This window comes from Danio rerio, chromosome 17 (assembly GCF_052040795.2).
Source record: "Danio rerio strain M-AB ecotype USA chromosome 17, GRCz13ab, whole genome shotgun sequence".
Classification (NCBI taxonomy): domain Eukaryota; kingdom Metazoa; phylum Chordata; class Actinopteri; order Cypriniformes; family Danionidae; genus Danio; species Danio rerio.
Window position 1 is genome coordinate 17,285,462 of NC_141037.1, and position 288,358 is coordinate 17,573,819.

At 35.6% G+C, this 288,358-nt stretch overlaps 6 protein-coding genes and 4 long non-coding RNA genes across 31 annotated transcripts in view; 6 read left to right on the top strand and 4 right to left on the bottom strand.

Annotated features, from left to right (window-relative positions):
- Positions 1-5,893: 5,893 nt before the first annotated feature.
- znf395a (zinc finger protein 395a) lies at positions 5,894-23,809 on the top strand. 3 transcript variants are annotated; one of them, XM_087289419.1, is made up of 10 exons: positions 5,894-6,568; positions 10,064-10,298; positions 11,852-12,039; positions 13,115-13,221; positions 15,055-15,248; positions 15,842-15,942; positions 16,029-16,263; positions 18,633-18,731; positions 19,696-19,814; positions 22,469-23,809. In XM_087289419.1, the coding sequence occupies exons 2-10, from the start codon at positions 10,143-10,145 to the stop codon at positions 22,578-22,580; spliced, it is 1,311 nt and encodes a 436-aa protein (XP_087145545.1). In that variant the 5' UTR covers positions 5,894-6,568; positions 10,064-10,142; the 3' UTR covers positions 22,581-23,809. The 3 variants fall into 3 exon arrangements, with proteins under 3 accessions (XP_087145545.1, XP_087145544.1, NP_001073523.2); XM_087289418.1 differs by having other exon boundaries at positions 5,894-6,052; NM_001080054.2 differs by having other exon boundaries at positions 5,900-5,941.
- Positions 23,810-23,895: 86 nt separating this feature from the next.
- pnoca (prepronociceptin a) lies at positions 23,896-49,130 on the bottom strand. Of its 2 annotated transcripts, XR_015513223.1 has the most exons (4): positions 49,037-49,130; positions 31,816-31,968; positions 24,933-26,925; positions 23,896-24,695 (listed from the first exon to the last, which is right to left on the bottom strand). XR_015513223.1 is itself a non-coding variant. In XM_087290251.1 (3 exons), exons 2-3 carry the CDS (start codon positions 31,936-31,938, stop codon positions 26,341-26,343), a joined length of 708 nt encoding a protein of 235 aa, XP_087146377.1. In that variant the 5' UTR covers positions 31,939-31,968; positions 49,037-49,130; the 3' UTR covers positions 23,896-26,340. The 2 variants fall into 2 exon arrangements, 1 of the variants encoding a protein (XP_087146377.1); XM_087290251.1 differs by having other exon boundaries at positions 23,896-26,925.
- On the top strand, positions 25,623-36,840 carry LOC147833045 (uncharacterized). 2 transcript variants are annotated; one of them, XR_015513225.1, is made up of 4 exons: positions 25,623-25,692; positions 25,790-25,903; positions 36,551-36,608; positions 36,682-36,814. It is a non-coding gene; the product is annotated as an uncharacterized LOC147833045 (long non-coding RNA). The 2 variants fall into 2 exon arrangements; XR_015513224.1 differs by lacking the exon at positions 25,790-25,903 and having other exon boundaries at positions 36,682-36,840.
- A 38,618-nt stretch (positions 49,131-87,748) lies between the features above and the next one.
- On the top strand, positions 87,749-91,932 carry LOC137488081 (uncharacterized). Of its 2 annotated transcripts, XR_015513230.1 has the most exons (6): positions 87,749-88,875; positions 89,185-89,235; positions 89,713-89,773; positions 90,068-90,182; positions 90,447-90,558; positions 91,694-91,932. It is a non-coding gene; the product is annotated as an uncharacterized LOC137488081 (long non-coding RNA). The 2 variants fall into 2 exon arrangements; XR_015513229.1 differs by lacking the exons at positions 87,749-88,875; positions 89,185-89,235 and having other exon boundaries at positions 89,632-89,773.
- A 20,581-nt stretch (positions 91,933-112,513) lies between these two features.
- On the top strand, positions 112,514-203,818 carry kif13ba (kinesin family member 13Ba). Of its 9 annotated transcripts, none has more exons than XM_087290298.1 (40): positions 112,514-113,641; positions 123,260-123,344; positions 148,305-148,320; positions 148,447-148,507; positions 149,806-149,898; positions 150,047-150,227; positions 150,320-150,407; positions 153,981-154,115; positions 164,096-164,208; positions 165,700-165,811; positions 167,453-167,665; positions 168,926-169,036; positions 169,168-169,302; positions 169,818-169,948; positions 172,140-172,226; positions 172,323-172,510; positions 174,643-174,901; positions 176,086-176,248; positions 179,048-179,194; positions 179,307-179,456; positions 179,684-179,809; positions 182,192-182,365; positions 182,786-182,943; positions 184,202-184,334; positions 184,817-184,963; positions 185,056-185,085; positions 186,709-186,808; positions 187,461-187,587; positions 188,863-188,918; positions 189,042-189,166; positions 189,262-189,438; positions 190,185-190,277; positions 193,400-193,555; positions 194,110-194,187; positions 194,299-194,352; positions 194,454-194,568; positions 195,522-195,655; positions 197,766-197,831; positions 198,093-198,765; positions 199,888-203,818. In XM_087290298.1, the coding sequence occupies exons 1-40, from the start codon at positions 113,572-113,574 to the stop codon at positions 200,094-200,096; spliced, it is 5,469 nt and encodes a 1,822-aa protein (XP_087146424.1). In that variant the 5' UTR covers positions 112,514-113,571; the 3' UTR covers positions 200,097-203,818. The 9 variants fall into 9 exon arrangements, with proteins under 9 accessions (XP_087146424.1, XP_087146427.1, XP_087146425.1 ...); XM_087290301.1 differs by having other exon boundaries at positions 195,558-195,655; XM_087290299.1 differs by having other exon boundaries at positions 193,403-193,555.
- LOC147833046 (uncharacterized) lies at positions 124,091-127,724 on the top strand. Its single transcript, XR_015513237.1, has 3 exons — positions 124,091-125,971; positions 126,139-127,359; positions 127,424-127,724. It is a non-coding gene; the product is annotated as an uncharacterized LOC147833046 (long non-coding RNA).
- LOC147833047 (uncharacterized) lies at positions 132,600-136,780 on the top strand. Its single transcript, XR_015513238.1, has 2 exons — positions 132,600-133,757; positions 135,428-136,780. It is a non-coding gene; the product is annotated as an uncharacterized LOC147833047 (long non-coding RNA).
- A 13,634-nt stretch (positions 203,819-217,452) lies between the features above and the next one.
- hmbox1a (homeobox containing 1a) overlaps positions 217,453-288,358 on the bottom strand; it is a 664,927-nt gene continuing 594,021 nt past the window's right edge. The window contains exons 1-9 of one of the 7 annotated variants that reach the window (XM_087289424.1): positions 244,673-244,883; positions 231,561-232,094; positions 226,409-226,494; positions 226,006-226,116; positions 223,827-223,983; positions 220,839-220,921; positions 220,636-220,731; positions 220,265-220,380; positions 217,453-218,636 (exon numbers count right to left, since the gene is read on the bottom strand). In XM_087289424.1, the coding sequence (XP_087145550.1) occupies positions 218,526-218,636; positions 220,265-220,380; positions 220,636-220,731; positions 220,839-220,921; positions 223,827-223,983; positions 226,006-226,116; positions 226,409-226,494; positions 231,561-232,093 (1,293 nt within the window). In that variant the 5' untranslated portion in view covers position 232,094; positions 244,673-244,883 and the 3' untranslated portion in view covers positions 217,453-218,525. 7 annotated transcript variants of the gene reach the window in all.
- On the bottom strand, positions 251,667-262,715 carry kcnk13a (potassium channel, subfamily K, member 13a). Of its 2 annotated transcripts, XR_015512712.1 has the most exons (3): positions 262,183-262,715; positions 253,592-258,060; positions 251,667-252,206 (listed from the first exon to the last, which is right to left on the bottom strand). XR_015512712.1 is itself a non-coding variant. In NM_001110117.2 (2 exon segments), coding segments are annotated over 2 exon segments (1,230 nt in total). In that variant the 5' UTR covers positions 262,520-262,713; the 3' UTR covers positions 256,603-257,167.
- tdp1 (tyrosyl-DNA phosphodiesterase 1) overlaps positions 269,153-288,358 on the bottom strand; it is a 73,933-nt gene continuing 54,727 nt past the window's right edge. For both annotated transcript variants that reach the window (XR_015513231.1, XM_087290297.2), the window contains one exon: positions 269,153-269,474. Coding sequence is in view for 1 of the 2 variants with exons in the window: in XM_087290297.2 (XP_087146423.1) it covers positions 269,401-269,474 (74 nt within the window). In the remaining variant the exon portion in view is untranslated. The remainder of the gene's footprint in view (positions 269,475-288,358) is intronic.

Below are 288,358 nucleotides of genomic sequence, written 5' to 3' on the forward strand. Positions count from 1 at the left end.
AAAAAATGTTTTTAAAATCATTAAAAATTTTGTAGAGAAAACGTTTTTATTTTTTTGGCTGTGTGTGTGTGTGTGTGTGTGTGTGTGTGTGTGTGTGTGTGTGTGTGTGTGTGTGTGTGTGTGTGTGTGTGTGTGTGTGTGTGTGTGTGTGTGTGTGTGTGTGTGTGTGTGTGTGCCCACTAGTGGCTAGTTGAAAATAATTTTTGAATTATAGTTCATCGAGAAGCATGAATAACTGTTATATACATATGTTATATACATGCAAACATATGTTTGTATATATAAAAGAAAGCATGTGAATACCCAATGAGAGGAAGATCCCAATGCAGGCTTTTTTTGAGGCTTTCTCACTGACAAGGGCTTTAGTATCGCGCACACAGCTGATGTGATGCACACAACAGTTTATAAAGCTGGCATGCTCCTGTTACTTTGCGTGAAGCAAATGTGTGTGCAAGAGCAACTTGTGTGATCAGTTCTCTTTGAAACAGGCTGGACTCGTGCACTCACAGCTGATTTCAAGAGCTCCAGATTCTTTAAAAAATATCTTTTTTGTAAGGAGCAGCAGTCGCCTCTTTCGCTTTTTACCATTCTTTGAACAGATTATTAACGGGGCAAATACCGGTAAATTTGTTCTGGCAATTTTCCGGAAAGAGAAGTTTAACATTTACCGGAATGCTGCGCTGTGTGAACGCAGAAGAAAGATTGCCGTAAAGAGCGCGTTCACATCTAGAAAATGCTGAAGTGAGACATCTACTCCAGTCATTCAGAACAATCAGATGCATTCCCATCCGCGCTATTTATGAAAATAAAAGCCTTTAAAGATAATTCCAGTCACATTTAGATGCCAGATGTTATGAGATAATGTTTGATAATAGATGATAATGTTTTTAAGTTCCTTCTTGATGCCAACTGTGTAAAAACATTATCGATAAAATGCTTACGATTAAACCGTTGTTTGTTTACCTTCAAGCTCTTTCTTAGTTGCTTGACTCGTGTGCATGTGAAGCAGCTGGTGAGCACCAGCACACTCGCATCAACTATCAACAAATGCCTGACATCTTCTATGTTTACAAATACAAGCGCAGCTGTTTATATGCAATTTCTGGTTAATGATGTCAGAATTTACCGGGATTTTGGAATAGATGTGTGAATGGTCTATTCCAGAAAAATTCTGGAACGTTCTTGCCTGTGTAAACGTTTTTTTTTTTTTTTTTTTAATTTACCAGTAAGGTCGTTCCAGTAACTTTCCAGATATTTACCTGTATCACTGTGTGATTGGGGCTATAGACTTTACTTGGGCGGGCTGCCCAGGTATATTAACAGTCAACAAAGTATATTTAGTATATTTTTTTACTATTATCATCATCCTTTTACTTTTTTTTTGTATCCGCCCAATATAACCCAACAGTTGTGATCGATTAAGTAGTGGACCCGTTTTGTTCTGTGTGCGCGAGACCTGTCAGCGCTCCCACCAACAGTCTCGCGTGCTTTGCAGACCCACAGAGATGCGCCTTTTTGGGACTTTAAAAAAAAAAAAAACATCTGCTCCATGTTTCTAAATCTCCAGGATTCAAGCTTTCGCTTTCTACAGCTCACACGCGTTTTTGCATTACTCTTTTATTAAAGACTTTCCGCTTGCTTCACGGCTGACAAAGCGCATGGCCACAAAAAAAAGTAAATAATAGATTCTTTTATCTAAACGATTCAAAAAAACTTTATACACAGAGAAGACGAAATGACTGGTCTAAACTGGCTGCAAAATATATGGTAATGTTTAATCAACGCATTTACCTTATTTAAATTATCATCAAGTTTTAATCTTGTAATTATGATTTTTTTTTTGAGATAATGTCTGTTTTTATTCTTTTTTCTGACATTTATTTCCCATTTGCTGTATATTTCATTAATTTGATGATGTCAATACAGTTGAAGTCAGAATTATTAGCCCCCCTGAATTATTCGCCCCTCTGTTTATTTTTTTCCCAATTTCTGTTTAACGGAGAAGATTTTTTTTAACACATTTCTAAACATAATAGTTTTAATAACTCATTTCTAATTACTGATTTATTTTATCTCTGCCATCATGACAGTAAATAATATTTTACTAGATATTTTTCAAGACTTCTATACAGCTTAACGTGACATTTAAAGGCTTAACTAGGTTAACTAGGCATGTTAGGGTAATTAGGCAAGTTATTGTATAATGATGGTTTGTTCTGTAGTCTCTCGTAAAAAGATATAGCTTAAAGGGGCTAATAATTTTGATCTTAAAACTTGCTTTTATTCTAGCTGGAAAAAAATAATATCAGACACACTGTGAAAAATTCTTTGCTCTGTTAAACATAATTTAGGAAGTATTTAAAAAAGAAAATAAAAATCAAAGGGGGGCTAATAATTCTGACTTTAACTGTATATCGCAGAATAAAAAAATATCTCAGTGCTAAATTTTTCCAATATCGTGCAGCCCTAATATGTGTGGGTGCGTGTGTATCTATGCATTGTATGTATGTATGTATGTATGTATGTATATATATATATATATATATATATATATATATATATATATATGTGTGTGTGTGTGTGTGTGTGTGTGTGTGTGTGTGTGTGTGTGTGTGTGTGGGTGTGTGTGTATGGGTGTGTATCTATGCATTTGTATGTATGAGTGTGTGTGCACGTCTGTGTGTCTATATATACACACACACACATATATATTTATATATATATATATATATATATATATATATATATATATATATATATATATATATATATATATATATATATATGTGTATGTGTGTATATGTTTTTTGGGCACTCATTTATTTATTGAGACTGTTTTGATTCATATTCAAGTTACTGACCAGTCCTATCAAAGATTAGTTAAAACTCATGAGTAATAAACAAAAAACTTTAATGTCAAGTAGATTTAGCATTATTACAGAAGCTCAACACAAACAGAACGTAATAAGTTATACTTATAACTTGTAAGAAAGTTGATTCCTTTATCTAATAAATTCAGGCGTGTGCATGTATTAGCTGCCTCTTCTTCATTGCAAAAGATCTACATGCATAAACACAAATAACACATTGTAGATTTTTAAATGTACAAAAAATGCTGCATCATACATTCATGAAAAGCTTATCAATACTAGTAACAAGCTCAGGCATCCTTTTGTACTTTCAGTTCTATTCTATTAATAACCTAAAATTTATTTCCTTGACCTATGATCTTTGACCCATTTCTTTAACGCTTTAATACTCACGTTCGACGGTGAGTTAATAAAGAACAAGAGCAACAAAGAAAAACACCATGTCATATTTTAAAAGGCGATCTTCACGTGACGCTCGTTCCCGCGGTGTGTGAATCTCCGCTCGACGTGCAGAATGCTGTTTGGGCACGAGGACGTGCTCTCGCGCACGTACGCGTTTATTGGCCTCGAAAAGAGCACGAGCACAGCGCGTGGATTTCTGCGTCACGGCGGCTGACCAATGGCGTGCAGCAGCGATGCCACAGGACTGGGAAAACTCGAATTATGTAACCCTTTCACACCCTTCACCACTAGGAAACAGCTACTGGAAAAAATGAAAAAGAATAAAGGCGAGCTACTGAACTCAGGATGCATGTCTATTGTGCAATTAAAGACAAACATGGGTAATCGCAAATAAATACATAGAATTAGTAATATTATAAACTCCTTTCATTTAGGGAAGCAAGACCCTAAAAGACCAAGGAGATTTAAAAAATAAATAAAAAAGCTGTTTACTTACACACCTAATCCCATACTAGATGTTGGCTATTTTTTCTCACTACAGCATACGTTTTTTTTATTTTTTTATTTTTTATTTTTAGCTGGAAATGTGATCCTTGTGATTCATATAGTGTTTTCTGCATTTTGAGAGACATAATAAAATGATTACATATGGTAGTTGTCTTCCATTTGGGTCTAATGAAGTGAAAACAAGCCAGAAAAGAAAAAAAGGAACATTATTTTGCACATTAGTCTCTAAATGCACAGATAATTGTATTTTTTGGGGTGAACTACCTTTTAAAACGTAAATGATTTTCCTTTCTTTATGGTCCCAAAGCATATTGTGATTAAATAATTCCAGAAAACATCTGAAAATGTGATCCTTGGTGTTTTATACAGTGTTTTCTGCATTTTGAGAGTAAAAAGAGACATAATAAAATTAATACCTATGGTAGTTGTCATATTAAGGTCTAATAAAACAAAAACTATCAAGAAAAAGCCAGAAAATAAAAAAAGGAATGCTAATTTGCAAATTAATGTATAAATATGCAGCAAGCTGTATTTTTGGGGTGAACTACCTTTTAAAACATAAATGCTTTTCTTTCTGCTTTTTACCAAAGCATATTGTGATTAAGTCATTGCAGAAAAACATCTGAAAATGTAATCCGTGATGATTTCAAAGGTGTTTTCTGCATTTTGAAAGTTAAAAGAGACAATTACAAAATACAATTAATACATATGGCAGTTGTGCTCCATTTAGGTCTAATGAAGTGAAAACAATCCAGAAAAAGCCAGAAAATAAATAAAAAGGAACACTGTTTTGCACATTAATGACTAAATACACAGAAAATTGTATTTTTGGGGTGAACTACCTTCTAAAACATAAATGCTTTTCTTTCTGGTCCCAAAGTATATTGTGCTTGAATAATTGCAGAAAACATCTGAAAATGTGATCCTTGGTGATTTATATAGTGTTTTCTGCATTTTGAGAGTAAAAAGAGACATAATAAAATGTATTTCAATGGTAGTTGTGTTAGATTAAGGTCTAATGAAACAAAAGCAATCAAGGAAAAGCCAGAAAATAAAGAAGGAACATTATTTTGCACATTAATGACTAAATACGCAAAAATTGTATTTTTGTGGGTAAACTACCCCTTTAAATATTAAATGCTTTGCTTTTTATGGTCCCGAATCCTATTGTGATTAAATAAATGCAGAAAACATCTGAAAATAAAGCACAAGTGCTGTGAAATGCTGAACAACACAGGACACATCTGAACTATGCATATTTCATAAAGGTCTATATTCAGATTTATTTATTTATCTTGTATTTTTTTCTAGAACATTATTTAAAGATGACATGAAGACAATAGAAGAGCCAATCCTACAGGGGAAATGCAAATAATCAATAAGCCCAACCACAAGTTACAGGCCACATCATGTACACATTTGCACAAAGGAAAGCCCTGCACTATTTATTGTGCATTTTGCATGAACAATTCGTGTTGTGCATTAACAAAACTATAACTATCCATAAACATGTTGAGTTTCAAATCATTATTTACATTATAATGTATTATTATAAGCATTATAGTGATCAACAATACAGCAAATGCAAATTGTTTCTCTGCATTCCTCCTCCAATGTAATGCAAACACCGCAGAGATTTAATAAAACTGGTGTAGGAGTACATGAAATACAGTGCGCCGTCTGTGTCCATTGTGTTTCTTGACCGTTCCTCAACTTCTGCGTAAACAAGTTGGAATTGTAGGGCGTGTGTCTTGGAAAGCGCCTCTTAGCCAATCAGCGTCGACCTCCCTACCACATGGTCTGGTTGTTTACTACAAGAGCAGAAGCCCGCTAGAAGGCGCCGAGTTGAAAACCTGGCACTGGATTCCTGCATAGCAGCTCATCCTGGTGAAGATTAAACAAATATGAATATTAAAACGACATTAAACCGAAGTTCTGCTTGCTATGTGAACGCTGTGGATTATTATAGACGTATTTAAGTTTAGCGTTATTATTGTCGTTGTGCTTTTTTAAACATTGTTTACACGTTACTGTACAAAATCCAGGCCGGGATTTCGAATAGCTGAACACAAGCCGTTCTGGGCTCTGAAAAAGGGCATTTTCAAGTTACAGCCGGTCAGAGCGAGCCTTGTGGAAAGGGGGTGTGTTGAAAATTGGCAAAGGTACGTGCGCAACGTTCATTGAAAGTTTTTCCTCTGATTTTAAATGCATTTGTGTTTTAACGTGTCGTTGTGTGCTCCTCTAATAAGACTGTGTTGTTTGGTGTCATTAAGGTTAGTGCATTATTACTGTGAATTAACATGAAGGGGCTGTTTGGATGTTTGCGGCTTGTTTGTGTGTGATGCTGTGCTTCGATGTTATGAGAACGGCCGTTTTAGTTGTTCTGCACAGATTCGGTGTTTACACCAGGGTGAACTTTTGTGGTTGGTGTGAAAAAACAGATTCACAACAGAATTTCGAATAAAAAGCGAGCAGGTTAATTAATTCCAATTTATAATCTGCAAAAGAAACGAACTTTTTTAAGTGAGAAGAGATTAGCTGTCCAGCTGCTACAGTGTGGTCATTTTTGCTAGGACAGCATTATTTACGCTTTGAGTGAATAGTGGACGGATAATCTGCTCCTGCCGCGCGTTCTGGTCGCGTCTGCGAGAGCGAGCATGTGCCGAGACGCTCACGCGCTGATATTAAATGCTCCGAATCCAGCGATGTTCATTTCCTGGAGAACGAATCTTTTGAGTTGGATCTCTTCATTGATTTGATTGAGCCGGTTCACAAAACAGATCTGCTAGGTAATGAATCGGTTGTGTTGTACAGGAGTATGTTTAACCTGCAAACAACTGCTGCACATTTACAAATCTTCTCTAAATTATCTAGAGAAATCGTTTTAGTGCAAGCTGTTTTATGATATGGATCAAATCTACATGTGTATGACCTGGGATTCGTTCAAGTGTGCACGTATGCGACCTTATTGATATAAACAGCTCTTTGAGCCTAAATGGCGTCTTTGGAATGTTTTAGAAACATGCAATATGCCACGCCGGTGTGTGAGGGCACATGCGGTGACGTAATTACGTTATGACGTAATAATACCCTAATCGTTGTGGAACCGGTTCCTTTCAAGAAAGCGACCCAAAATAACCGATTAACGACGAATTTCACCTCACTAACACCGAGTCTACCCAACATTGACGAACCAAAAATAAAAAAAAAACATTTATGTAAAAAATGTATGTAACACTGTACTGCAAATTTAGCAGGTTAAAGAAATTGCTTTAAAGTGAAGGATTTACTTCAAATGCTAGAAATTGTTTAATTTAAGATGCAAAAACATCCACATAATTTTAAATAACTTGCATCTGTTGCTTATACTGTTCCGTCTACTACTGTACATTCTTTCTAAACCCTCATATTGTGCAACACTGTCATGAGTTACAGTGCAAACCACAATATAAAGTGATACAGCACTAAAATACTAAACTAAAATAGTAATATAATTTTAACAAGTTGCACAGTATTATCTTCACTATGCTCTTTTATTATTATTATTATTATTATTATTAATATTATTATTTGTTCCTGCAGCTGAATATATTTAAAAATGTTATAATGAAGATCTTTTTAAAATAGCTTAATATGGTATACAACTTTTAGTATCAATTCATGTTCATTTATATAGCGCTTTTCATAATGAAGATTGTGCCAAATTTTAGTAGATTGTATCAGATTTGTATAAAACAAGTATACAGGGGTGTAGCAATCGAGGGGATATGTCTCCATCACTTTAAGAGACAGACTATTTAGAAACAGGTGATTAATATTTTATGAACGTAAACTTTTTTTGATTTCATACAGCTGCCATCCCCGCCCACTCATTTTTAAAATGTCTGCTATGCCCCTGCGAGTACATTTCCTTCAGAGATTACATTTTTTAAATTTGTTGCCCATGAAATTGTGCCTATTTTGTTTGCAACATAACTATATTTATTGTAATTTAGATTTGTTTATGTCATTCTTATGTATACCAAAAAGCTGATTTTCTTTAGTAATGTTTTCCAAAATATTCCATCATTTTACAGCATGTTCAGCATTTATAAATTAGTTTACAATTAATTGAAGTTCAGATGAATCATGTCATCTCATTCACCTCTATTGTTGCATTAAATTGAACTTTTAATTCAAATGAAAGCAATATTATCTTTCCCATGCTGTTGAATGGGTATTATAACAAGGACAATTGTTATAATTGGACAAGGAAAATTTTTCAAGTAAAAAAGTGGCAATTTCTCTGAATCATAACTTACTGGAATGGTGGTAACCTTATACCTGACTGCAGCTAGTAATAATGGTCATCTAGTAATTACCAATTCCTCTGAACCCTTTGGTGAACAGTTTTGAGCTCTACAGAGCCCAGCATGACCAGAAATGTCAATGTCTTGCATCAGTTTAAAGTAGTTCATTCTGTGCTGACAGTGACTCAGTCATTCAGTTACACGTACATTTTTACATTTGCATCATTCGTCCTGTGATTTCTTAATAGTTTGACGTTTGTTTGACAATTGCCAGATGTTTCAAGTAAAGATGGTTGGTGATTCACAATGATTTCACTGATCGGATTCAACAGGTGACCGCAACAGTGAGATCAACCCTTATATTTTGGTCATGGTGTCATCTAAAAGATATTGTTTTTAACAATTGCCTGATATGAAAGGCAACGTGCATGAAGCATCCTTTGCCCTGATGATACTAGATAATAAAATTTAACTAGGCAAGGTTTGGTAAATAGGCATATCATTGTATTACAGTGGTTTGTTCCGTAGACTATCAAAAAATCTACTCAGGGTATCTGCAGGGTCTTAAAATGTTTTAAATCTCAAACGCTAAATTTCATACCCTAAAAGGTCTTAAATCCACTGAAATATTGTGTTGTAGGTCTTAAATCTTTTTTTAACGGGTCTTAATTTCCCTTTCGTTCATATATAGCTACCAAATCTGGCCATTAACACCCATACAGTCACCAACAACCCATTTAAATAAAACTTAACTTTTTATTTAAAAGAGCATTTAATTAATTTCCTTACAGTAAGATGTGCTTAAAAGTTCTTGATTATTTACTGCTGTGGATACTGACCTGACCTATTTATTTTATTATTAAATGATTATTATTGTAGACTGAAGTATTCGACAGCTATGTTTTTGTTCTAATCTTGGTAAGGGTTATAGGTTTATTGTTGTTGTATTATTAAATGTATTCAATAAAAAAATGAATGGGGCTTGTGAAAATCTTTTCTAACTGGATTATTCGAAAGAAAATACTTTAGTATTTAGCTCTTTGTAAGTCTAAAATGTGGTCTTAAATTTAACTTGGTGAAACCTGCAGAAACCATGATTTTGCTTAAGGGGCTAAAAGAATTGACCTTAAAATGTTTGTTTTTTAAATTGCTTTTATTCTAGCCAAAATAAAACAAATAAAACTTTCTTTAGCAGAAAATTTACTATAGTAAATACTAGGCCTGCACAATATATCGTTGAAGCCACATCGCATTATATTTGAGAATTTTTGGCTTTTTTTTTTTTTGTCCAAAAATCTCAATTTCAAACGAAAACAATATTATTTTACTTACCCCATTGGCAGAATATTTTACTTGTTTTAAGTTTATACACTTAATGAACTTAATTTTGACCTATTACATCTAAAAGTAAAAACAAAATATTTTAACTTGATTAAAGAATGTAGTTATTTGGACTAGAAATGAGACAAAAACTTTAAAAGTAAAGTCAAAAAAGTAAGTCAAGGCACTTACAAAATGTGGAAAAAATATTAAAAATGTTTTATTGACACAGCTATTCCTTAAAACTGCGCTATTCCTCAAAGATTACTTAAATGAAACGATTAAAACTATTCTGGTGAAACTGTATTCGTATCGCAATATATATTGCAGGAACATAAAATATTGCAATATTATTTTTTTTTTCATATCCTGCAGCCCCAGAAAACACTGAAAATTTCTCTGCTTGGGTAAACATAATTTTGGAAAAATTTGAAAAAGAAAAAAAAATCACCGGAGGGCTAATTATTATGACTTCAACTGTATGAGCTTATTGAAAAATTTGACCGTGATGATTTTATATCATCGGTGCTTGTTTTTTTCTTTCTTTTTTTATGTTTAAAACTTTTCATTGTATTTCAGTCTGCTGATACCAATATTTAGAGAACAGGCTGTCTAAATGATTATTCTTTTTGTGCACATATATAACTTTATTTTTTGTTTGCATCCTCTCTTTAGCTTCCGGTTTGCTGTTTGAAAAGTGCTGCTGAATCTCCATCTGGAGTTCTTTTAAAGCAGTCCAGAAGAAAGAAGGTACATGGAACAGAAAATGGTACCGAAGACCAGACTTGGGAAGCGGTCACCGCTGGGCACCCTGGTGTGTGGTTCCTCAGCGGAGGGCCTGACAGAAACAGGAGCACATGGATGCCAAGATGGTGGGCTTCACAGAAGCAAACTTTACCCTGGACAGAAGGTTAGCAGTGTTTTTATATTAAAAGCCTCAATCACACCAATAATACCACTGATATTCTTGGTTATGATATTGGCTTCCACACCAGCAGTTGGCAATGTTCTGTTTATTCTTAGTGCGGAAGTATTAGCATCTGCCAATTCAAGTAGGATGGCTTTTGATTGGCTATCAATGTTTTATTTTTTATTTACTTTCTCAAAGGGATTGCATCAGTGTTTCATGTGCTGTTGTAGTTGTAATATGAAGTCATTTATTTACTCGTTTAAAACTTTTATGCATTTTGGACATTCATATTAAGGCACTTTTCCACTGCATGGTATGTTGGGTTTAGGTACAGCCCTCTTTTGTGGGTGTTTCCACTGCTTCCTGTACCTAGTATGGGTGAGGTAGTTTCCAAACAAGCTGTAGCATTACCAAAATGTGATGTATACACACTGACGATCACTGATTGGTCCTAGAGTAAAGTAGATTTACACAACAATGACCTATATGGGCCAATCCATCACTGCCAATGATCTCCATATAAACTTCACACATTTTCTAAAACGTTACTTACAGTCACAGTAAAAACTCAGATTTGCATTTTCACTGACCCAGAAAGAGCAGTTTTCATGCATTATTATGAAGAAGCTTCCGTCTTTACTCTTTTTGTTCTAACAGGGTCGTTATTTCTGTTACAAAAGGGAGTAAATGACGTTTGTATAATTACTTTTAGACATCAGATGAATTGTTTAATCAATCAGTCAGTCATGAAAAGTAACTTTTGATAAACCACAACAAACAACAAATACAGAAATATATTTGTAATCGAATTAGTGGTTCAAGAAATGTGTTTAAAAATACTGATTCATCCAGTCATGTTGTCTGTCCTTCAAACCTATATTTAAAAAATTTACATAGCTAACAGGCTGCATTATGTTGAAAAAAATTGACATTTCGTTTATTGTTTTGCCACAATATATATTGAGATATGGAGAAAATGTCACCTAATGATAGCTCTATTTGGAAAAATGTCGTTATTTTAGATTGACTAGGATGATCTAGTCTTTTTCCATGCATTACATCTGCACAAAAATATTACAAATCACAAGCAAAATAAATAAATGAAAAAACTGTGCTTTATGGTTTTCTGGGGGATCATACAGTGTTCAAGAACAACTATTGACCAAAAGAATGTAAAATAACAGGGTCATCCTTGTATAAATAATTTAAAAATAATATATTCATCTTTTAATCTTTACAAAACAATCTAATAAGTTGATGGTTCATTCCGCTGGGGTCACCCCGGATTAATAATGGACTAAGCCAAAAGGAAAATGAATTAATGAATAAATGATCTAAACCTGCGATTTATATTGTTTAGCCCTAGTAAATAATCGTATTGTACATTTTAGTTTAGTCGATTCACAAAACAATCATGTTTCTCAGTGTCTCTTGCAGCTCTAACAGTTCTAAACCTCGATGTGAACATGCCTATAAGCCAAATATGAATGGTATTCACAGCTAGGTGTGTCTGCTCACCGCCTGCTTCACTTTTTTCTCCTGATATGTTTCAGGTGTATGTGCACTGCGGAGGCCAGGAATGTGGAGGTGTGGTGGAACAGCATAACCACGTGGACAACGAGGTGTCGATCTTCCTTCCCCAGCTCAACCAGCACGTTCACCGCAAGCTGGAAGACGTGTGGACAAGCCCAACGTCCAGTTCTACCTCTTCAGTCTCTTCGTCCATCGACGTGCCAAGAAGGTAATTCTTGTTTTAGATGATGGATGCTGACCAATGCCATGCACTAAATTAGTTCCCACGGGACATGGCATTTCTGGAATATGATAGAATTTAAAAATAAAAAGTCTATTCCAGACATTGAAAATCAAAGAATTTTATGCATTTTATTTCAGTCAAAGTCGTGGAATATCAGGCATTTTTGTTTGTCATTTTAAATTCTACTTCATATTTATGAAAATGTATTTTGTTCTGTGATAATTACGGTGATAATTTATCTTGTTTCTCATGTGTTGACAATTTTAACTACCATTTTATTCCCTTTCCACTTATCGACATACAATCAAATGCAGTCATCAGGCTTTACCTGTTAAAGTACTCTTATATACTTTCTTGCTCAATCAATTCCTCCTGGATTTTTCTATCTATCTATCTATCTATCTATCTATCTATCTATCTATCTATCTATCTATCTATCTATCTATCTATCTATCTATCTATCTATCTATCTATCTATCTATCTATCTATCTATCTATCTATCTATCTATCTATCTATCTATCTATCTATCTATCTATCTATCTATTTATCATCATTTATTTATTTTTGTGGTCTAATGCTGTGCCGTTTCTTAAAATTAGGTCAATATTTGCTCTGTTTTCCTAACGATTGCTTTGGCTGGATTTGCATTGCAATAATCTGTGGAACATGTGTGGCAATTAAAAAGAAAAATTTCAATGTTGAGCTGTGTGCTTGACTTCAGTGTTAAATTAAGCACTCGCACAATGAGATTGCTCAACGCCTGCATTAGTCACCATGAACAGCTGCACGTACAGTCTTCACTGCGGTTTAAAAGCAACTAGTGCAGAATTGCTTATTACATTTTCTTTTATTTAATTTCAGAAGAATTCCTCTAAACGATGCTCTAAATTGCCTGATTTCTGCTTTAAATTCAGCACTCGCAGATTAACAAAATCTTGGAGGGTCTGCTTAACACACAGCTGCCTTTTCTATGCATTATAGGCCATGGAAATTCAGCATTTTATTCAATAAAATTTGACAGTGGTAACCCTGATTCTAACTCTCGTTTAATGTTGCAGGAGTGTGGAGGCAGTGGACATGGATGAGATTATGGCTGCAATGGTGCTCACAAGTCTTTCTTGCAGTCCAGTCGTCCAGCACTCAACCCAGGGCAGCGTAACTCCTGGTAAGCTGAACGGGTTTGGTGTTTGATTTACAGTGTGCAAATCTGGCATAAACCAGATGAGATTGCTCAACGCTTGCATTAGTCACCATGAAGAAAACCCGAACAGCTGCACGTACAGTCTTCACTGCAGTCTAAAAGCAAATAGTACAGAATTGCATATTACCTTTTATTTTTTTAACAATTTCAGAAGAATTGCTGTAAAATGCTCTAAATATCAACTTTTCAAATATATATTCAGTATTTTACTGAATTAAGTAAAATGTTTGAGTGTGTTTGAAAGAAGTGAGTTATAATTATCAAGTCTGCACTGTTAAAATTATAATATTTAATGTTAATAAAGGTCTTCAGTAATATGTAGCAAGTCAAGTTGTTATGAGCAATGTTGAGGTGCTTAAATCACCATATTCATTAAACAGTCCTAAAAAATATTCATCAAAGTACAGTAGAACAGCATTCATTTGAAAAGTAAATGTTTTGGAAAATTACAAATGTCTTTGTCTCTTGAACAATTTATTGCCATTTTAACAGGTGTACGGTGGCTGAGAGAGCTTAACATGCTGCAATTAAAATAATGCATGCAATTACAAAAAAACACACGCAAACTGACAAAAAAATCTTCATTTGTTTGACCCCACACGAGCAACAAATTCTCACAATGCAAACGCGTTTAAAAAATGTGCTGCATTTACTTACAACGCAAACAAATTATGAAAACTCATGCAATTTCTCACAACACTTTCAAACAGCATGGAACACAAAAAAATGTTTTAAAGACACCCTAAAACGCGACAGACCCGGCTATTTAGGGTATGGGTATTCAGGCTAATAAAACACAAAAGACAAGGAATCAGGATGTTAAAATAAACAAACAAAAAAAACTCACGTTTTAAACTCCACCTACAACTTCACGGAGCAAAAGTCACGGCACAGCAGCGTCCATCACGTTTTAGGGACCCTGGACCACAAAACCAGACATATGTTGCACAAGTAGTGGCAATACCCAAAATACATTGTATGGGTAAAAATGATGGGACTTTTTCTTTTATGCAAATTTTTTTTACCATATTAAGTAATCCTATTGTAAATATCACAATTTTTGTTTGGTAATTTGCAATGTGAACCTTTTATTAAAATGTTTAAAGGTAATGAAGGTTGATTTTTATTTATTTATTTATTTTTTATTTTTTTTTTGAACCCTCAGACTGGAGTGTTTTTTTTTTTTTTTTTTTTTTTTTTTTTTTTACATTTGGCCAAATATTGTCCTGCTATATGTTATATTATGTTATGTTGTATTATTCATTCATTCGTTTTCGGCTTAGTCCCTTTATTAATCAGGGGTCGCCACAGCGGAATAAACCACTAACTTATCCAGCATATGTTTTAAGCAGCGGATGCCCTTCCAGCTGCAACCCAACACTGGGAAACACCCATACACTCTTGCATTCACACACATACACAAAATTTAGCTCACCTATAGTGCATGTCTTTGGACTTGTGGGGAAAACCTGAGCACCCGGAGGAAACCCACGCAAACTTGGGGAGAATATGCAAACTCCACACAAAAATGCCAACTCACCCAGCCCTTCTTGCTGTGAGGCGATTGTGCTACCTACTGCGTCACCGTGACGCATATATTATATTATATTATATTATATTATATTATATTATATTATATTATATTTATTAATGCAATTATATAATGTAGTAATTTTTTAAATATAGTATTTAAATTTGTAATTCTTGCATGTTGGAACATGTTAAACATTACTGGACATGTAGTTTTTGATAAAGCGCATCTACTCACTGACCTCTGTTGTTCTCTGTGTGTATTAGCTTTATGTGGGATGGAAAATGGTGGTAGCGAACTGTCTGATGGAGGCTATTGGAGTTGCGACCATGGAAACGGAAGCCCTGCCCCTTCTCCGCCCATTGAGGAGACTGACAAGAGCAACCCTCATGCTGATGAAGGCCTGGACATGGAAATGGACCAAATGTTGTTCAATGAGCCAACACCAAGAAAACGCAAGGTACGCTGGAGGCATATTTATGTATATACACACTTCGATGTTGGCTGTCGATTTGTAAAGGCTATGTAGATTATTTGTTGTTGCAGTTTGGATGCTTTTTCACCAGATTGTAAGATTTAATCACAAAAGTGACAGAAATAGTCGCAAGAAAGTCACAATTCAGAGTTTATATTTATTATTTATAACCTTTTGGACCAAATTAACAGATGAATAATCAGATTTTTGAGACATAAACACAGAATTGCAAGCATGTCAGAATTGCAAGAAAGTCTCTGAGTTGTTAAAGTTTGTTTATATTTTCCAATTTGACTTCCCACCAATTTAAGAGAGAAATTTAAATTTTAAGACATAAGCTTACAACATAAACTCAGTCATGATTGCAAGAAAGCATAGAATAAACAACAAAAAAATCAGTTCAATTCATATTTTGCATCAAAAAAATCAAATTTTCTCAAATCAATGATCAGAATTGTGAACTATAAACTCAGAACTGCAATATAAAGTCAGAAACGCATATATGTATGTACACAATTCATTGTTGGATCATACATTATGCACAATATTTATATTTGGTGTGTTTTTCCACAATCTAGAACTCTGTCAAAGTAGCATATTGGTGTTTATGGCCAAATTGTGGAAAAGTCCTGACCACAGTAGTGGGCATCAAACGTCACATCCGAAATTCTCATCTTGGGTAAGCATCACAAACATGACAATAACCTAACAGCAGTGTCTAACCAACACATTCTGGTAAACATTCACATGGGTTTGTTCTTGCAGACAAAGTGACGAGCACTCCCAAAGGGAAGAAGACTTCTACTACACTGAAGTCTATCAGGATTTCGAGCAGACGGCTCCCCCTGGCGGCCACCGGGCGTCCTGCACTTCTCCATCCCCCATCCCGAGCCAACACACACCCCCTTCTCCCTCCACCCCGGACACACTCCAGCCCAGCCCGCTCAGCCAGTCTGCCCCGGGCAGCTTCTGGCAGGTCCATTCAGAGCACTCTTACCAGGTAAGATCATTTACATTGTGCTGATGTAATTAAAGAGCAGGTTTCCGTCGAAGGCCTTTCACTGCCATCAAAGATCTGATTGGTGTCACATGGCACTGTTTGCATCTTGTCCTAACTTAATTATGAACCCTGACTCTGATAATGCCTTTACAATATTGATGATTATCTTGTAAAAGTTTTTATTATAATAAAATATATTATTAGTAAAAAAATATCTAGTAAAAATTTTATTATGATAAAAAAATTCACACACACACACACACACACACACACACACACACACACATATATATATATATATATATATATATATATATATATATATATATATATATATATATATATATATATATAATTTTTTCCCCAATTTCTGTTTAATGGAGAGAATGTTTTTATTAAACATTTCTAAACATAATTCTAATAACTCATTTTTAATAACTGATTTATTTGATCTTTGCCATGATGACAGTAAATAATATTTGACTGGATATTTTTCAAGACACTTCTATACAGCTTAAAGTGACATTTAAAGGCTTAACTAGGTTAATTATGTTAACTAGGCAGGATAGGGTAATTAGGCAAGTTATTGTATAATGGTTTGTTCTGTAGATTATCGAAATAAAAATAGCTTAAAGGGGCTAATAGTTTTGACCTTAAAATAGTTTTTAAAATATTAAAACTGTTATTATTCTAGCCGAAATAAAACAAATAAGACTTTATCAGAAGGAAAAAAATATTATCAGACATACTGTGAAAATGTCCTTGCTCTGTTAAACATTATTTAGAAAATATTTAAAAATAAAAGAAAATTCAAAGGGGGGCTAATAATTCTGACTTTACCTGTTTACAGTGCTCAGCATAATTGAGTACACCCCATTTTAAAAAATTTATATTTTTATCAATTTCTCAGTGAATATAGGCAATGTATTTTGGTGCATTTAAACACCAATTAAATAATAATTTAATCAAACTGTATATTTTTATTAAAATAATATTTTAGTCATCAAACATATTTAGAAACTGAAAGATAAATTCAAGCAAAATATTGCAAAAAAAATTAAAACCTACAAAATTTCAACAATTTTTTTATTTATTTTTTTTCCCTTCGTTTTTAAATTTGTATTTAATATTTTCCCATTTGGCTGTACTATCTTTTGGACTGTTATTGTAAGTTTTTAAAATTATTTTATTATTATTATTATTTTTTGCTAGATAAGCTCAAGATTTGGCTTCAGTACTGACTAACCTAATGTATAGTATATGCACAAATATAATATTGTATAGCTTCCTATTAAAAATATGAATTTAAAAGCGAGATTTGTGAGGGGTGTACTTGTATAGGCTGAGCATTGTGCATGCATACATGTATACATAGGTGTGGGTATGTGTGTGTGCACATACATGTATCATTTATTATTCTAATAGGGGCAGATTGATCCTAAAGGATCAATATTTTCAATACTGGCAATGTATCAAAAAGATTGACCCTTGCCTATATATGAACAGTTCAGATGCAAAAACCTCTAAATGCCATCAGATTTTTTTTTTAATGAGCAGTTTTATCACCTATGTGTAGATTCAGTAATTTTATGACAAAAAGTAAGTTATTTTCATGCTCTTTAAAGTGAAATAAATCAACATAACCAAAGGATACTGAGGAAAATGTAAATTTTCGACTGAAATTTCTTAATTGGCCGCTCTGGTGTTTTTTTTTTTTTTTTTTTTTTAATCAAATTGGCAGAAAAATATTTTAAATTCGTAAAACATTCTCAAAAAATGGCAAGAAATCAGAAATGTGAAATAGACGCACAATTTCAAAAAAAATTCTGAGTTTTTCAGTGTTTTACAGCAGGTCAGAATTGCAAGAGTGTAATTATTCAAATGCAACAAAAATAACATGCTGAATTCTGAAGTTTTTCATTTGAAAAATTAAGAGAATAAAATCTAAATGGGTGCTCAGCCAAACAAAGTGCAAAATATGAATAAAGGCAGCAACATTAAAGCTCAAAAAATATTAATTCATTAGGTTAAAAAAAGCTTTCACAAAGCATGTGGCCATTCGAGCACGCCAGCTCTTCATCTGACAATATTGATCACTGCATGTTGCTCTTTTATACACCTCTAGAAGGACAAAAAATGCCAAAAAATTTATAAATTCAAAATAAACATGTTCAGTTCTGACTTATTTTTCATATGATTGACTAAGAGAAAAAAATCTGCATTGTAAGAGGCACATTTAGAATTGCATTCCTTTCTTTATATGTATAATGATGGATTTTTTTATATGTAAAATGATGGATTTCCTCTTTTGTTATCGGAGCCAAATGAGAATGTTAAAATAATATTTGCTCTCATCTTGTGTTCTTCAGGCTCCTGCACCCGTTCAGGTGGTGACCCAGTCTAAACCAGTGCCTGTTCCTGTGTCCTGTCACTGGACTCCATCTCTCACTGTCCACCAGAGCAAGCAGGTCAGCTTTTTTTTCCTTTATTAACTGATTCAGTAGCATAGGCACATTCAAGCATAGGCATCTTTTAAATGACTGTGATTTTGATTAAGCAATCAGAACATACAAAGAGACACATGGTCTCAGACATGCTGTGTCTTTGCACTGGAAATGGGAGTGACAAAATGTTGTTTTTGTGTCGTTTGTCCCTCCCACAGATGTTAATGATAATACAGTGCCATCTAGTGGAGTTGAGTACACAGTGTTCTCTTTGTCTGAACACATGCTTGTCACTAGCCTGAAAAATCATGCAGAAACATAAAGACCAGCACATTTTTTTTTATCTTAAGCGATTTTTATTTGATTACCCCTGATTTATGTCTATTGATATTCTGTCAAGATCCATAAAGGGATAGTTCACCCTTAAATTTACTTATCCTCAACTGGCTCCAAACCTTGACGAGTTTAATGTTTTTCAGTGAACACAGAAGAAAATATTTTGAAGAATGTTGGAAACTGGTAGCCATCGACTTCCATAGTATTATAAAAGCCACTAGCCACTGACTGCAGTAGTGTATATACAATGGAATTCAATGGCTACAGGTTTCCAACATTCTTCAAAACAACATCTTTTGTGTTCAATAGAAGCACAATTGGGAGGTGAGTGAACTGTCGCTTCATTAATGCTGCATTGTTTGTACAACAGAGCAGTGTTTTCAGCGGTAATGTAACCTGCAGTGCGTCATTCTGTGACTAATGGTGCTCTCTCTCTCTCTCTCTCTCTCTCTCTCTCTCTCTCTCTCTCTCTCTCTCTCTCTCTCTCTCTCTCTCTCTCTCTCCGTCTCTCTCTCTCTCTCTCTCTCTCTCTCTCCGTCTCTCTCTCTCTCTCTCTCTCTCTCTCTCTCTCTCTCTCTCTCTCTCTCTCTCTCTCTCTCTCTCTCTCTCTCTCTCTCTCTCTCTCTCTCTCTCTCTCTCTGCTGGTCTGCAGGGATCACCGTTCCGCCGTCGGTCAGTCAGTGTTGGTGAACAGTGGCTCCAGAATAACAGCGCCTCCTTCAGGCCGCATCCTGCCAGTGTTTCCCCTCCAAGAAACCATTGCACTTCCAGGTAAGACTTGCTATTTTCCAGTCATTCCGACTCCTATTCATCCATTTAAAGTTCATTTATAACGTTTATTTATTTATAAAAACTGGGTTTATTGTGCTTCCATGACAAGGGAAATTTATTCTGTTTTAGCCATTTTGTTTTACATTAGAATTTACTACATTTCTCCACCTGTAATGACCTTTGTTGATACAACCAAGTGGAAAATAAAAGTATAACCACACAATGGTTTAAATCTATACAGACTCTACATGACTCTCTTCTGAGTATTTAAACAATTCAGTTTGTTTTCAGTTTGATATTTTTTTTTCTCTTTCTCTCTGAGAGAAAGTAGCTTTTGCTCCCTAGTATTTTTAAAAAAATTCTTACTTTGGTCGCTACTCTTTTCAGTTTTCCGCTGCTGATGATTGGAATCATCTGTAGCAATGCTTTTTTCCCCATTATTATACTTTGAAAACTCAATCCAGTTAATAGTACAAGATCACAGTGCTTGTTTTTAGTTTTTATTTTAGATGTTATTTTCTGCATTTCAGCACCTTGTTGCACCATCTGCTTTTTAGGGTGCCTCAAGACCAGAGAACTAGTTCTCAGTTGATTAGCCTAGTTAAATAAAAGTTATAATATTATCTTAGCACATTAAGACTAGGCATGGGCTGGTCTAAGATTCTGTTGGTATGAATATCTTGGATAAAAATATCGCGGATTTACGCCTTCACAGTGTTGTGATTACTGCTCAAACGCAAGTTATTTTAAAATGTCTGGGTGTAAAGCAACAACTTTTTCCCCGTTGAAAACAATGTTTTATTTTAAGAAACATTTAAAATATTTAGGATTTTTAAAATTGTTTAAAACTATTTAAATAAATGACTGTCTTCATTAGTTTCAAAAACACAGATTTCATAACTTGAAAAGGCATCTTTGGATCGCTTTCTTTTCTTTGGATATAAAGTAAAGCCACTGCACTGTTCAGGTCTACAGCATGGTTGTATGTTGGTGTAAGTGACTTGTTTTTCAAACAATTCATGAATCGTGGGCTGACCAGTAGCTTTTCATTTAGAGGGTCCTTTTGATGTAGACAGCAAAAAACCTAATGAAACAGTTGTAAAAAAACACATAAAAAAACAACTCACATATACCATGGGAACAGTATAAAAGAAAATGTTTTCGGTTTCAAAACCTTGACTTTTCCAAACCGCAGTAAACCTTGAAACCGGTTATCGCCCCATGCCTAATCAAGACTGCATTTAATTGATGTTTAAAATTATGCTACATTTTTGATATATGGTCACACAGGTCGTTTTTGCATGTCGTTTTTACAAAATAAATGTAAATTAGTAAGGCCTAGCATTATTTGTATTTTTTTCCTTTTTGTTATTTTATTTTGTTTTACCTTTTGAGACTATATACTTTTATATAACTATTTTATGTTGTTCATATTTTTCATGTACACCACTGGCATTGTTTTATGTAGTTCATGCATTAAAAAAAGTTGAAAACAGGACTTGTTTTAGGATGTATATTTTAAAAAGTTTATTTTTAATTTTTATGATTTGTCAATTTAAAAATCTTCTTCATAATCAAATTGATCACATCCCTATTGAATAATGCCGAGTTCAAACTGCATGATTTTCAAAGTAGTCGTGTCACAGATGTTTTCACACTGCATGACTATCTGGGCTAGCGTTTCGTCGCTGCTTTGTTTACACTGCAAGATGGTTTGGCGACATGGACATTCACATTGCATGACTTTACTATAGGGAGAATCACCGACAACTTCGTCCAAACTACGTCTCACAGCCAAAAACATGTAGTATATCTTTTGTTATTAACTACATAATGAGAAAGAAGCCTTTAATGGGGTAGAACATGTACATATTTGCTCACCTGGGTTTAAAGGGAATTAGCCATTTCTCCTCAACTTAAGTTGATAATAAACTAATTTCTTTCTGTATGAAACGTCAAACAGACACGGCTGCTCCTGAGTCCTGTCAAACCTCCCCTAGTTTTCCTCCATTTCGTGGGTCCAAATAAACCGAAAAAGAGCGCTTTTAACTTCTCCCCCAGCCTCCCGCTGGCCAGCAGCAGGTATACACTTGCACACACAAGTGAAAGCTGCTCTCTCATTGGCTGTAGGCGATTGCTGATGTTATTTTCAGTCAAAACTCAATTCACACGGCACGATTTGAATCGCCGACAGCTCCAGATATCTAGCACGCCAAATTTCTCACAGGCATCGGCGACTCATCGGCGATTCTCTCAGATCGCGTCTTTGATCGTTCATACTGTGTGATTGTCACGAGCAGCGATTTGCCTGTGATTTCAGGCATTTGTCGGCGATTTATCAAAACCTGTAGGCGAGCCAAAATCGGAGCTAAAATCACGCAGTCTGAACTAGGCATAAAAGTAATAATTAAAAAAAGAAAAAACAACAACTTGTTAACCCCAAAACTACCTCAAAGAGAATTGAGTTTGCTCACCCACAGGCCGTCCAAACATGTAGGATGTTTATTCTTCTTCAGTCTTTAATAATTCACAGCAGCTTATTCATTTTTGGCAAATTCTGTGTCCCTTTTAACGTCTTGCAAAAATGCTGATGTTAAAATGTTGTATTTAGATTATATGTCAAATTAAATGCTGCTTTTTTTTCCTGCTAACAGGAGGATTCGAGGTGAGGCCAAGAAATGCAGGAAGGTGTACGGCATTGAGCACCGAGACCAGTGGTGCACCGCCTGCCGCTGGAAAAAGGCCTGTCAGAGATTCCTCGACTAAAGCCTTCAAGAAATACAGACACTATCCTTACAGAAACCCACAGGAGGGGATCTGACCTGGAACTACGGTTGGAACAAACCAAAAGAGCACCTTTGTGACTTAACTTTTTCTACATTTTATCACGATTACCTGTGCTGTGTTTTATGAGACGTACTAAGGAACCATGATGGTGCTGGAAGAGTGATAAAGCAGATCTCGCAGTCTTCCTGCATCTTATATCAAGACCTGATGAAGTTTTATCCATTTTTGTTGTTTTGCAAGCATTAAACAGCCATAATACAACGGCAGATGTCAGATTGTTTTGGGTGTAAATCATCAGACACGGATGGAAAGTTTACTTCTCATTCCAGCTTATAAGAGATTACTGCGGTCCATTGCTTTCAGGGGCAAAATCGGCAGCTTTGGGTTAGTTGTAGATAGACAAGAAAGCAGAATCAGTGTCTCAATAGTATATAAAACACCGTTTATGTTCATGTATACCATGTTTACCTTTTGTTTTTTTCTTCTTCTTTGCTTTCCAGTGCAAAATTTTGTATAGCAAACTCTTGAAAAGGAAGAAAAAAAGGATTTTGTATTACGATTTTAATGTGTCATGTCATCATGGGTGTATTTCTATCACAGGTTATACTTCTGTGGATATGAGATGATTCTTTTTTCTGTCGATATTATGGAAGTATCCGTGTAAACATGCATGAGTTGATAGTTTATTCCTCTACTTAGTTTTACTCACTGGCTGTTCGTCCGTTTGGATTGCAATCTTGCCAAAGAGAATCCATCTCCACAAAATAATGTGAAATTAACCTGCTGACCATTCTTGGGATAAATGTAACCAGCTGTTACGATCGGTTCATGTACTCTGGGTCCAAATATTTTCTTATGTCGTAAAACACTTCTATTCGTCAACGTTTCGTGTGCATCTCCACTGTGTAGTCTCTCACCAAGCTCGATGCTTTGACCTCATGAAACTGAATGTAATTTACCCTGAAGATCTCCATAAGTCGTTGTGCATTTCCAACAGTCGGTGTCATATAGGTGTTTGAGGACGTTGTAGTCTGAGAGATATTCAGTAAACCTCATTAAGAACAATCTTTTTGTACATTTTTGTAAAGTACTTCCAAAGTGTTTCCTTTAATGAACCGTCTGAGATCTGTTCAAGATGAAAGTATAATTTCTTTTCATGAAACTTATGTTGCTTCATGCCTTTTTAAATAAACTTTTGTGCGAACGAGTACAAGTGTTGCTTTTTTAGTACTTCAAATCAACAATGAACAAAATACTTCAGGACACACAATCATTTGCTGCATGACAAGCCACAGAAAATAGTAAACTATTTTATTTGACATAGTTCATTGTTACTATGTACAGTTCATTTAGAGAACATTGTTTTTTTGTATTAATCCTTGGAATAAAGGGAAAAGCATGACTCTGCATCAATACATATTTTCATATGCGCAAATACAAATCAACTTTGTCAGTTCAAATAAAATTATAATTAAAGCTATTAATGTGCCACTCTTAGATGAGGAAGCAAACTCTGTGTGTGTATGTGCATGGCAGAATCTGTTATGTTTGTATAGGCATTTTACAGTGATGAGTCTTTGCTGAAATGGTTTATGACAAATCCGCCTCTGTTTATTTTTGAAGGGACACAGTAAACACTGATATCTTTTCTTAATCTCCTTAAAGGAATAGTTCACCATAGAAATATTGCTTCTATCAGTCATTTATGGTCATCAGTGACCCTGAACCACAAATCAGTCATAAGTTAAAAAGGATATACTTTTACACAATAGGCAAATGTACATTGTATATGCCAACATGATCAATTCTTCTGTTATGCAAAAATCTTTAGTAGCCTATATTAGATAAATAGGCTCTTTGGAGATATTTTGTAAATTTCCTATTATAAATATATCAAAACTACATTTTTGATTAGTCATGTAAAATACTTAGAACTTAATTTGGACAATTTAAAGGTGATTTACTCAGTATTTTGATTTGGTCTCAGATTTCAAATATCCACAGTCATATGTTGGCTGAACATTGGTCTATCCCTGCTTTAAAAAACAGCTTAAACCAGCCTGTTGGTTGGTTGGTTTTAGCTGGTCGACCAGCCTGGTTTTAGAGGGGTTTTTAGGACATTTCCAGTCTGGTCAGCCTGTCAGGCTGGAAAATGACCAGCTAAAACCAGCTTAACCTGCCTGGTTTAGGCAGGATGTAGCTGGTTTGGTTAGGCTGGTAAAGCTGGTTTTAGCTGGTTATCTCCCAGCCTGATCAGCTAAGACCTGCCTGGAATGGACAAAAGCCCATCTAAAACCAGGCTGGTCGACCAGCTAAAACTAGCCAACCAGCCTTTTTTTTTAGTAGACCATTTTTGAGGGACCATTTTTGAACTAAAACAATGGTCCCAACGTATTTCCTGTTTAATTTTTAATTTCTAACTTCAGAGAATTTAAAAAAAGCCATATTAATAAATAATATGATAATATGAAAAAGCAGGAAAGGTTCTAGGACCAATGACATGACCACACTGAAATGGTCTATTAACAAAGTATACCATAATGCAAAGCATATTTATTCATTTTTCAGATAATGCACAAATCCTGATACTTAAGAACAATTTTGTGGTCCAGAGTCAAATAATTTTGACACTTTTAGTACTTTCATTCATTCATTAAACACAATGTCTGGCATTTTTGTTTAACATTTTGGCATTTCATTTATAAAGCTTATATATTTTATAGATTCAAATTGTCTACATTCATACAAAACAGCCATTAGTGAAATAGTGAAAAGTTTTTTTGTAATATTACTGCACATATAAGCTCAAAATGTTTCATAAAGTGGTCCATTTGATGCAAGATTTATCCAGCCATTTTGCGAGGCCTACTGAACTAATTTGTAAATTTTCTCCAACATGCTTCATGCAGTTCACATGAACAGATTGCCAGAAGAGAGTTTGAATGCAAGCGTGAGATATGAAAGCAAAAAAATTAATGGATCAAGTTTTTTCCACATTCGCACATTCGAGCGTCATCCGCCATCTTTAAAGTTTGACTAGATGCGACCTGATGTGGGCTACGTTTTAGAAAAAGAAGATAACTTTTCCCAGGTGAGAATTTCTGGGTTTGTTTTTTTATTGTATTTATTTGGTACTCAACATTCCAGGGTTTTAAAAATGGTAACAATATAAACTAATAACATGTTAGCGACGATGCTGATGAAGGTTGAGTTTCCTCCATACAACAACTTGCTTAATAGCAGCCCATTAACAGACGCTAACGTGGCATCTCTGCGAGGTTTTTTCGCCCAAAACAATACAAGTAAGTCATGACAATTTTTTATATAAGTTTTGGCGAACTATTCCTTTAATCGTCCTATTTTGTGCCTGCCTGGCGCATCCTACCTCAATTTCTAGCAGTTCTTCTTTTGATTTACCAATAGGTGGCAGTATTGTTGAGGAGATGTGTTTAGACTTGTTTTTTTAATTCAATATTATACAACACCAGTCAACTAAAGCAATAAGTGTCTTAGATTAAATCTGAAGAGTTCTTAAAAGCTAATTTCACTTATTGTAAGCTTTGTTTGACAGATTAGATGCTTCAGTAAGTAAATAATCACACATTTAACCTTGTGGCACTATGAGAGAGAGATAGAGAGATAGAGAGAGAGAGAGAGAGAGAGAATGATGCACAATAGTTTTCAAATGAGCATAACAAATGGTTTGCTGGGTAAGTTTATTGGCTTCAAAGGTCAAAGCTTACTCGTTCTGTTGAGTGAGATCAGCAGACATGCTATTGTACTCGCTAGCTCGACTACTCATGCCCAAATACTGCTTGAGGAACTCGCTAAAGCGCTTCTGGTTGTTCCACTTGCGAGCAGATTTGCGGACCCCTATGAAACCTCCATATCTCTTTTGCAAAGACCTGCCAGGATCGATGAACTTCCTGTAGCCGTACTTGTTTTTGAGGAAGCCTCCAAAGCGTTTGATTAGGTGAATAGCAGATTCTTGCTCGTCTCCTTCGATCTCGCTGTCTCCATCACGCTCTTCTTCCGATTCCTGTGCTGATTGTACTTGCAGGAACTTGTATTTTTTGCTGAGCTGCCTGTCTTGGTCATCAGCACCCAAGGCCCGTGTTATGTGGTCAAACCTCTGGAGGGTTTCAGAAAGCTGCTCATCATCCTGATCCACTGGCAGAGAGGTGTCCGGCTCCTCTTCTGCTCTTTTCAAGATGGAGCCTTCGACCGATAACAAGGCTTTTGGTTTCTGCTCCACGATGGTCCTGCGACACATTTCCCAGGTGTCACCTGGGGAAAGTTTACCATGACACTCAACCAGACACACCTGAAGGAAGACACACATTGGCACACTATCAATATCAGTGTTGGGGGAAGTTACCTTTGAAAGTAATGAATTACAGTATTAAGTTACTCCCCAAAAAAGTAACTAGCTGCATAACTTAGTTACTTTTTATGCAAAGTAATGCAAGTAATGCTACTTTTAAGCTACTTTTGAGTTACTTTTTGAGTTACTTTATCATAGACTTGATCTCCTTCAGAACTTGCTGGGTATTTTTCGTTGTCTTTTTTTAATAGAGGAGCTCTGCATTTAACAACACAGCTTTGCAGGTATAACCTACACCTTCATTTACCTTTAAAAAAACCTAAAAATTATGTTACCTTAAGAGAACTTCCTGACGCTATACATGCCGTTTACAGAGTAATGAAAATTGAAAGCAATGTGTTTGCTACTTTTGTATTTAGTTCAGTATAATCACTGTCGATTGCGACCAATCCGCTTTTTTCCATGTGTTCAAAATAATGAGCATACTTCCATACAGAAATGTAAAGCTCTGCCATCTTGGTTTTTGTCTGGTTCCGCAGGGAGCTCATTTTTTTCTTATTGGATTTGATTCAACGTGATTATCCTAATTTTAATTCAGGAAACTATTTTTTAATCTCTAAAAAAGTAACTAAAATATTATTACTTCAATACAATTACTACTTACAAAGTAATTCGTTAATTATTACTTAAAAAGTAATATTATTACGTAACTCGCGTTTCTTGTATTGCATTACCCTAACACTGGTCAATATCATCATGCTTTGAAAAAAAAAAAAAGGTTCTTTATTGAGATTGAGGGTTCCATTTTATGAAAAGTCTTATGGACTTATGGACAAGATCCATGCATTGTAGAAGTGAACTCGGATTTGGTAGGTAAAATCTGGCTTCATATTTAATTTAACTCTTTAGCAGTCATTCTCAAATTTATCGAACAAGCCTTCGTTCCACGAGTGCTGCTTTTTGAAGTGACTCATTCTGTAGGTTGGAAATGATTTATTGAATTGATTCATGGACCCTTTTCACAGGACTGTTATAACTCGTTTAACTTTCATCATAAACTTAAATCCTTAAAATGTTTTTATTATTTAGATTTATTTTAAACGTATGAAAATTTCTATGCATTTATAAACCGTATGTATTATATTATTTTTTGCGTCAAATTACATAAAATGTAATATTTCAGCAAATAGGATTGTATAAACATTATTTGTTGTATACTCTCCCATTCACTGTGCTCTAAGAAACCCGGAAATGCAGAAATACTTGTAATATGTGTTAGAAAGCAATGGGAATTTCATTCTTCCTTCATGATTAACTTTTTTAAATCAAAGTTTACAATGGGGGGTGCACTGAAAAAAAAGATTAATTGGATTTAGTCATTTTTTAAGGCAAACAATATGTTGGGCTGAATTTAAACAATTTAGTAATGTTCAACTTAACTTATTTGATTAAAATCATTCCATATGAATAGTTTGCAACCACTTACATTAAAGTTTAGTAAATCCAATAAATCTTTTTTTTTTTCCAATGTGTAACTCGAAATTCATTCATTCATTTTCTTTCCGGCTTAGTCCCTTTATTATTTAGGGGTCACCACAGCGGAATGAACTGTGAAAACACCTGTAATGTGTGTTTGAAACTGAAGCAATGGGAATTTCATTCTTGCTTCATGAGTAACTTTTAAAAATTGTGGTTGAAAAATAGGCATGGGCTGGTATTAGATTCTGACGGTATGATAACCGTGGATAAAAATATCCCCGTTTACAGTTTCACAATATTGTGATTACTGCTCTAAAAATGTCTGGGTGTAAAAACAACAACCTTTTTCCTTTTTCCCCACATTGAACACAATACATTTTATTTTAGGAAACTTTTAAAATATTTTGGCTTTTTAAATGTTATTTTTATTTAATTAAAAAAATGTTGTATTTTATTTTAAACATCTTAATTAGTTTCAAAAGGACTGAAATTAGTTGGATTGAATTTAAACAATTTAGTAATGTTCAACTTAACTTATTTTAATTAGAAATCATCCCATATAAATATTATGCAACCACTTACCTTAAGAAAGTTTAGTAAATTCAGTGAATCTTTTTTCAGTGTGTAACTGGACATTAATTAATTAATTAATTAATTAATTAATTAATTCATTCATTCATTCATTCATTCATTCATTCATTTATTTTCTTTCCGGCTTGGCTTAGTCCCTTTATTAATCAGGGGTCGCTACTCACCACACCCCTAATAAATAAAGGGACTACAACTTATCAAGCATATGTTTTACGCAGCGGATGCCCTTCCAGCTGCAACCCATCACTGGGAACCACCCATACACTCATTCACACACATACACTACGGACAATTTAGCTCACCCAGTTCACCTAAAGGGCATGTCTTTGAACTGGAAGGAAATTGTAGTACCCGGAGGAAATGAACACGAACACGGGAAAAACATGTAAACTCCTCACAGAAATGCCAGCTGATGCAACCAAGGCTCGAACCAGCGACTTTCTTGCTGTGAGGTGATCATGCTACCGACTGCGCCACCGTGATGCCCTAGTAAATCAAATTAATCTTTTTTTTTTCAGTGTGTAACTGGACATATTGTGTGGAAAATGTTTTTGCAATTAGTCAAAAAGGTTTTTTTTTTTTTCCAATTTATTGCATGGTTGAGCTGAGATCATATGAAACAGGGCTCTTGAATGTGGATATTTCTAGACAGGTTTATCTTAAGAATGCTGGACCAGAGATTAACCCTTTAAAAAAATCTGAAAAGTGTTTTTCATGAGAATTTAAAGTAGCAACAGGGAACTAAAGTCATGACCTTCACACATTAAAATGGAGAGGCCGCAACTTTGGTTTCCTATAATCCGCTACAATCGTTTAACCCATTTGAATTAAAAGTGTGATCTCCAGGGAGTTGGTTAGAGACAAGAATGGGAGATAAAGAGAGGGTCATTCATGCTGAAAAAATGATAAAAACACCTCGGGCAGTTCTGTGGAGGGCTAACTCAGGCCCATCAGTTTCCGTAAGCAGCCTTTGCCAAATGACGTTATTGTGTTTCTACTTAATTATCCAACATCATAACTCAATCACTCCAGCTGTTTTGAGTCAAGGCCCATCTTTAACCAAATTAGCACTTCTGCCCCCTCAAATGCGTCTTATTGACATGAATCAGAGAGTATGTTCTGCTCTGCTCCCAGCTGTAATCACTGCAGTGCACAACCACATTCCACTGTTATGATCGGTATAATCATGTCAACTAATGAGGGGTCTCTGGGAAATTCGATACAGTAGAGAACATAGGTCTTGAACAGTGGAAAAAAAATAAACAAGATGAAGAAAAATGTATGTGTAAAGTAACAGAAAACAATGTACAGTTGAAGTCAGAATTATTAGCCCCCCTTTGATTTTTTTTCTTTAAAAATTATGATTAACAAAATCATCATTTTTGTTAATCATCAAATGATGTTTAACAGAGCAAGGGAATTTTCACAGTATGTCTGATTATATTTTTTCTTTTGGAAAAAGTCTTATTTGTTTTATTTCTACTAGAATAAAATCAGTTTTTATTAAAAAAAAAAAACATTTTAAGTTCAAAATTATTAGCCCCTTTAAGCTATATTTTTTTTCGATAGTCTACTGAACAAACCCTCACTACACAATAACTTGCTTAATTACCCCAACCTGCTTAGTTAACTTAATTAATCTAGTTAAGCCTTTAAATGTCACTTTAAGCTGTATAGAAGTGTCTTGAAAAATATCTAGTCAAATATTATTTACTGTCATGATGGCAAAGATAAAATAAATCAATTATTAGAAATGAGTTATTAAAACTATTATGTTTAGAAATGTGTTGAAAAAAACTGCTCTCCATTAAACAGAGATTAGAGGAAAAAATAAACAGGGTGGCTAATAATTTTAACTTTAACTGTATATGGACTAGGAATGCTCCGATTGATCAGCTGGGGATCGGTATTAGGCATGTGACGATAACCGTTTACAAGGTATACCGTGGTTTGAAGAAGTCAAGGTTTTAAAACCACCAACATTTTCTAATACTGTTCCTAAGGTATGTGTAATTTTTTTTTATTTACATTTACTTTTAATTTTTTAGGAAAACAGTATCACCAGCAGAAAAAAATATCCAAAGATGCCATTTTAAATTGTACAGAAATCTGTGTATTTAAAATAAATGAAGACAGCAGTCTGACATGTTTACTGCTCCAAAATATTTTAAATGTTTCTCAAAATGAAATGTATTGTGTTCAAAGGGGAAAAAAGTTTGAGTTTTTTTTTCAGGGTGTCTGCAGGGTCTTAAAATGTCTTAAATTTCAAAACAAACTTTTTTTTTTAAACAAAATTCACTGAAATATGCTGTTGTGGATCTTAAATACTTTTAAACAGTTTTAAACTTTTCCATAAGTGTCCATGTAAAGATAGCCAATCAGTGCAACCAACAAATCCATCTAAAAAAAATGTAATGAAATTAACATTTATTAACTTTTAAGCAATATGGTTTAATTGTGTTCTTTGCATCCTTACAATAACATTTGTTTAATAGTTCCATGTTTTCATATTTTTATGCAAAATTTAATTGTGCATAAATTTTGTTTAATTTAGCTTTAAAACTTTAAGACATTTTGATTGTCTTTAATATTGTTTATGCTACATTGCATTTGTGAAAAATAATCTGTTTTGTAATCAGCCATTTATTTGAGAAATAATAGAATATAACACTTTAGGATCATATGAGATCTCTGATTACATCTGCTTGTGTCCTTGGTGAGGTACTTTTTCAGATTTAAAATTCTCAAAGTCTTCAACAGCACTCTGTTGTCTAAAAGAGTTCTTGTGAGAGATGTTGTTTGTGAAATGTAGGGAATTACCAGATTGTTGAAGGCATATTCATTAGGCAGTTTCTGGCTGCAGAAGAGGCAATCCTTCTGGCAGTCACACCACGCTGGGTTACAGAGTCCAAGCAACAGTAGCGTCCACAGTGGAGCCTTCATCACGAAGTGTGTTAACAGCTGAAGTACAGTCTGCAGAGAGATGGAGAGCAGAGATGATGGCGTGAGAGAGAGAAAATTGGTTACAGTTCCAGGAAGTAAACCACAACAGAATGTGGATTAGTTCAAGTCAAAAGACTGACTGATTCTGATCAAAAGTGATCAACTGTTTTAGAAATAAGGCTAGATGACATCAAAGTTATATATATATATATATATATATATATATATATATATATATATATATATATATATATATATATATATATATATACGTATATATATATATATATATATATATATATATATATATATATATATATATATATATATATATATATATATATATATATATATATACGTATATATATATATATATATATATATATATATATATATATACATATACGTATATATATATATATATATATATATATATATATATATATATATATATATACGTATATATATATATATATATATATATACGTATATATATATATATATATATATATATATATATATATATATATATATATATATATATATATATATATACGTATATATATATATATATATATACGTATATATATATATATATATATATATATATATATATATATATATATATATATATATATATATATACGTATATATATATATATATATATATATATATATATATATATATATATATATATATATATATACGTATATATATATATATATATATATATATTTTTTTTTTTTTATTTATTCTTTTAAATCAATAAAAAAATAAATAGCCAGAAGCATCCCTTTAGCATGCCAAGACTGCATTTAAGCGTGAAGTCAAACAGTAATATTGTGAAATATTTGAAATTCAATCACACACTGTAAAACCTAACAGTGAAAGTCACTAAATAAAATGAGTTTGTTTAACTTTGAGTTACTTAGTTACTTTGACTTTAAAACTCACTATATTAAGCAGAACTCAAAGCAAATTATTTTTGCTGCTTGTTCAAACTACTAATTTAAAATGAGCTAAATCAACACAATTCTTGAGTTTTTTTGAGACAACCTAATTGTTTAATGTTAAAATCACTTATATTTGTAAAAACAATAACATTAACTTAATTGATTTGTGTTGGGACAACATAAAGGAATTGTGTGGAACCTAGTATTTTTTTTACAGTAAATGGCTGACTGTAAAATACAGGCTGGATGACATAAATATTGCTTATTTATATACATTACTACACTGTAAAACACAAAAGTCAATTTTATCAAATGAAATGAGTGTAGTTAACTTTAAAATTGACTGAAAGTAAAAAAAGTTTTGAACTGTGTTAAAGGTAATGAGTTAATGAAATACCTCATTACTTCACCTTAAATGGAGTAAGTTCACAGTACTCATATAGATTAGTTTTTTTTTTTGCTCAAATGGTTTGTAGCAATCGGTTTGCTCAAACGGTTTAAGTTGCTTTAACTTATTTGGTTGTACAGTACTGCAATTGGTTTGAGTTCTCTTCATTTATTGGGTTTTACTGTGCTCCAATTGCTTCATTTACTCAACAGGATTAAGTTCACAGTACTCATTAGGATTCGTTTTTGAACTTAAATTGTCTGTTGCAATTGGTTTCCTCAAGTAGTTTGAGTTACCTTAACTTTTTGGGTTTTACAGTGTATTTAAAGCTTTAGGGTTGGTATAGTCATTTCCTTTTAATCGATACAAAAATAAATAACCAGAAGCATCACTTTAGCATGCCAAGTCTGCATTTATTTGAGTATACAGTCAAACAGTAATATTATAAAATAATTTAAATACAATCATACACTGTAAAACCTAACAGTGAAAGACACTTAATGAAATGAGTTTGGTTAACACATAATAGTTTGAGTTACTTTGACTGAATGAAAAATTTTTTTTTGCTGCAGATTTTTTTTTTTTTTTTTTTTGGACAACCTAATTGTTAATGTTTAAATCATTTAAATTTGTAAGTTAACTTAATGAACTTGTGTTTTTGAAAAAAACTGAAAAAAAAGGATGTCTGAAAAATTGTTGCAAACAATTTATATGTGCTGAATGTGAACAAACAAATACAATTTAGTAATGTTTCAGCTTAATTTGTTTGTTTAAAATTAAGCCCATTTACATTGTTTACAACCGCTTAACCTAAAAATTAGAAAATCATCTTTGCATCATTTTTTTTCAGTGTAGAAATAGGCTGGATGACATCACTGTGGTTTATTTATATGCATTACTATTTAAAGCTTTATGGTTGGTATAATCATTTCTTTTCAATCCAAAAATAAATAACCAGAAGCATCACTTTAGCATGCCATAACTGTGTTTATTTCAGCATAAAATAACAGTAATATTGTGAAATATTATATCACAAATTGAAATGCAATTATATGTATATATGATTTATAAATATCTGGAAAATATAATATCCTTTATTTCTGGGAAAAGCTGGATTACATTTATTTTCTTCTTGTCTTTAGTATAGCATGATCTTTTATTTCTTGGTAACGCTTTACAATAGGTTGTAGTTAAAATTAGTTAATGCATTTACTAACATGAACAAACTATGAACAATACATTTACTGCAGTATTTGTTCACGTTAGCTAATGATAGTTAATTGAAATGAAGTTGTTGATTGTTAGTTCATGTTAACTCACGGTGCATAACCAAGCATGACTTTAGATGTCAATAATGCATTAGTAAATGTTGATTATTAAATGCTGTACACGTATAATTTATTATTATTCCATGTTAGTAAATACATTAACGAATGAAACCGTATTCTAGATAGTGACCTATTTCTTTTTATTTTCAATGTCGAAAGCAGTTGTGCTCCCTAAATAATTTTTTTGTAAACCGTAATAAATTCTTTTAGGATTCTTAACTTTAGTAAAAAACCCGAAACAAACAGCATTCATTTGAAATGTGTACAAATATTTAGTGCCATTTGATTAATTGAAATAATTCATGCTAAATCAAAGTATACTTTCATTTAAAAACAAACAAACAAACAAACATTTATTTACTGTAACCTTGCAATGCCTTTCACAATGTACTTGCTTTTGATTTTAAAGGTATAAAGAACTTTACTGCTATTACACACTGACTGATTGTTTTTATTTATTTGTTATTATTGTATTGGAGTTGTGTATGCACCCTATACGTACACTTGCTGTACATTTGTGTGACACTTGAGAACTTTGATGTTTGCAGAATGCTAGCTATGTGTCTTTTCTGTTAAAGCTACAAAAGAGAAATTAGTGTTGGGGATGTTTGTATTTTTTGTTTGTTTGTTTTTGTTGACTGCTTGATTTTCTGTTTTGTGCAAATTTATAAAAAAATCCTATAAATAAAGTATATAAAAACATCTGTTTGCTTTAAAAAACAACAATTCAGAACATATAAGAATCCTAAAGACATTTGCAGAGCTTAAAATAAAGACGCCGGAGCTAAATATGTTATCTAGTCCACAGAAAAACAACTTGCTTGTCGATTAAACATCATTTATTAAATAATTAATGATGCTTTATTGTGGCAGTGATGGTTGTTGCTGGGCGTCTTGTTTTCTATGTTGTTTTTCTTGGCGGAAGCTTTAAGCTTATCTAAGATTAATTAATTGAATAAAAGCCATTTCAATATTTAATGTTCAATTATTTGTTTACTTAACAAATGGCTATATGCAATAAGCAGATTAATATGCAGTCAGAAGGTCACTATTGCAAAATAAACCCCTTTAGGGTGAGATTACCTGGCAACACTGCCTGAAAACATGCCTCAGATTATCAAAAATAGATTCAGATGTAAAAGTAAACCACAATGATTTGGTTATCTCAATAGTTTTTACAAATTTAAGTGGGTTGAACGTAAATTAATTAAGTTATCCCCCCCAAAAAACCTTAGGAATAGTGTTGCTCAAATCATTTTGTATGTACTATAGTTTTAAGTCATTTTTTGAGTGTATGATGTTACCTAAAAATGTTTAAAGGTACGTCTTGCTTGGCAGACTTGGCAGTCCTTTATTAGCAAAATTCATCATCTGTAGTAATTGAAGCTCGAATTAGTGCTTGTGGCGTAATGAGAGCAGAATAAAGAAGAAGAGGAGGAGGAGGATTTGAGCCACTGTGATGCACGCTGGTTAAGCAGTCTTAGTCACCATATTAGTCCAAACAATAGAAAGGACTATAAAGCTTCAGCATAAAAAAGGATTGAAGCGCTTTAAGAATAAAACCCTTATTCTGTGGCTTCCTTGTCAAGCAAATAAAGCCCTGATGAGAATGTATGTTTTCAGGCCTGACAGGCTACCCGCAGAACCATCAGTTGTTTAGCTGCTTCTGAAGCAACATCGGGATAAATCAATTTCACCTGCATTACACTTGTACTGAAGGTGTCACCGCGAACAAAAGCAAAGGTGTAAGTCACGGAGAATCGATAGGCACCCCTGGAGTGAGTTTTATTGAATTCAGTCACTGTACGAGCAACGACAGGGAAAAACACATAATTATAAGTGTGTGTGAGTGAATTACGCACAACTTTATGTTGGGGTGAACGAGCTAGATATTGATTTTGCAACCCTTTAGTTAATTTAGTTTCTTTTTTTTTTATTTAAGGGAACTACAAGATGACGCAGCTAAATGGATTCTGGCCAGGGTGCAGCATTTCTTGGAGGTGATTTTTCAAGTGAAGATTGTACAGGTTTTTCCCTTTTCAGCATTTATTCAAGTTTCTCATTTAAATTTAGATGACTAGTACGGGTTTTGCTGTGCACCTGAGGTGAACCAGAAGTTCTTAATCTCGCCGCAGTTTGTACAGACCGATACATACATGTGGGATGCAAGAGCTTGGCAGGCCTTCAAGATTTAATTAACTAACTCAATTATGTAATAAAAAGGACTTAACTAAGATAGACACCGTGATTTAACTCCTGACCTTTGGAATTATCTCATATACTCAAAGGAAAGAACGATCTCTCATTAACTAAGTAGGAGGAAATTGGTGGAGTTTGAGAAACTGTTGGTTTTATTTCATAAGAAGGCTTTTGTTTCCGAACAGTGGCTATGTTTACATGTGCATGAGTAATCAAGTTATTTACGTTAATCTGAATAAGGCAATAATACGATTAAGGTGTTTACATGAGTTGTGTTTTGAATGTTCCTTTCATGATCCCGTTTTACATGTTAACAGCACTTAATTCGATTACAGTTTTTCTTCCACATTCACAAAACAGTTAACAAACAGGCCTAAACAGCGGCACTCATGGTCAAAATGACACAATTTACTTGCAAAACGCACACACCGTGTCAAAACATATAAATATAAAAATAAATAAAAAATCAAATATGCAACAAAAGCTAGTTTTACCTGTAAACAACACAACTTGCAAACAAGTTAATGAGCTCTTTTAATTAATCATTACACAATGGACAACAAAATACAAAATACAGAACTCCGTGTGAATCAGTGCACTATTGCTTGCAATTGTAGCCTATTGGCAATGCCATTTGTTGTCTTTCTATTTGGGCTGTCAAGTTTGCCTTTTTGCAAAGAATTGGATCCAGAATAAGAAATGCTTTGATTAAATGTATATTGAATTCGAACTGTGACTGAAAACGTAAATACTGTAAAAAAAAAAAACAGATAAAAAAGTAATGAAATACTTTAAATATTAGAGAAAACACGTTAACCAATATACAGTCAAACCTATTGGAAGTATAGGACATAGCCACTCTTGACCTCCTCCATCCATGCTGGCACAGGACGACACAAACCTTCCACCGTTTTTAATGTTTGCAGACTGATTGCTAATTGAAGATTTGTGTAAAGGAGTGTCAAACCGGTGTTTCAGTGATTTCATGCTGATCTTGATAGTTTCTAATGGTTAGGAGTAGACGGTTTCTGTTTGGTTATCATAGCTAAAACAATGGAGTTTGGACTGCTTGAATAACATCTGTGTTAACTGTTTTGAAAAATGGTAGGGAAAATGTGTCAACCCAACGAGAAAGGGTTTACACATTTGCAAGACATGTCCTCTGCTCTGCTTGGATAGTGATGATGAAAATAAAGTGGATCCTAGATTCTTTAACCAGGTCAAAGCAAACAAGAAAATGTCATTGTGTTACCAGGCTATCCACATGGCCTCCAGAGTTTCATGTCATTTTGGATGTTTCATTTTTAATTTGTCCACTTTAACTGCAGTTCGGCATTTTCACTTCATCATTCAGGAACATATTATTAATGCCCCTGTGACAAACTGAGGTAACTTATTGGATGCGTGTAAGAAGTATGGTGGGTGAAAGAGTGTTGTTTTAATGGTATTTGATATCCCACAACGAATAGGAGAAGAAATAGCTGCATTTTGCAGTGTGTGTGTGTGTGTGAGTGTGTCTGTGGTCCTTTACTGACTCAGTAGGTGCGGAGAATAGTGTCAAGCAGTTGTGTGTGTATAGACTCTTCTGTAGAAAAACACGGCGAAAAGTCCTACATGATGGTAATAGTTTGATTGCAGTGTTTGCATGTCTGTACTGCACTTCAATGATGTGACTAAAATCGGCATACTCCATAGGTCTACATTCGATTTCTGTTTAGTTCGTTTATGACCTTAATCAGATTAAATTAATTAAAAATCGCTGTTTACATGGTAGACACTTAATCAGAGTATTGTCTTAATCGTATTAAAATTGGATAATTGGCCTCCATGTAATTGTACAAAGGTGTCTTCCTCGCAGTTGCAGTGCATTTAGAGATTATCTGCTGATGCTGATATACAGCATAGGCCTAAATGTACTTGCTAAGAATTAGCAATTGAGTGAATGAATGATTAAAGCATGCAAAATAAAACAAAATAATATTTTTTAAAGGCTTATAATAATACTTTTTTATAAATCAAAACTATATTTTTGGCATTTGAGACGCTGTATTTTACACTGATTTTATATTTTCAGTTTAGAACTTTGAGCCCCAATTTATCCATACCTCTGGCAAATTCTTAAAGTTAAACATTTCTTTTAATTTTGGACCAGAAATTACACAGGCTTCTTCCAAAAGATAACAAGACTATGTACAAGAGGCAGTGTTGTGGGGAAAAATATATTTCTCCGCTTTTATTTACATTTGTGCAAAAACCTTGTTAGAATTTGCCAGGGCTATAAATAATTTTGATTGTTTATACACTCATCGACCACTTTATTAGGTACACCTGTCCAACTGCTTGTTAACGCAAATTTCTAATCAGTCAATCACATGGAAAAAGCTCAATGCATTTAGGCATTTAGACATGGTCAAGACAATCTGCTGCAGTTCAAACCGAGGCTCAGAATGAGAATGAAAGGTGATTTAAGGGACTTTGAACGTGGCATTGTTGTTGGTGCCAGCAGCCAGACGGGCTGGTCTGAGTATTTCAGAAACTGCTGATCTACTGGGAACGGGTTAACGCGCCATGTCATAAAGCGGGATCTGAACCAAGCGTGAAAATGAGTTTACAGTACTCAAATGGCCTCCACAATCACCAGGGGCCTCATGTATCAACGCTGCGTACGCACAAAAACTTTGCGTACGCCAGGTTTCACGCTCAGAATCGCTCACGTTTGGATTTACTAACAATGAACTGAACGTGGAATTGTGCGCAGCTTCACGGCAGCTTTCTGGCTGGCGTACGCACATTTTTTGTGCGTGTCTGTTTTATTTCCATTGGCGACTCCTAGAGGCAGTTGTGTTAAATTCCTCTCTACAAAGTGTCTGAGCCTTGCAATGGCAGCTGTATGAGACAGGTTCATCTAGCAGGTATTTAAGGTTTCCATACCATACAGTTGACCAGCTAAACATTAAAGCACAATTTGCAGCGGTCGCCTGTTTTCCCAATGTAATCTGAGCTATCTACTGCACGCACATTGCTATAAAGACACTATCTGAAGATGAATTTGCATGCGTGAATCGGAAACATTTCCATTCAATAAATGTGCAAATAAAATATGATGCACAAACTTATTGATGATTCCTACTTGTCTTTCCCGTGATAAATAGTGGGCAAAATCTGATATGTAGCGGGGAAAAAAAGAAGAAAGAGTTCATCAGACGCTGGATTCGAGCCGTGTTCATGATCGAATGAGTCAATTCATAATCACATGAGTCTTACAAGGTGCACCACAGAGACTGTTAAGGATATTGCAACCTTTTACAAATATAATCCACTCTATATCTTTTTTTAATGCACTCAGTGCGATGTTCAGACCCAACTGTGTTAACCGCATCAGCTAAACTCTCCCACTCTATTTTTTTCTTTTGTTGTTAATTCCGGAGAACAAACTTGCAAATAACACCGCTTTTCTCCGGTCTACCTCCGAAAGCAGCACCTCCAATTCACATTCTGTTCAAAGTTTCTCTTTTTGCTTGATTTTGCCATTGCTTTTTCGTTGGGTTTTGCCATTAGCATAGTCATTAGCATATTCATACGGGGGAGGAGGCAGGGAGGGGTTTTGTGCTCGTGCATGTTGCGCTCAGTTTCACGTTCATTCAGATGTACAAAAGAATATGCGTGAGATTCGGCATACGCAGTGTTTCATACATCTGAATTTTTTTCTGCGTACGCACATTTACAGCTTTGTGCGTACGCAATGTTTTAGTAAGATTTCCACGCAAGTCTTCGTACATGAGGCCCCTGATCTCAATCCAATAGAGCACCTTTTGGATCTGGTGGAACAGGAGATCCACATCATGGATGTGCAGTCGATTAATCTGCAGCAACTGCGTGATGCTATCATGTCAATATGGAAATGAGGAATATTTCCAATATCTTGTTGAATCTACGCCATGAAGGATTAAGTCAGTTCTGAAGGTAAAAGGGAGTCCAAAGTGGCCGGTGGTGCGTATATATATGTTTCTTGTAAATGCAACCTCTATTTGAAGTTTCATTTTATTCATTTCATTTCTCATTTGAGATTTTATATATATATATATATATATATATATATATATATATATATATATATATATATATATATATATATATATAATCAAACTGCTGCTTTATTTCTCATCTCAAGGAAAAAGGTAACACTGGTTTGTGCGCATCAAGGTTTAGATAGGCACTTTCACACTTGTGAAATGAACTATACCAACAGATCGATTGCATCATACATTATTTTAACTGAACCAAAGTTGGCAAGTCTGAACACACCTAATAAAAGATAATAACTGCACAATAGCAGGCTGCTTTACTGAAGCATTTCAAATGCATCTACAATGCACATACAAATATACAAAATACTAGAGGCTCAGGTGGATTAGAGCAGCATTCTCCACCGAGAAGCTTTAAACGCACATCCTACTATTTAACACATACAATTTACAGTCCTGTTTTCATATTTGAAACCACCCTCCATTATATCAGCTTGTTTTTATCTGACAGACGAAGAGACACAATGAACTGATTTGCTGATGAATACAGTGAAGCACTTCTGTCATCAATCCTCATAAATATCATAATGAGAAATGACAGACATTGTCCAGTAAACAAAGCAAGTGGAGAGAATTCCATGTTCTGCTTGGTTTCCCATCTCCATATAACTCTGTATACTCATACTGTCCATCATTCCAGACGTCCTATCTCCTGAGATTTCCAATATATGCCCAACACATTTGGCTAAAAACACTCAATAGCTCAATTAAACTCCAGAGGTAAATGGGGCTGGTTTTGCACAGCTCATTTCTCAATCAAACGCGTCATAATCAGCGCTAAATACCAGAGGGCTTCTCAGCGGCGGAGACTGGCAGCATCTAATTAGAGCAGAATTTTGCAGATGGAAAGCTTTGAAAAATCGCTGCAAGGGACAAACACATAATCACGATCACATATAGAGTTTACATTATGTATGACACAACACCACCATCATAAACTAAGGGAACTGCAGAACATTATCATCATGTGTTGGCCACAGGGGTGGAGACTTTACTGTATGTGACGCTAGCTCTTACCTGCTTTGAATTAGTGACGTCAATTTCAGTCAAGCATGGTGCGTTAGATCAGTTAAAAAGGAGAGGAAATCAATGCCCATTATTACCAATCCACTATCAACCCTAAGAGGCTTTAGCTTCCAATATCTGATATGTAAAAGTGCCATTGTTATTGGCTGTAAACAGAGAAGTCAATGAAATGAGCAGTAAAGGAAGAACACCCATGAGGGATGTTTTATTGCTTGTGTGTTTTCTCTTGCATAGCTTTGGACGCTTAATGGCGAGGCTCCACTTAAAGGGCCATGAAACCCCCAAGTTTCACGATCAAAACATGACCTCTCTGGACAGAAATTTGAAATATAGAGCAATCGCCAATCATCTTGTTTAATCCCGCCCCTTTCCGCAGAGCTGTACGACAGATTTTCGCAAGCTCAAACTCTAGTGTGACCGCAGCTTTAGTTTGGAAAAAGTCAGAAAAGTGGGCGTGTCCAACTCTGTTTAGGTGGGAGTGTCGGAGGAGGGAAAGCACAAAAATTTGCATAAAAATGGGAGTTTCGATTTGGGCACAAGCTGATTTTCACAGAGGCAAAACAAACACACAGACGCAGGGCAGAAAGACAGTGACTGTGTTTACATGGACATCAGTAATCAAATTATTTGACAAATAATTAACTGGTGGACTTAAACTGCAGTTTGGCTCTTTCATTCAGGAATTTCATTCATGCCCCTTGTGACAAACGAGATATTTGATTCGAGGAATTGCTAGAAGCGTGTATTTTTAATGCAATGTTTAATACCACATGGCGAATGAGAGAGAGAAAAAAAACTCTGCATTTCTCTGTAACTTAGATACACGCGGTAGGTAGCGCCAGAAAGCCGTGTGTGTTATTCTTGTTACAAAATGCGGCGAAAATGCTACACGTCAGTAATAGTTTGATTGCGATGTTTACATGTTTACACTCAGAGAACAGTCTTTCAGTCTATAATATTGTAGTGATATTAACATTTATCTATGTGTCTAAAGAAATCAGAAACCCTCGTTATTAGCGACACTAGTGGTCATTCAGAGAACTGCAGCAACAATTTCAAGGGATTGTTCATTTTAAAAATAAAAATGCTGTCATTATTTACTCATCGTCTTCTTGTTTCAAACCTGTTTGACTTACTTTCGTCTGTTGAAATCAAATTAAGATATTTTGAAGTAATATGGAAACCTCTAACCATTGACTTTCATTAGAAAAACCAAATTCTCTTTGGAAGTCAATGGTTACAGATTCTCAGCTTTCTTTATAATATCATCTTTTGTGTTTAACAGAAGAAAGAAACTCATAAAGGTTTGGAATCGCTTGAGGGTGAGTAAATAGTGAGTACATTTACAGTTTTTGATAAACTATCCTTTTAATATGATTTAATATACTTAATATAATCCCTTTAATATGAGTCAATGGACTTCAATTGTCTAATAAACTCAAGGCCAAGTTATTTGAAGAGATTATTACATTTGAAGTGATTTACTTATGACAAACATCCAGATGATGTTTATGCAGTTAAGAACCGCATTCATTGAATACGTAAATATGAGCTGCTCAAAAACAAAATAACATACTAGGAAAATTTTAGTGGTGTGAAAACACCGTTAAAATGGGATAGATCACTCAAAAATGTAAATTCTGTCATAATTTACTTATCCTTTACTTGTTTTGAACCTGTTTGACTTCTGTTGAAGAGATAAGAAGACATTTTGAATGAAGCTGGAAACCTGTAGCCATTGACTTCCATACTATTAGTTTTTCCTTCTATAGAAGTCAGTATTTCAGGTCTTCAGCTTTCTTTATAATATCTTCTTTTGTGTTCATCAGAAGAAAGAAACTCTCAAAGGTTTGGAACCACTTGAAGGTGAGTAAATAATTTTTTTTTTGATGAACTATACTTTTAATATGACTTAATGGACTTAATATGATTCTAATATACACATGGAAAAAATAAGTTTTAAAAACATTTGCAGTGATTAATTTGTGACAAACATCCAGATGATATTTACACTGTTGAGTATGGCATTGATTGGATATGTATATATGAGCTGCTCTTTTTCCTATAAAGAACAAAATAACACACTATATTTATTAATTTCTCATTGAATATGGGTAATATATTTTGGTGCATTTGAACAAAACAAATTTATTAAACAGATATATTTATTAGGAAAATATATTAGTCACAAAACATCTTTTGAAATGGAAAGATGATACATTTAATTCATGAAAAATATTGCAAAAAAAAAAATTACAAAGTTCAAAATTTCATCAAAATGTTATATGTTTTTTGCTTCTCTTGATTTTTCCTCTTTTTGAAAATGTTGTTTAACATTTTTCCCTAAAATATAAATTTGGCCTACTAATTTTTGAACCATTATTGTAAGCTATTTTGTTAGATTAGCTCCAGATTTGGCTTCAGTGCTGACTAAACTAATGTATATGCACAAATATAATATTGTAAAGCTTTCTATAGGAAATATTAATGATGAGAGATTTATAAGGGTGTGTACTCGTACATGCTGAGCAAAGTATACAATTTAATTTGGATGAAACTAATGACTTAATATAGTGATTTCAGATGTCTGATTTACAGATTTTGGTTATCATGGCCAACCTGAGCAAAGTTTGAGACTTTGTTGAAATTTCTCCCGAATATCTGACTCCACATTGACGGCACACTGTCAGAATGATGGACAGGTGAGATAAAAGGAAATGAGGGGGGAAAGAATAGAGTGTGGCACACTTTGTTCACCTGCATGCCTCAGCAGGGCCGCTGAAGCCCATGAAGGTCAAAGACAAACATTTGTACAGACTCACAAGCAGATAAACGCAAGCACAGATTCAATGCAGCGCTCCCTCGACAACCACAACTCTTTTAACACTATATATTTTAATAAGAAATGATCAATAGCTGAGGTGGATTGATTCACCACACTTTAATGCCGCGGTCAGGGTGAGCTGTGCAGTGATGCTCATGATATTCAGAATTATACAATCAAAAAAAAGATTAAGGTTATTTTCATGCTTGTGATGCAAAAATAATTCTTTGATCTGCATTATTGAATCCTAACTTGAGGATTGAAATCATTCTGTGGTGCAGTCCTTCACACTAACAATTCATTATAGTTCATCAAATATCCATGATGCTTTGAAATATCTGAAAAAGTGAGTAAAAATCAACAGAGACTACTTGGAATGTAATAAAATAATGTAAATTAGGGCCTTAAAAAGTCTTAAAATGTTTTACATTTAAAAAACAAAATTTTAGGCTTTAAAAAGTCTTAATTTCACCTAAATCCATATCGACATCTATCCAATCATCAACAATACATCTCAATAAAACCTTATTTTTTATATTTAAGGTTTTTATTGCAAAGAGATACATTCACAACAGCTGTTACACATTCTTTACAGCAAATTCTCCAAATTAAATTCCCTAATCAGAAAACTAAACAACCCCAAAACAATTACATGATTCCACAATATCAAGCCATTAGAAATAAACTTCACCCTGCATAAGTCTAAAATTTCATTCTTAATGGTCTTAAAAGGGTCTTTAAAAGTCTTAAATTTGACTTGATGAAACCTTTAGAAACCCTGGTAAATATTACATATTATTTTTACTATTATCTTAATCACTTGTTTTTATGAGTATGCAATGCAAAACAAAAATGTAAAGTTATTATTTTATTTATTATTAAATTATTTTATTTATTATTAAATTGTTGTTTTATTTTACTTTTAATGAAGCAGGATTTTATATACAGGTGATTTTTTTTTCTTTTTTAAAATGTTTTCCAAACGATGTTTAACAGAGCAAGGAAATTTTCACAGTAAGTCTGATAATATTTGTTCTTCTGGAGAAAGTCTTATTTGTTTTATTTTGGCTAGAATAAAAGCAGTTTTTGATTTTTTTTTTAAATGTTAAAAGTTATACAATAACTTGCCTAATTACCCTAACTTGCCTAGTTAATCTAAATAACCTAGTTAAGCCTTTAAATGTCACTTAAGCTGTATAAAAGTGTCTTGAAAATTTAGAAATGAGTTATTAAAACTATTCCCTTAAGAAATGTGTTGGAAAAAATCTTCAAATGAGGAGGCTAATAATTCAAAGGATTTAACAATTCTGACTTCAACTGTATATAATATTTAAAAAAACTAAAGCAAAGAAAATAGTTTTTTTTTAAATATAAATAGTTCATTTTACAAATATACAGATAAAACAATTAATTGCAAGTTTTTTAATGTCCCATTTTTAATGTATGCTGGTCTATAATTATAATGTTCTTTATGCAGCAGATATACTGTATGTGCATTTTATATAACGTTTATTAGATTACTTAATCTTTTATTATGAAACCAGATTATCAATTCAATTTGATAAATGTTTCTATTAGCTGTGATTATGCTGTTATTCTTGTGCTCATTTTTTTTGCTTAGATTATTTACAGCACCGCCAGGACAGCTAATCAGGACTCAATTTCACAGTGGTTAAGACTTTGCTGTGAATTGGTTCGGATGAGCCGATACATTCGCCTCAGGGCCTCTTAGGAATAAATCTGACTATTCTTAAATTCTGCCAATACCCATATTAGCACAAATATTTATATTTATATTATCTAACATGTTGATTTATCATAGTTATTTTTAAGAGTAACAAAGTAAATCTGACATACAAAACATACAAGACATACAAAAACAGATCCTAAAATAAAACAGCACTTTGTTTCAAAAGACTTATCGTTGATTTGTAAGTCAGCCAGGTGTTTATTGTATATTAACAATACTATATTTTTTGCATCTGTTTTATTTATAATTATAACCACAGTTGTTACAAGCTCAGTTCCAATTAATCTTTTAGCATCGATACAACAGATATGAGAAGTCACTTTTTGATTATCCAAAGCAGAATTACATCCAGTGCAGTTTTTATAGTCAAATTTAGAATGGCTGTTTTAAAATGATATCAAACAATTATGTCAGTATAAAGCACTAAATGCTGAAGATATTTATATATCCTGGCCACAGAAGACTGCATGGTAATGACCCATGCACGGAGCAGGTGCCCAGTATTTTGTGCACGAAAACTCATCTCCTTTTCAAAAAATATTTCACAATGCAGCCAATATTCTCCTTAGCTGACTGATACACCCACGAGTACAGTAAATTTCTTTCAAACTTAAATATAGTTTATAGTAGTCTGGGTTATCCCCTGTATGGAGATGCATTGATTTCACCACTGTATGCATCAATCGATGACACAATTATGAGAGCAAAGTGAAAAATACAGCCCTGTCACTCACAAAGATAGGATTCAGAGGACAAATAACAGCTGTGAAGCATCATTATACGGTTGGAGTCAGAAGTATTAGCTCCCCTTTGATTTTTTTTTCTTTTTTAAATATTTCCCAAATTATGTTTAACAGAGCAAGGACATTTTTACAGTATGTCTGATAATATTGTTTTGTTTCTTCTGGAGTAAGTCTTAATTGTTTTGTTTCGGCAAGAATAAAAGCAGTTTTTCATTTTTTTACAAAACCATTTTAATGTCAAAATTATTAGCCCCTTTAAGCTAACATTTTTTTCTATAGGCTACAGAACAAACCATCGTTATACAATAACTTGCCTAATTACCCTAACCTGCCTAGTTAACCTAATTAACCTAGTTAAACCTTTAAATGTCATAGAAGTGTATAGAAGTGTCTTGAAAAATATCTAGTCAAATATTATTTGCTGTCATCATAGCAAAGATCAAATAAATCAGTTATTAGAGATGAGTTATTAAAACTATTATGTTTAGAAATGTGTTGAAAAATAATCTCTCCGTTAAATAGAAATTGGGGGGAAAAAATAATAGTGGGGCTAATAATTCAGGAGGTTAATAATTCTATAATCACTAGTTTTCAGCTTAAAATGCAATTTAAAGGCTCAACTAGGTTATTAGGTTAACTAGGCATTATTGGATAATACCGTTTTGTTCCGTAGCCAATTGAAAAAAAAAATCCTTGAGGGGGCTAATAACATCGGCCCTAAAAAATGTTTTTAACAATTAAAAAAGGCTTTTATTCAAACCAAACTAATGGATGTATAATATTTATTTTAGGAATATGATATATTTTTATACAGTTGCAATCATAATTATTAAACCCCTTGAATTACTAGCCCCCCTGTTTACCCCCCCCCCCCCCAGTTTCTGTTTAAGATTTCCTAAACACATTTCTCAACATAATAGTTTTAATAACTCACCTCTAATAACTGATTTATTTTATCTTTGCCATAATGACAGTAAATAATATTTGAGTAGATATTTTTCAAGACACTATACAGCTTAAAGTGACATTTAAAGGCTTAACTAGATTATTGAGGTTAACTAGACAGGTTAGGATGTTAGGCAAACGATGTTTTGTTCTGTAGACTATCGAAATAAAAAGCTTAAAGTGGATAATAATTTTGACCCTTAAAATGGTTTAAAAAAATTTAAAACTTCTTTTATTTTAGCCGAAATAAAGCAAATAAGACTTTCTTCAGAAGAAAGTTTTTTTTCAGACATACTGTGTAAATTTTCTTTCCCTGTTAAACATCATTTGCGAAATATTTAAAAATGAAAAAAAAAATCAAAGGGGGGCTAATAATTCTAGCTTCAACTGTAAGTATAAATATATTATAGGAAAGACTGTTAAAAGAATTCCTTGCTCTATTCAACAGCACTCAACACATTTGAAAAAAAAAATACAAATTTAAGATGAGGGCTACAATTTTTGACTCTATGTTAGGTTTTTTAATAAAACACTAGGAAGCACAAATAAAGTTACTAGGAAGCTTTTAGTGAAAAGTTCTTCAAAGGAACATTCAAAGGAGGATTTTTACAACGAAAAGAGTCCATTGATGTTAAAGATTCCCCATGGAACCATCAATCCCAATAAATAACATTTTATTTTTAAGAGTGCTGAACAAAGCAAATCATTTAGTGTTCGGAAAGACATGAGAGTTAATGAGTGATCACTTTAAATTCAGGGGGGAAATTAAATTTCACACTTTACGCTACAAACAATCAGTAGTTATAATCATGCAATGATATCTAAATAAATTGATCTGAAGAGTTTCTCCTCTTACCTGAGCTGTGTGTGGTTCAGGCACCTGTCCTGAGCAGATCTGCTGAATATAGAGGCGTTTATATTCTCCTTTCGCCAGCTTCTGTTTGTTTCCTAAGAGGATGCTGTTGCTCGGTCGTCTTATAGAGACACACCCCTCCCTGTGGTCCAACCCCTAACCCCCTGTTTTACAAGTGTGTGTGTGAGAGAGATGAGAGAGAAAGAGAGAAAAGACACACAGAGAAGACTCACTTACGTATTGGGACGGGTGGACGTCAAGACTTCTCTTCTACGTCAAAAGATTGCAGAACGAACTGGAAAACTAAAAATAAAGGCATTTTTTTTCCCCCAGAATATTCACACACTCATTGACAGTATGTCCTCTGTCCATTCATCCTCTGTTCGCTGATGAAGTGACGCTACAAGACAGTGCTGGTGCTTTGAGAGCTGTGTGTACAAAGCGTGACCATTAGGATTGCAGTGGATTAAACTTCAGTCTGTGCTGTTTTTCGGTGTCTAGCAAAAAAAGTTCAAATGAATATTGATCATTCATTCATTCATTCATTTTCTATTCAGCTTAGTCCCTTTATTAATCAGGGGTTGCCACAGCAGAATGAACCGCCAACTTATCAAGCATGTTTTAAGTAGAGAATGCCCTTCCAGCTGCAACCCATCACTGGAAATCCCCCAGACACTCACAATTACACACAAGCATATGGACAATTTTGCTTCCCCAGTTCACCTATAGAGCATGTCTTTGGACTGTGGAAGAAACCACAGCACCTGGAGAAAACCCACGCAAATATGGGGAGAACATGACCCAGCCAAGTGACCCAGCTGAGGCTTGAACCAGCCACTTTCTTGTTGTGAGGCGACAGCAGCGCTACCCACTGTACCACGATGTCAGCCGAATATTGATAATGGTCCTAACTGTCCTAATTAACTAATTAAAAATCAAGGCATGATTATATTTTTTACTTTGGTAAAATAAGTGTAATCTAGAGGCCTTTGCCTTTTATATAAGCCACTTCTGATACTAAATGATCAACTAAAAGTCAAGGTATTATTTGTTGTTCCTAAAACTTGGATAGGGGACAAGACTTTTGCCATAGTGTATGATGATAAATATTTGGCATCATATTGAAATCTCTGAGAACAGAGAAACAGTTGGAATATTTAATCAATGCCATGCATGTTCAATAAAAAAGGTCAGGAGAGGGTTTTATTCAATGCCAAAAATATTAGTAATTTATTGTATACAAATTAATAACTTCATTCACAGAATTCTGGTATCCTCAATGCAATGCAAGAGTTCAGGAGGTGCACAACAGTTTTCATTTCCTGACTCCAGCTTTTATATGCAGCTGACTGGTGGAGTTCAGTGGAAATCATCACTTGTCAATCTATCTCCAGTCCCCTGTTGGCCGCATCCATACATACATCCTCTTTACAAATTCTCTGCACAACGTTAAAAGCATGAGACTTCTTAACTACAAATATTCTGTGTTCGTTTTAAATCCATCTCTGCTAACAGGAAATATAGCTGCAGAGCTCAAGTTAATTTTAGACAGTCAGGCCTTTGCATTTCAATCAACTTTGTGTACTTCTGCAAAAAATGCTTCATTAGTATGCAGGGCATATCAAACTCAACAGAAAAAGTTCAGTTAATATATCACCTTTAAGCAATACAAATACAATTGTTTAATGAAAAGAAAAAGAGATAAAAATAATAAAAATATACATTTATTTTTTTTTCCAACAAAACATACGTTTTCTATCATATTTCGGAAATATCAAGGCTATTTCTATTTTTTATTTTTTCACTTTTAGAAGAAATTTTGGTTGGATCTCATGTTTTAGGGACTAAATAAAATAAAAGGCCAACATAATTCATTGACAGAAGTTGAAATAATTTATAATAATCCACAGATATAAAATTAAATCTGATATATTGACATTTTTTCTTTGGTCTAACAAAGGAATATGCAATATTTTTTATTTCAAAATAAGACGAATGACAGCATCCCTAAACAACATCAACAGCATATGACAGCATCCCTAAACAAGTTGAAAAAAAAATCAATCCTTGTTTAAGACATCTCCAATAATGAGTATATGAGTGCCAGCGGTCACACCAGGCAGGTGAGAAATTCACAGCACTCTGAACATGCCCGAGGCTGAGTGTGTGTTTTACACCAAACAGCCTGTAGATAAATGAGCCTGACGGATGGCCAAAGCTTTTTTGCATCGTCTCGCAATGAATGGCAGTTTTAAAATAAAACTATTTCATGGTGATAACACAAAATCCAAACTACAACGTATGGGGACCGGAAAGTGTTGAGATTGCTTTTCGAGCAGTGGGCCGCTCGCGAATTGAAACCCAGTCTTGTCTGGCAAGTCCAAAACAGCCAAATCAGAACAGGCCAGCGTTTCTGTCCACAGGTGAAGGGACCAGAAAATTGGCCCTCCCAGCTGTGGCGTCCACAGCCAGATCTTATAAAGCGAGTTTAAACAGTCGTGTGTTTATCCTTGGGGCGAGTATATAGAGAAGCTCTGATTATGGTGATGGCAAAAACAGCCTCTCGCTGAGATGACCATCTCGTGATGCTAAGAAGGGCTTCTGGCCCAAATGATGTATCATTGTAGCTCTCAGCTGGATGGCATGGAGGAGCAGATCTGATAAGTGTGTTACAGGATGAGTTGTGTTCGCTGATCTGCCTGCTGAGTGTCACCATGCTGAGGAAACGGGGCCAGAGAAGACTCTCATGCTGAGAGAGCAGAAAGCATTGTGAGATATATATATATGTATACCAGGGATCAGCTGTAGAGTGAGTGAATTGTTGCTTTGCATCTGCACTGGTTGCTGATTATTGTGTTATGGTCTCTGGGCATGATGGGGGAAAGATGAAATGTGGAGATTAGAGAAACCCAAGTCTCACGCAATGCAGCGGGAAAACAAACAAAAGCCTTTAAAAGAATCTCCCAGCAGAATATCCATCCTGATTTAAGGGTTTCCTTCACTGATCAGATAACTGCTGTCATCGCTAGGCACCCTTCGCGAATTAATGACTAAACAAGAATGACTTTTCTAGTGGGGGGAAATATACATTTGTACCATTTAAAAAAATAATAGGTTCAGAGAAACATACATAATAAAACCTTAGGTAATAATTAGGCATGGGCCAGTATAAGATTCTGACGATATGATAACATTGGATAAAAAGATCACAGTTTCACAGTATTGTGCTCACTGCTCTAAAATATATTCTTTTTAAATATCTGGCTAAAAAACAACTTTTTTCCCCTTTAAACAGTATATTTTATGTTGAGAAACATTTGTAATATTTTGGTGCAGTAAACATGTCAGGCAAAATTATAAAAAATGAATCATTGACTTCTGCTGACTTCATTAGGCTCCAAAACACAAATTTCTTTACAATTTAAAACGACATCCTTAGATAACTGTTTTGTTATCTTTGTTCTGTCCTAAAAAACAAACAAACCAAAAACAAAAATAAAAAATTCTTACACATACCATAGGTATGGAATAGTAGAACATTTTGGTGGTTTTAAAACCTTGACTTTTTCCAAACTGTGTTAAACCTTGAAAACGGTTATCGTCCCATGACTATTAATAATGGCAATAACTGAACAAAATGTCTAACTGAACACATCAACCCGGGCTCATTGTGGAAACGTAGCCCCACGGACGTTTCTGCGGACCGCGATTTACGTCCCGGGAGGTACGTATTCGAGCGGTTTTTGTTTTCGCGGATCCGCGAGAGGCCGCTGTGCGCGCTTTTCCGCGTCTCGGGCGCCTCCTCGGGAGCGCGCGCCGTTCGCGCCCGCGCCGTTCTCGCGCGAAAAGCCGCCGGATCGGCCGACTCGGCCGCCCTCCTCTTCCTCCTCCTTCTCCTTCCCTAAACCCGAGCGACGGTTCGCAAAAGCCGTCCAGAAAAAAAAAAAGCAAAAGCCCTCGTCTTCGATTTCGACCGCGTTTTCGGATCCCGCCACGTTCTCGCCCTTATTTTTCAGATTCCGTTTTTCGTCTTACCTGATTTCCGGAACCTGCTGTTCCCCGGACTCGATCCCGGTCGTCGTCCACCGCGGCCGGCTCCTCCTCCGGGGCCTCCGCTTCTCCGACGCAACGCTGTGAGCTAAGCGGACAGACTGATTGCATTGGGAAAGCCCTCCACTCGAAGGCGAGCCGTCGGCCGGCGCCACACTGCCCTGCAGCGTTCGCTCGAAAAAACTAAACGCGGCCTTTACATACCTCCGGCCACGTAAATCGCGGTCTCCAGAAACGTCTGCGGGGCTACGTTTCCAGAATGAGCTTGGGTTGGAACACATCCTTCTTAATAATGACTAATGCGTTCACAAACATAAAGCTATGTCACTGAACTTTAATACATGAAGTATTAACATCCTTTACATTGGGCATTTGGCCCTCAACAATAGAATAAAAGAAACAGAATAAATGTTAAAAATGTTTAGCGTTTAGCACCTTTCTTTTCAAACAGTTAAAGAAAAAGGAATCCACTATTTTACTTTTATCTTAATGTGGAGCCATGAGTCACCTGACAGATAAAAGCTGCTGCTCTATCTTGGTTGTTGGGATTGACACTAGAGCTTAGATCGGGCCTTAAAAATTAAACCCGACCCTACCCGAGCCCTTGCACCTTGTGTTCGAGCCCAACCCGCTCCAACATGTTAGCTGTAATTTTGAGCTTAACATGGCAATTTTTAATATGATAGACATTCTCAACTACAGTTCTGAGTTGTTTGAACTACATTTCTCAGTGAGGGCTTGCATCTCTCTCAGGGGTATGCTTGGAGAGGAAACAAAAGAGGACATCGAAGGCTGACTATCATCCTTTCTGCCATAGCAGAAGCCTGCTTCATGTGTCTGTTCATCGTAGAAGATGCCATTTTGTTGTTATTATAAATTAGCAGCGCTTAATGTACTCCAAAAAGTTGACACATACAGTTGAAATCAGAATTATTAAACCCACTTTGAATTTTTTTTTTTTTTTTTATATTTCCCAAATGATGTTTAACAGAGGAAGGACATTTTCACAAAATGTCTGATAATATTTTTTAGCATGCCCGGTGTTATGTGTGCCAGTGGAGAAGACGCTGTCGCAGAAGCTAGATGCACAACAAGACTGCAAATTGTGCAACTTTGTAGACCTACATGTTGCTTACACTGACATTGCTCAAATATTTGTATAATATGTCTAATTATGGCAAAGCTCTCCACCCAGTTAGGCTAATCAATGTTTGATCATGGCCCGGCTCAGCCCAAAAATAGTGGCAGGACATAATGGCTCAACCATTATGCAATTAATGATGACTGAAGGCAAAAGCTGAATCTCAAACATTTTATGAGATTTAGAAATCATAGACTGACAAATATTTTTTGTTCCAAAAAGAGGACATCTCTGGGAGAATGAGGACCTATGGTCATTGTACCGTAATAACAAATTTTAAACTGAGAATTTATCAGAGAATTATCATAGAGTCAAAGCCAATTTACACCATTCTGAAACATTACAGCAATTACGACTTTATGCACAGAACAAATTGAGTAAATTAAAACAGATGGACACAATAGGTAACCATGGTAACAAATGGGCCAGAAATTAAACCTATAGCCTTTAATAGGGCACTGATTGAGCCATTTGTAGTGCTGTCAAAAATCATAGTGGGCATTATTAAGTGCTCATTCATTCCCATAACACACAGCAAAAAAAGTGTAGAACCAATGTAAGCTCAACAGCTAGAGATTACCCATAATGCACTAGTCAGTTGACTGATGTGGGGAATAGGTAACGAGGGTTTGGAGGCCGTTGTGAACACAGTTTAGATAAATTTAAAGCAGAGACAAAGGATGAAAAATAGACTTCTGGCTAATTCTGGTGCATTTGCACCAGATAATTAATAAGAAATGCTTATTAATGTACACTGTCCCTGCCAAATAAACAAATGAAAAAAATAAAATAAAATATAAATAAATAAACATAAATAGATGTGGGAAAAGGGAGAACTAAATCCTGACAGTAATTTGGGTTGTTGTGTTGCAGAATTGATCAAGCTGATATAATTTGATTAATCATTTTAAAAATGTGCTTGATTTAAATATCAGATATAAGTAAAAAAAGAAAAATAACAATAAAATATCCATATTGTATATTCCATATTCAAAAAAGTATGCAATTAAATTAGAGATGTGGGTTTTGTTTCAATGTACCCATTTAAAAGAGTTTAATACACACACTGTAAAAAATGCAGGGTTCCACACAATTAATTCATGTTGTTCCAACACAAATCGATTAGGTTAACTTAACAAATTTAAGTGGATTAAATATAAAACAGTTAAAGGTTCAAGACACCCTAGAGTACCTTTTAAAAAATTTTTTATCAGATTTGTATGTGTTGATAATCAATTAAGACAAAATTCACAAAGAATTCATAAAATTATTCATGAGAGTATGTGCTTTCCGAAGACAAGGAAGCCCTGCAAATCTGTAAGACCCAATGACTGGGTAAGACCGCGTCCGCGGACAGCACAGGTTGTATGTGTTTGTTTCCATGATCCACGGGGTTTGTTGCATGTTTTTCCCTACAATACTGTCAAGGCCGATACAGCAAAGCTGTTGGTTTACAGCAAGCATTTTTGTCAAGAGAGCTGTATGAGAATTAGAGAATAGCAGACTTTGTCATTTATCTGTTGAGTTTGTCACCATTCAGACACATTGCCTACATCAGTGCTGTTGTGTTTGCCTATTTTTAAAATCCTCCAGATTACCGGCAGTTCTAATGGTTGGAATAGATAGGGCAAGAGACCTGCTGCACTGTTATCCACTGTGTCTGCATTCAGACCCGGGGACTGAGGAGGAGTCCTCCTCATTTATAGTGTTCATATAAACATGGTTATCTTTATAATTATAAAACAAATTGTGGTTATGTGTATATGAAATATTGAATAACAAATGTAGCAGGACATTAAATTACTTACTGTTTATTTCTTTGCATTTTAACTTTGTAAAGTATTAAATCGTGGGTCTCCGCACGGTTTGTAGACTTGAACCAAAAAAGGGCAAAAAAAGCAGCAAAACTCATTTTTTGAGTGTGTGGGAAATAAATTTTTTTTTTTTCTCACAATTGCAAGTTTATATCTACACTGCAATAAATGCTGGGTTCCATATTATCAACATGAAGGAATTAAGGTAACCTATTCTAGAAATTTAAGTGGACTGAACATAAAACAATTTAACATAAAACAAAGTGCCTCAATAATTGTGTTGTTTCAGCTCATTGTAATGCGTAGTTTAAACAAGCAGCAAAATATCTTTTTTTCAGTGCAGCTTTAATGCAGTTTTGTTTTGTAGTGGAAAAGAAATGATCAAAATAAAAGAAACAAGTAAATATTGCATTTTCCTGTTATAAAATGAATATTTAGAAATAGTTTGTGTCAAATGGCAATTTGTTAAGTACCAGCACTGGCTCAGATGACCTGTTTTAATATTGCCCTTTTAATTGATTTAAAGCTTGTTGCATTTCATGCTAGATTAATTTTCATTTTAGATTGCAAGATTTAATTAGAATTATTTAACTAAAATTATAATGTGTCGTCTCACAACAACAAGAAAAAAAATGGCTATATCTCGTGTGCTTTCAAAAAAGTAATGTTTCATTCCACAGCTAACAGACTCTGTTGTTACTGTATGCAGTGTGCTTTGTTAGATTTGTCAATTTTGAAATGATATCACAAACTTGTGTCTGAGGACTCAATCAGCCTTTTTTGTTGATTCAATACTGGCAATGTCAAAACCGAGCAATTTCAGAAGCTTTCCCAAAGGTCCTTGTACAGCTGTGTTTGCTTCTTGGCATCATCAGCTTGATTGTCAAGTAAACATTCCCAAGTTGTGTCAACCAAAATCAGAGTCATTGATAAGAAAGCGTCACGAGAATGAATGCAATCAATCACATGCGTAAGAGATCCCCAGATTCATTAGAAACACAAGAGAAACTGAAGATGTATCATATGCAATCAGTTTGATGAATATAGCTGCACTGCTAGAATCCCATGGGATGACGATAACAGATTACTTTATATATTTCTACTGTTGAGAAAAGATAAAGATGCACTATAAACTTCAAAGTAAATAAAGCAAAGTTTTCAACAGAACGAGGGTGCATAGGTGCACAATAAGAAATCTAAATCGGCTACGCACACAATAATGAACGCTATTAGCTAATTAGGTATTTGAAGAACCTGAGTCTATTTCAGCGAGTGGGATTTAAATGACGTAGTTTCTTAATAAATACTCTCCAAACAAAGAACATTAATGTTTACCAGATTTACAAACGCCTTTGCAGTAATTTATTTCTTTTGTTTAGGTGTCCTTTTGTTCATTCATAGAACTAAAAATGACATACTTCAGGAAAAACAGATGCAGATGAATCACTTTCAGCATTAGTCTTCAAAGATTTTGCCACAGAATTTCTCAAATGATCCTTAAGTACTTTAAAAAGATACAATCAACTTTAAATAACCTATAAGATGATGCTTAATTTTTACTTGGATGCAAAGGTTGTATAGTAAATTTTAAGATGCTTTTAGAAATAAGTAAATAGTTATTTCAGACATTTCTTTATCCTGCAACATCTCTTTTTATAATATAAATGTATGTGATTGTTTTTTCTCACATTTAGATAGTTGTTTTCAGATTGTTTGATGTAAAGTGACCAATTACAAACACTCAGATTAGTTCAAGTTCAAGTTGAGATTTATTGATAATGGTGCTACACTGTAAAACCCAAAAAGTTAGGGTCAAACTCAAACCATTTGAGGAAACCGATTGCAACAAACCATTTAAGTTCAAAAACTAATCCAAATGAGTACTGTGAACTTAATCAATTTTTAGTAAATTAAGCAATTTGAGCACAGTAAAACCCAATAAATAAAGAGAACTCAAACCAACTTAGTACTGTAAAACCCAATAAGTTAAGTTAACTCAAACCGTTTAAGGAAACCGATTGCTACAAACCATTTGAGTTAAAAAAACTAATCTGTATGAGTACTGTGAACTTACTACAGTTAAGTTGAAGTAATGAGGTATTTCATTAACTTATTACCTTTAACACAGAGTTCAAAACTCATTTCAAAGAGTAGAATTAACTTTCAATCAATTCTGAGTTTTTTTAAACTCCACTTGGGTTTTACTGTGTGCATAATTAACCATAAATACAGACACTACACTGGACATATGAGCTATTTAAAATAAACAACCTATGCATAACTAACTTATAAGATACTTATCAACACATATAAGACAGGCTATACAAGTCTTTTACATGCAAGACTTTACTTGCAAGAAACATATTAAAGGTTAAACAAAATATTTATTTTAGGTTAAATATCATACAAAAGAGTTATTTAAGGTTGAAGCAAGCAGTGCAGCATAATTGTGGTACATTTATAGTAAACATCGTTATAGTAATATAGAAATTGAGTAGTTTTTCCTCAGGAATTGTACTTTGTAGTTAAAAGATGTGTACATTTTCTTTTAATTGAGTAAATTTTATTTCTGAATTATGACTTTTACTTGCATCAGGTTTATAAATTTTGTCTCTATTTGATTAATCAGTTCCATGATTCCCATCCAATCAAGTCGCACATAGAAAAATTGCATTTGACAGACTGACCTCAAGACCCAGACACTTTAGAAATGCGGCAAACATATACAGTGTGAAAGCAATAAAAGCGTCCAAGAAGATGCAAAATCACTACATGCAACGACCGAGAGATTGTTTACACCAAGGGTGGGAAAACTCGGTCCTAGAGGGTCGGTGTCCTGCACAGTTTAGCTCCAACTCTAATCAAACACTCCTGCTTATAGATTTCTAGTGATCTTGAAGACACTGATTAGCATGTTCAGGTGTGTTTGATTAGAGTTGGAGCTAAACTATGCAGGACACCGGCCCTCCAGGACAGAGTTTGCCCACGCCTGGTTTAGACTGTATGATGAGAATGGTGATACAATATGATGACTGATAACCAAATGGCTTTAAACAGTAACTAAATGCACTACAGAATGTTACGTTTTCAAATACATGCTCAAATTGCATGCTTTTCATCAGTGTGGCGTGAGTTTGGTTTGCGGCACCAACTGCTGGACACTTGTAGATTGTTAGTGAGGGTTCAAAGTGCATAATCTTAGCGGTAACATATTGTCACAGCTAAAGTATTGCTTTACGCCTGCTTTATATCAGCTTATTATAGGTGCATTTATGATTGTAATGTGTTCTCACATTAAATTAGTCTCACCTTGCAAATGTATAGTTCACGAATGGGAATGTCGAATAATTTATCTTACACCCCTTAAAAGAAAATGACACTGATGAAAGTCCCACATGGAAAGAACCTATATAAACATATATGTTTTAATATAGGTTTTGATATAGGATTTTAATATATGTGACATTTAAAAAACAATTTTTTTCAATATTATATGTACATATATGTGTGCATATATACATCCATACAAGTACCTATATAGGTACATATATGCATAAATATATATGTGTGCATATATGCACATATATGTTCACCTATATGTTTACCTATATATTAGTAAAGTTATTAAAATCTATAATTTCTAGACAAAATAAATAAAATATTTTTTTATCTACTTAACAACATTCAAATAGTACAAGAACAAAAATAAGACAAAAAAATTTACAGAATAAAAAGAAAAAACATTTTGTTATACAGTTCCTTCTTTTTTACTACCTTGATACAAGAAGGAATTGACCTTGTTAATATTTCAGGAAAGCATGTAGACATTATAGCTTTCCATCTCCTCTCACTTATTTGCCAAAGTTAAATTCCATAACGTGTCAATTACATGTGATACCAATTTTAAATGTTTGCACATACATACGTTTTTTTTGCATTTTTAGTTAGTTCTTTGTTATTGCCTTAATAATAGAAAATATGAGCTAGACATCATGTATGACAGTTGTCAAAATTAGATATGAGCTGTATAGGAGACATATCTTGTATGTCCATGTAGGGCTTATGTGTGGATTTAAAGGAGCAATACAGGAGACCTAAATCGCTATATGGCCTCAATTTTACCTATATGTGGCATATATACAGATAAATGCAGCATATATATATATATATATATATATATATATATATATATATATATATTATCATACATGTGCATATGTACTGCATATAGGTTACATATGTGTTAATATATACCCTCATATAGGTTTTTTCCATGTGGGTTAAATGTGCAGGACATAAGTTGGAATCATTTTCACACTGTAATACTCCATATTTACTACTCTTAAGTACTTTTTATTTATACTTTGAATATTTTAATAGAACAGATACTTTTACTCTACATTTTACATTTCCTGAGGAAGATTTTTTTTAGTACTTTTGCCACTACTGGCTATTTGTGGAATCAGACAAGTTTGTCTTTGAGTGTCTAGACCAGCTATTTTTAGGTTGTGTGAACGCAATGGAACTATAAGAAAGTTCAGGACAGCTTCAATTTGCCCTTGTCATTTAGCATATCCAAAGTATAACAACGTCATATCAATTTTGATCGCCAAGGGCGAACTGAAAAGAGTAAAATGGTTTTGGAGTGGTTGTCAATCAAGAAGTACAAGCTTCATGTTAAAACTTAATTGAAAAATTCATCTCATGATATTTATGTAGGGTGTCATTGCCAAAGGGCATTTGAAGCATTTCTAAAACGGCAACAAATTAAAGCCATTGTTTAGGTATTCATTTTCACATAGGTCCTTAATAAATAAAAACAGTATCTTTTGCAAAACATACAGCATACAGTAAACAGAACAGGTAAACAGCAATAGAGCAATATTAATGCTGTAAGAATGCAGTGCTTCTTGTTCAGTCTGAGACTCACTTTATATTATATATCTATCAGGCAGTCTATATATATATATATATATATATATATATATATATATATATATATATATATATATATATATATATATATATATATATATATATAGTAACATGTTTATTTAAGGTTATCAAAATGAATGCACAATGTTCTATTACAGACCAAATTAAAGGGAAGTTTTACAAAAATGTGCAATGGGTTATAGAATGTATAGTACAATTCCTTAATAAATAATAAAATAAGTAAATCGATAGAGAGATGTAGGTAAGGAAAAAAGAAGAAGAAAAGTGAAACATCATACCATCTATAAGTATTATTGTTCACTTAATAGTCACAAAGTCTCTAGAAAGGCACATAAAACAAAATATATATATTAGATCACTGATTTTTTAAGAAATCAGATCTTAACTGTGGCGATTTTGTAATGGAGCGATAGTTCACCGAAATGCTTGAGCTGGCTGACTGAAATTAAACGTCTGTACACTCCAAACAATTCTTTTGCTGCATGTTCAAACTACTTATTTAAATTGAGCTAAAACACAATCCTCAGGGTGATTTTTTGGGACAGCTTAATTGTTTTATGTTCAATCCACTTAAATTTGTAAAAACGTAAAAGTTGGGACAACATGATAGAATTGTGTGGAACCCAGCATTTTTTACAACGGTCACCAGGGATCAAGCCTGTGCAGATCACTGGAGAACTACAAATCTGCCACTCAAAGTGGTTTTTTGTAAGGACGAAAACTACTGACCATGAAGGGCTAACAGAACTGGGTTTAAATACATGAAGAAACAGTTAACAAGCTGACGAGGGGGTAAGGAAAATTAATAACCAAGACAATCCATGAATGTGACATGAATAAACCAAACTAAAACAAAAATACAGACACAGTTGTGCATATACCACATTCTTGAGACTTTTTGGGGACAATTGTATTGTTTCACATTTATTCATTTTCTTTTCAGCTTAGTCCCTTTATTCATAAGGGTCGCCACAGTGGAATGAACCACCAACATATCAAGCAATTTAACATTAATAGTCATAAAAATGATGATGATGATGATGATGATGATGATGATGATGACAATAATAATATTAATAATAATATCAGTGGTAAAACTAATGTCGATAATGATGAAACTATAATAATAATAAAATAATAAGAAGAATAATATAGTAATAACACTACAAATAATATAATTTAATAATAATAATAATAATAATAATAATAGCAATAATAATAATAATAACAGTAATAATAATATTAACAATGATAACAATATAATAATAATAACAATATAATAATAATAACACTAATAATAATAATAACAGTAATAATAATAATAATAATAACAATAATATAATAAAAATAATAATAATAATAATAATGTGAAAAATAGGAAGAAAAAAAGAAATACACAGCCAACACACACCGCATCTATCCTATCTTCTATAGCTCAAAGCTGTTTTTCAACATGAGAGTAAGTAGACAGACTGTAACCACAGTCAAACATTAAATGCTCTTTTTCATGGTCATATGATGTTCATGCACATGGGTTTCTGGACACCAAATGAACCGTTGTACGTTTACACAGGGAAGTGAGCATGCTGATGGTTAATGAGCAAGCTTGGCGCTTTAGAAACTGAGCGACAGCAAGAGCTTGAGATCGGGGCAACAGCATGTGCAGTAAAGCCCACTCCAGACGGAAGCCTAACATTGGTTGACTTGCGCTTTGCACTAAACAGGCTGCCACCAGCAGGCATTAGACGGATACTCGCTGTGATTCACCACTGCACACTTCATCTGAATGCATCACCAGATGATTATTTCATCACCGCTCAATAAACAGATGGGGTTACAGTAGATTCGGACTTGACATGGCCTCAGGGGGATTATTGACTAATCAGACTGACTAATAAGTCTCTATAAGAGTTGTTCAAAGACATTTGAAATATGACTTAGCTTTTATAAGATTTAGTTTAAAATGAACTTATAAAATTAAAGTAAGTTTCCTATTCATCGAATCATTCATTATAGTAGTTCATTCAAAAAAGGTGAATCATTTATAAATTAAATACGTGACTCTATGAAGTTGTCTTTATGAATAAATCATTAAATCGGTGAATGCAAAAATTCTTTCAAACATAGACTAAATATGGAACAAGCACTGCAGTGTTGCTCTGAGAATCCTTTGAAACTTACTTTTTAAGGGTATAGCTTTTGTTTTATTTGACTTTTATATGATTTTTAGATCTATTATTATTATTTTATGTGTTTTTAATTATTTTTAATTGTTACTTTTTAGCATTCACTACTGTGTCTTTTACTGCTGCACATTTTATGTCTGTAAAGTGCCTTGAGGTGCTACTTTTAAAGGTGCTATATATAAAAATAAAGTTTATTATTGTTGTTGTTGTTATTGTTATTTATTTATTTATTTGTTATTTATTATTATTATTTATAAGTATTTATAAGTTTTCGCTGACAATCTATAAAAAACCCCAGCCTGATCTCACCAGGAAACGTAACTATTTTCCCAACCATACCCCTGAACTTAACCGTCTAATTATGGGATTAGCGAATCGTACTAAATTGGACAAAAGAGATCGAACAAATTCATATGAATTAGCCACTTAATCAAAAAGTTACGAATTGCCTTGACAAAAACACAACAAAGTAAAATACCACCACCACTACTACCACAGCCACTACCATTACTACCACTACCACTACTACCACCCCTACCACCACCACCACCACCATCACCACCACTACTACCACCACCACCACCACTACTACCACCACCACCACTACCATCAATTCCCCTTCCACTAATGCTACTACTACTACTAATAATAATAATAATAGAAAAAAATACTGTATTCATTTAGCAGGCACTAGCGTTCAAAGTGACTTACAAATGAGGATGACAGAAGCACTTCAAGGTACCAGAGCAGCATCTAGGTGCCATGACAAGTCTAAGGTATTCAGCATTTTTTCTGTTTTTTTTCCACCCCAACATAATAAACTAAACTAAATTGGCCATAGTGTGTGTTTGTGTGTGTGTGGGAATGCAAGAGTGTATGGATGTTTCTCAGTACTAGGTTGCAGCAGGAAGGGTATTTGCTGAATAAAACATATGTTGGAATAGTTGGCGGTTCATTCCGCTGTGGCAACATCTGATAAATAAGGGTCTAAACTGAAGGAAAATAATAAATGAATGTAGTGTTATCAAAGTAAATGTTCATGAAATTATCTTAAAGTTCATTTAATTAATAAAATGACTTCTCAGTTGCCGACAGATGGAGGGCCGCCATACTCAATGCAAACAAAATCCCTGTGAAAATGATTCATTTTCCAACAAAACCATGCATTTATTGAGTCAGACGGCATCTCTGCCAGATGATTTTGACTCTGTCTGTATGATTTTCATGGTACTGCTGGTATAGGAGACAATCCAGATGTTGTCAGACATTTGAGGAAAACTCCATGTTTTTTTTTTTTTTTTAATTGGAAGAATATGTACAATTACAGAATGTTTGCAAATATATAAAAAAGATCCTCCACATTTTACTTATGCAAAAAAATAAAAAAAAATAAAAAAAGATTTAAAAGAGATTAAAACAAAAAATTTCCTCCTATAATTATTAGGTACAAGTGATTATATTACAACTACATGTCCGCATGTGTATATATACACACACATACACATATATACACACACACATACACACGTAAATAAAAATTTTCCCCTTGGTCTACTAACACAATTTACAGAGTCTAAATATGAATATGTAAACCATTATCTGAATTGACAGAGGAAAAAACTTATCATTACTGAAGGAAAAAACGAACAAAATATATACGCACTCAAACAAAATAGATCACAATATGCAAACGAAAATAATACCCTATAATATCCACCCCCCCCCCCCACCCCCCCCCCCACCCCCCCCCCCCCCCCCCACCCCCCCCGTCAGTTTCCGTCTGTAGTGCACACCCTTAAGAAAGATTACTGAAAATGGGAGCTGCCATATGATTTAACAATATCCCCATCAAACAACTGTTCCCTTTCTCCCTTCCAAGTACCTTATGAAAGGTTGAAAACTCCATGTTTGATTAGACCATGTCTTCGGCTGGAAGAAACCCCCCTTCTTCCACCTTCCAGAATGGGAGGGATGGTGGCCCAGTGGCTAGCACTGTTGCCTCACAGCAAGAATACCAATAGTGCCTGGTCTTCACTGTGACATTGGGTATTTCTGTGCGAAGTTTGCATGTTCTTCCCATATCTGCTGGGTTTCCCCCGGGTTCCCCGGTTACCTACCATCGTCCAAATATGCTCTATATTATAGACAAAATAAGCCTTAATCTTTTGTCTAATGTCTTGCTCTAAGGAAGTTTATCTTAGCCTTAGCTAGTTTTGATATCGACTTGAGCTCAATCTTCCCTCGCCCTGAAGAAGGGAGGGAGCCCTGGGCCTGAGAATCCCTTAAGTATAAATATGTATAAATCATGAGCTAAGTAAGAATTCTTGAAGTGTTTAATAGACATACAAATGACATCTTGGCTAAAACAAGGCTAAACTTGGGCTGTCAGTGAAAATCTAATAGACAACGAAGAATGGCCCAAAACTAGACTAGTCGTCAAATAGACAAATTAAACAGGCTTTATATGTGTAGTCATTCATTTCTGTTTACTTGATGACTAGTCTAGTTTGGGTCTATTCTTAGAAATCTATTAGATTTTCACTGACAGCCCAAATTTGGCTTTTTTTGCTAAGGCGACTATGTTTAAAGGTCTATTAGACATCTATTAGATATCTTAAATGCTCGCTGGGTCCTCACTCTGGCTCCAGATCTTCATACTTCTTTCCTGTCTTATTTTCATGTTTGCATTAATTTATGATGGATGTTTTTGATAAAAATGATCTCCCAGGTATGATTTGGATTTATAGTATTCTCTGCACATTTGATTTCTGCTCCACAGTAGCAAACAAGTGACTTTGGGTTCTCGTAATATTTTGTTTTGTAGAATATGTGCAGTGTAGAATATACAGTGCAGTAAAAACACAGATTATGCAAGCAGTATATAAACTTCTAAACACTGTAGAATGGCGCAAGTTAATGCATTCGTTTGACGGTCAAGCCATGAAAAATCCCTTTCATTATTTCAGTCATTTCAGCCTCTAATTAAATGCAATTAGGAGTTGCAGCTCATTTATGATTTACCCTGAGGAGGAATGACAGAGAGACTTTTTCTGAAGGCGCAACCCTTTGCTGGCTCCAAGCTATTTCTTAAGAAAACAGCAATGAATAAGCCTCTCTTTTTTTCAGTTTAGTGCACACACTAAAACATATCAACACACATATCATCATTGCTTTAAATTTGCATTTAATAATGTTTTGACTTTGCTCATTTACTGTCATAATTACAGCATCACAGAGCTTGGCAATTATCTTTTTTATGTGTGCATCCCCCATTATCTGTTGTGAAAGGATGTGAAAACACTGGGGTTTGGAACATTGCAGAGATAAGTAGCTTATCTCTCTTTCTGCAGGTGTTTTGAGAATGCGATTCAATCAGCGAATTTCTGAAGGAATTCATTGACTCTTGAACTCCTTGTAGATCCTGCATGCTGGTGGAAAAAAAAGGCATTTCGTCTGTTTTGGATTCACTAATATGCTGTTGCCAATGGTCACTTCAACAAGATTAACAATTTGACAATGTAACTCTTCTGAGAGAACTAAAGGTAACATTTTAAAATTATGGTCCATTAGTTAATGCCTTTACTAACATGAACAAACAATTAGTAATAGATTAAATACATCTTTGTTAACGTTATTTAAGTTAAATAACATTAGTTCATTTTAGTTTTTATATTAACTCACAGTGTAGACTAATCAAGCATGAATTTGGATTTTTATAATGAATTAGTTTACGTTGAACTTATAAATAAACGCTTTACAAGATTATATACCCTTACTTAAATGTTAGTAAAACCATTACCCAACATTAACTAATGGATCATTATTCCAAAGTGTTACTGAAGTAACTCAAGTTATGCTTTGATAAGATTAGCTAAAATAAGTTAGGTGTTTTATACACTGAATTATACACTGAATTATACTCTGAATTATACTCTGAGTCTGATTTATGATTTTTATCGGATGGACCTTATAACACTGCAGGTTGAATTCAGTGAGGGTAGTTATTATCTGGCAAACCAAAACATTTAGCATTTTAATCAAATTTATGTAAAATTCCTTAACCCTTGGCGATCCAGTGAAACATATTTATAATGGCCCGTTTCCACTGAGTGGTACGTTACGGTTTGGTTTGGTACTCATTTATGGCCGTTTCCACTGTCAAAAGGCGTACCGAACCGAACCGTACCACTTTTTCGGCACCCTTTCGAAAGGGTCCCAAACACGGGAAAGGGTACCAAAACGCAGAGCTAGACGAGCAGCTGAATGCTATTGGTTTACAGAGATACGTCATTTGCTAAAGCAACAAGCCAGAATGAAAACAAAATACCCGCCATGTTTGAAATACACAGCGAGAGATTACAGCGAAATTATATATACATACAATAACGAGCCATGGTCGATCCGGGCTCAAACAAACCTTGTTGTCGTGTTGATGAACAGCCACAAAGCCATGGGGTAGAGCAGAATCTACCTTGTGCCTCGTAGTTTTTTTCGAGCCAGTCTGATTAGTTCGAGCCCCGGCTGGGTCAGTTGGCATTTCTGTGTGAAGTTTGCCTGTTTTCCCTGTGTTCACGTGGGTTTCCTCCGTGTCCTCCGGTTTTCCCCACAAGTCCAAAGACATGTGGTGTAGGTGAAGTGGGTAGGCTAAAAATTGTCCGTATTGTATGTATGTGTGTGAATTAGTGTTTATGGGTGTTTCCTATTGATGGGTTGTGGCTGGAAAATGTTGACCCACCCCGATCGGCAATGTATAATTCACACCCTGGTAATAGGTTAAAGTTATGTTACAGTTACATTGTTTTGTTGCTTGAAAAACCTTTTTTTTTGTCAATTTATTTCCCTTCCTACCTCGAAATATCACAAATACTTTTGATATTATACTAGATGTTGTACAGGTGACTTTATTTATATATTTAAAGCAGGATTCTTTAAAGCATGAAATGGATTTATGCCATTTTCCTCCTGTCCCTGCCTATGGCATGTCAAAATGTTTTCTAGCAACTTCAGAGTGATTAATCGCATGGCTTTTTTCAGCTCACTTGATTGGCTTGAAAAAGGTCATCAGTTAAAAAAAGCACATATGAAAATAAATAGTGGAAAAGTACAGAAGAGGAGAGAGCAATCCTGGTTCCTTGTTGTTTGTATTTTTTTAGCTCTAATAATCTGGAAAATTGCACAATTAACATTAAATGATTGCAGGGTTTGTTACTTTTTGAGGTCCCCCAACACATTTCCGTTGTGGTCTGTGCTATTTGCAGCACGTTTCTGTATTTGCACGTGTTGAGGAATTGCGTGCATGTGTGTTGTCAAATTGATGATTGTGTTTTCTCATTTTGCTTGTGTTTTTCTCTTTGTATGCTTTGTCTTTACTTGTTTGAGCTCTCTCAGCCACCATTGAAAGGTGGTCAACTGAGACCCATTACCATTACATGATATAAACATGCTTTTACATGCAAGTCTTATTACCATGTGTGTTCAGATTTCACAGAGACTCTTCCCTCTTATTTTGTCACACTCTGCATCACATGAACTAACCCATGTTTTGTGGCTGATGATCATGATAGCAATGAAAGAAAAGGAGGTGGATGAAAACTAACATTTCAGGTGTAATCAATGTGTTTGGTACAAATACCTTGTTTTGGTGTGCTTTCCTAAAAAACATCCCATAACAGTCACATTTAGTCAGTTGTCTGTTTGAACGCACTTCATCACATGGGCATTTACCAACCCAGGTTCATTTTAATAGCGTACCGCTATATACATTTCTGGAGGGTGCCAAGGAGGTACGTTGTTTAGCAGTTTTTGTTTTCGCGAGGCCACTGTGTACACATTTTGAGATCTCAAATTTGCTTCGCGAGTGCAATTCTTACCTGTAGTTCTTGTGTAGGTCCACCAGAGGCCGCTGTTGACTTACTGACTCACCGATCGACTGACCCACCCCGTTCCCTAAACCCAACCAATAGTGTTTTAAAAGCGCCGATTGACCAGCGCCAACCCACTTCCCAAAATCCAACCGACAGTTTTAAAAAGCAGTCCAGAAAAAGAAAAGCCCTCGCCTGATTTTCACCACGTTTTCAGATTTTGTCACATTTTTGGCTTCTGTTTTTGTCTTGCCTGCTTTCTGGAACCGTTCTTTGATGGACTCAAATCCCGTTGTAGTGATCAACTCCTCTCTGCATCCCAAGTCAAAAGATGTTATACCATGTAGTTTTCATTTTAAAGACAAAACGCAGCCATACATACTTCTGGCTACATAATTTGTGATCTCCAGGTAAACGCAAACAGGAACCGTGTCATACCACACACGTAGCATATCTTTTAAAGACGAACTGGAGCCATAGGTACTTCTGGCTACATAATTTGTGATCTTCCAGTAAATGCAAAAAGAACGGCGTTATACCGCCCTGTAGTGTTCGTTTTAAAGAGGAAATGCAGCTATACGTACTTCTGACTACATGATTCACGTTATCCAGGTAAGCACAAAAAGGAACGGCATCATTGCGCCCTGTAGCTTTTGTATTAAATACGAAATGCAGCCATAGGTTCTTCTGGATACATAATTCGCGATCTCCAGAATTGTATATGGGGTACGTTTTCAGAATGAGCCTATGTTGGCAGTTACACTATAAAAGCAATCTGATCCAATAGATTGAATTTAGTCGGACAATCTGAAAATATTTATGTGTTTCTAGTGTCGAAAATTGATCTTAATATCTGGTTTAAACTGACATACATTTAAACCCTAATCCTTGAAGAACAATTGAGCAGGATATAGATACATAGTTCTGTATTATAAATTGTTATCATTATAAGTAGAGAAGGAACAACATCAGCACTATTTTGAGCCTCAGAGATTTACCAAGCAATGTATAATATGAAAATCCAAGAAGACTTAATTTATTTTAACCATGAAAGGCCAGGATGTGTGTGTGTGTGTGTGTGTGTATGTTTTTTTATTTTTTATTTAGATTTTTTTATGCTGGTAAGCCAACTGTGAAATTTTCCCTGTACATTCTTGATAAGTCCACTTTAAGACGCCTGTCTTTCTCATTTAAGGTGATACAAGGAAATCCTCCACGTTGGATAGGAGGTTCTTAACCGTTATCCGCCCGGAAAGCCGAGAGCAATTTGGGTGTAATTTCTAAAACGGCAATCTCTGTAAGTGCAACGGAGCGAGGAATTATGGAAGCTTGGCTCGTAGACATTAAAAACGATGAAATAATTAACTGCTCAGAGCCGACTCTTCAACAAAAAGGACAAATGAACATTAGAATCCTCAAATGGGACAATAACAACGATAAGAATGTTTGTAATTGCATTTAGCGAACTTTCGAAACGAGTTGCGTCATTCTCACCACGTCATTATTAAAGAAAGCCAGTACGTCCAGTGAGTCTTCCTGTGAAACTGAAGCTAAACAGGAAGTGTTATACCTCGGATTGAACCCAACAGAGCAGTTTGAAAAAGTAGCTGAAAAAGTACATTGATGCCACATCTGGCGGGGGGCGGTGACTCTTGAGGTGTTCAGAAGGAAGAGGCAGTGTTTCATTTTCAGTTAGACTGCGCTGGAAAGAAAAGGGCAACCCTCTCAGAAGAAACTACTGATGCCATTCATTTAAGAGCTGCTGGAGTGTGTCATCTCATTCCAATAAAAAGCCCAAAGGTTACCGTCCCAGCCCCCTCCCGTCTCTCTAACACACACTCCCCATCTATTTTTTTCCCCTTCCTTTTCACAACCACCCTCTGTCCATTAAGTTAATGGATCCATCGTGATGTAGCGCACATTTCCAGTTCTCCAGTGTTGACAGATATTCTAGGTGACGATGGGAAGTGTTTGACTGTGCATCTAAAGTGTACAATTCAATACTTTCGCACTCGCAGACCCCTTTCAGTGCTCCACTTCTCCTAAAGTAAAGTTCTTAACACGATAAGCCAGTAAAGAATAATGGAGGAAATCTCAGCGGGCTCAGATGGGGGGGATTCCCTCCTTAAAGAGGGTGAAAAAAGCCTTGACTTCTTAATCAATGCGTTCCGCGCCGATACAGAATCTTAAAAGGAAAAGCCTTTCAGGATGGTGTCATAATTAGTTTTTTTATGCGCGTGTAAAATTTTGAGTTTCCCTGCTGACAACACTGGAGCATCAGAGGCGGAAGAAATCAGTAGTTCATGTGGGAATAAATTCAGATGAGAGGAAAGCTCCATTAGACTCGGGCATAATTGATAATTACCCTGTGTATGCGCAAGTACATCTCGCAGGCCAGCGCGGCTATAATTTATCTGCCGTCCCATAATGCCTCCCAGAGGTACAATCCCAGGCAAGTTTTTGAAGCAATAAAAGCGTGATTTCAAAGATATGATCAAACTAAAATGAATCATGTTTACTTTCTTAACCTAGAATGCATTAAGGGTGCAAATTGACCTGATATGGTGCATTTATTAAGACAGGGCAGGGCATATTAAAAAATAAAGAGTTTATTTAAGAGGTTTAAAAATGCTGAAGAGCATTTCATTTCTATAACTCAACCAGTGAAAATTGAACTCCATATTTGACAGCATATGACAATGAAGTCTGTGTGAAATTCTGTGAAATATTACAGATTGTTTAGTAGTCTGAACCAACTATGCCATCTGAAAATTTCTTCTAAAATTACAACCCCAAATCAGAAAAAGTTGACACAATATGGAAAACTAAATTTGGATTTTTAAATTTACTTTGACTTGTATTTCATTGGAGACAATACAACTAACATTATGTAATGTGTTCCTCATGATTCTTTTTATTTTTTTCAGATTACACTTGTATTCTAATTTTGGTTCTTGGTTTAGGGACTGAAGACACAGAGTGATAAAGTGTTTCAGGTGTAATTTTGTCCCAATCTTCCTGCAAATAAGCCTTAAAGTGGGCAACAGGGTCTTTGTTGTCGCACTTTGCTCTTTAAAATATGCCACCCAATCTCTATTCGAGACAAGTTGGGACTGCAAGCAGGCCAGTCAAGTACCTCGTCTTGCTCCGTAGACAGGACTTTACAATGTGTGCAAAATGTAGTTTTGCAGTGTCTTGTTGAAATATGCATAGTCATCCCTGAAAAAGAATGCAGTCTACTGTGCTCCAAAAACTCTATATACTTTTCAGCATTAATGGATCCATCACAGAAGTGCAAGTTACCTTTGTCAAGGGTGCTGACACAACTCCATACCATGACAGACCCTGACTTTTGGACTTGTTGCTGGTAACAGTCTAAATGATTATTTTGTTCTTTGGTCTGGAGCACACAGCATCCATTTCCCCCCCAAAAATACCTGTAATACTGATTCAACTGACCACAGTATGTTTCCATTGTGTTATGGTCCATCCCAGACATCTCCTAGCCCAGAAAAGTTGACAGCTTCCTTTTGGTACAGTGCAGTTTTAATTGGCATTTGAGGATGTAACTAAGTATTGTAGTACTTGTAAAAGGTTTGCCAAAGTAGTCCTGAGCCCATCTGGTAATATTGCGTATAGATGAATGACGATTCTTGATGCAGTGCTGCCTGAGGTATCGGAGATCATGGTTGTTCAGCTTTGTCCTTTATGCACTGACATTTCTCGAGATTCCTTGAATCTTTTAATTTTGTTATTCTTTGTTGAAGATGAAATATCCAAATGTATTCCTATCTTTCTTTGAGGAACATTCTTTTCAAACATTTATTTTTCATGTGTAATTTTCTCACGTATTTGTTGGCAAATTGGTGATCCTCGGTCCATCATTGCTCCTAAAGGACTAGACCAGGGGTGCTCAATCCTGTTCCTGGAGATCTACCTTCCTGCAGATTTCAGTTGCTACCCATATCAAACACACCTGCCTGTAATTATCAAGTGGTGTTCATGTCCTCATTAATGATGAAATCTGCAGGAGGGTAGATCTCCAGGAACAGGATTGAGCACCCCTGGACTAGACGTTACCTGGATGCCGTTTTTGTACCAAATCGTAATTAAAATCACCTGTTGACATCACCTGTTTCAAATCACATCATTTAACCACTTTACCTGATTACTAGTCCTAAATTGCATCTGTTTAAACTTTTTATGGAATGTGTTGCAGGTCTGAAAGGATGTATATTAACAAATGAAATGAAGTTGACCAGATAAAACATTAAATATTTTGTGTTCATGTTGTGTGCAATGAAATACAACACATTACCCCATAATAACAATGTGAAACAATGAGATGTTTCAGCAGCTTAATTGGAGTTCACCTGTGGTAAATTCAGTTGATTGGACATGATTTGAAAAGGCATACACCTGTCTATATAAGGTCCCAGGGTTGACAGTGCATGTCAAAGTAGAAACCAAGCATGAAGACAAAGAAATTGCCTGTAGACCTTTGAGACAGGATTGTCTCAAGGCACAAGGCTGGGGAAGGTTACAGAAAAATTTCTGCTGCTCTGAAAGTTCCAATGAGCAGAGTGGCCTCCCTCGTCCATAAGTGGAAGATATTTGGAACCACCAGGACTCTTCCTAGAGCTGCCCGGCCATCTAAGCTAAGTGATTGGGGGAGAAGGGCCTTAGTCAGGGAAGTGATCAATAACCTGATGGTCACTCTATCTGAGCTCCAGCGTTCTTCTGTGGAGAGAGAAGAAGCTTACAGAAGGACAACCATCTGTGCAGCAATCCACCAATCAGGCCTGTATGGTAGAGTGGCCAAACGGAAGCCACTCCCCGCCTGAAATTTGCCAAAAGACATCTGAAGGACTAAGAAACAAAATTCTCTGGTTTTATGAGTCTAAAATTGAACTCTTTGGAGTGAATGCCAGGCGTTATGTTTGGAGAAAACCAGGCACTGCTCATTATCAGGTTAATACCATCCCTACAGTGAAGCATGGTGGTGGCAGCATCATGCTGTGGGGATGTTTTTCAGCAGCAGGAACTGGAAGACTAGTCAGGATAGAGGGAAAGATGAATGCAGCAATGTACAGAGACATCCTGATTGAAATCCTTCTTCAGAGTGTTCTTGACCTCAGACTGCAGGACAATGACCCAAAGCTCACCGCCAAAATGTCAATGGAATGGCTTCACAACAACTCCAGCCAGAGCTCAGACCTAAATCCAATTGAACATCTCTGGAGAGATCTGAAAATGGCTGAGCACCGTCGCTTCCCATCCAACCTGATAGAGCTTGAGAGGTACTGCAAAGAGGAATGGGCAAAAATTCCCAAAGACAGGTGTGCCAAGCTTGTGGCATCATATTCAAAAATACTTGAGGCTGTAATTGCTGCCAAAGGTGCATCAACAAAGTATAGAGCAAAGGCTGTGAATACTTATGCACATGTGATTTTTCAGGTTTTTTATTTTTAATAAATTTGCAACAATTTCAAAAAATCTTTTTCCACATTGTGATAATGGGGTATTGTGTGTAGAATTCTGAGGAAATAAATGAATTTATTCTATTTTGGAATAAGGCTGTGACATAAAAAATGTGGTAAAAGTGAAGCGCTATGAGTACTTTCCGGATGCACTGTATACATCTGTAACATGGGACTATTATGGTCTTTTTGAGTTCCAAAAAGAAAGAATGCATATGGATTAGAACCAAACTATCCCTTTAAGACATTCCATTTTAAAATTACAACACCAATGGCTTGGGAATTTTACTAGGAGTAGCCTATGTGACCCTGAGAGATGGATATGAACACACATTGATCCTTCATCACCATTATCTCCTCAATGAGTGCTGCTGACGTATTGATTTTAATTACGATTTGGTACAAAAACGGCATCCAGGTAACGTCTAGTCCAGGGGTGCTCAATCCTGTTCCTGGAGATCTACCTTCCTGCAGATTTCAGTTGCTACCCATATCAAACACACCTGCCTGTAATTATCAAGTGGTGTTCATGTCCTCATTAATGATGAAATCTGCAGGAGGGTAGATCTCCAGGAACAGGATTGAGCACCCCTGGACTAGACGTTACCTGGATGCCGTTTTTGTACCAAATCGTAATTAAAATCACCTGTTGACATCACCTGTTTCAAATCACATCATTTAACCACTTTACCTGATTACTAGTCCTAAATTGCATCTGTTTAAACTTTTTATGGAATGTGTTGCAGGTCTGAAAGGATGTATATTAACAAATGAAATGAAGTTGACCAGATAAAACATTAAATATTTTGTGTTCATGTTGTGTGCAATGAAATACAACACATTACCCCATAATAACAATGTGAAACAATGAGATGTTTCAGCAGCTTAATTGGAGTTCACCTGTGGTAAATTCAGTTGATTGGACATGATTTGAAAAGGCATACACCTGTCTATATAAGGTCCCAGGGTTGACAGTGCATGTCAAAGTAGAAACCAAGCATGAAGACAAAGAAATTGCCTGTAGACCTTTGAGACAGGATTGTCTCAAGGCACAAGGCTGGGGAAGGTTACAGAAAAATTTCTGCTGCTCTGAAAGTTCCAATGAGCAGAGTGGCCTCCCTCGTCCATAAGTGGAAGATATTTGGAACCACCAGGACTCTTCCTAGAGCTGCCCGGCCATCTAAGCTAAGTGATTGGGGGAGAAGGGCCTTAGTCAGGGAAGTGATCAATAACCTGATGGTCACTCTATCTGAGCTCCAGCGTTCTTCTGTGGAGAGAGAAGAAGCTTACAGAAGGACAACCATCTGTGCAGCAATCCACCAATCAGGCCTGTATGGTAGAGTGGCCAAACGGAAGCCACTCCCCGCCTGAAATTTGCCAAAAGACATCTGAAGGACTAAGAAACAAAATTCTCTGGTTTGATGAGTCTAAAATTGAACTCTTTGGAGTGAATGCCAGGCGTTATGTTTGGAGAAAACCAGGCACTGCTCATTATCAGGTTAATACCATCCCTACAGTGAAGCATGGTGGTGGCAGCATCATGCTGTGGGGATGTTTTTCAGCAGCAGGAACTGGAAGACTAGTCAGGATAGAGGGAAAGATGAATGCAGCAATGTACAGAGACATCCTGATTGAAATCCTTCTTCAGAGTGTTCTTGACCTCAGACTGCAGGACAATGACCCAAAGCTCACCGCCAAAATGTCAATGGAATGGCTTCACAACAACTCCAGCCAGAGCTCAGACCTAAATCCAATTGAACATCTCTGGAGAGATCTGAAAATGGCTGAGCACCGTCGCTTCCCATCCAACCTGATAGAGCTTGAGAGGTACTGCAAAGAGGAATGGGCAAAAATTCCCAAAGACAGGTGTGCCAAGCTTGTGGCATCATATTCAAAAATACTTGAGGCTGTAATTGCTGCCAAAGGTGCATCAACAAAGTATAGAGCAAAGGCTGTGAATACTTATGCACATGTGATTTTTCAGGTTTTTTATTTTTAATAAATTTGCAACAATTTCAAAAAATCTTTTTCCACATTGTGATAATGGGGTATTGTGTGTAGAATTCTGAGGAAATAAATGAATTTATTCTATTTTGGAATAAGGCTGTGACATAAAAAATGTGGTAAAAGTGAAGCGCTATGAGTACTTTCCGGATGCACTGTATACATCTGTAACATGGGACTATTATGGTCTTTTTGAGTTCCAAAAAGAAAGAATGCATATGGATTAGAACCAAACTATCCCTTTAAGACATTCCATTTTAAAATTACAACACCAATGGCTTGGGAATTTTACTAGGAGTAGCCTATGTGACCCTGAGAGATGGATATGAACACACATTGATCCTTCATCACCATTATCTCCTCAATGAGTGCTGCTGACGTATTGATTTTAATTACGATTTGGTACAAAAACGGCATCCAGGTAACGTCTAGTCCAGGGGTGCTCAATCCTGTTCCTGGAGATCTACCTTCCTGCAGATTTCAGTTGCTACCCATATCAAACACACCTGCCTGTAATTATCAAGTGGTGTTCATGTCCTCATTAATGATGAAATCTGCAGGAGGGTAGATCTCCAGGAACAGGATTGAGCACCCCTGGACTAGACGTTACCTGGATGCCGTTTTTGTACCAAATCGTAATTAAAATCACCTGTTGACATCACCTGTTTCAAATCACATCATTTAACCACTTTACCTGATTACTAGTCCTAAATTGCATCTGTTTAAACTTTTTATGGAATGTGTTGCAGGTCTGAAAGGATGTATATTAACAAATGAAATGAAGTTGACCAGATAAAACATTAAATATTTTGTGTTCATGTTGTGTGCAATGAAATACAACACATTACCCCATAATAACAATGTGAAACAATGAGATGTTTCAGCAGCTTAATTGGAGTTCACCTGTGGTAAATTCAGTTGATTGGACATGATTTGAAAAGGCATACACCTGTCTATATAAGGTCCCAGGGTTGACAGTGCATGTCAAAGTAGAAACCAAGCATGAAGACAAAGAAATTGCCTGTAGACCTTTGAGACAGGATTGTCTCAAGGCACAAGGCTGGGGAAGGTTACAGAAAAATTTCTGCTGCTCTGAAAGTTCCAATGAGCAGAGTGGCCTCCCTCGTCCATAAGTGGAAGATATTTGGAACCACCAGGACTCTTCCTAGAGCTGCCCGGCCATCTAAGCTAAGTGATTGGGGGAGAAGGGCCTTAGTCAGGGAAGTGATCAATAACCTGATGGTCACTCTATCTGAGCTCCAGCGTTCTTCTGTGGAGAGAGAAGAAGCTTACAGAAGGACAACCATCTGTGCAGCAATCCACCAATCAGGCCTGTATGGTAGAGTGGCCAAACGGAAGCCACTCCCCGCCTGAAATTTGCCAAAAGACATCTGAAGGACTAAGAAACAAAATTCTCTGGTTTGATGAGTCTAAAATTGAACTCTTTGGAGTGAATGCCAGGCGTTATGTTTGGAGAAAACCAGGCACTGCTCATTATCAGGTTAATACCATCCCTACAGTGAAGCATGGTGGTGGCAGCATCATGCTGTGGGGATGTTTTTCAGCAGCAGGAACTGGAAGACTAGTCAGGATAGAGGGAAAGATGAATGCAGCAATGTACAGAGACATCCTGATTGAAATCCTTCTTCAGAGTGTTCTTGACCTCAGACTGCAGGACAATGACCCAAAGCTCACCGCCAAAATGTCAATGGAATGGCTTCACAACAACTCCAGCCAGAGCTCAGACCTAAATCCAATTGAACATCTCTGGAGAGATCTGAAAATGGCTGAGCACCGTCGCTTCCCATCCAACCTGATAGAGCTTGAGAGGTACTGCAAAGAGGAATGGGCAAAAATTCCCAAAGACAGGTGTGCCAAGCTTGTGGCATCATATTCAAAAATACTTGAGGCTGTAATTGCTGCCAAAGGTGCATCAACAAAGTATAGAGCAAAGGCTGTGAATACTTATGCACATGTGATTTTTCAGGTTTTTTATTTTTAATAAATTTGCAACAATTTCAAAAAATCTTTTTCCACATTGTGATAATGGGGTATTGTGTGTAGAATTCTGAGGAAATAAATGAATTTATTCTATTTTGGAATAAGGCTGTGACATAAAAAATGTGGTAAAAGTGAAGCGCTATGAGTACTTTCCGGATGCACTGTATACATCTGTAACATGGGACTATTATGGTCTTTTTGAGTTCCAAAAAGAAAGAATGCATATGGATTAGAACCAAACTATCCCTTTAAGACATTCCATTTTAAAATTACAACACCAATGGCTTGGGAATTTTACTAGGAGTAGCCTATGTGACCCTGAGAGATGGATATGAACACACATTGATCCTTCATCACCATTATCTCCTCAATGAGTGCTGCTGACGTATTGAATAGATATTGAAAACCATCATGGTTTTATTGCAAATCATATTTCAGGTAACTAATCGTTTATGGCTTTTATGCGCAAGAGCTGTACGTCATATTGTTTGCGACGTGTGGTGCCGCAAAAGCAGTAATGGAAGCATAATTGGCTATTGAAAACAAAGAAATTATGAGGCTGGAAATGAAGCACTGTATGTGTCCTGCCTATAAACAGCTCAGGGAAGAAATGGCCTTCAGATATAAGAAATGTGAATTTACAGGCTTGGCGGGGATATTCACATTGCATCATCGATCAGAGAAGTCTATAGTATCGGTATTGTGATGAATTTGAACTAAAAGCTTTGTTTTAACTTGTTCCCCTTGACTGAATCCTGCATTTGAGATGTGACATGGGTCTTTTTCTCGCTGAGGCAATCATCAGCTCGATGAACCGAACGGACGCACCAGTTCTCCATCCGTCCTGGCCCGGAGACACGGACGTCTCCCGCTCTGTGGACGCGTGTCCTGACCGCTCTGACGTGTTGATAGGCTTTCTAAAGATAGAAAGCCCCCCCATGATAAATACCCCCAGTAGCCGACAGACCCGAAAGCATTTTCTGCATTTTACTGTTCAACTGCTGCACTGCAGTGGCTACAAGACAAAAGGCTATGAGGTGAATAAGTTCAAAGAGGAAATAAGCTCTCAGCGATGCGTGAGAGAGAGAGAGAGAGCCAATGGGTTTAAGATAATCAGATGAAGCTGAAATCCACATCAATTGCTGCAAGAAAACAGCTGCTTGACTAAGAGAGCAGTGATAATGACTGTGGATTAAAGAAGTCCTGTTTTTACACATTTAAAGGTTCAATTTGTATGATTCTATAAATTAAAATATACATTTTTTGCTGTATTTTGCTGACTAATACACTTATATTATCGCACATTTTTCAAAGAGTTTTCAAATATAGAATTTTAACTTGTGATGCAGTTTGTGTCCTGTATGGTCCTGAGTCACCATGCTAATAGTCTCAGTCATGGTGGTTCTAGTTAAAATAGCACCTCCCCATTCCCCAAGAAATAAAGTCACTATATGGTTGACTTTTATATATATTTTAAAAATTCAAATATATAATTTAAATATATACATTTAAAATAATTATTATAAATACATTTAAATATATTTATTTGTTTTTAATAAATATAAATTATTATTATTATTATTATTATACAATTATTATTCTAAATAAATAACAGAAATCAATCCTAAATGGAACTGAAAAAAATGTAAAGACACAACTGGAGTAATATTCTAAGACTTTTGCATGAATTATGACAGTTCTATAGAATACAAAAAAAATTATCTGTTGTCTTAGACCCGACTTGTGGCTGAGAATTAATGTTATGAAGTCTTCGTTACCTCCCTGACTGATTATTCTTCCTTTCTGCTTCATAGCCATGCTTGATCAAATAAATCAACATCATATGATTTAAACTTTAGTTCTTTAGTTCTTTAGTGTTTTTTCTATTTGCATGTCATAGCATATTGGTGTGCCTGTACAGTAAACAACCTGGATCAGGAGTAGCATGTGTGAGGTGTGCGGGAATGGCTTTCAGCGCACATGCTTCACTTTGTTTTCACTACCATTGTTTCGGTTGCACCGTTGTACATAAAGAATAACAAACTTGCGCATGTAAAAGGCGCCAAATGTGAATAGCCCCTAACATCTTTATTTTGGGATGACCACTCTAAAATAATACACTTGCATAAAGTAAATCTTATGTCAAAGCTTTTATTGGGGCACTTTTTTTTTCCCCAGCAAGATGCCGCCCTGGGCAATTACCCATAATGCCCATGCCTAAATCCGCCACTGGTCTCAGACGTCATGTCACACCACCCATGGACCTTTGGCTAAACGGCTGATGCATATGGCACACTTTTATAAAAACACTTTTGCAGATCCTATCATCTGATTGAACGTGGTTTGAACAACCCAGGTTTATTCTGAAAACGTATCTCTATATACATTTCTGGAGACAGTCAAATATGTCCCAGGAGCTAATTTTATTTAATTATTTATTTTTTGCATTTTTTGTTGTCGCAAATCCACCAGAGGCCGCTATGTATGCTTTTTGAGATCTCAAATTTCTCTCGCGAGTGCTATTTACACCTGCTGTTCTCTCGTAAATCCACCAGAGGCCGATGTCGACTGACTGATTGACTGATTGATTGACTGACTGACCGATTGACTGACTCACCTCCCTCTATCCCTAAACCCAACCTATAATATTTTAAAAAGCACAGCTTGACCTGCCCACCCACTTCCATAAACCCAACTCACAAACTTAAGAAGCAATTTTAAAAAAAGCAAAGCCTCCTGATTTATTACTATGTTTTACCACATTCTTACCCTGTTATTTACTTATTTATTTTTTGGCTTCTGTTTTTTTTCTTACCTGCTTTCTGGAACTGTTCTTCACCATAATCAAACCCTGTTGTCGTTGTCATCTCCTCTCTGCGTCACCAGTCTACCGACCTACATGGTGAGCTAACTGGACAAACTGGTAACAGCGGGAAAAAAAAAAAACTACAATATTTGATAAATGATGCAAATGAAATTTTTTGATTTCACGGTGACTGGGAAGCAAAAACTATGTTTACATTCGTTTCAGCTGATTTTAACCAGTGGATCAGCCATGCATTACTGTTTCTGTTGACTATCGTCTGTGCTAAGAAGTCCTCAGAGAAACTGGAGAAAAAAATGTAATTAGACTATTGAGAAAAAAATTCATGTGAGTGTCTGACCTGTGATCCGAGAGGCAGTCTATTAACTGGTTTACTAAACACAGTAATGATGGACAGCCGGCGAGGGTCAGGGTGCTGCATCCACATTCACAGAGGCCAAGATGAGAAAGCAGAGTAAAAAAACTAACACGCTTATCAGTATAAAAACAAGTAAAGAGTGTGGTTAATGCATTTTATAGCTTTTTTTCATAATTGGATTTGCAAATGTTAAGCAAAACTGTTGGGCAGGGCAAGGGGTAAAGTAGTGTGTGGCTTTTTAACAATTTAACAATGACTATTTCTATTAAATATTGATTACACAAGATTGTGTAAAAAGCAATTATAAAAGAAGTTTTGGTAACTTTAGGTCACAATTCACAGTATTAACAAGCCATTAACTAGCACTACTAACTTAATAAACTACTAATTTGCTGTTTGTGATTAGTTAGTAAGGTAAAAGTTGGGTTTAGGTTTTGGGTAGAATTAGGGATGCAGAAAAAGATCATACTTTGAGTTAATATATTTATAATAGGCAGGTAATAAGCCAGTAGATAATACAGTAGCATGAATTGTGGCCTTAACTAAGTATCCTCTGATTGAAAGCAAATGTAAAGACATAGAGGGGCAAAAGGCCTCCTGGTGGACCTTAATGATAAGTGGGAAAATTTGGGATTTTGTTATAAATTGAGATTGATACATTATCTGAAAGCTGAATCAATAATCTTTCAATTGATGTATGCTTTGGATGCAACTATGTGGATGTTGATGCAGTATTGGAAATCTGGTTGAGGTTACAAAAAAAAATCTAAATAATGAGAAAACCATCTTTAAAGCTGTTAAATTCAAGTTGTCACACTGTAAAAAATAATTGCGCCAGTTAGCCAATTTATCACAACTTAATATTTGACTTAAGTTAAAGTATTTGGATTGAATGTGTTGACAACTTGCATATTAAAGTTTTACTTGGCTGAACATATTAAGCTTTTTTTTGTAAAAGTCAGCTAAACTCATACACACTCACCGGCCACTTTTATTAGGTAAACCTGTTCAACTGCTCGTTGACGCAAATTTCTATTCAGCCAATCACATGGCAGCAACTCAATGCATTTAGGCATGTAGACATGAGCAATTTTCTGGAAAGGTGTGTATGTGTGAACAGGCTCTTTTTGAAAATACCGGTAAATTCATTCTGCCTATTTTCCGGATAGAGAAGTTGTAACATTACCGGTAATTTGCCGAAATGCCGCGCTGTGTGAACACGAAAGGAAGTTTGCGGGAAAGAGCGCGTGCACGTCTAGAACATGCTGACGTGAGACGTCTGCTATAGTCCATCAGAACAGACAGACGCAATCACGTCTGCGCGGTTTATGAGAATAAAAGCCTTTGAATATTTTTCCAGACACATTTAGCTGCTAGAAATTAGTCAGATAACGTTTATGTGTTCATCTTAATGCCAACCGTGTAATTAATTATCGATAAGATGCTTATGATAAGCCGATGTTTATCTTTAAGCTTTGCGTGTGCCCATGAAACAGCCCATGAGCGCCAGCACACACATATCATGTACATCTCAACATGCGAAAGTGTTTCTCTATAAGTTTTCATCGAAGTTGTTCACAATACTAATCCATCCACAGAGTTTGTGATGTAGTCAAATGTTTACAAATACAAGCGCAGCCGTTTAGAGTCATTTCTGGCTAATGATGTCAGAATTTACCGGTATTACTAATAAAAAAATTTGTTTCGATATATTTACATGAGGAAATGTTCAAAATATCCGCACGAAACATGATCTTCACTTAATATTCGAATAGTTTTTAGCATAAAAGAAAATTAATATTGTTTGTATTTTTGCCAAATATAAGCAACATAGATCCATTCTGAAAACATAGCCCTATATACGTTTCTGGAGTGGACGAATTATGTAGCCAGAGTTCAATATGTATGGCTGCATTTCGTCTTTAATATGAACGCTACGAGGCAGTATTATGCCGTTCATTTTCTGGCTTACCAGCTGACCGCTTACCTCCATATGGACAGCTTTTCCTCTGTTACCAGTTTGTCCGGTAGCTCGACACGCACGTCGGCGGACTTGCCAAACAGAAGGGAGATGACCGCGACAACAGGGTTCGAGTCTAAGCTGGTAAAACAATAGCTAAAAAATCTAATAAACAAGTAAATAACACGGTGAGAATGTGGTAAAATCATGAAACATGATAAAAACCAGGCTGGCGTAAGGGCTTTTTCTGCATTGCTTTTGAAAACACTGCTGTTGGGTTCAGGAAAAAGAGGTGGTCGGGTCAACCAGTTCTTTTTAAAACACTATTAGTTGGGTTTAGGTACGGAGGAGGGTGGCGGGAATCGATTGGTTTATCAGTTGGTCAGCTAGTCAGTTGGTCAGCTAGTCAGTCGACAGCGGCCTCTGGTGGATTTACACAAGAACAGCAGGTGCGAATGGCATTCAAGAAATTTGAGATCTGGAAAAGTGTACATAGCGGCCTCTGGTGGATTTGCAAAAACAAAAACTGCAAAAAAAAAAAAAACGTACCTCTACTGGGATTTTGCTCTATTCAGAAATGTATATAGCAGTATGTAATCAGAATAAGCCTGGGTTGAATGTAAGGTTTTAGGCGGCTCACTGGTTAGAACTGTCACCTCACAGCAAGACGATCGCTGGTTTGAGTACCGGCTGGGCCAGTTGTCATTTCTGTGTGCATTTCCTCCAGGTGCTCTGGTTTCCCTCACAGTACAAAGACATGAGGTATGGGTGAATTTGTTAAACAAAATTGGCCATAGTGTATGAGTGTGTGTGAATGGGTGTATGGGTGTTTCTTGGTGCTGCGTTGAAGCCTTGAAGGGTATCCGCTGCATAAAGCTTATGCTGGAATAGTTGCCGGTACATTCCGCTGTGGTGAAATATAAAGTTTTGCAGTCCATGGTTAAAATAAAGCAATTAATAGATATAGTATAAAATATATATATTTGATATATTTTTAAAATATCTGTAAGCATACCTCTTTTATGTTTTCTAATTTCAAGGGAAGACCTCATTAATCAGTGTTGCAGTTCATAAAGTGCAAATTTTAATTGCAATTTAGACTTATGCATTTGATCAGACTTTTCAAAGCCATCAAGCTACTTTCCTTCAAAGCCTCAGGTATAGGCTTTGTTATTTTTTGTAATTGTTGTAAATGAAGAGTAATATATTTACCTGTTTGTTAACTGTGGTGACTTCACAGGACTCGTAAAAGCAAGGATGTGTCTATGTGTGCTGGAGCAGACTGTCATTGAGGTGCTGGGGAGACACATGGGAGCTAATTGGGGTCAAAAACATTTCTGCTGGCGACACAGATGGCAGCCGTCTGGGGCCTGCGAGACTCAAACATCATAGCGGTTGTGGCCTTGAATTATACTTCTCTAAAAGGATTCTGCCTCAAGGACTAGCAAATTGTAGCATTTTGCAATTGTTTATCATAATGTCTGGTTGAATGTTATCTTTTATATATTCAGCTGAAGTCAGAATTATAAGCCCTCCTGAATTATTGGACCCCTTGTATATTTTTTAAGCTTCTGTTTAACAGAGGGTTTTTTAAAACACATTTCCATATATAATAGTTTTAATAGCTTATTTCTAATAACTGATTTATTTTATCTTTGCCATGATGACAGTAAATAATATTTTAGTTTTCAAGATACTAGTATTCAGCTTAAAGTGAAATTAAAAGCTTAACTACTGTAGGTTAATTAGGTTTACTAGGCACGTTAGTGTAATTAGGCAAATCATTATATACCAATGGTTTGTTCTGTGGACAGTTGAAAAATATATAGCTTAAGGAGGCTAACAATTTTGACATATAACTTCTTTTTTTTTTAAATAGAAAATTGCTTTTTTTTCTAGCCGAAATAAAACAAATAAGACTTTCTCCGGAAGAAAAAAATATTATCAGACATACTGTGAAAATTTCCATGCCCTGTTAAACATTATTTGGAAAATTCTTGAAAAAGAAAAAAAAAACTCATGGGAGAGCTATTCATTTTGACTTTAACTGTATATATATTAAAAAATATATTTAAATAATTTAAAGTAAACTTATATAGTTTGAGTATTTTTGCATTAAAATTTTAAAAAATATCAACTGCCTGGGTCCACCTGGGTGTCATTCTGAAAGCATACCTTTATATTTATTTCTGGAGAGTGCCAAATACCTCCCAGGAGCTACGTTCATTGCAGTTTTTTTATGTTCGCTTTTTCAATCTCAAATTTCTCTCGCGAGTGTCATTCGCGCCTGCTGTTCTTATGTAAATCTATTTTTAAAAGCACCGATTGACCCGCCCACCCCCTTTCCTAAACCCCGTCCAATAGTATTTTCAAAAGTATAGATTGACCCACCCACCCCCTTCCCTAAACCCAACCAATAGTGTTTTCAAAAGTATAGATTGTCCCACCCACCGCCTTCCCTGAACCCAACCCACAGTTTTAAAAAGCAATCCAGAAAAAGAAAATCCCTCGCCTAATTTTTACAACGTTTTCAGATTTTACCACATTTTCACTCTGCTATTTACTTGTATATTTAATTTTTCTTTATCGCACTCGAATCCCATCATCGTGGTTAACTCCTCTCTGTGACAAGCTAACTGGACAAACTTGTAACAGCGGGAAAGCCATCCATGTGGAGGTAAGAAGTCAGCTGGTAAGTGCGAAAAAGGAACAACCTCATACCGCCCCATATTGTTTGTTTTAAAGACGAAATACAGCCATTCGTACTTCTGGCTACATAATTCGCAATCTCCAGAAATGCATACAGGGCTACGTTTTTAGAATGAGCCTATGTTGAAAAATATTACTATAATTTTGATTATTATTATCTACCCATTTAGACTATCTACCCATTTATCAACCTTACTCTCACGCAAACTTTCTTGAATTATGTATATTTCACTATTTAGCATGTTTTTCCTTGTGGTGACAAGATTTCGCTTTGCAAGTGAATTCAAGTTTAAATATACTTCTGGGGACATTAGGTTTTCACCATGTAAGGAACTTGTGTTCGATTTAATTAAGTTCAGGGGACACTTTTGTCCTTGAAATATACCTAATTAAACACATAGGTGCACATCTCTCTTTCAAAAAAAGGTTTCTTAGAGCCTTACCAATAACGTGACGTTTAAAGCTATGCTTGAGTGTTTTTTTTATATAATGTGACCTTCAGATGTGCATATATTGTAATCTCAAAATAGATTTGTGACTTTTACAGGTGGTCTCTGTGTGAGGTCATGTGCTTATAGACGTCACCGAACAGATCACAGTGTTTCTCTCATGCTGCGCTGCTCTTACTGTGCACTCCGACTAAGCATATTGCAACCAGAGATTCATGCATTTCAATAAAATAGATTACTGGTAGGGAAAAAAAGCTTAAAAGCTCCATGCTGTTGAAACAGAATATTCACGACTGTCCTAAACTACACTGTACAGAAGTTTAAAAACCATTTTAGGGTCAAAATTGTTAGCGCTTTAAGCTATATATTTTTTTCATTGTCTTCAGAATAAACCATTGTTATACAATAACTTGCCTAATTACTCTTACCTGCCTAGTTAGCCTAATTAACCTAGTTAAGCCTTTAAATGTCACTTTAAGCTGTACAGAAGTGTCTTGAAAAACATCTACTCAAATATTACTTACTATCATCATGGCAAAGATAAAATGAATCAGTTATTAGAAATGAGTAAGTAAAACTACACTGTAAACGATTTCTGTTGTTTTCACGGTATTATACTGCATTTCTCAACAGTTGTTTACTGTATAAGCTGTGCACAGTGTGTTACTGTATATATTGCTGTTTTCACAGCATGATAATGTATTCTCAACATTTCCATACTGTGAACATGATTAACAGTATGCTACTGCAGATTTTACAATGAATTTGGGGAAAAAATCAGTTACTGTGCATCTAAATACAGTACTGCAAATGGCCATGAAAAACTCTACATACACTTTATATTATTATTATTATGTTTATTTTATTTTTTGACAAAGTATTTTGTGAAGAAAAAAAATTAACCAGTTTCTTCAGACTGTTCAGTGCATAAAACTGTCCCCTGGTTTTCCATTTTTGGGTGTACTGCACCTTAATTTTATAAGGTTAACATGAAAATATTAAATCATTTTTAATCAACATAACTTTGTGCTTAACCAAAACGTAAACTGGAACAAAAGTAATTGATTCATGAAACCAAAGTCAGCTTAAATGTCAGAATGACCAGCCTGCTTTAGACGGATTCATGAGGATTGGGCACCCGTCACCATGGAGGTCACATCTCCGCATTTTCAAAACAATATTTTAAAATACGCACCATCTCTATAAATAAACCACAGACTTGAGTTTAAAACAACTACATTCCCGCATGAAAAACGGTTAAAACTAAATTTCATAACACATTCATTATAGAGCCATCTAAGACCGGGGCAAGTCTCACATGTCTAGCCGATTATAACCTCGTTTCGCCGGATACATTAGTGATGATGGACACCCTGGAGGTCAGAATCTCCGCTATCGGCAAAGCACGCTAAAAATTTACACATGATATCTATAAATAAACCACAGATTTGAGTTTGTAAGAACTACATTCTCGCATGAAACACTGTTAAAATTTCATTTCGTGACATATTAAACGCAATATTTATAATATTAGCTGGGCTTTCTCATCCGCCATTACCATTTGCTTGTTGATGTGAAATTAATTCTGGGAGAAAAAAAATATTAATTCTCAAAACACTTCAAACGAACTTTATTCTTATTGTCAAGGTCAAATATATGTAATAATTTCGCTGGTAAAGTGAATAAAAAACAATGTTACTATATTGTAATCAATATCACGTTTGCACTGGTTCGGTTCAGCACTCGAGCGACTCTGAATCGTATTGAACCGTTTGCTCGGGAATTATTTGATCACACGTGTTCACGAGCACATTCAGCAATATGCATTTAGTGTATAATTAATTAGTGTATAAATGCGTGTGGCCAAGCAGTATAACGAAATAGTAATGAATCATATATAAAAAGGAATCGGTTTTAGGCGGATTCAAATCTTTACTGTTCACTAAGGAGCCGATTCATAGAACCGAACGGACACGACTCGACCTGCAGGCAACGGCTCTCCTAATTTGAAATTCACCTGTCGTCTTTCATCCAGCGAATTCAACCTCGGTAAGTGTTTTAAAGTCAAATTCTGTCCGTTGAAGGATTGTTTTGTATATATTTCTGTGTATTGAGTGTGTAATTTAAAAGAATTAACCAAGTGACATTAGTTGTAACGTTAGGTTCTTATGTTATGTCACGCTGTCCGTTAACAAATGGTATTTTAAACAAGAAATAACAGACGCCAGGCGGTCATTGTAGTGGTATTAGATACAGTGAGTTTATCTTGAGTGAGTTTTTGACCATACGCTAAGTTACCTGAAAAAAAAAACATAACTTTAACTTATTGTAACTGCATTAATGAATTCTCTATTTCAGCACAACACTGAGATGAAGGCGAAGTCACCATGAAAATTTAAACGTTTAAAGGTAAGCTCTGGTCTTCACATAGTCATTATGACTAAGCTATCATTATGGTAAAATTTTTCAACTGTAAGTTACGTTAGTTATTTAAACTAAACTCATAATGAAATGAGTCTTAACTGTTTTATTAAATGGAGCTGAAAATTAAATGCAGTTGAATTATTTTAAGCTAAAGTTAATATTAACAAAATACATATTAATTGTCTGTTTCTCAATAATGTTAATGAGCTTGATGTATAGTGTGTCATTAATTGTACGTTTAATTTTTGGTGTTCAGGTGTACCTGAGGTGAGTGTACGTTCTGAGTACACAGATATAAGCCAAAGTCATTATCACTATATATCACTATATTTGTTGGGGTCAGGGAATGATTTGTGTACAAATGTATTTTAACCCCATACAGATTGGTATGGTTGTACCATAGATTTAGATTAATTAATGTTAAGTCTTATTTTACTCTTATTATATTTATCTGTTTTTCAGCTACAGTAATTGATGTTGGAAAAACTGATGCTACCAATCACTCCTCACTTGATTATTCAAGGTAATGTTGATGTCTTCCTCATTTTTATTAGATTTTTAAATGTCAAGTTGATATTTTATGTTATTTTATGCTATTCATTTTTGTCTTAACATGGATTGCAAGTTGAATCGCAATATCAATAGTTACTGGTTACTAACATTCTTAAAAATATCTGCTTTAGTGTTCAACAGAAATTCAAACTAGTTTATAACACGTGGAGTAAATAGTGGCAAAATAGTAAACTATTCCTTTAAATATTTGATTCTGAGACTTTTATTTATATGTGTCTTGTCTTTTGTCATATTGTCCTTCTAGCCCAGATTGTGATGGACCTGGAATGCGACACCAGTTACTCTTAAGACAAGAACCGAATAAAGCACAGATGTGGAGGGATTTGCAGCCAAACTAACTGGAGGGAAGGAACCTTTAGGTAAAAACACCTGCTTTATTTGGATCAGAAGTATTTTATTTGACATAGAGATTTATTGTTTTAATTCTAATTTAAAGCAAACAAGGTTGAGCACCCCTGGAATAAAAGCTCAAAAATGCTGTTTCCGTGATAAGGTTAAATGTAGTTTAGAAATAGATTCATTAGGATCAATGCTTAAAGTAAACATTTTCTTCTCTCTGTAGACCAAACATGTTTACTATCCCTCACATTTTAATAAATTGTTTCTGTTTTTGTTTCTTACAGTGTGGGTGAACATACTACCTGGATGTCCAACAAAGGCTGCACAAGAGCTCATTTGATAGCACATATTCTGTCCTGTCTACATCTCTGATGACCTGGAAGTGCTTCGACATCAGTGAGTAATACATCTTTATTTTATCATGCATACAGGATTTCTGTAAGCCTATTTTTAATGTTAGTTTGTAATCAGCAGTGACTGTTTTAAAAAAATAAGTATTTAAATTATTCTAAACGTTTTACTGATACTGTGCACAGTAACGTTATGATGATTTAGTTTGAGGAAATGTCACTGGAGAGGTGTTCGTATAAAAAATAAATAAATAAATAAATAAATTGTATGAAATGACTCGATAAAATGTTTATTTGTCTCGCTGACATGCCATCGCTGCTGCATATTGAAATACAGTAATATGAACTGACAGCAGATTATTACCACAAACATTTCATGAAGTAGGATAGACTGCTCTTTAGTTCTCTACTCAACTTTAACACATTTCCTCATGTCGCTGAGCCTCTCTGCAGATTTTGCCAAAAATGAATGCTTAGTGATTACTTTGTTTTATGCAAACCATATATCAGTAACTTATCATTAGCATTATTTTTTTAAAAAATGACCCACAGCTTTCATGTTCTCTAAAGCAATCTTGTCTGTAAGTTAGAAGTGGATTTATACGTGTTAAAAGCCTAAAAGTATTTAATTAACATTAGTCATGTTAAATTAGATTATTTTATTTATTTAATTTTAAATATGTTAAATATGTAGCCTTTTAAAGTCAGAATGAACTGTGTTCACCCCTCTTAAATCCGTGGAAGCACTAGTAGTGTGATCATGGAATCAGATATTCGAGCTATACAGAGTCGGACATTAAGTTAAGATGAGACTTTATTTTTTACACACCTGACTAGCGATCTTCAAGAACAATGCCCGCTGATCTTTTCCCCATTACCGTTAGTGTAATTGTGAATTGACAACAAACTGTATTTCACCAACAAAAACAATTAAAAAACTGTTTTATATAACTGATATATATATATATATATATATATATATATATATATATATATATATATATATATATATATATATTTATATATATATATATATATATATATATATATATATATATATATATATATATATATATTTTTTTTTAAACAGCAGTGCAGTGTTTCGTTTCTGAATGAATTAAATGGTTTGAGGGATGATTAGTTTTTACTTCAGTGATTGATTTTGCCTGTCATTTTTGCAGGATCATCATCATGTTGCTGCCCTTTTTCACTGTCCCTTTCCACATCATTTGGCCTTCATCATTTCCTGTCTTGTAGCAGTATTCTCACCTTTTTTAAAATTGTAATAATTTTTGATGCATTAATTGTTGACTGGTTTTAATGATCAATTGTTTATTAGTGTTCTGTTGCTCTGTTATATTGAATTATTGCTACTGTTTTAGCATGGTTTACACAATAAACCTTTATTGTGAAGTTAAAAGTTTCAGTTTCTTTATTTTTCTTGTACGCCTTGAACAGTTAAAATAACACTTGTGCAATTTTTGAACATTTTTACCCATTATAAAGTAGCACTATTAAATAAAATAAAATAACATTTAATAACTGTAAAATACTATACAGTAATAATGAAAGTAACATTAAAATACCGTAGTTCTTCATGGTAAAAATGTACAATAAAATACTGTTTTCAGTTTTGCAGTATGTGCACCACTACTGTAATTAGTGTTACAGTAAAAATCAACAACAGCAAAATGATGTATTACATTTTACAGTAAATGTAATACTAATGTAATTAGTATTACAGTAATGTTACTGTTTTATGAAATACAGCAGCTACTGGATAATTGTTGCCAGTAACTTACTGTTAATTTAACAAGAAATCGTTTACAGTGTAGTATGTTTAGAAATGTGTTGAAAAAATCTTCTCTCCGTTAAATAGACATTGGGGAAAAAATAAACAAAGGGGCTACTAATTTAGGGGGCTAATAATTCTGACTTCAACTGTATATATAAACACATACTTTCGCACACATGCATGTTTTGCTTGCTTGTTACTTTTATATTATAGTAGTGGATTTGCAATATAAGAACACAGGACATTTCAGATGATAAAAAAAACCCTGTAACTTACATTACGAGAAAAGACGGTATAATATTTATATGGGAAAACCTCCTGATATAGATCTTTGGACATAGTTTTATTGAATAACTTTGTGTGTATTTCATTATTTTGCCATTACCATGGCTCTCGGTTTGGCCAGCAGGAGCCAGAAGACGCAGACAGATCCAGAGGCCTGTGTGTGTCTCTGTGACGCACATGACCAAAGTCAAATCAATGAGACGAGGTTGAATCAATGAGATGTCAATGGCATCTTATCATTGCCTGTTGCAGCTTGACGACCGTCTCACAGCTACGGGTAGAGGACGTTCTGGAGGTCTGGCTTTTTTCTGTCACTCATTACTCTCTGAATATTTGAATATGTTGAGGAACAAAACAAATCCAAGCCAAAGTGAAGACTGTCTGGTGTTGCTTTCCGACTAAAGGGAAAATGGAATTGGCTTTTAAGGAATAGATCACCCAAAGATGACAATTTGCTGTTAATTTACTCACCCACAAGCCATCCAAGATGTAGGTGTTTATTAAGTAAAATGGTCCCACTTTATATTAAGTGTCCTTAACTACTATGTACTTGCATCAAAAATAAATACATCGTACTTACTGTGTTCATAATGTATTTGAGAACACTTGTGGTGCTTGTGAGTTGGGATAGGGGTTGGTTTATGGACAGGTTTGGTGGTATGGGTAGGTTTAAGGGTGTGTTGAGGTGTAAGGTACGGTCAACAGTGTATTTACAAATGTAGTTACAGAAGTTAATTACAGATGTAATTACATACAGATATTTAATCAAGCATAAGTACACAGTAAATACATGTATTTACACAATTAATACATTGTAACTAATTATTAATTTCTTAAATAATATGTAAATTCTTTTTAAGTACATATTAGTTAAGGACACTTTATATAAAGTGGGACCAGTAAAATAATACTTGGTGTTCTTGGTGATAAATGTCCTGGGAGCACTATACAAATGTGGTGGCACTATTGACGCATTTTCAAGGTCCATGTGTGATAACGAGTGTATATATCTATGGTACATTAAATGCAAATTAGGTGTGTTTGCATCAAGTTTTTAGAGCACTGATTGTAGTATTAGTAACCTAGCAACCAACAGTTAACAAGGCATGTGGGTAAAATATTCACTAAGTCAGGCTTTAAATGCAGTTCAATATCCAATTAGTGGCATTTTTACTCGCAAATCTAAAACCACCTCAAGGGAACATAAAAACATTTTTCAAAACAACTTTTATGTGCTGTTCGGGAAGTTTTTTTATCCACTCTTGAGGTGATTTTAAGTCTTAATTTGTCAAAAGCTTTCTTTGTGTTTCAGTGAATGGAATGCATTTTGGTGACAAACCTTATTTTGAGACATATTTTGGGAAAATGCTTTGAAATTAAAAATGGTCAAAAATTCAACAATACACTCTGCATTTGCATCTGCTCACTCTCCATTGAGAAAGAGACCTTTGCGCACCTTGATATGTTTGAGTAAAATAAAAAATAAACAGCTCAGCTCTCAGAACATAGTAAACATAGTAAGTGTATTTATGCTCTCACACAATTATTTGTTGTTTTACTCCATAGAACTCCATATAAAAGTCAGAAAAGAAATAAAGGGTTAATGCTGCCAACTGATGATCAACAGTAAAAATGAAAAGTATTACCTCTTCCCAACAGCCAATCACCAACAGCCAAGAATGTATAATTATTTGGTGTCATGGCTTTGTGGATGGAAGTCAGTTTGGCAAAAACAGCCACGAACATAACAAACTGGTGGTCAATTTGAACAGTACACAAGAGTTAATGGGTTTTTCTAGAAACTTGTTTCTCATGCAATACTTTTAAAATGTGCACTAATGTTGGCGCAATAGCCTAGTGGTTAGCGTGCTGACATATGGTGCAGTAGCACTGCAGGGCGTCGCAAGTTCAAATCCCGGATCAAGGACATTTCCCGTCTCTATCCCCCTCTCTCTCTTCGACTTCGCTTCCTGTCTAAAATACATTGCTATCCACTTAATAAAGGCCAAAAATAAATAAATAAAATATATATTTTTTTACATTTGTAAATAAATTGTGCATTAACACAGGTTGATGGAAACCTATTATTGAGATTTTATGAAGTGAACTAATCTGTCTGTAAAAGAACATTATTTTTAAAGGTATTACCTTTAAATCCACATGCTTAAGATGTTGACTTCCATTATACATGAACCATCAAGGACCACACTTTCAGCTAAAAATTAATGAAAGTAAAATTAATAAAAAAACATCAGCTACCTCCTCAATGGTTTGATGGTGAGTAAATGAACGGCACATTTTGATTTTTGGGTGAAACTATTCCTCGTGTCCAACTATCATTCACTTGCCTCTCACACACTTTGGCTTCCTCTTTGCTACAAGTGAGATTGATGGGGTGTGCAAACTGGCAAACACTTAATGGGATTTCTTTATCACTGCAGTGATTCACAAGAAAGGCAGTTTAAGGTTTGAACTGGGCTGATGGAGAGAGCTGGCCTTTTGCTTCACGCACCTGGTCAAGGGGAGATACTCCTGATAAACCGTTAAAGGAAAGCTGCTGCATTGGCTTTCTTCCATGTCCAAGAGGAAAGTGAATTTTCAGAGCTGCTCTCAGTTGGCCTGTGATTGTTAAGAGGGTTGATACTACATCTGCCTTCGGGTCATTATACAGAAACAGTGCTATTAGGGCTCTTTTTGTGTCCTTATGATCATTACTTAAGTAAGAGGTCAGTGAAGCTAAAACAGATTTAGAAATGTGTTTAGTTTACAATAATTATTGTTTCAAAGCAGCTTTACAAAAGGTGGACATCAAATTAAAGTTACAATCAAATATAAGATATTATAAACGGTTAACCTGCAATTTTATAGCATATAGGTTATATCTGTGTACAATTAATGAAGCGTAGTTGTGTATTAAATGTTTTTGTTGTCCTTGAAGACCTCGATGGTTTACATCATGTCTTGATTTCTTCATATGTGTTGTCATTGAACTTTGTACAGTATAGTATATCAAGTCAAGGTGTAGTGGAAAAATAATTAATATTGTGTATGACTCCCTTGAGCTTAAAGAACTGCATCCATACATCTCTGCAATGGCTCACATAACTTATTAATCAAGTTATCTGGAATGGCAAAGAAAGCGTTCTTGCAAGACTCTTGAGTTCATCAAAATTCTTTAGATTCATCTTTAACGCCTCCACTTTCATCTTACTCCAGACATGCTCAATAATGTTCATGTCTGGTCACTGGGCTGGCCAGTCCAGGAGGACCTTGACCATATTTGCTTTTCTGAAACTTTAATGTAGAGGCTGAAGTATGAAATGTCTTGATACCTCAGGCTGTTGATGTTGCCATCCACTCTGCAGATCTCTTGCATGCCCCATACGGAATATACCCCAAATCATGATTTTTCCTTCACCAAACTTGACTGATTTTTGTGAGAATCTTTGGTCCATGCAGGTTCCAATAGATGTTCTGCAGTATTTGTGATGATTGGGATGCAGTTCAACAGATGATTCATGAGGAAAGAATCTACCTTCTACCTTTTATTTGTTGCTCTTACAAGTGGGAATGATGACAAGACTTTTTGTCAGGAAGTGTAATGGTTATCGCCTTCCAAATATAAAGAGTTGTTGTTTCCCTAAATTGTCATATTGGTGCAACCATAGTTACGTGCAATTTTTTTGTAGTTCAATATAATTTGCTCTCAGTTTCTGAGTGAAAATAGTGCCTTAAGAGTTTAAAGAGTTTCAATATTGCATAAGTGCATGGTGTCTTTATTAAAAAACCTATTAAATATGATCTTTTGTTTTGGCACTGGGATGACAAAACCTGTTGTTGACTCCTATATCCTAAATATCAAAGCACAATATACCCTTTCCATCACCTCATGCGATATTGCCCAAATAAGAAACGGACCCAGAGGGCTACTGACTGATTTTAGTAGAGCTTACATCATGCACAATCTAATTTGAGTCATTTTGTGCATGGTAAAGACCCAGATGAGGTTATTTGTCATAGGCAATGAGCCCTCCCCATAAACACACTCAATTCATTTGACTTGACAGAGTCCTGCATAATGCGAAATATTCTGCCACAGGACTCATTACAAAGGGCCATAAAAACAGGGCAATACACCTGCACCACTGAGAGCTCCGTATGTACAGCATCTCTAGAATTTCACTAATAGCAGGCGCTTTTTCTAATGCATCACAAGCAAACCTCAGATTTTAATTGCTGTTCAATAATGGAGTACTGATTGATGGTGTGATCAGCACTTTCAAGTAAAATTATGTAAAGTATTGTGATTAGCTTTGCTTCCATCCAACTATTTTTATGCATATTTTGGAATATCACATAAAATGCTTAATGGTAGCACTAAGATAAACTTTATATACGATAAAAAATGTGCATAAATTAAGATGGAAATGCATTTACCGAATAAATTCCAGCATGTCCATCAAAAAGTCATGTGATAGCAAAAATAGGCACAATGGGACAATATTAATGGACAAAACAGTGTACCAACCAATCTGAAATGTTGTTTTGTTTATTCTAAATTGGCACAGACTGGAAACACAAGTGTGTACGACAAGTTTTGTAAATCGCTGTTTTGGATGTCACTGCATTCCAAATTTCAAGCTTGGTGCACTTTGACTAGCAAAATCACATCACGTGATTGGATGAGACCATTCATTCATTCATTCATTCATTCATTCATTCATTTTCCTTCGGCTTAGTCTCTTTATTCACCAGGGGTTGCCATAGCAGAAAAAAACACCAACTTATCCAGCAAATGTTTTACAGTGGATGCCCTTCCAGCTGCAACCCAGTACTGGGAAACATCCATACACACTCATTCACACTCAAACACTACGGCCAATTTAGTTTATTCAATTTAAAGACTTGAACCAGTGACATTCTTGCTTTGAGGCAACAATGTTAAAACTGGGCCACCGTGCCACCCTATAAAGAAAAAGGGAGGAGTAGGGGTGGAAGGGGGGATTCTTCAAGATGAAGATAACTGAGGTAAGAAACTCTGGTTATTTATAGTGATTTTGAAATCTAAGCCATGGTCAATCATAAGCACGTGATCTTCTCGAAATTTGTTTATAAATAAACTTCACCTCGAGTTCAGTCATACAAAAATGTAAGATTTTTAAAGGAGGCATGGCACCAAACCCTGCCCCTTAACCTCCGCTAAACTGTCACTTCTTACAAAATTAGCCACTAAATACAAAAGGGTATTAATTGCAGTGAGATAACGTTTAATTGTTTATTTTGTTTTTTCCCACCCCTTAAAATTAGAAGGGTGGGAAAATTAGATTAGATTCAACTTTATTGTCATTACACATGTACAAGTAAAGGGCAACAAAATGCAGTTTAGGTCTAGTTTAGGTGCAATAGCAGCAAGTGCAGGATACAGGTATAAGTTATAAAGTGCAGTTATAGAAAAACTATAGTGATATATACAGATGGATGTACTATGAACATTATATCCAGGTTATAATAGCTGTGAACAGAGATTTACAATAAATGGTCAGGAAGTGATGATAAAAATTTATGGAAATGGTGCATTTTTTTCTAATTGTTTATGCAATATTAGTTTTGTTAATAAATCTAGTGTGCATCTTTAGATGGAATCAGCTATTGTCAATCAAACTAATGTTGAACCCTTTTTCTCATCAGTCCAACTTTTTTGGCATCAATTCAACAAGCTGCTGGAAACATTCCTTCAAGATTTTTATCTATATAGACCAGAATATGAGCTCACTGTGCTCATCCAGGGTTGAAGGTGGTCAGCAAAAATACACAGGTTGGCTGTGATGTTGATATGATTCTCAGTTGGTAGTGAGGAGACCAAAGAAGAGAATATATAAAGAAAATATCTCTTACACCACTAGCATTAGCACTAGCATAGTTGATAGAAGGCAGGACAGGTCAATGCTTTCTCGCTGTTTACACCAAATTACGACCCACTATTCAAATGTCACAGCAGAAATGGAGACTCATCAGACCAGGCAACACTTTTTCAATCTTCTATTGTCCAAGTTATTTGAGTTACTGCTGTCTCTCCATCAGGTTGAACCAGTCTGGTCGTTCTCCTCTGACCTCTGGCATCAACAAGGCATTTCCCTCCCAATTAAACATCACTCACTGGATGCTTTGTCTTTTTCAGACTATTCCCTGTAACTCTAGATATGCTTGTGCTTTAAAAGTAGATTTCTGATCAGCCCTTCTGGACTAGATGTAAAAAAAATCCTCTCAGGCATATTTTGAGTGAGAATCTTTGAATGACATATTAAAAGACTATTTTTAAGAATCACAGTGCAGCCCCAACATATTAATGAATGTTATTCATTCATTCATTGTCTTTTTGGCTTAGTCCCTTTATTAATCAGGGGTCGCCACAGAGGAATGAACTGCCAACTTATCCAGCATATGTTTTACACAGCGGATGCCCTTCCAGCTGCAACGCATCACTGGGAAATACGCTCTCATTCACACACATTCACTATGCCAATTGAGCTTACCCAATTCACCTATAGCGCATGTCTTTGGACTCCACACAGAAATACAGACTGACCCAGCTCAAACCAGTGACCTTCTTGCTGTGAGGCAACATCGCTACCCACTGCGCCGCCCAAATGAATGTTATTTGTAATACAATTTAAAATCTTTATAGCTTGCCACTATCCTATAAACCATGATGCTTTGTCCAGTTGTGAGCCAGAAGTTTTAATGATATAAATACAGCATTAGATAAAAAAAGACTATTCAAAGTCAGTGATAAAACCATATCGTAGACAGCCTTTAATACATTTTAGGATTGTTTTTTTACATTAATAAATATATTTTATTAATAATTGTCATTTTATTCTTACAAATATTATGAGAAACATTAAAAAAGACATGCAATTAACATGCCTTCAGTACATATAAAAACACATCTACATTTAATTTACCAATCACCGAAATGGGCCACACCTATTGTGCCCATTGTTTGTATATTAATCTATAAAGGATGCACAGCATAACTGAGTTCACCCTCTTTGAAAATTTTTATTTTTAATAAATTTCTCAAGGAATGTAAAATAGGAAAATGGATATTTTGGTGCATTTAAACAAAACATGTTTGTTAAGTGGCCATATTCATTAAAATAGAGTTTTAAATTTTAACATTTGGTCACCTAAAATATAAATAGAATATGGACTAAAAAAGAAAGAAAGAAAATAGAATAGAATAAAAAGATAATACATTTAAATTCAAATGTGGTGTTGCAAAAAAATACAAACTACAAAATTTCTACTAAAATTTGATATTTTGTATGGTTCTCGAACTTTCTCCTCTTTATTAACATTTATTTAATATTTAATATTTTATATTCATAAATTTTTGCACTTTGGTCTAAAGTTATTTTGTTAGATTAGTTCAAGTTTTGGCTTTGGTAATGACTTATCTAATTTATATACCCAAATATCGTATAGCATCCTAGAAAGTAGAAAGTATTAATTAAAAAGAGAGATCTGTGAGAGGTGGATGGCACGGTGGTGCAGTGGGTAGCTCTGTCGCCTTACAGCAAGAAGGCTGCTGTTTGAGTCTCGGCTAGTTCAGTTGGCATTTCTGAATGGAGTTTGCATTTTCTTCCCGTGTATGTGTGGGTTTCCTCCGTGTGCGCCAGTTTCCCCCACAGTCCAAAGAAATGCGCTAGGTGAATTGATCTAGCTTAATTGTCCTTAGTGTATGAGTGAATGAGAATGTATGGGTGTTTCCCAGTGATGGGTTGCAGCTGGAAGGGCATCCGCTGCATAAAACATATGCTGGATAAGTTGGCAGTTCATTCTGCTGTGGCGACCCCTGATTAATAAAGGGACTAAGCTGAAAAGAAAAGGCATCTGTGAGGGGTGTATTACTTTTTTCTGGCACTGTACATATTCAGTGTGTCTCACTTTTCTAACAATGTGCCAATGATGTCTCCTTTGTTTTTAGGTTTAAATATGGCCAGAAAAAGTGAAAAAAAAAATCTTTAGAAAATACAAAGCTGAGAACAGAAAGTGTAGAAACATTGTGCTGAGTGAGAGAAGATAGTTGCTCACCTCCGATTTTCCCAGAAACCCATTTCCCATCTACTAATCCTGCTCCGGCACAGTATGAGTCATCCAACACACACAGCAGCGCAGCTCCGTCTGCATTCTCTGCGGGGCAAGAAGGCCAAGAGACCGCATTCAATTTAGAGTTTTTTTTCTTCAAAAATTGCTGATGTATATTTCACCTTTTTACCTTAGCTTTAGCCTTTTCAGGTTTGTGATTCACACTTCCTGTGATTTCACAGGAAGTTTGTACACTGCATATTTGATGGTGTGAAATTGTGTTAATAGAGCACATCACATGTAAATGCATGATAAGTAATCACAATTTGATTGCATTTGTGTCAGTTAAAGGGCTAGTTCAACCAAAAATGACAGTTCAGTTCCAAACCTGTCTAAAGTTTATGTCTGAAGTAAATATACTAAAGAATGTCGGACCAAAAATAGTCACTGACTTCCATGGTAGTTTTGGTTTCTACTATGGATGTCAACAGAAGATTTTAACCATGCAATGTTCTTCAAAATATCTTGTTTTTCGTTTAACAGAAGAAAGAAACTCATAAAAGTTTGAAACCACTTGAGTGTGAATAAATGATAAAAAAACATCTTCATTTTTGGGTGAACTATGCCTTTTAGAAGCTTGTTTTGAAAGCAAACAGAATAAAATGAAATGTTTTTTTTTTGTTGTTTTTTGTAATTGTACTATTTTCCTAAAATTCTCACCTCTAAACTTTACTTTTCTATGTTTTGAGGTATCTTTGTTTTTGGGGTATCTGCACACAGACTTTTAATTTCAGTTGGCCAGCCCCAGGGCTTCGGGTTAATTGTCATCCCTTACAAAATCTCTGCGTTTAAGCAGAGTTTAAAAACTACAATCTTCACTGCCTGGCTTGAGATACAACATAAGTGAGCATCAGACCAAACAACAAGCGCTGCATTAAATTATATTTTTCCATGCCATGTCTTTAAAATATGGAAATTAATTTTACCCCAGTATTTTTAATGGAATTTCTCCGCTAGTGAAAGCGCCTGCGTTTAAACAGTCTTTTGTCTTATTTTAGGCTTTAACAACCAAATAGATGCTTAAGTTGCATTATATTTTACTTGCATTACAACATCAATGCTGTGAAAGGAACCTCATGAAATTGTCACATAAAGCTTTTTTACACTTAAACTACATCTGCAGTAAATAAGCTAATAGGAGAACATGCAAACTCCACACAGAAATGCCAACTGACCCAGCCGGGGCTAGAACCAGTGACCTTCTTGCTGTGAGGCGATTGTGCTATACTAATGCGCTACCATACTGCCCTAATAGAATTATATTGAAAACAAAATAAAAAGGTTAAACCTTTTATATCTGTTATATATTTTTTTTTCAGAGTGAAGCTCAAACCTTTGTTGTGTACTATAATTCAGTTTAACCTGGTAATGCTTGTATAAAAACCACCATTTGTCTATTGATGTTTGTCTGCGTTAGGTACAGAAATTGAGTTAAAGATAAACACTATTAACTTAAAAGGAAAATGAAAGTCACCAATACCCAATAAGTATTTCTGTTTAAAACATTGATAATAATAAGCCATGTCTCTGAAATACCAAATCATCATGTTAAAATGATTTCTGAAGGATCGCGTGACCCTGGGGACTGGGGTAATGATACTAAAAGCACTACACTGACATTTAAAAAAGTATATTGAACTGGATAAAGGTTATCATAAATTGTATTGTTTCACAATATTACTGTTTTACTGTGTTTCTGATCAAGTAAATGCACCTTTAATAATCATACATTCATTTTTCTTCAGCTTAGTCCCTTATTTATCAGGGGTCGCCACAGTGGAATGAACCGACAACTATTCCAGCATATGTTTTACACAGCGGATGCCCTTTCAGCCGCAACAGTACTGGGAAACACCCAAACACTGTCACAGTTACACCACTTATACATTACAGCCAATTTTGTTTACCCAATTCACCTATAGCCCATGTCTTTGGACTGTGGGGGAAATTGGAGCACATGGAGGAAACCCACACGAGCATGTGAAGAACATGCAAACTCCACATAGAAATACCAACTGGCACAGCAGCGACTCGAACCAGCGACCATCTTACTGTAAGGCAACAGTGCTAACCACAGAGCCACCGTGCCGCCCTAGCCTTAATGTTAAAGCCAGTTTTTCTAAACAATAGTTTTATGTATATTATATCATTGTGGCTTGACAATTATGGCATTGTGAATTGACCTAATTTTGTTTTTTTTCTGTTATCTTGATAAGAAAACACAGAGCAGTACTATATTCAGTTTATGCAGTCAGTTCATGACCTCTTTAGGACAATGTAAAAATATAGCTTGTTCTTGCATATTGCGAGCTGGCTATTCACTCAACATCACTTATCTTGTTTGTTTTTCCACACATTAAATGCTGCCTAGTCACGGTGATGATTTCGATGTCTCGATCCTAAATAAGATAAACCAATAACACAACAAGTGTAAACACCCGCAATGGGAACTTTATGTTGTCTTTTCCTCAACTTAATTCATCTTTATTATGAAGGGCGATAAGGGACAGTATTCCATGTAGGCGAAGGTCTTCTAGATTACTGGCCCCAAGGCGGCTTATCGTAGGGGTTCGTTAAGATGACACGATTAAGATAATTGTTCCGGCAGCTAATCAGACGGAAGCGTGGCAGGCAGAGGGTTCGATTTCAGGGACGACACTTATCTTAACAGAGAGGGTTCAGAGGGGGTAGTTGGCATGGGTAATCAATTAACTGTTCCCGGCCCTTGGAGAAGTGCTGTCTTATGAATGATCCTGTCCACAGCATTACTGAGAGAAGAGCATCTAAATCTAAAGCGGGACGCTTGACATGAAGCGCCACAGATGCTCTCAAATTGCACAATAATTGCTTATCGCACATGAAAATGTGTTCTGTGGTCTGTTGATGAATTTAACACCATCAAATATGCAGCACACAAAATAGCCAAGTATGAATCGCAAACCTGAAAGGGTTAAAGCCGAAGTTTAAAAAAAGTGGAATATCAGCAGGGTTTTATGAGAAACCTAAATTAAATACAATTTAATATTTGGTTATAAGAGTCATATAGCAAATCCCATCACCAAATAAGAGGTTTAAAAACAATTTTCACTTGTTGCATCATTATAAAATATAGGGCTAATACCAATGCCTCTATCTAAAAAACGATAATTATGGGAGTCCATAAAGAACTGATTCTGCATTTCAAAGACATTGAGAAGAGAGGCATTTAAGAATCGAGAGTTGGACATATTAAAAGAAATAATTCATAACTTGACTCTCTTGCTAATAATGATCAGAAATCACTAATAACACAAGCATAACCATGAACAGATTTGGGTGATTTCCTTGAATGAATTGGTTCAAAATAACCATGTCTGCGATTCACTTATATCATTTCTATGGTATGTCATGCTGCAGTATCTAAATTAAAGACCATATTAACGGATGTGATACATTTTCTTCAGGATTCTTTGATAAAAAAAAGTAAAAAAGAACAGCCTTTACATGAAATACAAATGTTTTGCAACATTGCAACACTTTCGCTGTGATTTTTGCTATTTTAAATAAAATAAATAAGAAATACCAGTCAAAGACATTTTGGTAAAACATATACATTCTCTCACCTACAGTAATAAGATAATGAAAATTTTGTTTGTTAAAACGCAAAAACAAAATGGTAACAAACATACTTTTTATCTACTAATAAGACAATAATCTATTTAATGAAGAAAGGTGTTATTTTTCTGACCTACAATAATCTATTTAATCAGACAATATAAGTAAATAATAGAAAATAAAATAAATAATACATAATAAAATGTATAAAACTGAATAAAATAATTTTTTAATTAATTTGTTAAATTAGTTTTTTTTCTCACCTAAACTAATCTATTTAAAATTATTTTAGGTGAGAAATTCTAATTTGTAAAAAATAAAATAATAATAATAATACCAAACCAAAATATTTAAATGATAACAAATAAAGCCTTTTTTTCTCACCTAAACCATTCATTCATTAATTTTCTTTTAGGCTTAGTCGCTTTATTAATCTGGGGTCGTCACAGTGGAATGAACTGCCAACTTATCCAGCATATGTTTTACACAGCAGATGCCCTTCCAGCTGCAACCCATCACTGGGAAACACCCATACACTCTTGCACACATACACTACTGCCAGTTTAGTTTATTCAATTCACCTATACAGTATATGTCTTTGGACTGTAGGAGAAACCGGAGCACCCGGAGGAAACCCACGTGAACACGGGGAGAAACTCCACACTAAAAAAAATGACAACTGTTACACCTGGCTCAGGGATGTAACATAGTAAGGGAGACGACAAGGAGAAGTATAATCAAAAAGAAGATTTATTTAACTCAATTTAAATTATATAATCAAAATATCAGTATCAGTATGTTCAATCAGTGTGAAATGCAAGTGTATGGATGCGGTAAATGTTGTCAGTGATAATATATGGATGCAAAACAAAGCATAATGTCCAAATTGAAGCGCAGCTCAGGCCAACTGCCAAGTAAATGGACAGCGGCCCCGACAAGCTCTCTGCCGGGGTTTAAATAAGGACGCCGACCAGCATCAGGTGCGCTAAAGGCACGCCCCCAATCTAGAAATCAAATCAACACACAAACACAACAATGCAGTCCTAACACAACTGACCCAGCCGGGGCTCAAACCAGCGACCTTCTTGCTGTGAGGTAATTGTGCTACCCACTGCACCACCCGTGACGCCCTCACCTAAACCAATCTATTTAATATCATTTTAGGTGAGAAATTCTTGTGTTACAAAAATAATAATAATACCAGACCAAGATGTTTAAATGACAAGTAACGTTTTTTTCATCACCAGTTCTACGGTATGTAATGTAATGTGTATTTATATAGCACATTCATTGTGTATGGCCATACACCCAAAGCGCTTCACAATCATGAGAGGGGTCTCTCCACACCACCACAAGTGTGCAGCATCCAACTGGATGATGCAACGGCAGCCACAGGACAACGGCGCCAGTGCGCTGACCACACACCAGCTATTGGTGGAGTGAAGAGACAGTGATAGAGCCAATTCGGTGGATGGGGATTATTGGGAGGCCATGAAGGGCCGATTAAGGGACTTTGGCCAGGGCACCAGGGTTACACCTCTGCTCTTTACGACAAGTGCCATGGGAATTTTCATGACCACAGAGAGTCAGGACCTTGGTTTAACGTCTCATCCGAAAGACGCCGCCCACTGACACTATAGTGTCCCCTTCACTTTTACCGGGGCATTAGGACTCACACAGACCACAGGTTACGCGCCCCCTGCTGGCCTAACTAACACCAACCTAGTGTTCACATGTGGTCTCCCATCCAGGTACTGACCAGGCTCAGCCCTGCTTAGCTTCAGTGAGTAACCGGTCTTGGGCTGCAGGGTGACATGGCTGTGGGGTAATAACATATGCTATTGGCAAATATTATTTATTATTTCTTTGACCTTATGATCAGGGGCCTGTTTCAGTAAGGAGGTTCAAACAACTCAGAGTTTAAACTTGAACTCTGAGTTGATTTACCGAGAGATTAAAAACTCAGAGTTTTCGGTTTCAGAATAGCTGATCTGAGTTGGGTCAATCAACTTCGAGTAGACCAACTCAGAGTTAAGCGCGCACACCGTGACTTTAAAAAGGCATTATCAATGGAGCGCAGACATTACGAGTGACTATGGCAATATCTTATAAAAGAGATCACCATTTCTTTCTCCAGCTGAACTTGATGTTCTCATGCAAAGTTATAGCAAATATGAGTGTATATATTTGAAAAGAAGCAACCATCAGTGAAGAAGAGACAGTTAGAGTGGGAAAACAGCTGCTCAAGTTAATGCCTAATTTCACTTTTTAAGTATTTAAATATTTAAGTATAATAAAATAAGTAATGTAATTTGTGACGTTTATATTTTTTTTCTAAACTTTTTTATACATTTATTAGTTTTAAATGATTTAACAGTGCACTTGTGTGTCTGCCTTTTCTATTGATTAAGTGATAGAGGTTAATATATAAATAATTTTTCGAAAGAATAATAATTCCATTAATCTAGTTACAGTGCATGTCGAAGGTGAATTTAATTTAATTATTTATTAAAAAAGGATAAGCCATTCTAGTACAGTTCTTCTGTGTGTGACTAAAATGTAGGCAATATGTTTCCATCCAAATATATTACATAAATGTATGTGCAAAACTGGAATATTGCATAAAAGATGCAAATAAAATTCCATCCAACGAGTCAAAGAGAAAAAAATTGTCACTTCCTGATTAAACTGGCACCAAATATCAACAGTAAAAACAGAATTTACTGTGGTAGAAGAAGCTGCGTCAATTAATTCTTTATTTAGCCTAATTAATGTACTTGCGCCACGATGTCAGAAGACAATGCTGTCAGAAGACAATGAAGCCATGAGACTCGGAGACTCTTGACACGCACCAGACGTTCGGAGGTAATTAATAATATACACTAATACTGAAACAGTTAAGGCATTTTAGAATGACTAAAACAATATTTAAGACGTGTTACAGTGTGCTCAGCCTGCTGGTTTGTTCATTACACACATTTTCATTATCATATGATCATGATCTTTTTTTTAATGTACATACTGTAATTTGTTCAGTAAAAGTGTTTCCATCGTAGTTTATGCGCACATTTTCTATCGAATAAAAGTTTATCCAACTCAGTTATGCGCGTTTTTTATACATATTTTAAAAAGTTATGTGCATTATGACGTTTCTATCAATCGTTTTTATGCACGTATCCAAAATGAGCATTAAAATAGGTGGGTGGAAACGTAAGGCTAAAGCGAGAAATACCGCTTTATCTTTAAAAAGGGGAGGAGACCAACAGAAACTCTGAGTTTAGAGAATAAAACCTGCTTCTGACCAGGTTAGATTCACAGAGTGAGTTACCACAGTAACTGACTCTGAGTTAAAGTTACCTCTCTTTCAGAAACAGGCTTCACTTACCCTGCTTTCTTGAGTTTAACAAACCTGCCATTTTGAAACGGAAAACCCAGAGTTTCTCTCATTTCAGGGTTAAAATACTCTGAGTTTTCAGTTAACCGCCATTCTGAAACAGGCCCCAGGTATTTGTCTAACCACAATAAATAAACAACCCATAGTAATGCAATGAGCTCATTAAAATTACTCTGAGATGGATGTGGTTTGTTGCTCTTCTCTAATAGTGTCTTCAGGTATGAGAGGAGGTAAAAGCGTAACAGTGGGGTGGAGGCTGCCCGTGTGGAGGGATTCAAAGCAGATGCCCTTTCCCCTGGAAGACCCTCCTCCTGCAGCCACACAGATCACAGGAGTCCTCCGTCAGACCCCTCACGCTCTAACATTTACACTAAATTGCCAAGCTTCAAAGTGCACTGTATGTACCCAGACTGAAATGATTAAGTCATAGATCTTGAAAAAAGAAACATGCATAAGGATTCAATTTCACAGTGGAATTTTGCTTACGCTGTGATTAATGCTTTGTTCAGTAAGCTGATCTAAATCTAATTTAGACTTTATTAGAGCCAATGATTGCACAATTGCGGCGGCCCCAAATTAATGACATAATCAGCAAACGTCAAATCCTATTTACATTTCAACCCTAATCACCACAGACGGCTGTTTAAATTGTAGTTTGTTTTCTCCGTATTGTGACTCTGTGTGTTTTTTTTGGAGCAGACGTATTTTCTCTGCGTACAACTTTTTCCTTTTACTGAAAGGACAGTCAAATTAAACTCACAACAGAAGAGGCACTTCTTCATCTGTAATTATTCTACCTATTTTCAACCTTTATGTGCAGGGTGGAGCATGACATTTCAGTTACAGACAACTTACTCATGTAAGTGCAGTGGGTGTGACTGTACGCCAATGGTGACTCAGCTTTAAGTAAACTCAAGTGAGAGACTTGATCAAACTTTTTGGAGACTTTGTTTTTTTACAGTAATGCTAAAGTATGCAAACTATTTTTGTGAGAGCAAAGAATGTAAGTGTAGAACACCTGCCTTAACTGTTATTTTATAATGCTCTGACCTTAAAAGTAAATTCGAGGGGTTTTATTTAGGAATTCGGCATCCTCTAGTGGGATATGTATGTATTACATAACCAATAAATACAGGATCATTCATTCATTTTCTTTTCAGCTTAGTCCCTTTGTTAATCAGGGGCTGTCACAGCGGAATGAACCGCCAACTTATCTAGCATATGTTTTACGCAGCGGATGCCCTTCCAACTGCAACCCATCACTGGGAAACACCCATACACTTTCATTCGCTCACACATACACGACAGACAATTTAGTTTATTTAATTCATGTCCTTGCACTTGGGGAAACCGGAGCACCTGGAGGAAACCCACCTGAACACCGGGAGTACATGCAAACTGGGGCTCGAACCAGGGACCTTCTTGCTGTGAGGTGACAGCGTTAGCCACCGCACCTCCCTAAATACAGGATCATCATCATATAAAGTTCGCACTGTCACCTCACAGCTAGAAGGTAACTGGTTTGAGTCCCGGCTGGGCCAGTAGGCATTTCTCTGTGGAGTTTGCATGTTCTCCCCATCTTCGTGTAGGTTTCTGCTGGGCAGGGCTGGACTGGGGCAAAAAATCAGCCCTGGCATTTTGGGCCAGAGCGGCCCACTAAATTCAATCAAAATGCTATCTATTTATGCATGTCCAATATTTTTATCAACTCATATTCTATAAAACACAAAAGCCATATATATGAAACAAATAAATAAATAAATACAAACTTTAGTCTCAATTTAATTTCTGTATACTGTCCATAAAGATATTTGTTGAGTTCTAAAAAATACACTATTCATTCATTTATTTTTCTTCGCATTAGTCCCTTATTTATCAGTTATTTATCCCTTATTTATCGGTGCTCTTGTTTCCCCCAAAGTCCCAAGACATGCGCTTTAAGTGAATTGGATGAACTAATTTGATTGTAGTGTATATGTGTGCATGTGAGAGTGTATGGGTGTTTCCAGTACTGAGTTGCATCTAGAAGGGCATCCGCTGTGTAAAGTTGGCCGTTCATTCCACTGTGGTGACCTCTGATGAATAAAGGGACAAAGCCGAAGGAAAATTATTGAATGAACATGATGAACATAGTATATGTTCAAATTACAATTACAACACATTCATTCCATAATACACAATGTACATTCATAGGGGTTTTTGCATTAACAAAAAAGCAATTATTTACAATTACATAACAAAGGTACCTTTTTTAAGGTTTGACCTAAATAAAGATGCTAACAAAATGAGATAGGATAGTAAAAAAGTTGAAAAAGAAAGTTGTATAAATATATTTAATAATATTTAAAATTATAGTCCACTTTCATTTTTTGGAAACAACCATAGACTGTAAAAAAAGAAAAGAAAAAGAAAAAAGAAGACAGTCTTTATTTATCTGTAGAAAAGTGAAGCCAAAGGCTGCATCCAAAATCTTACATAAGCAAGCTACATCTGTATAACAGTATGTGACAAAATAACTATATCTAAATTCACAAGATTGTTTCAAAATGGTGACATCACTCGTAGAAGAAGTGCAAAAAGGTGGAGCTCAAGCTTAAGCTCCCCCTCCTTGGAGCTCAGCTCTTCTCAAATGGCTCTGCAGCGAGCACCACTTGAAAAGTCATGCAGGTTGGTCATTTTAACAACATTGTTGTTCATATTTCATTAGCACAACATACAATAATATTGTAAAATCGTGCTTTATGTACATAAGTAATTATGTATTAAGCTACCTTCTAAAGAGAATGGCGGCTGTCATCTTGTAATTGTCATTCGGAGTGCGAGTCTGCGCAGTCTTGATCATCCGCCGCTGTATCAAGTTCCCGCCAAAACAGAACCAATCACAATCACACAATTATGAAGCCGCAGTCAATTATAAAACAACAACAACAAAAAACACTAATAAAAGTACATAAACCATAAGAACACATCGACACGATAAGTGGTAGTCTAACTGATTAACTGGTTTGAAGTGTAATTTGATTATTCAAATTTTGTCTAAAGTTCAATTATTTTACACGGAGAAAAAAAATCACAAAATCTATCTTTTTTTTTTTTGAAGGTGAAAAAATGGCAGCACATTCAAAACTGCATTTAGAAAAAGTGAAGCTGAAGTGGTGAACAAAAAATGCAATTTATTTGACAACGATCTGACTTTTTTTTTACTTTTTACATCCATATGCTTTTTCTTATTTTTCAGAGTATATTTTTGTTTGTTTTCACAAAAATATTTATGTTTGTCACAACAAGATTAGACCCTTATAGGAGGAGAATTTTTAAACTGTTCTACAGCACGCCGCCAGGGGGCGGTCAAAGTTTTCTGTAATATAAGTACATGTATGGAAAGTGTGATTTAATAATCTAGATGCGACCAGCAGATGTCGCACAACATGAACAAATAACGGGTTTATGTTAAAACCCTCTGTATTTAACCTCCTAAAATGAGTGGTATGAAAGAATATTGTACATTTCAAAAGCTAGTTGCAGTGCGTTTACGTGAGGACTGGAATGTGCATCATTGCAAATGATATAAAAAGTCTGTACACCATTAAAATATTAGACTAAAAGAGACAATTCTCCCAAAAATGAAAATTTACACACCCCCAAGTGTTTCCAAAACTTAAAAAAAAAAAAATTCAATAGTTACAGGTTTCCAGCATTTTTCAAAATATCTTCTTTTGTGTTCAACAGCAGAAAGAAACTTATAAATGTTTGAAACATGAGTAAATGATGACAGAATTTTCTTTTTTAGGTGAACTATCACTTTAAATGGGAACTACCAAAATGAATCTGACAGCACCACAACTTCCAAATCATCATCTTTTTTAAAAGAGGGTTGTGGGGCTTTCCCAGGAGATCAGCTGATCACAAATAAATGACATAGTTTCAGTTCTGATATTTGGTACCTCATAAAATCTACATGTATTTAAAAAAATCTATGTACACTTACTATTAATAGAGTTATTACTTTAATAATGTTTATATCAACATTTCTTTCATATTTTTTGAAAACCATGACAGAATTTACTTTTAATAATTAATTCATGAGTACAAGATTTATTTTAAAGAATATTAAAAACTTATTTTCCTGTCGTCCTTGATCTATTGAATGTGTCCTATAACCTTTTTTTTAAAGCTTTTGAATATTTAATGTCTAACAAATGTTTTGAACAATTATAATAATACATTTTTTTGAACAGCAAATCAGTAAAACAGATTTTACTGTAGATTAAAAATATATAATATATTAATAATATAATGAATAATATTACTGTTGTTAATTATTGTATTTGTGATCAAACAAACCCTGAGCAAGCTTTGGACTGATAGTGTATAATAATAATAATAATAATAATAATAATAATAATAATAATAATAATAATAATAATAATAATAATAATAATAATAAATAATAACAACAACTACATAATAATAATAATAATAATAATAATAATAATAATAATAATAATAATAATAATTATTATTATTATTTTTATTATTTATAATAATAATAGTATAAATGTCAATAATAACAACAACAATAATAATAATAATTAACATTAAAAATTATAAAAGAATAACAACAACAATATTATTATTATTATTATTATTATTATTATTATTATTATTATGTTTGTTGTCTGTTAGTCCCTGTTTATTTATTTACTATTCATGTTTTCGGTACTTTTATTTTAGGGACTTTTACTTTGAAAGACCAACTTCCGCTGGGCTACCCAGATCACCGTTAACATCAGCGGCTTCACGCTGCTCAGTCATGAAATAAAGCGGCTGCTTAATACGACCGTAACATCCACGCTGGAGCCCTTAAATCGGTCCGATCTTAATTTTCTTGGATTCGTTGGTTCTCTAAAAGCCTCGTCTCCGTGATGTTGGATGCTAACTCTGAAGATCTGCTGAACTGGATGGCAATGTAGAGCAGCACCATTGTTTTAATCAGCTCGTGAAGTTGGACCCAGCCTGAAAAGCAACCAAAATTCATCAGATACTGTTGGATCTCCTAATATTTCATCAATAATTCGCACGGAATTAACTGCCATTTTTGGATTTATTTTGTGTGTGTGTGTGTGGTTTTCTCCTGTCGTTGACATTTAACGTTAATTCTTTTTTGGTCCTTAACATTACCCGGTTTGTTTGCCATTTTGTTCATGTTAAATTGCTGCATTGACAGATCACTGTGTGACAGCCTAACATTAGTCTAATAGTCATGCGAAAGCCAAATCAGGCCAATGATTTTGCATAAACACTTCACAGATCTTAGATAAAAAACGATTTCCTAATTGTAAATATTATTATTTGTTTGTTTTTTAATGCAAAGCCAGCTCCTTCAAGCGTAATGTGGTAGTTAGACAACCTCAGTCAGCCATGAATTATTTAAGCCCTGCTAACTTATTAGTTACTCGGTTTCCTGCCGGACAAAAGTCTTGACATTTGCAGTTTGACCCAGTGTGAGTGTGTCAGGAATCCAGGAGGGAGTTGGCTGTTCTCTCAACTCTGTTTTTGATCCAACTAAAGCTCCAGCTGTCAAGACATTCCACCAAACTTTTCTTTTAAACATTTTTAAAAAGCGACCATGTCTCTACTGTGCCGTTCAAAACGCAGAAAAACAACCCGGTAAGGACAATGCTGGCCAATTTTGGACACGACACGCTTCAGATATCACGAATTATCCGGGACTCCGGTGACAGACAAATCTAGATGAGTTTGATTTTATGAACTCGAGGCTGTCAGCAAGCATTTTGGTCGTATTATAACACGTCTCCTCGTGGATATATCGATACATTATGGGTGACGCTAATTTGAACGACTCCAACGTCAAGGTGGCGGTTCGGGTTCGGCCCATGAACCGGAGAGGTGAGTCGAGTTTCAGTTCTGTCACTTGATATCTCCTTGCTGTCTAATACGAGTGTGACTCTTTCCTAGACTTTGAGATCGTTCCCTTGATGCCCTAAAGGCTGTCTAGGTTTTGTGAAATTGTGACACATCCTTTAATCTTGTGGTCAGTAAAGGGGTTTGGCAAAGTCCATCTGACCAAAATATGCCAGCTGGATTTTCAGTATGTGTTTGTGTTAGGTCACATGATCTGATTGAGTTCATTTACCACTGTCTGACATCTTTTTCCTGAGTATCTGTCTGGGTTTTTTTCTTCTTGACTGTATGTTTACATACCTATCATCTTTTTTGTTCATCTGTCTGTCTATCCATTCACCCATTTATTCATCCATCCATCCATCCATCCATCCATCTATCTATCTATCTATCCATCTATCCATCTATCACCAATTTATTCATCCATCCATCCATTCGTGTCCATCCATCCATCCATTCGTGTCCATCCTTCCATCCATCCATCCATCCATCCATCCATCCATCCATCCATCCATCCATCCATCCATCCATCCATCTATCTATCTATCTATCTATCTATCACCCATTTATTCATCCATCCATCCATTCGTGTCTATCTATCTATCTATCTATCTATCTATCTATCTATCTATCTATCTATCTATCTATCTATCTATCTATCTATCTATCTATCTATCTATCTACCCATTTATTCATCTATCTATCTATCTATCTATCTATCTATCTATCTATCTATCTATCTATCTATCTATCTATCTATCTATCTATCTATCTATCCACCCCTCCATCCATCCATCCATCCATCCATCCATCCACCCAATTTCTTGCTTATCTGTTTGTCTATCTCTCTTTTTCTTGACCATATCTTTGTATACCTGTCTGTTTCTTGACTGTATCTATCTGTCTTTCTCTTCCTTTGCATGTTCTCTGTGTTTATGAAAAAGATCTTTCTGTCTCTCTCCATCCCTTAGTCATCCCATCCATCTTTCTAGATCACAATAAGTGTCATGCATACTTTTCATTTCCTTTCACTTTTTCTCCTTCTCCAAGATTATTTGCATGATTGCTTGATTGTCTCTTACATGAACGCATGGCATTAAAGCAGGTCTTGCCGTGGGAGAACATGTGTCTTGGTAAATCCACCAGAGCATGAAATATTTGCTACATTGTAGTGATGTGGTCACGTGTCCCACTGGAGCGTAACATTCAGTCACAAGACTCCAGCACGGATTGTGTGCTGACAGCCTGTGTGAGCTTTCCAAGTCACAAATATTATTCTAAACGCTTGCATGTCTCCATTTGTAGTGTTCGGGAAGTTATCGAACAGTTAAAATTGTTTTTCCAAATCTAAAGTTTTTAGCTGTTACTTTTGTCCTGTTTTAGAGAGACTGCAAATGACACTTAACTTTCTGTTTTACTTGCACTCTCTCTCTTTCTCTCATTCGCTCTCTCTCTGTTTTGGACAAAGGCAGGAAGGGAGTTTGAATGGACTATTTGCCAAAGTTGCATAAGCGAGCATGTTCCCATGGCCAAATGAGTTGAGTCCTTATAAGAAAATGTCCATATTCAATCTTCAGATTATGTGAGGATCACTTTGGGTGGATAAAATGGCTAGTTTGAACAAGTTAATGATTTACTGGTGCCCCACGTCAGTTGAGTACACAAACTGCCTGATTGTTTTCTTGCCTGGCAAGAAGAATGCAGTCAAAGTTTCATATAACTAACCGAAACATGCATTGTTTATAATTTTACTTCCAATAACTCACAGAAACAGTTATAGAAATGAGCCTCAGGGCAGCGGTGTGCCAACACAATCTCACGGCAGTTCGTAACTTTTTGATTTAGTGGCTAGTAACTCGTATGAATTCGTACAATCTAATTCGTACAATTTAGTACAATTTGCTCATCCCCCAATGATGGTTGGGTTTAGGTGTGGGGATAGGTGCCACGCCTCCTGTTTCAAATCATACAATTTCGCACGACTGAACTCGTACGAATTCTTACAAATTAGCCACTAAACTGGCAAAACGTAAAATACCTACGTTTTTTCGTAAGATCAGGCTGGGTGTGCTGCCTTTTAATATCTGTAGGTGTCTAGGTGATCAACGGGGTATGTTCACGGCCAATGTTTTAAGGTTCCTTTTTCAGCATCTATGTTGTAATGCAATTAAAATTCAACAGTTAAACAGACTTAAGCATTTATGTAGTTTGTCAGGTGTAAAACGAGATGAAAGCCTGGCTGTGTGATTTGGGGAAAATATCTACTGTAATTGCTCTTTTTTTTTTTTTTTTTTGACCGATATTGTATTTCAATTTGATTTGCAATTTTGATTTTGATGGTAAAGCTTCAGCTCAATAATCTGTATCATAGCTTCTTAATGCTAATTGCAGTGAGTGTTGGTTATAAAAGGAACAGAAAAGATATTAACTTACTACAACATTTATCTGTCTTTAAATGTTCTGAAATTAAATGCTTATTTTTCTCTAGAGCAAACAATAAACCCAAGAAAAATGACCGTACCCTTCTGTAAATAAGTTGAACTCTAATTAGCGAGATGGTGTTGCTTATTACAAACACAAAAAGACAATAATTATAAAATTAGAGAACATTCAGTAAACTAACATGACTAAAACAACTCTGAAACTCTGTTATCACTGGCAATATTTTCAGTTGACTTTTTAGCAAAACACTCCTGTGTATATAGCCACCTGTGGTGCTTTTTTCAGTACTGGTTGTTGTATTTTCTCATGCTGTGGCAACAATTCTTACAAATTACTTGGTTTTATCCGGTGCCTGTGACTTTAAAACCAAAATATTCCCATATTACCGGCATGCAGTTTTTCTTTGAAAGCGGCAAATGCCATCATCCAACTCATTTGTGGTTGGCTCTTTGTTTTTTTGTTTTTTTTGTTGTTGTTTTTTGTCGCAGCTCTGGGCTACTCTAAATTAAATAATACATATTTCATATTACAGCCTCTTGCAGTTTTTAGCTAATCACAACATTTCAAATGGCAATTGCGATTCGATTTCGATTAATCGCACAGCCCTAAAAGACAGTGTAAATGTAAGCACCATCAGTAGCTGAAAATGAAAATACTACAGTAAAATAAATTCCCATATTTTAAAAACTTGGTGTGAAAAAAATGGAATTTACTGCAGTGCTTCTTGTCCAGTTTGAAACCCACTTTATATCGTATATATTAATCAGGCAGTTAAGATCACAGATTTTTAAAGAAATCAAATCTTAAATGTGCCAATTTTGTAATAGTGCGACAGTTCACCCTAAAGCTTGGGCTGGATGATTGAAAATGAAAAGTTTGTGTGCAGAAATACCCCATTGTCACTTGATCTTGGATGATCTATTAGGTTCAGGATTGTGTCAGTCTTTCCAAGCTCATCAATGTTCCTAACATTACACATGCTTTTCTCTCTCACTCGAGTGACATAATGCAGGAAATTCAGATTTTTGGAATAGCTAGTTAGATTGGACCTTGGCCACCAATGCTGAGAGGAAACCAGTTGTTTCCTGCGCTAGCGGGAAGTTGTTGCAGCTAGCGTGGCTTCGGACTGCATCCTTTCCAAGGAATTCTGAGTCAGCTGCAGATGCTTTCTCTCCGCTTCCTTGTTGTTGTCCGCAGAAAAGTTGTGGTGGTTTCAGGCAAGCTTTGGCCTGTTGTTGGGTTGGGAGTGTTAGCAGTAGGCCAAGCCTTTTAGTTTTCATCTGTCGGTGCATCTCAGACTTTCAGCTGACTGAACCACAGAAGTTTATTTGGTATGCATTTATTGGACAGGAAGCTGCTTTGGGGGAATGCTGGTGCAGGTTGTTCTCGCTGTTGCTGCCAGTGCTCCCAGACTGAAATCTGTGCCAATCCCAGGGATTAACTTTAAATGTCCCGTGAAGTGCTTTGAAATATGCTTTTTTTTTTTTTTTTTGAATGTAATGTTTGATATAATTTCAACTAAAAAACAAAGAGAGGGCGCGACAGAGTAGCTCCTCCCCTTTAAAAAAGCTACCAATAGCATTTTGTTTTATCACAGCTCTGTCAATGAGGGATTACGCTCAAGTGCATCAAATGAAAAGCAAATGAGGAGCGTCTTGAAGCAGGCGAGGCATGTCTGATGCTAGAGAGCATTTGATTGGTCAATACTTGATGAGAAACTGAAGTGTGAAGTGACAAAAGTTGATCCATTTAGGCGGAAGAGACAAACTGTAAGCTTTACATGTTTATATCAGTTTGATCTCTTTTGTACCACTCTAGTTTTTATATCCTTGAAGACTAACATACTGATACTAACATCGAAAAAACATTATTTTAATTTCACTGAACCTTTAAAGATGGCCTGGTGGCACATGTCCAGTGTAAGAGAGTTTCATGGAAGTGTCACTTGAACTTGACACTTCTGCATCTTGTGTTCATTCACTATATATCATCTTCATTCACTAAAAATACCCCTGAAGTCATATGCAAAATGACACGTATAAAAAAATAAAATATGGGGATATTGTGAGCAGAGATAGCTTTGACTGCCTACATTTACATGAACATCAGTAATCAGTTTATTTACCTTAATCTAAACAAGATGATTAAGGGTTTTATGAGTTGGTTTTAGAGTGTTCCTTTCATGTGCCTGTATTATATGTTATACCACATTACAATATTTCGTTTTCTGCAATATGAGTTCCAATTAAGGTTGCATGATATTGGAAAAAACTGACATTGTGATATTTAATTTTTCTATGATATATATTGCGATTATTGAGTATAATGTCAAATTAATAGCTTTATTTAGAAAGAAAATGTATACTTTTCGATATATTGGATTGATTTTACAATTCACGGCCAATCACAGTCATTTCTGTTGAGCACGTGAACACAAGCACAACAGTGCTCAACAGCGCTCAAATGTTTGCTGGAAATGAACGCTTTAAACATTTTAGTACCGATTGGTATTGAATTCCAGTATCGTGAAATCCCTACTACAATTATGACTTCAGTCGGATTAAAGTACTCTGTTAATATAGTTGGGTGGGTTAAAAATACACCAAGCTATAACCCAATTATAAGGTTATTATCGCACCTTCCCAACTATGGGTCATTTTAACTCCTACTTTTAATTTTACAATTATGGCTCTATGAATAAATAAATGTCTCCGCTAGGCCCTTAAGACGAGAATGACGGCCGGAAATCTCAAATACGTGTATCATTTAATTCCTCCAAAGAAAAAATAGTAGAGATAAACATGGGAGGTAGAGAAAGCGTTTTATGTATTTAATATAGATCAGCTATGAAGCGCCCACTTATATCATCAATAATCAAGAGTGCTGGTGAAACGGGTATAAAAAACACGACACAGAGAGGTAATTTAATGAAAAATTAACAACAATAATTTTGTATTAGAGCTTAAATAAACTTTATAACGCAAAGAATTACGCACGCCTATTAATACAGCTGTTCTGTGTCAGTTAAATCAGTTGACTGCTGAAATTCAACTGGTTGAGTTAATATATAAATAACTAAATAAAGGTTAAAATAACAACAAAGCACTAAATATGTTTAACTCAACCATTGGGTTAAATAAATAACTTTTTTTTTTGAGTGTAATCAAAAATCTCTGTTTATATGGTAGATTCTTAATCAGAGTATTGTCTTAATCATATTAAAACTAGAGTATTGCTGTCTATGTAAACACACTCTGTGTTGCTATATGCATAGTGTCTAAGATAAAAACAGAACATTTCCATTTTTAGTATATCATTGAATTGTAACAGGCGAGGCAGTGGCGCAGTAGGTAGTGCTTTCGCCTCACAGCAAAAGGGTCGCTGGTTCGAACCTCGGCTCAGTTGGCGTTTCTGTGTGGAGTTTGCATGTTCTCCCTGCCTTCGAGTAGGTTTCCTCCGGGTGCTCCGGTTTCCCCAACTGTCCAAAGACATGCGGTACAGGTGAATTGGGTAGGATAAATTGTCCATAGTGTATGAGTGTTTATGTGAATGTGTGTGTGGATGTTTCCCAGGGATGGGTTGCAGCTGGAAGGGCATCTGCTGCATAAAAACTTGCTGGATAAGTTGGTGGTTCATTCCGCTGTGGCGACCCCGGATTAATAAAGGGACTAAGCCGACAAGAAAATGAATGAATGAATGAATGAATGAATTGTAAGCACACTACTAAACATTGTCTGTATTAATAAATTGCACGATAAATCATTTCAGCATCTATTTTGCAACGTGCAAATCCTCAATAGTCACATCACAGGATGTGCAATGTCGATTTAAGATTATAAATGGGCAGATATTACAGATCAGGACATAGTGGAGCCTTTTCCGATATTAAGCTTTTTCATTTGCATTTGTTTACAAGGTCTAAGACTGTTTGAGCATTTTAAACTATAATTTAAGCGATTTTTAGGTACAATAAATGAAATATTTAAAGCTAAAAGATTGATATTATATAAGTATACAGTGCTGTTTTGCATTTGATTACTACATTTCTGTTCCTGATTATTGTTAAACTCCCCAGAAAACCATAAAGCAATGTTTATTTAGTTTGTTTCTTTACTCTGTTGTATGCTTGCAATGTGTTTATTATATTGTATGCAGATATACTTTCATACAAAATCAAAAGATAATATTTCAATGACATAATTTTTCTGCAATATCATGCAGCCCTAGCCTGTAATACCAAAAAGATTATCAGAAAATAAAACAAATGGTTTTACATCATTATTTATAATAGTTACTTATTATAACTCACTTTTTTTTCTCTGCTCTCATGCGAACATATTAGCCCTCCTTACCTTTGTTTATATATATATATATATATATATATATATATATATATATATATATATGTATATATATAAATAAATAAATAGTTTTTGTTGTGCAGAGAATATAATTTTGTATGTATATGGAGAAGAAAGTGGGTCATTGCTGATGAGGTCATTGCATTACATTGAAGTGAATTATATTTTGGACAAATCCGGATTTTAGAACTTGCTGTTAAAAACATTCATTAATAAGATTCCCATATGGCATCTAGCATGTGTACAGTTATTTGGTTTCACAGATTTTGGTAATATAGTTAACAGTCTGTCAGGGGAGATCAATTTGATTGTCCTAAAATGGCATTTAATATTCTGTCTGAGGACATGTGTTTGTAAAACTTTTTTTTGAGTTCTTTCCATAACTCTGCGACTATAGATGTCAATAAAACTCTTTTGTGTCACAATAGGCTTCTTCCAGTGTCAAATTGCACAAAACGATTACTTTAGCAGGTATAATAACCCAAAATTGCTTAGTGTATTGATTTATTGCAAATAACTGTTTAGAGTAAAAAAATATTTAAACCAAATTAAATTACAAAAGGATTATAAAGAACAATAAGTAACACTTTATAATACAATCCTATTAGTAAGCAATAGGTAATGCAATAAAATCAGCTGTTAAAAAAATTGCCTATAGTTATGTTTTTGTTTTTAAATAAAACATAATTTTATTAGATATTAACTCCATTTAATAAAAAATGTTTAAAACTTTTCATTTTAGTTTGCTATTAGGCATTAGCTAAGAAATTAATCTGACCTAAAATAAATGTTATATTGCTGGGCGATATGGCAAAAAAAATCTCAATATTTTTTTCATATCAGTCGATAACGATAATTATCACGATAAATGTCAAGTCTTTATATCTCAATTTTATAGAATTTTCAGCATGCCAATCCTTTTTTTGCAGTGAATGTGTGATTTTAACAAATTTTGTAAAATGTTTTAGTTTTCTGACAATATAAATTAAAAAATAATAAACAAACAAAAAAAGGAAAAAAAACAATCTTATTTTTTAACTAATTTTTTAATCTAAGTTTTTAACAACCAAAGACATTACCCTACAAGTTATTGTATTATTGTTCAACATCAAAACAAAGTAAAACAGGTTTGCAACAATAAAAGGTGACTTAATGGTGAAGAATTTTCAGATTTGGATGAACTGTTCTTTTAATGGTGAGCATGATGAATCTAGGGTGAAATCCTTTAATATATTTTATTTAGGGATGCTAACAATTACTTGCACTGTAAAAAATAAATCCGTAAAATTTACGGTAAAAAAACGGCAGCTGTGGTTGCCATTACCATTAAAAACACAGTACAAACCGTTAAAGTAATTTCTCATTTTATTAATTTATAGAGATAATATGTCTTTATTTTGAATGACCAACATCTACACATCTTTTGTTACACAGTTAGACACGTTAGCACATCCACATGGAGGTGGTGATGAGGAAGTTCAATAATGAGCCAATGCTCATCACAATCAACTTTTCCCACAAGCAGAAAGGAATATCAGCATATAGTAGGTGCTCCGTGTCATTCACACAGCTACTAAACACCACTATCGTAGCACGCATAAAATTAAAGTAATTAAATAAACATTGTTTGTCTACATTAGATGTAACATAAATCTCTAATGTACATAACTGATTGGGAAACAACTAAAAAGATCCATATTAATGTCAACAAAATGCATAAAAAGTTATGTGCCATGCAGGGAATTCTGGGAAAGTCAATTTACGGTTATTCGCCATATATATTAAGGTAACATACCGTTAACCAGGTTACGGATTTGTACTGTAGCATTTTTACAGTTTTTTACCGTTGAAATCGCAGCCATTTTTTACAGTGTGATGAACTATCGATTGTCAAAAACCCTTTAATCAACAGACCTTATTGATGACTGATTAAGCAAAGGGTAAAATATGCTTTGCGCTGTAAAATGCATCCACGCATTACATAATCAAGTGTGTACAGCTTACCTTAGGAGTCATCCTCTTTACATTGCATATTGCAGGACTCATAAAACCCTGTTATCCGCAGATCTTGGTTATATCTGCAGGTGTTTTAACCAATTTCATCTGACAGACTGGCATTAAGGGGCCCATGCAGATTCTTATTTTAAAAATCGCACTTTTTGTGTTGGATTGCAGAAACCATGTAGCTCCAGACTACTGAAGTTCTGTAACGTTTCTTGCCAACAATGTCTGTGACCTAATTTTTTATTGTTTTTACTCCTCCAAGTGCAACTAACACCGTATGGCTGTAAACTTATACTACGTGTGGCATTCGGAAGTGCAGGCTGCAAAATTCCTCCGCACAGTGCGCAGTGTTACGCATAGTACATAAATATTATCGTACACTTTGCGAACTGTCATTATCGTTTTATCAACAAAATATATATTGTGATAATTATCGTTATCAAATTATCGCCCAGTCCTAATTGGTTACGGTATTTTAAAGAGCACACAATATCAATATAATACATGTTATTTAAAACTGAATCTATAATTGAATGTCAGCATGTGTATACTCAGAATGCTGGTTTGAATACACTCCTCAAGCATCTTGTACTGCTGTGAAATAAACACTTGCTATTGATTTCAGATCCTTGTTTTGTGTGTTTAAAACAACAATATCTTAATAGTGTCACTTTCATCTAACAAGACAAACACATTTACGATTGAGTTTATGCTTAATATGATCTGTTTTTGAAGATTTTAAATTGTTAGTGAACGATTGTCTTCTTAAACAGCCTTAATGTGCTTTTTTTCACAGAAAAGGACCTGAACACAAAATGCGTTGTGGAAATGGAGGGGAATCAAACATTTCTGTACTCAACAAATCTGGGAAAAGATTCCAGGTAAGCTGAATTTGAAAGTCTGACACACAGTCCAAAAGTTTGGGGTCAGTAAGATTTTTCAGTGACGTTTACATTGTTTCCAAAAAATCAATTTCAGATAAATGTTGTTGTTTTGATCTTTCTATTTATCAAGATCCTGAAAAATAGATCATCGTTTCCACAAAGATATTAAGCAGTAATGGCTTTGCTGTTTTTAGCAATGATGATAAATATTTTATGATTATCAAATTATCAGGTTTAAAATTGTAATAAAATGTTCCCATTGCTCAATTTTTGATTTAATAACTGAAGCTTTCCAGAGAAGTTACAAAATCAAATGAGTTTTGTGTAGGCCTGTCACAATAATCAATATATCAATTTGTCGCACAACACATGGACATGACCTTAATCATTTTGGTGATGCAATATATATCGCCCATACTTAGCAACGCTTTAGCTGATTGCACAGCCTCTGTCATCTCATCCAATCTCTATTTAAGGTGTCAGTGTGGTTTAAAAACTATGGTATGTACTATGGCAGTGGTTCTCAAACTGTGGTACGTGTACCACTAGTGTTATGCGGGCTTCCTTTTAGTGGTACACGGAGGAATGAAATATGTCATGTACATGCTACATATAATTCAAAATGTATTAAAAATGATGTATATAATATGCCATATATTATATAGGCTATATTTCTGAATTAATCTGCCAGGTTTTTTAACTGTGCAGAGTTGTAGCTGCTTTACTGGGCCTACTACGCTACTGTATTTCAATACTTCTTATTTTGGTGGTACTTGGAGAAACAATTTTTTTCTAAGGTTGTACCTGATGAAAAAAGTTTGAGAACCACTGTACTATGGAATTATTTACTACAAATTATTATAGTATATTTGGGTGCATAACAACTGAAAATCCATCTGGTCGAGGATGTGGCCTGTTCAGTGTCCTGTGCCTCATGTTTAACAATGTCAATTTAGACTTTTAAACACAGTTACTTTTTTCCTAGTTCTTGGTATACCTTGCACTTCCTGTTGGCATATTTTATTTAATTGTTTAGGATATAAACATTTTCACATTCTGATTCTAATGCCTAATTGTTGAAGTTGCTATAATTATATTAAATATTCTCAAGAATAAAATATTATCTGTTCTTTGTAAGAGGGTTCTTTTGTTATGATGCTATTACATTCATACTTGCATTATATAAGAGGTATCAATTGATTTTAAAAGGACAATAATATAATTTATCACAATAAATTGTACAACAAAAATTTGATATCATGACAGGTCTAATATTGTGTTGATGTGATGAATAGAATTACAAAATAAACTATATATTTTCATACTACCTACTATTTATTAAGGATACAGTACACTTATTTTCTGACTTGGCGAACCAGAAATAATATCTACAGCTGTTCATAACATGTTTTGTTCACTACACTCTAAAAATGACATTTGCTGTTTGTTCAAGCTGTTTATTTAAAATGAACTAAATCAACGCAGCTCTTGAGGGTTTTTTGCGACAACTTAACTTTCTTGTTTAATCCACTTAAATTTGTAAAAACTAAGTAAACGTAATTCCTTTGTGTCATCACAACACAAATCGATTGTGTGGAACCCAGCATGTTTTACAGTGTTATGAATGCATAATTAGAGCCCTACAAATTTGTTTTATTTTTTTTTATAAATAATGGAAAAATAATTTTTGTTTTAAAACTCCGTTTTAATGTTTACATTACATTTTATTAAACAAAATCATGTCTAATTAAACTGAAATAATGAAACTTCATAGAAAAAGTAGCCCTGTTTAGGATCTTTAGGCATTTCTTTTAGATTTTATTATTTTGTTTTTTATTCCATTTTAATTAGGGGTAAATCAAAACCAAGTTAATTGAATTACTTAAAACAACTTAATATACAGTGCTCCGCATAACTGAGTACACCCCATTTTGAAAATGAATATTTTTATCCATTTTCTCAGTGAAGATAGGAAATGTATTTTGATGCATTTAAACAAAACAGATTAAACGGATATATTTATTAAAATAATGTTTTAGTCACCAAACATATTTAGAAATAGAAAGATAATACAATTCAATTCAAGGTAAATATTGCAAAAATAAATTGCAACCTACAAAATTTCAACTAAATAAAAAATAAGCAATTTTGCCTCTCTCGTTTTTCCTCTTTTTTTAAAAAAAATTTGTATTTAATATTTTTCTATACCATATAAATTTTAATCCAATAGTTTTTGGACTGTTATCGTAAGTTATTTTGTAAGATTAGCTCCAGATTTGGCTTCAGGAGTGACTGATGTAAATGTACAAATATAATATGTATAGCTTTCTATTAAAAAAATAATTTGAAAGATATATTTGTGAGTGGTGTACTTATACATGCTTAACTTGTACACGCTGTGTATATATTTTTCCACTAGCCCATATCTAAATTAGATTAAAGTGCGTGGACCTACTTTGTTTTCATTCATTCATTCAAAATGTAAAATATTCAGTTATTTTTCCTGTCAAAAGTAAAATCCAAATTTTAAAATGAGTTCTGCGATTCAATCCATGTTTTCTACAACGTGAAAATCACCGCCTATTATAACATTCTATTCATTATTTGTCATGCTCATATTTACTGTACACCAGGGGTGTCCAAACTCTGTCCTGGAAGGCCGGTGTCCTGCATATTTTAGTTCCCAGCGCAATTAAACAGTCCTGAACCAGCTAATCAAGCTCTTTCTTTCTAGGTATACTAGAAAATTCCAGGCAGGTGTGTTAAAGGAAGTTGGAGCTAAACTGTGCAGGACACCGGCCCTCCAGAACCAAGTTTATACACCCGTGCTGAACACCCACTAGTATATATCTGCAGTACAGTGGTGTTTCATTTAATTCCGTCTTTTGGTTTCTCTTTCTGTTTCAATCTGATGCTGCATATTTGGGCCCCTCCACGAGATATCTGAGAACTGGGTTTTTGGGAATGCTCGGTTTATTCGTAGTATGGGGGCTGAGGGAGATCAGGAATGTGGACGTGCGGTTCTCTTTAACGCAGCCTGCTGTTCGCTCCGTCCTGCCGTGTGTCGGGGCATAACTCTCCTCCGTCTGACTTCCTCTCTTTTTTCTCCCCTCTCCGTCGTCACGGAAACGCAGAAGGAGGGTTAACCCTAGGTCATCCATAGCCGAGGAGCTCTTGTGTCGGCAAAAAGGGGAAAATACAAGCTAGCTTTAGCATCTGTCGGCCATAAACATTTCCTCTGACGTTTATGGCGGGTAAACAAGAGAGTGCAATTATTTTTTTGCCGCAGCTTTTCTCTGGTCGTGGAGTGCAAACAAAGACAGAGGTTGAACAGGTTTTAAACTTGGAAGTGAATGGTCCAGCCGCCTGCTGCCTTCACACAACAGACAGTTTAATTGCAGCGTTGAGTTCATGTGTCGTGCTGCGCTGAATCACCGGCCCCGTTAATGGCCCCTGCGATGCAGATGCCTCAAATGGCAAGGTTCACATGACCAAAATAGCTTTGCTTATGCAGATTATTGCTGGCATTTCATATTAATTATGATCTGCCAGAATTGCTACAACACCAACCAGTCTTTTATGATGGTTACAGATGCTGTGTTTATATGTCAGTTTAGACTCGTCTTTCAGTGCTTTGTGCAATCGTACAGCTCTCAGCATGTCCAATGGCATCAGGCACTCTGGCTGAATGAATCTTAGAAAAGAAAATGGCATTTTAAAGATTTTACATTTGCACGCAGCTACTTGGGATGCTTTGGATGAAGATCCATGTTTGAGATGGAAGCTTGAGGACAATTCAATAGACTTATAACTGTAAATGTCACTTACAGTAATATGGAGAAATATAATACACCGCTTATACGAATTACAAGTTTCTCTGGATATCCAATATATAGCTGTAGTAAAATTTAATTGCTATAAGTAAATATTAGAGTAATTTAGTTGACATGTTTCTAATAAAATAGAAATGTAATTAAATGGACAACACAATACCAATGATAAAACTTCAGAAGCATTACGAAAATAGCATTTGGTGGAATATGTATAGGTATGTGTGTATATACAGTTGAAGTCAGAATTATTAGCCACCCTGAATTATTAGCACCCCTGTTTATTTTTTTTCCCCAATTTCTGTTTAACAGAGAGAAGATTTCCTAAACACATTTCTAAACATAATAGTTTTAATAACTTATCTCTAATAACAGATTTCTTTTATCTTTTCCTTGATGACAGTAAATAATATTTTACTTGATATTTTTCAAGACACTTCAGTACAGCTTAAAGTGACATTTAAAGGCTTAACTAGGTTAATTAGGGTCACTATGCAGGATAGGCTAATTAGGCAAGTTATTGTATAATGATAGGTTGCTTTATAGAAAAAAGAAAAGAAAAAAAATCAAAAGGGGGCTAATAATTCTGACTTCACCTGTATATATAAAGGAAAAGGAATAATGATGCAGTCATGCAAACATTTTGATGGCTAATATGCCGCTGATTTGATGCTTCACAAATGTTGCAGACACCTTTATTACCTTTACAAAATAAATTTGAACAGCCAGATATGCCTCACACCACATCATTAGGAAACTTGAATAGGCCTAGGTTACTATAATAAAGAAAATCTGCTAAATTGCTAGATACTCGACACATGGAAGTGTAAAGCCTGCAGCCCACAACAAAGGTGGAAAGTTATTGCGTATCATTTTTAACATTTACTATGGATGTTATTTAATTTTGCTCGCATGAAGAATTGAATATTATTTAGAAGATGTTTTATAACGCTGCTGCACCGTCAGCCAATCGTTGCGTTGCTGATCATGATTTCGAGGATCGATAGATCTGTCCTTCACAACACATGCAGCAATCTCAAATCGGTTTATTCAGACATTTTAATCTTATTCGCAAACTTTTTCGAAGAACCAAATTAGGCAGAGATTGTTTATCAACATTAAAAGATCAAGCGTCTGCCAAATCATCTTAGATCATTTAAGCTATGTATGAGGAACGGACCCCAGTTGTCATTTTGTGATAAATAAATGAGAACTTATTCTGTAAATATGCTCTCAAATTCTGTAAAAATGCTCTAAATAGATTTTTATTTAAAATATTTCATTTTTATTCAAAATTTAGACGAAACATTGACACTTTAATAGAATAAAACAAATATAAAAAATTTCCTCAAATATGCCTGTTTATTATCAAACATACCATACCAGAGAAACTGAAGTTTTAAGCATTAAGAATTTCCATGACTGAAAAACATTCAGATACATTTTTCATTTATGCACACTAATAATTGCTTGTCACTACCGTCTGTTTTTAAATTATTAGCATATTACTGCATAGCTGTGACCTTTCAGGAAAGGCGTAGGTTAGACATCTATCTCTCTTATCGCAGATTATGTTGTGTTGCTCATTCAAGGAGTTGCCAGCTCATCAAGACTATGACCATCCCACACATGCATTAAAGAGCACCTCAGACGTGGGTGTGTTTCTGGCTTGCAGGAAATCAATGAGACATACAGTACACTAGTCAGAATCGGTTCAGGTGTGTTGAGGGCTCTGCACTGCATTCTCATACTTTTAAAATCACAATTGTCATTAATTTACAAAATCTAAATGCAGTTCCAACAATGGGTGGGATGGTTGTGTGATGCACATGGATAGGCATCAAGATTTTGTATGCTAGACAATGTCGCTATAAGGCTGACAATATATTGTTTGAGCATTGATAATGCAGTGTGTGTATCTGCAGTATAGTGGCAGGATTAGATTTATTAAAGATTAACAGATAAAGATATTATTAAATATTATTTTTGAATCTTTTATATAATGATGACCATGTTATTTTACATTTGAATATGTATTTCTGTAGTTGAATACGGTTAGGCTTCCCAGAAAATCTCAATCCACTGTTTATTTATTTATTGATTTATTTTTGCTTGTAATTTATTATAATTTATGCAAACGCACTGCAAAGAAAAAGGCTTGATCATCCCAGTCGATCTAAATAAATGAAGTCTTTCCAAATATAGCTGTTCAACTCATCTGTTGAAATTATATTCATATATTGCAGCAAAACAAAATATTGCAATGTCAGATTATTCCAATATTGTGAAGCCCTAGTCACTAAACAGAGTATGCCATTATATTTAACAATATTAGGCACAAAACCAATGTTTTTCAGTTAAATATTTAAAAATAATTTAAAAATAATTTTTTTATCTAAAATTATTTTAGGTATATTTATCTTGTTTCAAATAATTGTAGATATTTTTAGTAGCTGTAAAAAAAAAATACTATTATTAATGTCTTAATGATTTTTAATCAGCCATGCTTTGAACTGTCCTTAACATTTAAAAATTCCAGACAGGTTTTTGTGTTAAGGGTTTATTTATTCTTGCTTTTTAATTTGATTTCGGCCCCCTGAAACACCTTAACTATACCCAGCAAAAATAATTTGACAATCAGTAGCATTGACATTATTGTCTAATGAAAATAAGTTTCTGATGATAACCTACATTTAGGTACACAAAGCAAACATTTTTGCCATTTAAAGTGCAAAGAACACAAATAATTCTAAAGCCCAGAAAACCTTCACATTTAGATGTGTAACATTATTCACACAATGCTCAATGTAATGTGCTTATTAACTGATAATAATCAAAGCGTGTGCTATTTATCATCCACAAAAATATCTGGTTCCAATTTATATTAAGTGTCTTTAACTACTATGTATTTGCATCAAAAAATAAATGCAATGTACTTACTTTGTTCATAATGTATTTGAGAACACTTGTGGATTCGATACCAGTCGGTACTGAAATTTTAAAAACATCCATTTCCCACGGACATTTGAGCCTTGTGTAGCGCTTCCTTAAACCGTTTCTGCCAACACTTGTTTCTAAAACTCCGGCAGACCAGGTGTGTGTGTGGGGGGGGGGTGTTCGGGGGTGAAGTGTCTAAATACCTCTATGGATGGGGTTTTGTTCAGCTGCTGTGATTGGATACTAAACCGAAGTTGGCGGCTCGGGGGTAATGCAGATTGTACCAAAAAGCTGAGGGCTTGGGGGCATGGTTAAAAGTACGGGAGTTTTCTGGGAGAAATAACAAAATGGGAGTGAGGCAGGAGATGGGTCTGAAATACGGGAGACTCCTGGGGAAAAGGGTCTTAAACATGTCTAATTTGCCATTTTGTTCACATGCTTAACAGAAATGACTGTGATTGGCTGTGAAGGTCATCGGTTCAGCAAACTCACCACTGTTTACTTTAGTGTAACCACAGATACAGGGGCTGTTTCTCAATATGCGTTCTTCAGCGGTCTTGCGTCCTCGTGTTCTCGTGCAACGTCATCATCAGCTGCCTAAGTTCAGTTCCAATACTCAAGACCGCAAGTACGGAGGACGCGTGAAACTTCCCGGATGTGATCTTGATATCGAGGACGCACTGATGCAGACTTGAGCACCGAACTCTCACTGGAAGTCCCAGAAGTCATTACGACTGAAGGTGGGAAGCGCAGCATTTTATTTAGATTTATTATTAAAGTTCAGAGATATCACTTATTTACCTCAGGAGTTTCCCTAAATGACACCGTGAAAGTAAACATTACCATGGACATCTTAATAAAGAAATAAACACATTAAGGGTGTTTGTTTGCTGAAATTCGTATTAAAATCAGTTTTATTTATATTGTGCAACATATATTTATAATGTTTTATGCAATTTTGAAAAGGGGAAAAACAATAAATCATTGTATGAAGGCTGTAATGTTTAAATAATTTACCATTTAAAACACGTGAAGGTCATGTGACCATCAGGAAGAACGCAGCATCTCAATTCTCAAAGGACGCGTCCTCTGCCCTCGCGGTCTCCTGAGTTCGTTCTTCCGAGGACACCTGGCAAGACCGCTCTCCACAAGAACACAAGTCCGTTCTCTGCGTTCTTGGAATTGAGAAACAGCAAGGGACTCTGGAGCGTTTTAAAGTCACATGGATCAGCTGGTTTGTCTGTAAACTGAAATAGTGATCTGCTGATGATTCGAGGCTAGAACGCTTCAGTCTTGCTGTATGTGGTTACACTCAATAAACAGCGGTGAGTTTAGTGAACCGATGACCTTCACAGCCAATCACAGACATTTCTGTTGAGCATGTGAACACAATGGCAAATCAGCGCTGTTTAAGAATGTGCTTAACATCACTCAAATGCAGGAAATGGATGTTTTTAAAATTTTAGTACTGATTGGTATCGAATTCCAGTATTTTGACAACCCTATATGGTTATGGACAATTGTGGTGGTATGGGTAGGTTTAATGGTGGGTTAAGGTGTAAGGGATGGTCAACAGGGTAATTAAAAATGTATTTACAGATGTAATTACATGCGGGTATTTAATCAAATTTAAGCACGATGTAAAAACATATGTACACAATAAGTACATTGTAACAAATGATTAATTTTGGTGTAAGTACAAATTAGTTAAAGCCACTTAATATAAAATGGGAACAAATATTGCGTTTGATTTATTGGTTTAATTATGTGCAATTTGACATTATCAAGGATGACACTCATTTCGTTAAACCAATAAAATCTAAAGAGTATAAAACATTCAATGAGTAATGAAGCTAATCTGATGCTCCTGTAACTCAAGATATAAAATCAAAAACAAAAAAAAAGACAGGCCTAATAAAATGAAGGTGCCATCACAAAAACACACTCAGCAAAATACTTTTTAATCATCGTAATTTGAAAGATTCCCCAAAATGCTGAAATATATTTGTTTTGTTTGTATTGCGCATCCCTAGTTGGCTTTACATATGAACTATTGCATTTCATTGAATCAATCAGTAGCAATTTTCATCAACTCCCTGATGAGTTTGCTTGCGCACATTGTACTTTTCATTACGCTTTTGTTTTAATTACCAGGACAAAGAGTCACAGCTGAGAAAAATCATCTTTTGTTATGTGGAGAATGTGTCCTATAGTAAGCCCTTTAGCCCTCGGCCTGCTGGAGAGCATTAAGTTCAGCCTCGTCTGTCAGTGCGCATACATTCATTAGGGCCATATCTAGAGGTTCACAAATTAGGTCAAGAGTACAGAATGTCATTTTTTCCAGTCACGGGCTGCGCATTTGCAAAACAACTGAAGCGGATTTACATTTTTTAAATGACTCGACCTCAGACCCCGTGCATGCTCAGGTTGTCTTTCCGACTGGCCCGTTATGTGAATGCCAAGCATGAGGTGTTAGACAGTGTTTGGCACAGCCCTCGGTCTCTGGCATACTCACACTGACAGCTGTCACCGTACTGTACATCACTAACCCATGAGAAAACTGCAGTGGACCAGAATGAGGCTTTCGTTCCTTCCTCCCTCTTATTCTCAGACTTGAGCCTCTTCAAGAATGCAGACAAAGACACGGGGATTTACAGTCCTGGCCTTGAGTCGACACTTTTGCTCAGGAGTGGTCGATGCGCTCTCGACAGACAGATTTAAATGGTCCGATTTAAATGGTAGGAAATGCTTCTCCTGAAGCACTCCGGCCTATTAGGAATATTAGGATAGTCTGATGGAGCAATGAGGGAATCCATTAACTTGCTGGAAATGGAGTCGCAAGCATGTTTCTGGAATGCTTCCTGAGTTTGCATGAAAGCCTGATTGAGATGTGGTCGGAATTAAATGCGTGTTTGATGCTGTTTGGAGACCGTTTGAGGCCAGTGGCTATCTTTTACCTAAAAAAAGGGGGAAAAAAGGCTTATTTCTGAAATATTAAGTCATTTCCGAGTGCAACTATAATAAAGGTCATACAATATTCCCATTCGCACCAACAGACATTATAGGTGTGCACTGCATGTATGTAGTCTGTCTTTAATTGATCAGGCTCTTTTCAAATTCAGTAGATTAAATCTGACAGTCAACATTTCTCAAAAGTCTAACGGTATATGATATCATATATGAATATCATATTTGTTGTTTTAAAGTGGACCTGTTATTAAAAAGTCCCTTTTAAAAGGGGTTTAAACACAGTTGTGTGGCAACAGTATGTGAATACAACAAACTTCTAATGTTAAACATGGATTAGTTTGATTTACTATAGCAACTCTTCAGGGGCGAGGCGGTGGCGCAGTAGGTAGTGCTGTCGCCTCACAGCAAGAAAGTTGCTGGTTCGAGCCTCAGCTGGGTCAGTCGATGTTTCTGTGTGGAGTTTGCATGTTCTCCCTGTGTTCGCATAGTTTTCCTCCGGGTGCTCCGGTCTCCCAGACAGTCCAAAGACCTGTGGTACAGGTGAATTGGGTACAGGGCCGGCGTGTCCATTGAGGCGTCCTAGGCGGCGGCCGAAAAGAGGTCCGCGACACCTCACGTCATTTTTATAACTGGTCACTTTCGTTTTCACATTGGGGTTGAGGGCGACGTGATCGTCTTCTGCCTAGAGCGGCAGTTCAGCTTGCTCCGGCCCTGGTTGGGTCCATTTGAATTGTCCATTGTGTATGGGTGTGAATGATTGTGTACTCCCAGGGATGGGTTGCAGCTGGAAGGGCACTAAGCATCTGGCCCCATTTACACTCGTTTTAGTTTTGCTACTGTTACGCCCTTTGTCCACACTAAGCCGAGTTTTCGAGTGCTGAAACCAGAGCAATTTGAAAACGCTGAAGAGGCCATTTTCATTATAAAACGCTTCTGCTCCGTGTAAGTGTGGATGGGGGGGGGGAACAGAGACATTTTAAAAAACAGAGGTGGGGCTGCTGACATTCGCCTATCTGATTGGGGCTTTTCACTCAATATTAAGTGGCCTACACACAGTTCAGTCTTGCATCCTCTCCTTGTAAGTTCAGACTGTGCAAGTTTGATATGGAAAGCAAACTCCCGAGGACACGTCTGGTAAATCTTCAAAGGGAACAGTGTACTTTATAACCTCATTCACATCACCCGGGCTACATTGTTTTACTATCTTAATAACAAAATAAAAACATGATATAAGGAACTGCCTATTTTCATTTTGATATCAAGTTCACAGACACCAGAAATGTTGATGCGTCATGTAGCTACTTATTTATACGACCGTCATCTTCACTGTATGCATAACAAAACAGAGCCTATGTACATAACATAACAGCCTCCTTTTATTCTTATTAAAAATACAAAACATACCCTCTCTTTTGCTGAATATCAGTTTTAATAATCAATAAAGGTTATTCTAAAAGTATAACGTATAATATATACTATATTCTTATATGTATACTATATTATTATGTATAATAATTTATACTATATACTTTATATTATAATTTATAATATAATATAGGAAAAAAAGGCAAACAATCAGTCAGATGTGCAGTTAAAAATCGTTACCTGAGAACAAGTAGTAGATTCAAAAGACCAAAGTCAGGGAATTTGTTGTTAGAAATAGACAAGATGAATTAAATATCACGTTTATCAACTATAGTGAGATGAGATCCAGCGGTAGATCCTTGATGAACAGCCTGACCTGCGCTGCGCTACGCTGTTTTAATTTGGAATTGCTGATATTCAGTTTCAGTAAAAATGGACTAAAAGCAGAATTTAAAAAACAGGGGTGCAGCCATTCACAAGCCGTTTTCTGACTGGTTTTCTGGATTATTGCGTATTGTTTCCTGATTTATCAAGACCCTCTCATATGACAATTATGCAACAGATAAAAAGCAAGTATAGATAATGGTAAAATATGTACAGTGGGGGAAATAAGTATTTTACACGTCACCATTTTTCTCAGAAAACGTATTTCTAAAGGTGCTGTTGACTTGAAATTTAGATGACTTAAAGGCGACTCTCATATGCAGACTGAAGTCGCATGCATTACTAGGTGGGATTTGTTTGTTTGTTTATTTATTTATTTTCTTACAGACTTTAACAGTGTAAAAATCTTGATGGTTGTGTGGGTTTTGTCTATCCAAACTGATCTTTGTTTTGTATTCTCTATTGGATTGAAGTCAGGAGATTGACAGCTTGATTTTATTTCTCTGAAAGCATTTGAGAGTTACCTTGGCTGTGATTTGGATTATTGTCTTGCTTAAGTGTCCACCCTGGTTTCATCTTCATCATCCTGCTAAGGTAGAGACTCAAGCAGCTAATATTAATTCGCAATGAGGAAGGGCAGAGGGTTGCTGAATAACTACTGAGAGATTTCAGCTGCAGTCTGGGCTTTTTTCTTCACTGCTTTTCTACACCTTTCTTTCCTCATGTGTTCTAAACTTTTTTCTCTGTTAATTCATTTTATTATGCGTAACTTAATTTGTAAACTAAATAATATTGTTTTTTTTTTTTGTATATTTGGATTTCTTTGGTTGTTACCAACATCTGGTGACAAATTCAAGTCAACAGCACCTTTTAGAAATATGTTTTCTGAGAAAAATGGTGACAAGTTGGATATATATTTCCCCCACTGTACATGACCATTTAGCATGAATGGTTACATATCATGAGATTTAGGCTGTATAAAGTGGATGGAGATTGTTTTTCTGAAACGCATTGAAAGCAACAGTCTGTACTGGTAATGCACTAATGTAAACTCAGCCTAAAATCATTCACTGTGTGCTGAACCCAATCTGCACTACACCTTGACTCGTATTCATTTTTATTTTAGATATTTCTAAGATGATAAGTTCATAAGATAGTACAGGCATGTTTCTGGATTGCTTCTTGAGGTTTTTTGCTTCATGAAAGCCTGATTGAATGTTCCAGAATTAAACGAGTGTCTGATTCCGTTTAAAGACAGATTGAGGCCAGCGGATTGTTTGCTTGTCTGCAGACTTGAATCAACCACCACTTCTTAGCCTGTGTATGGAGGGTTTTCCCTTTAGTGGTGTCAGTGTGGTTTTTATTTTCCGCCTGTGGTGCTTTGGTCTCGGTTTGATTCGTGTACTGTTATAGCAGCAGGCCAGAGTGGTGATTTCCTCATTGTTTGCAGTGCCAGTGGAGTGATGCAGAGAATGGGGGAGGGGAGAAGACACTGTTGACACAGTCTTTCATAGCAGCCTCCTTCCCGACAGACACTTCCTTGGAGAATCAAAGTGTGACTATTAAAAGTGGAGCCCGTTTGTGGTGATTTTACTGTGGTAAATGTGTGGCAAAAACAACATCTAAGTTTCGCTTTGTGGTGGTGTTTGCCAAAATCTTGCCATAACATGTTTTTGTAAGAATGGTAAACACTCAGTTATTAATTTTGTCATTTGGCTTGTTGTTTTGTGCAACATGGGTAAAAGATTTAATGGCTAACTGTGGGTAGTGCTTGATAATAATAGACATTTGAAGTACTTCTTGTTTGCTAATTGCTTTATTATAGCTTTTAAACATGACAAGGATATGACTGATTTGATATGTATTAGTAGCAAAAAATCTGAAAAACATGCATTTCAATAAATCAGTTCTTGCACGTCTTTGCCCCACAGTAATGAGTTGCAATTTACAACCATAGTTGTGATTTATTGACTCAAAAAAAGTTCACAGAAGACTGCATGGTATTTTAAAATGCAAATGTTTTAGTAAAACAGAAAAATAAGTGTGTATAAATTAATAAATAAAAACAGGCTTTTTAAAAAAATTTTGTTTTTAAAATCTTGTTTATTTTTAATAAAATATAAACATTTTTTACAGTGTGTTTGGATTTAAGATTTAGTATTTAATTATTTACATTTTATTTAAGATACTGTAGTTATTTTCTTATCTTGACATGACAACTGACAAATCGTACAATGATAACAATGTTTAAGAGCTGTTAAATTAACAGTAGCATAGCGTAGCATACTTTGTGATTATGTTTGATCTTTCTTTGTAGGGTGTAAAACCCTCAACATCAAACCTGTAGCTCTTTTATGAAATAGCAGTAAATCGCATTTTGAAGTCGCAATTTTGATCAGAAAAATTACAATTTTTTTTTTTCTCCAAATCGTGCAGCTCTAATCCACAATGTTAATGTATCTGTTCATTTACAAAACATCAAAACATGACCACAAAAAAATCTGCGCGAAAAAAATTAGAAAACTTGCATTGTGTTTTTCTGTATTGCCGTATAGGACCTTGATCTCTGTTCTGAAAACTTTTAAATGTTAATAGTAATAGTAATAATTTATTAATTAGTAATACTTGTAACATGTAAATTGTAGTATAAAAACTGGGTAATGAGTGGCCAGACAGAATCTGCTGACATTTTTTGCTATTTCTGCAGAGAATTTTGTAAAAAATCTGCGGATTTACGGGAATGATTTTAGCAGTATCATGACTACAAACTTAATATATGAAATGCAAAAAATGTATTCATACTTTTTAGTTTAATGTTTACAATGTAAATCCTATTAGATCCACTTATTTCATAAAGCATGTCTCAAATAATATATCCACTAAAAGACAGAAATTTTACTTTACAAACTATGTTGAGAATAAATCATATTCCATTTTATTATTACTATTATTCATGCGCAGATTAGTTTTGTTTTTTATACCATTGCTTGTATGCAATTTTTGCTTCAAACATTGTTTCTTTTAAATTTAAATGTAGATGTAGTAATATAAATGCTCAGCCAGCCCTAACAGCATGCTTGCTTCCTGGTTTGGGGGAAGGGTCTCGTGAGCTCGAGGCTGTGCTGCAAGCTGCCAAACCATCACTCTCTAAATGAATGTTTTTGTGTGTGTGATTGCTAAATAAAGCGAGAGTTTGTGTCTTTCCCAGTAGCTGAGGACTCTGCTCAGCCAAATGCTGCCTCATACCAGGAAGACTCTGACTCAGTCTGACAAAAACAGTGTCATAAAGCACGTCCAGGATTTCTCGCGTGGCTGTTCGATGACATCATGAGAGAAACGGTGTGATTAACGGCTTTAGTTTGGGTATCTCTCAGCGATTGGTCTCACCTGTCACTGAGGTATTTTTGGGGGGTAATAACAACCACATGCCTTCTCCATGTCCTGTTGGGAAGGAAGGCGGAGAGGCAGTGTATGTGCATTTTTCTTTTGTACAGTTGGCTTAGGGATGATTCCAGTGCAGATGTACAGGACAGCCGTGTTAGGAGTGATGCATAGTGGGTTTAATCGAGCAGTGTTTGGAAACCAGACTGGGAACTTGGAAGCAGCTGCCAGATTTTTGGAGTTGGTCATTGGGTTGTCATGCCCGCCATCATTGAATGCTCAAAAACCCTAATCTATTTTTGCACTGATAAACCAAATTAGTATTTTAAGCTATTTCGTTAATCATTATAGCTATTTAGGTTTTATTTTTTTAGTTTTAAATATTTTAAATTTAAATTAATATATTTTTGCATTTCTTTTTATATTATTATGGATGCCATCATTGAATGTTTAAATAACTTAATTTGTCTTTGCGCTGAAACTAAATTTATATTTTAAATAATTGTGTTTATATTTATTTAGGTTTTATTTTTTAGTTTGTTGTTTCGTTATTTTTATTTTAAATTATTTTTTAAATAATTTATTTATTAAAGGGTGCATTATACAAGTTTGACACTCAGTGGTTGAGCTAGGTATTACACACCTTGTTTAAAACACAGGCAAGCGCAGGTTGCCAGATTGATGACACTAACTGGAGCGAGCCTGGCTATCGCGATAGAAGGTATATTTTCTATTTTAAAAGGAGTTTTTGTTCTAACCAACACCTAAAATTTATATTTTAGAAACGACTATTTCTTGCACTGACAATGCTCACCTCAGGTACACCTGCTTTATTTAGTGTTAAATGCTAATAATCCGAGTTTGAATGCCATTTTACATGACATTTATTGCCATACTACTGAAAGCAGCAGCAGATAGTTTACCTCAGATCTTAAAAATAAAGTAAACCTTTTAAAGTTAACCTTTAGAACTGTGACTCAGTGCAAGTCAACACATATCAGTGATTCAGCATATACATTTAATAATGTTAAAGAGGTTTAATATGTATTAATTAGGTTATAAACCTTATCATTTTGTTGGAGTGCAGTTAGTGTACTATTCTGTGCTTCTGCATGGCTTTATTTAAATTTGTCATTTTTCGTCTGTGCAAACACCCAAATTGTATATCACTGCTAATCTAGTCACATAGCTTGTTGTTAGTACAATAGGTTGCAATGGAACCTGCTCAACTAATGTTTATTTTCGTAATATTTATATTACTTGCTAATTAATAACCTCATATGAAACTCTCAATCTGCATTTCATTTCGGAGTCTGCTATCTGATATCTGACTTCACTTAGCATATTTTTAAAAAATATTCCAATATATTTAGGTATTTTTATGCTTTAGAAGAGTCAAAAACTTACATACAGCACCTTTAATTTGTACATTTCTTTTTTTATTTGTTTTAATATCATAATAAATTATCCTGTATTTATAAACTTTATGTCAAACTGTGTTTGTTTGTTTGTTTGCTTATGTATGCATTTATATACACTGTAAAACCCAACAGTCCACTTTATCAAATGAAATGAGTGTAACTCAAAATTGATTGAAAGTTAATACTCATTTGAAAAGAGTTTTGAACTCAGTGTTGAAGGTAATCAGTTAATTAAACTTCAACTCAAATGAATTAAGTTCACAGCACTCATATAGATTATTTTTTCAACTCAAATGGTTTGTTGCAATCGGTTTCCTCAAACGGTTTGAGTTACCTTTACTTTTTGGGTTTTACAGTGTAGTACTGTATGTATGAATATATTTATATAGTTACGACAAAATTCACTATTATTGTTTTTTATTAAAGTCACATGCATGAAAAAGCTGCCATGTATCCATTTTCAAAAGTCAGCCGTGTAGATTGGTACTTAAACAACTAAATAATAGTGCTATAATGATGATGGATTTGACTATAAACATTACATCACTTGTTTAGTATGATTAATTTCAGCACTTTGTCCATTCCATCAGAGGCTATATGTCATTGTATTTGTCATGCTTGCAAATCAGATATGATAAGATGTGGCAGTAGGTGTAGTTGGTATACACTATGGCAGATAGTACAAGGTCAAAGTCACAAGAGCTGGTAACGACTGTTTGAGAAAGGAGGTGCCATCGGGGGAGTGAGTGTGTAGCACACAACACAGAGAACTCATGCACAATTACACACATACATACCACAAGAGAGCTGGTGGAGGCCTCTTCCTGAGAATTAGTGATCTGTACTTTCTATGACTGAACAAACGCAATGCTTGAAATTTGATTAGTTATACTCTGAAAAACCTGTTAGTCACTTTATGCCCTGCAGAGTTGGATAAAAGAAGAGATCTTGAGAAACTGATATCATGGACTCAGCAGAATTTTCTAAGAAAAGCCTCATTTGTTTTACTAAGTTAAGCGTGTGTGTAGGGCTGGGCGATTAATTGAAAAGTAATTGAAATCAACATTCAGAACCTACAATCAATCGAATTTTACCAGATCAATTTTTACAATTACTTTCCCAACCATTTGTGGAATCATGTGACCCTGCTTTGTCAAAGCTAATTTATACTTATTATATTATGATTTATAGTTATTATATTATTCTAATGATATACTTCTGCCAAGCGCACGCGTACCTGCACACTTCTCAAAAAACTACTTATCATAATGTCACGTAGCACAAGCTTTGTGATTGCTTGGTTTGCTAGCGGTGTTGAGGGTGGGCGGCGTGGAGAGCTGCGTTTAAGGCAATGTGTGTTTTAATTTCAGTTGTTCAGCATTGCTGTTCAATAAATAATCATAGATAGTAGATAGTGTGCGTTAATTTCAATTCTTTTAAAATCAAGTAATCCACTCTTCATTCAAAACTCTCTCACTTGTAATATGGGAGCATATTTACTATACAAAATTTGTCAGTGAACTTTGAGGACAATCTTTCATTAATCGTAATCGAGTTAAAATGTTCAATTAATTGAGATTTTGTTTTTTAAGGCCAAAGCGGCCAGCCGTACGTGTATGTGTTTTGTTAGAACTTTGACTGGGTAATTAAGACCAAAAATAAGACCGGAGTTTGAGAAATTAGAGGTACAGTGAAAACTGGATTGGAAATCTGCATTTTAATGTGATGAACTTAATAAGCTACATTTTAAATCAGTAAGTTATTACTATAATTAATTGGTAAACTTGCATACTATAAACACACAGCCAGATTTTTGTAACTGTGCGTTGATGTATAAGCAGCCGAAACAAGTGCTTTTATTGGATTAGCACTTCTTATATTTTAATACAATATATCACCAAAACTGCAAGCAATAACTTATTTTTATTGATATTTTATTCAGATTATTTTCTGTCTCAGACATTGATCATAATACAGTGTTCAGTAACATACAAAAAGGAAAATATACATATATATATATATATATATATATATATATATATATATATATATATATATATATATATATATATATATATATATAAAACCATATACAAGCAGATGAAATTAAAGAGAATAATTGAATAATTCAGTCAAGCTTGGGATGCTCTAAATAACTGATTAATCCATAACCAAAGGGTGCGTTTTAAACAAAATAATAATATCAGATAATGATTAAAAAATATTATATATATTTTTAAAGTTTGGCTGAATAAGGGGCCAATTACAGCGAACACACTTTTTGCACTGAGAGGAGCATGTTTATAATGGTTTACTAACGGCGGAAAGCAAATTGCGCCGCCCTGCGTGCCGCCCGTTTTCACTTGCGCACTGTGTGCACACAGATGAAAAAAGGAAATTCTAAGCGGAAAAAGCATGTTACGTCAGTCGCATTTTTTCATTCTTCAATCAAATGAAAGCAGAGGCAGGGTTTCCGTTGATTAAATGCATATTTTACGTAGAACGATAGATTTGAGGTAGCCTGCTATTTTTATTTGACAGAAAAAAAAATCATTGGACAAACAGCATTCACTGTTTATTTTTTTAAAAGGATTCAGACAGTGTTTTCATTTTGTAATCTGAACTTTACATTTAAGTTAAAAATATCTATGGCAGGACTATTTATTTTATTCTTTGTATTTAGTTGATTTTTTTTCTATACTGTTGGAAACTTTGCAAATGCTTGAAGATGTGCTGTTGTTAATATGTTCTGTATGCTGTTGTTCACATTTTAAAATAAATCTGTATTTTTAATGCAATATGTATGTGTCAGACACAAAATCGACACGTCAATTATTATTTTTTATTAAATGATCATTTAATATTAATCTGACCAGTTAACTGTTAATGAGCATCCCTAATTTAAGCAATTTGTTCAAAGCAGCTGATTCATTTCGAAACCAAGCGAGAGGTTTCATGTTTGAATCGTTGGATTACTTGATTCATTCAAAAAAACTTCTTTCATTCTGGATCAGAAATTTGCAGTGCTGCTCTGAGAGACACAAAAGTTTAACTTCGTGTTTGTTTGCATTATTTATAATGTAACTGTTTGTAATTGTTGAACTGTTTTCTTAAATTCAAAATTACAATTGTCATTGCTACAATTTCGTTGCTTTTGTGATATTAACAAAAAAAGTTATACACAGAAAATGATGTTTGCTGTTTGTTCAAACCACATATTTAATACAGCTGAAGTTTTTATTTTTATTTTATTATAATGTTTTTGGCCTTTTACACAGAGCTACCAACTACCTATGGCGTTATTTCTATGACAAATGTTGTGAGTGCAGTATTACAAGTCGAGATTGCATTCATGTAATATGAACATGCAAATCTCTTTTGTTCGTGCAAAAAAACTTCTTGCACACCCTCAAACAAAACAAACCAACAAAACAGGTTTTCTTGTGCGCTCTCAAATAAATGCTGCTGAGGTGCAATTTAGACCGTTTATGTAACAAGTCTCTAACATTTGTTAGATTTGCTAGGAATGTTTATGAATTACTCCAATAGATATTCTACATACTAGTACTAAATACTATAAAGTTTTATCACCCAGTCAACGCATTTGGACTGCGTTTTTTTTTTTGTACTGTTTTCGAAAGTGAGTGATATATTCCACAATGTCAGCTCAAACACTTTATAAAAACAATGCCATAATTACTGAAGATGTGGCACACCCCTTGTGAGAACTGAGGGTCTGTCACTCAGAAACATTATTCTTAGTGTTACAGATGCCTCCACAACAGCTCTCTGAATATCTGCCATGTGTGTTTGTTCAGCCCGTTTGCTCGACCTCCTCCAGGAACTCGAGATGAAGCTCAGCCTGACACTTCCTTTAGGCGCCAACGTCTCCCCCAGTTCTCAGCGTGGTGTGATGAGGGGGGGGACGTCATCGTGCAACTTATTATACCACAAGTGTGGCATGGCCTGATTTTAAACGACAAGCTGAGCCCGGGGTCTTGGAACTGAATCTAAGCATATTTTTTTGCCCCAGCTTTCCATCTCTGGCTTGTTTATTTGTACGCATGGCATGGCCGTATACGCTTCAGTGATTTCCATAAGCTCTTGTGGATATGGATTTTTCTAGATTGGGATCATAAAAAGGGTCGCCATTGCTGAAGATGGTCATTAAGGCATGGTTTATGTTTTGCTAAATGTGCAAAGAGCATGAATAAATTGCCAATAATTGCACATCATAAAGGGTATCATTAGTTACGAGATTCATTAAGTCAGCTTGAAATAGATCCAATTTATACTTTAGCTTTTTTTTTGTTCTTATTGGGACTGATTCATCCGTGTTTTCAGTTGCAAAGAAGTTTTCTTTATTTTTAGAATCAATAACATAACTTTCCAGCTGACATCCCAAAGCCCTGTTATTTACAGTATTTAGCCTTTTGTGACATTTAAACGAATAGTGTTTCATTTATGTATTAATTATTATTATTACTATTATTATTATGTGCAATTTTGTTTTAATTGCTTATTCATTAGCATTACTGTGCGTTCACACCGAAGGCAGAGAGTGGTATAAAAAGTTTCCTCTGACGACAATGCTGTTTGCCTTTACTGCTCCACCAGCGAGAGCGTCAAAATTTGCTACATATATCTCGTATTTAAAGGAACCGTTGCAGCATATCGAAAAATCAGTTACATTCCCGCAGTTACATTGTTTACATTGTTTTAGCGTATCAAGTTGTTGCTTGTGATGTGGCTTTGCTTCACTTATCCAATATGTGTCCATATGTCTCACATTTTCTAAAGCAGCAATACTGTTTTTCACGGTCTTACGGTTACCATGAGATTCCTGCTTTTTTAAGGAAAAAAAAACATTAATGCACATCAGTAACTTTTGTTAATGTATGTCCCTGTAAGAAAACATTGTAAATAATTGAAAATCCAGCGACTGCAATAATCAAACCCTTGGGAACAACTGTGGTCTGAACCAAAGTTCACAGGACTGTGCTCTCTTGATTCTTCTCAAGCGGTGGACTACTACATTACATTACTCCGATTGCTTGCTGCCGAACCACATCATATCTCATTACTAGGCCCACATGGAATCTGGGCATGACTTTATTTCACTTATTCTATAGTTCACGTTAAACTTCTTTGGAACATTGTTTTTTATTTATCATCCTTATTTAAATGATTTAAATTAGTCTATAAAATATATATTTCTGTATTTCTCTGATAACGATCATGCTCTTGATCTTATTGTAAAAAAATTTTGTGTTACACTAGGAACTTATTTTTTTTGCACAAATACTAGGGGGTGAAATAGTTCAATAGAATTCTTTTGATCTTTTACTACTAAACCGTACTTGATGTATTATCTTCTTTTATTTTGCTTTTTAAATGGTCTCTGTCTTTTATATATATATATATATATATATATATATATATATATATATATATATATATATATATATATATATATAATTTTTTTTTTTTTTTTATAACCACGTGAAGTGTGTTATATTATTTCCCCCAATTCTGTTCATTGTTTGGTCTGCTTTCTGTGGTTTGGAACAGAGATTTGGATTAGTGTTTTTTTTTTCATTACCCAGAGAACAACACCAGAATTGAATTAATTGGGCTTGGAAAGGCACAGTCCTCTGCGTGTGATCAGGATCCTTCAATTCTCTCTCACAGTCAGTCAATACTGCTTATATAGGTCATTGTGTTCACAGAGTGCTGTTTAAAGCCATTGAGGTGCCCTCTACAGATAACACAGCGTTTAAGTCAGGCCTCCAAATGTGTGTTTACCCTGTAAACGGCAGGGCTTTCTCACCGAGAGACGGCCTGTTTGTGTTCAGGTCCACTGAGCAAAGTACAGCTGATGACATGGATTCACTCAGGATGTGTGATTGTGTGCAGAGCCTGCAGTTCCTAGTTCCCGTTTGAGTGCCTTTATAGTGATGGCATGCTATTTTGGTCAGCCGTGAGTCAGTGGATCCACAGAATTGGAACATTTGTTTTTACGTCCAGGGATAATTAAAGCTCATTCTAGGAAAAAAAAGTGCTGTTTATTATAGAAATAGTTCATCAATAATGAGAATTCTGCTATCATTTACTCACCCTCCTCTTGTTGCAAGCTTATTTGAGTTTCTTTCTTCTTTCTTTCTTGACTACTTGTTCAAGCCCACTGATTTCCATAGCTTTTTACTATTATGAAAGTCATTGAAAACTATCGACATTCTTTTACCGATATTCTCTAAAGGTGCCGTATATTAAAAATCAGGGTATACCAAGGCATAGTAGAATAATAAAAGATCAGTGAATGGAAATGGCAATACTGTGAGCCTCTGTTTCCTCGTTCTCATGTAAATTCCTTAAGTGTAATACCCTGGTGGACAACAGGCCAATCAGAAGACAAAACAAACTGTGACAAGACTCACGGGCCATGCCCTATGCATTTGCATGTATACCAAATTTGGGTGGTTCATTCGGACCTGATGAGCAGCCATGTCATCAAGCACTGAGATCATAAAAAAGCTTTGAGATCAAAAAAATTAATAAGCTTGCCTCATGCTGCACTTGATAAGCAACATTTTCTAGTGATACAACAATGATAATTTTCCTCCCCTAGTTATTTTTAAGTGTACATTTCACTTTCTATGTATGTATGACTTTTATTTTGAAAACGTGAGCACCAATTTTCTTACTGTGCGATACTGGGCAACGACAGCATGAGGCACGTTCAAACTGGCCTCAGGTCGCAAAATGCAAGATTTACAGATTATACATGTATTCATTTCCACTCTGAGAAGGTGGTTTAAGGTATCTTTAGTTACGTCTTTTGTTAATTTTTTGTGTTTATTGTGAAATTTGATGCGTATGTTTCAGCAAACATGTGTAGGCTGCTGAATCATGTCAAATAACTCAACTGTCATCTGTTTATGCAGGCATAATATTAATTCCTAACTGTGTTTTCTTTGACTATAGCTTCAAAATACAAAACTATACCTCTCTACTCTTTTTTTTATTAAGTTTGATTATAATTTAGCCTTCATCCACGACAGATCTGGTTAGCAAAATGGGTTAACATTACTCTGATTGGGTTTATATTTGTCCGTATTCAGCGTACATCATGCTGTGTGTGTGTCTTCTGTAATGCTGGGTTTACACTAGACACGGAAGAAGCATCAAGCGCGAGTAATTTACATATCAAGTCAATGCAAAGATGCGAATAGACATCCTGCGGTGCGATACGTGGGAATGAGGCGGCGCGAATTGCGTGAATGAAGCGGCACGAGTTGAGCGTTTTGCTCAATTGACGCACGTAACTTGTGTTTCGCGCAAATCACTTGAGTTCGAAAATCTGAACTTCTGCAGACATTTGCAATGCCTTAACCAATCAGGAGCTTGCTCTTGTAGGGGAATGATTATAACGTAGCGCCTTTTGTTGGTGTCCCGGGAGAAAATCCCCTTGCCAACACCAAGAGCAGTTCATCAAACTGGGCTCGGCTCAGTAGGAAGCACTGCTGAAAGCTTCCATTATCCAGGTTAAGTTACTGGAGGAGCTCATGAGCTCACAGAGCAGGGTGCACCTCTGAAAGGATCTAGTGCTAGATATTTTCTCAATAAAATCCATGTTAGCCATTTAGCAATGAAGTCACCGGGCAGACAGAAACCCTGCCTATCACACGAAACCGCATCTGTTGTAAAGTGAATTTGATGCACGAATGAAGAGAGTAAACTCAATGTTCACGCATTTATTTATGCATGAATAGCGTCATTTATCCGTGCTTGCTGCATCTGGTGTGAACACAGCTCATTAATATTAACGACATGAGCCATATATGGTCAATCATGGACCTTCTGATTCGACGGGTATTTTATGTAGTAATAAATGATCTTAGAAAACCGTTTCTGGAGATTTTTGGATTTTACTGAAGTTGTAGATATCAGAGAACAATTAAACTTATTAACAAATAAAGTATATGGCACCTTTAAAATGTTCATTTGTCTTCAGCAACTCATACAGGCAGCAATTCAACAGGGAAGTGAATGTGGTGTGAAGGCCAAGTATTTTGACCCATACTCTTTGAGTTTGACCCATCCATAGTGCACATAGTTAATTGTCAGCCAAATTTTATAATCGTGAACTATTAATTGTACTTTAGTTGTATTGTACTTCTGTTTATAGTAATATCAATTTAATGCTATCATTTTATTGTCCCATCGTTTTTTTATTTTACTATTGACATACAAGTGCATTGAACTGTCACTTTTTATACTGTCGTTCTGCAGTTCAATACATAGTACAATGTATGGTACATTTAAACATTGTATTGTGCATGTCTTATTTTTAATCTATTGCATGTTATATTGTTCTGTCTATACTACTGTTAACCTTCTATTACTTTCATTTGGTATACTGTTTTGTCAATTGTTGTACCTTTCATGCTATTCTATGTATATATTAAATTACATAGCAATAGTACTGACATGATATGTTGATAATATGTTTGTTTATTTTTAGTTTTGATATATGTTATGCTTTATCAATGCCACATTGTATGTACTATCTTCTGAAATGCATCCAAAAAAGTTTTTAAACAAGCTCTATTTTCTGTCTTTTTTATTCTATGTGCACTCTCTCTCTCTCTCTGGATCTCATCTTGCAGCAGGGGTCAGCCAAAGGTATGCTTTCTTTTCTTTCTGATATGAACATGCTTGCTTCATAAAAAAAAGAGAGTTTGACATGAATAGGACTAACATAAACACAAAGTAACCTTATTTATCTCACATTCTCTCTCCTTTCTCCAGACCTTCGCCTATGACTACTGTTTTTGGTCGATGGATGAGTCAGAGACAGAGAAGTTTGCAGGTCAGTTTCTGGAAGCGCTACTTTATGCAGCCAGATTGTTTATGTCCTGGTTCAGTACCAAGTATTTCATCTGTATCTTCTTGTTTTGATTTGTTAGTTCATTCCCTGGTGCTGGTGGTGCTAGTAAAGATAAGGTTATGTTTACACATCAAGTTTGCCTGTACTGTGTGTCACCTTAAGGTTGACGGTAAAATTAGAGTCAAAGTCATAGTGCTCGTTCTGCAGGACGAATTTAATTTAAATTAATTTTTAGACAAATAATGCAATTTTTTTAGGGACATTATTTTCACGAAAAAAAAATCTTTCAAGTTTCAGTAGTGCATTCATAGATTTTATTTTTGAGGATTTTTTTTCCTTTTTGAAAAAGAGTTTTCATTGGTCAGGATAACTAGGATAAAGGATTTTAAATAGCAAGTAAAGGCACATCAGGGAAATTTGTGTTTATAAGTGGTCTATGTATAGGAAATAATTGTAGAAAAATAAAATGTTTTTTATATTATTGAAGAAGTGTGTAACACCTTAAAATAATGGTGCTTAAGTTGATGTTAAAAGTATTTACTAACATAAACAAATCATTAGCTGTACGTTGATCATGGTTTTTGTTTAACTTTGTTACGTTAGATAATATTGTTTATGTTGTATAAGGTTAGTTCGTGTTAACTCACTGCGCATTAACTAATTTTCACTAGCACAATTTTAGATTTTAATAATGCATCAGTTAATGTTGAACTTTGGTTAATAAATGTTAGTAAATACATTAACATGAACTAATGGACCATTATTCCAAAGTGTTACCGAAGTTTGAGATGCTACATAAGGTGGAAGTAATGCGTGTTTAGAAGTGTTATAACGCATGAATGTATTCTTTTTATTTAAATTTGATTTATGTTTATGGGTTTTTGTTTATGTTGTGTTATTTTATTTATGTTTTTTTTTTTTGTGTGAACCCCAGGAAGACTAGCAGTGCCTTTGGTCATAGCTAATAGGGATCTAAATAAATACAAATTATTCAAATTATTTTGAAAAGCATTATTATTATTATTATTATTATTATTATTATTATTATTATTATTTTAGCTTTTTATTAACAAAGCCTTGGATGGTTCTACTGTTTTCCCCAGTTTCTCTCCTTTACATAATGAATGTGAAGACACGGTCAAGCTTACTTTTAGTGCCATAACCTTAGTTTAGATTAATTGTCACTTTAGATTGACACATTGAAATGCTCCTCACAGGTTTTCTGTCAGATTTACCCCTCAAGACTAAAATCCTAATTGTCATTCAATCATATTTTCCAGGTCAAGATGTAGTGTTTCAGTGCCTTGGGGAGAGTCTTTTGCACAATGCCTTTCAGGGTTACAACGCCTGTATTTTTGCATATGGGCAGACTGGTGAGTAATGCTTTGTACACGTGACCTTTCAGTGTTTTTTCTTTTTAGCCAATCATATTTTTAACACGCTAGAATCCTAACCATGCCTAATTATTTTTAGAAATAATTATTTATATTAAGCAACACAAGAACGTGTATTTTCCTCCAGGATCGGGAAAGTCGTACACCATGATGGGTTCGGTTGACCAGCCCGGCTTGATCCCCAGACTGTGTAGTTCCCTGTTTGAAAGGACTGTACTACACCAGCGAGAGGAAGAAAGCTTCACAGTGGAAGTCTCTTATATGGAAATCTACAATGAGAAAGTCCGGGACCTGCTTGACCCCAAAGGGTGAAGCCTATTGTGTCATACGTTTAATCTCGGAGCCGTACCCTGCTGTAGACGTCCGTCTTACACAATATCTGTTTGCTTTTTTCCCACAGGAGTCGACAGGCCTTGAGAGTGAGAGAACATAAAGTTTTGGGGCCTTATGTGGATGGTCTGTCCAGGCTTGCGGTAGAAAGTTACAAGGTAACATAATAGGAGGAAAATAGCTTTAATGGTGGAATGACATGCACACACTTCGCATAATCACTGACCTCTTACCTCTTTTACAATATATTCAGTCATTCAGTTGGTCATGTGGCTTATTTATCCTCTCATTGGGCCTGTAGTTGATGCTAAGTAAATCCTACTTGAGGAATGTTAGTAGTCCGCTCACAAGACGGCATGTCACTGTTGAAGTTTTAGGTATTAGGGGACTGTAAATCATTATAGATCAGGGGACGGGAACCATTATTTAGCAAAGAGCCATTTCTGATAGTTTTTTTGTTTTTTTTGGCAATACATTTTTTTATGTGTGTGCGTGTTTATATATATTTTAATCTGTATATCTTCAACTGTAACTTTTACAGTTGAAGTCAGAATTATTAGCCCCCCTAGATTATTAGCCCCCTGTTTGTTTGTTTGTTTATTTTTTTCCAATTTCTGTTTAACGGAGAGAAGAATTTTTCAACACATTTCTAAACATAAAAGTTTTAATAACTCATTTCTAATAACTGATTTATTTCATCTTTGCCATGATGACAGTAAATAATATTTGACTAGATATTTTTCAACACAGTTCTATAGAGCTTAAAGTGACATTTAAAGGTGTAACTAGGTTAATTAGGTTCACTAGGCAGGATAGGGCAGTAAGGCAAGGTTATATAAAAATATAGCTTAAAGGGGCTAATAATTATGACCTTAAAATCGAACATTAAAATTAAAAACTGCTTTTATTCTAGCCGAAATAAAAAAATAAGACTTTCTCCGGAAGAAAAAATATTATTAGACATACCATGAAAATTTCCTTGCTCCGTTAAACATCATTTGGGAGACATCTAAAAAAGAAAAAAAAAAATTAAAGGGGGGGCTAATTCTTCTGACTTTAACTGTATATACTTATACACTATTAACTATAAATAATACTGGTTTAAACAAAACAAAAACAAACAAATATGAAGCATCACATGTTGAGCAAGTCTATGAATGAAAAGCAGCAGTCCTTTTTTCTAAAAAGAAGCACAATTTAATATGAAGAAACATTTTACTTGTTAAAAAACACTGTTACTTCAAATAATTCAAAATAAAGTATTGTTGTAAAAAAATAAATGAATGAAAAGTGATTCCAGTCCAGGAGACTTCAAAACAAGCAGAATAATTTATTGAGACTTGTTGGTTAGTCTGCAGTCATACAGCGTTTTTAAGAAGTCCATGAGTCTGTAAGAACTTATAGGAGTCACTTAAAAGGTCTACAGTCTGCAAGTTCTATCACAAGTGAGATTTGAGACAAAGCTGTGCGGTCTATAATGTGCTCTTAGGAGGAGGGGAGTGGCTATGTGGAGATGGGTAAACAAAGTATGCAAATGAAGTAGGTAGGTAGGTGAATAAAATTGCCAAGCCACTGACCACACAAGTTTATCAACAAAGGGGTTTATTTGGCCTGAAAGTGTCACCTGAAGACATAGGCAGAGTCGTAATAACCCTGCCTATAGTATTTTGCATCACTCTGGCTCAGCCAGTAGTCAGGAAGGTTTAATGTCCCTCATGGCTGGGTTGTTACGGTTTCACATGAAATTATAGAATTAAAAACTAAAGACTATACATTCTTCAGTTATATGAATTTTGAAAATGCACATAAAACCATAAGCGCATAAATATAAACATTTTATTTGATTAAAAAAGATGTGCATAAACTAAGATGGAAACACTTTTACCAAACAAATTCCAGTATGTGCATTACAAAAGGTCATGTGATGTTGTTGTAAGAGATAATGTGATAACAAAATTGTGTGAATAGACAAACCAGCGGGTTGAGCACATTGTAAAACAATGTTGTTTTGGTCATTCTAAAATGCCTTAACTTGTTTAATATTAGAGTTATTAAGGTCATTATTAATGACCTCCAGAATCAAGAGCGTCTGTGCTCCGCGTCTCACCCTTTTATAACGCCACTACATGTTCATTGCGTGTCAGGATTGCCTTCCAAGGCACAAGTCATCTATAAAATGAAGAAAAGATTCACACAGCTTCTCCTACCGCAGCAAATTTTGTTTTTAACCTTTGTTAATATTTGGCGCCAGTTAATCGGGAAGTGGCAATTTTTGTTCTCTTTGACTCTTTGGATTTAAATGCTGCTTTATTCGCTCGACTTTTATTCAATATTCTTGTTTTGTGCATAAAGTTAATTTGCATTTTTGGATGGAAACATAGCTATTGTGACTAGTTTTAAAGAACAAAAATCCTATTTTAGTATTATTTATAAAATAAAGGGCAAACAACGTATGTTTCTGTGGTAATCCTGTGCATATGAATGCCGGTTATTTGCTGTTTTATTGGAGTTGCGATTCAAGTTAATCTACAGCGCCACACACATGCATTGGTTGAGAAATCTTTTTATTGTAAGTTTTGAGTTTTTATTCATCTTGCTGTAATTAATAATACAATTCAATATTTTAAAATATTATTGAAGGGAGACAGCTGGAGAGCCACATATTTTTGGTCAAAGAGCCACATGTGGCTCACGAGCCATATGTTCCCTACCACTGTTTAAATTCTGCCCAGATTCTGCAAAAAGCAGAATGGGGAAATATGGAAATTGTTTTTTGCCTTATGTATAATAGGTATTATATTTAAGCATTAAAATACCAATATATATTGGATTTAAGTTATAAAATATTTTGGGTTAATCTGTTCATCTAAAATTAAATCCTTTTTATGGAACTCCAAAGTGGTGTAATTTTTATTACCATTAATAGTTTTGATTAGTTTAAATAATTAATTAATGTTTTGGTAATTTTATTTTTTCTATTATACTTTTATCGTAGCGATTGTTTTTTTTTTTTTTTTCTTTTAAATAACAGGTAAATTTTTGTAATTATATATAATACAGAAACATTTACATCTATCTGAAATAAGTTTAAAAGGTAAAACATTTTGTTTTATTTTAGCTGGAAAAAATAAAAATAAATCTTTTTATGCTTTTAAAGGTCTCTCGAAGTGCTTTGAAATGTGCATTTTTTTATTCAACGTTTGACGTAATCTTAATTGAAACATGAAGATGGGTGGATACTAGAGAAGATTTGATTGGTCATGATGTGATGAGAAACTAAAGTATGAGGTGACGTGAATAAAACTGTTAATCCATTTATGCAGAAGTGACAAACTTAAGGCTTTACATGTTTATATCAGTATTATTTCTTCTAAACGGGAATTTTGTCACTGTTTTGGTGCTTACTAACTGATAGATAGCCTAAAACCTAACAATACTAACTTCTAAAAAACTTTATCTTAGTTTTATGAGACATTTAAATTGTATTTTTAATTATCCATAATAACACTATTCTACATTCAAAAGATGCACAATAAGTCCTGTTTCAGTTCAAAATCTAAAAGCTGTTTCTTTGCAGTAACCATAATTCATTTATTTTCCCTGCCTCATTTTTAGAGAACTTTTTGTTTTCTTTTTTATTTACAAAATATAAATGTGCATACGTGTTCTGTTGTTCTGACCTTTTAAAGCATATTTGAGATTCTAATCATATCCCTTTCTCCAACCCACAGGACATCGAGTCCTTGATGTCTGAGGGGAATAAATCCCGCACTGTGGCGGCCACCAATATGAATGAGGAGAGCAGTCGTTCACATGCGGTTTTCAATATCATCCTCACACACACTCTGAAGGACCTGCAGTCAGGGGTAAGGACACACTTACACACACTGTTCTGAAGCCCTCAGCTGATTTTCATAGATTAAGATTTAGATGCGAGATAGGACTAGTGTAAAATCACTTAAATGGGTCAGACACTACACATTTGAAGCATGACGTCTTTTCAAAGTTCACTTTTAATGTTACTTAAAGTTCTGTCACCATAAAAAAGTCATGGCCATTTTTCCATTTCGATTTTACTACTTTACATTCTCTATGTAAATCATCTCCTTTATAAATGGCAAGTCTTTGCACGGTCGAGGCTAGGTCAAATTTCTAAATCTTGAACAAATAACATGCAAACTTCGCTGGTTATATGTTAATATGCTTATAATTTGGCTACCGTGAACGCTGATTTACTTTTTCATACTAATTTTAGCTATTATAAAAAGTCTTGGAGGACTGTACATGATAGAATATTTGGAAAACTGTGTTTTCCCTGATGCATTATGCTTTAAAGGGATAGTCCACTCAAAATGAAAATAAACTAACAATTTAAACCCTTTTGTGGTTTAAAACCTTCAAGTTTCTTTTTTCTATTGAACACAAAAGAAGATATTTTGAAGAACGCTGAAAATCTGTAACAAATGACTTCCATACAGTGCATCCATGGGATCTTCATTCTTTCTTTTTGGCTTAGTCCCTTTATTAATCAGGGGTCGCCACAGCGGATTGAACCGCCAACTTATCCAGCCTTTGTTTTGCGTAGCGGATGCCCTTCCAGCCACAACCCAACACTGGGAAACAGCCATGCAGGCTTACATTGACACACATATAATACTGCCAATTTAGCTTATTCAGTTCACCATGTCTTTGGGCTGTGGGGGAAACCAGAGCACCCGGAGGAAACCCACGCGAACACGGGTAGAACATGCAAACTCCACACAGAAATGCCAACTGACTTAACCGGAACTCGAACCAGCGACCTTCTTGCTGTGAGGAAACAGCGCTACCCACCGCGCCACTGTGCTGCCCTCTTCTGCTGCGTCTTGCCCTCTTCTGCCCAGGATCTTAAAAAGTCTTACATTAAAAAAAAGTAAGCCATTAAAGTCTTAAATAAGTAACTTGAATATAGTCTTGCAGTTCTAGAAACATGTTCAATTCTTCTATTTCCAACACCCTACGATTTACCAACAATCCATTTAAAAAAAAAATCGTTCTTTTTTTTATTCTGACTCTTTAAAAACAGTCTTTATCTCTATTTACCAATATGCTTTTATCATATTCCTTACAATAATATTATTTGTTTAAAAGTTCTTCATATATGTATAAACAATATATGGTCACGACACTGACCTGGACAGACTGTATAGATCACAGTTGTCAAATTCAGTTCCTAGAGGGCCGCAGCTCTTCACAGTTTATTTTCAATCCTAATTAAACAAACCTGATTAAACTAATAGAGTCCTTCAGATGTGTTTGAAACCTACAGATTAATATGTTGAAGGCTTGGAACTAAAATGTGCAGAGCTGCGGCTGTCCAGGAACTGGATTTGACACCTGTGGTTAAAATTAATATAGTTTTTTATTATAATTTTTCATGCGTAATGGCCTTAAAAAGGTCTTTAAAAGTCTTAAATTAAACTTGGTGACACCTGCAAAAACCCTGTCTATAGTAGGAAAAAAACGGCTACAATGGAAGCCAACGATTACAGTTTTTCAACATTCTTCAAAAGTTTTCCCTGATGCATTATGCTTTAAAGGGATAGTTCACTCAAAAATGAAAATAAACTAAAAATTTACTCACTCTTGTGTGCTTTAAAACTTTCAAGTTTCTTTCTTCTGTTGAACACAACAGAATGGAAGCCAACGGTTACAGTTTTTCAACTTTCTTCAAAATATCTTCCTATTTGAAAAAGATTAAGAAACTAAAACAGGAACATTAAAGGGTCTGAATGTTCAGTTTTGGGTTAACTACCCCTTTAAATGTTTAACGTTTAATTTGGGGATAGTCTTGCTTCTGTTTGCTGATAAAACTCAACTCTTGTAATGTCCTCAGGAAATAAAGCCAAGCACTGCAGGATTTAAAGGTCGAGAGATGAGTCATTGTGTCCAGCCCTGATGATCTCATAGATGCACGTGTCTGAGTGCTTTTTATCAGCTGATGCGGACCTGTGCTGGCATAATACAGCGATTAGTCTCAAATGTTCCTCTTAGCATTTTACACCACCCTTGCTTTTGATCTTTACACTTAGCATTATTATAGGTTACTGCATAATTGGTTTCATGCATGCAACTACCTAGATCTTAGCAGCTGAAAATGTCAAAGAATGTTTGGAAATAGTCAATTAAATAAAATGTGCAATTAAGTGCAGAAACCCTCCCTTATCTGCTTTATCGTGAGCTCATGCAAAAGGCAGGAAAATTGATGAATAAATGATAGAGTGTCCGGGTTTAGATGTCAGCTGATCTCCTCCGGCGCTGGCCTGGTGTCACTGTGCTTTTCTTTTGTGCCGTATGTCACGATCACCTGACTCTACTCGTGTCCAGTCCCTTATCTATTATTCATCAGGGTCTGGATTGTGCTGGTCGCTCAACAGGTTCAAGACTTGCAGCAGAGATCTTAACTTAGCATGTTAGCACTATGTAAGTAAGTCAAATGAATTTATGTAGCATCTTTCATAGACAAGAAGTCACAAAGTGTTTTGCAGTAAAATAAAACATACAGTTGAATTCAGAATTATTAGATTATTAGCCTACCTGCTATTTTTCCAAATTTCTGTGCAAGAGAAAGATTTTTCAACACATTTCTAAACATAATAGTTTAATTAGCTAATTTCTAATAACAGATTTCTTTTATCTTTGCCATGATTATAGTACATGATATTTTACTTGATATTTTTCAAAATACTAGTATTCAGCTTGGAGTGCAATTTAAAAGCTTAATAAGGTTAATCAGGCAAGTCATTTGCTACATCTCCATCCACCTATTTTCATGTGTATTTTGGATATGTGCATAAAACATTGATGGAAAACCAAGATGCACATCAATTTTGAAAATGCACATGAAAAACGTATGTGCACAACTGAGTAGGATTAACTTTTTATTCGATAAGATGTGCATAAACTATGATGGAAACACTTTTACTGAGCAAATTCCAGTATGTGCATTAAAAAAGGTCATGTGATTTTGTTATAAGAGATCATGTGATGATAAAAGTGTGTGTGAATGGATAAACCAGCAAGCTGAGCAAACTGAAATGACATCTGAAATGTTTTGGTCATTCTAAAATGCCCTAATGTTATTTTATTATTAATTACCTCCAGAACTGTCAAGAGTGTCTGTGTTCCGTGTCTCACGCCTTCAAACGTAACCACGGGTTCATTGCATTTCCTCATTTGTCTTCTGAGCAATAGTATCTGGATGCAGCCTCTATGATGCAAGCTGAGATTGCATCACTTAGCGATGCAATGTCAGACACAATGCACTCAATGGAGCTAGTGACGTCACTGTGACGGGTAGGGTTAGGGGTGGGTTTAAGTGAGCACATTAAAAAGCATTGGATGCAGCTCAGATTGCACTGCATCAAGTCTGCAGCCAGACCGCTCTCCTTCTGAGGCGCAAGTCATTTATTAAATAAAAAAAGATTCATGCAGCTTCTCCTACCTTAATAAATTGAAATTTTTACTGTTGATATTTGGCGGCAGTCAATCAGGAGTTGAGGACTTTGTTAGTATTGACTCGTTGGATGTAAACTGCTTTATTAGCATGTCTTTTATGCAATATTCCAGTTTTGCCCATAAATTCAGTTCGCATCACTGTATGGAACCATAGCTAGTGTATAAAAGTGGTTTGTTCTGTAGAAAATCTAACATATATATCGAAATATTACTAAAGTGGGCTTATAATTTTGACCATAAAATGTTTATTTTTATTTAAATAAATAAGACTATCTCTAGTAGAAAAAATATTATAGTAAATACTTACTTAATTCAGTAATTTTAACAAATGTAGGCCTAATCAGGTTTAAATCCAAGTAAAAGTACAATAAAAGTTTACTTTGCCCATTGTATAGTTAATCAAAAGATGTCTCTAAATGTTAAAGAGTTCTCAATGCTAGAAGGAGAGAGCTCCAGAGACTGTAGACTGCAGTTCAGTTGTCTTGGTTCTTTTGGTCAATACAAACAAAGAAAATTTGACGTTTAGTCCTGGTTCAATTAGCGTTTGTTAGAGTTTTTTTATTTTTTATTTTTTATTTAAAGGGACGGTTTAAATCAAAATTTACAGTTGTCATAATTTACTCAATCGTCACTTGTTCCAAACCTGTTTGACTTCCTTTCTTTTGTTGAACTCAAAAAGATAATATTTTGAAGAAAGCTGTAAAAAAACACAGTTGTTTTTTAAAATGTATATATTTTTAAATGTTCAACAGAATAAAGAAGCTCATAAAGATTTGGGATCAATTTAGGGAGAAGTAAATAGTGACGATTTTTATTTTTGGGTGAACTATCTCTTTAAAGATGAAAACAACAACAACAAAAAGGCGTCTATGAATGTACTTGTTTTGTATATGTACATTTGTTGTTATTTTTATCATTTGAGAACTCATGAACAGCTTATACAATATCAAAGAGTCAAAACAGCTTCAGGAATTATAAAAGCACATAGACATTGATCTGCTGCAGCAAAACGTGTTTTTGATGACCGCTCTGACTATGACAATAAAAGTCAGGTTTTCATTGAATTCAATTCAGTTCAAGTTTATTTGAACATTATTGAACATTTTATCAATTATTATTGTTCCTATGCAGCTTTGCAAAAGGCGTGTTTTTTTGCATTACAATCAGAAAAAAAGGAAGGTGTGAGTAGGGTGGACAGTACAGCTGTCAAGAATATTTATATAAATTCATTCATTCATTCTTTCATTCATTTTTTTTTTCTTTTCGGCTTAGTCCCTTTATTAATCTGGGGTCGCCACAGAGGAATGAACCACCAACTTATCAAGCATATGTTTTACCCAGCGGATGCCCTTCCAGTTGCAACCCATCACTCCTTCACACACACACTCATACACTAGGGACAATTTAGCCTACCCAATTCACCTGTACCACACGTTTTTGGATTTGTGGGGGAAACCGAAGCACCCAGAGGAAGCCCATGCAAACATGGGGAGAACATGCAAACTCCACACAAAAATGCCAACTAAGCCAGCCGGGGCTTGAACCAGCAACCTTCTTGTTCTGAGGCGATTGTGCTACCCATTGCGCCATTGTGCTGCCCATTTATATAAATATATATCAATATAATGTACTTTTGAAAAAGCTGATATCTATCCTATTCTTTATTCTATTTATTTTTTTAAATATTTATTTTAGTTACCTTATTGAGACTTTGTAAAATTGATATTGATTGTTTATTAAAAAAAGTTTCTGGTTAATACAGAGAGGAAAGAGTGTTTCCCACTATTAAGTCTTAAAAAAATACTTAAATAGTTTTTCCATGGGAGCAAGATGTCTTAATATCATATGATCATGGCATTGCTTTTTGTGAGAAGTTGTTTCCTTATTCATCTCTTTCATTATAAAGTGATGCGAATGTGTAATTTCTGTGCTTCAAGCTCAGAAAGCCTGTTGAAACTTGCGCTAAATTCACACAGGGTGTCGGCGATCATCGTGAGGCACCGCAGCACAAAACAGCTTAATTTAAGATGCTATTTAGTGTGATTATTTCTGGGTGTAATGCTATTATATTAAAAAATGTCTTACACTCATAAAAACCTGCACTAATCCTGACTCACCTGTGTGTAGCAAGCTGTTAATTGTGCAAAGTTTTAGACTTTACATCTACTTATGTTGTTTTTAGTTGATTTAGACCACTCACTCAAATTTAACTCAATAACAAAGCATTCTCTCAAGGGTTTGTTTCAATTAAACCATAAGTGTAAACACACGGTAAAACAGAGCAATGTAGAAGTTTTAGCTTGTTCTTCATGCTCACACATCAGGCCAAGCCCTTATGTATGAAGTGTTTGTCAGCTCATCCTTCTTTAAGGTTGTGTGTGATTGTGTTTTTCCAGCATAGTCATCAGCGCTGTGCTTTTGCATGCTGTGGTTTCCCATGCAAACAGCTCTGTGAGGATATGAGACTGCTGGAGAGGCAGGAAGGGCAATGCATTACCTCTGATTTCCATATTCTTTTGTATTCAAATCTATTTTTACCACATGATGGAAAATGGCTTGAGATTTTAACATGGTCCATGCATGACGATATCAACTTGATTCTGCTCAACACTAATGTTTTCTTTCAGCGTTTGCTTTGCAATTACAAAAATATTCTTAGAGGTTAATAATGTGTATTTGCGAGAATGATTTGAGCAGTTTGCAGACTGTTGCTATGGGGTTCTGAGGATGATAAGCCATGCATCTGGTGTGCGACTGAGGGAACACTTACACTATGCTATCGGAACCGTGCCCAGCCCTGTGTCCCGATTTGTTTGAGAAGTGTGAATGCTCTGAATCAGGCTCAGGTGTGGCTTCCGGTTGGAAGAGATGTTCCAGAGCGCGGTTTACTTGGGTTCAGCTTGTAGTGTGTGCAAAGTGCGCCTAAGCCTGAAACCGAAGACAAGACGTGACTTTTAAAGGACTGTTTCATATGGACTTATTTATCATTCTTATTGTTTAATGAACTCAAACTGTCGTAGATTAAAGACGCAAACCCCTCACTGCACGACCGCTACACTTTCAGCAAACCTTGTAGTTCCTGTAGCACGAGGACTTTATGATTGTTTATGAGCATCAAAGGTGGCTGGTTTGTTTGGCGAAACTGCGTGTCACTGCATCTCAAACGACTAAAACGATATAAAGAAATGTCCTTTGTGCTGAGCGAGAGTGTATCTTAAACTGAATAGCACATCCTCGATGACGTAAGTGTGCTCAGGCCCGAACGCGATGTGAGTGCGGGCTGTCAGGGAAGACTGGAGGGTGTACAAGCATGCTTCGGCCCGGTTCAAGGCAATTGTACAGTACATAGTGTGAGTATGCCCTGACTTTAGGCCCTGTTTACACCTAATACGGTTTAGTTTCAAACACATACATTTTGCTACGGTTATTTCTTCTGTCCACACTACCCCGGAGCTTCGAGTGCTGAAAATGGAGCATTTTGAAAATGCTGAAGAGGCTGTTTTCATTTTAAAACACTGCTGCTCCGTGTTAGTGTGGATATGGGGTAAAACAGAGACATTTGAAAACGGAGGCATGGCTGCAGACATTCGCCTGATCTGATCTGATTGAGGCTTTTCACTCAATATTAAGTAGCCTACACAAAGTTCAGTCTTGCATCCTCTCCTTGTAAGTTTAGACTTTGGAAGTTTTATATGGAAAACAAACTCCAGAGGACACATTGGGTAAATCTTCAAAGGGAACAGTGTACTCTATAACCTCATTGGCATCACCCATCACTCTTAACAATAAAATGAAAACATGATTTAAGGAACTACCTATTTTCATTTTGATATTAACATCCTAATAGACACCAAAAATAATGAGGTGTTGTGTAGCTACATATTTATATGAGCGTCATCTTCACTTTATGCATATTAATAGACAAACAGAGCCTATAACATAACTACCTCCTTTCATTTTCAGTGAAAAATATGAAACATAACCTTCTCTTTTGCTGAATATCAGTTTTAATGGTCAATAATGATCATTATAAAAGTATAACCCATTAATTATAATTAAAGGCAAGCAATTAGTCAAATGTGCAGAATCGGTGTACGCGGTTACAAAAATTAATATATTAACTTATCTTACCAAAACACGTTACCTTAGAACAAGTAATAGATTCAAAAGTCCAAAGTGGGGGAATATGTCGTTAGATATAGACAAGATGAATTAAATATCACTTTTAACAAATATAGTGAGATTAAATCCAGCAGTAGATTCTTGATGAACAGTCTGACGTGCGCTGCTCTCACCTGGGGTTCTGTGCTTAAAGCACCCGCTAACTGCCTGGAGCTCAGACGTGCACATAAGCTGCATCGCATGCCAGAGTGTGTGCAGTCACGTTATTTGCATTTTAAGCGATGTAGTGTGGACGAGAGTTGTTCAGAAATGCTAGGTGAAATGTCAGTGTGGATCATTTTCATTCTAAAACGCTGATTTAAAGCTAAAGCGTATTAGTGTAAACGGTGCCTAACCGTACATTCACACCGAAAGCGGCGAGAGCCTCAAAGTTGCTGGAAGTCATTTTCAATGAGAGCTAGTGTTGCTAGGCGGCAAGGAACAGCATGGCATGTCTTCGCCGGTGTGGCCCTCGAGGAGAGTTGAAATCAAGTCAACTTTATGGTAATGAGCTATGACACAGTTCGGCGGCAAGCAATCAGAATGAAGAAGTCCACCGCTTGAGAGGAGTTCAGAAAACACTGACCTGTGAACTTTGGTTCCGACCACAGTTGTTCCCAAGTGTTTGATTATTCCGGTCGCCGGATTTCCAATATTTACAATGTTTTCTTACAGGAACATGCATTAAATAAGTTACTGGCAAGTTACTAATTTGCATTAATGTGACATATAATTATCTTTAAAAAAGCGGACTTATTGGATAATTAAGGGGGGTCAAAGCTACACCACAAGCAAATTGATCTTCCATTGTTAAATGAATTTGATAAGAAGTGCACAACATTTTTACGCTAGAAAGCATGTTTATGCAGGAATGTAACTGATATGCTGCAATCGCCCCTTCAAATACGAGATCAATGTAGTGATTTTTGATGCTCTCGCCGCCGGAGCTGAAGGCAGACAGGGTTGTCGCCAGGGCAGCCAGAGCGACTTTGGACGCTCTCACCGCTTTCGTTGTGAACGCACAGTAATTGGATAGCTATTGATTTATACAATGTAGATGATTCAGAGTACCCGGATTAGTCTGTGTTGTTAGTTTTAACAGTTGTTATCTGGGAATAACATACCTTGAAATGTCGTTACTGACCAATCAGAATCAAGTATTTCAGACAGCCATGTAATAATGTACATTTTAGCTTATTCTGCATAGTTGGCAAGGCATTTCTATACGGTTCCTATGATGTTCTACATTGTTGCCAGGGTGTTTACATACAGTTTTACATACAGTTTTTATGGTGATCCAAGGGATTAATGCATGTCAGGGCCTATAGATGTCAGTCACATGTAAGAGTTCTGTAAGGTACAGTAGCAATTACAGCCTGTTTATTGTAAAGGTCAGCAATAGTGTGAAAATGAGTCAAGAAGGATTGTATGTGGAAAATGTAATGCTAACAATGGAGTAAGCTTTTAAACAGTGAACGATTAACGAATGAACTCTATGGCTCTATATGATTCAGTATTCTCAGGCAATGTGCATGTGGAGCCTGCAGCACAAGGAGTCTCTTTGTTGTTTTAATGCACCGTAATCTCGGTCCAGGTCACCTCTCCCCTGCTTCTCTCCCGACTTCCCATATCTTCTCAGCTCCCGCTCGCATCCCTCTGCCTCTCCTCTCAATTAAAGCTCATCTGTGATGCTCAAACAGGGGGATTGTATACAGTAAGGCCTGATGCTGGGATATAATAAAGAACTCCACCCCACACACTGCTCCAGCGCTGTGCAATAGAGAGGAGAACAATGGACACTTGTCTACAGTCCACCATAGCCTCTCTTGCCTTTGTTCCTTCGTAATATAGGACTGCTCACCAGAATTTGTCCAGCCTGGTCATTCATACACAAATTTAACGTTTAAAGCCGTTTCCCTTGGTTTCAAAGGGAGCACCAGCACCGACAGGCTTGACAACCATGGAAATGTTCAGTAGTCTGGGATCATTTTGCTGTTTTTTTTTCCTTTAGTTATTAGTCCTACGTCTGTTTGTTTGGTTTTTTATTTCCAGGATAGCTTGGTTTTGTTCATGGAAATGTGTACGTAATGAAGGGCATGTGCTGCATTTTTGATTTTTAAGCAGTATGCTGGTGATAAAATTTAATGGTAGCATTTCTCATTTCTTTTTTTGTGCTCTCTTTTTACAGACAAGCGGGGAGAAGGTGAGTAAGCTAAGTTTGGTGGACCTGGCAGGAAGTGAAAGAGCTGCAAAGACGGGCGCTGCAGGCGAGCGGCTCAAAGAAGGCAGCAACATCAACAAGTATGTGCACTCTTGACTCATTATGCATGGAGCCTTTTTACGTCTTTTTTTGTTTTTGTTTTGATACTTTTATATGTAAACCTATTGAGGATTTTCCCTAAATCTGACGCCACATGTCAAGAACAAGTCTAGATCAAATTGCAGCCTAACAAAATAATAAAATGTATTTTACATAAAGAAAATCAAAGGCTTAAACTTCAAGCCAAAAAAGTAGACTTAAATCAGAAACTAATAATATTACATTTCTATTTTGCTGTTAGATTAATATTATTATACTGTGTGTTAATGTATTATGGTATTATACCCTACAGGGATTGCATTGTTTGCAGAATGAGGGTGTGCGTGTAATTTTTTATAATGTAACTAACAGTTTTCCAAATATAACACATTATTTCACACTTTCACATTTTTAAATATTATTTTATGTTTTCTAAATTTTATATTTTGTAAATGTTCAATTTTATTTTATATTATATAAATTTTCTATTTTATTTTATATTTTCTGAATTTAAAAATATTATTTTATATTTTCTACAATTTAAATATTATGTTATATTTTCTAAATTTTAAATATTGTTTTATATTTTTTACATTTTAAATACAATTTTATGTTTTCAACATTTTTATTTTCCAATTTTTAAATAATATTTTTCATTTTTCAAATTTTACATTTTATTTTTCATTTTTCAATTTTTAAATATTATTTAATATTTTCAAATTTTTAAATACTATTTAATAATTTCCAAATATTAAATTTTATTTTAGTATTATAAATTAAATGTAGAATATTTTTCTTATATTATATATGATTATATTAAGTTCATAATTATTTCTGTTATGTTCAGAGTAAAATAATTATTCATATTTAAAGTAAAATTATATATATATATATATATATATATATATATATATATATATATATATATATATATATATATATATATATAATTTTTTATTTTATTTTATTTTTTTAAAATAAATAAACATTTTTATATTTTTTTGGAAAAAAAATCTTTAACATTAGGGATAAAATGATGCAACTTGCTTAATTGTGTCTTTGAATGTCTGTCTCACTTTGGAATGTTTCCTATAGCTTGATTTAAGGTGTTTTCTTTTCTGTCTGATGAGTGCTTTACATTTTAACCAGGACATATCATGGAAAATAACTGCTTTGAAATATTTTGACTAGTATGTAGACATACTCTTTACCAAGCTCCTCTCTAATAGTGTGTCTGGACATTGTAGTCATCCAAAAATATATTTTAGGAACATCGATGCTCTTTTTTCTTTTAGTGTCTGAAAGAGGTGTTTTATACTGTGGAGAATCAGACTTTTAATATGGCTTCATCTAAGGGCACAGTTTGTTCTGAGAATGCTTTATAAATCTGGCAAAGGCTTTTGGCCCACCGGCGCATATTTCTGTGTGAAGAGTCTCTCTTTGCTTTTTTGCTTATTTTTTCCATCTCTATCTTTCCTCCTGCCACCGGACAGGTCTCTAACCACCCTGGGTTTGGTGATCTCAGCGCTGGCAGACCAGGGCGCTGGAAAAAACAAGAACAAGTTTGTGCCCTATAGAGATTCAGTGCTGACATGGCTGCTCAAGGTACCAACACTCATACCGTCCCGTAAACACTGGGACAGGGAATTTCCATAGTACTTTAAAATTTTTCCCAAATCACTACCAGACACACACACACCTTTGAATAATATACACTACCATTTGAAGTTTGGGATCAGGCCTTTTTTTTTTCGAAAATTGTCTCTACTCCTCATTAAGGCTGCATTAATTTGATTTTAAAAAAAAAAGTGAAATCTTATTTAAATTTAGAATAATATTTAAATTTTGACATGTTTCATAATCTAATTATTTGTTGTCATTCCAAGCATGAGTGAAAAGTTTTTGTTGTCATTTTATCCTTCTTAAATCAATAAAATATGCTGATTTGCTGTTTTATGTTACTATTTTTTTTTCTTGTCATAGTTTTATGGATGCTTAAAATTTTTTTTGTATTTTTTTTCTTTAGTTTTTTTAGTTAAGTCAAGTCAAACTTTATTTATAGAGCACTTTACAAACACAGAAGTGCTGTAGAGAAAAAATACAACATAATAAGCTTAATAGTATATAAAATACATTAAATTAAACATAAAATATAGCTAAACTACTTAAAAAGCATATGGAATAAAATAACCAGTTAGTAAAAAAAAGAGTTTTAAGAGCTGATTTAAATGAGAACACAGAAGAGGCCTGTCTTATGTGCAGCGGCAAATCATTCCAAAGTCTAGGACCTACCACAGTGAAAATACGATCCCCTCTAAGCTTATGCTTTGTTTTTGGTCCAATAAGTAGAAGCTAATCAGCTGATCCCAAAAGAACGTGTGTGCTTATAGGGGGGAATCAGGTGGGGAAAGACATTTAGAGATTTAAAAACAAATAAGAGAATCTTAAAGGGTATTCTAAAATGAACTGGCAACAAATGAAGCGAAGCTAACATAAGGGAGTTGTGGTCATACTTGCGAGTACCAGTTAACAGGCATGCTGCAGCATTTTGCACTTTGTGCATATGGCAATAGCTAACCTGTTACTTCCCACATACAGAGCACATTACAGTAATCTAACCTAGTGGTCACAAATGCATAGATGACTGTCTCAAACTGTTGTTTTGGAATATATTGCTTTATTTTTTGCTAGTTTTCTTAATTGAAAGAAGCTAGATTTAACTGCCGCTCTAATCTGATTGTCAAATTTCACTCCTAAATTTGTGATTTTTTTTTTTTTTTTTTTTTTTTTTTAGGAGGAAAGTATTAGTGTTTTGTTTGACCTAAAAAATTGCTTAAATGTTTTTACTTCTTGATGAATAAAAGTAAATATATGTTTTTGATTAGTAACATTTCACAGTTTCCATACAAAAATAAGCAGCCCAACATTTTTCAACTCTGATAATATTAAATGTTTTTTTTTTTTTTTGAAGCTTCACCTGACTCCGAAGACTCGAGTAATGATGTTGAAAACTGACTTTTAAAACACAGGATTTCATACAATATTAAATCACATTCATTAACATTTTCAACTGAGATAATATGCCACCATTTCACAGCATTTACTGCATTAATGATCAAATAAATGCAGCCTTGGTGAGAAGAATATGCTCTTTTCTGATCTTAAACACTTAAGCGGCAGTGTATGATCTCTGGAAAGTGATCTTTGCACAGATGTTTAAAGTCTGTCCTTCTGATGCCACTGCAGGACAGTCTGGGTGGAAACAGTCGTACGGCTATGGTTGCCACCGTGAGCCCAGCAGCAGATAATTACGATGAGACACTGTCAACATTACGCTATGCAGATCGAGCAAAGAGCATCGTCAACCACGCTGTGGTCAACGAAGACCCCAATGCCAGGATCATCCGGGAGCTCAGAGAAGAAGTGGAGAAATTGCGAGATCAGCTGACGCAGGCTGAGGTACACACTTGCCATTAAAGTGAATATCAGCTGCATTGTACAATGCATGTACAATGGCCAGTAGCATTGATATGAATTATGGATGACTTGCAATAAGATAATGTAAAACCAATTAGCTAGTGATCTTGATTTTCATGGTCGATTCTGTTTGCATTTTTATTTATGTATTACAAGCAAATTTGCTGCTTTAGATAGCAATTACCAGTTTATATATTTTTTCTCCTTCATAGTTTTAAACTAGAAATGTAAAATGAATGCACTGTAATCAGGCTGATAGTGATTAGATTTAAGAATATAAAATACAAATAGTAATGTGATATGAAATGAAATAGTAACATGATAAATAAAAATGCAGTTTCAATCTCTGCCTGAAGGTGGCACTAATATTACAGCAGGATCGATTGCATTTTCTTAGTTGTAAACAAAGCAGCTTTATTTATAGTTATATACATACTAAGCATTTTACAGAGATAGTCAAAGGGCTTACTCACACTATGCAATCCGCAGCCTGTGCTTCCCGGTTCGCTTGGCTCAAGCATGTGGATCAGTGGGCGCCTTTGCCCGGTTGAAAGAGGTGTGCCAAAGCGCAGTTCAGTTGGGCTTTGGTGCGGTACACTTGTAATGTGAGTGCAAAGCACGCCTGAGCTAGAAACTGAAGACGCAACATCACTTTTATGGAATGTTTCTTATGGATTTGTTAATTATTCTTACTTTTCAATTAATGCAAACTGTCATGGTTTATTAAAGATACAAACCCCACACTGCGCATCAGCTACACCTTCAGCAAACCTCCTAATACCTGCAGCACGAAGACTTTTAAGATCATTTATGAGCGTCAAAAGTGCTGAATCTGTTCAGCAAAGTATTTGACTGTGTGTCACTGCATCCCAAATCGATGTAACTAAAGCAATCTTCACTGTGCTGAGCGAGAGCACTTCTCTTCCTGTTAAAATGAATAGTCACATCATCAATGATGTGAGCGTGTTCCGGTTCGCAAGGCAGTCTGAGTGCAGGCTGTCGAGGGAGAGGGGAGGGGGGACGATCATGCTTCGGCACGGTTTAAGGCAACTGTAAATAGTGTGAGCATGCCCTAAGAAGATTTCTGTTTGTCAACATGACAAGTGAAAGCTACTTAGTTGTTGCACTCAATTTTTTGAATAATGATTTGCAGATCATCAGTAAAAGGGATTTTTACCTTTTAATTTGCATTTGCAAAAAGTCAAAATCATTGTGCTAAGAGCATGCAATGTTACTTTGCAGTCTATGAAGGCACCAGAGCTGAAAGAGAGACTGGAAGAATCTGAGAAGCTGATCCAAGAGATGACGGTCACCTGGGAAGAGAAACTTCGCAAAACTGAGGAAATTGCACAGGTAACCGCAACTGTAATTTTGACTGTTTGTTTTGTCTGGATTGTATTGTTTATGTCTGGTTACTCTGTAGTTCATGTGATATGAAACCTTTAGTCAAATGCACTTCTTTTTGCATTTTTTTTTCTGCACAGGAGAGACAGAAGCAGCTGGAGAGCCTTGGAATCTCTTTACAGTCCTCTGGTATTAAGGTTGGAGAAGATAAATGCTTCCTGGTCAACCTCAACGCTGACCCTGCCCTTAATGAACTGCTGGTTTATTATCTAAAGGTAATGGACAACCAGGACTACTTTTAAGATACTGCATGTTTAATAATGTTCACTTTTGACTTTGGCTTGAGCGCCAACTCAGCATCTTAAAATCATTTCTGAAGCATCATCTAACATTGAAAACTATAAATTTGAGGCTGCTGATAAAAAATCACAGGATTACATTGTAGAATGTGTTTAATTAGAAAATTGTTGTTTTAAACTTTAATCTTTTGCTAAATATTACTGTTATGTAATATGTTCCCTAAACTTTGAATGGAAAAAAGGTGGTAATAAGTTAAAAACATAGATAATAATAATGCTAATAATAATAATAATGCTAATAATAATAATAATAGTCAAACAATTCATCATTGTTAGTTATTTATTTTATTATTATTTTAACATATTTTGCCCTCTGATGAAAAGCATGTTGTGTTGTTATAATGTACATTTGGCCTTTAGGATGTGGTATACATTAAGTGTTTAGGGTTCTGGTGTGCAATAGCAGCAGTTAATGCAGAGATGTTTTTCAGGAACACACTAAGGTTGGCTCAGCAGACTCGCAGGACATCCAGCTATGCGGAATGGGCATCCAAGCAGAGCATTGTGTCATTAACATCACACCTGAGGGAGCCGTCTTCATCAACCCTTACAGAAACTCAAGGTAATGCAGTAATGATAGTAGTGCAAGTGTTTGACGTAGGTAAACAAAAAGGTCATGGGTTTAAAGCCCAGAAGGGTAAGTCCATGTTCTAAAAAATCAAGAATTTTAATAGAAATATACTTAACTAATATATATTAATAATCATTTGCCTTTAAATGTGCCACACTTGTTTTAAGAAACAAATCAAATGGTTAAATATAAGTTAAATGAACTGTTTCTCAAAAAGAGCTGAAGTTTCTGCTTAATATTTTGATGTATAAATAAAAACTATTTTCACAGTATTAATATTAAGCAAACATAATGAAGGGCACTGTAGGTAAGTCTTAAAGTTGGCACGAAATCTATAATGGCAATATATCCTGCGTTTTAAATGTCCTTGGCTCGTTCTATGTGGTGTTAACTGGGGAATCTTTTGATGCATGGTTGTAAATAAAAAAAAAAAAAGTCAAGAGAGGATGTATGATCAAAAAAGGAGGAACTGGTTTAATTGTTCAAGAGAAACAAAACACAAAAACAAAACAAATCAATAACAGATCATTATTTGGATAAATATACAATCATAAATTGGACTGGAAACCAAATAGAACAGCTCAAGGTCAAAAAGCTGTGCACTCCCCAGTCAGCCACACCTCCAACCAGTCACCTTCATCTTTATAGAACTTTTCACCTGCAGGGGGCACAAACTCTCTCTCTCTCTCTCAAAAAAAGAAAGACAAGACAAGACACGAAATAAATAAATAGATACAGAATTAAGCAAAAAATATATTAATAGCTCCTTCAAAATTAAAATTTACACTTGTTATTTTTTTATATGACCTGTATATAGAAGTGCATGTTATTAATGATATATCTGTGCGCTTCATTATTTTGAAAAAAATAATGATGATAAATGCCCTCATAATCTTTAAACGATGCTTCCCTTTCCCCTGTGAAACAACTTTTCTTCCCATCTGGTCACATGGAGCACCTTTTGAGCAGGGCTATCAGTCTTTTGGGGTGTGGTTACCAGTTCTTTAGGGCGGGGCTATCAGGGAGTGTCTTGTTTCCTCCCTGCTTTGATCAATTCAGTCAGTCTTCCTCCATTATGTTAGCCATGACCGTCTTCAAATGATCCAATTGGTTCCAAAAGAATGAAATCAAGCACTGCACAATGTTTTTCATGAGTGTTTGAATCGGATGTGCATCATGATATCAATAGTATCAGGATGCAGCCTTTATGATGCAAGCTGAGATTGCATCCCTCAGCGATGCAATGTCAGACACAATGCACTTAATGGAGCTAGTGTAGGCTTAAAGGTGGGGTAAGGAGGGCCTATTAAAAAGAATTGCATGCAGCTCAGATTGCATCTGCACCAGGTCTGATGTGCGTGTGACACGGTGGCTTAGTGGTTAGCACTGAAAATTATTCAAATGTTTAAATACAGTGTTCCTCATAGAAAGATAGCATAACATTGGATAACATCACTGTCGCCACACAGCAAGAAGGTCGCTGGTTCGAGTCCGGGCTGGGCTAGTTGGCATTTCTGTGTGGAGTTTACATGTTCTCCCCATATTGGCGTGGGTATCCTCCGGGTGTTCCGGTTTCCCTTACAGTCCAAAGACATGTGCTATAATTGAATTGAATAAACTAAACAGGCCATAGTGTATGTGAGTGAATGAGAGTGTATGGGTGTTTCCTAGTACTGGGTTGTAACTGGAAGGGCATTCGCTGTTCAGTCTGAATAAAGGGACTAAGCCGGAGGAAAATAATTGAATGAATGAATGTGTGTGCTTCTTATTGAAACAGAATATTGAGTAGGGGGCGGGGCTTTCCTTTTGCTCATCATTCCGTCTAAGTAAAGTACCGGGAAGAGGGGTGTGTTTAAGAGTATTGTGGCTTAAGCTGTCAAACTGACTTCAACACAGCTTTACCGCTACTCCAAATTTAGAAACAAATGGTTGGATCTTGATTGAAGTGAATTAAGTCAATCAGTTTAGTGGATAAACTTGTATGAATTCATTGTTACAAATAATCATTGTAAATTTTAATTTCCTACAAACTTTAATATTTTGACTATAATAACAAAGACATTTTTTTTACAGCCTTCTTGGTTCATATGTCCTAAGGGTGCCAATTGTAATGAGGCCACTCTAGGTAAGTCTTATTTCACCTTTAGTTTAATAAAATAAGCTGATGTTCCCTGTGTTGCAGAACATGTGTGAACGGCTCTCCAGTCACCAGCCGGCAGCAGCTTCACCATGGCGATCGTATTCTTTGGGGAAACAATCACTTTTTCAGGTCAGTTTTTATTATTCCGGACTCTAGAGTGTCACGCAGCGGCTTTCTGTATTTGTAATTGAAAGTGCATTATGAATATCTGTGTGTCTCGCTCAGAATAAACCTTCCAAAGAGGCGCCTGCGGGGTGAGGAAGAGGAGGGTGAGGGAGGGAACATGAAGAGCAGTAACAGCAACGAGCAGCTGGACGGAGAAGGAGACACTGCCAGCGAGGTGTCCAGTGAGGTCAGCTTCAGCTACGAGTTTGCTCAGACTGAGGTCATGATGAAGGCTTTGGGAAGCAACGGTGAGTTTTAGCCACACAGAATACCTTAGAAAGCGAGGTTAAAAGAAATACGACTTTTTAAAACCTTTTATCTATTCTACCGTTCAAAGGTTTGGGGGTCAGAAAGATTTTTTAAAAGTGTTTTTGAAGCTATCAAGGATAAATTTATTTGTTAAAGGAAAACTTTTACATTGTAAGTAACTATAATAGTTCTTATTGCAGTTTAAAGTCTGCGTGAAGCAGGGCTGCATGATATTGGAAAAATCTAACATTGCATAATTTTTTTACTTTACGATTATAAATTGTGAAATGAAAACAATTTCACCAGATGACTTAATATCTCTATTTTAAAATAATTTATAATGTTAGATCGATCGATTGGGATGAATCTGCAGTGGAAGTGCATCTTCATACAATCTAATAAACAATCTATAAACTTTTTGGGGTCTCTTGACACATTTTCGCTGTGGTCTGTGCTATTTGCAGTGTATTTCTCCATTTGCATGTGTTGTGAGTATTTTCATGCATGACAATCTATAAATACAATCAAGAAAAAGATACAATTGAAATGAAGTGTTTTATCATTTCCTGACTCCTAACAGTATTCAAGTACAGTAACTAAATGATAAAAATAAAAATAATTCAATAAAATTAATCGTAGTTAAGATCACAAACGGTGTAATTTATTATCCCTGAATGCTTTTAAGATCATTATACAATCACAGGCAACATGATAAATTATAATATAAACTCAATGTTGCATGTTCTGCGATGTGAATATTCTGAATGAACACATTGCGATATCGATGCTGAAACGATATAATGTGCAGCCCTAGCGTGAAGCCAAAGTTGCTCATACTTATTTCAGTATGTTGATGTATTTCCAACTTAAACTGAATATTGAGTCTGTGGTTTTTGCACGTCATTCTCATAGCAAACTAACAGTAGGAGGGGCGTGGCTAAGGATATTGTGGCTGAAGCTGTTAAACTGATCAGCAGATCTCCTTTAAACAGAAGCAAATGGTCAGACTTTAATTGAAGATTACCAAAACGTTTTTTTTTCAGTGTCTTGCACCGATTAAGTGTCCACTTAACTAAGAATAAACATTTTAAATTTTGACTTGACTTTTTTACGTATTTAATTGTATGCAAATAAATGCTCTAAATAAATTATTATTATTTTATTTGTATTGTTTTATTTATTTATTTTTTTAATTTATTTTTATTTGAAGAAATATTATCTGTTGTTTCGACTAACGCATAACTATAAATCTTAAATTAAAAAAATTCAAAGTAGTTTCTTAATTGATTTTAGTTGTATATAAATTTAGCCAAACCTAAACATTTGAACACTAGTTCATTTTTTCACTAGTTCATTTTGATTCTTGTTTGTTTTTATTTTTCATTCAATTTTTATTCTTGCTTATGCAAAGCACTTTTAATTACCATTGTGTATGACATATGCTATATAAATAAACTTGCCTTGCTTTCGTTTGCCTGGCATAGCTTTAAAAAAAAAACTTTTTTGAAAACATAGACACTATTTTCCATTCAGGTGAGACAAACTACTCATTATTAAACAAAAGGTTAACCAATCAAGACTGCAGTAATTGGCATATTGTTCTTAAAAGCGCACTAGCAATTAGGGCTGCACAATATATATCGTTTTAGCATCGATATCGCAATGTGATCATTCGCAATAGTCACATGTCAGGATGTGCAATGTTAAATCGCTATTAGGATTTATCATTTGCATGTGTTTTTGAGGTCTGTAACTATATAATGATTTTAAAAGCATTCAGGGATAAGAAATAACACCCTTTGTAACTTTAATAAAAATTCATTTAATTAAATTATTTTTATTATTCAATTATCTGATTACTGTTAGACTTGGAAAAACTATATCTTTTCCCTTATTGTATGGATCTATGCTTGTTGATTGCTTTTTATATTTTATGCACATGCTCCACACTGCACTACATCCCAATCAATTTCAAATGATCAATTGTTTCCAAATAGAGATATTAAGCCATTTGGAAATATTGCGAGATATATCCCAGAATGATATAATATCACATTGTTAGATTTTTCTAATATTGTGCAGCCCTACTAACAATAATGTTAAAAAATTACCTTATTTTGTTGTCTTCTAGACCCCATGCAAGCTGTTTTGCAGTCTCTGGAGCGCCAGCATGAGGAGGAGAAGCGAACTGCTCTGGAGCGTCAGCGGCTGATGTATGAGCAGGAGCTGCAGCAGCTGCGCAGACAACTCACTCCAGACAGACAGAGCATGCAAATCCCACAGTCACAGCCCTTACAGCCACACTACCGCAGCATGGAGAGACTGAGTCAAGGAGGAATGTCTTCATCATCCAGTGCACAGCATCGTCTGCGTCAGTGGAGCGAGGAGAGGTGAGCTTTAATAGTTTGGAGTCCGTATGGTTTATTCATGTTTTTAATAGAGACTGTTCTGCTCACCAAGACTGCATTGGTTTGATGTAAGAACAGCAAATACTATAAAATAGTGACATTTATAATGACTGTTTTCTTATTGAATGTATTTTAACATTTTTATTTATTCCTGGGATTGAAAGTTGAAGAGAGTCGCATGATCCTTGGATTTGCTGCTCAAGAAATGTTTATCATCCTTTTTTCGTCATTTGTATTATCAGTGTTGAAAACTGTTGGGTTGCTGTGTGTGTGATTCTGTGATGCACAGAGGTGCCATTTAAAATGTATTCACTTGTATTCATTATCAAGAGTGAAAGAAAGACATTTAATAATTAAAAAAAAACTTTTACAATTAAAAAAGAAAAGTTATAAATACCATTTTAAAAGCCTAAAATGTAAATCAGTTTCCAAAAAACAAGAACAAGATTCTTTTTCTTCAATATTGATAATTATAAGAAACAAAACATGTTTTAAATACAAGTTGTTACGACCCTGGTCTAGGGTCAAGGACGTAACATAAACTGGAGGGATCACAACAACAAGAAAACCAAAGTTACACACAACACAGGAATACACAATCAACACCAAGTACCGCTAATATTATTTTCCTACAACAATTTCAAACAACATGCAATCCAATTCACTCTCACTGACCGTTCCACTTTTTAAAAAAGATCCTCCTTCACTCCAGCCAATCCCCGGCGATGTTGCCGACTTAATTAGAGCGGGAACTGTGACTAAGGAAAAAGCAGGAGAAAGAGAGAGACAGGGGAGAAACGGACACACACACACACAGACTTGTGAATGCAACTAAGTAATAATTGATCATAATAAAATAGCAAGTGAGCATATTATAATCAATTCTGAAGCATTGTGTGACACTGAAAAAAATTTGTAAATTCAGCTTTTAATCCCAGGAATTAATTACATGACATGTATAAACCATGAAAATAAAAAAATAAAAACATTAATTTAAATTGAGATATTTCAAAACAATTGCTGTTTACATTACATTGTGTTTTTGATCAAATAAATGCAGCCTTTTTAGAGATTTCTTTAAAACATGAATAAAAAGATCTTCATCCCAAACGTTTAGCAGTAGTTTATATGTGTGTTTGTTAATGTTCTTATTGTGATGCCACCAGGGAGGTTGTGCTGACGCGAAGCTTGAGGAAACTGAGGGAGCAGATTGTACGGGCCAATCTGCTAGTGCAGGAAGCCAGTTTCATCGCCGAAGAGCTGGACAAGAGAACGGAGTACAGAGTTACTCTACAGATCCCTGCCGCAAACCTCAACGCTAACAGAAAGGTAGACATGTTTTGCACTAGCACACACAGCATCTATAGCATTGTTGGTGTGGTCGGGTGTAGAGCTGCACGATATTAGAAAAATCTAACATTGCAATATTTATGTATTCTGCGATATGTATTGCAATATGAATACAATTTTACTAGTTACATTGTTTGCGAAATTGATTGGGTTTATTCTGTAATGGAGTGCATATGCATAAAATATAAGAAGCAATCTACAAGCATGGATAAAATCAATTAAGAAAAAGATAACAATTAAATAAACAGCGTTTTATTGTTTTCTGAGGAGTTAAACTGTATTTGGGTATACAGCTATTGAATAATCAAATGAAAAAAATTATTATTATTATGTAAAAAATATTGCATGTCACCAATCTCGTTTCTGGAGGTCTGGTGCTCTGCAGTGTTTAGCTCCAACTTGCCTCAACACACCTGCCTGGGTGTTTCAAGTATACCTAGTAAAAGCTTGATTAGCTTGTTTAGGAGTGTTTGAATTGGGTTGGAGCTAAAATCTGCAGGACACCGGTCCTCCAGGAACAAGTTTGGTGATTCCTGGTCTATAGCAATCGATGATTGGCTCCTGTACTAGAAGGTCGGCTGTAATCACCAAATTGACCATTACACTTTTTTCCAATCAAAAAGATATGAGTGACATGTCTTGTGTATTTTATGGTCTTTGGTCATACACAGTGAGATCTGCAGTGAAATGCTTACACAACCGCTTGTGAACTTAAAAATAATAACAACACAAAATAATATCCAATAGCAAGAATCTAAATTTGGAGAAATGGAAGTTATGCGATAGAAACTAAGAGCTATTTATAAATATAAACCATTTAAAACTTTCGATATAGAGTAAGTGGTTGTAGAAAAAAGTACAAAGAATAAAAATATTTGTACAAACTGAAACGTAGAAGTCTTTCTAACAAAGTGCCTGGGTAGGGTTGCACCATCTGTTTGTAAGTTCTTTCTTTAACTGAAACGTAAACTTCGCACTAGGGGCTTAGTGACTACTAGCTAGTTTGTAACTAAGGTTTTCTTGCTCCCGTTGCACCAATTGTTCTTAAGATAAACCGTAATTAGTAGGTCTTAAGCTTTCCTTAAAGTCATGTGTAGTCGCATTGAATGATGTAATATCCAAAAAAAAGCATTTAAATCGTTAAGCTGCTTTAAAATTCTGCAACAAATGCGTCTATATATAACTGTCCTATCAAAGTTTAAATGATAACTTAAATTTTTATAGCACATTGCAGTCAGTCACTAATAACAGATGACGCACACACCTTCATTGCGAGCTGTGAGTGCACACCAAATAAACATTTTATATCCTACATATGAAAGAGAAGAGAGCAGGAAGAAAAACTCGGTCATGAAGAAATTCTCGTTTGAATTGGTGAACACAATTAATACAAAACACTCCTTGATAGAAAATTAAACTCTTCTTTCATAAACTGAAAACAATATGAGATTTGGGAGGAAAATAAGGCTGTTAGTAGAGGGAGGTCATTCTTTATTATAATCGCAAGCTCTTCAATGTAAGCTAATCTCGCTGTTGTTTCTTTTCTGCTGTTTTACATGGGGGGGGGGAGGCTGCCGTAAATATTTAGTTGGGACGTAGCGTTACGTTTAAACTAAGTTTAGTGGTGCAACACATAAATATGTAGCAATGTGTAAGTTGTAACTCAGTGTCTTTTTAAGTCACAATTAGGCTACGTTTTAACTTACTCACTGCTGGTGCAACCAGCCCCTGGTGCATAAGAGAGAAAGGAGTGTATCCTATTTTACTTTACTTATTTAAAGTAACTAAAACCAGTTATTTTTAAGTTTGTAATTTTTTTTTTTGCCCATGGTATTTTTTTGTTTAGTTTTAGTTCTTAGTTTTATTGTTTTGGTTTTAGTTTTAGTTAACTCTAATACCCATGCTTTCCTCAAAAAAAGGTTCCACATCTTCTTTCTTGCAACAAATCAAAATAAAAGCATGAGGGTTTTAATTGTAGGCTGTTTTAACCTTTTATTTGTAGGAAATTTTACACCTACAGTTGAATAATGTATTTCCTAATAAGATAAATATAATACTTAGTATTAATCACAATAAAATCTAAGTTAATTGTTTTATCCAAAATTGCTTTAAAAAGAATGTAAAACTCTGCAAATGTGCTGTTTGGTTAATAATAAAAAATAAAAAAACTAAATTCTGACTTACTTATTCCTAAAAAATGTTTTGCACAAAATAAACAGCTTTAAGTTATAAAAAAAATGTTTTTCTCCACAAAATATTCAACTCTTACATTCTAGAATGAGTATTTATTTTTCATTCATTCATTCATTCAGTTTCTTTTTGGCTTAGTCCTTTTATTTATTAGGGTTTGTCACAGCGAAATGAACCGCCACCTTATCCAGCATATGTTTTACACAGCGGATGCTGTTCCAGCTGCAACCCAGTACTGGGAAACACCCAAACACTCTCATTCACACATACACTATGGCCAATTAATTTAATCAATTCACCTACAGTATAGAGCTTGTCTTTGGACTGTGGGAGAAACGGGAACACCTGGAAGAAACCCAGGCGAACACGTAAAGAACATGCAAACTCCACACAGAAATGCCAACTGACCCAGCCGGCACTCGTACCAGCAACCTTCTTGCTGTGAGGTGACAGCACCAACCACTGAGCCACTGTATCACCATTATTTATTTTTATTAAAAAAAAAGATTAATTCTTAATGTAGATGTTCTAATCGTTCTGTATTTCTTTATTATGCAATGTAAATTAACTTGACTTTTTTGTATTTAGAGAGATGCTGTACTGAGCGAACCTGCTATACAAGTGAGGAGAAAAGGCAAAGGCAAGCAAATCTGGGCTCTTGAGAAGATGGAAAACCGTCTGGTGGACATGAGAGAACTTTACCAGGAGTGGAAAGACTTTGATGAAGACAACTCTGTATGCTTTTTTTTTTTTTTTTTTAATAAACATCACCAGAAATGTTATTATCGCATTAAAAATGATGCTGTGACACTACAGTATGTGTGTGCTCTATATCTCCATCTCATAGGTGATGCGCTCATACTTCAAGAGAGCCGACCCTTTCTTCGATGAGCAGGTCAATCACAGTTTAATTGGGGTGGCCAATGTATTCCTCTCCTGTCTGTTTTATGATGTAAAGCTACAATACGCGGTTCCAATCATCAATCAGAAAGGAGAGGTGAGGATGATACATTTTCCTCTGCCAGGCATCTGAGATCAGTGGTTCTTCAATATTTCATAATGGACTCATTTCATTTTCTGAAGAAAATGTTTTTCTAGCAGCATTTAAAATTAAATCAAGTGCAGATTGATGTGTGAAATTGAATGCGACAGAGTCGTCATATCAAGCATGAGACACACACAGTGTATTTGGTTGAAGTGTTGTTGACTTGTTGCTGGTGTCAGGTGGCTGGTCGACTGCATGTGGAGGTGATGAGGATGGGTGGAGGGTTTGATGACAGTGTAGGCGGAGGTGAAGAGAGTGATGGCAGCCCTGACGGAGATGTACAGGAGCGCAAGCTGGTCTGTATGGTGAGTACTGTATGGTGAGCAGTGTTGGGTAAAAAAGTAATAGATTACAAATTACTGACCGCTGGAAAATTGTAATTTGATAACATTACTAATTACTTAATGTAAAAAGTAATCATATTACTAATTACTTTGAAGTTACTTTTAAAACATACCTAAAAAATACTAAATAAACTGCAGCTCTTTCAATATTTTAATATTCACAGAGAAAACGTTACAATGGGTTGATCACAGCAGCATCATATTTAAAGACTTAGTTTGCCTAAAACTTAAAATTCTCTCATTATTTACTTTTTCCAATCATGTTTGTCTTTTTTTTAACACAAAGAAGAAATTTAGAATAAAACTGGAAATCTGTAACCATTGTTGACCTTCATAGTATGAAAAAGCACCACAGTGTTAAGGTGATCTGTGTATGTTTGATGTAATTAGTCTGCTGAAATCTGTATATTCCATATAAAGCTGATTGGTCAATTTTAATCACGTGACTCGCGGTTTTCAGCTGTGTGCACCTGGAAAATGCGAGCGTGCAGAATTTGCGCTTCTAACATGTGAGCAAGCCGTGCACCTGTATTAGAAATAACACACGATATAAGACACGATAAATGAACAGCCCCATAAGCAGCTACATGTCTTCACATTCAGAAGATACCTTCACTCTCGATCCTGCACAAAAACATTCAGTTTAGCCTGTTTAAGGCACCGATGTCCTCCATGGTGACGAGTATTGTCATAGAATGCTTTCTGTTCAAGTGCTTCAAGTTGCTGGTCAACATCTTTAGGGACTAGAAATAGACTGCATTGTACAGCAATAATTTAGTTTTTTTTAACCTCAATGAAATCTAAATATTTTCTGTATTTTCACTTGAAGAAACAACCACTATTTTCAGCAACCATTTCAGCTCTTGTTCTCCAGCATTGTAAAAGTGCATATTTATTAACTGTCTTTGTAGCGGAAAACGTTATTTACAAGAAGCATTTTTTTCTTCCAAAAATCTATATTTTTATCGTAAGTAATGCAATTACATCGACTTTAGTAACTGTAATCAAATTACACAAGTTAAAAATGTAATTCGTTACACTACTGCGTTCCCTGAAAATGTAATTAGAGTACAGTAATGGTTACTATGGAACGCCCAACTCTAATGGTTGGGAAACTGGTTTTGAAATTTAAAGGAATAGGTCATGCAGAAATACAAATGTGCTTTTATTTACTCATTTGAGATCTTGGTGACTAATTTGAGATCTTAGTAACAAAGGACTTCATTTTAAGCTAAACATTTGAAAGGGATAGTTCACTCAAAAATGATAATCTACTCACTATTTAATCTCCATCAAGTGGTTCCATACCTTTTTGAGTTACTTTTTTTCTTTTTTAATGTAATGAAATGTGTATTTATATAACGCACTTATTATGTATACACCCAATTATGCTATGCCCAAAGCGCTTCACAATCATGAGAGGGGGTCTCTCCACACCACCACCAGTGTGTAGCATCCACTTAGATGGTTCGATGGCAGCCACAGGACAATGGCGCCAGTGCGCTGATCACACACCAGCTATAGGTGGAGTGAAGAGACAGTGATGCAGCCAATTTGGTGGATGGGGATGATTGAAAGGCCATGATGCTTAAGGGCCAATGGAAGGAATTTGGCCAGTAAAAGTGAAAGAGACGCTATATTGTCAGTGAGTGGGTGATGTCACCCAATGACAGTATAGTGTCTCTTTCTCTTTTACTGGGGCATTAGGACTCACAGACTGCAGGTTGAGCGCCTCCTGCTGGCCTCACTAACACCACTTCCAACAGCATCTTGGTTTTCCCATGTGGTCTCCCATCCAGGTACTGACCAGGCTTAGCCCTTCTTAACCGGTCTTGGGCTGCAGGGTGATATGGCTGTGGCTCTTTTGAACTCAAAATAAGATATTTTAGAAGTATGTTAGATACCGATAGCCATTGACATTCATAGTATTTGTTTTTTTCTGTTACTGTATGGAAGTCAATGGTTAACTATCCCTTTAATGTTTTACTAAAGAAAAAAAAAAGTCGCCAAATGATTTTCTCATGCTGCTCCCAGGGCTGCATTTATTTGATAAAAATACAGTAAAATAGGAATATTGTGAAATATTATTCGAATTAAGCATATTTATTTATTTATTATTTTTAACTATATTTTTATATTATTATAAAGTGTAATTTAAGCTTGCACAATTAAACCTGAATTTTAAGCATCATTCCTCCAGTCATCAGAGTCTCTTCAGAAATCATTCTATTATGCTGATTTCCTGTTTAAGAAACTTTTTTTTTCTTCTTATCAGTGTTAAAAAAACAATTGTGCTTGTTAGAATATTATCTAATAGTTATTTTTCTCTTGTCTCTCCTACAGATTAAGATCCTGCAGGCTACAGGTCTCCCGCAGTACCTCTCCAATTTTGTCTTTTGTCAGTACTCCTTCTGGGACCAAGCAGAGCCCATCATTGTTGCCCCAGAAGTAGATCCCTCAGCGTCCTTCTCCAGCAGCAAAGACCCCCACTGTATGGTGGTGTTCGATAGCTTGAAGGTACAAGTCATAATAAGTGCATTCACTAGCAGATACTAAATTAAATTAGAAAACATAATGCTTTTTGCCAATACCTCAAAACCTTACCATTAGCAGTTATAATTCACTTTTAATAATTGTCAGCATCTCCTTGTAAGTGCATTACACATGGGTAGGGAATACACTGATGTTACACTCTTTTCCAATACCAATAATTCAATGTTTGGAAGCTGGTAATGGATAGAAAATACTCATTTTGATATCAGTTTTTTGCAAACATACATTAGACAAGAAACAATCCATTTATTCAATCAGATGACCTTAATTTTTAATATTGGGCCAGTAACGATAACATAAAAAAAATCAGCATTTATCATGCGATGCTGATACATTGTGCGTCACTCATTTGGATTTGCTGTTGTTTTTCTGTCTGTGCTGCAGGAGCATGCGGTGAATGTAACAGAGGAATTTATCGAGTATCTCACTGAGGGTGCTGTAGGCATCGAGGTTTATGGACACAGACAGGCTGATCCAGGCAGAAACCCTGCGCTGTGGGATCTTAGCATCATCCAGGCCAAAACACGAACATTACGTGACAGGTGAGCCAAAGACTGAGCTTTAATCTAATCTTTATTTATATGGCCTTATGTAATTGTAGGTTGATTGGTCAGTCATCAAAATTAGTCTAAATTCTGCAATTTAACACATTTTGGCTAAAATAATCTCAAATCATTCGGTTGTTTTGAGATGTTCTTCCATCCTTTGATTTAAAGTTGAATTGTTTTGAAACAGGTTTTCAAAAGTTTGCGTTTACAACCCCCTCCCCCCCAGATGCTGTTGTCCAATGAATGAATGGTCAAAAGATTTGTAAGGGTTAGTTCACAAAATATAAAATCTACTATTGAATACTCACCCTCATGTTGTTCCAATCCCTCAAGACCAGTGATTGTCTTCAGAACAAAAATGAAGATATTTTAGATAAAATCCAAGTGCTCTCTGACATTCTATAGACATCAACAGTCCAGGGCAGGGATGGGCAAACTCTGTCCTGTAGGGCCTTAACCAAACCCTAATCAAACACACCTTCCTATATTGTTCTAGTGATCTTGAAGACACTGGTTCAGGTTTGTTTAATTGTGTTGGAACAAAACTCTGCAGAACACCAGCCCTCCAGGAGCAAGTTTGCCCATTCCTGGTCCAGAGGCATTCAAAGTATGGAAAAGCAACCAAAAACATTTCATGTTACTTTAGGGGTGCAGATATAATTTATTTGAAGCTTTAAGAATATTTTTGAATGCCAAAATACAATTTATTCACCACCTTAGATTAGGGTGCACTTTACTACTGCCCACAGTAAACAAACTCTGACCTGAAGTAAAAGAGAATACATACTTGAAGACATGAACAAAGTCATATCTTCTGTTTTGTTTAGTTTGGCTCACAAAAATGTTTGTGGAGCTTCGTATGATTGCAGTTGCACCACTAATGTTACAAGCAATGTTTTGACTATGTTTTTGGTTTCTTTTCTGGATTTTAAACGATTCATGACTATTGTTGTCAATGGAGGATAAGAGAGCTCTTAGTCTTTCTGAAATATTTTAATCTGTGTTTGAAGGTCTCAGGATTGGAACAACATAATGGTAATTAATAAGAGAATTTAAATTTTTGGGTGAACCAACCCTTTAAGCTTTTGAAATGGAGTCGCCCCAAAATCTGAAAGATTTAAAAAAGGAAATTGAGAGAAAACTGATGAAGGGCCATAATTTTCCAGTAGAAACTTTTTAGAGAACATTGTGTGCAGGGGCATCTGACTTGCTTTCTGTTTTTTGGACTGATTCAGCTCTCTTGTGTCTTCAGGTGGAGTGAGGTGACACGTAAACTGGAGATGTGGGTGCAGATTCTGGAGCTGAATGAGAACGGAGAGTACATGCCTGTGGAGGTGGTGCCAGCGCGAGATGTTCGCACGGGTGGCATCTTCCAGCTCAAACAGGTAAGACACTTCATATTTCTGTATGGTCAATTAATTATACCACAGTAAGTTAATTAGCCTAGATTACAATCAGAATGACTGTATAGCAAAAAAATAAATGAATAAATAAAAAAAATAAAATAAAAAAATAAAAAACTTCAGACTTTTTTTTCTTTAATCACATGCTTTATTGATGACTAATGAAGTTATAGGAATTAATAACCTTAACTTTCTGATTTTGATTGTAATGCAATAATATGCACCTTTTGTAAAGCTGCTTTGAAACAATAATTGTTGTGAAAAGCGCTATACAAATAAACTTTGAATTGAATTGAAGAAGGTATTTTTGACTCCTGGTTCTGTGCAAACTCTTGCTTTTTTGTTGATTTATTTATGACTCTATTTGTGCTCTGCTATCCTATCAGCACAGTGTTTATCATTTTGCTCTAAGGTTTTTGTCATGGCATGTTAACACAGGGATTTTGTGTGTCTTTGTTTCTCAGGGTCAGTCTCGGCGAGTTCAGGTGGAGGTGCGTTCAGTTCAAGATTCGGGCACAATGCCATTAATATCAGAGATCATTCTGGGAGTTTCCATCGGTTGTGTGCAGATCAGGCAGGTTCCGATGACCAAAAACAATGAGCCACAAGAGGTGAACCTTCTTTTCCACTGAACCATTTCGCTGGAGGATGTCTGAGTGTGGTTTGATGCACTGTAACATTTATATATTGTTTTTTCTTGTAGCCTGAGGGTGATGAAATGGACAGTTATCAGGTATGTTCGGCTGTGTTGTGTTGTTCTATTTATTTTATTTTGTTTAACTAGTTAGTAAGTTTAGCATTTGATACAAACAATTAAATCACACATATACATACCCACATATACACATTCAAAGTACCTTATAAAAGAGGATGAGAGCTACAGCTACTAATGTTCTGGGCAATCCGTAAAAGCTGCCTACTATACAGGGATTCAACACTCACCTGTGATTCACCAATCAACCTGCTAGACCACCTAACAACCTGGCTCAGTCTATTCCTGTTTTTGAGAGACAGACCTCCAAACCATGCCACCAGAGCAAAGGATAGAATAGACTCGATAAGAGCACGATAAAAAAAGATTAAGCATATTGGGGCCAATGTGAAAACGTGATAATTTCCTGAGACAATATAGACACCGATGCCCCTACTTGTACACAGCATCACAGTTTGCCTCAAAGTTTAAAGATCGGTCAATAATGGTACCCAAACATTTGTAGTTCTACACCCATTCTACTTTTTGACCCCTGATATTAGTCACCTCAGCTGCTGTATGATTCCTTCTAAATTTAATATTCATAATCTTTGTTGCATTGAGTTTTAGATTTGACTCCTCACAACACTGAACTAAATGATCTACTATAGGACCATAACTATTTTCATCTCCTTGGAGGAGGCTTACAATCACAGTGTCGTCTGCCTAGTTTAAAATGAAATGATTTTAAAATGTGCTCTGACACATGTTTGTGTACAGCATAAATAAAAGTGGGGATAACACACACCCTCAGGCTTTCTGACAGGGAACTGTTTATTGACATATTATATTATATTATATTATATTATATTATATTATATTATATTATATTATATTATATTTTGCACATAACAGCTGCACATATAACGTTGTGTAGTGATATACCTGTACATACTCTTGTCATTTTGTATATTTGTATTCATTTCTATTTTTGAAATATATTTATTATCTGTTTTGTCCTGTCTCTGTAATTGTGTTGCACTGTAAAAGATGTCATGAAAACAAATTTCTCGTATATGTGAACATACAATGACAACAAAGCTCTCTCTGAATCTGATTATATTATATTATATTATATTATATTATATTATATTATATTATATTATATTATATTATAATATATTATAATTACATTGCATACACCTGCTCAGGAGAATCTGGTCTGCTTGGTTATCTGTTCTTGTTACTGTGTTTCCCTCCTACCTGTTTTCTGTCTAAATTCACCGTCCTGTCCATTAAAAGCTTAACCTTAAAGGGATAGTTTCCCCAAAAATAAAAATTGACTCCGTTTACTCACCATCATGTGAATTTTAAACCTTTGAGATTCCTTCTTCTATTAAACACAAAATAAGATATTTTAAAGAAATCTAAAAAACCTTCAAGTATTGAGATCCAATAGGAAAACAAACACTATGGAAATCAATGGTTACAAGTTCATAGCTTTCTTCAAAATATCATCTTTTGTGTTTAACAGAAGAAAGAAAATCAAAATGGGGTATTCAAGATTTAAAACAAGCACAGAGTGGGTGTTTTATGGTAAACCATCCCTTTAATTAAAGAAAAATGCTGTTACATTTGTCAAGCAATCACATCTTTATCCTTTAGGAGCGAGATTTGGAGCGTCTCCGGCATCAATGGCTCACTGCTCTCACTAAAAGACAAGAATATCTGGACCAACATCTTCAGACCCTAGTCAGCAAATCAGGTAAAACAGACAAACCTCATGCTGTTTTGCTCCATATTTGACTAGCAAATAGTTCTTTCCTGACTTCACTTTGTTGCTAATCTGCTTTGTGTTTGGGAGGTCCATGTGGCCATCCATCACAGTCTAGCAGAGTAATTACATACATAAAGCAGACAGACCAAATGTGAATCTGATTTAGCTGCTTTTTTTATATCATATCATGCTCTGGTCCCAATCTTAATTTCTGCTGTTCCTTTTCTGGCCAAAAAAATATATAATTTGGACTCAAAAATGAGTAAAAGAAAATAAGCTAGACAAAAAATGCAATGATTTGCCAGCTTTTAGATCTATATAAAACTCTGCGTGCGTGTGCGCGTGTGCGTTTGTGCGTGTGTGTGTGTGTGTGTGTGCGCGTGTGTGTACATGCACTCGAAAAATATTGCTGCTTGCTCAAACTAATTTAAATAAACAGCTTGTTTTATGTTCAATCCATTTAAATGTGTTTAGTTTGGAACCCTGCATTTTTTCACAGTGTACCCACACTTATTTGGGCACTAATGATGAGTATGTGAGCAAAACATGACAAAATCAGTGCTGGGACTCAAAAATGGGTTTAACTCAGCGTGAAATTAAAAATCGAGAAAACATGAACGTCTTTGCTCTCTCTGTGCAGATAAGTCTGAGGATGATGTGGAGAGGGAGGCTCAGCTGCTGGAGGGGCGTCTGACGCTTACAGAGGAGAGAAATGCAGTGATGGTGCCCTCTGCTGGCAGTGGAATACCAGGAGCTCCTGCTGAATGGTACAACACTGATCCAGCCTCACCATATGCTTTTACACCGAGTAACTACTTCACAGTCCTACCAAAAATGATTGTGACACCAGATATTATTTATATATTAATTTATTTACATTTTGCAGGACACTACAGTTAATTTATGTAAATGATGAAAGCAAAATTAACTAAACTGTGACGCATGTCTAAAAATTTTTTATCCATTTGACTAAAAATAAACAGCAGGAAGTGATGAAGCTGCTGCAGCAAGATTGGAAAATGCAGAAGTTCAGATTTGATGAATCTGAGAAAAAGCTGTGTAAATATTGTCATACTCAAGTGTGTGAATTACACTGGGGATAACCCCCCCTCTATTAATGATTGATCCCTTCTGGAGGACGTCAAAACAAAATGGGTGGGAGTCAGCTGTTTAAATTGTGAGAGATGTTTTTCTCTGATCTTTATTTTAAGTAATAATATTAATTATTAAGATAATAGATAATTTAGGTTTGATCACCCTTTTAACTGTTTATACCATTGTGATGGCATGATCGCAACCAGCAGTCTATGCAGGAAAATATTCAGTCTGATGATCTGAAACCAGCAGATTTAGAGCATCGTAAGCGTTCAAAACACACTTTTTCTGTAAAACAGGTGTTTGGATCTACATTCAACCTAAAAGTAAAAAAAAAATTATGCCTAGTTTGTATTTTAACAGACACCTATGCTGGCACATGGAAGGTAAAGCATGTTTTTACACAGCGGATGCCCTTCCAGCTGCAACCCATCACTGGGAAACAATCATACTCTCGTTCACACACATACACTACGGACAATTTTAGCTAACCCAATTCACCTGTACCACATGTCTTTGGACTTGTGGGGGAAACTGGAGCTCCCGAAGGAAACCCACACAAACACGTGGAGAACATGCAAACTCCACACAGAAATGCCAACTGACCCAGCTGAGGCTCAAACCAGCGACCTTCTTGCTGTGAGGCGACAGTACTACCTACTGCACCACTGTGTAGCCCTTTTGTTATGTTTTGTTATTATTTTCGAAATCGATTAAACTGTGATAATGTTAATGGTGTCTGAATATTTTTGGTTTAACTGTAAGTAACGTTTTGTATGATATTAATGCAGTTTTCTTTTTTTAAGAGATTGCAAAACAATGGGTTTTGATGGATTGATATTTAGATTTGAGCCTTTGTTTTGTTAAATGAGTGTCAGCATTAGTTAAACAGTTTTGCAAATGTTTAGTCAGGAACATTTGAGTTGATTTTATGTCTGCTTTGGCAGGGTACCAGTACCCGGGATGGAAACTCACATTCCAGTGCTCTTCCTGGACCTGAGCGGTATGTTTTCCTCTTGCTAAATGCAACGTCCTCTGTGACCTTTCTTGCAGTTCTCCCTTCTGCAAGCTCTATTTATCTAACCGCTCATTTTCACACTCGTTGTTCCTCCTTCCTTTGCTCTAGCTGATGACTTCAGCTCTCAGGAGAATCTGGACGTCCCTGAGGCAGGCGGTTGGGACGCTACTCTCAGTTCGGAAGATGAGGATGAATTTTTCGACCTTCAGATAGTCAAACACTATGATGGAGAGGTGCGAGTTTGACCTGCGTGGCCTCGGGGGCTCTCTTGGGGTCTCTAGTTGTTGTTTTTTTTGGAGGATTGCATTAAAGCCTATTTTTCTTCCAGGTGAAAGCCGAAGCCTCTTGGGACTCCACCGTCCACGAATGTCAACAGCTGAGTCGAGGAGCCACTGCGGATCAGAGAGTGTACTTGATCGTCCGCACTGTGGTGCAGCTCAGCCACCCTGCAGAAATGCAGCTCGTCCTGCGCAAACGCATCTGCGTGAACATTACTGGACGACAGGTGCAGAGCAGTCTGCTTTTATATAACCTACACTGTCATCAGAGCTGGAGAAAAGGGTCATCTTTGTCCAAATATTTCAGCTTAAAGGGATAGTTCACCCAAAAATAACAATTCTGTTGTAATTTAGTCACTTTATTTTGAACCTTTATGAGCACAAAAGAAGATATTTTAGAGACCGCTGAAAACCTGTAACCATTGACCTCCATAGCAATATAAACAAATACTATGGAAGTCAATGGTTACAAGTTTTCAACATTTTTCTAAACATCTTCTTTTATGTTCAACAGAAGAAAGAAACTCATAAAGGTTTGAAACGGGTAAATTACAGAATTTTCATTTTTTGGTGAACTGTGCCTTTAACATGCTGCTTGTTTTGCATATAAATTCTACACTACTTTAAAGATGCCAACCTGGTTGCACTAAGTAGGACATATTCCTGGATTAACATCTATTCATTCCAACCATCCGGTCCGAATTAAGGGATTCCTTTATTTATTTTAAGTTTAGGCTTACAGTTAGATTTATGCACTTCTACATGAGTGTTACCCAACTTGTATTACTCTGATTTTGGGAATAGTTTACAGTTATGGTTGGGTTAAGAGGTAGGGAATAGGTATGGATTACATTTTTGAACAAAAATGATATTCCAGGATCAACATGGATGTTAATCCAGGATCGGATCGTACATGGCAAAAATATGAGGTGCACTAGAAAAATACTTATTTGTCTTTTATTTATATATCCAGGGTTTCGCTCAAAATTTTTTGAGACGGATGTCAACTAGGAGCACTATTCCAGGCTGTGGTGTGACATTTGAGGTCGTCTCCAACATCCCTGGGGTAAGCAAGCTAAATATATGTAATAAGAATAAAATTAGAAATGAGAAATGTTAATGTGTGCTGGATTTTTGGATATACTATTATTATAGACAACTGCTCGGGGCACTTTTAAGACTGGAAAAATAAACTTTGAGTCACATCCGAATTGTTTTGCTGCATTTGGTCTTTCTTAAGGATTTTTTTAAGGATGATTCATGATTAGCCTTTGTCTTTTCAAATTTTGGTTTATAATCTTTTATTTCTGTTTTCGCTCTTAAGAATTTGTTAATAACTGCTGTATGCAGGGTGCAAACTAGGGGGAGCTACGGCGAACTTGGCTCACTTAAGGCACGGGCTCCCTTGAAAACATGATTTACGAAATTTTAGGGGTCTCAAAAAAATATTGTCAAAGTTATTTTGACGTGCGGTTTCAGTATTGTGTGATGTGATCATGGATTATTATGTGCAAAAGAGCAAAAGTATCATTCATTCATGCATGACAGCGATTTACACCTCACTTTAAAAAAAGAAAACTACTTACTATTCTAGTCATGACCATCAAGGTGTGGGGGCGCTGAGGAGCAAAGTCCAGTCATGTCAAAGACTGACAGCCAGATGCTTTCATATAGACGCTGAGACACTGCTTATTCATTTTCCGAAACAAATCATGTGACGTTGTGTTTCATTTTATTTGCTTCATACAATTGGCTAATAATGTTCTTTTTTTATACACAAAATTATTGATGGGGAAAACGAGCGCTTTTTAGCGAGAAAGTAAACCGAAACTTGCGGTGCTTTTTCTTTTAGCCTACTTAAGTTATATTGCTACTGTAATATTAGTTACAATTATATAAATATTTGTTTTTATATTTATTAGATTATGCTTTGATTATACATTGCTGTTTAAAGACAGGGATCCTGTGTGTTTTATAGCCTACATCATTGTGGCAAGGCACTCTCAAGATGCAAAAAAGTGGGCTTTCCAAAGGCCATGGTATAGTTCAAACACTGGCTATATATAAAGAGAAGAACTGAATATATAGAGTATATAGAAATCAGAAATACTGCCTTTGAAACTTAAATAAAAGAAACTTTAGTTGATACAATACACATACTAAAACGTACTTACAGCACAATAATTATAATTGTGTGTACTTTGCAATCACCTGAAAAAAGCTCTTTCAAAATATGAACATAGTAATAATTTACTTGTGAGTCTAACAGAAATGTTATTTTATGCCTGATCAAACTAATCATCCAGTGATCAACTAAACATTAACATCTGTAGATTAAAGCTACTTTTTATTAGCATAGTAATATAATCAGCAATTTAAGACATTAATTTCTGACAAGACACTTCTAAATACAAGCTTTATGGTACTATTTCAAAACAGAAACTAATATAACACACGATAACCTGCTCTCACACATGTTGCAGAATACAAGAAATGGGTTTATTAGCATGTGAAAGAATGAAATCCCAAGTTTTGTAGCAATTAATGCAATTTCCTAACCTTCACATTGATTTGTCTGACACTGTGAAACTTAGTGCAGCAGTTAGGGTTTTGAGTTGATTTCAGTCCTTTGAAGAAGGGGTTTTAACTCTATCCTTGTCCTTTTTGTTTTATTTCATATTTTTCCTCATGATATTCATGAAATCTTATCCTTAAACTTTTGGGTAACTACCTAAAGTTGACTGCATTGGGTGTTTTTTTTCCTCTACTAGTTTGGATCATCTCTTACAAGGATGTTTAGTTTTCAAAAACTTAACATTTAGATGTGGTGGTATAAAAAATGACAGATCTCAAAATTTGTGATTCTGAAGTATACAACTGTGGTATTTCACATTTTTAAACCATTTCAGCACAGTTCTGTTCAAGTGGGTACTGCCTGATTTGCTCCAGACACCCTGAAGTACTTTTTACATTTTTTGTTTTACAGATTTATGTCTGTTGAGCATCATTTAAGACGACATTAGCACCTGTTAGCTTTAATTGTGGAGAAAAGTGAATAACTTTGAGATTTTGTCAGCTAATTTCATCTTCTGGGTTTAAAAAGATTTTGGGGCGTGATCAAAATCGTTGACGTAGCGCGAATCTTCTAGTGGAGTGATGACGATTTCTCAATATTGTTTATAGCGGAGTTGCCCTATGAGAAGACCCTGCTTCCTAATTATTCATGAGAGCATGTGCTTATATCTGTGCTGCTGTGTTCACCTATGTTTAAAATCCTCCAGATTACCGGCAGGGTTAATGGTTGGAATAGATGGGGCAAGAGACCTTCTGCACTGCTATCCACTGTGTCTGCATTCAGACCGGGGGATTGAGAAGGAGAAAAGTCCTCCTTATTTATAGAGTTTATATAAACATTATTATCTTTATAATGATAGAACAAATTGTGGTTATGTGTATATGAAATTACGAATAACAAATTTAGCAGGGCATTAAATTACTGTTTTTTTTTTTTTTTTTTTGCATTTTAACTTTGTAAACTATAAAATCATGGGTGTCCTCACGGTTTGTCTTATTTTGTGAGCCAACTGTTCGCTCCTCTTTTTCCCCTGCTCTGCTGGCCACGCCCACTCCTCCCTCTGCTCACCCATCTCAGAGAATTTTTAAATTGTTTTATTTCTGAGGTAGACTTGAACCAAAAGAAGGGGGTTTCATGGCCCTTTAAGGTCTTGCTAAACACTATGAAGTATTTTCCAGAAGATAAGATTCACTTGGTCAAAATTAAATGGTTGTGAGTTGTATTGGTATACATGTATAAGTGAAATAAAAACTAGAAGCTTAAAACAAATATATATTTTAGTGCAATACAGTTTTAAAAATTACAATAAATATCATTGCAATTATAAATGTTCACCAATACAACTGTGCATGTCTTATTGATGTCTTGCACAAGTCAAAGCATGCATCAGAGGATTTAAAGTGACTTATTTGCCGGAAAAATTGTAATAGTAGGTGAAATTGTCTTTTAATAATGTATGGATCACTTCAGAGCTATCTACAACTAAAGACCTTGTTAGTAGGCTATTGCTCACAAGACATACATTTTTATTATTGAAACTTGTTTTTTTAAACCAGGTCGTTAACAAGCAAACCATCTCTCAAACCCTACTTTCTCTCTGTTGTGTACGTCAGCAGGACAGTCAAAGCTCAGAGGACAGGGAGATGTTGGCCCGAGTGGCCGCCAGCGCGGAGAACCCCAAATCCTCAGATAATGAAGCTGCCATAGAGAAGTACCTACGGAGCGTCCTGGCTGTGGAGAACATCCTCACACTGGACCGCCTGAGACAGGTCACATCATGTTTTAAAAATCTGAATCCAGCAAACAGATAGATTTGCTTCACCAAAGGCAGTAAACCACTACCTTAAATTTTTATTAGTACTTTTATTGGTAACACAAAAATGGTCTATTAGTTAATGTATTTACTAAAAAGAACAAACAATTATTAATACATTTATTATGGTATTAATTCATCTTTGTTAACATTACCTAATGTGATTTAAGTTATATACCGTAATGTTAGTTCATCTTAACTTATACTGCATTAACTGATGTTAGCAAGCACAACTTTGGATTAGGAAATGTTGAACTATGATTAATTAATGCTTTACAAGATGCTTCAAACTAGGTTAATGTTAATTAATGCTTCAACATGAACTAATGGACCATTATTTTAAAGTGTTACCCTTTTATTTTCACAAGACTTTTTAAATCACTTTTGTTGAGGAGTGAAACAGAGAAGAATAATGTTAAAAGCGCAATATTTACCTTAAAATGATTCTTTAAAATTACTGTACTTCATTGTTTTTCCATCATGTAAATCAGTTTCTGTTTTGTGCTCCAGGAGGTGGCTGTGAAAGAGCATTTGGCAGGAAAAGGCAAGGGCAGCAGACGCAGTCTCAGCTCTCCCAGTGTGCATCGGGTAAGAGCATCTGCAGCATTACAGTCATCCTAATAGACAGAAATATTAAGGACACTCTGCATCATCAGAGCCTGCTGTGATCTCTTCCCAAATCACCTCTTTCTCCTTTAGTTATCTGGAAGCAGACAGGATCTGTCACTAAATTCAGTTCTGGATGACAACAAGGTAAGCTTCTATGGGGAAAAACAAGACACATGGTAGACCACAGGAAATAGGGAGTTAATAACACAGGAAATAACCTTTGATATTCAATTTGCTTATGGAAGAATCGTTGGGAAAGCCAGCAGGATATCTTTGCAACATCTTCCGGGTTTAGCAAAACACTGCCACGACCATCCAGACCTCCTACACCTCCAACACAGAGTCAGGACCCTGAACAAGGTATGACATTTATGGAATAAATGTAATGATTGTTGCAATAAGATAATAGAGATGCATGATATATCGGTTAACGATATCGGCTGATAAATGCTTATTTTTAATTGGATGAAAATAATAATTTATCAATTATAAGTTATGGATTATTTATGGGTTTAAATGAGGTTATTATATATTATAAAAAGGACTTGCTTGTAACTTGCAGATTATATTGGGAAATTATAGATGTAGATGTTTTCTCGCTGGTTCTTTGTCTTCTGCAGTTATACACTGTAAAAAATGCTGGGTTCCACGTAATCGATTTGTGTTGGGTCAACATGAAGAAATTGAGTAGGCTTGGTTTTAACGAATTTAAGTGGACTAAGCATAAAACAATTAAGTTACCCCCCCAAAAAACTGAAAAATTGTGTTGTTTCAGTTCATTTTAATCAAGTAATTTGAGCACAAAATAAACACAGTTTTTTTGAGTGTAGGATTTTAAAATAAAAGCAATTGCTCAGGAAAATGTACATAAAGTTTTGTGTTTATCCATCTACAGTATATATCAGTTATAGGCTTCCAAATATAAAGACCTTTCAGTATCTGCTAAAATCTACATATCAGTGCATCCCTATAAAATATTCTTCCCTTTTCCATGAATCATTCTTTATTTGTCTGTCATTTCAACTTTCAATGCTGTAAACGTGTCAATGCTTATGCAACTTTAGGATTTGAACCTGCAACCTTCTGGTTATCACTTGAAATCTCTCCAAGTCTTTTTGAACTTCTCTTCACCTTGTCTATTTGTAATCTCTCTAAAAAAATGTCAGTGACATTTTTGTATATACTCAACATTTTTTCTGTCTTCATGCACGCCTTTTATATCTTTTCTACATCTGTCCCTGTTTCACCACCATTGTCGTCTCTCTCTCCACACCTCTACCTTGCTGTTTGCCTCCTTCCCGACCCACCCTCAGGTTTTTCAGGGCTTGCTGCTTCTTATATCTCCCCAGTCAAGGCCCTGGTACCACAGATGCCCAAGCTGCTCAAGTCGCTGTTCCCTGTACGCGATGAAAAGAAAGATTTGAGACCCTCTCCACACTCCCAACAGGTCTGGACTCATTTTCGACTTTTAATTTATTAAGTAAACTATGCGCAAAACCTTGCTTTATTTGCCTGGGTGAGTCAATATTATGCATTATAAAAGGTCATATTTTGATTTTAGGGGTCTCGATGGCCATAGCAACAAACAGCAGGAGATCACGAGCAAAACATGCATTTAAATCGATAAAGGATGAAGCACACGTCACGTTTTCATCGTAGTTTTGGACGCAATATGTGAAATAGCCAATAGAGATTTAACCTGAGACAGTACAAGCACTGATCTATAACAGATATCTGATTACAAGCCACGCTGAGCGGTTACAAGTTACAACACACAATTAAATACATATTTTGTTAAGTACAGAAAGCGAACCGTTTTAATCACACTTGTGTAGGAAGGAAGCAGTTAGAGGATCTGGAGGAAGAAGAAACTGGTCCATACAAACTGTATAACAGTTACTGACAATGTCCCATACATTAGTAGTATTTGCTGATCCTTTGTTTAATAACAAACGGCCAGCAAATCCCGTGTTGCAGCGCAGGTTATTGTATCAATCATTCCTGTCATCAAAAATGACAGGAACAAACGCAGCACACGGTTGGCTATACTGTGTTGTTGTTGTGAAAATGAACTTTAACCCTTTATTCCCCTCAGTCGCATGTCTGGCCATATCTTAGTGATGGTAATCTTCGCATCATGATCAGTCCTATGATCCTCGCACTCTGTTAGTGTCTGAAGGAAAAGGCGCATTCATGTTTTACTAGATCAGGTAATTCATATTTGCAATAGTTTCATGTCGACGTCGATACAAATAGGAAAAAATATTCAGACGAACAAAGAATCATTTAAACGACTCTGAGTCGAATCTTTTATTAAAAAAAGATATTTGTAAACCAGGTGTATTTTCAGATTTAACCCTCAGCTGGATGTTTTCACTCACTTAGAGCTGTGTTGCACATTACAAAGAAGGTACTTTTCAAAAACCTATAGTAGGAACTCTTTATCGTAACTTTCCAGATCATTGTTTATGCTAAAAGCAAAAGAATATTTAAAACCTGTAATGAATATGCAAAGAATTTATATGCACGCATAAAATATAATATATATCCAGTAAGTGGACTGGAGTGTTAAAAGTGTAATTTTGTGTTGATGCTGATGTTACAGTATAGCAGATTAAAAAGCTTGAGGTAAAACTTGGTTTCTTGTTGTAACAAAAAAAACATTTTTTTTTCTTGGCATTTTTAATGAGATTCACTGATTTTCTCTAAGTTTGTTGCCATTTCAAAGCTCTCCCTTCATTTCATTTATTCAAAGTATGAGCCATATTTATGCTTACAGACATTTCTGTACAGTAGCTTCATGGTGTGATTCATGCATGAATATATAAAAAATGAGAAGGATCCGTCATAAAAATAGCAGAATTAGTGCCTACAAAGCCTGTCAGAAATCTGCTGCATTTAGATGAGTAAATCATATGAGGTAATCAAAGAGGCATGCAAATGCTTTTGACCGATTTAATTTAAGCCAATTTTAGATGCTAGTGCAACGTTGTTCTCTTCATGCTGCTTCATTTCCATATAGACAGAAATCCCATATGTTACTACATTGCAGATGTATCCATGATATATTATCCACCTCATATGAAGCATATTAAGTCTTTAAATTAAGCCTTATTGCTTGCTGGTGGATTTTTTTGTGTGTGTGAGAAAAGCGGGCTTTTTGGTTTTCCATGATTAAAACAGTGTCCTCATTTTGTCAAAGTAAATCATGTCAGGGAAACCTGATTATATGTTAGACAGGAGTCCACAGATAAACTCCAGTGTTTAATTTCCCCAAGATTAATTGTCAATCCATACCCTTTCATCATATCTCCCAGCATGCTTTCTACAGAGGCGTAGAGAAGGGGGAAAATATGACAGTGATATTTCATCGTCTACATCAGTCCTCCCCTGCATACAGACTTTTGATCTGTCAGTACATTAGATCAAACGTAATCCAAAGGCTCCCAACATAAAAAATGAACCCATGACACTTAAATCAAGCTTTGTGCCGCCTCTCTGAAAACCATTACTGAAATCGTAAAAACAAATTTAATGCGTTCCATTCATCTCCCCAGCATATGCCACGGATAATGATGCAAACAGCCAACAACCCTGATGAAGGAAGAGTAAGAATAGAACCGGTAAGTAGATCTCCACTCTGATCTCATGCTCCGTCTTTCGCGAAATTAAATAAATATGAATGATGAATTGACTTACAGACTTGCATTTTTGCAAAAGTATAGCCTAGGAAGATATTTTTAAGAGGCCAGACTTTCTTTCCTGCATGTGATGTAAATTGCATGCTATTAAATCTGTGGTTTTCCTAGCATGTGAGAGTCAGATGATAAGTTGAGGTGTAGTTAAATATTCCTTGTGGTTTTGGACGTGCTTCCCCCCCGTAGGTTGCAGTAATGGGGAAGAGCCCTTCTTCAGACAGACACTCAGATGCTCCTGATGCCCCATCCTCTATGCATGATCCGCATGACCTGCCCCTGAGCCCCATCAGCGAGGCCTCCAGTGGCTATTTTTCTACTAGCGTCTCCACTGCCACCCTTTCCGATGTCTCCATAGCTTGCGGGGACCTTACCCCTACTCCCAATACCCAGCTGGGTTCTGTAGCATCCAGGCAAAGAGGGGAGGACAGTGAAGAATGTCTTGCAACCCCTGTTAATGCCTCTATTGCTCCTGTAGAAGCTGGGATAAGATCTGACAGACATAAACACGAGGAGGCGGCCCACAGGAATGGCGTCACCACCTCTCAGCAGGAAGCACAGCTACAGACAAACCCAGTGTTGAGTACCTCCACGGACAACCCTTTCTCCCTACAGAAGGTCAAAGCCAATGAACTCAGGTCTTTCAGTAACATTCTTGGAGACGGTGATGGAAAAGCAACCACTAACATCTTGGAGAAGTTGGAGATCACCTTCGAGGATGCAGAACCCAAGGAACTTGCTTGGCTCAAGGTTGGAGGGAGAGTCACTGTCGGAACCAGTAAGTCCGGCACAGTCCGCTACATCGGTCCAACGCACTTCTCAGAAGGCGTCTGGGTCGGCGTTGAGCTGGACACTCCCTCAGGTATGTCAAGTACTCTATTATCTGACAACTTTTTCTTAGAGGTCAACAGATGCTGCATACCAATTTGCTTACTTATGCTACATCCTAAAAGTATGTAATGTTTATAGAAAAAGTATATACTTTCGAGTGTGTAACAGGAGTATGCAAGCTTTCGGATATAATACTTTCTCATTAATGGGGCATTATATTCCTTATGTATACCTGTCAATCATCTTGACACATCACAATAAGCAACTGTACCTCGAATTGCTACCGGAATTAGACCTTTTTAGTAACTTTGGATTATCAACATACTATGACTTGGGACACACTAATTTTATTTTTGACAACCCAAGCTCATTCTGAAAACGTAGTCCCGCGGACGTTTCTGGAGACAGCGGAATACGTCCCGGGAGGTACGTACGGCTGCATTTATTTTTTTCAAGCGAACGCTGCGGAGCGGTGTGACGCTGTTCCCTTTCGCGCTTGCCGGCCGGCCGACCGCTTACCTCCTTGTGGAGGGCTTTTCCGCTGCAACCCGTTTGTCCACTCAGCTCACCGTGTACGTCGACAGGCTTGAGATGCAGAGAGGAGTTGACCACAGTGATCGGTTTCGAGTCCGGGGAAGAGTGGTTCCAGCAATCAGGTAAGACAAAAACAGAATCCCAAAAATTAAGTGAACGAGTTTTATAACAGGGTGAGAATGCGGTGAAATCCGAAAACGCGGTAGAAAAAAAAATCAGGGCTTTTCTTTTTTGGATGGCTTTTGTAAACTGTTGCTCGGGTTTAGGGAAGTGAGGCGGGCGGGTCAATCTGTAAAATTGGTTGGGTTTAGGGAAGGAGGAGGGTGGGTCAGCCGATTGGCCGGTAGCGCAGTCTGCACTCATAACTGCACTCATGAGAGACGTTTGAAATGCGGAAAAGCGCACAACAGCGGCCTCTCGCAGATTCGCAAAAACAAAAACTGCAGCCGTACGTACCTCCCGGGACGTATTCCGCGGTCTCCAAAAACGTCCGCGGGACTACGTTTCCACAATGAGCCTGGGTTGATTTTTGAATTCTATTTAAGATGGATAGTATGGGAATTGGGACACAGTATTGGTCTTGATGAGACCCTGTTCTTCTGTATCCCTTGTCCACCAGGTAAGAACGATGGTTCTGTCGAGGGCCACCAATACTTTCGATGCAACCCTGGTTTTGGAGTACTTGTCCGTCCAGATCGACTGAGCCGCCGGGAAGCTTCTAAAAGACACAATGAAAACCGGCGCAGTGGGGAGTTCAGTCAGCAGCTGAGGGGAGGAACCGGCACTGCCATTCAGAAAGCAGAGAATCGCAAATCCTGGACCAGCTAATTGACTGAGCTGAGCAGGACAGAACCTCCACCTCTATCCATCACTGTGCTTGGGCTAATGGAGCATTCTTATACCCAATTTTGCATGGAGGTGGTACAACATTCCCTTACATCAGTTTCGGTGCTGTGCTAGTGTGTAGCATGTGGGAGTGCTATGGATTTTTTTAACATGCAAGTCTTCTTGGGTTTGACCATAAATGAATCTTCCGGGTCTTTGGGATCAACCCATCATTCTTTTGTTTGTGCCCCGGAGTCTACAAATACTACAAATTATGCTTGATTTGTCCTGTCTGTGCAGTCAGTAGTCGATTACTTGTCTCCTGAATGTGCCTTTTAAGTCAACCCATTCTTTGGTCATCATCCCTCATTGCACCTTGATAACACTAGTTAGAACGTAATAAATGCTATGGTAGACAAACAATGTATCTCAGGGATCTGATCAGAGTTAATGGAAGTGTGTTAAGACACCCTGTTTGGTCTTCAGCTCTAAGCCGCTATCAAGCATATATTTTGAGAAAGGTTATCGCCCTGAGCAGGTCAATGCAGGGGATTGATGTCGGTTTCTTCATGTTGTTGAGTACTACTATTACTTGGCCAGTGATTGCATGACTAAAACCACAAGATGGAATATTTTATTTGGTTTTGGATTGCCTATCAGTATTTTAAGATTAAACTGCCAGCTCGGTGCGTATCCTTGATTGCACATGGAGAGTTTTTAGACTTGACTAAATTGGCACATTCAGGCTTAATTGACTGGCTTAATTAGGCTCTCTCTTAATAGGTTTGATGATTGGAGTGAACAAAAAAAGAAATCATTTTAGAGGACTTATTTACAATCTGATGGGTTGGGGCTCGTTTTAGTAAGCAGCCTTTTAATTGGAATTGGGTTATTGAAACTACTTCAACATAAAATGACTTTGTGCTGCAATTTAGTGACAATTTAACGTAGCTCAGTTTGATTGGTTTGTAAAGACAAGAAGGTCTTTCTTCCGCAAGAAGGTCACGGTGAAAGCACATTCCAGTTTTATGAATTTTTCCCTTTACAGACAATACCCTCATCTTATTTAGTCAAAATCTAAAATCACAAATATATTAGCAGTATGCGCAGAGTGGACACATTTCTATAGTTTTTAAAAAGACGCATGATTCTATACTGATATGACTCTTGTTCACATCAAGATGGATAGAGAAAGACGTGTTATTTCATTCCTTTTATATTCTATTTTCGTGGAAATCATCTTGCGATTTCTGAAGTCTAATGCAATATCAAATTATTCAAATATATTTTAATGGTTGTAGGTATGTACATTGATTTTTATAAAGTGTAAAAATCCCATGAATGGAAAATTAATTTGCACATTTGATTTCTAGTCGATAGCTTATGTGCCCAAAGGGCGCTTTAGTTTTGTTGTAAATTAACTTAAACTAACCAAGGATCCACTGTAAATCAACTTTTCACTGGGTTTGGTGCTCGAAATTTCGTTTTAAAAAATTTCGAAATTTCGATCTGCGAAAAGATGAGTTTCTGCGGCGGTTTCACATTGCTTTTTATTTGTTTTCAAATGAAGTGATGTCCTGAAGTTTGTGTTCGGTCTAAAAACTAAAGGCTGATTTTTACTTCTGCGTCAAGCGCATGCTCCAACGCAGCATTCCCGCGGTCAATCCTCGCCATGGCCAACGCTGACACACACCTCTCAAAATATTTAACTACATGTCGCTACGATGTGTTGCTCAAACTGTGTGATCGGTCGGCTTGGTGGCGGTTACGAGTGTGGGTGGGACCAAGAGCCGAGCGAACATGTTGGAGCGAGTGTTTACAAGTGTCGAGTCCCATGAAGAAATTTAGTTTTGTCTTTACCTTATGATTAAAGTTGTTGCACGTCCGCCGGTTCCTGCCTCAGAATACTGAGTTTTAGATGCTTGTACATCAAGGCAGTGTTCATCAACAACAAAACACCTGCGAAGAAACTCTACTGCCAGTTAGTGTTTCGGAAGTGTTATTGCAGAGCAACACAAACAGCATGCCGAAGCAAATGTGTCTGCAAACTGCAAGACAGGGGCGTAACATAAACGTGCGTTTCTTGTAGTAAGTTAGAAAAGAGGTAACTTTCAGTTATTGAGATCCCATGTGAAATGCTGTTGCCAAGATGGCGGAAAAACTTACCAGATAACATTTTCACCAAATGTTTTCATAGGTTTTCTCCAGATGTATTCATAACCAATTCATTTGATGTATTATTATTATTATTATTATTATTATTATATCCATTCATTTAGCAACTCCTCAATGCAATTTGTTGACAACTTCATCTGTTTTGTCATGACAGTTTGCCCTCTTGGCGTCGCCCCCTGTGGTTGCAAATATTAGTACAATGGCGAGCGCGTCAAGTATGAAAACCTCCGCAACTCGTGGCTGTACGTTACTGTGATGGTTGAGTTCAGGGTTGTTGTAGGTATAGACGTTAATAACTGATGGTTGGGTTTAGGTGTGGAGTAGGTGTAGACGTTAATAACTGATGTACAGCACCATAGTTTTTACATGTAGGTTATGCCTCTAACTTACTACAAGTTACACCCGTCTTGCAGTCCGCAGAGAGACCCTACTTCGCATAGGTATAAACGCATGGCAACGTGCAAGGCATGCGCCGTGGGTCATGGTGATCACACTACGCAGAAGTATAAACCAGTCTTAATTTGCTTAATTTTTTTTTTTTTTTTTGTATCTCAATCTGTGCCTCATTCATCATGGAGAAAAAAACGAAACAAACGCACACATGGAGTTGACTGTTGCTGCAACAGCAAGACTCTAAGACCTGCTGGATCACGTTAGCAGCTAGTCATTCTCCAAGTATTATATTAAAGGTAATACACGAACTGACTGATTGCCTTTGAACTGACAAGTCTCTACTAGGTATTTCTTTCTAGCAATAACACTCAAAACACAGTAGGAATTTGACAGTTTGAACCTAGCTTGTTTCTTTTGACTACAAAGGGGAAATGAACTTCCTGAAGCTGATCTCCTTCCACGACCCCAGATTTCAATCATAGATGCTTGTAAATGTGTTTATATTGGTATTCTTTCATTTCAAGTGCAATTGACTATTTTTCTAACTCATCACACCCCTTTTCGACAATGTAGTCTCCAGTAGCAGTGATGTCTTGATCTGTCATAAAGTGGCACAGAGCCATATCTGAACAACCAAACGGTGGCCTTCTGAAGTCGATGCTAAATACAGGTGCGGATATTTGTGCTCTTCTTCTGTTTGAAATCCTTCCCGCTTTTTCAAAAAGAGGTTTTGAAGGACGCTCTGGGCCCTGTTGTTTACACAGATGTCAGACGAAGCTCTTGGCAGGAAGTTGCTGCTCTAGTTTTTGTAAAAAAAAAAAAATAATAAAAAATGTCTCCTTCCCTCTTTCTTAGCAGTGAGTGAGTGAACAGCTCCATCTTTCACCACTAGTCTGTGCCTGTCCTGATGATTTCATGTCCTGAAAGTTGTCGCATATATTTCAGTATATGTGTGAATGCTGTTTGTTTTGTACATAGTTGCATCTTGATAGTTCAATCGGAGCACAAGGCTGGGTTTGATTAATTTAATTATCTGCAATTCTATGCTGATATCCAAAGAATAATCATGTATAATATTTCATTTATAATTTCTTTTATATTGACTGTACAATAATCTGGCTGAAAAGGAAAAGACAAATAAAAAGTGAACTGATTAACAGATGTGTCATTACTTTTAATGGTTTATTATACTTGGGGTATTTCCTTAGATTTTAGGGAGCGCAGTCTTTGCTCTATTGACCTTAATTTTAATGGGATGGTTCACCTAAAACAGACAATCGTCGTCATTTACTTCACACTTATTACAAGCCAGTTGATCATATGATATTATATATTGTTTTAACACTGGCTTTGTTGATTTTAGTAGCTTTTAACATGTACTTCGTTTATAATAGGATAAATATTTAGAATAAGTAGTTTTTGGACATTTACTGTAGATGTATCTTTTTTTTTATACAATGAATAAAAGGTTTAGAATTTTCTCCCAAAGGACACTTCCATAAACAATGATATAGAGTTCCCATCTTTTATTGCATTGCATTTCTTAAGTGTGAAAATATTGATAAAATATAATTAAATATTGGGCCATTGATAAGTGCTGTACCAAGAGGAATCCTTTGTTGGCTGTAGCTTCGGTGTGACTTCAGCTAAGTAATTTTGGCCATTGCTAAGAAATGTTTTTCATCCATCCATCCAGCTGTGCAAGAAAATAGACAATATCTGACGTAAGAGAAGTCTTATTCGCCACTGTTGTTTTTAGGTAGAAAAAACATTTTACAAGTAACTTTTATTCAAAATCTTTTAATAATTTTTATTGAAATAGACAAATTCTGACTGAGGAATATTGAACGTGCTGGCTAGTTTGTTATTTGCCAAATAAATGACAATGGGCTACAGTTTTCCATTTAAAACTTTAACATTCCTTTTTTTGTAGTAATATTTGGTGAAATTAATTTGTATTTTTTTATTTCTTTATTCTAAATATTTAGGAAATATCTCTGGTACCTCAAAAAGTGTGGTTATGATAACCCCCCCCCCCCCCCCCAACCAAAAAAATAAGTGCTAAAAATGTCACTAAAATGCAGTATTTATATACCTCAAAAATACAAAATGAGGCAAATACCTACAAAAAGGTCCCCTATTTGAGAAAAAAAGAACCACCCCTTTCACCAGGCTGGGTACAGGCCTGATTTATTTTCTGTGATTCTTTTATATCTTGACATCATGCCAAACGTTTTCTGTATTTTAATTGCAAGTACGTATAATATAGTTTTGCTGTTGTTTTGTTGAACACAAGATATTCTGACAAATGTTGGAAACCGCTAATTGTGTTTTTCACACAATAGATGTCGTTACTGAGTTCTAATTTTCTTCAAAATATCTTGTTCAACAGAAAAAAAACTTTTTTTTTCTTTAAAGTCCCCAAGTAACATTAACGTTACATTTTCATGTTTGCGTGAGCTATCCCTTTAAGGTAGGCTAACAGAAAAAATCCAAAATAACTTTGAGGTGTGCGATAATTATTCTGTAAGGTAATATTATCAGTTAAAAAAGAAATTTGTATCATTTTTACCAAAAAATATTGAGTGGCTGAGAATTCAAGATTAACGTTTCACAAAACAACGACTTTTTGATGTGTCGCCACAGATATAGGCTATTCTTCACCACATCCAGTCAAGCCCTTCAAGCTGGCATTGAAATCATCTCATCATCTCTTCTGATTTACAACTACAGGACTAAATAAATAAACGAGAATCATAACGTAGGCCGAAGAACTTACCGAAATTCACGTCATGCTTGCTTCGTAGACGGAAACAAATTAAGAAAGCCTGGATGGGATATTTAGCTCAAAAAAGCAGTTCGGCAAACTAGAGGAAAGTAGGCACTGCATTACATTTTCACTCGACTTCATAGTTGGCTTAAAAATTGTAGATATACGGTGCACTAAACCAGCCAGTGGGTAAAAGTAACATTACAAATACTCAAGTAGTTTTTTCCTCAGAAATTGTAATTTACTAAGTTTTAAAAATGTGAAACTTTTACTTTCCCTTGAGTACAATTTTAGTGCAGTATCGTTATTTTACTCCACTACTCTCCTTCAACCTGCAGTTACTATATTTTTTTTCTTGTTATTAGAAAAATCAGTCCTGTGAATTCTGTCCAATCAAATCACGCCTAGAAAGTAAATCTCATCATAATGAACTACCTCAAGACATTGGACACTTTATAAATGCAGCAAACTGTTTGGAAGTATTAAAAGTGTCCAAGAAGATGTCCGAAATCTTTATACGCAATGACCCAGAGACTGTTTAGATCAGGGGTCACCAATCTCATTCCTGGAGGTCCGGTGCCCTGCAGGGTTTAGCAACTTGCCTCAACACACCTGCCTGGGTGTTTCAAGTACAGTATACCTAGTAAGAACTTGATTAGCTTGTTCAGGTGTGTTTGATTAAGGTTGGAGTTAAAATCTGCAGGTCACCGGACTTCCAGGAACAAGTTTGGTGACGCTTGGTTTGGATGCATGACACTAATGAGAAGATGACGGATGTTTATTGTATGATGACCGAAATTGCCTTAATGATCCAGCAGGACATCAACTGGACGTCAGAATGATGTTCTACCCAATGTCTTGGGGACTTCGTATATTTTTATTTTTGTTCAACCTAAAATCAACCAAATATCAACGTCTAATGATGTAATAGCTTGACGCTGTGTGGACGTTACCACTATGACGTCTATCAGACGTTGCATTTTGGTTGCGATACCTGATGAATAAATGTCAGTATTTGACGTCAATATGATGTGGGTTTAAGATGTTTGCTCAACATTGGATTTTAGTCACTTTCCAACACAACCTCAAATCGACCAAATATCAACGTCATTTGACGTCATTATTGGAAAAAAATAACGTCCTTAGACGCTGGCTAGACATTGAATTTTGGACCCCTGACATCACGACTTAAATTTAACCTATTATTAACATCTAATGACATTGTGTGCCTGCTGGGCAATAACTAAATGCACTACAGAATGTTAAGTTTACACATCCACAAATTACATGCAAATGCATCAGCTTTTTACAGTGTAATACTCACTGCTCACTACTCTTAAATACTTTTAAAAGGGCTACTGTTTACTCATACAGTGAGTAATATTTACAACAGGTACTTTTTATCTACTTGCACTACATTTTTAGGTAAGTAATGGTACTTGGGCTTGATTTTTACAGTACAATTTGCTTCATTTTAAAAACATAATTGTCATTAAAAGTTTGCGCACTATTCATTATAACTGTAATTTAAATGAAAGTACCTGAATTTAGCCTTTGCTATATTGACTAGGGTATATGTACATTTTTCAGCATTGTCATTTAGGCTATAATCAATGCATTTATTTATTCAGTATTTTATTTAGGAAGATATTTTGCTGGATGGATCTGTTTGAATCCTTAATTGAAAGGCAAGATCATGAATCGACAAATAAAAACCAAGTCACCATGTTTCAGCTCATTAAATCTTTATTCTCTAGAAGGTTTACAGTTCTAAACTAAAAACAACTTAAGAACGAACGAAACAAAAGTGTCAAAACAAAACTTAAAAAAGTAACAAAGCATATGCGTTTATACTACATATTAATTACAGAACAGTCTACTGTCCAAAAAAGGCACTAAATTCTGTAATAAGAGATACATGATTAGACTATTTCAAGTTAATACAACAGTGATATATTTTTATACTCATAGAATATAATTATATATTTATATATATTTCATATATTCACATATTGAACATGGACAGATTAAAAACACAGTCGAAGTGTTCCCTCATTCGTTCACAAACACATTCCGTCACTAGCTTAACAAAGACTTCTGGGTAAGTGAGTGAACTGTTTCTGAGAGAGGGATCTGTGTTAGTACACGTTATATCCTATCAGAAAATATACAAGACTACAGCACTGCTGTGCAAGCTCAAACTGGGGTCTGCAAAGCCTCAATTCAGGGACCATTCTACACTTTTCTGAGCTCAGTGTTTGACTGGCAGTTTGCAATCCTGTTTATTGGCTTGCTATAATAGTATATAGTTAATGGAAATAAAAATAAAACTCAGAGACTGGGGCTAGTTGTCACATTCACAATAGCTATATATTTTGACCATTTCTGCACTGAAAAAAATGTTTAATTGGATTTTTTTAAGGTAAGTGTTTGTAGACAGTTTAAATGGGCTGGATTTAAACAAATTAAATTCAGTAATGTTCAAATTATTTACTTAAATTCAACTTATGTAAATTGTTTGCATTGTGCTTAATTTCTCCAGTGATAATCGAAGTCTTAAAATTAAAACTGGAGAGAAAAAATAAGTTGCGGAAATTTTTATCGGCTGTAATTTTATAGGAATGCTACATGATTTGTCAAGTTTTGTAGGTTGTAATTTTAGTACATGCATTGTGATCTGTTGGCCAATAATGTAAGAGATGGTATAAAATTCATCTTGATTTCTGTTAGCCAAAACTTTTGTTGTAGTTTTATAGATGACATTTTCAGAGACAATTGTAACGACAGCAGATTTTAATTTGTTTTAAAAACCAACTATTTTTTCCAGTTTCAAAAATGTGTGCAAATTAAGGGTTGCTATTTTATAAAAAATATAAATTTTTATACCAAAAGTAGATTTCTCCCCTCTGGTTGGCCAGCCTGATCTCACGAGGAAACATTACTATTTACGTTTTGTCAGTTTAGTGGCTAATTCGTAAAAGTTCAGTTGTACAAAATGTATGAATTTAAAAAAGGAGGCGTGGCACCAAACCCTGCTCCTAAACCCAACCATCACTGGGAGAAGAGCAAATCATTCTAAATCAAAGGGCTCAAACATGTAAATTCTTAATCAAAAAGTTACGACTTGCCGTGGGATTGTGTTGGGTTGGCGGAAGCCGTTTAAAATTTGTAGGTTGTAACAAACAAACAAACCAACAAAATCTCATCTTAAAATGATGATAGGATTTTATTTATTTATTTTTGCTGGATAGTTGTCTTTAAAAATGTAATTTTCAAAAAAAATCTAAAGCTGCAGTCCCACTAGACTTTTCGCCCCGCTAGACTTTTTATTCATACGCACGCGAATGCATCAGACCCGAAACGCAAGGTTGTGCGACAGGTTTCATGGTTTCCGCTACATTCATCCTTCTTTGGCGAGGCGCCAAGCCAAAATTGATCCCGCCACGGCTACATTACAGCTTTTCATTCAAAACGATCGTCTTTTTTTATAGCGGGTGATAATCGCACCAAAAAGTATTAAAAGGTAAGTGAATTATAACAGCACAAACTTTTCTGTAACCGTAGTGCTGTGCGTCATTTGTTTAACCCTTTAAGGTGGCGTGCTGACTGACTGACTGACAGATGCGTGAGTCCAGCAAACACGACGTATAGCCATTCACTTTACTTCAGGATGCATTAATACCGCTCTGTAGGTCTATTGGAGACATTCATAAATATTCCTAGCAAATCTAATAAATGTTGGAGACATACTCGTTACATAAACGCACTAAATCGCACTTCAGCAGCGTTTATTTGAGAGCGCACAAGAAGATCTGCACTTGAGCAGCGTATATTTGAGGGCGTGCAAAAAGTTTTGTGCACGAGCAGAGGATATTGGCGTGCAAGCAAAGAGATTTGTATGCTCGTTGGCTATAAATGTGTTCTCGACTTGTATTACTGCACACACAACATTTATCGTTGAAATAACACCACAGGTAGTTGGTAGATCTCTGTAAAAAAAAAAAAAGGCCTGCCGCCAAAAAATCCTGGAGGAGACACACAGTTTCGAAGTTCACTGCATTGCAAAGTTCAAGCTTGGTGAACTTTGACCTTCGAAATCGCATCACGACAACGGTCAAAACATAACCTCTGGCCAGAAATTTTAAATATGGACCAAACGCCTAAAAGTCTAATCATGTTGTTTAATCCCGCCCCTTTTTGCAGTGCCTTACAACAGAATTTTACACGCACAGCTTAATTTTTAATGAAAGTAGATTTGAATTGAATTTCTTTTCAGGTTTAAAATTATAATTGAGTCGAATTGAGGCCTTAAGTTTTTATAGTTTATAGTTTCATAAAATTCATTAAAAAAATTTTGATGTCAACCCAAACAGTTTAATTATAATATTAATATTGCTGTTTTTATGTAAAACATTTAAACGCATTTGCATCAGAATTGATTATTGTTATTTTTATGGAGTTTTCCTTAAAGTCCCCAGGAACTGGAAGCTGTGACCATTTTTTTTTTTTTCATATTGTGACGCAATCCTTACAAACTTGAAATATTAAATAAGAAACCAGTGGGCGTGGCTTGTTTTTCTACTGTGAGCTGAATGGATGTAGCAAAGTATCCATTTCATTTAGAAAGATGGAGAAAAAGGTTTGGGAAGAGTTATTACAGCTTAACAGACACCTCCTCCTCACTATTTCTGTTTGTTGACAAAACTGACCGTTGGAGCAGCCTGGTTAAATATGTTAGCCACCCCTAATTACTAAGACTTCCATAATCTGACAACTGAAGAAAACAGAAGATTTTAAGATTTCAATAAAGTTAGGAATGGCATTTTTTTTTTCTTAAATGACATACACAGATGAATTGTTCACCACAAAACTAGTTTAGCCGGGTTAGTTTTGATTTCTTGGGGACTTTAAAGTGGCTCTTTTTTGTGACATCCTTACTTGGCAGTGCTTGGTGTCACACTACACGGGGTGTGTATAACTTCAAAAATTTCAGTCAGACAAACAATCTCAAAAGTGTGTGTCAAAAAGCCCCAGCCACATTATCAAGCAAGACATTGTGTGTTTAAGTCGAATGAAAACTCAACATTTCAACAAAACATAGGTAATTCAAGTCCCATTTAATGGGCTTACAAAACAAGAAATTGAATTTCTAATGACTAGTCCATCCTAACATACAATACATTTGACGGCACAATGTTAAGCTTATGCAGATTTAACATTAGCGTTAACTTAAAGAGTTCATTTTCACAGATATGTCGTCACATGTTAAGTGCTTAAAAATACTTGCATTAAGGCTGAAGCTCATGATGGATGTTTAAAACTCACGTTCGGCTTGTTTGCTAGCTAGTGTGCAATCGATCCACGCTCAATAGGAACAAATGAGTGTTTATGAGTTGAAATGCTCGAATTTCAGACAGTCTGAGAGAACTTTTGAAGCAGCTGATCATTTTCACAGGTTTGTCATCCGATAGCTGTTTTGAGAAGTCTAAAAAAAGAAAAGCTTATTTGTGACTGCGATGATGTGCATTTCACACAGAAAGCAGCTTCCTAAAAGGCAAAGAGGAAAGACTGTAAAAGAGGACGTGTGGTTAGCATCTCCTTTCCTTTTTTTTTTTTTTTTTTAAACAAGCACCATATTTCAATTCTGAAGCACAAAGAAAAATAACCTGAACGAGTCCATCCCTCTTTTCGCTCTCTCAAACAGTACCAGATACACAGGAACAAAATAAAAGGTACAGTCAAGTGAAAATGTTTGACACACTAAGACATTACACTTTTTCCATATCAAGGTATTTTTTGATCTTTGGCAGGTCCTAAACTTTAGAAATTATAACCTCAGATGAACAACAACGTCTGACCCTCGACCACAAAACCAGTTAAAAGGGTCAATTAAAAAAAATAATAATAAAATTGAGATCTAAGTGTCATATGAAAGCTGAATAAATAAGCTTGTTGGGATGAAAAATTGGGATGTAATAATTTTCAAACAAGTGCTTAGCAATGTAAATCACTAATCAATAATTGAGTTTTGTTATATTTTCAGTTGGGAATGTACAAAATATCTTTATAGCACCTAATGGGGACCTATTATGCAAAAATCACTTTTACTTGGGGTTTAAACACAGCTGTGTTGTAACAGTGTGTGAATATAACCAGCATCTGAATGGCAAAAAATGAACTGATTGTATTTTTTTTTATAATCACACCATACACAAACATTCTGCAGAAACACTTTGATTGGCATTCTCCATTTGTACACGTCAGAGCGGGAAAGCCCAGCCCATTTGTGGCGATCTCTCCATCATTAACAAACAGCCCTAGATGAGAAGCAATCGTCCACCATTAGAGTTTTCACCCACGGAAGATAATGTCAGTTTTTCACACAGATAACATTAGCCCTGTTTTGCATCTGCCACAAAGCTCCGCCCTCTTTTGAAAAAGAGGCCAATCTCATTTGAATTTAAAGTGAAAGGGGCCATTTAAAAGAGCTAGAAAGCATTATTAGTGGGGTGTTCAAAGCTGAAACTACATATACACACTACAGGAACATCAGAGACTAAGGGTGCTTTCACGGCTGTCGACCGATTGTTTTATTCTGAAACAGGGATAAGAATTGTTATAATGTTGCGTTTTGTTGTTGAAGTTTTTCAGAAAAAACAATCTCTGTCATTACAATACAGTCTAAAATGCATGGCTCATGGCTAAAACTCATTGGGCATGCGTGTATTTTGCCAGCATCTGTCTACTGGTTGTATAATGGTCATATGTGAAGTTTATTTATAAACTAATTTTGACAGGATCACGTACTTATGATTCCTTGCTGCCGGCCCTGCATTATTCAATCTAGAATCAGTTCATTTTTGTTGTAAACTTCGTCTACACTGACACTAAGCACCAACGTTTCCAAACAACAACAACAACAAAAATGAGCTTCTCTTTTAGCATTTTCAAAGCAACCTTTTTCCAGGTTTAAAACACCAGTGTAGTGTGGACACCAGGTGTAACGATATGGTTTCAAAACGGTGTTCAATCTGCGCTTAGTGCTACTGGCAACACTACAATGCCACTGCTCTGTGATATCAAATTCATGGCAAAACATGCCTGTTTTAATTAGGTGGAAGACAGCATGTTTACATCTTTACACATGCAAGGGATTAATGCATAAACACACAGGCATACATGGTTCAAGATGGTTGTGAAAACTGAGAGTTGAAGATCACATTCTCATAGTAGTTTTCATGTAAGTGATTTCAGCTCAACAATCCAGTTCCGCAAACACTCAGAAACATGTCAACATCTTGCCTTGCCTACTTTTCACAGTGATTGGTTGCCACCTGGTGTTTTTCACTTGATATTTGCATAAGGAAAACAAAGTCTGCTACTCTTAATGCTTTCCTCATGCCACTTTCAATCCCCTAATGCATAGCGTGACAGTTTACGCTCATCTTCCATATGAATGATTGAAAATACTCGCTGCACTCTCAGTGTGCTAGTGGAAATGTGTCGTAACTTTAACAAAAGTGAAACTGTGGTGAGAGCTGTGCATAAGGATTGGAGACTGAGGGGCATTTACACTAGTGCATTTCTGTTGTAAAGTCATTTTAGATTGAAAACACTCCTCATCCAGACTAGCGTTTTTAATTGCATTTTAGAAAAATGATCCCCGACAACATTATACAGCCTAAAAGAGATGACATGTGACATTTAAGCTCACTGGTCATGCGCATATTTACCGGCATCAGTACCTGCAGTCTACTGGTCGTGTAATGGTCATATGACCAGGACTTGCTGAATATGGAAACGATACACAGTAGCCCGAAAGACCAGAAACAGAACGTGCAGCATTATTGAGATGCTGGAGTAGGAAATGCATTAGTGTAAACGCTACCCGATGAGATCAAACAGAAAATCATTATTTTTTTAGGGTTTCATAGTGTCACCCATGACTTTTCTACGCTCAAAAAAAAGTTCTGCTGCTTGTTCAAACTACTCATTTACAATTAGTGAAACCAACACAATTCTTACGTTTTTTCAAATTGTTTTATGTTCAATCCACTTAAATTTGTAAAATGATGAAGTTAATAGATTTGTGTGGGGACAACAAAAGAACTAAGAACTAACTCTTTAACAGAGTATCACGACTCTTTTTTTGTTAAATACATGATGACACATTAGTAACAAATATTATACAAAATACAGATCACGTTAAAGGAAAATGGGAACTAGAACTAAATACCATTATTGAGGATAAGGTCTGGATTAAGTTATGTGAAGGATGTCATAAAGGAATTAATAGTCAATTATGAAAGAAATTAGATTGGAAAGTAAAAATGAGGTACTTTAATACTCCTTTTGTAATTTCTACATATGTAAAAGGACCATCTGTTGCTTTGTGTTGGAGAAAATCTGGTAAAGATGATCAGACCCACATTTTTTGGGACTGTCTTAAGATTCAAGAATTTTGGAAAAATGTTTGAAAATAAATAGTTAATGACTGCATGTCTACAAATGAAGACTGATATTTTTCTGAACAGGTGGAAAAGTATAACGACATATTTAGATATGTATATTTAGAGGTTAGACGACGCAGTAGGTAGTGCTGTCAACTCACAGCAAGAAGGTTGCTGATTCGAGCCTCGGCAGGGTCAGTTGGCATTTCTGTGGAGTTTGCAAGTTCTCCCTGCGTTCGCGTTCACTGGTTCATTCCGCTGTGGCGACCCCGGATTGGTAAAGGGACTAAGCCAAGGAGAAAATGAATGAAGGAATGAATTTAGAGATTACTTTGCCTATCAACACAGTAATTTGAGGTAATTACATTGTAACACAATGTAACTTGATGTACAAATGTATCCCCTGAAAAGTAATTATGACGCAATACCTTTTATTTATTTATTTATTTTAATTACTTTCTTTTAATAGATTTTTTATAATTTCATTACTATTTTATCTAATTCCTCCTTTGTAAGGGGTTAAATGGTTGGTAAAGGGTTCAGTAAAAAAAAAAACTTTGAAAAATCTTAAGTAAATTAAATAAAATTAAAATTAAAAATTAAAATTAAAATAAATACATAAATAAATAAATAAATAATGACACATTTTTTTATGTCCTGCGATATCGTTCATCTCAGGTTTTATCTTTTAAGTTTTAAGACATGCCAAGCACCCTATACTTTGTTTGTTTTACGTCCTGATATGGAAAATCATCAAATTTAATAGGGTGTCTTAACATTTTCACTTGACTGTATGTTAGGGCACAGAACCCAAAGCACCAAAACCCTCCCCCTTATATAAAGTGACATTATTCAACAAAAACAAACATTACATTGGGATATTTATTAGAGTGGTTAAATCCACTTTAATTAGGGAAATAACGCTCATCAATCCCTATGGAAGGACTTTTAGTTTATCATCACTTTCTAGAGCAACCCCTTATTTTCAACACGTGGGCAAACACCAACAGGCTTTTCTACTGGAACGTCGTCACCCTGATTGTCAAGTGTTTTTCCCGTTCGCTGAGACAAAAGAAAAACCCCCAATGCTACAATGTTTTTGTTTTTTTTTTCCAGCCGCGTGCTGCTGAAACATTCGCACAGTTATTGGCTGAGCAGAACACTTTGAGGTTATACATATATAGATACTGTACGTTCCAATAAACGGCTGATTGCTTTTTCGAGAGGCCCGCAGAAGAGCCCGGCTGATTTTTCCTAGTCTGCTAATGCTGAAATATAATGGCACAATCTTCACGAGCACTGTAGGCGTCCATTTCAGACGGTCTTCGACACCTCCCTGCAGATATGCACAGTTGTGTAGCGGCAGGAACGCAAAAAATAAGTCGCCGCCGGGAATTCAAAGTGCAATACGTAACTGCTGAAGCCAGCAGGCCGGTTATGGTACTGCAAACAACAATCCTATGCAACTTCTACGGTCACAAACAGAGTCCAGAATTAATGTTCGCCAGGTTCACAGCTACTGGTGTGTAAAAAAAAAAAAAAAAAAAAAAAAAAGCATTTTGTTTTATTCAAAATCCTGTAATTTCAATCATATGAAGATGTTTCACGTTAAAAAGAAACTAGGGAAGGTTTTTGCATATAAAAAACAAAACAAAAATATTTCACATTTATATTAGCAAAGGGAAGAATAATTATCCAAGCTTTTTTTTTTATCAGCAGGGAAGTAGTATGATTTTAATCTGATGCTTTGATTAGCATGCTACACTTTCAGAAGACTCTTGACACAATAAAAAGTGCTGTTTCTATGTGTATTGCACTATTTTTGTGTGTCTCAGACACTTTTCAGATGACATGAAATTAAAATAACTTATTTAAAAAATGTTATTAAAAAAAACTATTTTAAATTAAAATGTTAAGACTCCTTGTGTTTTGTTCAATTCTATTGCACACTGTCCTAAGCTGTTTTAGACACACAAACACATTTTATGTAAATGCAGATATTACTTTATTTTGATGGTCCCTTTAAAACATTTTGTTGATTACAAGTTACACTGAAACTATATGGCAACTGATTCTCATTAGAGTTTTAGTAAACTGTTAGGTTGGTGTTAGGGTTAGTCTAAGCTGACATGTAGTTGCAAAGTTTCTTATAGTCAGTTGAATGTCCGCTGGTGAAGCAGTGTCAGCGGATATTAAGCAGACAGACTACTAATACTCAAATGAGAACTAATTGGTATGTAGATGCAATGTAACAGTCAACAAAGTGTGCAAAAGGCACAATCAAAATAAAGTCATACCAAAATGCCTAAATTGAAATGGTCCAACTTTTTGGTTTCCAATTGAAAAGCAGATTTACATGGGTATACAGCTCTAGCAAAATAATAATAGACCACTTCAAAGTTATTGTGTCTCAGTGTGTTTATGTGTATATACACATATATAACACATATACACTTGCCCTCAATAGTTAGAACATAAAAACTTAATACTGACCTAAAAAAAAAACTTATTTAGTGAGCAGATATCTTTGATTAAATACATTTTTGTATGCACTTTTTTATATTGGTTATCCTTAAAATTAATCATGCACAGAAACCTTGCACACTGAGTTCAATGTGTATTAATAAATCCACTGCAATCAATTGCAAAGCCGAGTCTTCACACAGTGATGATTTGCTGGAAATGTCAATTAAATTGAAATTATCCTGAACAGAGACTGACATTATGTCAAATGTAGTGAGACACACACCAAATAGTGGCTTGGGAAAGGTGTGCTGCATTCACCAGGCAACAAAACCAATATACAACCGGCTACACCAGTGTTTCTCAAACACCCGTCACAATCTGTCTTTATATTTCACACTTTGTTTGTCCTAAAGTGCTCCATGCCGAGAGTAAAAGTTAACAAATTGGTCAGATGGCATTTCATATTTTTGCTCAAGTTTTTTAAAATGTGGCTCGGAATAGTCAAGACACCTCTCAAAACTGTTGCTACAGATGAGAAAAGAATTTATAAAATCAGAAAAAAATCCTTGGATTAGTATTTTTCTGATTTTCTTAATTTTTCTGAGACATTTTTAATTTTTTTTATGTTCCAGAGACTTATTTCAGTATGTTGATGTACAGCTGAAGGCAAAATGATTAGCCCTCCTGTGATTTTTTTTTTCTTTATTAAATATTTCCTAAATGTTGTTTAACAGCAGGGAAAGTTTCACAGTATGTCTGATAATATTTTTTCTTCTGGGGAAAGTCTTATTTGTTTTGTTTTTTTTGGCTAGAATAAAAGCAGTTTTTTGTTTTTTTTTAACATTTTAAGGACAAAACTATTAGCCCCTTTAAGCTTTTTTTTTTTTTTTTTTTTGATAGTCTACAGAACAAACCATCGTTATACAATAACTTGCCTAATTACCCTAACCTGCCTAGTCAACCTAATTAACCTAGTTAAGTCTTTAAATGTCACTTTAAGCTGTATAGAAGTGTCTTAAAAATATCTAGTCAAATAATGTTTACTGTCATCATGGCAAAGATAAAAGAAATCAATTATTAGAAATGAGTTATTAAAACTATTATGTTTTGTTAAAATATTCTCTCCATTAAACAGAAACTGGGGAAAATACAGGGGGGCTAATAATTCTGACTTCAGCTGAAACTAAATATAGAGTAGGGGGCGGAGCTTTCTTTTTGCGCATCATTCCCTAATATCAAACTAGCGGTAAGAGGGGCGTGGCTAAGAATATTGTGGCTGAAGCTCTCAATCTGACATCATCAGTAAAGCACCACCACTGCAAACACTGAAGCAAATGCTCAGACTTTGATTTAAGATTACCGAAACAATTTTCCAATGGATTACCTTGCACAACAATGTGTGCTTGTAAAATAAACATGGTAAATTTTGACTTCATGCAACATTTAACAACAAAATTTTTTAGACTCAGTGTGCAATGAATGTAAAATAATTTCTTATAATAAACACGTCGTCATTTGTCAACAAGACCTACCAAATAGCTATCATTTTTTTTAAATATACTTAGTAAAATGCGGCAAATAGTTGATTTGTGTTAATTCTGGACCCTGATGACAACCGTAAAAGTTCGAACTTTCCATTTGAGCTCCGCAGGACCGCACCTACATAAAAGAAATAAGTTAAGAAGTGAGAGAGAATTCGCTTCCCGTCACACTTTCCCTGGAGAGAGCGAGGCAGTGAACATTTCGTTATGATCCTGACCTCTTATATATCCTGCAAAGAAGACTTCCTGAAAGAAGGAGAAACCGAGAGGCAAAAATTCACGATCCGAGTGTGAGATGGCAGGGTGATGTGTGGCGTGACGTTTTTTAAGTGAACGCGTTTCATCATCAGTTTGAACGCAGCACCTCCTTAATGAGGAGGAGAAGGAAGAGGGGAATGTTGGGTTAACAGTCTTCAGAAATCTCCGCGTTCACTTAGGTCATCCGTGACCGGGCCAGACTCCTAACAGTTCTGTTTTGGCTGTATTTCAGTAACCCCACATTTCTCCGTTCAGCATCCCCCCCACTGACAACAGCGCTGCGTGTTTCACTCATCATCCAGCACTTCTGTCTTGATGTCGCTGGCTGATCCGCCTTGTCGGGCCAGCGCCAAAATGCTGTGGTTGACGGCGGCCATCTCTACTGCCAGAGCGATGGGGTCCTGGTGCTCATTCGGGCCAGTGTTGTCGTCCTGTAGGGAAGCAGAGAACTAGAGATGGGTCTGAAGCCCTCTGCTTTTGCCTCGCAAACCTGTTTTGAGTGACTTTGTGTCATTATTAGACAAAAGGAGCATGAACAGTTCAATCAACACACCGTATTTAGGGGGCCATATCAGTTCATGGCCGATATTAGAAAGTGTGGGTAGACTTTAAAGTAGTGCTGTTAGATTATAATTGTATATTTACATGTTTTGTATATTTAGAATTGTTAATAAATAAATAAAAAAACAAGATTAAATAACTAAGTATAAAATATGTACAAATAATGCTAAATAAACACAAATTTAATTTAAAAAGTACAATTAATTAATTAGTTAATTAATGAAAAAACTTTTGATTTTGGCCAGCTATATACATTTTAATTAAAATTTAATTAATTAAAAATTTAAATGCAAAATCTATTTATAAAACATAATAAATTCAAATTAAAAACAGTTACCATTGATACAAAAATAAAACTGATCCAATAAAAAATATAAAAATAAATAAAAATAAGAAAATATTTTTTTTAAAAAGAAAAAGAAAAATATAGGCCAGCTGCATACATTAATTATAATTTAACTAATCAAATTTTTTTAATTCAAAACCTATTAATAAAACTTATTGATTGAGAAATATTTTCATTTAGCTTTATGGAGAAAACAAATACAATATATATTTTAAATAAATATACTAAAATAAAATGTATTATATTAAAATATGTTTAAATTAAAAACAAGTTACCCACTACTGACACAAACACTGATTCAATTAAAAAAGATTATTAAATGAAAAATAAAAACAAATTTATTTTAAAATAGAAAAAAATATATAGGCAAGCTATATACATTTTAATTAAAGTTTAATTCATAAAAAAATTATATAAAACCTATTAATACAATTTATTAATTGAGAAATATTGCAAGAGAAATATTTTTCATTTTCTTTTAGCTTTTTGTAAAAAAAACAACTAAAATGAAAATTTTTTAAAATATGTATCAAATAAAAAATTATTAAACCATAATTTTTTTTAAAAGTTACCCAATAACACAAAGATAATACTGATTCGATTCCATTAAAAAGAATAAATAAATAAATAGAAAAGGAAATAAATTATTTAATGAAAAACTAAATATTTTTTTCTATTTAATTAATTTCAATTAACTAAAAACCTATTAATAAATGATAATAATAGATAAGTATTTCTTATTTTCCTTTAGCTTTTATGTATAAAAAACGAATAAAATAAAAAATGTAAAAAAATAAATATATTAAAATAAAATGCATTAGATTAAAATATATAAACGGTTACCCATTGATACTAGGATAAGATTGCATCAATAAAAAAAGTAAAATAAATAAACAAAAATAGATATCGTATAGGAATATAGATCAAGTAGAAAAAAGGAAAAATTTTCATTTGAAAACAAGAAAAAAGAAGCCAAATTAAAATTTATAAATTAATAATCCTGCTATAAACATTATAATTAAACTAAGACTTTAAATAAAACCTATTAACAAAAGTATTATTTAAAAATAAAAATGTTTATTATAACTCAACAAAACAATTTTTTCATCTTAATTTAGCGTTACTTAAAAATAAAACCTAAATATTCAGAAATAAATATTCAGAAAAAAAATTTTATATTCTAAAGAAATAATCACAAACAAATCCCTTACCATTCCCAAAACTTGGTCAGCAGCTACCGGTTCACCGTAGTCATTTCCATCGATCTCGTCGCTGTTAGAATGACCTCCCGGGCTTTGGACATCAATCCCATGACTCTCCAGGATTGCTGCTTCTTCGAAAAAAACAGACCTTGCCATAACATATCTGAGCTCATCAGCACATACAGTAAGCCATTCTTAAAAAAATAACATTTCTTTTTTTCTTCAATAAATTCCATCATTCTCAGCAAATGCAAATCTGAAATGAGGCGGCTGCAGAACAGCGATAACAATGCTGAAATAATAAAGCCATTGTCCATATTCAGAATGCATTGTTGCGTGTAATTCCAGCTTTATGGGTCCCCAGAGGGCTTCAACATTACCTATGTTGGCTCTTCTCTTAATTTCCTTCCGTCTGTTGGCGAACCAGTTGTAAACTTTCAGAGACGTGACCCTCTCAAGATCTGAAAGCTTCTTCCCTTAATCAAATAACAGCAGAGCTCATCAATAATGTCTGGGGCCACGATAACAGCTATTTATACGTGCATTCATCTTCTTTATAGAGCTTCTTGTTTAAATATCCTACCTGGTTTCTGAATTACTGCATTGCAGGCGTTGGCAATTTCCTCTCGTTTGGCTTCGTCCGGGTACTGGTTGTCATTGAAGTAACTGGAGGAGAATATAAAAGCAAAAATTGACACATTTTGTAGCTTTAAGTACTAGCTTGCATTCAGGCTTTGTTTAACCAAGATCCACTATTGACTGTTTTATGATGGTTATTTCAGTAGTCAATGCTATCTCTTAACCCACACCCTTACTATAAGTATACAATGCTTCATTTTGAGTGCTGTAAATAAAATAAAAAAACAAGTGATTGATCCATGTAGTCTAATGGATCTGTCAGTTAAGACGATTGATTTATTTATTTATTTTTACAAATATTCAGTAATAATAAAATACATCAACTAGTAGATAAATTAACATTTTATAAACAGATTGACATTAACTCTTCTACCAATTTTTTTTTTAACAGTAATGCGTTCAGTATAATTAACTATTAGTATATTTTTACACCTCGCTGGGTCGAACCTCGGCTCAGTTGGCATTTCTGTAAGGAGTTTGCATGTTCTCCCTGCCTTCGCGTGGGTTTCCTCCGGGTGCTCCGGTTTCCCCCACAGTCCAAAGACATGTGATACAGGTGAATTGGGTAGGCTAAATTGTCCATAGTGTATGAGTGTGTGTGTGATTGTGTGTGTGGATGTTTCCCAGAGAAGGTTGCGGCTGGAAGGGCATCTGCTGAGTAAAAACTTGCTGGATAAGTTGGCGGTTCATTCCGCTGTGGTGACCCTGGATTAATAAAGGGACTAAGCCGACAAGCAAATGAATGAATGAATGAATATATTTTTACACCATTAAATTGATCCATTAATGCATTTGTTATATTATAATAATCAGTGTTTGGCAAGCTACTTGGAAAATGTAGTTTAGCTAGATTCAAGCTATTTTTAATGTTTTGTCATAGTCAATAAAATTTCCAAATAAACATATGAAGCATAATTATTATGTTCAGTTAAACAGCAAAAACGAAAAATTCATCAGAGACATCAGAGATTAACATTTAAAATACTATACAGTAAAGGGAAAAATATAGGAAAGTGTATTATAGTGTATATGTGTGTGTGTGTGTGTGTGTGTGTGTGTGTGTGTGTATATATTGTGTGTATAAATAAATATACACACACACACACACACACACACACACACACACACACACACACACACACACACACACACACACACACACACACACACACACACACACACACACACACACACACACACACACACACACACACACACACACACACACACACACACACACACACACACACACACACACACACACACACACACACACACACACACATATATATATATGGTCACACTTTACAATAAGGCTCATTAGTTAATGTTAAGTAATGCATTTACTAACATGAACAAACACTGAACAATAAATTTACTACAGTATTTATTCATGTTAATAAACGTTAGTTAATGAAAATACAGTAGTTCATTATTAGTTAATGTTAACTCATGGTGCATTAACTAATGTTAACAAGCATGGACTTGAACGTTAATAATGCATTAGTAAATATTCAAATATGATTAACAAATGTTGTACAAGTGTTGTTCATGATTAGTTCATGTTAGTAAATGCAATAACTAATGAACCTTATAGTAAAGTGTTACCATATATATATATATATATATATATATATATATATATATATATATATATATATATATATATATATATATATATATATATATATATATATATATAAACATTATAGTATTTTGTGTTTTTATTAAATTATTTATTGAATAATCTTTTTATTGAGATGTCAAAAATATGACGATATATCATCACAATCATAATTACATATTGTTTAAATTGTACAGGTTGTTTAAATTAGTAACAGATTTTTTTCTAAAAAACATTAGGAAAAAATTGTTTAGAATACAAATCATTTATAGAAGGTATGCACCAGATCATCAATATGACAATGGCTTGTTTAAATAAATCTTTGGAAATAGGGGGAATATGTAGATAGGCGAAGTCAATGTCAGTTTATTACGTCTTTTCCTGTTTCATTTAATAAATTGCTGAAATTTGAATTTGTAATAGGATATATAAAAGTGTCCACATTTTCTCAAAAACAGTAAGTTTGCCTTTTAACATCTTTTGAAATCTTTTCCATAGCTGAACAGAAGGATATATTATTGATCCACTTTACTATAGATGGCCTTTCCATTTTCCTCCAGTACAAAGCTATTAGACGCTTTGCTTGGAGTATACTTATATCGATAAGTTTACAAGTACTGCTGGGGAAGTCAATATCTACACATGTAATTCCCAAAACAAACATTTCCGGTTTTATGGGCAGGTTTATAGATACCTTTCAAAAATGAACATAGCCACCTCTTTCCAAAATTCCTGTACCTTCGGGCAATCCCACATCCAGTGCAAAAGTGTACCCTTTTCAACTGAGCATTTGATGCATGTGTCTGGGATACTCTGTTTAATTTTATTTAACCTGACTGGATTGATGTATGTTCTCGTAATTCAGTTGTACTGTATTGATTTAAGATTGCTGTTAAATGTTGATTGAGCTTTTGTACATATTTCCTCCCATTTATCCAGTGGAATATTTACATTTTATTCTTCTCTTAAGAAAGAGAATTTAAATTCTGATGATTCTGTCGAGCATGATTTTAACATCTTATAGAACATAGATACTAAACCTTTTGATTGAGCAGGTTTTGATAAGAGGTGTTTTCTAAGCTTTGCCTCTAGATGAGTAGAAAGATTGCTCATAAATATTAATATTATGTAAGACATAATAAATATCAATAATGTCCAATAATTTATAAGAGAATACATGTTGAAAGAGGGTCATATTATTGCAAAGCGTTTTAAAATGTTTAAGGATGGTCTTTTCAGAATAAAAGGGATCCATTTTCCAGAATACCTCATAAAAGTCAGACCCTGAGCATCAGTTAATGGTCTCACCTCTCCATGACGGCCAGACACTCTTTCCTCCAGGTGAAGCGGCTGCCGCGCCGCAGGCGGAAGCTGCCCTGCGTGCTGCTGATGGGTGGAGGAGTCTGACGCCACTCCACAATGTCCTCCAGGGCCATCGGTGTGGGACGCATCGCTAGAGTCGCACCTGAGACACAAAAATCATCACATCAGCTCAGGTGAAGCATGAGGACACACTGAAGATCAAGCAGATGATCATGAAAATGTTCTGGGTTTAGAGTCATGACCGTTTAGTTAAATCACTGAATGTCTGATTTCTTCCTTAAGAACAAAATAAAGGAGACGGGAGACTGAGATGAAGGAGTCTATAGAGATTTTGCCTGCATTTAAAACTTTATGCTTATGAGCTAGTTATGTGTATTTAAAAAAGCAGCACTGTATTGATATTATTCATTCTAGATAGGGCTAGCTACAGGGTCACGGAATATACAGCTGAAGTCAGAATTTTTAGCCCCCCCCTGTTTATTTTTTGCCCAATTTCTGTTTAACGGATAGAAGACTTTTGTAAACATAATAGCTTTAATAACTCATTTCTTATAACTGATTAATTTTACCGTTGTCATGATGTAAGTGAATAATATTTGACTAAACATTTTTTAGATCACTTCTATACAGCTTAAAGTGACATTTAAAAGCTTAACTATGTTAATTAGGTTAACTAGGCAGGTTAGGGTAATTAGGCAAGTTTTTGTATAATGATAGTTTGTTCTGTAAAAAAAAAATCTGCTTTTATTCTAGCCGAAATAAAACAAATAAGACTTTGTCCAGAAGAAAAAATATTACCAGACATACAGTGAAAGTTTCCTTGCTCTGGGAAATATTTAAAAAAAGAAAAAAAATTAAAAGGGGTGCTAATAATTCTGACTCTATATATTTTTTTATTTATGTAGAGCTCTAATATTTCAGAAATAGGCTCTATGATTCACAGAATCAAGTCTTTAAGATGTAATTCGCCGTATGATACAGAACACAATGGAATTTGGTAAATTTTTTGATAATTAATTCAACAATTAACTCTACATTCTTGGCAACTCATTAAAATAAATGTTTAACCTGAAGAAAATACATGACAGAAAAATAGACAGGTTAATACAAATGTATATATAAAAAATTATAATAACAATAATGTATTTTTATTATTATTATTTAGTATCTGAGGAAATAAAGATTTTTTTTTCTTCATTGCTGTAAATTTTAACAGGAATAAACAGAATTTGAGAAAAAAATATTTCAGTGTAAAAATATTAAACTTTAAACAGTTTCTTGATTTCAACTAATCAATAATTAATATTACACAAACTGAATCCAGATTTGTAAAAAAATAAATAAATGGTTGCCATTCCTGGAGCATGTCAAATCTCTGCAACTTAAGGCAGTTAGTGTCGAATTAATAGTTGCTCATCTTGCACTTTTAGGGCTCTATTTTGACGATTTAGGCGCAAAGTCCAAAGCGCAGGGTGCAAAAGCATTATGGCCGTGTCAGAATCCACTTTAGCTATTTAAAGGACGGAATAATCTGCTCTGCGCCGTAGCGCATGGTCTAACAGGGTTGAGCGTTTTTTTCTTAATGAGTTATAGGTGAGTTTTGAGAATAAACCAATCAGAGTATCATCTCCCATTACCTTTATGAGTCAGTTGCGTCACACATTAGTTAAATACATTTTTAGTTGTAGTACACATTAGTTAAATACACATTAGTAAATAGCATTTGCTATTTACATGGCGGACTTTGTAATTGGAAAAACTGAGCACTTCACAAGCGAGAAAACAGTTAAACAGACCATCTGCAACGAGAGAATGAGAGATGAGCCTCCTCATTTATTTTCACTTACACTCTCGTTCGTGGATAAGGAAACTTTTTGTACGCACAGGCATCCATTAGGATGCTAAATTTTAGATCAACTATTTTTTTAATGATAAGCTCCATTAACAAGAATAATACAAACAAAGATAATCATGAAAAATGAGCATTGACAATAAATTAAATGAACACATTAAAATTAAAGCCCAAGTAGAAATCTTCATGGAACTACATTTTGACCAACACTAATGTCTTCTGATTTAAAGTGCATTTTGAGAGTCAAATTTAAAGTTATTGCTGGATGACAGACGCGCCAGTAAGATGTTCTGCTGGGGTCAATGAAATTACCAGGTGTCGTTTTCTCCAGTTGGTACCAGCGGTAGAAAGCTCTTTTCTTCTGCTCGCTGAGGTCTGAGCCCTGCTGGAGAAGCCAATGAGAGATCCTGCTCTGACTGATACCTGCAGAGAATTAAACGCACTCTGACTGCATATTCCTCTCTCAGGCCTGCCACGACAAATCCCACAACCTTAACAAACAACAGCCATAAAGCTGACACTTTTGATTAAATGTTACTAGAAGAACATGTAGCCCAGTGCTTTGTTGTGGCACAGCGAAATACTAAAGTAAAATGCTCTGTTTTCTAATGACACTAAACAACTAAAGGACATTTTTTTTATTAAGCAAAGCCATGTATTTGCAGTGTATTTACAGTGTATTTGGAAGCAAAAAGCTTAAAGCAGAATTACTGACCTGTCACTTGTGCAACTACAGCCTGTGATATTCGCCGGTTCCCCAAGAACGCTTTAATCTCTTCTTTAATTATAGCACTGTCCATTCTGCAACAACAGAGAGAGAGATTAAAAAAGACATTACATGAAAAAAGTCAATGCTATTTTTGCTCACATTTCTAAAAGAGCCATTTATTACTACAACAGCGCTTCTAGTGTGTATATTTAGCTGTATTTTGGCATATGAACAAACAGTAGGTGTTAAAAACACTAATTGAAGTCTAACAAAATGTAGACATACAGTTTTACTTCAGATATGACCAAGGTTAATGAGCGCTTGGTTATTTAGGTGATTTTAAAGGGGTGGTCCACTACGATATCCTATTTTAAACTTTAGTTGATGTGTAATGTAGCTGTGTGAACATAAACAACATCTCTGAATCTAAGACGTTCAAAGTTCAATGCATAGGAAGACAGTAGCTTTTACAGAATTGAGCTTAGTAAAGCTTAGCATATACATCCGGGTTAGCGAGATCACAAATGTTTCAGGTTCACGGCATTTACCATGCGCATACACCTCGCATAGTGAAGGGGTGTGGCCAGAGGTGCTGTAATGTTACAACAGAGCAAGCTAAAATGTAGTCCAAACGCTGCTATTTCCACAGAGCTTGTTCTGTTCCTGTATTTAGGCAAAGGACGTGACGCAAAGAGAGAATTGCTTACAGTTTAGTTTTAATCATGTTCCAGAGAATTATAAAAAGTATATAGCTAGCATTTGACAAAGGACAGCTTCCAGAATCTCTCCCAGTTCAGCGCTGGATTTAGCTAAAAACTTGTTATAGAAGGAGCAGCTCCAACCATAACAGACGAAGCTGTGGATTGTGGGTTTTTTAATTTGTTCAAATAAATCTATTACATGCACAGTTTCAAGCGTTAACAGCATGTTGTAGCAAGGACATAAACAAGGATGTAAACAACGGGAAATGCTGTTTGGAATTGCTAACAGTTTAGCTACATATATATGAAAGACACTCGTCAGATTTTATTTTAGAGAGCAGGCATAAGGTTCATCCGTGTCCTTTTCATTTTCTGTCTGATTCAGGCTTCAAACTGATAAGCTAACAGCTACACTGACTGACTGTATTTACACAGCAAAGGCACAGCGCATGCTATAAGGGTCTTGATGCTTTTCCTGGTGACATGGAGCCGATCCACAAATCACAGCGCATTATGTTAGCTGACCAATCAGAGCCTCATGAGGATGAACTTTTGCAGAACTTAGAAAATATGAAAGCTGTTTTCATGTTAGCTGAGTAGCTGTATATATTCAAAGTAAGATATATGAAACAATAACCTGATATTTTACAAGTGAAGCATGAACACACATTGCTTTGCATCTTATAGACACAACCAAGCCTTAAAAATACATTGTGGATCACCCCTTTGAGATGAGGAGTTCATTTGTGATTTAGTGATTCATCCAAATAACTGTACACAAGCATTAGTTACGAGTGAGAGGATTCAATAAGTCATGAGTTCATTTGTAAGTCATTTTGAACTTATAACGTAACAAAACTGATCAGAAGAGTCATTTGTGTTGCACTATTCAAATACACACTTTACTTCAGTTAGGATGTGAAAACTCTAATGATTCAGGCAAAAAAAAAAAAAAGGTTCATGAATTGGACGATATGTTTTTCGTACATTTCATTATGTTGCACCACCCACATTAGCAGTTCATTTCAGTTCAGATATGTCTGAACTTCTCTGAAGATAATGAGATTAGCTGCTTTGGGCTGATAAATTAATTTGTGACTCATAGCGAATGAGTAATGTAATAAACCCTTGATAAAGTCACATGTTGGTGAACTGAACTACATACAGTAGTTGTTTTTGCTTTGCATGTATGATTTTGCCCCATCCAAACACACCCAGATTTCTTCTTAAGTTCAGCTATGATTCATGATTCTGCCATTTTAGGCAGATAAGTTGATTTGTCATTTGTTTTGAATGATTTGTGCTTAATAACTCTTAATAAGACCTAATTGTCCATAATTTGTAAGATAATTATTTTTAATGTTGCACCAATCATATACAACAGGGAAAATAAGTATTGATGTCATGTTTTTTTTTTTTCCTGGGAATATTATTTCTAAATGAGCTGTTGACATGAAGTTGAACCAGGGGTCTGTTCTTCGTACCTCGCTTAAATGATCTAAGATTATTTGGCAGATCCTGGATCTTTTAATCTTGATAACTGATCTCTCGCTAATTTGGTTCTTCAAACAAGTTCGCGAATCAGATTAGAATGTCAGGATAAACTGATCTGAGATCGCTGCGTGTGTTGTAAAGGACAGATCTATCGATCCTCGAAACCATGATCAGCAATGCAACGATTGGCTGACGGCACAGCAGTGTAATGACATCATCTGATTAATATTCAATTATCCATGTGAGCAAAATTACATCAAATTAGCAGTAAACGGCTTGTTAAATATGACACGCAATAACCTTCCACATTGTTGTGAGCTCCAGGCTTTACTCTTTTATGTGTCAAGAGTATTCAGCATGTATTTCAATGCAAATCAATGTATTTAGTTCTACATTTAGAAAGATTTTCTTTATTATAGTAGCCGTTTTTTAATCGGTGTAAAGAATAACTGGTTGTTTACAAAAGCATTTTTATATTGATAAAGGTGTCTGCAACTTTTGTGAAGCATCAAATCACTGGCATATTAAATATGAAAACATGTTTATGACTGCATAAATGTATTTTATGTCAGTTTTATCTTTGCACCACTAGGTGGCAGTCTTTGTACTTTCATTTCGAGGGTGCAGATTGCATAAGTTTTATTAATATGTATAACTTTATTTATTTTATTAATAACTATAACTTTATACATAGTTTAAAAATATGTACCATTTTCCCAAGTGTATATAACTACTACTGTAAGAAAATATCAGAATTCGGAACATACTTTCTGTATTATCTTTGCTTGAACTAAGCCGATCTAATCCTGTTTATATGAATTGAACCTGCTCCCGATCAGGTTTGAGCTAGCAGAACTGTTGCTATGACAACAACTCTCGGATCAGCTTTGAAGAACGAAACGATCCTGGATCGTGTCAAACCGTCAATATCCAAATCCAGCTAACTGAGTAATCCACGTACGAAGAACGGACCCCAGATGTTGGTAAAACCCCAAACAAAACAAACCTGAAAATAAATCTAAAAAAAAAACTGAAAAATAAGTGATGTATAATAACAATGGAATGACACAAGGAGAAAGTGAACTACTGAACATACTTTCTGTATTATCTTTGCTTGAACTAAGCCGATCTAATCCTGTTTATATGAATTGAACCTGCTCCCAGTCAGGTTTGAGCTAGCAGAACTGTTGCTATGACAACAACTCTTGGATCAGCTTTGAAGAACGAAACGATGGTGGATCGTGTCAAACCGTCAATATCCAAATCCAGCTAACTGAGTAATCCACGTACGAAGAACGGACCCCAGATGTTGGTAAAACCCCAAACAAAACAAACCTAAAAATAAATCTAAAAAAAAAACTGAAAAATAAGTGATGTATAATAACAATGGAATGACACAAGTAGAAAGTGAACTACTGAAATGTTTGTGGAGATGGCAGCTTAAATCTGCCTCTCATATAAAGAATGAAGTCACACGAATTGCTCAGGTGTGAGTTTTTTACAGACTTCAACAGAGAATAAAACTGTAAGTGGTTCTCTGAATGTCATCTATCAAATTTTATCTTCATTTTGTATTCTCTAGTAGATTCATGTCAGATAATTGGCTGGACCATTCTGCAGCTTGATTTTCTTTCTCTGAAAGCATTTGAGAGTTTCCTTGGCTGTGTCATTGTGTGATCATTGTCTTGCTGAAATGTCCACCCTGATTTCATCTTCATCATCCTGCTCATGTAGATGTTGAACTGAAGCAGTGAATATTAATTTACAATGACGAAGGGCAGAGACATTTCAGCTGTTGTCTGGGCTTTCACTTCCTTTCTACACCTCCCTTTATTTATGTGTTCAATACTTTTTCCCTGTGTCGTTTCATTTTATTATGCATAACTTGATTTGTAAATTAATTAGTTTTATTTTCTGGGCACATATGGATTGCTTTGGTAGGTACCAAAATCTGTTGGTCAGCAGCACCTTTAGAAATATGTTTTCTGAGAAAAATGGTGACATGTTCAATGCTAATTTGCCCCACTGTACACGTGTACATTTTTGTCAGATATGATCAAATAGTCAATGAGCGAGTCAGATTCAGTGTGGATTCTGCCGTTTTAGGCTGAAGAGTTGATTTGTGACTCGTTTTGAATAATATATACTGGGGTTTGTTGCACCATCCAAATACACCCAAAAGTTCAGGTATGACCAAAGTTTGGAGTGGTTTTCTTGTTTTGAACTATTCAAGACAAGTAAAAGATTCAATATACATAAAACTATAACATTCATTCATTCATTCATTCATTTTCTTTTCGGCTTAGTCCCTTTATTAATCTAGGGTCACCACAGCGGAATGAACTCACAACTTATCTAGCATATGTCTTACGCAGCGGATGCTCTTCCAGCTGCAACCCATCACTGGGAAACATCCATACACACTCATCCACACACATACACTACGGACAATTTTAGCCTCCCCAATCCACCAATGCCACATGTTTTTGGAGTGTTTTTGCTGTTTTCTTGCTGTAAGGGCGAACGTGCTACCCACTGCGCCACCGTGCAGCCAAAAGTATAACATATATAATCTAAAAATATATATATGTTAATAATATAATACATATAAACAATTGTTCAGAATTTTTTAGTGCATTATGTTGCACCATCCAGTATTTCATTCTCAAATGCAACACAAATGCTTTTAACTTATTTCTTTCAAAGGGGCTGAAACTGTCACCACTGGCTTGCATGGTTTGGGACTTGTGGAGCTGCACATCATTGGATTTTTCAGTGACATTTATATTAGACTGACCTTTACTAAACTGCACTTTTTAATGTGCTAGAACTTCTACGTTAAGCTGCACTGACGCAATCTACATTGTAAAAGCGCTATAGAAATAAAAAGATTAAATGAATTGAAAAAAAAATGTGGTTTCAATTTCCACCTAAGTGACCTGTCCCGAGTCCTTTCCACTGACCTCATGAGCTCCTCGACTCGGTCATCGATGTCCATTTCCTCATCGGGGGGCTCGAAGGGAAAGGCCCGTGAGGAGACGTTGCTAACAGTGAAGCGGGGTGGCGAGAGTTTCCCATTGGACATAGAGGCAAGGGCGTCCCGTCCATTTTGGACCAGGGGTGCTACAACCGGCATAGAGGTGGGGGCGGTCGGCGGAGGGGAGGTTTCATAACTGTTGCTCGGAGACGGGGAGAGGCCATTGCCACGGAAACCCGTCTGCGTGGCTGTAGAGGTCGTTGAAGAAGAGGCTGTGAGGTTGTTGGAGGAGGTAGTGCAGGAGTTGGAAGAGGTGGTGGCGTTACTGCTGTGATTGATGGCGGAGGTCCCACCGTGAGCATGCCGATGGCCAAACTTCTCCACATGTTCGCGGTCCAGCCGGTCAAGGGTGTCCAGAGCATGCAGGATCTCTTGCTTTGTCATGCCACTCCGACGTAGCCTCTGCAGTAAGTCGATCTGCTCAATGGTAAAACGAGGCTCATCTGTATAATGGGACATTCTGCCAAATAGAGAGAGAGAGATCTGCAGTATTAGAGAATTGATGGCATAGGAAATCCTTAAACTTGTGCTGATGAAACACAACTTGTGTAGAGTGTATGAAAGTCATGATAACACAGCCTAGACAAAGAACAAGTTTTGGTGTAGGGAATGCAGCAGAGACACGCGCATGAGCTCCGAATAAAGCATCATTTTTTCCAAGAAATGTCAAAGTCACCGCACCTTTATCGACCAATCATTGCAACAGAAGTCCGGAGCCTGTCTGAGGTCAAGGCAAAGACACTGCATGCATTACCACAGAATTTTTAATAGACTTTAAACAGCAGAAAGCTGGGACACGTGAGGAGGGGGAAGGAGGTTAACTTTAGGGAAAACTGCCAAGAAAAATTCCATCCGAGGCGGCCAACCTACTTTTAGTGAAGACGCTGAGGATGAATCACTCTCCGTATAGGCGTTTGTCTGAGAATAGTTCTCTCAATGCCAGACTGTTGCCCGCACACACACACATATAGACACACAATTATGCTGTAGCACACTCTGCATTTTAGTGCTGGAGTTTTGAAAGGAAGCTACAACTTGTGACGCTGCAGCGCACAACTCGTGCCAATGCAATATGCATTCCATATGGCAGTGTAATGCAATCACGGAAACGAAAAAAAGGGTGAGGCTTCTTTTAACAAAATGAAGATTTCAACCTCCCTGCGACATTCTTCAAGAATAAATTCTGCTGATGAGCGAATATGACTGTCTGCTGGTGTCTGCACTGCATAAAATGCATAAAAAAAGATTTCTGCTCACTCAAGCACCCTTAAAAAGCTTCAAAAGGTTTAATTATCTAGAGGCATCGGATACAGCAAATCAGCAGAAACAACAATAAATCCAGGAGTTTTTAGGCATTCAGATTTGTCTGTAATTTTCATGCATCTCCTAAAGAACAATACAGTAATCCTATAAAGACATGGGACGATAACCGGTTTCAAGGTTTTCCATGGTTTGGAAAAGTCAAGGTTTTAATACCACTAAAATGTTCTGTCATACCATTCCTAAGGTATATGCAAAGTCTTTTTTTTATGTATTTTTACATATTGTAATGAAATCAGAGTTTTTTAAGCTAATGAAAACAGCAGAAGTCAATGACTTATTTAAAATATTTAGCCTGACATCTTGACTGTTTCAAAATATTATAAATATTTTATAAAACAAATTAAATTGTGTTCAGTTGTGTTACCCAGACATTTAAAAAGAACTTATTTTAGAGCAGTTATCACAATACCGTGATACTGTGAAACCGTCAAACCGTGGTATGTTTAGCCAAGGTTATCATATCGTCAAAAACTTATACCGGCTTATGCCTAATCCTGTAGCAAACAAGAAGTGTGAAAAAAGCAGACAGAATTGCAGTATCGCGTCATGGAATTGGAATTAGCTGTTTAATGTAAAACCATCACAGAGTTCTTCAAGTTTTGGAATAATAAATGGAAAGCAGGGCTATACACTAAATCAAACTGTAATGTGGACCAAAGTCTGTAAATATTAAGCCCTCAAAATAATATTTCAAGTCTGCATGTTCTGTGTAAGTGAATTGAGGGGTTTCATTTATTACACATTCTGAAGCATGTGACCCTCTAGGTTTTCACACCTGCTCTCTCACTGAATGCATGAACTTGATCTCCACAGCTGCTCAGCATTTTACATATATTAAGATCTAAAATCATACAGTGTTGCTTGAAAATCTGTGAAACCGTTGAGCAGCTCAAAGCTTTCTGCTTGATGCCCCTTTTTTATCATGTGAAGTCTCACAAACTAATTTCGAGAGGAGCACTATCGTCTTTTTGGTAGAATCCCACCCTTCCACCCCACCTCCTCCTTTTTCTCCCCATCTAAAGCCTGGTTTATTCTGCGTCAAGTGACCGGCCTAACCCACGGCGCATACAACGCCCGTAGCTGTGCATTTATACTTCTACGCGCTGTCTCTGTGGGTCTGCATTAACCCTTCCGAAACGCTAGTTGGCAGTGAGGTGTTAATGTTCCTCTGTGTCGAGTTTCTTCGCTGCTGTTTTGCTTTTCCTGAACACTTCCGGGATGTACAAGTGGCTCAAACTCGCTCATTTTGAGGCAGGAACCGGCGGACGTGCAACAACTTTAACTATGAGGTAAACATAAAAAAAAAATTTCCATCCGGAGCTCCTTCACGGGACTCCACACTTGTAAACAATCGCTCCATCAGGCTCGCACCATTCACGCGGCTCTCGGTCCCGCCCAGACTCGTCAGCGCTACCAAGCCGACCAATCACAGAGCTTGTGCTACGCGTCGTTGCGACGTGTAGTTACATTTTTTGAGAGGTGCACGTCAGCGACGCCGACGGCCACGGCGAAGGGTTATGCGTCAGCGCCATAGCATATGCCGGCGTTTGACGCAGAAGTATAAATCAGCCTTAAAGGCGGAGCGATCGAGACCTACCTGATCTCGGATCCCCTGATATGCTTCTAGACCGGGCAGTAGCCCTGGGCTTAAATATCTCCGAGCTCAGGGTTCTCTCCCGGGACAGCATGCCAAACCTGCTATAAATGCCAAGCATATCTAAGTGGGAACTCTTGAATAGCATTAAATGTAGGCTGATTCGGGTTTAGGGTGATTAATTAAAAAGAAATTCCATTAAGCAAAACTGTGACTGTCATGCACATCTTATCAGGGAAGCATGGTTGTGTGTACTAAATCATTAATTTTTCTTCTGCGTAGTCCCTTTATTCATCAGGGGTCACCACATCGAAATGAACCGCTAACATATCCAGCATATGTTTTACACAGTGGATACCCTTCCAGCTGCAACCTAGTACTGGAAAACACCCATACATTATCACAAGCACACATATACACTACGGCCGATTTAATTTATTCAACAGCGCAAGGACTGTGAGGGAAACCGGAGCACCCGTAGGAAACTCACGTGAATGTGGGGAGAACATGCAAACTCCATACAGAAACGCCAACTGACCCAGCCAGGACTCAAACCGGCGACCTTCTTGCTGTGAGGTGACAGTGCTAACCATTGAACCACTGTGTAGCCCAGTATTAAATCTAAACACTATAAACAATTGACTCAAGTTGTGAAGTGAAGTATTTTCACAAACTTTCAGATGCACCAGCATGTACTACACAGAGCCGTAGTTAATTGAGAAGCTACATAAATTGCTGTCATTATAATAGAACCATTATCTTGAGTTCACTATCGTCCAATTAAATCGATTTCAATTTTGCATAGCTTATCAGTTTACTACAACACTGCTCCACCTGAAAGCATGTGCTGGATATTTACTAGAACCAGCTTTACTGACAAAATGCACATGAAAAACGCCTTTGATTTATTCAGGGTATCTGCAAGTTTTTGAGTTATATTTAAGACTTTTAAGACCTTTTTAAGCATGCAACTATTATTGACCATCCTTAACACGGTTAATTATACTATTATTATTATTTTTTATTATTATTATTCTATATATATAAATATATATATATATATATATATATATTTATGTGTGTGTATATATATATATATATATATATATATATATATATATATATATATATATATATATATATATATATATATATATATATATTTATGTATATATTTATGTATATATGTATATATATATATATATATATATATATATATATATATATATATATATATATATATATATATATATATATATATATATATTATTATTATTATTATTATTATTATTATTCCACCAAAGACTACAAATTGACTTTGGTTCTGCCCATGTTGTTCTGCATGATGATGACCAAAAAGGTTTGAGTAGATTTGTCCAAAATGGTTTCAAAACAGAAACAAAAACTTCTTTATGGTGCCAGTTAGATTGCATTTTCAAGATCTCTGAGACTAATTAAAGCCTTATTTTTATTTTGGAATTTAACACGTTATGGACACCCTGTAACTGTCCAGCACTAACTAACTAAATATAAGTTTCAAGAGTTCACACTTAGCTGATGATTAATTATAAAGCTTGTTTGGCATGCCGTCCCAGGAGAGAGCCCTGAGCTCATAAGATCCTCGAGCTCGGGGCTCCCTCCCGTTTGCAAGGCGAGAGGGAAGTTTGAGCTCAGGTAGATCTCGAGAACTCCCTTGCTGTAGTAACTAATGAAAAGATAGCGATTGCTCTTAAGAGATAACTACTTACTAGGAGCATGTCTATGGTGCCGATTTGGATTAGTCAATTAACTTGTGTTGCATGTTTTTGGTGGGAGGAAACGGGGAAACCCCGGGAAAACCCACATGGGCACGGGGAGAACGTGTAAACTCTGCACAGAAAAGTTGGCTGGCTTTGTAAGGACTAGAACCAGTGACGTTCTTGCTGTGAGGCAACAGTGCTAACCACTGAGCCACCGTGCCACCCATCTAGAAAAGGAGGAGGAGGAGTAGGGTTGGAAGGGGGGATTCTTCAAAATGAAGATGGCTGTCATATGGAACTCAGGGTATTTATAGTGGCTTAGGAATCATCTGATTGGTAAATCATAAATTGAATAATGCGGAGCCGGCTGCAAGCAATAATAAGCATGTGATCCTCTCCAAATTAGTTTATAAATAAACTTCACTAATTAACATTGTGCCTGAAACCACTTACGACTTGACGCTGCATGATAGGATAGTGTATCATCCATTGGACGTGCACTACAGAATCTCGCTGGAATTTGTAGGCTTTCCGAGAATTTCTCACCTACTGTTTTTCGAATTCTATGAATTCAAACATACTACTCAGCTTGCATTTTGTTTTTCACATACTATATAGAAGGGAAGTAAGTGATTTTGAATGCAGCCTATCAGTCTATTAACCTAATATTTACCTAGTGTACATGCAAAATTAATAACAATAATAATTCCTTACATCTAAATAGCGCTTTTCTGCACACTCAAAGCGCTTTACACAATGGGGGGGGATCTCCTCATCCACCACCAGTGTGCAGCATCCACCTGGATGACGCGACGGCAGCCATTTTGCGCCAGACCGCACACCACACACCAGCTGATTGGTGGAGAGGAGACAGTGATGGAATTGAATATGGGGATGGTTAGGAGGCCATGATGGACAGAGGCCAGTGGGCAGATTTGGCCAGGATGCCGGGGTTAAACCCCTACTCTTTTCGAAGGACATCCTGGGATTTTTAACGACCACAAAAAGTCGGACCTCGGTTTAACGTCTCATCCGAAAGACAGCGCTCACTGAGCAGTATAGCGTCCCTGTCACTATACTGGGCATTAGGACCCACACAGACCGCAGGTTGGGCGCCCCCTGCTGGCCTCACTAACACCACTTCCGGCAGCAACCTAGCTTTCCCATGTGGTCTCCCATCCAGGTATTGACAGGGCGCAGCCCTGCTTAGCTTTAGTGGGCGACCATGTGAGAGTTGCAGAGAGCTAGCTGCCGGCTAAGTAAAACCCCCCAGCTACACTAGTACATCCAAGTGGGTAACAGATACAGGTGAAAAACATTTGCGTGTGTAATTAACTACTCCGTAGACCAATCAAATTAGACTTTCAGTATAATGCCATGGTCAAACTACAGCTTACGAAAATCTGTCATATAATGCTGCGAAAAGGCGCGGTATTAAACAAGATGATTAGATGTTAAAAAAGTGAGCGACAGGTCCATATTTTACATTTCTGTCCAGAGAGGTCATGTTTTAATCTTCGAATGGTCTCACGCAGTCACGTGATGCATTTTTGCAGGTCAGAGTTCACTAAGCTTGAACTTTCCAAGGCAGGGTGCACTGCAAAACTTGTCCCACAAGCTTGCGTTTCCGCCAGTCTGTCACATTTGCATGTTCATAAATGGAAGTCTATGGGGAGAAAAGTGCAGTGTGACCTGACTTAATGCAGCGCATGAAGTAACTTAAGCAACGATGTTAACCTGCCAAAATAAAAGTTTGGTTCAACTATATCTATTTTTCTTCAGCTAAGTCCCTTAATTATCAGGGGTTGCCACAGCGAAATGAACCGTCAACAAATCCAGCATTTTTTTCATAGCGCATAGCGCAGTACTGGGAAACACTAACACACAAATGCATTCACACATGCATGCACTCATACACAACGGTCAATATAGTTTATTTAATTCACCTATAGCGTATGTTTTTGGACTGTGGGGGAAACCGGAGCACATGGAGGAAACCCATGCCAACATGGTGAAAACATGCAAACTCCATACAGAAATCCCAAACTGGACTCGAACCAGCAACCTTCTTGCAGTGAGGTGATAGTGCTAACCACTGAGCCACTGTGCCACCCTTGGTTCAACTTTTGAAATTTTAACAGGAACAAAATATAAATTGAGAAAAAAAAGTACAACTTATTTCAGAAAAAGTTACTTTTTTTTGGTTAAAAAAAGTTTCATTATTACAAATAACTGGACATGGTTTTGTTTAACACTTTAAACTTTTAAAACAAAAATACTAACACAAATTATGAAGGGGAAAAAATAAATTAGTAATTTAAAAAATTTAATCTAGCATCGACAGTGGAAATTCACAAATTAAGAAAACATTAAATGCCATATTGTCCCATGGATGTTTACACCACATATACAATAATAGGGTGACAAAATGTTCATAACAAGATAATATTAAGAAATTAAGAAATGTGCCATTTTACATATCAGACCTGAATCTGAATAATCACTGCCTATAGCTGTCCAATAAACCACAGCGACACAAGAATTCAGAATCGCCCATATGGAGGTTCAACCACAGGCACGCACAACCATTTCTACTGAGAATAAACTTGAAGACAAACCAGCTCAGTTAACCAGACTGCACACATGCAATTAGTATGACAAATAAATGTTTAACAATTCAAAATGCAGCTGCACCTATAAGCACAACAATCATCAAGAGAGATCCAATCTTGCTATATCGAGCATTAAACACAAGGTTACTGGTGTGCATGCAATTTTAATAACATTTTACTGCTCTGAGGAATCTTAGAGTCCAGACTGCTCATTGTTTCCTTGCATATTCAGTCTTTTCTGGCATATGCATGGAATCATAAAAGCATTCATAGATCGCAGTTATGAAACTATTGTACCGAGGCAGCGGTTTTGCAGGAAACTCATCTGTTTTGCAGCAGCCGAAGATCAAAGTTGATTTTGTCCATATGCCCAATGGTTCTCCTCATCAGCACGCCATTCAAAAAAGCCCCAAAACTCCCATTATTTCTATTCTCTGCTATTTTTAAACCCCGTTTGTTTCATATGTAACTTGTGGTGATGTTTAAAATATCAGTTTACCTCTATAAACAGATGGTAATAATTATTAGACCTTCACTGATCAGTGAAATCGTTCATTCAGACATCTGCCATGCTGGTGCCCACTGTGGTTCTATGATAAATGTTATGTCTGTAATTATATTTAAACAACATCAACAGAAAAAAACTGGACATTACACAAGTCAGGGTCACACAAAACCAGGGTTGCCCAAAGTTGGTCCTGGAGGGCCGGTGTCCTGCAGAGTTTAGTTCCAACACCAATTAGACACACCCGAACCAGCCAATCAAGCTCTTTCTGGGTATGTTAAAGAGCCCATATTATGGGTTTTTGAAAATTCCCCTCCATGTAGTGTGTAACACAGCTCTAAGTGAAGTGGAGTATCCAGCTAAGGCTTAAATCTGTTAGTGTACAGTGTTAAAAACGGTTGATTCATCTAAAAAAGAGTCGACTCATAGTGCTTCAAACGAGTCGCCTTGATACTGATTCATTAGGTGTTTCGCCATGACGTACGAACGAAACCAAGTTATTCACGTGCACGCGCAAACCCGGGAGATTTCAAACCTGAGGCCCCGCCCTCTGACGCAGAAACCGAGACACACACACACACACCCACAAACATGCCGGTCGATTGAAGTCACACTGCAGATGGATATATTGAGTCTCTACCCAAAGATGAAACCTCAGCATTATAGCCAAGCAGTTGGAAACTACTGGAAACTTCTGGAAGCTACATGCTACAAAGAATACTTCATCAGCGTTTGTTAAAGGAAGGATCAGTAAAGAGTAACTTAACTTACTGATAGACGTCAGGATGGGTTTCTTCCTCCATTTCTCAAGTGTAAGTACGTGCGATTAAAGTTGCCTCGTTGACTCTAGCTTGCAAATGTATTTAGTTGTGATTTGTTACTTGTAACCTCGTGTACTGTATCAGGTTAACTGGCTATATTCTCTTATCGCGTGCAAAGTCACGTTAAAAACGCGACGCGTGCTGCTTTGTTAACGGAGCTCCGTGGACGGGGAGGTAGTGTGTGTGTCTGTGTGTGCGTGTGCGCGCGCTGTCGTCCGGAGGTGTGTGTGTGTGTGTGTGTGTGTGTGTGTGTGTGTGTGTGTGTGTGTGCGCGCGTTGTCGTCAGGAGCAGGGTTAAGTGCGTGTGTGTGTGTGTGTGTGTGTGTGTGTGTGTGTGTGTGTGTGTGTGCAAAATGTGTGTGTGTGTCTGTGAAAAGAGCAGAGTGAGAAGCTAGGAGATCTCAACTGTTTTTGGAGTTTTTGCTCAATAAAATAGTTAGTCGTCTGTATTTTCAAGTCCATAGTCTGTATTTACATTGACCCACTGGCAGCTAAAATCCATGCCTACACTATCGAGCGTGTATGAACTGTGATTACTTTTATATTGCTGATTAGCTGTTTGGCATTTCACTCTCTCACTGAAGGCAGTCGACCAATCGCAACAGACTGTCATCGGTCCAATCAGCGCAGATTAGCTTCGCGCTAAGGAGGGGTTTGGGAGCAAATGAATCCCTGAACGATTCATACAGGAGTCGCTGGGATAATTAAGTAAAAATAAATGCAGATTATAAGACCATGAAAGTGTTTTTTGACCTTGCATGCATATTAAACTGTTGTTGGAGACCCTTACAACCAAGATATGACCCTATTTCATGTATAATATGGGCTCTTTAAAAACTTCCAGGCAGGTGTGTTGAGGGAACTTGGATCAAAACTAGGCTCCGGGACCAAGTTAAGGCAATGCTGCACAAAACTTTAAAAGTTTTTAAAAATCATCCCAATCAATCTTAAATTACGAGTTTAAGCTATCGAAGTCATCTGGCGAAATTGTATTCATATGGCAAAATATATTGCAGTTCAAGAAATCCACAATGCAATGTCTGTTTTTATAATATCGTGCAGCCCGAATACATATAAAACAAAAATGTTGAAATGTATGGAGCCAGGTAAGTCTGTAAAATAAATATATTTACAAAATATAACTCGTATATCTACAACATAATTCACAATGAAAAAACACAATTCATAAATACACAAATAAAGTTCAGAAATTCAAAACACAATTCAAAAGTACACAAAACCAATTTGTATAATTAAAACACGATTAAAACACACACACACACACACACACACACACACACACACACACACACACACAAAAAAACGTGATTCATGAATACACAAATCCAGTTCATAAATTCAAAACATGATTTGTAAATGCAAACCGTCTTTAGGTAAAGTATAAGAACAGGGAAACATCCAGATTCACTGATATTTAAGCTGGGTCAGCAGTTTTTGTAATGGGTGTATGCAGGTAAATAGAGAAACTTAGTACAGAAAATGTAATTGTTTGAGAGCAATTCCAGCGTTATGGATGTGACTTTTGCAGTAAAAAGTCAAAACATAAATTCACAGAGAAAGTATATGTTAACATTATATTGAAACATCGGTTTATATTTTGATGTGACCCAAAAAGACTGAGTTTACACAGTATACAACATACAGAACTTTGTAGAAATTCTGCGAATTAAACTGCACAAACCAAAAGAAATCATTCTAATTAAAAGTATAAGAGTTGGCTCATAATTGAACAAAAATTACTGATTTTTATTTTACATTTTTGCATTTATGAGAAAAAAAAGCTTTGTTATGGATGTGACATCTTTTTGTTATGGATGAGACGGATGTGAAGTTTCCACTTTTGTGACTTTGGCAAATCAAATATAATCAGGCCCGGAGGCAGCCTGGTGAAAGGGGTGGTTCTCTTTCTCAAAGAGTGGACCTTTTTGTAGTTGCTCGCTTTTATTTAATAATGAGGTTTAAATATTGCGTTTTAGTGACATTTTAAGCAGGATAAGCTTGTGGGATGGTCATCATAACCACACTTTTTGAAGTACCTAAAATATTTCCCTTTAAGATTTACAATAAAGAAATATGAAAAAATACTTATTTTTAAAATAATAATTTATCACATCATTTATCATTTTAAAAAAAAACTGAGTATCTTAAAGTCTGTGGCCTACTGTCATTTATTATGCAAAAAACAAACTGGCCCAAATTACATTCAATTTTTCTCAGAATTTGGCCATTTGAATTATAAAAAGTTTAAAATATAATAATAATAATAATAATAATAATAAATTATTATTATTATTACATACATTTATATAGCGCTTTTCTGAGCACTCAAAGCGCTTTACACATAGGGGGATCTCCTCATCTACCACCAGTGTGCAGCATCCACATGGATGACGTGACGGCAGCCATATTGCGCCAGACCGCACACCACACACCAGCTGATTGGTGGAGAGGAGACAGAGTGATGAAGCCCATTGGGATATGGGGATGGTTAGGAGGCCATGATGGACAGAGGCCAGTGGGCAAATTTGGCCAAGATGAAAGCCCTACTCTTTTCCGAAGGACATCCTGGGATTTTTAACGACAACAGAGAGTCGGACCTCGGTTTAACGTCTCATCTGACGGAATTCTAAAAATTAATAATTTACTACTAATTATAGCTTCAAATCTTTTCTAGCCCCTCTTACAAAAAAGTACATTTGAAAATGTATAAATAACAGCAAAAGACAAATTAGTATGCACATTTATTTTAATATGGGCCGTTTTGGCGCTTCACACCTTTTATTGGTAATTTTTCTTTCAAGAATAAGCTCCAATATTTAGACTAAAAGCTACAAGTAAAATGTTTTCTCTGTTTATAAACAATACAGAAGTGAGTCTTATGTCAAATTGTATGTTGTCTTGCACAGCTGGATGCTTGACTTATAAAAAATAATTGTTTATAAACAAAACGGATAAGCTGAAGTCAAAACAGCCAACAGAAGATTCCACTTGGTCTGAAAGCCTTTTTCAGTGGGTTACTTTCACAATTTATGATGGCATGGCAGTGAAAATAGGACAAATGAGCTCATGTATGGGACAAATTCTGGACATGTCAGTGAGGGGTGGGTCTTTCCAAACCATCCGAATCCGAACCAGTTTTTTTTTCTTTAAAAATAAACATATAAGCAGCAGACAGGTGATTTATTTTAGCAACACTTTAAAATAAAAATAAAAATTATATACAAATTTGTATAATGTTGATTATTTTTTAGCTAACTCTACTAAAAAAAACAGTAAAATATTACACTTAGGTTTGAATAACTACTCCCAAACACTGTAATATCAACTTTTACTGAACCATCTGGTCATATTGCAAAAAAGTAACATTCTGTTCAGTATTTTTGATTTATTTTTAAGGTAAATAAAAAAGATGCGTAATCACTGACAAACATTATTTAAGGAATACATTTTCATGTAGTCTTGTTTAATTTCTCATAAAACGAGTATTTTGATTTTATACAAAGGTATTAAGATATTAATATGTAAGGATAGTAAGATGTATATTAAAAACAAATACACACAATTTAATACATTTTAAGATTTAATGCCATGACAGTCAACTGCAAATTTAAGACTTTCTGCTCTTTAAAATACTACTAATAATAAATAAATACACAAACAAATGGCTAATTAATTTTCTTTTTTAATAAAGCTGTGCTAAATAAAAATGCTTCTATTTTATTGAATGCAATGTACTGCTGTGAAGCATTTACAAAGTAAACAGCAAAGTTGTATACACATGTGCATACTGTGCATTTAACATGTTTCCAGACAAATAAACCAATGCAAATTAATCAGTGTTTTCACAAAAACATAATCAGTGTCTGAACTGCTTACTGCTAATCATCTATTGCAAGAACTTGGAAACTATTCACATGCATGCATCTATAAGAAAACATGCAAACAAATATGGTGAAGGTAATATTAATACATCACCGAATAAAAAAAGTATAGCAATAAAGATTTTAAATCAAACCCAAATCTACCACACGTCCCAAACACACACACACCCTTTAGCCTGTTCAAATGATAAAGCTCTTGGATGCTGTCAGCACCCTGTTAAAACAAAAAACACCCCAGCAATAACTATTTGCATACACAATACATAAATAACAACAGTCATGATGAAAATAAACAGGCATCACGACAACTATTAATTTCGCCAATGTCAACAATGTGTCAGTTGTTGCACAGTTGCATGCATTTCTTTTCAAAAGCCCTATCCCGTCACAGAATGGGAGCAGATGTGACTTTAAACGCGAACCAGGAGCCGAACCGAGCCATTCACCCCCTCGAGTGTCATTTGCAGGTGAACGCATGTTTCACGTCTCCAGACGGATTTAACAAATGACGCCTTTCTTATAATTTGGCATCTCAGACTTACCTGATTGTGCGCGTGCGGGGCCTCCGTGCACCACAGCATTTATTCCACTCGACTGACAGTGTTTCCGGCCCTTTAATCCCCGTCGCCTGACATGAACCAGCAAAACAGGACGATGTCCGACTCTCCCGCTACCTTTACCTAATTTGATTTCATTTCAAGGCAAAAACTGATTCGCCTTTGTCTGACTGACAGAAGCCATATTGATATTAACAGAAGCGCTGCGGTGGTTTCATGGGAGTTGTAGTTCCCCTCGGCGGGCGGGAAAGCGACTCTCAATGCGAGTCCGTCGAGCGCTGGACTACAAATCCAGTGGAATATGGTACAGTTTCATCCTCGATCATTTTTCACCAACTACTGCACGGACAAAAATGCCATTTCTGACTTTTTATTCGCTGACTACGTGACGACAGATTGCGTGATTTATACTACTTATTTTTTTCTGAAACATGAAAATTGTTGTTTTTTAGGTAGTTAATCACGCAAATATGTGATTATTTCAACTAACGTTAAAAAGTTATTTCTCTCTAGAGTCTATATATGTTTATTTAATACATTTTATAAATAAAACTTTGTAAATGCCGTTCATGTGTCAAATAATGCAGATATTTATAAAAAAATGTATTTTTATAAAACACTACACGTTAAAAATGTGTGTTTGATTGTTTTCGATTTAATCAAATTTCTTAACACCTGCACTAAAGATAATTCAGTTTAATAACATACCGGCGCCCCCTAGTGGACTTTTACAACAATCACTGCTGTTCATGAAAATACTAAACATTCCAGTAGCACTGTTTAATTTATAATCTATTTCTAGGGGAACACGGTGGCTCAGTGATTACAGTGTCATCACACAGCAAGAAGGTCGCTGGTTCGTTTCCCGACTGGGCAGTTGGAATTTCTGTGTGGTTTGCATGCTCTCCACGTGGTCGCGTTGGTGCTCCAGGTTGTCCCACAGACATGCGCTATATAGGTAAATTAAAAAAAACTAAACTGGCCGTAGTGTGTGTAAATGAGTAGATGTTTCTCAGTACTGGGTTGTACACACATATACACACACACACACACACACACACACACACACACACACACACACACACACACACACACACACACACACACACACACACACATATATAAATGGAAAAGTAACAAGTCAACCATTTAGAGTTACAGTGAATTAATATAAATTAACAGTCAGAGTCTTTTATTATGTTTTTATTATTGAGAGTCTTTTAATATTTACTAAATTAAACTGATTCCTGTTCTAAAATGCCAAGCAATATTTTTGATTATGTATTATTTTGCTACACTAATTGACATTGCAGTGGACAACTTGTAATGTAAGTGTAGTGTGTGTATTTATATAGCGCATTTATCGTGTATAAGCATACACACTCCCATTCACAAATCCTTAAGGGGGGGGGGGGGGGGTCTCTCCACACCACCACTAATGTGCAGCATCCACTTGAATGATGTGATGGCAGCCAAAGGACAACGGCGCCCGTGCGCTCACCACACACCAGCTGTTAGTGGAGTTGAGAGACAGTGATAGAGCCAATTCAGTCAATGGGGATGGCCATGATCGGTTAGGGTCGATGGAGGGAATTTGGCTCACTAATACCACAACCAACAGCAACCTTCTGTCATGGTAAATCATAGTAAAAATGATCATTTATTCAGAAAAATAAAATCAAACTGCACACATTCTAATGTACAGATGACAAATTGACAATCTATTACACCTTGTGTTAAACACTGACATTGTTTTCAGCTGAAATATGAGGTTAACTTGTACCGAAAGGCTATTATTTAATAGGTTTCTGTTCAGCGAGTGAGTATCTTGATCAAAACTTATTTCGACTTGTAGAATTGATTATACTTCTGCAGTTGTACAAATGGCAAGACATACACATTAAGCATGCAACAATATGGATATTGGATTATTGACTGAATTGATCCTCTCTCCAATTTTGACAGCACACAAACAAACACATAACAACCCGGAAAAACTGAATTCTTTGCCGTTTGGAAAAGCGGATTGGAAATCCTTTATATAACTGTTGTGTTTCTCGTCACCTGTGAGATTCCCTGATGTGACAGCAGGATCTCTGACTCTGTCACATCTACTGGGTGTGAACGCTGCTGAAGGCCTTAGGTCTGCTGCTGCTGCTCACAGATGTTGATAGAGAAAATGTCATGACTTGACACTCATACACAGACATGACAAACCTCACACAAACCCCTAAAGAAATTGATATTCACTTACAGGTTGCTAGGTCAGAAAACGAGTGAAAGATACTCTAGCATTCATTATAACTTATTGATTTGCACAGTAATAATCAGCATCATCCCACTTTCCTGCTCGTGAATTCAATAGCCAGGTCGTGATCAATTCACCTTACAACGTGAACATGAAAGATCAGTTTGAGCAAAATTTATTTACCTTTATCTTGTTATAAAGCTTCTACTAAGAAAACCCTCATGGAAAATGTAATGTAAATGTAAATGTAATGTAATGTGTATTTATATAGCACATTTATTGTGTATGGCCATACACCCAAAGCGCTTTACAATCATGAGGGGGGGTCTCTCCACACCACCACTAGTGTGCAGCACTCATCCACTTGGATGATGCGACGGCTGCCACAGGACAACGGCGCCAGTGCGCACACCACACACCAGCTATTGGTGGAGTGGAGAGACAGTGATCGAGCCAATTCAGTGGAAGGGGATGATTGGGAGGCCATGATAGTATGGGCCGACAGAGGGACTTTGGCCAGGACACCGGGGTTACACCCCTGCTCTTTCACGAGAAGTGCCATGGGATTTTTAATGACCACAGAGAGTCAGGACCTCGGTTTAACGACTCATCCGAAAGACGGCGCCCACTGACAGTGTAGTGTCCCCTTCACTTTAACTGGGGCATTAGGACTCATACAGACCACAGGTTGAGCGCCCCCTGCTGGCCTCACTAACACCACTTCCAACAGCAACCTAGTGTTCCCTAGTGGTCTCCCATCCAGGTACTGACCAGGCTCAGCCCTGCTTAGCTTCAGTGAGTAACCGGTCTTGGGCTGCAGGGTGATATGGCTGTGGCAAAATGACCATAGAATACTAAACAATACTGTATAGAGTATTTGAACCATAGCCTACTATAGTAAAATAGGCTACTATGATGTTGTGCTAATTCTATGGTAATACAAATGCTTACTACAACTACATTATTCAATACATCTAATGTAGATAGAACTAAAGTATACAACATTATTTAATGCAGTTTATCAGTTCACTCTAGCTAATACCATAGTAAGCTGTAGCATGCATTAACAAATAGATGTACTGTACTGTATAATAAGCTACCTTCGTATGGTTAAAATCCCTAATAATTAGGTACTAGAGTTTTTTGTTAAACACTACAATGCAAATGCACCAATTTCAGTGAAATTATGCATTTACATATACTCTGAGGTCATTTTAATTCACATTAATTAACTGCAATATTTATGGGCCGTTTGTGAAGGAACAAGGAGCGAAAACAAAGAGTAATAAAGGAAACATTATAGGTATAGTCTACCCAAAAAATACACATTCTCTCTCAGACCGTCTAAGAGGTGACACATTTTCAGCATGTTCATCATGATATGCAAGATTTAGAGACTCGCTGTCTTCTTCTTGAGCGTGTTCATGACAATATGGAACGTTAATTTCCTGTTGCATAATAGTAGCCTGTATGTATGGGGTAGTCGCAAAATTTAAACGAGTCAAAGCTGTTTGTTTGGAAAAAAATTGTACTGAGTAGGTACTACATTGGACTTTAAACGTATGGCAATTAAGAAATAATGTAATAAATAAATAAACAAATAAATAAATAAATGTGTGTGTATGTGTGTGTATGTGTGTGTGTGTGTGTATATATATGTACACACACACACACACACACACACACACACACACACACACACACACACACACACACACACACACACACACACAATAAATAAATATATATATATACAGTATATACACAGAGTTAGGGTGCAGGGGGTAAATTTTTTTGGTAGTAGTTTGTTAATACAGGCATCAGTGAATAAAGTTTATTATTGTATTTAAATTACATCCAATTTATTAATAAAATGTATACGTTTTTAGTGTTTTGGTGGATATTTTGTGACTATTTTAGAGGATACTGTAGGTCAAATTTGATAAATTATGTGTCTTTTTTCTTTTTTTTAAAGCTACATGCAGATATAAACACCTATTTTACACTAAACATGTTTTGTAAATACTTAAGATGTCTTTCGGTGGTCTAGAACTGCCAGTTTCAGACTGTTGGATCATATTTTTTCCTAGCATTGATCGGCACGATTATACATTCACAATGGTATGAAGTCTGAATTATTAGCCCTCCTGAAGTATTAGCCCCCCTGTTTATTTTTCCCCCAATTTCTGTTAAACGAAAAACAGATTTCTTTTCAACACATTTTAAAACATAATAGTTTTAATAACTAATTTATAATAACTGATTTATTTTATCTTTGTCATGATGATTTCATTAAGTTAACTAGGCATGTTAGGGTAATTAGGCAAGTTATTGTATAAGTTGTATAATGATGGTTTGTTCTGTAGACTACCGAAAACAAAATTAGCTTAAAAGGGCTAATAATTTTGTCCTTAAAATGATGTCTACAAAATTATAAACTGCTTTTATTTTAGCCAAAATAAAACAAATAAACAAATTTTGCCAGAAGAAAAAATATTATCAGACCTACTGTGAAAATTTCCTTGCTCGGTTAAAGATCATTTGATAAATATTCATTCATTCATTTTCTTGTCGGCTTAGTCCCTTTATTAATCCGGGGTCGCCACAGCAGAATGAATGGGGGAAACCGGAGCACCCGGAGGAAACCCACGCGAAGGCAGGGAGAACATGCAAACTCCACACAGAAACGCCCTCTGAGCCGAGGTTCGAACCAGCGACCCAGCGATCTTCTTGCTGTGACGCGACAGCACTACCTACTGCACCACTGCCTCGCCCCTTTGATAAATATAAAAAAAATTAATTAAAAAATCAAAGGGGGGCTAATAATTCTGACTTCAACAGTAAAGCATTTCCCAGTAAAGGGTTGCAGCTGGAAGGGCATACGCTGTGTAAAACATATGCTGGATGAGTTGTTGGTTCATTCTGTTGTGGCGATCTCTGATGAATAAAGGGACTAAGTTGAATGAAGATATAGATCAGAGATCAGAGAAAGCTATTTCTTACAATTAAAAGTCTGACCTCCTATACATCTTGTTTTTATGTCCTTCAGGGGGGATCAAGCGTTAATTAGGGGGGTTAATCTCCTCAAATCCCCCTGTAATTCGCACCCTGTATACAGTATAGTCAAGTCAACATTTGAAGTGGATTTAAAAACATTTCATTAAAAGTTGTCCTGAAACTATTAAAAAGCACCCATTCCTGTCTTAGGGCAATTAAAATACTTTTTGATCCTCTTCAACTGTTGACTACTGCTTATAGTACGAGTTTGTGGAATTTAGACATTGCCATCCCATGTTGTCTGGATGACCAACTAGCTTAAATTTCATTAATAAATGCAACTCTCTGGCCTGATTTATGTCAGCGAGTCAAATGCTTGATTCCTAGATGAATCAGCTGTTTTGAATGAATATTTTGAAAGATTATTAAATGACAGGTTCTGGTTAAAAGACTTTCACCACCAACCAGGTGACTATAAAAATAACACAAATCTTACAAGTCCAGAGATGATTCAGGCCTGTAGCCAGCCTGGTGAAAGGAGTGAACCTTTTTGCAGTCATATGCCACATTTTCTATTTAATTAAGAGATTTAAATACTGCATTTTAGTGATGTTTTAAGCCCTATTTTAGCTGAATTAGCTTGTCAGATAGTCATCATAATTACACTTTTTGATATAACAAAAATATTTTTAAAGATTTAGAATAAAGAAATGTGTAATAATACTTATTTTTAAAATACATATTTATTACATCAAATCATATCATATCAAATTATATCATATTACATCATACTGTGTGTGTGTATATATATATATATATATATATATATATATATATATATATATATATATATATATATAAATTTTCTATCCTTTCATGTAACAACGGTACATTTATAAATTCATAAATAATAACAACAATAGTCAAAATAATGTTCAAATTGATTTCAATATGTTCCATTTTTGCTGCGTCACAACTTTTTATTGCTTAATTTTTGTCTCAAAAAGATTTAAAATAAAAGTTACCTATAAAATGTTTTCTCTGTTTAAAAACAATACAGTAGCGTAAAAAGACTTCTCTTATGTCAGATTAAAAAAAATATTTGTTAGCATTGGTCACATCGAAGCAACATCCAATTCCGTTTGGTCTTAAAGCCTTTTTTGAAGGGTTATTTTCCCTATTTATGATGGCACAGCGGTCAAAATTGGACAAATGAGCTCATGAATGAGGCAAATTCTGGACCTTTGTCAGTAAGGGGTTGGTCTTCTGAACCACCCGAATCCCCCCTGGCTAGGGACCTGTGATTGTAGGGGTGAAGGCAAATATTGACTCAATACTCTGGCAAAGTATAGATCTGATCAGTCAGGTGAATAATTTAATAGTTCATAAAAAATGCCTAATACACAGTGTCATAAAGTGATTATCTTTGTTTTTTTTATCATGGTATAACTTGTATTTGAAGCAGAAGTCATATATTAAAATAGCAGTCATATTAACCTTGAAGTTGTGCGGCTTGAAATTGAAAACTGGTAATTGTTCATATATTATATTAATGTTAGCATAACTGGATTAGCGCAAGCACTATCATTGTGTTATTCTTGTACTTAGCAGCTGATGAATAACAAGTCCTGCACATTCAAAGCAAATCGCTTCCTTCTGCATTCCACGTGTGCACAGCAATGTCACAACTCAGACTATATGTTTAAAATAATAATTCTAGCCTTTCACAAGATATTGGCAAATCATTTTTATTGTAACTGATCATGCATTACTTCTCTACATACAATCATTCATCTCACAATCAAATAAGCAGGTTTCAAAAGCCAACATACAAAGTGCTGGAGAAAATGATCTGATGTCCTGCATCATACCCATTTTGGCATTGCACATATTTCTCAGGAACAGTTCTAAACGGCATGGTTCATTTTGTTCTGTGCGCTTCTGACTTGGTTTCAGTTCATCTGAAATACCTGATATGCAATTCAAGCAATCAATAGGCTGTGGAGACATTCATTCTGTACAGCTGTTAGACAGTCGGAAGATTCTGCAGTAAAACGTCATGTAACAGATGGCAAGTGAGCTCTCTGGCTCTCTTCTAACTGTCACATCTTGTGCCTCTTGCCCAGATATACAAACCTGCCTGCACAGTGTAGAGGAGAGTAAGCTACTGCTGGATGAATACAATTTGCATCACTTACATCTTTAAGAAGAGGAAAAGGGAGTCAGTATAGGTCCAAAATCTGAGACAACATTGAAATTTACATTGAAATTGAACTGATATGTGAATATTTTTCAATGAAAATCATTCCAAATTTGGATTGTGTAAGAGTCCATGTTTTTGACCTTTTAAACTCTGAAAACCTTAGCTAAACATTTAAAGAAAATTGTGAAATTATTTTACACATTTAAAATCTCAGTTTTCTATCTTCTGGTTTTTAAGATGTTTCAAGAGTTCACACTTAGATATTGCTTGATAATAATAGCAGGTTTAGCATGCTGTCCCGGGAGAGAACCCTGAGCTTGGAGAACCCAGGGCTCCCGCTTGGTCAATGAGCATGTGAGGGGATACGAGATCAGTTAGTTCTCAAGAGATCCCATTGGTTTCAAGAGTTCACACTTAGCTAATGATTGATAATAAAGCTAGTTTGGCGTGCTGTCCCGGAAGAGAGCCCTGAGCTTCCTCGAGCCCTGGGCTCCCTCCCGTTGCAAGGCGAGAGGGGAGTTTGAGCTCAGGTAGATCTCGATGACTCCCCCTCTTGCTTGTTGTAGCTAAGTGTCAGATATGGATGCTGAAAGGTGTACTCAGAGTTTAGCTAAATTATTTGGATTAATTGTTTAGAGTGCTTGTTTTTGAACTGTGGGAGGAAATCGGAGGACCCGGGGAAAACCCACGCGACCATAGGGAGAACGAGCAAACTCCGCACAGAAATGGCGTCTGGTTTGGAAAGGAATTAAACCAGGGGCATTCTTGCTGTGAGGCAACAGCGCTAATCGCTGGCCACCGTGACGCCCGTTTGAAAGGAGGGAAAGTCGGGTAGGGTGGGGGGTTTCTTCAAGACGAAGATATTGAGATGAGAAAAGTCTGGTTATTTATAGTGAGTTAAGGATCGTCTGATTGGATAATCTGTCATTAGCTAAAGTTGGAACAGCTGTGAACAATCATAAGCACGTGATCCTCTCGAAATTTGTTTATAAATAAACTTCACAAAGTAGGAAAAGGGGGGAGATAGGGTGGATGGGGGGCATTCTTCAAAAAAAAGAAGACGAGGGAGTAATGCTAGTGAAACAGAGGCCAGCTAGTAAGTCCTGTGCAGGACAGCGACAAATGCTAGAGGTCCTGGTCTATAGCCTCCTTGGTAGAACACCTGACTCCCATGCGTATTTATAGTGAGTTTGGAATAATCCAATTGGCTTACTAATGATTACAGATAAGAGACAAGCCGTGACCAATCATATCAGGTGCTCCTCTCGAAATTAGTTTGTGATATTTCACTAATTATTTAGGAGAATGTAAAGCAGATTTTTCATCAACCATTCTTCAAAAACCTTCTGCTGATCTGGTGTTCAAAAAACATTTATCCATTCTTTTGGAAAGTTATGATACAGTTTTTTCATGACGCTTTGGCTCGGTGGCTCAGTGGTTAGCACCATCACCTCACAGCAAGAAGGTCACTGGTTCGAGACCCTTACCCACGCTTTTGGAAATATATTAGGAAGAAGCATTCATTTATACCCATAAATAACAGAATAAACAATATATGATGTAAAGACTTAAACTGTTTTAAATATCTAAATGTTAATACCGTAACTTTTCATTTGATGCATCCTTACTGAATAAAATAATGTAAAACCTTATTAAATGGGCGACACAGTGGTGCAGTAGGTAGTGCTGTCACCTCACAGCAAGAAGGTCGCTGGTTCGAGCCTTGGCTGCGTCAGTTGGCGTTTCTGTGTGGAGTTTTCATTTCCAAAGACATGTGCTACAGGTGAATTGAATAAGCTAAATTGGCCATAGCATATGTGTGTGAATGAGTGTGTATTATTGTACTCGTTGTGGGTTGCAGCTGGAAGGGCATCTGCTGTGTAAAACATATGCTAGATAAGTTGGTGGTTCATTCCGCTGTGGCGACCCCTCATAAAATAAAGGGACTAAGCTGAAGAAAAATTATTGAATGAAAATCTTATTGACCCCAAAACTCATCAACCATATAGTGACACTGATTCTAGGTCAGACTAGACTAGACTAAAATAAAATGTTACGTTTATTTCACAAATCGGCTAGCTGAATATGCGGCAGTTTGTATTGTACAGATGGCCATGCAGTGCAGTTTGGATCATCTCGAATCATACCAGAAATTCAACATTTTACAGAGACTTGTGGAAAGTGAGCACAGCTGTCATTAAACCCAAAGAGGGTTTAACCCAAACCATGAAATAACAGTTCTGAAATTCACCTTCAGACTAAACATGTACATGTACTACTGAAAGTCTCAGACTTTGGACCCCACCATAAATGTCCCACAATGACATCTGTGCATTTTTATTATCCTAAAAAGTGCTAGTTTGGCAAACAAACCCAATTATAACGTCCTCCGACTACAAAAATACTCCAATCAACCAAAAGAGTTTGTCAAAGGGGGTGCAGCAAAGCCTTTCCAAGCACCCCAATCTCATAAACAGCCCTGAGCTTCAGTTCTCCATTCTCTTTACCTTTAGAGCAGCAATGGATGGTTAGATTACAGCATTCCGCACATAAAAGAGACTTTGTGTACAAGCCTACATCTGCATTATAAAAGTAATAATACACTGTAATAAATATCCATAAATTAGCAGTTTTCATTATTTTGTATTCAATGTCATTTTCCAGTTTACAGTATTTATGCTTTTGAATTGCATTATAAGACATTGACCTTTCTTCACAACAACTTTTAACCTTGAAATGTTAAAAAAGTGACTTTTATTAACATTTGAATAGTTTAAAGCCGGGATTTTTAAACTTTTCAGCCCACGACCCCCAAAATAACAATGCCAGTGACTCGCGACCCCTACATTTCTCAGAAGTGTTTATAAACATACAAATGTTGCATACACAACAATATGCCTTTATAAACACGAGCATATTGACAACACAAAAAAGTGCAACAGTCTAACAACCATAGGCTATAATAAGTCATTCTATAATAAGTCATATTAATTTGTTTAATTTAATATTAACCCTATCTAATGATAGCGAATAGCTTTCAGCACAAGTGTATTCTTGGTTTGATTTTGGAGACCACCACCACGATCATCCTCCATATTCAGTTGTGTCAAGTTAAACATGGTGCTATAATAATATAAATCTGCTGCCGCTTACGCTATTGCTGTTTTATTAATCTAACTTAAACACACAGTCCTATGATAATAAATTAAAAGGCTGATGGCCTTTTATTTGCATGTTGTCGCTTTTTAATTTGTTTTTAATGTAACTATAGGAGGCGAGGCAGTGGCGCAGTAGGTAGTGCTGTCTACTCACAGCAAGAAGGTCGCTGGTTTGAACCTCGGCTCAGTTGGCGTTTCTGTGTGGAGTTTGCATGTTCTCCCTGCCTCCGCGTGGGTTTCCTCCGGGTGCTCTGGTTTCCCCCACAGTCCAAAGACATGCGGTACAGGTGAATTGGGTAGGCTAAATATACCGTAGTGTATGAGTGTGATTGTGTGTGGATGTTTCCCAGAGATGGGTTGCAGCTGGAAGGGCATCTGCTGCGTAAAAACTTGCTGGATAAGTTGGCGGTTCATTCTGCTGTGGCGACCCCGGATTAATAAAGGGACTAAGCCGACAAGAAAATGAATGAATGAGTAACTATAGGGGAATTGCCAGCCTACATCACTCATGACGTCACACGGGTTTAACCGTGCATACCGTTTGCAAAAAAACACCGGTTATGATAGCAAACATGTCATGTTGTGCAGTAGGATGCCAAATTCTGAAGTCCAAAAATAGAAAAAAAAAATTCTGTACACCACTTTGCTTTTAATACCAACTGCAGACATCTGTGGCTAACAGCCATCATAAGAGCTGAATTGAATGAGGACCTAATTAAAAATGCTTGACTCTGCAGTTCTTATGTTATATCAGGTAAGTTCACGCAATCCTGAATCATACACATTATTCATTTTTGATTGCGCCAATGATTTCAGCAAAAACAGTTACATATGGTTAATTAAACAGCGGACACAGAATGCTTATAAAATGTAAACATGTACGTTCACATACCCTGCCATACAGGTGCAGTTCACTGTCAGAATGTAGTTGTTTTGCTTGTTGATGATTACCCAGGCCTTGTATAGCTCTGTCTTCTTTTCTTGTTTTGGGCTAGGCAGAACCAGAAAGTTTTGAATTTGGTAATCATGAAACATTATTTCTTGCACATGACTACACAGAACACAGTTGTAGGCATCCAAAGACTTGCTAGTTAGGCCTTTAACTTCTCTTTTGTAAATTCACTTGGAGTTTCAATGATATAGTTGTAAATTTGGGGCTGGATGCTTGGCCATTTTACTCATGCAATATCCAATATCTTATCCTTATCCAATATAATAATATGTAATCAATATAACTTATCTCCAATACAACAACAAACTCTGTTCCGCATCGAATGTCATTCCCTCGCTGTAAATGCTAGTGCTCCCGTTTTTTTTTTCTGCAACCTCGCTGTGAGCGCATCCTGAATGTTTACAAACCAGTAATTCATCTATTAACTACCATTTTTCTGTGGGTTTTAGATAAAATATGGCAATTCTAATAGTTATTTGACTTCACCTTCACCAATATATTTGAAATCACCAAGCGACCCCCCCTATCATTGTCCCCCACTTTGAGAACCAGTGGTTTAAAGTGTTATATTGTATGGGTTGGTGTTGTATATCACGATACAAAAACCTTATAGAATAACCTGCCAGTACATTTTCTGTTATTTTACAGACTAACTTCTTTATATATGTTATATCAAACAACTAAAATGTCAATAAAAGTCACTTTGTTAAACTTTAAGAGTTGAATTTTCAACATAAAAAGATGACAGAGCAGAGATCAAATGCAATTCACAACTGTAAATAACCGGAAAACTCTTGTGAATCACAAGAAAAAAGGAAACTGTTAATTAACAGTTATTTTTTTCCAGTGTAGCTAAACTACGGGCAGTGCAATCTGGCTTTTCATGAAGCCAACAGTGTTCGTTTGTTAGCAAAGGTTATATTTATCTGTCCACGCTGGTTTCTGCTAGCCTGTTATTCATTATACCCAAAGCTCCGACTCCACCAGAGAATCCATTGTGTCTGTTTGTTGAGCCGCCCGGCCGGGGATGACCATTGGCAGTCTCAGACAGCTGTTTCTGCATGATCGCCAAGTTGACCTTATTAGCCGCCAGGAAGTCTCTCATGGAGATCATCTCTCCAGACAGTCTGCGTCCATCCGTCTCACTGTCGTTCACTGCGTCCGTGTCTATGGATATGTTGCGGACGCGTGTTCGGAGATGGCTCGGCATGACTGCGTTCCTGCGGGGCCGAAGAGACCTCCTGTGACAGTGACGACAAGGTATCTTCAGCTTTTTCAGGAGCCAGTTGAGCACCTGCTTGATCACGATGGAGATGACGTTGAATAGGGAGTAAATGCAGCAAACGCCCATTAAAATAAACAGGAAGTTGCAGATTCGGTAGACGGTTTGGTTCTCGTAAATGGCTCGTTGGCTGCTGACCATATCCCCAAAACCAATGGTGCTGAACGCCACAAAGCAGAAGTAAAGCGAATCCAAGTATCGCCATCCTTCGATTGAAGAGTACATGGCCGAAGCACAGCAAGAAATGATTATTGCCGCCACGCATAAGATCAGCATCACACAGTAAACCGAGGGCTTCCATCCTGCAAGACTGTCTTCATGGTTTAGCCTTGAGTCCTGTCTGCTGTCGTGAGGTAAAACTCCCTTGCGTCGACGTTGGATTTCATGGCACGACTTCAGCACGAACGCCAACACTGTTATTATTCTCTCCAGGAAGAGATTGAAAAATAAAATGGTGGCTGCGCAGCCGATGAGGCCATAAAAGATCAGGAAGATTTTGCCACCGACCGTGGCGGGGGTGGTCATTCCAAACCCTGTGGGACATACGAGAGGAAGAAGCATTAATTTATACCCCGAATAAACAATATTTGCCGCAGGCTGTTTATTGAGCCCAACCGTCTCACGCTGTTTTCTTCTTCCTCGAAGCTGGAGAAGAAAGTGTTGCTATTGGTGACAGATTCTGAAACTTCTCCAACCTTTTCCTTGTCGTGCTGATTGAAATGCTAATAATAAGTGGATTGCGTTATTATTATTCTCATAGATGTTTCCCCCCTCCACATAAAAGCCCCCATTGAGGAGGACATTGTGAAGACAAGCTCATTAACATCCTCAGTTAAGGTCTGAAGACATGGTGATCACTGAGATATGCAATGAAACCACTAAACTGCATGTGGGGGAGAAAAAAAACAAGGCAATAGCAGAAGCAGAGGTCTTAGAAATAAATGTACTGAAGCTAAAAGTACACGTTAGCACCTAAAAGTGTCTGTTTTGAAAGGTAAAAGGTAAATAAATATCCGTCAATAAACAGGTTTCATATTTGAGATGGTGTTTTCTGTTTATTTATGTTTGTGAATTGCATTATGGGAGTTTTTATCTCTGCTCGGTCGACTTCTGATTAATGAAGTAGATTAATGAAGTGACTTTTAATAGTTGTTTAAGACAAGATAGAGAAGTGAAGTGATCTAAAGAGAATTAAGTCTGTAAAATAACAGAAAATGTACTGCCAGCTTATAACCAGGTTTTTGAACTGTATTTTACAACACAAACACAGACAAAATATCACTTCAAACTATTAAAAATGTTAACAAAAGTCACTTATCAAACATTAAAAGCTTTTGGGGGATAGATCAAAATCCTATAATGCAATTTAAAAGCATAGTTAAGAAGTTAATATGGAAAATTATTAAGGAAAACTGCTTATTTAAAGATATTTTTACAGTGTACAGTCCTAGTGACAGATTTTGTACCTTTATTTCTGAGAGTGTGGTTTGTTTGTGAAGTTCTGGGTTTCCCTGTGGGAAATTTTCGAGGAATTAGTGAGGAATATAGGCTAAGGGGAACTGGGAAATTGCTTAAACACATGATCCACAGCATTCAGTGCAGATAAACATCGTCTTTATTAGGTCTGTACCTCAATGTCAATATTTCTCAACTTGTATTCATAGGATGAAGTGAATTTGTTATGTACAGAACAAAGAATTTCAGTTTACTCATACAATATTAGTACAATTTTATATCATACAATAACAGTAAAACAATAAAAGCAATTCTAGTAAGTAGTCTATATAAATTCACCACCTTATTGTCAATTTAAACAGTAAATTTACTCTCTATGTTCAAAATGACCTCAATATCCTGTTACACTACAGGCATAGTAACAATTTTCCACTTTTAAATTCAGGCATGTTACATATATTAATAGAATTTATAAAAAATATGTCTGAATACATATTCCATGGTCATTCAGCAACACATACATTTATGAAGTGGTGGACTAAGTACACAAATTATGGTAAAAGTACAGATAGCCTCATAAAATCTTACTCCAGTTGAAATATAAAGTCCTTTTTTTCAATATTACTTGGATCAAAGTACAAGAGTACTTGGTTTTTGAACTACTTCAATAATAAAAATGAATAAAAATGAAAGTATGAAAGTGTTTATTTTGCAAGAAAGTGGTGGAGAAACGATCAAAACGTGGTATACTTTTATAACCACACTGATGATGCATGATAATTCAAGTAAAAACATGTGAAACCACTTTTATACGCTGAACCTCACTCAGATCAGTTTGTAAAATCAGTGAATCATTTACTGGAACCTTGCTCTGTCTGGATCATTTGAATCAATGAGTTGTTAACTGGAGACTCTTTGTGGACAGATCATTTCAATCAGTGAATCATTTACTGGAGACTCATTCTGAATTGATCATTTTAATCAGTGAATTGATAACAGGAGACTCACTTTGAACAGATCGTTTGGATCAGTGAATCATTAACCGGAGATTCACTCTGAACAGATCATTTGAATCAGTGAATTATTAACTGGAGACTCATTCTGAATTGATCATGTTAATCAGTGAGTTGATAACTGGAGATTCACTCTGAATTTATCATGTTAATCAGCAAGTTGATAACTGGAGACTCACTCTGAATTGATCATGTTAATCAGCGAGTTAATACACAACTGGAGACTCACTCTGAACAGATCATTTGAATCAGTGAATCATTAACTGAAGACTCACTCTGAATTGATCATTTTAATCAGCAAGTTGATAACGTGTAACTCACTTTGAACAGATCGTTTGAATGAGTGAATCATCAACAGGAGACTCACTTTGAACAGATCATTTGAATCGGTAAATCATTAACTGGAGACTCACTCTGAATTGATCATGTTAATCATTGATTTTGTTACTGGAGACTCACTCTAAACAGATAATTTGAATCAGTGAATCAATAACTGGAGACTCACTCTAAACAGATCATTTGAATCAGAGAACCATTAGGTGCATTTGACTTCATGCAGCGCTGCGCAGATCGATGGAATTTTTTTCGCAATCAATCGAAAATTTTAAAGCGGTGCATGCTGGTTAGAAATTTTGTCTGGGTTGACGCTGTGCTGACGCCACGTAACTGGTACATGTGGCATCAAAGCATCACGACAGCACTCCAAAGATGCTCTTCAGCAGCATCTGAAGAGTCACTGCTGGAGCTGCGATGATGACACCAATATTACACCATTGGCTGAGTTCACAACATGACAACAACCACATGTGTTTCTGGTTTATTATTGGACAACTTCTGATTCACACATTTCAAAACAGTTAACTTTTCATACCATCTCTAACTTGTATATATCAGGCTTATAAAAATAACTACAAATATTTTACTGCAGTAATCATGTTTTGTTAAATAATCTGGTTATAAAGACTAGATTGTTTGCACAGGTTTATCTTCCACCTTTTTTATAGAGACTATTTACTGCATTCAGCTCCATGAACGATTTAAATATGCCTGCCAAAATGTTTTGATAAATTATTTTAAAGTACTGAATGACATTTTAATGGATACTTAAATCATGAAAAAAATGGTAGAAGTTTTTGCTAGAATATATTTATTACACTTCCATAGTTTTAATGCTTGCAAACCTTGGTATCTTTGACATATTCAAACCGTATGAATTTTTACAAATATACAAGTTATTGACACACAGCAACATGAACAATGAACAAACCTGGCCCAATCAATGTAAGCAATTACTGTGGGTGACGTACATTAGTCAGTAATAGCTTTATCCTATAGTAGAGGAGAGTAAAATGCTAATTACCATCACATAAGATTCTGAACCCAAAATAATATACTTCCCCAGCACTGTTTAGCTTAAATACTCCTTAACTCATTTTTTTCTGTTGCCATATTAAAGGGAAACATCCAATATATAAACAGTGATAAAACATTGAAATTTACACGTTCAAAATATGTGAAGGCCAAAGCAATGGTTTAACATGCCTGTTTTCTGTTTCATTACACTGATTAGCTTATAACAGGTTGCAATGAAAGACTTCCTAGTGACATTCTAAACTAAACCATTAGTGTATAAGGTCAACATGTCCTCAGTCCTTTATATCTATTTATTAGGGTATAAGGTCACTATATCCACAGTTCTTTCTATCCATTTATTAGGGTAGCCTATAAGGTCATCTATCTATCTATCTATCTATCTATCTATCTATCTATCTATCTATCTATCTATCTATCTATCTATCTATCTATCTATCTATCTATCTATCTATCTATCTATCATCTATCTATCTATCTATCTATCTATCTATCTATCTATCTATCTATCTATCCATAGCCTGTTCTGTCTAATCTGTCTGTCCGTCTGTCTATCTATCTATCCATTTATAGCCTGTTCTGTCTGTCTGTCTGTCTGTCTATCTATCAATCTATTTGGCTGTGTAATTCAGTTACCTAATATTAAACTATTAGCCTCACCTATATATACATTTAGTATTATAAAATATTGTAGTATTATAAAATGTTTACCTTAATTGTAAATATAAAGTATAAAGTGAATTAAATTTGATTAGTAAAATATATTTACTAATATTTCATGTATACTACTCGAGATATGTTTGTTTTTATCCTTACCGATGGTAGAAACGACAGTCCCGACAAAATAAAAGGCTCCGGTAAAATCCCAACGCGGTCTGAGAGTGTCCACCCGTATCCCTGCCATGTTCGCCTCTTCATAATGTCTCAAGAAGTTCTCCAGGTCACTTTTGTTGAGGTTGTACTTTTGGCTGAACAGCTCAAACCTCTGAGCCCACCTTTCCTTCGCCAGTTTCTCCTTCGGATGCTCCAGGGCTGAAAACACCGCGGCTCCGCACAGAAGGTAGAGGATGATGAGGAGTAGCAACATGATGAACCGGGCATTATCTTCATTCACTGGACCACAGCCACAACAGCACGAGCCTCTACATGCCATTATGTGACTACTGCTGGACCGGACTGGTAATAAAGTCTCCACATCTTACATTTCACGGCGACAGTGGGCACGAAACTGCAAGAAACTTCCTCGTCTTCCATTATTCTTGGGCTGCATGTACAACAAATGTGTTGCAGATGAGCAATGATGATGATGATGAGAGATGCTCATACCATCCTCTGTCAGTGCATTGAATGCAGGCTGAAATCCTGATGAATGAGATTGTGGGTGGATCTGGTGGTTCGGCTCTTCTCGTGTGATGCATCTCACTGGGTCTCATCGAAAAACCTTATTTAAGTCCACTTTAGTCTCGGGTGAGTCCATCAGGTGGCCGCGTGCATTGCGTTCAATATTTCAGTAAGCATTTAATAGCAGTTTATGTAGGCTAAACTCGAATGAACTCTCTTGACATATTCACGAAGTGACACAGGTTAAATAGTCAGACCTCATTACACGAAGCGCACGTTCCCTGCGATTGAACAAAACTCGGAGCACCGGCGCATGTGGCAAGCCGTTTTAACTATTAGGCTTTAAAAATAACGCATCTATTTTTTTTGTTACCAGTAGCTACTTATTTATCTACTTAACTATTATTATTTATTACTCTAACATTGTAAAAAATCTTTTACAATTTTTCGAATGTATTCCCACTCCAAATTTAGCTAGAATATTTCTGGCAATATCTTACCTGTGACTTTTAATGTATTGAGCAAGAAAATTTTCTAGAATATTTTTTTCGTGGAAAACATCTTTGTTTTTGTTAGATAATAAGTTTTCAATTTCTGAAATAATATTTAAGGTCAATATTTTAATCCCCCCTAAGAATACATATACAGTGCATCTGGAAAGTATTGATAGCGCTTTACTTTTCCCACATTTTTAAATGTTACAGCCTTAATCCAAAATGGATTAAATTCATTTATTTCCTCAAAATTCTACATGCAATACCCCATTATGACAATGTGAAAAATGTTTTTTAAAATTGTCATTAAAAATAAAAAACCTGAAAAATTAGATGTACATAAGTATTCACAGCCTTTGCTGTGAAGCTCTAAATTGAGCTCAGGTACATTCTGTTTTCACTAATCATTCTTGAGATGTTTCAGCAGCTTAATTGGAGTTTACCTGTGGTAAATTCAGTTGATTGGACATGATTTGAAAAGGCGTACACCTGTCTATATAAGGTCCCAGGGTTGGCAGTGCATGTCAAAGCACAAACCAAGCATGAAGACAAAGGAATTGTCTGTAGACCTCTGAGACAGGATTGCCTTGAGGCACAAGGCTGTGGAAGGTTACAGAAACATTTCTGCGGCTCTGGAAGTTCCAATGAGCACAGTAGCCTCCATGATCCATAAGTGGAAGATGTTTGGAACCTCCAGGACTCTTTCTAGAGTTGGCTGCACACCTTAGCTGAGTGATCGGGGGAGAAGGGTCAGGGAGGTGATCAATAACCCGATGTACACTCTGTTTGAGCTCTAGCGTTCTTCTGTGGAGATAGGAAAACCTTTGGTGTACATATTGGGTAGACACTAATAAGCTAAAATAAATATGATCACAGCTGGACTAATACAAATTTGAACCTAGATAATGGAATAGATTTCAGTAAAATCAGAAACAAACAATATATCGATTTAGTTTCTAAGAATAAATGTAAATCCAGCTTGCCACACAATGCCTTCAGCCAAGACTCCCAGTTGAAGCATAAACCCGTCACAAGAGACAGCTATAGCCCGATTGCGCATGCAACTTCATCAGTGTCAGAATCAGAGAGAATAAAATGTTCCTGTGAAGTGTAGACTGACACTCACCCCTGGCTTAGACATATTTTCAACATCACAATTAAGGTATGACATAAAGGAAATGAGTTATGTGTAAGATTTATTTTTTTAGGGAGATAAAAAAGCTTGGTTTACAAATTTCTTTCAAAGAAATATATTACAAGCATACTTACCAACCAAAATGCTTAAAATAAAAAGGTTTGTTTAAGATTTAAAAGAGAATAATAAACAACACATGTTAATTCTGCTTGGGCATCTAAATTCAAACTGAAGCTTGAAAATCTATGAGCACCACTGGGGCCATTATTAGTAATAGCCGGGATGTAATTGGAATAGTTAACACAGTAGTCACTCATTTGAATGGTAAACCTATAATGATAGTAATTATTTCTGCCAGGCTGCTCTGTTAGGAATAAATCTAATCTAATGATCCGAGATCAATATTAAAAAGACCTTTTTAAAATGAAGAAGCGCTCTCTAATATTTATCTGATCAAAGCCTGAAACGCGTCCAACAAATGTCACAGATGGCTGTGCAAGAGATATACATAATTCAGACTGTTCACGGTAAAAGTGAATATTTCAGTTTCGTTATGTAAGATTTAAAAGTTCTACAAGAAAAATGCTGGCTGTAAGATTTCTGTACAGTTGTTTTAGGTCTCAGTTAACCTTCAAATAATGTACAGAATCCCAATAATTGTTTATTTAAAAAAATTAAAATGATTGGGCCACAGGGAATTCCTTTATATCAATGTCGAGCTATAACTTTTCCAATGTTGCCAGGCAACATGACAATTTCAGGACGAGCAAAAACAGCAGCAATTGTTCTTTATTTTGATCACATTGGATATATCAGTGATGCCGGGGGAGCAGAGTCCTCCTCAAACACATTACTGCTTCACTGTAGCTGTAAATAAAAAAATCAATCCGCCCCTGGAGCTCGCCTGAAATTCATTTACAAGGACATGTCCATAGACAAACATTAAAAAAATAAATAAATAAATAAAAAAAAGCCAATTTAAGATGTTTTCACCATTTTATTTGGTCCTTCTTTTATCTTAACTCTATCAAATCAGTCTGAAAATAGATTTGAAAGATTGCCTTTTTTTTGTGTATTGTGCCCTTTTACCTACTGATGTTCATAAAATAAGGTGTAAATACAACTTGTTTAAAGGCTTTTACAATGTTTTTTTTTTCAATGAATGAAAATAGATTGGTTTACTTCTGTTTACCTACATCGCTGGGCTTCAATATAAGCATACTTTCTTTCAACAGAATACAAATCTTACCAATTAAGGCAACCCTGGTTGTCTATTTATAATTGGGTAAACTGGAAGTGGGCTGAGAAACACTGACCAAAACAAAGACAGACATCCTAACCTGGAATGCAGATTTTCAAAGGAGAACAACTGACTTCAGCCAAAGTCCCTTTAAGGCAAGTCATTTCACTCGGCGGCCATCTTTGAAACACCTTTCGGGCAGTATGCTTGGGCATTCTGATTGAATGTGCAAACATCCAATTCTCCAAAATCGCTTGGCAAATTTATGATTAAATTTCATACTCGGAATCACTAACAAAATGAAACAACAATTGTGTCTTTAATTTCATTTCTAAATGTTCGAATCACACAAAATCTGGAGAAACTCACTCATCTCTGGTCTGAGCTCCTCCTCAGGAGAATTGTCAGTGTATAGCAATCGATGATTGGCTCTTGTACTAGAAGGTGGGGCTTCAATCACCATATTACCCATTGAATTTTGCTACATTCAAAACTGTTTTGTGTATTTCATAGTCTTTCCAGAAAAACTATTTTGTTCAATTAGCATGTTTCCTAAATATCTACAAAAGTATTATGGTATTTTTAAGTTGAAAGGCAGCACCAAGCTGATGGTTGGCCATTTAGTTTCGTTGGTCAGGCTAGTTGGTTTGGTGTGTTCCACATGTCGCCTCCCTGATTCAGCATGTAGAATCAGCATCAGACCATTGGCTGAAGAGAGCATTCTAAGTGCACGACTGTGAGGTAGTGAAGCAACAAAGCGAGTAAACTTTAGGTGCGTTCGACTTGAACCACGGCTGCAGCTAGCAATCAACCAGATTAGCCGAGCACAGGTGGAGCGGAGCTGCAAATGAGGCTGTCAGGTCGGACACCTCGAAGCTCATAGTTCTCTGCATTATCACAATTCACATGGCGAGATCAATGATTTATTATTTATTGATCCAATCACATTAATCCAAAAAGATTGAACAAAAGGACAATCCTAAATAAGCGAACTACACTTTCAGTGGAAATTCCACAGAAAAGGCAAGATATATCAATGTTACTTTTAAATTTCTTTTAATTTTTAATAGTTTGACAGGATAAAACTGTTTTATAAAAGTATTAATTATTTTAGAACTATTTTATAGTTTTTTATAATTATAATTATTTATCACATTTTGTTAAGAAAACGTTATGGGGTGGCATGATCAATGATGACTATTATACTAGTCTGTAAGACTTATTTGAGTTGATATTTGGTTATTCGCTAAAATATACATCATTTAAATCGTATATGGAGCTATATACAGTAAGGGTCTGTATAAAATGGACAAAAATAAACCTATGCAAACAATCTAGCCTTAATAAACAAATATTTAAAAAAAGATTTACTTTAGTAAAATACCTGAAGTTTTTTAATAAGCTGGATATATACAAGATAGAGATAGTATAAAAAGTTAACTGTTTGTTTGGAAGTTTGTGAGATGGAAGTTGTCCAATAATAAACCTGAAATACACGTAGTTGTCGTCATCCCGTGAACTCAGCCAATCGTGTAATACCGAAGTCTTCATCGCAGCTCCCGCAGTCGCTCTTCAGATGCAGCATCGGCTAATCTCGGTACTTTAATGCCACATATGATATTCACATGCCGAACAAAACTTTTAACCATCATGCACCGCTTTAAGACAGATTTCGATTAGTCTGCGCAGCGCTGCATGAAGTCAAACGCACCTATTAATTTGTCTGTGTGCGTCGGAAGTTCGGTTTCCTTTTGCAGAATGCTAAACCAGACTGCTGGCCCCCACTGTGTGGTAACGCAGAATGTGGCTCTCATTTTAGTTGGCTTTTGTCTGTTTGCTGTGTTTAGGCACAGCTATTTGATCCAGATGCGAGGCAACAACACAGTTGGGTTTCATTGAAGCTAGTGTTGTTTGCTGTCGGCTTGGTGTGTCCTGGCTCTTAGAAGAGTCAAAAACTTACCAACAGCCCTTTTAAGACAAAGGAAAACACTGCTACTGAAAAAATGATTACATAGTTCAGTGTTTTCTTTTGTTTTTGAGAGAAAAAATAAAACTTTGTAACCTTTTAAATTTGTGAAGTTTATTTATAAACTAATTTGGAGAGGATCACGTGTTTATGATTGCTTGCAGCTGGCCCCGCATTATTCAATTCATGATACACCAATCAGACGATTCCTAAGCCACTATAAGTGCCATATGACAGTCATCTTCGTTTTGAAGAATCCACCATTTAACCCCTCCTCCTTTTCTAGATGTGTGGCACGGTGGCCCAGTGGTCAGCACTGTTGCCTCACAGCAAGAACGTCACTGGTTCAAGTCCTTATCAAGCCAGCCAACATTTCTGTGCAGAGTTTACACATTTCCACTGTGCTCACAAGGGTTTCCCCCGAGTTCCTTGGTTTCCTCCCACCGTCCAAAAACATGCAACTTAAGTTAATTTACTAGGGAGCGCCGGGCTCGAGGACATTATAAGCTCAGGGCTTTTTCCCTTTAAAGCATGTCAAACAAGCTTTATAATCCATCATCATCTAAGTGTGAACTTTTGAATTATCTTTGGGTGAATTAAAAGCTGCTGAACTAAAGTAATGAATGTTATTTTATAAAAAAAAATTAACTAAACGCTTCATAAAATATATAAAGATTTTTACAGAAGATAAATTTGATGTAGAAACAAATTTCTTGACAACTTATTTCTTTAAAATAAAAAAATAAAAGTTATAAAATATAGTTGAAATTATTAGCCACTCTTTTTTTTGTTTTTGATAATTTCCTAAATGATTTTCATCAGAGCAAGGAATTTTCCACAGTATTTTTTGAAATTTTCTTCTGGAGAGTCTAATTTGTTTTATTTTGGCTAGAATAAAGTTTTTATATATATATAAAAAAAACATTTTATGGTCAATAATATATATATATATATATTTTCGATTGTCTACAGCAGGGGTTCCTAAACATTTCAACATTTTCATGATCCCCAAAATGACAATGCCAGTGACTCGCGACACCCAATACCCAATAGTCTATTCTTCGTTTAATTTTTTTTAATGTATGTGGGTGCTGTAAATGGGCCAGAAAGTTTAACCTGGTGTCATAAAATCCATCTGCTGCATCTGACGCCATTGGTGTGTCATTAATATAATGTAATTACCCCAGGGGTCGCAATCCAATAGAACTAGTAACTATAAGCTACTGTAGTATGTAGTATATAGTAACTATAAACTACAAATTTTTCCCTTTATTAGGTTATGGATAAAATATGGTAATTCTATTTGCGACCTACCATCATTGCCCTTAGGGGGTGCCGACCCCCACTTTGAGAACCACTGGTTAACAGAACAAACCACTGTTATACAATGACTTGGCTAATTACCCTAACCTGCCTAATTCACCTAGTTAAGTCTGTAAATTGCTCTTTAAAGTTGCTGTATGTACGTTTTTGACTTTTAAAATCACTTTGCATGTTTCTAAAATATCTCCAAACATATTATGCTATTTTATGAGTCAAAAACTGAAAAACCAGCCCTTTAAGACAAAGGAGAACACCGCAACTGAAAAAAAAGATTACATAGTTCGGTGTATTTTATTGTTGTATTTTATTATTATGTTTTTTTTTACAAAAAGCATTTTATTAAGTAATAACTATACACTATCGTATCTATAACTATAACCATAACAGTATTATAGTGTATTTCTAACAACTACTGATATCAAAGGTAAAAGCATGTAATTTTAAAGCTTATATGACGAACTGAACAGACCCAGAAAGAGATGCTGATGATCTGATTTCCATGTTAATACGATCTTGTTCAGATGGTCTCAGCAGCTCAAGAAGGCACCCATACATTTCCATGAGTGTCTGGTGCTTGAGTGTATGGAATGTTCCAGATCCAAGGCCGATCTGCAAGGAAAAAAAAAACCTCATAAATGCAAGAGCAGATATTACTGGAAACGGAATCATTGGAAACTCATTATGCTTTGTGAGATGACGCAGGATTACATGTTTGCTTCAGGCCAACAATGACTCCTAGAGAGAAGTGAAGGTTCTGACCTCTCCATACTTACCTGTGGCATTAATACTGTAGCGTGTAGACTGTATCTGTATGGAGGATCACGATCAAACTGTGCGCTTTACTAAATAATGAATTGCAGGATACAGACTTCTAGAAAGACTGTAGACCAGCGGTATCCATGGTAACTAGTTGACACAACTGGAGTCAGTCACAAAAACAACACATCAGTTAAAATGCCAATGAAAAGCACATGAAACTAAATGATTTGGAGGATCTGTCAAACGGTTTTGTGTAAAACATGTTTATAACTTACTGGAAAATGGGAGTGAGTCACTTTCCACAAAGGAGTTTTTTTCAACTGAGTGAAATTGAGGACATTACAGTCAGTCATCAAAACATTTGCCTTCAAATGTATTTATGCGAGTGATGAATATTTGGTGTAATGTACTAGAGATGTTTGAATAAATCATTGGACTGCTTTATGGTTAAAACATGCCCAGTCTTTATTTGGGTCTTAAAGGTACAGTTCTACCTAACTTCTACTATATATGTCAATAGCTATGTTTCCATTCAAAGATGAAATTAAATTTATACCCAAAACAGGAATATTGTATATAAGATGTGAAAATAAAGCAGTTTTTTCATCCAACGAGTCAAAGAGAACGAAATGGTCACTTTTTAATAAACTGGTGCCAAAGATCAAAAGTAAAAACGGAATTTGCTGTGGTAGGACAAGGTGTGTCAATCTATTCTTTATTTTAAAAAATTACTTGCGCCTCAGAAGACAATGCGCATATGCAATGAATGTGTGATGGCGTTTGAGAACAGACATTCTTGATTCTGGAGGTAATTTATAATATAATAACACTTTAAAGTGTTTGAAGCCATGAGATGCAGAGCGCAGACACTCTTAACAGTTCTGAAGGTAATTAATAATATAATAACACTAATACTAAAATGATTCATGTATTATATAATGAGCAAAACAACACTGTAGATGTTTTACAGTTTGCTCAACCTGCTGGTTTGTCCATTCACACATTTTGATCATCACATGATCTCTTATAACAAAATCACGTGACGTTTTTTAATACTGAAAATACTTTAATACTGATTGTTGTTCAGTAAAAGTGTTTCCATCGTAGTTTATGCGCATCTTTTCTTATTGAATAAAACGTTTATCCTACTCAGTTATGCTTACGTTTTTTATGCACATTTTCAGAACTAATGCCCATCTTGGTGTTTCCATGAACCAAATTTTTTATGCGCATATCCAAAATGCTTATAAAGATAGGTGGATAGAAACATAGCTATTGGCTAGCGGTCTTTAAAGTATATCCTTTTGTTTTTGAGAGAAAAATCAAACTTTGTAACCTTTTAAATTTGTATCCTTGGGTGAATTAAAATACTGTCGATAAAGAAAAGAAATTGAAGAAACAAATTTCTTGGCAACTAGCTGAACAAAAGCAAAGTATGTTATTTTATTTAAACATTAACAACACTTTATAAAATATATAAAGATTTTCACAGAAGATAAATTTGATGTAGAAACAAACTTCTTGACCACTTTTTTTTTTTTATTTAAAAACTAAAAACTATCAAATACAGTTGAAGTCAGAATTATTAGCCACTCTTTATTTTTGTCTGTAGTTTGGCTGTTTGCACCAGACAAAACACGACAGAAATTTAAATACAGCCATTCAGAAGGACAGAATATGCACTCACTCAAGAAATGATAAGGTTTATAATCTAATTAATACATATTAAACCTCATTAACATTATTAAATGCAGATGCTGAATCGCTGATATGTGTTGGCTTGCACTGAGTCACAGTTCTAAAGGTGAATTTCAAACGGTTTATTTTCAAGATCTGAGGTAAACCATCTGCTGCTCTTTTCATTAGTATGGCAATAAATGTCATGTAAAATGGCATTCAAACTCATATTGTTAGCATTTAACACTGAATAAAGCACAGGAGGAATACATGAGGTGAGCATTTTCAGTTTTCTGTTGTTCAGCTGCAAGAAATAGAAGCGGTTTCTAATATATCAATTCAAGGTGTTATTTAGGACAAAAACTAATTTTAATATGGAGAATTTTCCTTTTATTGCATGTCGTTGCTTTTATATAGAACACAGTTTTAATTAGCCTTTAGGCTCGATAGTCAGACTTGCTCCTGTCGGTCAATCTGGCAACCTGCGCTTGGATTTGTTTTGATTCAGGAATGCAATACCTAGTTCAATCACTGGGTTTCAAACTTACATACTGCACCTTTAAGTTAAATACTAGTGTCTGAAAAATATCTAGTAAAATAATATTTACTGTCATGATTGCAAAGAAAAAAAGATATCAAAGTTAGTTTTTAAAAATATTATATTTAGAAATGTGAAATTGGGAAAAAATATTCAGTGGGTGCTAATAATTCTGACTTCAACTGTATATACAAATTTTCAAGCAACTTAATTTTTAAAAATGTAATATTGTAAAATAAAACAGACCGTGACCCTGTAATGACTTGTTCAGATGAGTTGTAGTCATCACTGCCTTAATAATTTAATTAGCACAACAAATTCAAGAACCTTCAATAATGACAGACAGTCTATTCCTCTAACAGCAGGAACACACAGCGGTAGGGCTATACACAGACATTCACATCCAGGCTTAATTGTTGCCTGGAACCACATCAATATATGTGAAGACGCCAAAACTCATCAAAACCTTCCATACTCCAGAATTGGGTGCATAAAAATGCCCCGTGACTTACAAAATTAATCATCAGTGGGTAAAAAACGTGCAGACATTTATGTTTAGTATTTTATTTGTGGCATTATTTTATTTCTGGCACCTTTTTTTGATTGGACAGTACTTTTTTGACAGGAAGTGAAGAGAGAGATGCAGTGATTGGGAAATGTTTGTGATTTGGTACTCAAACTCACAGTTATGCTATATGCTGGTGCACTGACCACTAGGTTATCTGCGCCAACAAACACACATATCTTTGATGAGCTAATCTAGCCCTGCATATTTGAAAAACTGTTCATACGTGCTCAAGCTAGGGAAAGTGGCTCATTGTCACTGACATAACAGAATGTGCAAATGACACTAAAACTGCAAGCAACCTGACCCAAAGGAAAATGGTTTTACTGTAAATAATCAATCAAAGAAAGAACCAATGATTGCTAATGTAATTATCACGTTTAATGAATAAAATACAATGTGTTAATATGTGACATGTACACACTGGTGCAGCATGTGTGTGTTTATATGATCAAAATAGTTTTAGTTAATGCTTTTCTCGGTTCACACATCAGAGGTGGACCATTGTGTCACTCACTATCTCTAGATTACTCATGATATGTTTTTCGCCTTGAATGAATTTTTGTGTGAAAGTTGAATATTTTGAATGAGCACTGATTATGTTATTGAGGTAAATTCCATACATTTGCAGTAAACACTTTGTAATTGACCTCTATTTGCGCGTTTACATTGACTGTGTATGTAATTTACTCATGTGAATACCTAAATTCATGTTTAGTGTGTAGTGTATTATTTTCTTTCCAAATGTGCAGAGAATATTGCACATATTAAAGAGATAGTTCATACTAAAAAAGAAAACGACTCCACCATTTACTCTCCCTAATGTGGTTTTAAACCTTTATGAGTTTTTCGTCTGCTGAACTCAAAAGTTATTTTGAAGAGTGCTGGTTGCTGGTACTCATTCACTTCGATAGTAGGATAAAAAAAAGGCAATTGGTGTCACAGCAACCAAGAGAAGAAAGAAATTCAAATAGGCTTTGAACTAGTGAAGGATGACAACGATTTCATTTTTGAGTGAACTATTGCTTAATGTGAAAAGGCCAACATTTACTCATGAATGTCCGTAGTGTGGTAAAGGCTAATGTCATCTAATTATTAGCCTTGTTAAGCCTTTACTCCATGAGGGTAAAATTAACATTTTACAATGTATTAGTTGTGTTAGATGATATGCTAATGGATAATCAGATAATTAATGATCCGACTAATTACTAATAATCCACAATAGACACAACACATCAGTAAACCTCTTTTCAAGAGTTCACACTTAGATCATAAGATCCTCGTGCGCCCGGGGCTGCCTCCCATTTGAAGGGCGAGGGGGAAGTTTGAGCTTTGGTAGGTCTCGAGAACTCCCCTGCTTATTTATGGCTAGTGGCAAATTAGGAACTGCTATGGAGAGATGTATTGCTAACTAAGAGCTCATCCTAATTATTTATGACTGCACATGCTTTCCGAAAGCAAGACAGACTTACCAGTGCTGAGTTGTAAGACCCTATATTGATGACTGGGTGAGGACGCGTCCACGGACCCACAGCACACAGTATTTAGCCATTCATGTAGGTTCGTATGTGATTATTTCCATGATCCATGGGGTTTGTTGCATGTTTTTCCCCGCGATCCTGTCAGGGTCGATACAGCAAAGCTATATGTGTCCAGCAAGCATTTTTTGTCGGGAGAGCAGTACGAGAACTGGAGAATGGCGGACTTCATCTTTTATCAGTGGAGTTTGTTCACATTTAGACACATCGCCGTGCTGCTGAGTTTGCCTAAATCCTCCAGATTCCCAGCAGGGCTAATGGTTGCAACAAGCAGGGCAAGAGACTTGCTGCATTGAGTCTGCATTCAGACCAGTGTATTGAGGGAGAAGTCTTCATTTTTAGTGTTTATATGAACATGATTATCTTTATAATGATATAAATTGTGGTTATCTGTATATGAAATTACGAATAACAAAAGTAGCAGGGCATTAAATTAATGTTTATTTCTTTGAATTTCAACTTTGTAAACTATAGGGTCATGCATCTACTCACAGTTTGTCTCATTTTGTGAGCCGACTGACTAAAGTTGTTCGCTCCCCACCTCTGCTGGCCACACCCACTCCTGCCTCTGCTTGCAGAGCAACCCATTATGAAGCATTTTTTGAAAAAAATTCTGAGGTAGACTTGAACCGAAAGTAGGGGGTTTCATGGCCCTTTAACGGCCTGTTTCCACTGAGTGCTACAGTACGGTACGGGTCACCTTTATTAGGCTTGAGTTTTCACTGCCAAAAGAATACCAATGGGCGTGGTGTAAAAATAGCAAAATAGCCTACTGTGACGTCTGCAATTATATGAAATAAATAAATAAATGCAACATATATGAACACATGTAGACTCTTACAGTCTTTGATATGTTACCAATTACAGAAAAACTACAGACAGCATACATTTAGTCCTTTTTTGGGTTCAAAAACAACATGCAACATATAGTCCACAGTATCTGCATCTTTAATCTTCACCAGCACATGTAACCTCTGTTAGAAAGTATTTCCGTCATTCCGAGTTTATAATAGTCCAAAAGGTGACACAATAGTTAAACACGGCAGTTTATTTATGTTTGCTATAAGAATAATTTGCTCCTTTGTTTTTTCTGGCTTCTCCTTTGTTTTTTCGCGTTTTACTTTCATGTTTATCTGTTCCTGAAAGGATCGGATGTCAAAAAGCACTTCAATAATCACGTGCACATTATTATCATCAGCTCAAGAAGTTTGTTATTTCAAATAGAGACGTGCGGTGAACGCAAGCGAGAAATTGAAACTGCTCGCTCTTTAGATGACCTTGTAAACACAGCAGGGTAGATTCTTGGCTTTGTGGCTGTTCATCAAGACGACGACAAGGTTTGTTTGCACTCAGGTCGACCATGGCTCGTTACTATATGTATGTATTATTACGGTGTAAAGTTTCGGCTGTGTATTCAAAAATGACGCTTCCTTTGTTTTTATGCTTCTAGCTTGTGCACGAGCTGATGACGTATCTTTGTAAACAATAGTGTTCACTTGTGCGTCTTGCTCTTCCTTTTGTTACCCTTTTAATGTGCTAGGTACCATTCAGAAAGGGTACCCAAAAAGTGGTACGGTACGGTTCACTTTTTGGTCCCTTTTGTCAGTGGAAACAGCAGTAAAAGTTTACCAAGCCGCACCGTACTGTACCACTAAAGTGATTTAGCAATCATCTGATTGGTGAATCGAATTAGCTAATGAGGTATGAACAAACCACACAGTAAACTGATATCCCGTTCTGTTTCTCCAACTTATCTGCAAGTGTTATTAAAAATTTATGCATGCTTGCTTCATTTCCTCCCCATATTTAAAATGGGAAATAATGAAATCCACACTTAATTGATTTTAAGGGGCTATCGATGCTCAATCAATCATGATTAACCGTTAGCATCCAAAGTGCAAGCAATCTCAAAATCCCCCCCAAAATATCTCCAGAAAATAACAATGTCCAATAAAAAAATGAATGTATAATTTTAGTCACTATCCATTTTCAAGATATGGAAAACTGCAGCTCGGACATTTTTGTTATGAATGCATCCCAAAAAAGACAAGGCTTAGAAGATAGCAATTCTCAATTTTGTGTGAGTGATTCCCACGAGAGGATGTGAAGCAGCACTCAGCGGTCTCCTCTCTGAATTAGAGAACGAGACTCGAGAAGGTGATTCTCAATCACAATGCCTGATCCTCCTCCTTTAGTCCAAAACGGAGAGTGAGTCTGTTTGAGGAGCAGAAACTGATGGAAAGTTCTGAGCTGATTTAATACAAAATGAAACCATCCTATTCTCATCAGTGAGCAGAAACAGCAGCGGTCGAGTCAGAAATAGACACAGAGATGCATCAGGTTAGTCTTAATATAGAGGTGCAGGTACACTTGAGGTATAAAGTCTGCGTCTGTCACTGGGTTCAGCATGTATTAATATCACAGGTGTTGATGACGGGGGCTGAGATTACATGAACTGTACAGAACTGAGTCAGAATGACAGATGTTCTTACTAAATAAAATATTAATCTGATATATATATATATATATATATATATATATATATATATATATATATATATATTTATATATATATATATATATATATATATATATATATATATATATATATATATATATATATATATATATATATATATATATAACAACTTATGTAAAATGACAATAAAAGTTAGATGAAAACATCATCTAAAATAAAATTAAATAAAATCATTCCCTATTTTAAAATGACAGTTTGATATGTAAATTGTCATTACTGTGCTACTGTACATTTTTTTGAAAGTAATTTTTTTTCCTTCATTTTTTGCTGTACTTATTACTGTAAAAAAGTTTATAAAAAATAATTAAAATTGTGTCACTCTCGCCGCCTCATTGTCGTGATTTGTGCCGCAGGATGTCTATTAGTGTCTTTGCATTGACTTAACATGTAAATCACTTGTGCTTGACGCTTCATCTGCGTCTTGCGTTGACGCCGCTTAAGACCTTAAGACTTTTGCACAAATCCATTGATCTAAAAGGTATGGAGCAAGTACAAGTCATTACTTTTAGGTAAACTATACCTTTAATATACAAGAAAATATGGAAATGTACACAATATCCAGAACAAAATTACTTTTAGAATAAAAACCTATACATGCTGTATATAATATTCAGGTCTGGACTCTGTGGAGGCAATTTCATGACTATTTTTGTTTCATAAGATGGTTTTCTCTCCATGATAAGATTTCATTACATTAGCAGTGTGTTTGGGATCATTATCAAGCTGAAAAAAACTACTACAATTTAGGTTCTTGTAGGAATTACATGACAAATTAAAATCTGTCTGTATTTTTCAGCATTCACAATCTCATCAATTCAGGCAATATTGAAAACAGATCAAACCAGACAGATACCCCATTTTTTTTCAGTCATTCTTCAATCTTTAACTTTTTTTTTCTTAAACAATTATGTCCAAAAAATCCAACTAGAACCTGTCTTTTCTATCTGTGTTTGAATTAAAAAGTAATAATAATAATAAAAAAAACGTTTTTTACTATTTTTTACACAAGAGAACAAAAAACTATAAATGGGGTGAAAATGCACTAGTTCACCCCAAATGTTTTATTTACCCATGATTTACCCCCCCCCCCCCCCTTGTGGTTTCAAACCGTTAATCCGAATTACTTTATTCTGTTGAACACAAAAGAAGGTATTTTGAAAAAGCCGAAAACATAAATCTTCTGACTTCCATTGTAGAAACAAAACATGCCATGGAAGTAAATGGTTACAGGTTACTAGCTTTTATCTTCAAAATATATCTACTTTTGTTTTTAACAGATGAAAAAGTCAAGCAGGTTGATAGAAATGCCAAGATCTGCATACATTTTGAAAATGTACATACAAAACATGCGCATAACTAAGCAGGATAAACTTTTTATTCGATAGGAAAAAATGCACATAAACTATGATGGAAACACTGTTACTGAACAAATTTTAGTATGCACATTAAAAGATCATGTGATTTTGTTATAAGAGATCATGTGATGACAAAAATGTGTGAATGGACAAACCAGCAGGTTGAGCACACTGTAAAACATCTGAAATGTTCACTGCATGTCGGCATCGTCTTCTGAGGTAAAAGTCATTTATTAAATAAAGAAAAGATTCACGCAGCTTCTCCTACCCCAGCAAATTCTGTTTTTATGGTTGATATTTGACACAAGTAACTCAGAAAGTAACGATTTTGTTCTCTTTGATTCATTGGATGGAAATGCTGCTTTATTTGCACGTCTTTTATGAGATAATGCGATTTATGAATGGAAATAAAACTAATGATCACAAGATTTTTGGAAGAACTATCCCATTTAATGTTAGGAAAAAGCATCTATGATGAAAATCTTTACTGTCCCAAAACACAAACTGATGAATTTCTTTTGATTTGCTAGTGAAATACAGCAATAATCATAACTCGAAGTAATCTGTTCTCAAAATAATAATAATAAAAACAGAAAAAGCTGTTTCTCCAAAACGTTCAATAATAAATTATTAAAAAGGATTAGTTTGGATCTTGCATTCAAAATTATTCATTACAAAAGTCTATTAATTCAACCTCATGCTGGAGCAAATGAAGCAGGCAGCAGAAATAACACTTGAGACGAGATTATTTCCCAGGCAAAAATGAAATCAAGTGCAAGAGAAAGTCTTTTTTTTAACCTCGTTGGAACATTTTAATATCATACACTTCTGTGTGAAAAAGATCAGGAATGGAAGAGCGGTTGCCATGGTGCACGCATGAAAGTTTGCAATGCACATCTGCTTTGAAAAACCCAGGGTTATCTGTCGGTGTCCTAAAAGGTTTAATTATAGCTCTTAAATGGACTTCTGGGTATATTATGAAGTCTGCTTTACAGAGGGATGCAAAGTTGTAAAGCTTTGAATGACCTGAAGAGGCAGAACCGTTTGTGCTACTCGATTATATTAAGTGTTACACAGTTATGCAAATCGATGACATTGGAACAGGTCCAATGAGAAACAGAATATAGTACAAATGAGTTTGAGCAGGGACAGTGGCAGGACACACTTAATTCGATTGGATTAGAAAATATTGGTAGGAAAAGTGCTGTTATTAAGCATTTGTGCACTGATAGATGAGGTGAATGCTGCATAAGGTCTTACTGGAAACAACTTTCATCAGAGCATCTTATGAGTGCTGCACTGTAAAACAATTATATGATCAATTAGTCCTGACAGCATATGTTTTTAGGTCATTGTAGCTTAATAAACAAAGTTAATCATGTTTTAACTTAAAAATAAGTTACGTAAGCTGTTTTAAGTCAGTTTTACATAGTATAAGTTCAATGGATTTATCAGGTTAATTTGATTCCGCTTAAAATGTAAGGCAATCAGGATTTTTTTACAGTGTGTTTGTAAAGTCTTTGAGACCATGAAAACAGCTGTCTTCCACATTCAGTCATTTGCACACACTCAAATTAGATTATTTTATCGTCCATCAGATAAAATGTGAAACAAATCAAAGCTTTTTCACATGTAAATGCAATCGAAAAAATTAGACAGATCCTTGCTGAAAAACGGTGGTGACCAGGGGTTTGTTGATCTTGTTATTTAAAAAAAAGTGAAAGGTTTTTGAAAACCATGCCATTACTGATGTAAACTACAAAAATGCAATTCTGAGAAAACAGTTACGCCACGCACAAGCCTAATGAATGCGTATGTGTGCAGACCCATGGTGTTACTAGCGGCCAGAGGCTTTCTTCAGGTTTTTGCAAGTCCATGTAAATGGATCTTTTTGCTGTCTGTACTGGAAACCTTTCAAAAACGTAAAGCAAACACATTTGCGTCTTTAGTATAGTGTTGTGATGTATACTCTAATGGCTGGCAAGTTTAACAGGGTTGATTTTAACAGGGATTAGCTTACTTTGAATATAAACAGATAAAAAAAGAAAAATAATAATGAGATATGGGAAAATGAGAGCATATTATTATACCATCTATAATCTGATCATACTGTACACAGTATTCACTATAGCTCAAAAGATTAGGGTTTATCTTGTTTAATGTTTTTTTATGTTTTTGAAAAAAAAGACTCCTTTGTTTACTAAAGTTGCGTTTATTTGTAATAATTTGTTTATTTGAAATCAAGTCAAGTTACTTTCATTCATACTACACTTTATGCAATGTAGATTGTCAAAGTCACTATACTGTACATGGATAAGAAGCCATAATTTTTTCAGTTTGTGAAGCACATTTAGCATGTCAGGCAGAAAGCAGAATAGTGGTGGAATGCTAGTGTAGATCTAGTTAAATTAAAACAGATTTATTTAGGTTTAGTATGAATGTCACTGTTAAAGGAAGGCGACAGTGGCAAGGAACTAAAACTGCACCAACTGATGGAAGTAGAAAAAAAAAATCTTGGGAAAAACCAGGCTCAGCTGGGAAACCAGTTCTCCTCTGGCCTAATGGAATGAAATGGAAAGACACAATAGCAGACCTGTAGTCTAACTGACGTGAATGCTTTTAAGAATGATGAGTGTCTGTCTTTACATTACAGTAAAAATATAAAATGCATTATATTTAAATGTTTTTTTTCCTTGTGATAGTGGTGATCAAATTGAAGTACTAATTTCTTTAATTAAAAAAAGAATGAAAAGTCGAATTGGCTTTTCTATGGGATCACTATAAAAACCTGATTGAAACTTAACTTTAATCAGTGCGTAATCAGTGCAGAAACTGACTAAACACACTGAGGACCGCCCACTTTCCCTCTTGATCTGCAGGCCACGCCCACTCATGCCACTTAAAGTCTCTGTTATCAAAAGACCTGCATTGCCATGGCAACACAGAGGGTTTCTGCTTCAGTTCAAGAACTGATGACACCCTTTGCTTTCAATAGTACCATCAATTGTCGCCTCCATTTTCTCAAAATGATGAAAGGTCGTCAAACTGACGACAGCACCCGAAGCACTGCTATTTTCATTTACGTTGACCAGTGGATTTACTTTGCAATTATAGAGCAATCAAAAGGTCTGTGACAAAGACTGACATAAGTACTAGTGATTCCTGATGTTATCAGTAGCATGTCAGACAGCTGACACCAAGAAACAGAATGAAATACCAGAAAAAAAAAAAAAAACAATTACACACGATCACGTTCAGTCTGCATGCTCTTCTTTCAGCATTAGGTGCCATGACAACTTCAGGCGCTTTTTTTTTCTGCAAACGGCTGTACCTACAACCATATTTCAGAGCCTATCATTTCAGGTTTACCCTGCAAGGCATGGTTAAATATCATGTCACATCCAAACAAAGCAATGGCATTTCCTGCACCCTTTACTTATGAACCTGGTTTAAAAATTGGAGATAAATATGAAATGACATAATGTGCTTTCTTTAAAACTGAAGATATAGGCTTTGTGAAACAATAACTGCATAAATATTACAATATTCCTAAATATTAAAGAGCCCCTACACTCAGAAAAAAAGGCACACAGTGGTAGAAATAATGTTAGTTAAGGACCAGTTTTGTACCTTGGTAAAAGTTGTACCTTATATAGTACAGAAAATACCTTTTATAATACTGTTCTGTACCTTTTGTGGTACAATTTAAATGAAAATACACAATTGTTCTTATAAAAACAGTACATAAGTGTTGGACGACGACTCTAAATATTACTGAATAAGCAAAGTGATTATGAATAAATTCCATATTAAAACATAAATCGTTATATAAAAGTATATGTTTAAAGAAACTCATAATCATTAATTATTAAGTTCTATAATACAAAACTACTGGTAAAACAAAACTATAGATTTTTAAATAAACATTTAGGGCATTTTAACTAAAGATTTGTTCAGCATTTTCTGATAAATACAGTTTCATTACTGATATCTGCACCTTTTGGCGTTTGCTTTACACGGACGTGAACTGGCAAAAGTCCTGCATATACGAAGTGTTAATGCAGACATGTTAGTATTGTAAAACTAATCAACATTGTGCATGTCTTGTTACAATACTTGTGCATAATTCTATTTCTATTTTAAAATGAAGTACATTAAATTAACTTTTTAGTGATTACAAAGGTATTGTGTGAACATCGAAGAAAACAATGTTTTATATTGTACATGGGAGAATGTATTTCTGTAGCATTTTTGTGAAAAGTGTTGTGACATGTTTGGCAAAAACGTGATCTATTGATTTATGTTCAAGTATTTTCTATTCTTCATTATAAGAGGAAAAGGTGGGTTTACACAAAAATATTTTTTTTGAAACATTAATCAAAAATGCATTTGATGTTTTACTGAAAATAAAACTTTGGATATGGCAAAAAGCCTTTTAATAGTTCTTAAAGGAACACAATGTCAATGTACCTTCATGGTTCAGATTGTACCTTTGATGAAGGTACAATATTGTATCTGCATGTTTTAAAAACCAAAAATACATTTTGTTTTCCTATGGTAGAAATCAAATCCTTAAAGTTACAAATTGCAATAGCACACATTTGTTTCTTGCTTTAAGGTACAATTCTGTCCCATAAAAAGGTACTGCCTTAGTGACATTCATTTATACCTTCTTTGGTCCAACATTGTACCATTTTTTTCTGAGAGTGTATTATGGGTTTTTGAAAATGTCCTTTCATGTAGTGTGTAACGCAGCACTAAGTGAATGAAAACATACAGCTGAGGTTTAAATCTGACCCGTTGAAAAATATTGATTCTTTAACGAAATAGTCGACTCAAGAGTCGAATAAATGAATCATGTTGGGTTTGGATCTTTAGCTTGAATGTGACGATGTCGATACGGGTACATCACCACATATGAAGTGCCGGTTTTGGTAAATACGTGAACCTTCAGACACTAATGGAGTGCAGGTGACCACGGGACTGATCATGACAAAAGGTAGTTATTACTGACAAATGGAGATTCGGCTGCTGGGAATAAAAGGTTAAAGTTCATTTTCACAACAATACTACAGTATAGCCAACTGTGTGCTCTTTTCCTGCCATTTTTCGGATGATTGATTCAATAACCTATGCTGCAACGCAGGATTTCCTATTGAAGGAGTAGCAGAGACTACTATGCTTGGGATTTTGTCAGACTTTGACATGGACTTTGTCAGTAACCTTTACAGTCCAAATGGACCAGTTTCTTCTACCTCCAGGTCATAAAAATTGTTGCCTCGTTTTGTGTAGTTTTTTGTGTAGCCAAATATGTGTTTAATTGTATGTTATCAGTTGTAATCGGTACATGCGGCTAGTAATCACATATCTTTTATAGATCAGTGCTTGTACTGTATCTCTCAGATAAAACCGTCATGGGGCTGTTCACATATTGTGTCCAAAACCAATTTAAATGCGTTTCTGAACTTGTGATCCTCTGCCATTTGCCTTTGCTATGGCCACCATCAGCTGTTCCTCACACATGCGGCACGGTCAATTTTCAAAACAGTTTAACTTTTGCCACTCTGTGGATTAATACTGAATGTGTGTCATTGTTTATTGAGGTTAGGCTTAAGAGTGGAGTATAATGTTGGTGTTTAACTGCATTGCTTTAATGCATTCCTGCACTGGGCTCTCACATACTCTGTGTGCTATTGCTATCTCATGCAGTTAAACAATCATAACAGACTGGCTTCTCGGACCAATCAGCGCTGATTAGCTTAATGTTAAGGAGGGGTTTGGGAACAAATGAATCGCTAAACGAATCATATGGGAGTCGTTGGGACAATTAGTTAAAAATAAATGCATATTATAAGACAATGAAAGTGTTTTTTGACCTTGCATGTATATAAGCCTATTGTTGGAGACCACTTAAACCAAAATATGGCTTTTCATAACGCAAAATAGGGGCTCTTTAAAATATCAAGACTCTATTTGAAATGTTTTTAACACAAATATAAAGGTTTTAGCAGCACAATTGACCATGTCATCACACCAATGCTAATGTGGGATCTTTTTACTGACATTACCGCAAAGCTGCATGTATTTAATGCAAAAATAGTGAAACGGCCTTGTAAAGCATCCTGCCTCTGAATCAGTGTATTTGCACAGTAGTGTCAGCTACCAAACACTGTAATTACCCAGCAGATGATAATGAGTTAATTTACTGTCATCAGCATGTCCTGCAGGCTATAGTTTGGGTTCATCTGCAAGCAAGCCGTCATTCAAAACAATGCAGCTTTACTAAAGCTGCCATATACTTGACTCATGACCAAAATGCATATTTACATTAAATACCAGGCTGTTCGTTTATACATTCTGGCATATGGAAAACTGGCAATTAACATCTGACCTTTTTCTTCTTCAAGATATACACAGTACTGTTCAAAAATGTTTAGTGTAAATATTGGGAAACGCACTCATAGGCAACTTTATCAGTGATCCAATTTTGCCTTCAAAACAACCTAAACCATACCTGTTAACATGTCTCTGAAATTCTGGAAACCACGGGGTGGGGGAAGTAGGGTATGATGGCGGTGTGTGTTTGTCGGAATAACACAGGTAGGAACCAGATTAGTAACTGCACTGTGGTGTTGTAACTGTACTGTGAACCGGGTTTCGAGCGGTTGCTGCGATCAGATACTATACCAACAGTTGGTGACCAAGGAGTGTTAATGTTACAGACTGTACCAAAAAGCTGAGGACCAGGGGTGGGGTGAAATTATGGGAGTTTTCTGGGAGAAATAACAAAACGCAAGGCAGCAGGTGGGTCTAAAATAAAGGAGACTCCCAGGAAAAACTGTATGATAGCATATATGGACTAAATAGAGTTTTTTTTTTCGAGAAGCGCCCACAGCACTGCACATTTTGCATGTCTCTTTCATCTCATACAACCATTTTGATAGAGTTCTAGAATCTCTGATAATGAGCTGAGTTAAATCAGAGTTAAATCGGATGTGTTTGACTAAGGAAAAAGCAAAACATGCAGGTTTGGTTCGATTACCATTATCATGTTATCGATTCGATTCAATTCTACAGTACTGTGCACAAATCTTAGGCCACCACCAGCTTCGGGAGGCTAAGACTTTTTGCACAAATCTATCCATCTAAAAGGTATGGAGCAAGTGCAAGTCCTTGCTTCTAGGTAAACTATACCTATAATATACAAACATATGGGAAATGTACACGATACTCAAAACAAAATTACTTTTGGAGTCAAAACTTATACATGCTGTATATAATATTCAGATCTGGACTCTGTGGAGGCCATTTCATGACTATTTTTGTTTCATTAGCTGTTGAAAGGAGTCTGTTTGGGATCATGCTGAAAAAAATAACTATTACAAATTAGGTGCTTTCTAGTAGGAATTACATGATGAATTAAAACCTGTCTGTATTTTTTAGCATTCTCAAACCCATCAATTCAGGCAATATTGACAACAGATCAAACCAGACTCCAGTATTTTTTATTCAATCTTCCATCTTTCTCTAACTCCTTTTTTTGTCTTAAACAGCTGGACCCAATTAAAATCCAACTAGAACCAGTATTTTTTGGATGTGTTTTAATAAAGAGAATGAGAAGTAATATATAATGTCGATCCGAATGTAAATAAGGCCTAGGACTTTTGCACAGTACTGTATATCAAGATGCATTGACAACAAACTGCATCCTCAATTTTCTAATTTACTTAAAATGTATACACTTCTGGCATTAAATACAAACAGATATGTGAACTCAACCTGTAATTTTACCTTCTCTTAGGAAACATTCTTCTCGATTGTGTCAAACATTATATAAGAGATAATAACATGTTCAGCATTCTTCTCATCGAGGTGGAGCTTTTTGAGCATGCTCTTAGCAGTAACATGCCGGATCTTGGGTCTGACTGCACCATCATTATCAATTAATGTCCCAAAAAACTCACATACATAGAGCATAGTTAGACTATTAAAATAATTGGAACATTTTTAATTAATTATATGAATTAGTCCAGCCTCATTCCCTATTTCCTATATTAGTCTACTGATATTGTCCACGGAAAAGACAATGAATACAAGTGAGTGAATTGAAGCACTGAGTGGACCAGAAAGAATGACGTTTTGTTTGAGCTTTGCTGGTTGATAAATCCATTCAATTAAAAATCTTGGTTAGAACCTGTGTTAATAATTAACACTTATCAAGTGGTCTATTAATAACAAAACATTATTTAGGACTTAGGATGATCAATTTGTAATTTTTTTATTCTAATGGTTCATATTCTTATTGTTTTATTGCATCTTTTTATTGTTGTGCTGTTTCTGCTTGCCTTGTATTGTTGGTATGTTGCCTTGTAGCACTTTGAGTCTAAAAAAAAGTACATTACAAATAAAATTTACTATTATTTTTTTATGTTTCTGTCATGTATACAAACATTACATCAAGCAAATAATAATTTATTTAGAAACATTCACTGATAGGATTACGCTATACGCTTATGGTCTGATGTGGAAATTAATTCGGTGTGTGATGTCTCACTGTGACTGAGTAAACATCAGAACATCCACTGGAAATGGCTGCACCCTCAACCATTGCACCCCAAACTTGCCTCAAAACACCTCCTTGGAAGTTTCTTTTGACAAATAAGTGCTTAATTAGCTGGTTTGGGTGTATCTAATTGGGGTTGGAGGTAAACTCTGAAAACCTTTCAATTATTTAAGGGTATAGAGGGTGACTTTGGAGACAGCCCTGGCTGCTGTGGAGCAAATTTTAGTATAGTGAACTCATTTTCATGTTCAAGAAAACAGCTTGAGATGATTTAAGCTATGTGACATATGTAGTGTGTCATCCACCTGGAAGTAGCATCACACAATGGGTTCATTGTGGTCATAAAAGGATAGAGATGCTCAGGTGTTTAAATGATACGCTAAAGGTATCGAGGGAACCAAAGCCAGACAATAATACTAGAGTTGAACAATATATTGCTTGAGCATTTTTATATTATTGTATAAAACTGTTTATTCAAGGACAACCATGTCCAGAAAACCATAAAGCACTGTTTATTAAACATTTATTTTTGCTCTGTCGTTTTTATAAATGCTTGTGATTAATTCTATTTTATGCAGATGCTCTGCTTAAAAATAGGCTTGGTCACCCCAGTTTATCTAAACTAGTAACTTCTTCCAAATAGAGCTATTTAAATCATCTGGTGAAATTATATTCATATCGCAACAAAACAAAATATTGCAATGTCAATTTTTCCAATATCATACAGCCCTAAATAATAACATTACAAAACACCATCGTACCAGCAACCTGAACCAAATTCTACACCAAATTCTGACTCTAGACACACTACGATTCAAATTCCACTGCTGAAATGGAGGCTCATCAGACCAGGCAACCTTTTTTCAAATCATCTATAGTGCAATTTTGGTGAGCCAGTGTAAATTGTAGCCTTGGCCTCCTGTTGTTAACTGGCAGGAGTATGACGTGTGTCAGCTGTAGTTTATCTGCTTCAATGTTTTTTTCATGATGGATTCAGAGGTGTTTTTCTGCAGATCTCAGCTTTAGCGAGTAGTTATTTGAGATATTCTTGCCCTTCTATCAGGTTGAACCAGTCGGCTCATTCTCCTCTGAACTCTGGTATCAACAGAACATTTTCCTCCACCAAACTACCACTCACTAGAAGCTTTGTCTTTATTTTTTAAGACCATTCTCTTTAAAACTGAAACACTGCTGTAAATGAGTAGTTTCTGAAACATTCAGGCCAGTCTGGCTGACACCAACAATCATCATTTAATGATCTTTCATCCCTATTCTGATGCTTGGATTGAACTTCAGGAGATTAATATTTAGCAAATAAAGTGATGGGTGAGTCTACTGACACAATTAGTTTTTTTATGTAACCCTTTGCACAAAAACATAAGATTCTGACAGTATTCTGATTATCTTCTGATTGGTTCTTGGGATATAGAAGCTTTTGCTGTCAGAAGCAATTGGCGTTAGCGGCTTTGCCAACAAACTGTTATTTCTGAATGCCCTGACGCTGCGATTCAGATGATTTGAAGCAAAAAATATTTGCCTAAAGCATTCACTCAATGGCAGTATGTCATTTTTGGTGGAAGTGGCATTTAGTGGCTTTTGCATCAGAACTCTTCATATATAAATACACACAGGCATGCATATAATTGAGAAAATGTTTCTATTTAGACATAAAATATTTGTGTTTATGATACAAATTATATATAAATAAATGCATCTGTAACAAGATTGCTTTTTTATAGTTTGGTTTCTATGTATGTGTGTGCATATATATCGCAAATGCATTATATATAAAATAAACACACACATCTATTATGTCAAAACAAACTTTTAGTTTAAATTCGAATAATCTTGTTTAATCTTTTTTATCATTAGTAGGGGTGTAACAGATCACGGTTAATCTGTGATTCGTGTGGATCATAACCCACGGTTCGGAACACACGTGACCCACGAATTGATACT

Coding starts and splice junctions, on each gene's coding strand:
- znf395a (XM_087289419.1), top strand. CDS start 10,143: ATGGAACAGAAAATGGTACCGAAGACCAGACTTGGGAAGCGGTCACCG. Junction 15,943..16,028: donor ATCCGAAATTCTCATCTTGG/GTAAGCATCACA, acceptor TTGTTCTTGCAG/ACAAAGTGACGAGCACTCCC. Junction 16,264..18,632: donor ATTCAGAGCACTCTTACCAG/GTAAGATCATTT, acceptor TGTGTTCTTCAG/GCTCCTGCACCCGTTCAGGT.
- pnoca (XM_087290251.1), bottom strand. CDS start 31,938: ATGAAGGCTCCACTGTGGACGCTACTGTTGCTTGGACTCTGTAACCCA. Junction 26,926..31,815: donor AATATGCCTTCAACAATCTG/GTAATTCCCTAC, acceptor GTCTTCCTTCAG/GTGTGTCTGGTTGAGTGTCA.
- kif13ba (XM_087290298.1), top strand. CDS start 113,572: ATGGGTGACGCTAATTTGAACGACTCCAACGTCAAGGTGGCGGTTCGG. Junction 179,457..179,683: donor TCATCAATCAGAAAGGAGAG/GTGAGGATGATA, acceptor TGCTGGTGTCAG/GTGGCTGGTCGACTGCATGT. Junction 194,188..194,298: donor GCTCTCCCAGTGTGCATCGG/GTAAGAGCATCT, acceptor TTTCTCCTTTAG/TTATCTGGAAGCAGACAGGA.